The sequence below is a fragment of the Staurois parvus genome, unplaced genomic scaffold, assembly GCF_062004578.1.
Source record: "Staurois parvus isolate SC_StPar_1 unplaced genomic scaffold, SC_StPar_1.0 ptg000827l, whole genome shotgun sequence".
In the NCBI taxonomy this organism is placed as follows: Eukaryota; Metazoa; Chordata; class Amphibia; order Anura; family Ranidae; genus Staurois; species Staurois parvus.
In genome coordinates, this window is record NW_028318623.1 from 7274497 (window position 1) to 7500228 (window position 225732).

The 225732-nt window shown below is 42.4% G+C and overlaps 2 protein-coding genes and 1 long non-coding RNA gene across 3 annotated transcripts; 2 read left to right on the forward strand and 1 right to left on the reverse strand.

Annotated features, from left to right (window-relative positions):
- Positions 1 to 17203: 17203 nt before the first annotated feature.
- Positions 17204 to 56571, forward strand: LOC149443895 (cell adhesion molecule CEACAM1-like). The gene is made up of 10 exons (XM_089655230.1): positions 17204 to 17276; positions 21889 to 22191; positions 32948 to 33229; positions 35403 to 35678; positions 39183 to 39476; positions 43115 to 43354; positions 48468 to 48584; positions 53593 to 53672; positions 55945 to 55977; positions 56428 to 56571. Exons 1-10 carry the CDS (start codon positions 17204 to 17206, stop codon positions 56569 to 56571), a joined length of 1842 nt encoding a protein of 613 aa, XP_089511356.1.
- A 7187-nt stretch (positions 56572 to 63758) lies between these two features.
- LOC149443896 (cell adhesion molecule CEACAM5-like) lies at positions 63759 to 156059 on the forward strand. The gene is made up of 12 exons (XM_089655231.1): positions 63759 to 63928; positions 103594 to 103949; positions 109098 to 109376; positions 116596 to 116877; positions 119744 to 120040; positions 122775 to 123014; positions 130090 to 130374; positions 138522 to 138647; positions 142995 to 143074; positions 146548 to 146580; positions 150268 to 150328; positions 152833 to 156059. Exons 1-11 carry the CDS (start codon positions 63759 to 63761, stop codon positions 150325 to 150327), a joined length of 2208 nt encoding a protein of 735 aa, XP_089511357.1. The 3' UTR covers position 150328; positions 152833 to 156059.
- A 51864-nt stretch (positions 156060 to 207923) lies between these two features.
- LOC149443897 (uncharacterized) lies at positions 207924 to 223646 on the reverse strand. The gene is made up of 6 exons (XR_016306609.1): positions 223622 to 223646; positions 219834 to 219859; positions 216560 to 216633; positions 213471 to 213500; positions 213148 to 213212; positions 207924 to 211558 (listed from the first exon to the last, which is right to left on the reverse strand). It is a non-coding gene; the product is annotated as an uncharacterized LOC149443897 (long non-coding RNA).
- Between the last annotated feature and the right edge of the window lie 2086 nt (positions 223647 to 225732).

Below are 225732 nucleotides of genomic sequence, written 5' to 3' on the forward strand. Positions count from 1 at the left end.
TTAATCTCAGGGGTTTTGGTAGTTTTCCAATAAAGCATTTTAACTGATGATATTTCCACTCGTCTATTCCAATAAAACTTTCTCCCTTCTTCTCTTTTAATTCTTTAAATGGTCTCAATTCCCCCTCTACCAATACATCTCTCAGTTGGATATCTTCCCTTTTAAACCATCTACCAGATATCTCATCCTTTCCTGGGGGGAAATAATCAGAATTTACAAGAGGCATTAATATAGAATTGAATTCCCATTTCCTACTTTTGTGTAAATTATCCCATGCCCTTAAAACATTTAAAGTGTAAATACTTGTGCTTTCTTTAACTCTTCTAAGATGTGCTGGGACCCATATCATCTTACTCAGACTAATCCCACTCAATTCGTTTTCAATTTTTACCCAACTCTTCCCCTTGTGGTTGAATGTCCAATCATAAATTCTTGCTAAATATACTGCTTTATAGTATCTCTTGACATCAGGTAGTCCCATTCCCCCTTTCTCTTTAGTTTTACTCAATATTTCATATGATATTCTTGATTTTTTGTTCCTCCAGATATATCTTATTAACATTTTTTTCATTATCTTAAAAAAAACCTCTGGGAGTTTAATTGGGACCATTTGGAATCTATACAGTATTTTAGGTATGATTACCATTTTAACTAGGTTTATACGTCCTATCCATGATGGGTTTCCACCTTCTAATATTTTTAATTCTTCCTTGATCTCATTTATCAAAGAAATATAGTTTAATCTATACAGTTGTTTATATGAGATAGCAAGTTTTATTCCAAGGTATTTTAAATATTTTTCTCTCCATGTAAAGGGGAACTCTTTTTGTAGCTTTTCCTTTTCACTCTTTGGTACGTTGATGTTCAAGATCTCTGTTTTTGTTGGATTAATTTTTAAATTTGATAGATCGCCATATTCCTTCAAGATCTTCATTATATTTGGTAATGTTATTCGAGGGTTGTCTACATAAAACAATAAGTCGTCCGCAAAGGCCGCTACTTTATGCTCTGTATTTTCTATCTGGATTCCCTTTACCGCTCCACTATTCCTTATCGTAGACAACAGGGGTTCCAATGACAGAACAAACAGCAAGGGGGACAGTGGGCAGCCCTGTCTTGTTCCATTGGACATTCCAATGGATTCCGACCTCTTCCCATTTACCGTGATAATTGCGGTGGGCTCTCTATATAATTTACCTATCCACTCACGCATTTTCTCTCCAATCCCCAACACTTCTAAGTTGTCCATCATGAAGCCCCAGTCCACTCTATCGAACGCCTTTTCGGCATCAATCGACAATAGTACCGTCGGGGCCTTCCCTTTTCTACTTTTCTGAATGAGCGGCAGTGTTCTCAACCCGTTGTCTCTACCCTCTCTCCCTGGGACAAAGCCCACCTGATCCCCGTAAATCCATTCAGGCATTAGATCTTTCAGCCTATTTGCTAGAACCTTTGCGTACAACTTAGTATCGGTGTTCAATAATGAAATTGGTCTATAGCTAGAACACTGGCAAGGGTCTTTTCCCTCCTTTTGAATGAGTACAACATGAGCTTGAAGAGATTCTCTTCTCCCCTCCATCCCTCCTCCCAGGTCGTTCATATACTTCTTCAGCTTAGCTAACAATATTTCACTATATTTTTTATAGTACTTAACTGTATACCCATCCGGTCCTGGACTTTTTCCACCCCCTGTACTTCTTAATGCTACTTTTATTTCATCCTGGGAAATTTCCGCGTCCAAGGCGTTCAATTGTATTTCACTTAACTTTGGTAATCCTGCATTTTTTAAATATATCATCCTTTTTTCGTTAATATCCTTTACATTTTCCTTTGAAGAGCCATGGGGGCTAATATTATACAGTTTTCTATAGTATTCCGTGAACACTTTAATAATCTCTTTGGTTGAATACACCAACTCTCCTTTAGGGTTTTTTATCCTTTCTATATAATTTCTATTTTTTTTTTTATTCAAAGCTCTCATTAAGTATTTTCCTGGTCTGTCACCCCATCTATATCTTTCATTTAGTACTTTATTATATACTCTTCTCCTCTCTTCGTCCATCAATCTCTCTAATTCATCTTTTTTATCCATTAACTTCTGTCCTATTTCTCTTGTTATTTTCTTCTTTTGTATCTGCTCTAATTCCAGGATTTCTTTTAGGAGCCCACTAACCCTCTCTCTTCTTTCTCTTTTCTTCCTTGCTCCCATCGCAATCAGGATACCTCTTATATATGCCTTGTGGCTTTCCCATACTGTGGCTGTCGATACTTCCTCTGTATCATTCTCCTTAAAGTATAACTTGATCTCTTCCCCAATCTTCTGCGCTATGTCCTCATCCAAAAGAAGGGCCTCATTTAACCTCCATCCTAAACCTCCCGTCCACCGTCTTCCCCATCCCATTTTCACTGTGACAGGGGCATGGTCCGAGAATGTACTCATCTCTATTTCTATTTTAACCAATAACTCTATGAGTTGATGATCTATTAAAATATAATCCAACCTCGAATATATCTCATGTGCCTTAGAGAAGAAGGTGTAGTCTCTGTCTCTCATATGCATTATTCTCCAAGTGTCCACCAGTTGGTACTCGTGAATCGCTTTCTTCAAAGCTCTCAGAGACCCACCCCCCTCTCTCCGCACAGGGGAGGTTGCATCCTTTTGGGGATCCATACAGAGATTTAAGTCTCCTGCTACTATCAAACGCCCTTTTTTAAAGTCCATCAGTTTTTTCAACAGACCCTTCAAATAATTCTCCGGCTTTTTGTTGGGGCAATATATATTGGCTAATGTACACTCGATTCCCTGTAATTTACCTTTCAAAAACAGGAATCTCCCCTCCGGATCAGTTCTTCTATCCTCCAGCTCAAATCTCATGTTCTTTGCCAACCCTATTGCCACTCCTTTTGCTCTTTTAATTGGGGAGTCAGCGTAGTACCATGTTGGATAATATTTAGATTTTAATTTCACATTTGACTTTATCTCAAAATGAGTTTCCTGTAAAAATACCACTAACGTTGCCCTATGATGTAACTCTTTAAACAACTTAAATCTTTTCCCAGGACAGTTCAACCCATTCACATTATATGTTATAACCTGTATTTCTTCCATCCTTCTTAAATCTGTCTATCTCTCTTCTAATATACCTCTTCCTATTAGGCCGTTCTATCGTGCAATATTTTAACCCCACCTCCCCTCCCCCCTCATCCTCCCACCCAACACCCATCTCCCACTCACACCCCCCATCCCTCCCCCCTCTCTTTTTTTTCCCCTACCCGTTTTTAGGCTTATAAACTGCCTACAAATCATTTGTGGATCTGTTTCCACCTTTGATTTAAAAGTTAGGGCGTAAGCTCCGCCCATGGATGGCTCGCCTCTCCTCCGACCCCCCCAACTCTCCTCTCTCTATCCTCCAGGCTCAAGAAGAATCTTTACTTCCCTCCCTTCACCAGAGCGTTCTAAAGGACCTCAACATCCGGAGGGGAGAGACCAGGGGCGAGAGATGGAAGTGGGAGAAAAAAAAAAAAAAACACAATTTCTACTTAATTCTCCCTCCTTTCCCTCCCCAACCCCAAAGTCTCCCTCCCCCTCCCCCCGACCCGCTGCCAGTCCTCTTTTCTTGAAACATCTATATCTCCTTTATCTTCTTCTTCTTCTTCCCACCCCGCTATCTCCATTCTTTGCAAATCCAGTCTCTCGCAAAAGTCTCTTAGTTCCTCCGGAAATCTCAAATAGGCTGTGACCCCATTTTTCCAGCCAATTAGAGATGCTGAGATACCCCATCTATACTGCACATTCTGTTTCCTCATTTGCTCCAACAGGGGTCTCAGGGATCTCCTTCTCCATAGGGTCTCTACTGTTAAGTCCGCATAAATTTGAATAGTCAAATCTCCATACTTAATAAATGATCTTCCCTTGGTCTTCTTCCAAATCTCATCTTTGACCCCAAATTTTTGGAACTGGACAATTATGTCTCTCGGTCTTTCCTTCTCAGTAGCCTGTTTAAGCTTTCCTATTCTAAACACTCCATCTAATTTGATCCCGTCTGTTTCTGGTCTATCTCTTATGGAGTTCAAGATTTTTTACACTAGTTCATATAGTGTTTCGCCTTTTGCAGACTCTGGAATTCCTCATACCCTAAGGTTACTCCTTCTTTCTTTATTTTCTTGGGCTTCCATCCTATAGGTCAATTTTTTCTGGGTGTTTTCCAATTGATTTATTTTTTTCCTTAAATTGTCAATGTTTTGGGCCTGGATTTTAACTTTCTCCTCTGTTTCTTCTATTCTTAATAGCAGGTGCCCTAGGTCATTTCGAATAGCTGTCATTTCATGTTTTATCATTTTTTCCAAATTCTGAAACATTTCTATCATCTCCTTCTTGTTTGGTGCTTGTAGTTCCCCATCTGATTCACTTTTTCCCGGACCATCCTCTATTTGTTGGCTGCAGCTGCTATTCGTGCCCAATGATAATCTCGGACTATTACCTGAACTAGTGTCCATTACCCCTTTTGTGCTTGCGCCCTGGGCCCTTTCTGGCGTAATATTTCCATATGATGTGAATTTCTTTATTGTTCCTGTTTGAGACCCTTTGGGCCCTGCTGCCTTGGGACCTTTATTCTTCATATCCTCTGTAAATTTCTTTTATTAATTTTTTCTTTCTGTATCCTCTAGATGGGATTATACGTCTCCTTTATAATTGCTGGACTAGACACACTTGCGATTTTTTATGTTTTATTTTCCTAGGACACCTGGGCCTCCTCTCTTCTTCTCTTCCAACCCCTGGGAATCCTCCCCTCCCCTCTTTCACCGCCTGGTCTCCTATGTCACTCAGGGGTCCACAACACAATAAGCCCACAGTAGCTCTCACTCACCCTTCCCTTCTCAGGACGGTGGCTCCATGCTTGTACGGAGGGCCATCACTGCTGCTCAGTCCTGGGGGGGGGATTCCTCAGGGTTTCCGATGCTGTATTATTTTTCTTTCCCTTTTCCTTTTTCTTTCTTTCTCTCTTTTCTCGCCTTTCCTCTCTCCCTCCTTTCCTCCTTAGGATCCGTCCCAGGGAGGCAGGATGGATTTCCTGGGATTCCTGGGTCCACCAGGTCCAGGCATGGACAGCCAGCCAGGGGGGGGTATAGGCAGCAGTGAGCGTCTCCCAGTCACATCGGGGAGGCAGCCGGCTTCCACTTTCACCCAACTCTCCTTCCTCCTGTCAGCCTTCGGCCGGCGTCCCTGCTTTCCAGGGATGCACCGCGGCTGGTCACATGTCCCGGCCGCGCCTCCTCGTCTCCCGGCAACCAGGCTCAGCGTCCCAGTCTCTCTCCACTGCTCTCCGGCTCCTCCAACCGCGCACCGTTGCCCATCAAGGGAAGCCCACCCGGCCGAGGTATGTCTCCGCCATCTAGGGCTTCACACCGCTGGGGGGAATTAAGGCCGAAAATAGGGGGGGTCGGTCAGAGAAGGCTCGTTGCAAGAGCTCCTAGCACGAGCTCTCCACCGCCGCCATCGTCAGGCTCCGCCCCCGTCAACTCAGAAGACACCAGACATAATCTACAGGTGAAACTCGGAAAATTAGAATGTCGTGCAAATGTATCATGCATTGTAGATATAGTCATTTTTAGCAGAGGCTCTCTGAGACCGGAAAGTTATTTTAAGGGTTCCTCTGTGCTGAAAAGGCTGAGAAAGGCCGGTCTCGAAGGTCTTACAGGCCAGAGCTGAAGTTTGGACTCCATCCAACCTAAGTGGAAAAATAAATCAGTAGTCCGAATTGGAGAATTTTGCAACCTTAGGAATTTGGGCAGCACAGTGGCTAAATGGTTAGCACTTCCACCTGGCAGTACTAGGGTCATTGGTTCAAATCTCAACCATGGTACCACCTGCCTGCAGTTTGCATATTCTCCCTGTGCCTGTGTGGGTTTCCTCCAGGTACTCCAGTTTCCTCCCACACTCCAGAGACATGCTGGTAGGTTAATTGGCTCCTATCTAAATTGTCCCTAATATGTGTATGTATGAATGTGAGTTAGGGAGCTTAGATTGTACACCCCTTGAGGGTTAGGGACTGATGTGAATGTACAATATATATGTAAAGCGCTGCATAATCCCTTGGCCAATCAGTGATCACATGAATAGGTGTAAGCAAGATGTCACTTCTGGCATCATTGCTTACTACTAGTGAAATCTGTAAATAATCACAGAGGTCACATGGTACAAGGCTATTCACAACAGCCTTGTACCATGTGACAAGCTGTGACCAATCACAGCTCTCACAGTATTTCTCAATGGCTGCAAGAATGCAGCCAGAGAGAAGGAGAAATGATTGCTTTTACAGCCTTTATGGGTGTAAAAGCAATCAGTGTAAAAAAAAAAATTTTTTCTTCACCCCCCCTCAAGTCGTACAGTGTCACGATGGTGACACTGTACTGCTAGGGTGACACAGTATGTTAAAAAAAAACATTAATAATATAAAACAAATAAAATAAAAATGTAAACAAAATTTTTTTTTAAATTATAATTTTTGGTTATAAACTAATTTGGGTTATTTTCTTTTACTAAAAAGATAACTGAATACATTTTGGCCAAGATTTATGAAGAAAGATTATTTATTTGCAAAATTATATAAGAAAAACACTCTTTTTCAAAATTGTTTGGACATTTTCATTCACATAGCAAAAAAAAAAAATAAAACTCCCAGTGGTGAATAAATACCACCAAAATAAAGTGTTATCTGTCTCAAAAAAATGCCAAAAAATTCATATGGCTACAATGTTGCATGACCGCGCAGTTGTCATTCAAAGTGTGATAGCACTGAAAGCTGAAAATTGGCCTGGACAGGAAGGGGGTAAAAGTGTCCGGACTGGAAGTGGTTAAATGGGCTGTAGTGCATTTCTGCAAAACTGAAAATGCATAGCAAGTCCTCCATCCAGCTACAGAGGCATCTGCTCCACCCAGTGGTCAAAAGTGTTATTACTGCAACCTTTTTATTAAAAAAAATAAATATACAGGTGAAACTCAAAAAATTAGAATATTGTGCAAAAGTTCATTTATTTCAGTAATGCGACTTAAAAGGTGAAACTAATATATGAGATAGACTCATTACATGCAAAGCAAGATAGTTCAAACCGTGATTTGTCATCATTGTGATGATTATGGCTTACAGCTCATGAAAACCCCAAATCCACAATCTCAGAAAATTAGAATATTACATGCAATCAATAAAACAAGGATTGTACATAGAACAATATCGGACCTCTTATAAGTAGAAGCATGCATATGTACTCAGTACTTGGTTTGGGCCCCTTTTGCAGCAATTACTGTCTCAATGCGGCGTGGCATGGAAGCTATCAGCCTGTGGCACTGCTGAGGTGTTATGGAAGACCAGGATGCTTCAATAGCGGCCTTCAGCTCTTCTGCATTGTTCGGTCTCATGCCTCTAATCTTTCTCTTGGCAATACCCCATAGATTCTCTATGGGGTTCAGGTCAGGCGAGTATGCTGGCCAATCAAGCACAATAATCCCACGGTCATTCAACCAGGTTTTGGTGCTTTTGGCAGTGTGGGCAGGTGCCAAGTCCTGCTGGAAAATGAAGTCAGCATCCCCATAAAGCTCGTCTGTGGAAGGAAGCATGAAGTGCTCCAAAATCTCCTGGTAGATGGCTGCGTTGACCCTGGACTTAATGAAGCACAGTGGACCAACACCAGCAGATGACATGGCTCCCAAAATCAACACAGACTGTGGAAACTTCACACTGGACTTCAAGCATCTTGCAGTGTGTGCCTCTCCATTCCTCCTCCATACTCGGGGTCCTTGGTTTCCAAATGAGATGCAAAAGTTGCTCTCATCAGAAAAGAGGACTTTGGACCACTGAGCAAAAGACCAGGTCTGTTTTTCTTTAGCCCAGGTAAGACACTTCTGACGCTGTTTGTTGTTCAGGAGTGGCTTGACAAGAGGAATACGACATTTGAAGCCCATGTCCAGGATCCGTCTGTGTGTGGTGGCTCTTGATGCACTGACTCCAGCCTCAGTCCACTCCTTGTGAAAGTCTCCAACACTTTTGAATGGCCTTTTCCTGACAATCCTCTCCAGGCTGCGGCCATCCCTGCTGCTTGTGCACCTTTTTCTTCCACACTTTTCCCTTCCACATAACTTTCTATTAATGTGCTTTGATACAGCACTTTGGGAACATCCAACTTCTTTTGCAATTACCTTTTGAGGCTTTCCTTCCTTATGGAGGGTGTCAATGATGGTTTTCTGCACAACTGTCAGGTCAGCAATCTTTCCCATGATTGTGATTCCTACTGAACCAGACTGAGAGACCATGTAAAGGCTCAGGAACCCTTTGCAGGTGTTATGGCTTAATTAGCTCGTTAGAGTGGAACACTTTGAGCTGAGAATATTGCACCTTTTCACAATATTCTCATTTTCTGAGATTGTGGATTTGGGGTTTTCATGAGCTGTAAGCCATAATCATCACAATTATGACAAATCACGGCTTGAACTATCTTGCTTTGCATGTAATGAGCCTATCTCATATATTAGTTTCACCTTTTAAGTTGCATTACTGAAATAAATTAACTTTTGCACGATATTCTAATTTTTTGAGTTTCACCTGTAGATGCAACCTAGATGTATTTTAGTGATGTAGGTACTTTTCAAAACAGGCAATGTGACCATTTGGCTGGATGCATGTCTTAAGTGAAGAAACTGTGGAAAACCATTACTCAGACAGATGTTCCCTATGATAACCCAGCCTAGGTCCAGGTGTTGGGCATCTGGTACATCATGTTGGTTTGTTGGATTGCCATGGATACCCTAGCAACGTCCTACTGAGGGGCATGAGAGTATCAGCATTTCTGTTAAGAGCTGGTATGTGGTCAGGAATGCCTCTCAATTGAGAGTGGTGACAGGCTACTGCAGGAGTAGGAATATCTTTTCTGCTGGTTGGAATCTGGTGAGAATGAGCAATGGTAATTCTACACTGCCATTCTGGGGACCAGTGGCTCTCCTGCCTTAACTTCCATGATGCCAACTCAAGTGCTGAGAGTGTATGGTAAGGCATCAGATGCTCAGAGTGTATGGCAAGGCATCAGATGCTCAGGGTGTATGGTACAGCATCAGATGCTCAGGGTGTATGGTACAGCATCAGATGCTCAGGGTGTATGGTAAGGCATCAGGTGCTCAGGGTGTATGGTAAGGCATCAGATGCTCATTGTGTAAGGTAAGGCGTCAGATGCTCAGGGTGTAAGGTAAGGTATCAGATGCTCAGGGTGTAAGGTAAGGTATCAGATGCTCAGGGTGTATGGTACATCATCAGATGCTCAGGGTGTATGGTAAGGCATCAGGTGCTCAGGGTGTATGGTACAGCATCAGATGCTCAGGGTGTATGGTAAGGCATCAGGTGCTCGTGGTGTATGGTAAGGCATCAGGTGCTCAGGATGTATGGTAAGGCATCAGGTGCTCATGGTGTATGGTAAGGCATCAGGTACTCAGGGTGTATGGTAAGGCATCAGGTGCTCAGGGTGTATGGTAAGGCATCAGGTGCTCAGGGTGTATGGTAAGGCATCAGAAGGCATCAAAAGGGGAGGAACAGAGAAGAAAAGATCAAACAGCCTTTTTACACAATGTGGAGGATTAACCCCTTCGGTTCCAGACTGAATATAACAGGCATGCTTTACTACATACAGTTGCAAGAAAAAGTATGTGAACCCCTTGGGATTACGTGGAGTTTTGCATGAATTGGGCATAAAATGTTCTCTGAACGTCATCTAAGTCACAAAAATAGAAGAACACAGTCTGCTTAAGATAATACTACACAAACATTAGATGTTGCCATGGTTTAATTGCACATAACATGTAAACATTCACAGTGCAGGGAGGAAAAAGTATGTGAGGCCCTAGCTTAATGACTTCTCCCAGAACTAATTGGAGCCAGGAGTGAGCCAACCTTGACTCCAATCAGTGTGATGATATTGGATGTGTTGCTGACAGCTGTCCAGCCCTTAAAAAACACACACCTGTTTTGGGTTTACCGGTTTCAAGAAGCACTGTCTGATGTGAACCATGCCTCGCAGAAAAGAGCTCTCAGAAGACCTACGACCAAGAATTGTTGACTTGCATGAAGCTGGAAAGGGTTACAAAAGTATCTCCAAAAGCCTTGATGTTCATGTGTCCACGGTAAGACAGACTGTCTACAAATGGAGAAAGTTTAGTACTGTTGCTACTCTCCCTAGACGTGGTCGTCCTGTAGAAATGACTGCAAGAGCACAGCGCAGAATGCTGCATGAGGTAAAGAAGAATCCCAGAGTGTCAGCTAAAGACCTACAGAAATCTCTGGCACATGCTAACATTTTTGTTGACACATCTACAATAAGGGAAACATTAAACAAGAATGGAGTACATGGGAGGACACCACGGAGGAAGCCATTGCTGTCCAAAAAGAATATTGCAGCACGTTTGAAGTTTGCAAAAGAGCACCTGGATGTTCCACAGCACTACTGGCAAAATATACTGTGGACAGATGAAACCAAGATTGAGTTGTTTGGGAAGAACACACAACACTATGTGTGGAGAAAAAAAGGCACAGCACACCAACATCAAAACCTCATCCCCACTGTAAAACATGGCGGAGGGAGCATCATGGTTTGGGGCTGCTTTGCTGCCTCAGGGCCTGGACGGATTGTTGTCATTGATGGGAAAATGAATTCCAGAGTTTATCAAGACATTTTGTTGGAAAACGTACGACCATCTGTCCGCCAACTGAAGCTCCGCAGAGGATGGGTGATGCAACAGGACAATGACCCAAAGCATACAAGTAATTCAACAAAACAATGGCTGCAACAGCACAGAATACGCCTTCTGGAGTGGCCCAGTCAGAGTCCTGACCTCAACCCGATTGAAATGCTGTGGCATGACCTTAAGAGAGCGATTCACACCAGACATCCCAAGAATATTGCTACACTGAAACAGTTTTGTGAAGAGGAGTGGTCCAAAATTACTCCAGATCGTTGTGCAGGTCTGATCTGCAACTACAGGAAACGTTTGGTTGAGGTTATTGCTGCCAAAGGAGGGTCAACCAGTTATTAAGTCCAAAGGTTCACATACTTTTTCCTCCCTGCACTGTGAATGTTTACATGTTATGTGCAATTAAACCATGGCAACATCTAATGTTTGTGTAGTATTATGTTCAGCAGACTGTGTTCTTCTATTGTTGTTACTTAGATGACGTTCAGAGCACATTTTATGCCCAATTCATGCAAAACTCCACGTAATCCCAAGGGGTTCACATACTTTTTCAGTGTATACAGGCTGATTTTAATTTGTGGGTTTAGTAACACTTTAAGTATGTCATCATTTCCTTTGCAAAGTAAGTCATGCCCCTAGCAACCAGTTTTTATACTCACCACGGACTACCCGCTGGTGATTTAGACATATGGGCCCAATTAGGTTGCATTTTTGGAAGCAATCTGCTGCCATACTTGTTTTTTCCCTTTTGAACGTGTTTATACAGTCTAAGCTAGATTATAAATTTCTAGATGGTTCAGCACCATGCAGATAAATGCATCTATGTCTACCCAACCTGTGCCAGACATTAATTTATAGGTCCTGATGTATTTTCCCCACTCTCCACACTACACAGCAAATGGACTACTGGTCACAAGAAGAGACAAAATTCACAAGGCTGCCTTCTTGGCTTACAATGCATTACAGCATGTTGCCAGTTTTGTATTTAGGTTTTGTGCTGCCCTAGGCAACACAAAAATTGGCGATCCCCCCCGCAGAAAGAGCCTGACATTGACCAAGGACACCCCTGCCCTCCACCTGAGCCTTCCATTACAACTGCCCCCATACACCAGCCACCATCCCCCATGGTGAGAGAGAGAAAGACACTCACCTTCACAGCTCCAGACATCCCCAGGAACGAGAGTCGGGCTGTGCATACACCGTCATGAAACCCACAGCATCTCTCGGAACCCACCAGGTCCCAATGCTCCGTGTATCTCTTCTTCCGCCCCTTCTTTTGAGGGGCAGTGCTGCCCCCCCTGAAAAATGTCACCCTAGGCAAATGCCTTGTTTGCCTTGTGATAAATACACCCCTGCATGTTGCAAAGAATCAACATGCACTAAAATATGGAAAAATGCAATTGGCGTTGTTACAAGTGCGTTAATACAGATACATTGCTGGATTCCTATCTCATATACTTTGCAGTTCCTATTTCTATCTAAAGAGGGCATACGGTGCTCTTAAACAATGAATGTTGTCATTACGTTCTTCCTTATAAGTTAATGAATTATACAAATGCAGAACAACACAGTACAGAATCCCAGACTGCTCAGTGAAGACTCAGATATGGAACTTACTCTGGTTATGGTTTGCTTTACATTTTTTCTCCTTAATTCAGGTAAATTCATTTAAAATCTATTCATTACTGATTATTATTTTCCAGTTCTTAAATGACTGAATTTCTAGGCTGAAGGAACACCTCTTTCTGATAGTTCTTGAGCAGTGTGCAGCAATAGCTATTTGCAAGCTTCTTATTGAGAGCAAATTACTATACCGGATATTGCAGGAATTAGGGGATATGTATGAACTGGAGAGTTTGAAAATGTTTCATTATCTTGTTATAATCTACATAATTATATTTTTTTGTCTATGTATGGCAGTTACCTATGAGTATAGATACATAGGTTGAAAAAAGACAAATGTCCATTAGGTTGGAAAAAAAAAAAGAAAAGAAACTGCTTTGTATCCTCAGAACAGAAACCCATAATGGATTCAGAGGGTAAAAAAATAAAGAATTGTCCATCTTGCTCTAACAGAAAAAGAAAATATTTCTTCCTAATAACCCAAAGGCAACCAGATGTCCACTAGATCAGCAATCTACAATGGTATTTCTATATTAATAGCCGCTGATGTTTCTCATTTTTACAGCTCTTATTGTAAATAGATTTTTCTGTATGTAGTAGTAAAATCTGATTTACAATGTGTGAGCAGTATTGCCAACTGTCCGTAACTTTACAGACACAAAAAAACTATTTGCTTCCATCCGATAATGTATGCGGTCGGGAGAAACTGATCTCAACGGGCAGTTTTGGGATTGTTGAATTACTGTGCTCCTTGTGGCCCTTGCTGATTTTTCCTGCTGGTCTCCAAGTCACTGCTATCTCCTGTAATGAATGGAGTTAAGTAAAAGGAAATGTTGGTATCGCAGCAGTGAGAAAAACAAAACAGATCGCACTAGAGAGTGCTGACATAAACACCTTTAATGGATAAAAATGAGAACATTGAATTTGCAATAAAGATACATGATCAGGAGATATAGCTGGGAAAAAAAAACATTTTCTGAGGAGATATATATATATATATATATATATATATATATATATATATATACCACTCCATAAGACACACCTGACCATAAGACGCACCTACGTTTTAGAGGAGGAAAACAAGAAAAAAAATATCCTGAACCAATGAACTGCAGACATAGTACAAGGAAATGAGCAGAGACTGCAGACATACTACAGGAGATGACCAGAGACTGCGGACATGGTACAGGAGATGACCAGAGACTGCGGACATGGTACAGGAGATGACCAGAGACTGCGGACACGGTACAGGGGATGACCAGAGACTGTGGACACGGTACAGAGGATGACCAGAGACTGTGGACATACTACAGGAGATGACCAGAGACTGCACACATAGTACAGGGGATGACCAGAGACTGCGGACATGGTACAGGAGATGACCAGAGACTGCAGACATGGTACAGGAGATGACCAGAGACTGCGGACATGGTACAGGAGATGACCAGAGACTGCGGAGATGGTACAGGAGATGACCAGAGACTGCGGACATGGTACAGGGGATGACCAGAGACTGTGGACACGGTACAGAGGATGACCAGAGACTGTGGACATACTACAGGAGATGACCAGAGACTGCGGACATGGTACAGGAGATTACCAGAGACTGCGGACATGGTACAGGAGATGACCAGAGACTGCGGACACGGTACAGGGGATGACCAGAGACTGTGGACACGGTACAGAGGATGACCAGAGACTGTGGACATACTACAGGAGATGACCAGAGACTGCACACATAGTACAGGGGATGACCAGAGACTGCGGACATGGTACAGGAGATGACCAGAGACTGCAGACATGGTACAGGAGATGACCAGAGACTGCGGACATGGTACAGGAGATGACCAGAGACTGCGGACATGGTACAGGAGATGACCAGAGACTGCGGACATGGTACAGGAGATGACCAGAGACTGCAGACATGGTACAGGTGATGACCAGAGACTGCAGACATGGTACAGGAGATGACCAGAGACTGCAGACACGGTACAGGGGATGACCAGAGACTGCGGACACGGTACAGGGGATGACCAGAGACTGTGGACACGGTACAGGGGATGACCAGAGACTGTGGACACGGTACAGAGGATGACCAGAGACTGTGGACATACTACAGGAGATGACCAGAGACTGCACACATGCTACAGGGGATGACCAGAGACTGCGGACATGGTACAGGAGATGACCAGAGACTGCAGACATAGTACAGGAGATGACCAGAGACTTCGGACACAGTACAGGAGATGACCAGAGACTGCGGACACAGTACAGGAGATGACCAGAGACTGCGGACACAGTACAGGAGATGACCAGAGACTGGAGACCTTTGGGAAGTGGGAGGGCGGTGGGTACCCAAATTTGACAGGTACCCACTCCCATTGCGATTGCCTAGGCGATCTGAAGCGGAAGTTGTCCTCCTCCCCTCCCTCCCCGTAGTCTTCTGGGACACATGACAGGACCCAGAAGACTACTGGGCCATTCACAAAGTGTAGCGCTTCTCGTGCATGTGCAGTGGGCACCCTGCTGTGAAGCCGCTATCACAGCCGGGGAAAGATGACGGCCTGTGAAACCAGCGGTGGTGAGGACACCGCTGTACTGAAGGACAGGGAAGTGGCTGTATTTTAAGTCAGGAGCTACAGTTTTTGTAGCTGCTGACACTTTTTTTTTTCTCGGATTCCTCGGACTCCTCCTCTCTTCTGCCACAGAAGAGCTGAGTGGCTGGTCCGGTATTCTAACACGGCGACGGCCGCTCTATATTCGCTCCATAAGACGTACATTTTTTTGGGGGGAAAAGTGCGTCTTATGGAGCGAAAAATACGGTATATATACACACTATATACAGTGGGGATCGAAAGTTTGGGCACCCCAGCTAAACATTTGTATTAATGTGCATAAAGAAGCCAAGGAAAGATGGAAAAATCTCCAAAAGCCATCAAATTACAGATTAGACATTCTTATAATATGTCAACAAAAGTTAGATTTTATTTCCATCATTTACACCTTCAAAATAACAGAAAACAAAAAAATGGCCTCTGAAAAAGTATGGGCACCCTGCAGAGTTAATATCTTGTACTGCCCCCTTTGGCAAGTATCACAGCTTGTAAACGCTTTTTGTAGCCAGCCAAGAGTCTTTCAATTCTTGTTTGAGGTATCTTTGCCCATTCTTCCTTACAAAAGTCTTCCAGTTCTTTGAGATTTCTGGGCTGTCTGTCACGCACTGCTCTTTTAAGGTCTATCCATAGATTTTCAATTATATTGAGGTCAGGAGATTGTGAAGGCCATGGCAAAACCTTCAGTTTACACCTCTTGATGTAATCCCCCGTGGATTTCGAGGTGTGTTTAGGATCATTATCCATTTGTAAAAGCCTAAAACGTGTATACAAGTCAGCGGGTGGACAAACCTGCCTTTTAGTTACACAAAGCCACAGATTTTCATTGTGTACCATTACAACCTTCTAGCTGCTGGCATCTTGACAACCAATGACATCACGGGTTAAGGAGGATGTCAGCTGCCTGCACAGATTACTAGTTTGACCCTCCCCTGCCGCTCTCCATCAGTGCTGGGGTCACATTAGCTCAGTGATGGAGAAAAACTGAAGGAGAAGAGAAACACTGGGATACTAGTCAGTACCAGTGTGCAAAAGTGTATTTGCTTTAGAAGAATAAATCACCTCTAGTGTTGGGTGTCCTATATGTTTGGATGTTTCTGAGTTATATAAAACTATTACAATAGTTTTTCACATTTTAGAATGGGGTGCCCTTTTAAAATTATGGACAGTCTTGAGGCACCCTATTTTAGAATGGGGTGCCTCAAGACTGTCCATAATTTTAAAGGGTGCCTTGGGACTGTCCATAATTTTAAAGGGTGCCTTGACTGAAAAAAGGTTGAGAAACACTGGTTGAGGATATGCCACATGAAGAGGGAAAGAGGCCACACTGAGGAGAATCTAGTGAAATCTTGATCCTCTGCAGAAATATCCAGCAGAATATTGTCTGTTAACTCACTTTAATTTCTATTTGATAACATGTGCCTCATCTCTCCCTCTTAAACTATGGCATAAACAAACTGTTTATATACTTTCCAGCCCTGTTAAAACATTTGTGGCTGTTGTCTCTGAGATACAATCTGATTTGTCTTTCAAGATCATACCTGCTCATCTCTCCCTCTTTATCTGCAACCTAATCAAGCGGCTTATATACTGGCCACCCACTATACAAAAATCCATGTATATTCACTTTCATGAAATAATGCATTATATTTTGTAAACATTTACTTCTGTTTCAGTACTTTTATTGATTTTAAAGGGGAGAAAATGGTACAAAACACGTGCAAAACTCCCACACGGGGGCTATCATATGAACAGTAAAATACATAACAAATGAGGTACACAATATAATTCAAATTCTCATAGTTGCGACCATGGGTATTATACTGTATGTGAGGACTTACAGTATATGACTGTGTCACCTATATACCAGTGAATGCATTCAGGGAGGAGAAGACATGGCACACCAAGCATCAGTGTGATTTGACATCGCCCTGAGTCTACGCACTGTCCATATCAACCAGAAGGTATGAGAGGAGGTAGATGGAGTCTGTTGATGTTTATAGAGGTCAGGGATTGGCTGTTGAAGGGCTAGGCAAGCATCTCTAGGGAGGAAAAGAGCAAGTAGAGTATGGAAAACTGCCCAATTTCTGTCACTCCATAATCCAATGACATAACTGCAAATAGCAAAATCATTTTGAATTAGGGGTTTGGTGGTGTTTCTGAAGGGAGGACCAGGTAGGGAAAGACTATGAAGACAAAAAATGATAGACGTGAGTGAAACCATGAGAGGGCCACCATGCAAAAGAGCAGATTCCTCTTGGGGGAGGAGAGCTGGGGAGGAGAGCTGGGGAGGAGAATGGGCAATAAAGGTAAGTACAGAGGCATACATCTATTTGAGTAGTGAACCAAGTCCCAGAGTTTCAGACTGTGAGTCATTATAGGGTTTAGGGATTGTTGACGTAAGTTGTGAGGAAGCCATAACAGTGCTGATAGAGGTAGGGAACCACAGTTGGGAATCTCTAGATGTACTCATAAAGGGACTTCCATCATTCCATCATGGCACGGAGGAGAGACAGTTTTGCACTGCCTTGTCATATCTTTTAACCCCTTGACACCGAGCGCACGCAAATATGTGGCCTCTTGGTGTCTGGGCCTTGATACAGAGCGGCCGCATATTTGCGTGCCATTAGAAAATATACAGTAAATGTGCTGAGAGCATGCACCCTGCGAGCTCCCAGCACATACGTCCGTGACTCATGGAAAGGTCCCGATCTCCCCTTGCGATCGGGACCTTTTCCGATCATGTGACCGCCGTGATGGCGAATTATGGTGGTAACATGACCCTAAAACCCCGTATACTTCCTGGCTTCTGAAAATCTTAAAGGGCCGGTAGGTGCCGGCGTGAAGTGGTTAAGTTTGGAAACCCCCAGTCCACCCTCATTTCTATGGGCGTCAAGTGTGTTTTAAAGGGATGAGGTGGCAACTCTAAAACCGCACCACGCTTTTTCAGGTGGCATTCATTTTCAATGGCACCTAAAATGCAGTGCGATTCTGCCGCAACTGTTGAGCATAAATCATGATGCAATTGTTTAAACCAAATTGCGCAAAGCTTGTCACCCCTAAAGAAACTCCTTTCAGGGCGACAAGATTCACGCAATGTGGTTTGTTGCAATTTAACACGTGACAATCGCTGCAGAATCGCACCCACGTTTAGGTGCCATTGAAAATTAATGGCACTTGAACAAGCGTGGTTTGATTTGTCAGAGCGTTTTAAGAATGTGGAGAGGCAATACATAACACCTACTATGACAAACACAAAATATACAACAAACCATTAAATACTGGAGGGGGTACCCTTAATGATCAGCTTTTAATTGTTTATGTAAAACCTTCATTCCAAAAGCAAAAAAAAACCTGTTTGCTGTAACTGCAGCTCTAGGCTTTTTGTGGCTATAGTGCACTTCTGGATGTTCATGTGGGCTTGAATTCTTCTGCATCTACTTGATCTCCTCTACAAAGATCTCTTATACTACATAGCACTATATTAAAACATTTAATCACATTGGTATGAGGAAGGTTTGAATGGAACCACTATATGAGCTACATAGTTAGACATGACATCTGGGACTATCTTTGATGAAATCAAGTGGTATCGATATTGATCCTCCTCTGGACCCTCGTGCCCTAAATTGTTCTGTCATCATACCTGGCTCTCCCAGTGATTTGCTGATATCACAGCCTTTGTATTAATGGAGACAAATAAACAGCCATATTTACAGAGTTACAGGTATATGAAGTTCTTTATCTGTTTGCTTTTATTTTGACATCTTTTTTATATGTAATGGATATGTAACGGATTACATGAAGAGTACTTTTCTACTTGAATCCCATTTCTATGTGGCAACCTGGTTTAACGTCTTCATATAAGGATATGTATTAATATATACAAGGGGTGTTCAAGTCAAACCGGGACTTTTCATTTTACAGGTATAAAAAGGGATGCTAAAGTGGCGGTACTACACGCAGTAGTAAGTGGCAAGTGTGTCCTATAGGCGGTGCACATGTCCCAGGCCAGTCCAGAGCCCATTAATCAAGATGGCAGATAACAATGTTAGTGCGTGCATGGGACAGTGTGCGGGGATGAGATGTCTTGTGAACTAAGGCGTGAAACCAGCGGATATCTACAGAAGATGTGGAGCACAGTACGGTGATGAGACGCTCAGCCGCAGTAAGACAGTTGAATGCTGTGAACATTTCAAAGATGGTCGTACGTCTGTCATCCCATAGCAGTCATTCCTGTGAACATTCAGCGCATATGGAACTCCTGATCCTGGATAATCGAAGCATAATGTCGTGAAATTGCACAAGAGAGAAATCTTTCTGTGGAAATGGTGAGCATGACAAAATGAAGCAAGCTGTCCTAGGATGGTTCAGGCATACTGACAAATCTTTCTATGCCGAAGCTTTCCAGGCTTTAGTTGACTTGAGCTCCCCCCATACATAACCTGCCCCAAATCATTAGAAATTGGGAGAGGGGGCCAGGTTACAGTTATATGTATGTTTGCTTGCTTTTCTCATTGTGTTTTTGGCCAAAGATGATACATTTTATGGGTTATTTTGTGTATTTTTCAGTAAAGTGTATTTTATTTGTATTACTTAAGTGGAACTGCTGGGCTTTCTTGGGGTCTCCAAACTTTGGCCCTCCAGCTGTTGAGGAACTACAAGTCCCATCCTGTTTCTGTCTCTAGAAGTAATGCCTGTGTTTGTCAGAGTTTTGCAAGGCCTCATGGGACTTGCAGTTCCTCAACCTCTAGAGGGCCAAAGTTTGGAGACCCCTAGACAGCCGAGAATTTCCACTTAAGTAATGCAAGTAAAATACACTGAAATTTTTGCTCAGTAATTGAATATCGACCAGGGTTTTTATGGCAGTTTTGCATTTTGATGATTACTAGTGACTCCTACTGATATTTATATGAGCTTATAAAGGTGGGGCTTTGAGCATTTTTGTCTTTAGTGTTTCAAACAACTTGCCCAGTGTCACCACCATTTCCATCTCGTGCTAGTCAGAATGCTCACTCTAAAGTGTTACTAAACCCAGGACCCTGCATTCACTATATCTGGTCTCCCACAGTACACACAACATAGAAATGCAATTATTTTAGTAAATATAAACTGCTAAATACCTTATCTCATCAGCAGTTAGAGCAGTCTTGTGACTTCAGCAGAGCACTGGTTAAAGTTTGTAGGAGGAGTTTTCATTCTCCTCTGACTTTGCTATGAGGCTGCATGACTAGTGACCCTCTGTCCAGACAGAGATGACTGACCCTGTGCCAATCACATGCACCCTTGCACCCCCTCCCGCTGCTTTACTTTAACTGACATTTGCGCGGTCAAGCAACCCTGCACCCAAATTAAATTTGTATCCTTTTTCCCCCACAAATTGAGAATTCTTTAGGTGATATTTGATCACCTGTGCAATTTGTATTTTTTGTGCTATTAAAAAAAGACCGCCAATTTTGACAAAAAAACAATATTTTCGACATTTTGCTATTAAACATGTCTGGTAAAAAATTTGTAAAAATCAAATTTCGTCATAAATTTAGGTTAAAATGTATTCTGCGACATGTCTTTGCTATACGTGTAAATTAATTGGTTTACAAATGGCGGTATAGATACTAGGAGCGATCAGTTTTCTGTTCTTTGCCTGTGACACACACAGCACACAGGACAAAGAACGGAAAGCTGGAGCTGCATGCTCTGATCTCTCTGCACATCCCTGTCGCCTGCCCTGCATGGATGGAGGAGGAGGGTTCTTAATCCTGTTCAGGCTCTGCTCATATAGGGTCATTACTGCACAGGCAGAGGGAGCAAGGTGATCTGTCTGCTGATAGCTTGCATCCCATATGATAAGGGCATACCTGGTGGGAATCTGTGGCAGTTGCCCTGATCATCAGTGCCCAGCAGTGCTGTCCACCAGTGCCACCCAGCAGTGCCCAGCAGTGCCATCCACCTGTGCTCAGCAGTGCCTAGCAGTACCACCCACTTGTGTCCAGCAGTGCCACCCATCAGTGCCTCCCAGCACTGCCACCTATCAGTGCCCATCATTGCTGTATATCAGTGCAGCATCATCAGTGCTGCCTATCAGTGCAGCATCATCAGTGCCACCTATCAGTGCCCATCATTGCTGCATATCAGTGCAGCATCATCAGTGCCGCCTATCAGTACAGCATTGTCAGTGCTGCCTATCAGTGCCCATCATTGCTGCATATCATTGCTGCATATCAGTGCAGCATTATCAGTGCTGTTCAGCAGTGCCGCCTATCAGTTCCCATCATTACTGCATATCAGTGCAGCATCATCAGTGCCGCCTATCAGTGTCCATCATTGCTGCATATTAGTGCAGCATCATCAGTGCCACATATCAGTGCTGCTCAGCAGTGCCGCCTATCAGTGCCCATCATTGCTGTATATCAGTGCAGCATCATCAGTGCCGCCTATCAGTGCCCATCAGTTCTTCCTATCAGTGCCCATCAATGCTGTCTATCAGTCTCATCAATGCACATCACTGAAGGAGAAAAATTACCTGTTTGCAAAATTTTTAATAGAAATAAAGAAAACTTTTTTTTCCAATTTTTTGCTCTTTTTTTGTTTATATTGCAAAAAAAAAAACACCCAGCGGTGAGTAAATACCACCAAAAGAAAGCTCTATTTGTGTGAAAAAAATGCTAAAAATGGCATATGGGTACAGTGTTGCATGACTGCGCAATTGTCATTCAAAGTATAACAGCGCTGAAAGCTGAAAATTGGCCTGGGCACTAAGGGGGTATAAGTGTCCGGTAGGCAAAGGGTTAACAACATCAGTTTCCCAAGATGCACTTCTCAGACCATGGCGTGGTTTTTAAACTAAAATGGATTGGGACCTTTATACACAACCTTTGTTTGTATTACTCATACTTATGTAATTATATATTTTTTCCGCAGGTGATGTATTTGCTGCTGAGGTGGTGAATGGAACACTTGGCAGATATATTTACTTGAATGAATCCATCTCAGATCAGACACTTGCATTATTCTGGAATTTTAAAGGCAACACGATTGCTTCCCGTATTCCTGGTTTCTCTCCTGGATGTACTGCCCAGTATGCAGGAAGATGTCAGATGTATGACAATGGAACTCTGAGACTGGATAATCTGACCTCTACAGACGAGGGGACTTACACTTTTAATGCACAGATGCCGCCCTCTACAGTTATAAAGTCGAGCATCTATGATCTTAGAATCTACCGTAAGTTGTAACTTACTACTTATTTGCACTATAGGTTATTATTGTTATCATTTTTACTTTGCCTTTATTTACCCGTTATGCTGCATATTTCACACATATGCTAAAGTTCGCAGTTTTTACATTAACACACTTAAAACCCCAAACTATTATATATTTTCTGAGAGCAGAGGACCTATACAATGAATAAATGGTAGCTACAAATTTTTATGTTAGAGAATATTAGTGCTGCTGTTTATTACATTTATATTTTCAGTAAACATCAAATTCAAATGAATTCTAGTGCAAATGAAAACAAAATCAAACAAACAAAAAAAAAGAGATATTTGTAGCCTGACCACGGCACCGCGCCACACAGCTGCTGCTTCTTTTCCTTATAGCAAGTGGGCTGTGTGAGGAAAGGGAGAAACACAGACACTGTCACAGACTGCATACCTGAAGCCACCTCTATGGAGATCCCCACCCACCAATTCACCAACAAAGAGGGTCCTGTGACTGGCTACAGCTGCAGCCTGGGAAAAACCTGCCCATTGAGTCAGGAGGACTATGTGCAGCTGGGATCTGCTTGGAACTGTGGGGAGTGTAGACCACTGGAGGCAGTCCCTGTTTAGAACTTTGTGGGACTACAAGTCCCAGGAGGATAAGGACTTGAAAGCCTGGGCTCTAGGGCAATTTTCCACATGGGTACAAGGAGACGTGTGTTGTGTGGGGCCTGTTCCTGGATTTGCTAAGGGTTGGTGTGACATCGTGTTGCAGGACCTCTCCAGAGGTTACTGTTGCCAGACAGACTGTCGAGTGTGCACAGGGATTTTGTTCTGGAGTAGAGGGACCTAGTGAGCTGCGGGAGAGGACTTCTGCTCCCAGAACATCTGTTACTTAGCCCAGAATTGCTACTACCATCACCCTCGGAGAACGCAAGAGGCAACCTAATCATGTTGTGTCCAGTGTTGAAGACACGCGCAAGAGAGGAAAGACTCCATGACAATCTTCTAAGTGTTTAGAGCAGGGGTGTTAAACTGGCGGCCCTCCAGCTGTTGCAACACTACAAGTCCCATCATGCCTCTGCCTTTGGGAGTCATGCCTGCAACTGTCAATCTTGCAATGCCTCATGGGACTTGTAGTTTGGCAACAGCTGGAGAGCCGCTATTTTGACACCCGTGGTTTAGAGCAGTGTTTCTCAACCTTTTTTTAGCCAAGGCACCCTTTAAAATTATGGACAATCTTGAGGCACCCTTTATAATTAGGGACAGTCCCGAGGCACCCTTTAAAATTGTGGACAGTCTTGTGGCACCCCATTCTAAAATGTGAAAAATGATTCTAATAGTTTTATATATAACGCAGCAACATCCACACATGTAGGACACCCAACATTAGAGGTGATTTATTCTTCCAAAGCAAATACACTTTTGCACACTGGTACCGACTAGTATTCCAATGTTTCTCTTCTCCTTCAGATTTTCTCCATCACTGAGCTAACGTGACCCCGGCACTGATAGAGAGGGGCAGGGGAGGGTCAAACCAGGATGCTGTGCAGGCAGCTGACATCCTCCTTAACTGATGATGTATAGCATACAAAAGTTCACCTCGTGTGAGATGAACTAAGGCAGCCTTTCTCAACCGGGGTGCCTTGGGGTTTCTTCAGGGGTGCCTTGGCAAAATGTCTAAAAATTGGCCAAAACATATATACAAGCCAGCAGATGGCACAAGCCTTCCTTTTAGTTACACAAAGCCACAGGTTTTCATTGTGCACCATTACGACCTTCTAGTCACCAGCATCCTGACAACCAATGACATCATCAGTTGATAAGAAGGATGTCGGCTGCCTTCACAGCATCCTAGTTTGACCCTCCCCTGCCCCTCTCCATCAGTGCTGGGGTCACATTAGCTCAGTGATGGATAAAAACTGAAGGAGAAGAGAAACACTGGGATACTAGTCAGTACCAGTGTGCAAACGTGTATTTGCTTTGGAAGAATAAGTCACCTCTAATGTTGGGTGTCCTACATGTTTGGATGTTGCTGCGTTATATAAAACTATTAGAATAGTTTTTGATATTTTAGAATGGGGTGCCCTATTAAAATTATGGACTGTCTAGAGGAACCCCATTTGACATTGGGGTGCCTCAAGACTGTCCATCATTTTAAAGTGTGCCTTGACTGAAAAAAGGTTGAGAAACACTGGACTAAGGTAATACAAAATATCTATCTATCTCTTAAGTTTTAGACTATTACATTTATAGACATAAGATCCAGACTTGATCATACAAGGTCCAGGCGTGTTCATATAGTTTTACTCCAATCAAATCCTCATATGCTTAACAGCAAGCTCAGAGTTAAGTGAGTGTTAACATCACATGGTCAGTCCAAAATAGCATCCATCAGGACAGTTGCTGGGGTTCAAACTGGTTTGACCATAAGATGCTTTTCTAAAACTTGAAGGAGGAAGTTAGTCTTCTCTAGCCAGCTAGATGCTTACATCACAGGCACAAACTTCGAACCACATTTCCTGAGTAGAAGAAAAGGGAAATGCAGGAAAAACTCTTAAAAATTACAGTATATATATATATATATATATATATATATATAAAAGAACATTCATTATTAGACCCCCTATATTTCTACTCAGAGTTGAAGCCAAATTAATATCACACAAATACATATTTATTTTCGGTATCATCTACATAAGGGGTGCTCAACCTGTGGCCCATATCTGAGGTTTGCAACCACTTTAGGTGGCCCTCGTTCTTCAAAAGGTTCAGCACCCCTGATCTACATATATTAAGGAGGCTGTCTATGATCCTAGAGCCAACCATAAGTAGCAACTTTGTACTTTACATTATGACCAGTACAATGTATAGTACCTGTTTTAGGGTTCATGTACATGGGACGTTTGGAAAACTCTTCTGAACAATGGAAACTGACTGTTGGAAAATGTAAGTTAAAAAAACATCTGTTTAGCCACGTTTGCATACTGCGTTTATGCGCGTTTGCGTTTAGAAGCATTTTTTAAAGATAATTTCAGGAGACCATCCAAAATGTCCAGAATGCACTGAAAAACAGTAAAAAAATAACTATTTCAGACATTTTGAGAGAAATAGAGAGCAGAAGCAGAGAGAGCAGTATGTGGTGAGATGACCTGTCTTTTCTGGTTGTATTCACTATGGATCCCATCATGAGCATAATGCGGCACGTTCTACCATTGTTTCCTTCATGCGAAACCTGGAACTGACTGCGCTGGTGTACCGGGTCCATTTGAATACATGGAAAATGCTTTGCATGCATTTCTGATGATTAAAAAAGGTTCTGGACAGCATCTGGATATGGAACAGTTAAAAAAACGCTTCTAAATGCAAACTCTTATAAACGCAGTCAACCACGTTTACAAGCGTTTCGCGTTTGAAACGCTGATAAAATCTATTCCTAAACACAAGTTTGGTGCGTTAAAAAAAACGACTGTAAACTCAACTGCCTGTAAATGACTGTAAAGGAGGATGTGTACATGGACACATAGGGAGAGTTCAGGGGCTGCTGAAAAAAACGCAGAAAAGCTCCTAAATGTCAGTTTATCAGCTGCAGTGTATATGAACCCTTAGAGATAAAAGTGTGAAATTTTATGCCGGAGGAATCTGTTTCGGGATTTAGTATTGACTGTCATATTGAAAAAAAAAAAAGATTTAGCAACAATACACTGGTATGCGATATGTAATCTACATTTTCAGCCCTTTCACACTGCTCCAGTGTGGTCTGACCGCTTCACAGGAGCAGCGCAGCTTACCCGCAGGTTTGGTGCAGAATAGCTGCACTTTTGCATAGAGTTCCATTCTGCCCCGCAATTTTATCATTATACAGGACTTATATAGCACCAACAGTTTGCTCAGCGCTTTACAATATAACGGGAGACAATACAGCAACAATACAGTTCAATACAGGAGGGTTAGGAGGGCCCTGATCCAGGGAGCTTACAATCTAAGAGTCTTGGTGCGCTTTCTGAGAGCACACCCAAACTCCTGCATGTAAACCGCGGGACATAATGCGATTCTATGGGCGAGCACAGCTCCAAGCCCACGGGGTAAGCTGTGCTGCTCCCACGGTGTGGTCAAACTGCTCCGGAGCAGTGTGAAAGGTCTATTTAATGTAATCCTCACTCCACTGGTTAACTACATGCCGCCCAGCCACTGTACATATACGGCGGCAGGGCGGCACTCGCAGGCAAAACCACGTTTTAAAACTTGTGTTTTGTAAACAAATAGGGGGCGCGCGCGAGGCCCTATCTGTCCCGCGGATCACCGACGCAGATGTCAGTCGCCGGGTCACAGCCGCTCCTTAGCGGCTATGTCCCAGCGATCAGCGGCAAACAGTGACAGAGAGCAAAGCTGCAGTAGCTGTGCTGTCTGTCACTTCCCTGACAGCTCGAGGATGAGCTGATCGAGAAAGAACAGTTTCTCTTTCTCGATCAGCTTTGTCCCGTCCAGCACACACCCCCGTCCCCTAGTAAAACACTCCCCTCACCCCTATAACCCTTCCCTGCAAAATAAAGTTAACCCCTTCCTCCCCAGTGCCATTAGTACAGTGTCAGGTTGTTTTTTTTTTGCACTGATCACTGTATTAGTGTTTTTGGGGATGTCAGTGACCCCAAGTCAGTACCCCCCAATGTCAGAATGTCCGCCGCAGTCCCGCAGTCCCTCCATAAGTCGCTGGTTGCTGCCATAAGTCCCTGATCGCCACCATAATTCGCTGATCGCCGCCATTATTAGTATAAAATAAACCCTAAAAATCCCAGTATCTTTCCCGCCATTTGTAAACGCTATAACTTTCACGTAAACCAATTATTTTACATGTATTGGTTTGGTTTTTTTAGCAAAGACATGTCGCAGAATGCATTTGGCAGAAATTTATGACTAAATTTGATTTTTGCATTTTTTTTTTACTGGACATGTTTTATAGCAAAAAGTCCAAAATATTGTTTTTTTTCCCTCAAAATTGTCAGCCTTTTTTTTTATAGCGCAAAAAATAAAAACCGCACAGGCGATCAAATACCGCCGAAAGAAAGCTCAATTTGTGGGGGGAAAAAAGGATGTAAATTTCATTTATGTACCATATTGCATGACCGCGCAATTGTCCGTTAAACTAGCGCAGCGCTGTATAGCAGAAAAATGGCGTAAATTGCAGTATTTATACCATAGTTTGTAGACGCTATAACTTCCACACAAAGCAATCAATATACACTCATTGGGATTTTTTTACCAAAAACATGTAGCAGAATACATTTTGGCCTAAATTTATAACCAACTTTGAGTTTACTATATATTTTTTATAGCTGAAAATAAAAAATATTGTTTTTCTTCAAAATTTTTGGCCTTTTTTTGTTTATAGGGTGAAAAATAAAAAGCACACAGGTGATCAAATTACACCGAAAGAAAGCTCTATTTGTGTGAAAAAAAGGATGTAAATTTAGTTTGGGTGCAGCATTGCATGACCGCGCAATTATCAGTTGAATTAGTGCAGTGCCGAGTAGCAAAAAGAGGCCTGGTCATTAAGGGGGGTAAATCCTCTGGAGCTCAAGTGGTTAATGACACACTAACCTGGAAATGTATATTTTTTGTGGGTCAGCAGTTTACCAAGTAATAAATCAAGGTGAGATTGACAGCCCTGCATCTTGCACCTTTAAACACAGGTCAGCAATGGTAACTCCCATATTGTTCTTCATAGGCTCCTATTAACCTGTTCCTCTTAGCTGCATGCATATATGTGGTGCTGGGTAGGTGAGCTTTAACACCGAGCCGCTGCATGTACACTCAATGGCCACTTTATTGGGTACACCTTAAGGACTGCCGTAATTCTTCGTGGCATAGCCAAGGTGTTGGAAACATTTTGGATTTTGGTCCATATTGACATGATAGCATCACACAGTTGCTGCAGATTTGTTGGCTGCACATCCATGAATCACTGATACAAGGCAGGATGGATCCATGCTTTTATGTTGTTTATGCCAGATTCTGACCCTACCATCTGAATGTCGCAGCTGAAATCAAGACTCCTCAGACCAGGCAACGTTTCTCCAGTCTTCTGTTGTCCAATTTTGGTGAGCCGGTGCGAATTGTAGCCTCCGTTTCCTGTTCTTAGCTGACAGGAGTGGTCTTCTGCTGCTGTAGCCCATCTTCTTCAAGGTTCAATGTGTTGCGCATTCAGAGATGGTATTCTGCATACCTTGGTTGTAACGAGTGGTTATTTGAGTTGCTGTTGCCTTTCTTTCATCTGGAACCAGTCTGCCCATTCTCCTCTGACCTCAACAAGGCATTTTCGTCCACACAAGAGCTGCTCGCTGGATATTTTCTCTTTTTTGGACCATCTCTGTAAACCCTCGAGATGGTTGTGTGTGAAAATCCCAGTAGATCAGCAGTTTTTTAAATACCCAGACCAACCCGTCTGGCACCAACAACCATGCCATGTTTAAAGTCACTTAAATCCCCTTTCTTCTGCATTCTGATGCTCGGTTTGAAATTCAGCAAATCGTCTTCACCACGTCTAGATGCCTAAATGCATTGAGTTGCTGCCATGTGATTGGCTGAGTAGCAGATTGTGTTACCAAGCATTTGAATAGGTGTATCTAATAAAGTGGCCAAAGAGTGTAAATGTCCAAGGAAAATGGCTTTCTGTGCAGGGAGTGTGCTCATTGCGTGCTCTCGGCACAGTAACTAAGCCGTCATGGACAGTTCCCGATGCATATTTGCGATTGGGAGCATACGATCATGTGACAGCCAATCAGAGTGGTCACATGATTGGAAAGGCTGCCTCCACTTCCCAGCATGTAGTTCCTCCTTAAGGGCCAGGGGATGGTGGCGGCAAGGGGTTAAGGCCCAATAACACTGCATTGCTTTCCCCATTTTGGGATATCTTTCGCACTGGTTGGCACGCAGATCCACTTTATCACTTGCACATTTGGAAAAGTCATTGGATCATTTGGCGTTTATGCACCTTTGAACTTTTTACATAAGTGTTTCCTATTTATTTAGTGATTTATTATATAATTTTTTCTGACATGTTTTTTCATCTTTTTTTTTTTCAAACCTTGCATTTTTTGGTACATTTTTGTAGTTTGGATTTAATATTTTTTATTTTTATGTTCTTTTTTTTTATATATATATTTTATAATTTATTTTTTGGGGGGGATTATCATTATCCAAAATCATGGGATAATGATGTTTTCTATGGAGTGCTGGGTATGAGTGGTACCAGGGGCGGACTGACAACTCATGGGGCCCCCGGGCAATAGGGGATCATGGGGCCCCTGTGTCCTTACCCAAACTCAAAAAAGCCTATGAAAAAGGTACCAGGGGCATCTCATGGGGCCCCCTACTGATCCCGGGCCCCTGGGGCTGTGCCCGAGTTTCCAAATGGTTAGTCCACCCCTGAGTGGTACGTAGGGATTTGTGACACTTCTATATTCATTGTTTCACCTTCATTCAGTCCTATCTTTGGCTGTTTTTCACCTTTATCCAGTCCCATTTGGACTGTATATATTTATAGTATTCTTTACTTTTTTGGTCTTTTTCACCTTTTGGATATCACATTGGATCCCTGAGTGGATCAGTTCACGTTACACACTTTATTTCAGTCCTTCTTTGGACCTGGTTGATTATAACAAAAATGATTGCCAAGCCCACAAATAGAAACAGGTTCTTAGCAACTATTAAAGTGGCAGTAAAATCCCCCTTGTTTACTTGTACCTACAGGTAAGTCTATAATAAGACCTACCTGTCGGTACAGTAAATACCTCCTAAATCCTAAATGTGCATTGTTTAGGAGATATTTACGTTAGTGGCAGCCGGTGACATCACCGGTGTATTTGCTAGTATGCAATGCCAATGATAAGACATTATCCTGCATGGGGCCCAATTTTTTCTTTTTTTGTTTTTTTTCCATTTACTTCTGCTTAACCACTTCAAGTTCGGACACTTCCTCCCCCTTCCTGTCCAGGCCAAGTTTCAGCTTTCAGTGCTATCACATTTTGAATGACAATTGTGCGGTCATGCAACACTGAACCTATATGAATTGTTTTAGCATTTTTTTGAGACAGATAAAACTTTATTTTGGTGGTATTTATTCACCGCTGGGATTTTTTTTTTTTGCTATATAAATGAAAAAGTCCAAACATTTTGAAAATGTGTTTTTCTTATAAAATTTTGCAAATAAATAATCTTTCTTCATAAATCTTGGCCAAAATGTATTCAGTTATCTTTTTAGTAAAAAAAAAAATAACCCAAATTAGTTTATAACCAAAAAGTATAATTTTTCAAACTTTTTTTTACATTTTTATATTAATATTTATGTTTTTTTTTAACCTACTGTCACGCTAGCAGTATAGTGACACTGTACTACTTGTGGGGGGGTGATGAAGATTTTTGTTGTTTTTTTTTTTTTACTCTGATTGCTGCGGGATTGTCGGCTTGCTTTACAACTTACCCTTTCGTGGAGCAGGTCCGGTGTCCCCCCATGCGGTAGGTGTCACCCGGTGCGGCACGCATCCCCCACACCTGCCTAGGGACGCCACTGTAGGGAGGAGAACATTTAAAGTAGAACTGCACTGCATCTGAGCACCACAAACCAAAAATACTATTTAATGCAATGGTAATATTTAGAAGCAAATCCCCCCATCCATCCATGCGCCATGCTCTATTTTGCTGAGAATTCACTTTGAAAAACACCCCCTGGTATTTCTGGCAGTGGCCATCTGTGACTGTGCTCACTTCTTATCGATTTGTCCCAGGGGCGGACTGACAACTCATGGGGCCCCCGGGCAATAGGGGATCATGGGGCCCCTGTGTCCTTGCCCAAACTCAAAAAAGCCTATGAAAAAGGTACCAGGAGCATCTCATGGGGCCCCCTACTGACTCCGGGCCCTCGGGCAGTGCCCGAGTTTCCAAATGGTCAGTCCGCCCCTGATTTGTCCTGACATTTATGTCATCCACTTTGTATTTTCCCACCATTAGACATTACCTTTTGGACTCTCCTGTCATTTGTTCCATTGCCCACTATTATATTGCATTCATTTGACCCTTTTATCACTTGTTTTTTCTTTTTAGGTTCCTAGCACTGTTTAGGAGATTTCACAACTTTAAACCTGAAATAAACAACCTTGCAAATGAGAGCTCCAAATCATATATTTATTAGTGAGAATACAGCTGTATGAGAGCACCCATGCCCTGCCCATCAGATGCTCTGATTAAGCTGATTACAGCTCACATTTTTATAGGGTTTCTTTAGCACATGCTACACCCTTCATTACTTATCAGCTTACAACACTCATGATGTATAGTGGACCAATACACATTATGTAAGTGTACCAATACACATCACTCAAATGTAGCTGGATACACAAAAACACCTGAATACAATATATATTATATATATATATATTAGAATAAAATTGAATATATCTATATGCACCTAATAATAATAGCCATTTCTAATGCAATGGACCTTACTCTAAGATTCTCATGTACTTATAACATAATTGAACACTTTTATTACTGTTATTTCGTTATTATGTATTCTTATGATGTAGGATAGTATTTCTCAACCTGTGGGTCGTGACCCCTTTGGGGTCGCCTAAGACCATCGGAAAACACATATTTTCGATGGTCTTAGGAACCGAGACACCGCTCCTCTATCTGTCTCCAGGCGGGTCTGTCCACATGCAGATACGCCCACATAAGAGTACCCAGCGTGATGACATCATCGCGCCAACCCCATCACATACACCCTGTACAAATACAGTTGTATGTGACAGGATTGGCGCCATAATGTACTTATGTGGACCAGTCATACATGTGTAAAGAGCAGCTACTGTGTAGAAAGCAGCTACTGTGTAGAAAGCAGCTACTGTGTTAAAATCAGCAGTATTGGAGGTAAACGACACTTCACGAATTATAATTACTGGGTAAATGTAAAATCATGAAAATACATCCTACATATCAGATATTTACATTACGATTCATAATAGTAGCAAAATTACAATTATGAAGTAGCAACGAAAATAATTTTATGGTTGGGGGTCACCACAACATGAGGAACTGTATTAAAGGGTCGTAGCATTAGGATGGTTGAGAACCACTATATGTAGGATATAGTAAGGATCACTTTTATCCCTATACAGCACATATTTGGAGTCCATTATGGGATTATTTGCATCCATTTCACATCTGTCATATGCACTAGTTGCATTGTGGTGTTTATAAAGTAATATACATGCATTATGTTTTTTGTGGTCATCCACCATCTTTAGTTCATTTTGATTCCCCTGTGTTTGTTAGCGCAGCACCATTCCCCCTTCATCTTGAGTAAGGGCAGATGATTCATGTAGATTTACTTCCTGGAATCCATCTGCCCTTAACTCAGGCATTGGCTGAGCTGAGATCCCTCCCCCCCTCCTGAGGACTGGGTTGTATGAAATCATTTGCCTACACATGGAAACCAGAAAGTAACTGAAAAAATGAAAAAAAAAGTTTAAAACATGTAAATATGATATACATTACAATCTATTTATCAATATTAGCAGCATCAGGATTAAAAATAGTCCATGTTGATTGAAAGAGTGAGGTTCCGCTTTTTCAAACATTTTTGCTTTGCAATACCTTAGGCAAAGAATGGGCTCATTTGATGATTTTAAGATCTCTTTCCTATGCTACTCATTCTACATATACAAATATCATAAATATCTTGTCAGTGCGGTCACATATAAGTTCCTTTTTTTATATTCCAGCTGTTCTCAATGCTCCTGTCCTGAGTAGAAATGACACTTCTGATATTCTCATTGGTGGCACCTATGTGTCTCTCCATTGTAATGCCAGTGGCCAGACTGTCACTACTTACACCTTCTACCATGATGGGAAGAACATCTGCTCTGAGCCCCATGTGACGTGCCAGGATTCCTACCTCTACCTCCAGCCAATCACAGGGAATGACAGAGGAATATACATCTGCACCATCCAGAACCCTGTCAGCTCCAACACCAGCAGAAACTCTATACAGTTGAATGTAATTGGTAAGTGGCCCATACATATACAATATTTCTCTAACAGCAGCCAATCCTGGATACAGATATGCGCTCCCTGGTGCCAAGAGAGTGAAGTTTTGGCAGTCCAGTAAAATTCGTCTCGACCCACCCCCTGCTCCTCAATGCATTTTGGGAACAATAGTGAAAAGAGTTCACTGGTCCCATTGCATTGCTGCTGTCTTGAACTACGGCTCCCATAATTCATAGCACTGTGCATAGAAGTCTATGGGCTGGTTTGGCTCTGCTCTTCCTGCTGATTGGAGGGAACAATGCAGCATAATAACATCATTACAGTAGATATACAAAATTTCTCTGGATATAAGCAGCATAAGGTGTGTGATTAAAAAAACACAAAATTAGGGCTTGAATGCACTCAGTGCAGTTCTTTGAGATGCCTGAAAACTCGAAGATATATTTGAAGGAAAGGAAATGTGTTGTTGGCAGTTTTCATTTCTGTAGCCAACATACATTGAGGCAAGTATGATAGATGTCAAAAAGCTAGTCTGAGTCTCATGCGAAACAAACCAGTAGTGATGGGCCGAACACCCCCCTGTTCGGTCTGCGGTCGAACATCCGAACCTACAGAATCTTTGACCACGAACTTCGAACGTGAACCAAACTACTGAGCAGTATCTTACCGCATCTGAGTATGTGTTAGGATACCGCTCAGTTACTAAAATACCACATGAGTTATATTATTAGGTCATGCGGTATTTTAGTAGTGAAACATTCATTCATGTTTCAGCTGTCAATGGGGTTCCCCGCTGACAGCTGAATGTAAAAAGAATTGTCGGAAAATTCTTTTTAAAACAGTGCGGGGTCCCCCTCCCACCCATAGCAAGCCCTTCAGATCTGGTATGGACTTTGAGGGGAAGCCCCACGCCAATATTTTTTAAAAAATGGCGTGGGGGTCCCCCCAAAATCTATACCAGACCCTTATCCAAGCATGCAGCCCGGCAGGTCAGGAAAGGGAGGGCGACGAGTGAGTGCCCCCCTCCAGAACCATACCAGGAGACATACCCTCAACCTCCAAAGCACCTTGTCGCCATGTTGATGGGGACAAGGGCCTCTTCCCCACAGCCATGACCTGTGGTTGCGGGGGTCTGCGAGCGGGGCGCATATTGGAATTTGGAAGCCCCTTTTGACAAGACGGCCCCCAAGAGCCTGCCCCCCCAATTTGAAAAAGTATGTGGTACATGGTACAGCTACCCATTCCCAAAAGAAAAAAAATCTAGTGTAAAAAAAGACAGGAAACAGTCTTTGACAAGTCCTTTATTAAAAATAAAAATTAAAAAAATGTCCCCCGAAGTAGATCCAACATCAATCACGATGCCTGCCACTACCCGAAAAAAGAAAAAAAATAACCTGTTCTGCTCGTGATGCCGGCTTACATAGATAAAATTCATCCAAGCATGTAAACTTAACCAGGAACACTGGTTTGTGTTCCACCTGTGCTCCACCAACAGGAATTGGCCTATCACGCAAGCTCTGACCAATGCGTTTCGTCAGAAAATGAATAAGGGGGGTGACATATTGGTTGCTAAGTACGTAGCAGGTGCTGGCATCTTTTCATTTCTTAACAACCATGACAGCAGAAGTAGGAAGCTATGATATATTGTAGAGCAGGGGTGTCAAACTGGTGGCCCTCCAGTGCAGGAGCTGACAGGAGAGAGATCTGTATTGTTTACATACAGGTCTCTCCCCCACTGGAAATCCTCAGAGATCACTGGGTGCCAGCAGGGAATCACCGGCCGGGACCCGGTGATTGACAGCCAAGGCCGTGAATGGCGGTGCGGGTAGGGTGTGCGCACGCAATATGACATATATACACGTGATTTTGTGCACCTGAGCCACCCTGTAGCAGTATTTCTGCTATAGGACAGCATGGAAGCCGTTAAAAGCTTTAAAATTTTTAACAAAGCTCTGGAAATGCGTTGTCAATGCTTGGTGTTCACACCGCTCTTATATAAGCTGAAGCCCGTGTGAAACAGGCCTTACACATTAAAAGCTTCACACATTTGTGAAGTGGAGTTTTACATATACTGTATACTACTTTCTATCATAAATCATTATATCTTATATTAATAATAATGATTAATAATAAAAGTAAAAACAAATAGATATCTGTATGATGTAATGTGATTGTTTTATTGTTTAACAGATCCGGTCTCCGATGTAAAATTAACCAGTAATGTATCAGGATTGGTCTGGCCGGGATTAGATTTGGTGTCTCTCACCTGTTCAGCTCGAGGTACAGATGTCACTTACTCCTGGAGCCTACAGGGGGCACCACTACCCCAGGACCCCCGATATCACCTCACTGAGAATAACACAGTCCTCATAATCAATCCTGTATCCGACAATGGAACCTTTACCTGTACAGCTGCAAACTCGATAAACAACCAGACCAGCAATGGAGTGAGCTTCAAGTTTGCCTGTGAGTAAAAATAAAATATTTACATTGCTGGGACATTTTTTTGCTTTTATTATTTTATGGTATAATGAGAACACTCCCTCCAGTTTTGGGATTCAAGGTAAGCAGACAATATACTTGCATAGGGTCCATCTGACATGCGTTGTTTTAGTATACCAGCAGCCTAACCTACATATGTGCCAGCTGTTTGATAGACAGGATCAGGGGCGGACTGACAACTCATGGGGCCCCCGGGCAATAGGGGATCATGGGGCCCCTGTGTCCTTGCCCACACTCAAACCACACCCAAAAAAGCCTATGAAAAAGGTACCAGGGGCATCTCATGGGGCCCCCTACTGACCCAGGGCCCTCGGGCAGTGCCTAAGTTCCCAAATGGTCAGTCCGCCCCTGGACAGGATCATGCATGCCCTAATGAAAGATGAGTAAAGCAGGTGGTAGCATTTGACTAACTAGTAGGTTAATACTCACCATACCTTTATAGGAGCTCAGCACTGGCTCAACCTACAATTTTACTTGAGATCTCACAGGAGTGCACACAGTGTGCTGAGTGTGCCTAGGAACACCTTAATCACCCCATGTGGTACAGATTCCCTCAGCTGCCTCCCAATTCTGCATCACTTCTATCCTCTACTCTCCCACCGGATGGAAAGGAGTGGTAAATATGTCATTTACTAGCCCCTTCCTTTTCTAAATGAACACAGTGAGTGATTGGTACCATGTAAATTCACAACTGAAGCATTGCAAATTGTGTTTACTATACTTTGGTTTGTGAATGAACAGGTAGCAACTCAGCACAGAGCACTTCCCATTCATTCACTGTCCTGTGCAGCTGAGGCTGCAATGAAAGGGATTGGGGAATTTATGTACCTTTCTCAGACTCAAAAGTGAGACCCCTAATATTTAGCCAACGCCCCCCCCCCCCCCCCAACAGAGCTCCTAAAAAAGTGTAACAATTATGAAAAATAATATTGTAAAAAATAACATTGCAACAAAATAAATAAGTAATAAAAAAAAAAAACTACTGACAACACCCACTAAAACCTATTTCTGTCCTACTGTGAGGTCTAAGCCCTGGTTAACATTGACTGTGAAATCGTGTGACTTCACTTGAAGTCGTGCGTCAATGCGAATTCAGGTGCGACTCGGAAGACATCTGTGAGAATTGCACAGATGTCCATGCAGGTCACACCTGAAATCTCAAAAAGTAGTGCAGGAACTACTTTCAAAATAGGTGCTACTCTAACTACATTAGAGTCACACCGATTGGAACGGTTCCATAGTGGACATTAGGGTGTGACTTGTCATGAGATTTGAAATGGTCAAATTGCATGACAAGTAGCACCAGTGTGACCAAGGGCTATTATCATAACTTTGGGTAAAAAAGGGAGATGTCCTGGGTGGGGCTTTTTTAGAGTTTGGGCCAGGAATGCAGATTGAGATTATACTGGAAACCCAAAAATAATCAAAAAGTTACTTTATTTAGCCCGTCTATCAAAAGTAAAAGAAATCCAATAGAAGCGAATGATCCCCATACAGTGGCTTTAGTCGGTGGTCAGAGTTGAGAAATCATACCTAGAGATCTCATACCGGCAGGCATTCGAACAGGGGCGGACTGACAACTCATAGGGCCCCCGGGCAATAGGGGATTGTGGGGCCCCTGTGTCCTTGCCCACACTCAAAAAAGCCTATAAAAAAGGTACCAGGGGCATCTCATGGGGCCCCCTACTGACCCCGGGCCCTTGGGCAGCGCCCGAGTGCTCGAATGGTCAGTCCGCCCCTGATTCGAATCACCCATGAGAGTACCTGCAAAAGTTGGAGATCGACAAAGTTCCAGAGTTTATAGACATGGTCCATCAGAAAGATAAGCATGGATGCTGTTCTTTTACAGGGTGTGCTTAGTTTATAAGTGACCCTGTCGTGGCAGAACCACTTTAGGTGAGTTGTGTAGGATTATCAGTAAAATAACACAGGATTGAATTAACTGCAATCACAAGATGATCCCCACTGAGCCGAGTTTGTTTCATCATCTCAGTGTAGAAGTCAGAGGGAATCTGTCCACTTCTGTCTTATATACAGAACTTTATTGTAGAAGAGCATCCTTTTTTTACAGATTTTAGCAAGTTGCTCTATGAAAATCTCTCATATGGCCCTCACTCGTGTCCATGATCATTCGTAGTAACCAGCACAGATTTATGAAAGATCGCTCATGCCAGACCAATCTATTAACTTTCTATGGAAATGTGAGCTGTAATCTGGATAAAGAAAGCCCTGTGGATGTAGTGTATCTAGACTTTACCCAAAGCATTTGACATGGTGCCTTATAAACACTTAACCTCTTCACGCCAGTGCCTCCTGGCCCTTTAAGGGATTTCAGATGCCAGGAGGCAGGCAGGGTTTTAGGGTCATGTGACTGTTGTAATTCGCTGTCACAGCGGTCACATGATTGAAAAAGTTCCCGATCTCAAGGGGAGACACCGACATATGTGCTCTGAGCGCACAGGGATGCGCTCTCAGCACATATGTGATTTCAAATGCTACGCAAATATGCGGCCGCTTGGCGTCAAGGCCCAGGCGCCGAGAGGCTGAATATTTGCGTACGGTCGGCGTCCAGTGGTTGATTTACAAATCGAGGTCTGTTGGCATGGACGATGGTATATGTAACTGGATAGAAAACTGGTTGCAGGGGCACAACCAGACGGTGGTGATAAATGGTGCACCTTCAAAATGGTCTGTAGTCGTGAGTGGGGTTCTGAAGGGGTTTGTTCTGGAACCAATTCTGTTTACCTTGTTTATAAATGATATAGAGGTTGGGAAAAACAGTTCAATCTCAGTGTAGTTCAATCTCAGTGTTTGCTGATACACAGCTAAGTAGGGTAATAAACACACTACAGAATATTGAAACCTTACAAGAAGACTTTAATAAAAAAAAAACTGCAGAGGGGTGAGCAAATACATGGCAAATGAGGTTTAATGTAGGAAAATGTAAAGTAATGCACTCTGGGGCTAAAAATATAAATACAATCTACACGCTAGGGGGAGATTTGGGAGCATGAAATTGTCCAAATGTCTTGGTATGCTGACGCCTTAAGAGTTCCCTTCACTGGAACTAAGGGGCCAAGGCCAACCCCTGAAAAACAACTCCACACCATAGTCCCCCCTCCACCAAACTTTAGACTTGGCTCAATGCAGTCAGGCAAGTACTGTTCTCCTGGCAACCACCAAGCCCAGGCACGTCCATTGGATTGCCAGACAGAGAAGTGATTGGAACACCTGAATCCAATGATTTGTGTATCCCAATACTTTTGGCAATATAGTGTATGTAAGTGAAGTTTCTTATGAGAGAAGTTAGAGAAGTAATCTGTTGGGCATTGACATCATTTATGGATTTAGATAATAGGGCAGTTCTCTAATGTGTGTTTACAGAGATTAACTCTTGATTCTTTGGACTGACTGTGTTTAGTTATTGAAATAACAAAGGGATACAATTATTTCTTGCTCTAATCACAGCTGTAGTGACTGCAGTGACGGTGACCAGTAATGCCTCGGGATTGGTCTTGGCTGGACAGGAATCTGTATCTCTACATTGCTCAGCTCAGGGTTCGGCTGTCGATTTCCTCTGGAGCTTGAATGGAGAATCATTACCCCAGGACTCCCGGTATCACATCACACAGAATGATTCTCCTCCACAGTCCAATCTCATCATCAGCCCCGTCTCTAGAAGTGACGCTGGACCTTTCACCTGTACTGCCTCTAATAAGCTTAACAGTGAGACAAGCCGTGGTCTGACCTTCAGTTTGGCCTGTAAGTAAAATAATAATAATCAAGATAATTGTAACATATAGATAGATAGATAGATAGATAGATAGGATGATAGGTAGATCTATAGACAGACAGACAGATAGATCTATATATATATAGATAGATAGATAGATAGATAGATAGATAGATAGATAGATCAATTGATATAGATAGATAGATAGATAGATAGATAGATAGATAGATAGATAGATAGATAGATAGATAGATGGATAGATGGATAGATAGATAGGATGATAGGTAGATCTATAGACAGACAGACAGACAGATAGATAGATAGATAGATAGATAGATAGATAGATAGATAGATAGATAGATAGATAGATAGATAGATAGATAGATAGGATGATAGGTAGATCTATAGACAGACAGACAGATAGATCTATATATATATAGATAGATAGATAGATAGATAGATAGATAGATAGATAGATAGATAGATAGATCAATTGATATAGATAGATAGATAGATAGATAGATAGATAGATAGATAGATAGATAGATAGATGGATAGATGGATAGATAGATAGGATGATAGGTAGATCTATAGACAGACAGACAGACAGACAGATAGATAGATAGATAGATAGATAGATAGATAGATAGATAGATAGATAGATAGATAGATAGGATGATAGGTAGATCTATAGACAGACAGACAGATAGATATATATATATATATATATATATATATAGATAGATAGATCGATCAATTGATATAGATAGATAGATAGATAGATAGATAGATAGATAGGATGATAGGTAGATCTATAGACAGACAGACAGATAGATATATATATATATATATATATATATATATATATATAGATAGATAGATCGATCAATTGATATAGATAGATAGATAGATAGATAGATAGATAGATAGATAGATAGATAGATATGGATGGATAGATAGATCTATATATATATATATATATATATATATATATATATAGATAGATCGATCAATTGATATAGATAGATAGCTCGATCTGCGCAAGATGTCTCCTTGGGAATAAGCACAGTTGATATTTGCCAGCACACCACAGATCACCAATCTCATCCGAACGACTGTTTTTATTGAAGAATGATCACATCACAAATAGAAAGGTGCAATGTTTCTGAGCCATGCAGGAGCCCTTCGTCAGGCATGTGATGTCTGCTTGGGAATAACATCTGAAACTATTACTGTTAAAAGTAAATTGTGAAGAAGAAAAAGTGGAGACTGACATTGTTGACCTTTCCTTCTGAAAATGTTAGTTGCCTGGTTGGCATTCTTATCCACTGGCTTTACAGGGTAACTCCACTTTAGTGGGAAAATAAATAGCAAATAAAAAAAATGATATAGCATATACAATTGCGACTCAAGTCATATTGTCATTGAATGTTATTAAAAATTCCCTTTCCTTTTCAATCTGCAACATTGTAATTTTATTTAAAATGCAATGCAATGTGGCTACCTGGAGGCTTTCTGTACACAGATGGTATACAGAACGACCCCCAAAAATGTCATTTCTTGCTTGTGTTGTTGGCTTACTGATTTTCCCAGAAGTCTGCACTAAGATACAACTCAGATTTTTGGCATCCCCTGCAACAAAATGTCAGTTTTGGTGAGATACTCTCAAGGGAATATCATGTCTAAGGGCAGGTTCACACTATAGAAACACAGTCCAGATGCGTTTTTGCATGCGCGTTTTGACGCATTCGATTGTGGTTTTTTTATGCATTCCAGTTCATTTTTTTCCCCTCTCTTTTTATTCAATTTAAATAGGGACATATGTGTGTTCGAGTGCGGTTTTGGTACGTTTTTTATGCGCTTTACCGTGTTCCAGTACAGTTCTGTGCAGAAAAAATGCAGCCTGTTCTACTTTTTTTTCTGCAACTGGAACGCACTGGAACTGCAAGCACTGATGTAAACTATGACATTGACAACCATATAACCTACTTTTTGTGCCTTTTGGTTGCAAAAAAAAAGCAACTGAAACGCATGCAGTGTGAACTGGCCCTGAAGGGATGCAGAACCTGCAATTTTCCTTGTTAGAGCCCTGCAGGTACAGCAGCTGATTGATAATTATGAAACCACTCCCATTAGATTAACTTTGCACTTGAACACTGTGATGGACCGCCTGGCACCCCGCCTGGGTGCTTCCGTCAGAGAGCTTCTTCCTCGCCTCTGGAACACAGGAACAAGGTATTATAGCTGGGCTTTGCACCCAGTATATTAGTATATTACCCATTAAGTCAATAGCATGTGTATAAAAGTGGATGCAGAGCTGGATAAAAGTGGAAAGTTTGCCCCACAGAAATATGAACATAAAATACTCCAACTTTAATCAAATGAAATAAAAGAACTAGGTTTCAGAGCAGCTCCTGAAGAGCAATGAGGGTTGCCCTGAAATGTGTAGAATGCAAATCCCTCAGTTTCAGAGGAACTGTTTTACAAGCCCATTTACCATAATTACTTGTGTGTACAGTATACTGTATATGCTTATGCTGTCCTACAAATGGTTAGCTGACAGCTAGCTAACAAAAACTGACAAAAGCAGTGTTGTGTTTCATTCCAAAACTGAATTTACTTCTGGGAATAGTTCTGTAAAACTGCAATACAATTAAATAGATTGAAGTTACAATATGCTTGTGTATATATCTCTTACAAATGCATACAATGAACACATGTCTTGCAACCAGCTACCTGCAAATCACATTAAACACATTTAAATGCAATCTAGATATATACGTGACTTAAAAAACAGAATGAATGAACTTACAGGCATATGTGTATTAAAGGGAGAAAGGCGGCCTTCACTGGAGTGTTCTTCTGGAAGCTAAAGTGGAAGTGCAGTGGTGGATGGGCAATCTTTATTAACAAGACACTCCCTATTCTTGTTGAAAGGAATAATAAAAACAGGTGCGATTGCAGTGAATTTCAAATAGATGGCTCTCTACACAATATAAGGATGTGAATACAGAACAACACTGTATGAAACATCTTATATTAAAGTGACTCTAAAGACTATTTTTTTCTTGCAATAAAAAAGATGTTATACTTTTTTATATATATAGTACAAACGGTCACTCACCTCTTCTCTGGTGGTCCTACGTTGGTGCTGTCCTCTCCTTCCTATGAGTGCCCGCTCAGCTAGCTGGCTGGTGTGGGAAAGCCCATGCACACACGCTACCAAGTCAGGCTGTGTGCCTGTAGGAATCCATTAAGGCACGAGTGTCAAACTGGTGGCCCTCCAGCTGTTGCCAAACTCCCATGAGGCAATGCAAGATTGACAGTTACAAGCATAACTCCCAAAGGCAGAGGCATGATGGGACTTGTAGTTTTGCGACAGCTGGAGGGCCGCCAGTTTGACACCCCTGCATTAAGGTAAACAGGGATTGGCTCAGTTGAGTAAAGATTTTTCAACAAGTTTGAAAATCTCCTACTGACAATGAATAGTTCTGACATTAAAATTACTCGTTAATGCCCCTTCGGTCTGCTGCCTTATGTATGAGCCTCCTGGTGAGTTGGATACATATACTGAAGCATGAGTGGGAGGTTTACATAGTAAGTACAATCAGGTTAAAATGGTTTATGGTACTTATTAATTGCTTATTTTATATTTCCTTTCTTACAGGGCCTCCAGAAGGACACATGGCTTGTTTAGTAGGTCCCAGCAGTCAGTATACCCAATTCACTTGTTCCTGGCTAGGAGGACAACCAGCTGCTACTGTCACAATGGTATTCAATGGTCTATTGGAAACAGGATCTAATCAAGTGATAAGGAATGTGCCTGCAAATACAAGTTTTGCAGGATTAACCATGATGTGCTATGGAGATTATTTGGGAAGCCCATCAAACTGTGAACAGACATTTGGTGGGTTCAATACTGCACATATGATACTTGACTGCTGTGCTACATGACCAAAAATGCCAAACTGATAACTAAGCACTTGATCTTTGGCTGTCATTATTCTAACCTACTCTCTTGGTGTCCAAGATCTGTGATAATTACTAATAATTTTATTATTGCAATTGTGTTGAAGTTAAGACTAATGGCAGTTAGGCAGTATAACCAGGTAGGCAGATGCAGTCTGTATTCCCTTCTGTTGGTGGCGCTAGGCTTTAGCAGTAATGCAGAAGGGGAAGGAAGAGGTAAGGAACTTAAAGAGGAGCTCCAGGCCCCCTCTTCCTCCCCCCAAAAAAATAAAAATCAGCAGCTACAAATACTGTACCTGATGACTTTTAATATAAGGACACTTATGTGACACCCCTGTGGCCAATGCGACCCAGGGAAGGGACACGCAAAAAGAAAGCTATGTATGGGATGTCAATATGACTGTATGGTAAAATTGTCCAAAAACTGCTTAGACCTGAAGAAGGGGACATTCCCCAAAAGCTTGTCCTCAAAATTGTATGTTAATGCAAATAAAAAAAAGTATCACGGACAGTACTCAATTGTTCCTGATCCCCCGAGAGGCAACCGGATATTCCCTAGATCAACTTTACCTATAAATGTTAGTATCCAGTTATATTCTGTGTATCCAAGAAAGAATCCAGGACTTTTTTAAAACAATCCACTGAGCTGGCCAGAACCAACTCTTGAGGGAGTCTATTCCACATTTTCACAGTTCTTACTGTGAAGAAACCTTTCCGTGTTTGGAGATTACATTTATTTTTCTCCAGATGTAAAGAGGTTACTAAAGTTACGAAAATTCTCGTATGACAGAATACAACTTCTAACGTGATGTAATGTATTGTATTGTATTGTAATGTATTCTTTTGTTCCTGATCATGCCCGGCTTATCAATTTTGGGTACACCAACCCCTTAATGTCATATATATGTAAAAGTGGTTCTTTTATGTAAACCTTTTTGTTTCTTAATGCATACTAAAGTCATTGAATGTGCTTATTTCTTCTTTTTTTATATACAGTGAAGGAAATAAGTATTTGATCCCCTGCTGATTTTGAATGTTTGCCCACAAAGAAATGATCAGTCTAAAAATCAAATGTTCGGTGTATTGTAACTCTGACAGACAGAGTAGCAACAAAAAAATCAAAAGAAATGCATGTCTAACAAATGATGCACTGATTTGCATGTTCATGAGGGAAATAAGTATTTGATCCCCTATCATTTAGCAGGATTTCTGGCTACCAGGTGTCTTTCATACAGGTAACAAGCTGAGATTAGAAGCAATCTCTGAAAGGGAGTGCTGCTAATCTCATTTTGTTACCTGTAGAAAAGACACTTGTCCACAGGAGCAATCAAACAATCAAATTCCAAACTCTCCACCATGGCAAAGACCAAAGAGCTGTCCAAGCATGTCAGGGACAAGATTGTAGACCTACACAAGGCTGGAATGGGCTACCAAACTATCACCAAGCAGCTTGATGAGAAGGTGACAACAGTTGGTGCAATCATTCGCAAATGGAAGAAACACAAAAGAACTGTCAGTCTCCCTAGGTCTGGTGCACCATGCAAGACCTCACCTCATGGAGTGTCAATGATCATGGGAACAGTGAGGAATCATCCCAGAACTACACATGAAGATCTTGTCAATGATCTCCAGGCAGCTGGGACCACAGTCACCAAGAAAACAATTGATAACACACTACGCCGACAAGGATTGAAATCCTGCAGTGCCCACAAGGTCCCTCTGCTCAAGAAAGCACATGTCCAGGGAACATTCTGCTTTGAGGGTGTTTTTACTGCTAAGGGTACAGGACAACTGCACCTCATCAAAGGGATGATGGACGGGACAATGTACCGTCAAATCTTGGGTGAGAACCTTCTTCCCTCAGCCAGGGCATTGAAAATGGGTCGTGGATGGGTGTTCCAGCATGACAATGACCCAAAACACACGGCCAAGGCAACAAAGGAGTGGCTCAAGAAGAAGCACATTAAGGTCCTGGAGTGGCCTAGACAGTCTCCAGACCTTAATCCAGTTGAAACTCTGTAGAGGGAACTGAAAGTTCGTGTTGCCAAACGTCAGCCACCAAACCATAATGACTTGGAGAGGATCTGCCAATAGGAGTGGGCCAAAATCCCTCTTGAGGTGTGTGCAAACCTGGTGGCAAGCTACAGGAAATGTCTGACCTCTGTGATTGCCAACAAGGGATTTACCACCAAGTACTAAATCATGTTTCGTGAAGGTGATCAACTACTTATTTCCCTCATGAACATGCAAATCAGTGCATAATTTGTTAGACATGCATTTCTTTTGAATTTTTTGTTGCTATTCTGTCTCTCAGTGTTACAATACACCTACCATTCGATTTTTAGACTGATCATTTCTTTGTGAGTGGGCAAACATTAAAAATCAGCCGGGGATCAAATACTTATTTTCTTCACTGTAACAGACCTTCCAGAGTCTTCAGGACACAATAACGGTACAATATCTTCAGTAATAGATGGACAAGTTGTAGTGATGACAGTGGACTTGGTCTCTGGTTTGCACAATGAGTTGACTTGGTATCGTTCACTCCTATCCAGAATACAAGGAAATTCACAGTAATTTTCAGCAGTGATACGTCCAGTCTTCTGATTACTGAGGAAGATGCCGGGAAATAGGAAAGAATAAGCTTTGTATTGTTGGTGTCAGTGAGATAAAATATGCTTCATATTGTTGGTGTCATTGAGATAGAATAAGCTTCGTATTGTTGGTGTCAGTGGGATAAAAAAAAAGTCTCTATTATTGTTATCAGTGGGAGAAAAATTAGCTCCATATTGACATTGTCAGTGGAATAAATTAAGCCTCATCTTTGGTGTCAGGTGGATAAAATAAAATTCATAGTTGTTTTCAGTGGGATAAATTAAATGCTGTTGTGAAGACAGCGGGAGTATAAAAGGCCTCAAACTGTTGGTGTAAATGACAGCAAAAATAAGCATTGGTATTCACCTACCTAATCACACGCTCCTATCGTGCTGCTCTCCTTCTCTGCTGATGCCGGTTCCTGTAGGACAGCATAAAAAAATCAGCAGTTTTTGCAATTATAATGAAATCATGTGCCCAAGTGTGGGTCCCAACTAATGTGAGAGATATATGCCCATTGGTTATATGCTTTGGCGTCACAACGTTGGTGTCATACCCACGGGTGACAAGTCAGCTGGCTTCTAAAGCAAGGATATGACTTACAGGAGGAGAGCTATGTGGAATTCCATAGGAGCAGCAAGTATTGAACATAGTGAGAGAGCAATGGAGACAGTGATGGCACACTGGAGATGGCAGGATCATCACTGAATTTCCATTGGGAATGAAGCATGGGCAGCAGAAGTTTATTAGCGCCAGGCGCAGCCATACTCACTTGGTAGGCATGTCCACTGGCCTACATGGATAGTGAGCTTCTGCGACCTGCATAGAGACATGTCCGGCATGGATGCATGGGACTTCTCATGTGAGTAATGCATACTTGATCGATTGATCAGCTTTCATTGCAGTTACACTCATACAATACAGCTTCTACTTACTCGATCTGTGCTGTCCTAAAACCATCAGAGACTGTTGCGTGCACTGATTGCCTACTGTATATTAACACTTCTCTCATTGACGGCTCTCACACCAACAACTTGCCTTGCTTCTTGCTGCTAACTGGACTTCATCCATTTTTGGCTTTTTTTTGCAATTTACAGTTAATTACTTTCCGCAACTTAAAACCTACCTTAACTCGTATGGAATGAACTATTGTTGATTTAACATCAGTCTGGTTTGGTTTCGCCACATAAGAGCCCTTATATGCATATAGACACTCAGGGGTTTATTTACTAAAGCTGGAGAGTCCAAAATCAGACTCCCTTCTGCATAGAAACCAATCAGCTTCTAACCTCAGCTTGTTCAATGAAGCTTTGGCAATGAAACCTGGAAGCTGATTGGTTTCTATGCAGAAAGGAGTCTGATTTTGGACTCTCCAGCTTTAGTAAATAAACCCCTCACTGGCCATTTTATTAGATACACCTTTCTAGTACCAGGTTGGACCCGCTTTTGCCTTCAGAACTGCCTTCATTCTTCATGGCATAGATTCATCAAGGTGTTGGAAACATTCCTCAGAGATTTTGGTATCTATTGAGCTACTGCTGCCTTTCTATAATCTCTAACCAGTCTTCTCATTCACCACAAAGCATTTTCCTCCACACAACTGCTGCTCACTGGATATTTTCACTTTTTTGGACCATTCTGTGTAAACACTAGAGATGGTTGTGTGTGAAAATCTCAGTAGATCAGCAGTGTTTGAAATACTCAGACCAGCCTGTCTGGCACCAACAACCATGCCACATTCAAAGTCACTGAAATCCCCTTTCTTCCCCAATCTGATGCTCGGTTTGAACTTCAGCAAGTTGTCTTCACCACGTTTAGATGCCTAAATGCATTGAGTTGCTGCCATGTGATTGGCTGATTAGCAATTTGTGTTACCAAACAATTGAACAGGTGTACCTAATAAAGTGGCCAATGAGTGTATATTTATATAAATACGGGAAAATTATAGCAGTGACTGGTCTATAACGGATTCTTTACTGTTTTTTTCTTCCCATTGAGGCTTATTTATATTTATAGTTGTAGTTGCCATAGCTCAACAGGAATGGCTCACTCATACGCTATTTAGTCCCTTTGCGAGGTATTATATTTTGGGAGATATCCAGATTGGTGGATGCTTCACAATCTGGTAATATCACCCCCTATTGTGGCCACAGGTGACGATTTGGATTTTATATGGGGGAAGACAACATTGTCTGGGGCATGATTATGGGTGTGTATTAGATTTCTCATTATATTTTATATTGCTGGTAACTAATTTTGATATTTAATAAAGTTTATATTTTTACTCAATTTTCTGGCATATCACATAAATCCCTTGGGGTAACCACTTTTTTAGTGTGGACTTTCTTGTTCATACACATTTGGTTATATGTGATCATACCACACCCTGTCAAAAAAAGCAGCTACAATAACAAAATCACTTATATTTACTATTACATTTCATTTTTATTCTACAGTTCAACCTTTATGCCTTGGACTTGGTGGTGGAGAGGTAGCCGGAATTGTGCTCGGAGTTGTTGCTGTGATCGCCATTATTGAAGTTGTTGTCTTCTTTGTCCTAAAGAAAAAAAAAAGTATGTTATCTGTAATTCATTTTTTAAAAACTATTTTATTTTTCCAAAAAATGAGCCAAAGGTCACAAGAAAAAATGACTATACATATTCCAAGATATTCCTCAATCCTTTACAAACATCAGCTAATTTTGCAAAATTCTGAAAGACACATGTAGGCATAAAATGAAAACATTAACACATCTGATAAAACTCCAAAATATAAAGGATATGTTCACCTTTGGAAACATGCCGCCACCCGATCCCCTCCCTACCTGTGGCAGAAGTACAGAGAGAAGTTCCGCGTTCCCACCAACATGTCCGCATCATTCATTCACAGGGCTCTGCGAATGAATGAACTACCAAGTCCCAAAAGGCTTAGCGGCTGTCGGCTTGTTCTCAGAGAACTACCACGGCACTGTGGAGTGTCGAAGTTCACCGATTCTTCTTGTCAGTTGATCTTCTTGCCCGTACAGGATGTATATATATATATATATATATATATATATATATATATATATGTATGTATATATATATATATATATATATATATATATACACACACACACACATATACTGACAGGCCTGCAGGAGATCTGCATGGCACCACCATCTGCTGATCACTGGTGCAATTCTTTACAGGCTGCTGCAACCAAGAATATGAAAAAATGCACATTTTATACATTCTAAAAATGTGCATTTATTATCAATTTAATATTTATTGTTAAAAGGTGAACTTATCCTTTAAGCTGTTTTGCAGACCAATTCTTTCCTAACCATGTAGAGGATAGACATGCAGATATTTCCAGTGCTGGACCAACAATATTGTAGCGCTTACCCCCGTAGGAGCCGCTGTAGTTTTGCCCAGGTCTTCCCTATAATCACCTCTGAGCCAGGCACAAGGTATTTCCCACATCCAGGTGAACACACTTTCACTTGATTTCTACAATGACCAGTCTAGGGGATTTTTTTTGTAGTTATTTTATTGGATAGGGATGGGGAATTTAGCAGGAGACTCCAAGAATAGAACAACGAGGACACTATCAGCTTTAGGTGAAGTCCTTGTTGGAGCAAGTAAGACTTCTCCTTTACTAGGGATGCACCAATATCCTTTTTGATCGGTGAGTATGAGTACCAATACTTTCGGTCAATTCCGAGTACCAATACTTTGCGATGTGATTTGTGTCCATAAAAAACAAAAAACACAAAGAACAGCAATTGATTTGAACAGGAATGCAGTTTGATTTATGTCCTAATCGCATGTGGTTTCCCCGCTGCTCCTGTGTGAACTCAGGGAGCGGTGCGGGAAACTTCCCTGCACCAATCCCATGCTGTCATAGAAGGAAAAGCCATTTTACAGGTCTGTGGATTTGAAGTCCCTGCTGTTTTCTCTCCTTTCCATGCAAGGTGGACATTACGGGCTACATGGCTTTTGATTTGGTCAACACCATGACGGTGCAAGGGAAGGAGCCGTCTAGCCTGTACTTTCATTCCTGCACTGAGAGGAGAGAAAGCCGTGGGAATATCAAATCCCCAGACCTGTGAAGCGGCTTTTTTTTCTGTGACAGCATGGGATTGGTGTAGGGAGGTTTCCTGCACCACTCCTATGTTAGCACAGGCTATGACAGGCCTGGGTTCACGCAGGAGCAGCGGGGAAACAGCATGCAGTTTGGACAGGAATCGCACTGCATTCATGTTCAAATCACATGCTATCCTTTACGTTACGGATGCAAATAACACTGCAAAGTATTGGTTTCGGGTATCGGGAGTATTTTCAGAAGTACAAGTACTTGTGGAAATACTTGGTATCCTCACTGATACGGATACTGATATTGGTATAGGTGCATCCCTATCGTTTACAGTACCAGTAACAGTAACTTCAGGTTAGAGCAAAGTCCCTTGCAGCAAAGAGTAACTGGACAGAGATCTTTAGGACACCAGCCAGTATTCCCTTTTTCTAGATCCACGCTGACTATAAAGCACCAGAGGGGTAGCCAAGCACACAGAGTCCCAAAGCTCCACAGGGTCTGTACTCACAAGGCCCAAAGACAGAATGGTAACCTCCTTCCAAACTTCCAAGCGATGTCCTCCGGAGATACCAAACAGATCTTTGGCAGACAACTCCCCTCAGTCTTACTGAGCTTACTGAAGAACCAGGGTCACTCTTTCTCTTACTTCAGGCCCTCAGGTAGCCCACCCGAGGCCGCATGGCAGTAGGTTCAAGGGGAGGCAGCATGCACTCCCCTGGCCTGGTACAACCCTCTTCAGGAAAGACAAGGAACTTAGTATGCCCAAAGAATAAATATGTTCTCCCATCATTCCTCAAGGCAGTATTCCCTGTGATTGGCTGGATTGGCATTAATATTCATACTGTGTTCTGCATAAGTTCCACCTATATATCCAGAACCTTTCTAGGTTTCTTGAATACAGAAGAAGTCAGTGGCAGAACTAGCAGCACTTGAACATACTGAGCAGCAACTACTAAACAGCTCTCTGTTAAGCAGAAAGACTAATTACATTTTCCTAAAAGTTCTACTATTAAGCAGGGGAACCAAATATAATCCACTTATCCTAGAACCTATCCAGAGGGTGCTACAATCGCTATCATACAAACCTGCTTGATCACTATTCCTATAGGGGAGCTCTAGCTGGTAGTGTCTGTAGGTAATTCACAAACATCACTTTATTACTCAGTCTAGACAAAGATCTTTGGATTGGGAGTCATCTAATTGCTTTGTGCGCTTAACATATGTGTTTAAAATGAGTAGTTAAGATGACCCTGTGATTTGTCCAAGCATGGAAAAACAAGTTTGGTTAACTTTGCACTCCCGAGCAATATATACATTTTCTTTGGTGCCACATGGGAGTGGGAAGAAAGTCCTCAGCTCTGTGTAGGTTCCAACAAGTCATCTTGACCCTCACATAGGGTTTTCTTTCCTTGTTCAAAATGGTACTGCTAGGGGGTGCAAAGGAAAGGTAAGTATGTGCCAATGAGGATGAGGGGAAGTGAAGTTGTGGCTTCAATCTAATCAAGCTGTTTTTAGTTTTAAAAGAATAGTTTATAACCATAATAGGCAATTTCCTATAGATTAGATAGGTCCCCTTCCTATAGATTGTAAGCTCCATTAGCAGGGCTCTCCTATTCCTTCTGTACTTAAATGTATTGTAATTGTACTGTCTCCCTTATATTGTAAAGCGCTGCGCTAACTGTTGGCGCTATATAAATCCTGTATAATAATAATTTGTATATGCACATTTAATTGTTCCCCAGTCCAAGGTGGTTTGTTGGATAGATATTTACAACCATTCTATAATGGGTCCGCCTCCCCGCAGCAAGGGTTAAGTACTCATTTTGCGTGAAGAATAAAGTGATATACTTCCCGCATTCTTTGCTCCCCTGGCAGCTAGAGATCTCCTCTGCTGTCCAATTTTCCAGCATGTGGGTGAACCCTCAGCATCCTTCCTTACAATGCAGGACTGCTGGGATGTCATCAGAGAACTGGGACCAGTCAGGCATCAAAAGGCAGAGACTTCAGGGCACTAGTTACATGAAGAGGTAGAAGAGAGTGGGAACAAGCAAAAAAAAGGTAAGTATATCAGCTTATTCGCCCTTCTCTTGGTAAAACATACCATTAACCCTTGCAGTGGGGAGATCAATTTCAAGTCCTGGTGTTTGCTGACAGCACATAGCATTTTTGTGGACTGAGTATTGTTAACCCTCCCATTTGTCTTTTGCTAAACGACTCCACCATGCCCACTCTCCCATCTCTACAACATAAGGGCTAATCATTCTGAAGTCAAAGTTTAAGTGATACTAAACACACACTGTTTAATTTGCATTATGCCTTCTCTTTCTGTATGTGGATGATGGCACTGTATTGTATTTTAATAAAATAAAATCCAAAAGTACCTTCTTCTTTCCTAATTGATCTACATCTGTCACATGACCCAGCTGTTTCCCAGCCTGTCTGTAGGAAAACAGTGGCAGGAGGAGCTTCTAGTCCTCTGCTGTTGGTCACATGTTCCAAAAAAAAAAAGCCTTTGGGATACAGAGTAAAAATAAATAATACCAATAAACTATTTTAAATCATCATACAAATGTACATTTGAAATCAAATCTTTATTATTTTTGGCAAATATATGGTTTAGGTAGATTTCTGCCATCACAGGCTGTATCATGCCCCTCCAGCCTGTGTATTAGAACAGGGAGGTGAAGCCTCCATCAATCAAGATGTAACATCCCACTCTCCCCAATGTGTTTAGCTGGGTAGTGGGCATGGAGGAGGAGGAGGAGGAGGAGGAGGAGGGAGGGAGTGGGCTGTAGGTTACAATTATGTATATGCCCACATGGGTGACTATAGCCACATGGCCTGCTCAGATGTGATAGGGAAGAAATGTTCAGTATAGAAACTCACTGAAAACTGAGCATGTGCAGTAGCTGCCAACACTGCTCTGCAAAATCCCCAACTGCATTGGGGATATGGACAGAAGGGGGAGACAGAACAGAAGGATCAACCAGTTTTTTTGCAGAGTACAGAAAATGAATCCTATAGTGAATGAGTAAGTATGAACAGCATGTAATACAGCATTTATTGATGTTTTTTTATGAAGTGGGTTTAGTGAAACTTTAAGAACAAGGAGGGCTCTTTGAGATGACACAAGAAGTGTGCAGAGGACACAGGACAGCTCTCAGGTTCTGGCAAGATCAACGGGTATTTTTTTTGTCACCTGTCAAACAGATACAACAAGATGCCCTCAATGGTATATTAAAGGAAGGAATAAGGGAAGCTCATTGTTAGGGCCTAAATATACTTTATAGAAATACGTCATCTATATTTTCTCACCATCTTTTGAAAATGCTAGTAGCTTGGCTGTTGCGCTTAGATTCTGACTTGTATTTTGTAAGTCAGTAACCTGGCACAAAATGTGGAACAATTAAAATGAGACCAAATGACCGGCTCCCTTTAGATTTTATATCATTATAGCCAATGAAGCCATACATAAATAATTTTTCTTTTTATTTTGACTTCAGAACCCCCGCTTGGTACAGTATACGAAAATTCAAATGTTTCCCAGTCACACATCTATTCAACTACTATTCCAGGAATTGAGGTAAGATCTCTTTGAATATTCTATTCTATAATATACTGTATATTCAATCTTTGGCTCGTTCAAGCAGTGGTTGCACTCACCTGCGTATCTAGTACTACCTCCTAAGGAGCCACTGGATTTTGGGTCCATCTTTGACCGCACAGCCAGATAACATGCATTTTTCCAGCTTGCATTCACAGTCAATAACCAGTCCTTTGGTTGTTTTTATTGAGGGAAAATAAACTTGAGGATGATGATTAGGGATGCCTAAACTGAGTTCAACAACTTGTTTCTGAAAACCTCCAGAGCCAGGGGGAGGTGACAGAGGCCTTACTTGTAGAGTCCTCCAGCCTGCCCTAAGCTTGAATCCCAGACATGCTCAGGTTAGCTACTTGTGAGCCAAACTAAATGTATCTAACTATGTACACTAGAGGGTGCTACACTTAGAATAGCTAAGAAAATACACCATGCATGCACAGTCTGTGAACGAGCCAGAGAGACCACTAGGGGCACACTTCTAACATCCAGTGGGAGGACCAGTTACTAAGCAGTTTTTTCAGACAGACTGTGCATGAACTACATGTACGAAGAGGGATAAGGCCAACTATTCAAACAGTGGAGGAGTGGTTTGTAATGAACTGGGGATACTGGAATGCATTGGTTTTGGGGGAAAATGGCCAATAAAGGGGAACTAACCATTTAAATTGAGAACAACAATGAGTGGTTACTAGTGTGGGGATATTTTGTTATCACACAGAGATATTCTGGCATAAAATGGATCCTTACTTTATCTTTTATATCATGTCCACTGCATTATGATCCAAAAATCACCCAGCATGGCCAACTGTTACATCATATGCCTGACGAAGGGGTCCTGCGCAGCTCAGAAACTGTGCACTCTTCTGTTTGTGATGTGATCATTCTTCAACAGAAAACCATACAGACTTGACCTGAAGATCTGTGGTGTGCTAGTGAATATTTTCACTGTACTGTGAATGTTCCATTCCCCAGCTGGTGGTTGTTGCAGTTATTTTAAAGTCAATTCCAGGAACGTGTACTTTGGGAATATACCGTGTCAGGACAAGGAGTGGGCAGGAGGGGCAGCTGCCCAGGTTGCAGTGAGTCAAGGGGGCAAAGAATGGTGGTACACCTATTCTAAGACACGTATTAACAGGGGGAGGGATCCTTGCCCTGTTAGCTGGTTGACCTTGTCCCTGAACTGTGAATATGGACAATCAACTGTTATACGGTTAGTTCACCTTTGTAGAGAAAATACCCTAGTCTACAGACACCATTTTAGATTTCAGAGCTCTGTGGCTGCAACTGGAGAGAGTGCTGCAGCAGCTCAAATAATCTGCAGTGACAAGGGACAGCGCTGCGCATGTGTGGGGCTCAGAAGATGGACAACGCTCACTCTTGTACCACTAGGGGCTACTTGTCCTAATGGCTGGTCTATCTTTAAGAAGAAGACAGGATGGAGTTGGGACAACTAGTGAATGTTAGAAATGTCTGGAGCAGGCTTTACTCCATGCACAAATGGCCTACAAGTATGGGAGGAGCATAAATGCATATTTATAAAATTGGATTAATTTAGGGATATAACATGGACTGCATAGAGTATTTTTTTTCTTTAAAGGTAAACTAACCCTTTAGGCAAGATAAAAATTTGCCAGTGTATGGCCAAACTGCAATAACCTGAAGAAATATGATTGCCATAGGCCAATTACACGGCAAATATTTATTCTGTTATATTAAAGTGGTCCTAAAGGCAGAAGGTTTTTTCTACCTTAATGCATTCTATGCATTAAGGAAAAAACCTTCCGGTGCAGCTGCCCCCCCCAAGCCCCCCCTTAAACTTACCTGATCCCCATCCCGATCCATCTATGTGCATGACCCTGCTCTCGCAGGTCTCTCTCTCCTTATTGTCTCACACAGCAGTGGGAGCCATTGGCTCCTGCTGCTATCAATCACAGCCAGTGAGACAATGAGGAGAGAGTGGGGGGCAAAGCCATGCTCTGTGTGTGAATGGACAATGTCTATTCACATGAGCGCGCCTGCTCAAGTGCCCCCATAGCAAAAGGCTTGCTATTGGGGGCACACAGCGGGGGGAGGAGCTAGGATCACCAGCAGGGGACCCAAAAAAAGAGCATCATGACTGCTCTGTGCAAAACCATTGCACAGAGCAGGTAAGTGTAACATGTTTGTTAAAAAAAATACAATCTTTACAATCATTTTAAAAGCTACTAATACAATATTTCTTATAGGTTCAATATTTTCTTTCTCTTTCTGACAGCTAAAACCTGGACAGCAAGAATCACATTATGAAGTAAGTATCATAGGTGATCAGTGTGCGGATTTTCCTTATGGGAATGAAATGATGAATTGGTCTATCAAACCCATACATTATTCTACATCTTGTCATGTGACTCCCCCAACCAAGCCAGTGATTTCTGCTCAATCCTGCCCTCAATAGAGTAACAATGTCAATAAAAAAAAAATAGTGAAAAAGGTAAAACTCAACTGCAGACAAATATAAAAGAAGGATGAAATCATTAAAATAGTATTAAAGCAATGTTACTGGCTGGATAACAAGGTGAAAACAAAAAGAGAAAAAGCCTAAAAAAAAGGAGAACTAATTCTGTCACCACATTTAAGAATTGCATATTCCTGGCTCCAGTCCCGGCCAGGAACGCGCATGAAAGGGTCGCTCCATAGTACCAAGCTTAACTGCTGATAAGAAAAATAAAGCCATTGTTTTTCGGTTACGGTCTGGCAGGGGTACCTGGACACAAAACTGGATAACAAGGACTTCGCAGTCAAAACTGGTTACATATTGTATGCTGTACAGGGCTTGGACAAAAGGGCTACAAAAGTGACTGCAGAGCTCAATCCCATGAAGACTGAATCCCATGAAGACTGAGATTGAGCTCTGCAGTCACTTTTGCAGCAATCCTGTGCAATGTCGTTTTGTCTCTTTCGGTCAGCTGACCATCTCAACTACAGCTATGCTTATCAGACGTTTTCCCGATAACTGTATATGCCGTCATAACCTTTGACCTCGCGACACGGCAAATAAATTGTCAACTTGAGTCACAGAGACACCAGTTAAACACAACCAACAATTTGCTCTCTCCGATGCTCAGTAAGCTCTGATATGACTCCGTACTGCTAGCAATGCACGCAGTCAATGACTAAAGTCAGGCTTCCTACCTGTTAGCTAGGTGTCTCATCACACAGCAGAAGCAAAAGAATATTACATCACTTCCATTTTCAACACGAAACATGTCACTCTCACACCTGCTAACCATGTAGTGTTTCCATTTTTTGTCCAACCCCTGTATGTATTTCCGAATAATATATACAGCATAAATATTTTCCACAATAGAAGTTTCATATTGTTCCATTACTCATGGTGTTGCAGGCACCTATGTACTACCCAGGCAATACACTTTACAGCTCACGTGTAACTTTGAACCATGTTTGAGTTCTATGATATCGCTGATAGGTGTGCCGAAAAAGATTTGATCTTTGAACCCTTTGCTTTGTCTTAACTAACAAAATTCTCTATCTTTGCATAAACAGCAAATAACACAGAAGAACAGAGCCATATATAATGACCTGGAGCCCTTTACAGGGAAACGATAATGGTAATAATTTTCATACTATGATTCTTATATACAGTTACATAGTTACATACCCTTCTTAAGCCTCATACACATGATTAGAATATCGTCTGTTTCTTTTCATGCTAGTCTCGTATCAAAAATTAAGAGGTTACATAGTTAGTCTGGCTGAAAAAAGACAAAAGTCCATCCAGTTGAACCATTAAAAATAAAAAGTTATAATCCTACACCCACAGCTGATCCAGAGGAAGGCAAAAAAACCAGCAAAGCATGATCCAATTTGCTCCTGCAGGGGAAAAAATTCCTTCCTGATCACCCGAGAGGCAATCGGATATTCCCTGGATCAACTTGACCTATAAATGTTAGTATCCAGTTATATTCTGTGTATCTAAGAAAGAATCCAGGAGTTTTTTAAAGCAATCTACTGAGCTTGCTAGAACCAACTCTTGAGGGAGTCTATTCCACATTTTCACAGCTCTTACTGTGAAGAAACCTTTCCGTATTTTAAGATTAAATCTAATTTCCTCCAGATGCAAAAGAGTGCCCCCTTGTCCTCTCTGATGAGCTCAGGGTGAATAACTCTTCACTATATGGACCACTGATGTATTCATACATGAAGATCATATCCCCCCCTTATGTATTATACACGGAGATCATATCCCCCTTATGTATTATACATGGAGATCATATCCCCCCCTTATGCATTATACATGGAGATCATATCCCCCCTTATGTATTATACATGGTGATCATATCCCCCCTTATGTATTATACATGGAAATCATATCCCCCCTTATGTATTATACATGGTGATTATATCCCCCCTTATGTATTATACATGGAGATCATATCCCCCCTTATGTATTATACATGGTGATTATATCCCCCCTTATGTATTATACATGGAGATCATATCCCCCCTTATGTATTATACATGGAGATCATATCTCCCCTTATGTATTATACATGGTGATTATATCCCCCCTTATGTATTATACATGGAGATCATATCCCCCCTTATGTATTATACATGGAGATCATATCCTCCCTTATGTATTATACATGGCGATTATATACCCCCTTATGTATTATACATGGAGATCATATCCCCCCTTATGTATTATACATGGAGATCATATCCCCCCTTATGTATTATACATGGAGATCATATCCCCCCTTATGTATTATACATGGTGATTATATCCCCCCTTATGTATTATACATGGAGATCATATCCCCCCTTATGTATTATACATAGTGATCATATCCCCCCGTATGTATTACACAAGGAGATCATACTCCCCCTTATGTATTATACATGGAGATCATATCCCCCCCCTTATGTATTATACATGGAGATCATATCCCCCCTTATGTATTATACATGGAGATCATATCCCCCCTTATGTATTATACATGGAGATCATATCCCCCCTTATGTATTATACATGGAGATCATATCCCCCTTATGTATTATACATGGAGATCATATCCCCCTTATGTATTATACATGGAGATCATATCCCCCTTATGTATTATACATGGTGATCATATCCCCCCTTATGTATTACACATGGAGATCATATCCCCCCTTATGTATTATACATGGAGATCATATCCCCCCTTATGTATTATACATGGAGATCATATCCCCCCTTATGTATTATACATGGTGATCATATCCCCCCTTATGCATTATACAGGTGAAACTCGAAAAATTAGAATATCGTGCAAAAGTTCATTTATTTCAGTAATGCAACTTAAAAGGTGAAACTAATATATGAGATAGACTCATTACATGCAAAGCAAGATAGTTCAAGCCGTGATTTGTCATCATTGTGATGATTATGGCTTACAGCTCATGAAAACCCCAAATCCACAATCTCAGAAAATTAGAATATTACATGCAATCAATAAAACAAGGATTGTACATAGAACAATATCGGACCTCTGAAAAGTATAAGCGTGCATATGTACTCAGTACTTGGTTTGGGCCCCTTTTGCAGCAATTACTTCCTCAAGGCGGCGTGGCATGGAAGCTATCAGCCTGTGGCACTGCTGAGGCGGGGCGGACTGACCATTTGGAAACTTGGGCACTGCCTGAGGGCCCGGGGTCAGTAAGAGGCCCCATGAGATGCCCCTGGTACCTTTTTCATAGGCTTTTTTGAGTTTGGGCAAGGACACAGGGACCCCATGATCCCCTATTGCCCGGGGGCCCCATGAGTTGTCAGTCCGCCCCTGTGCTGAGGTGTTATGGAAGACCAGTATGCTTCAATAGCGGCCTTCAGCTCTTCTGCATTGTTCGGTTTCATGTCTCTCATCTTTCTCTTGGCAATGCCCCATAGATTCTCTATGGGGTTCAGGTCAAGCGAGTTTGCTGGCCAATCAAGCACAGTAATCCCACGGTCATTGAACCAGATTTTGGTGCTTTTTGGCAGTGTGGGCAGGTGCCAAGTCATGCTGGAAAATGAAGTCAGCATCCCCATAAAGCTCTTCTGTGGAAGGAAGCATGAAGTGCTCCAAAATCTCCTGGTAGACGGCTGCGTTGACCCTGGACTTAATGAAGCACAGTGGACCAACACCAGCAGATGACATGGCTCCCCAATCAACACAGACTGTGGAAACTTCACACTGGACTTCAAGCATCTTGCAGTCTGTGCCTCTCCATTCTTCCTCCATACTCGGGGTCCTTGGTTTCCAAATGAGATGCAAAAGTTGCTCTCATCAGAAAAGAGGACTTTGGACCACTGAGCAACAGACCAGGTCTGTTTTTCTTTAGCCCAGGTAAGATGCTTCTGATGTTGTTTGTTGTTCAGGAGCGGCTTGACAGGAGGAATACGACATTTGAAGCCCATGTCCAGGATCCGTCTGTGTGTGGTGGCTCTTGATGCACTGATTCCAGCCTCAGTCCACTCCTTGTGAAAGTCCCCAACACTCTTGACAATCCTCTCCAGGCTGCGGTCATCCCTGCTGCTTGTGCACCTTTTTCTTCTACACTTTTCCCTTCCACATAACTGTCTATTAATGTGCTCTGATACAGCACTTTGGGAACATCCAACTTCTTTTGCAATTACCTTTTGAGGCTTTCCCTCCTTATGGAGGGTGTCAATGATGGTTTTCTGCACAACTGTCAGGTCAGCAGTCTTTCCCATGATTGTGATTCCTACTGAACCAGACTGAGAGACCATTTAAAGGCTCAGGAACCCTTTGCAGGTGTTATGGCTTAATTAGCTGATTAGAGTGTGACACTTTGAGCCGAGAATATTGCACCTTTCACAATATTCTAATTTTCTGAGATTGTGGATTTGGGGTTTTCATGAGCTGTAAACCATAATCATCACAATGATGACAAATCACGGCTTGAACTATCTTGCTTTGCATGTAATGAGTCTATCTCATATATTAGTTCCACCTTTTAAGTTGCATTACTGAAATAAATGAACTTTTGCACTATATTTTAATTTTTCGAGTTTCACCTGTACATGGTGATCATATCCCCCCCTTATGTATTATACATGGAGATCATATCCCCCCCTTATGTATTATACATGGAGATCATATCCCCCCCTTATGTATTATACATGGTGATCATATCCCCCCCTTATGTATTATACATGGTGATCATATCCCCCCTTATGTATTATACATGGTGATCATATCCCCCCTTATGTATTATACATGGAGATCATATCCCCCCCTATGTATTATACATGGAGATCATATCCCCCTTATGTATTATACATGGTGATTATATCCCCCCTTATGTATTATACATGGTGATCATATCCCCCCTTATGTATTATACATGGAGATCATACCCCCCCCCCCCCTTATGTATTATACATGGAGATCATATCCCCCCTTATGTATTATACATGGTGATCATATCCCCCCTTATGTATTTATACATGGAGATCATATCCCCCCCTATGTATTATACATGGTGATCATATCCCCCCTTATGTATTATACATGGAGATCATATCCCCCTTATGTATTATACATGGAGATCATATCCCCCTTATGTATTATACATGGTGATTATATCCCCCCTTATGTATTATACATGGTGATCATATCCCCCCTTATGTATTATACATGGAGATCATACCCCCCCCCCCCCCCTTATGTATTATACATGGAGATCATATCCCCCCTTATGTATTATATGTGTTGTGATCATATCCCCCTTAATCTCCTCTTCTCAAGAGAGAATAAATTCAGTTCCTCTAGTCTTTCCTCATAGCTGATCTCCTCCATGCCTCTTATCAGTTTGGTTGTCCTTCTTTGTACTTTCTCCAGTCCCCCAATGTTCTGTTTGTGAATCGGTGCCCAAAACGGAACTGCATATTCCAGATGAGGTATTACTAATGATTTGTACCGGGGGAATGATATCTCTCTCTCTGGAGTCTATGCCTCTTAATACAAGAGAGGATTTTGCTCGCTTTAGAACCCGCAGCTTGGCATTGCATGCCATTATTAAGCTTGTGATCTATCAGAACTCCCAGATCCTTCTCCACCATTGACCCCCCCGGTTGTACCCCCTAGTATGTATGATGTATGCATATTCTTAGCCCCCAAGTGCAGAACCTTACATTTATCAACATTAAGCCTCATTTGCCGCATAGTTGCCCAATTACACAGAGCATTGAGGTTGGCTTGTAAGTTGGAGACATCCTGTAAGGACGTTATTCCACGGCACAGCTTGGTGTCATCTGCAAAGACTGAATTGGGATTATTAATCCCAGACCCTATATCATTTATAAATATATTAAAAAGTAAGGGTCCCAACAATGAACCTTGGGGTACACCACTGACACCCCTAGACCATTCAGAGTATGAATCATTAACCACTACTCTGAATACGATCTTTTAGCCAGGTCTTTTACAGATCTCTAATAAACACTCAAATTTGGCAGATGGTAGCAACTACCAACCAATTCGCCAACCAACTACTATTTACCAACAAGAAGAATGAGTTCAGGCGTGTTCGGATCTGATTCCAAATCCATCTGAGTGGTCCCACCAGTCAGCTGTCATTGTATTAGGCCAATCATTAGCAGCCAAGGCTTTGCTGGCCCCATAGCCACACATGCACACACCCTTTGGGGGGAAGAGAATGCTTCAGCTGCTTATGATTGGCCAAGACAATGACAGCTTCCTGGTGGGATTGCTTAGATGGGTTTTTAGACTGGGATCCGAACACACCTGAGTTCTCCAATCAATTTTACATGTAGAAATGGTGACAAAAAGAAATTGCAAATGCCCTAGCTGTGAGCTGATATTTTCAGCGCATGAAAATATAGATGTAATTTATATTTAACTGACTTTTTTCCTAATTTGTTCCTTTAATTGTATGAATGCTGTACCATGTACTTATATGAAAAAGTATCTTGTTCTCTTTGTATTGCTTCTTTTGTGTGAAATCCCTGGTGTTCCTGCCAGACACTCTGCTCTCCTATTAAAAACTGACCACACTAGACATGAGAGCACAGCATGGTCAGTTCTCTAGCTGAGCTGGGAACTCAGCCTGCTCTCCTCCAATGATCAGGCATGTTCTGGCACACCCCCTCTGCACAGCTTTTCACTTGGAAGTTCAGTGTCCTTCTGTTTCTCCTCCCCTACCTCTCTGTTTTCAGCTGCATAACTATCATAGAGGGTACGTGATCACTTATAAAACAGGGGAAAAAGATATTTATAATATTTTTTTATATTAAAGGTGTTATCAAAAAGGTTCAAGACTAGTTTTGGAACAGATAACAACACAACCCACGTGGAAGAAAAATATATTTTAAATATATTTTAAAAAATATTCTTCCCAAATATATTGATATATATTTGAAATACTACAATTTTGGCCATATTCAATATATTTAAAAAAAAAAGAATAAATAATAATTAAAAAAAAATAATTATATATATATATATATATATATATATATATATATATACACACACACACACTGTATGTTGAAATGTGTTTTTATATATTACAAAATATATGAAAAATATTTTTAAAAATACATTTTTCAAATGTATGTCTTTGAAAATACATTTGATCTACATTTTGGGAATGCATTTACAAATATATGTAAAAATATATGTTAAAATTACTTTTTTATATGTTAAAAAAAATCTGAAGAATATAGTTTAAAAATATATATTTTTAAATATATGCCTTTAGAAAATATATTTCAATTTACATTTTTTAGAATACATGTTAAAATATAATAATGTAGGCCAATATATTGTAAATATATGTAACATATATAATGTTTTTTCTAAATGTATTGGAAATATATTTCTCTTCCATGTGGGAAGGCTGCACACACAGTCACAGGCAGTTCTGACCTTCATAAGTCGGTGTGGCAAAAGGCATCATCCTGTGTACAACAGGAGCTGTGCAACTGGTGCTATTCTGACCACGTTGCATTACCACGTCTGCTATTTCATCAACGATAGCAAGTTAGAACAAAGAGCAAACATGAAATTCTGCGTGAAACCCGTACACCCAAGTTTCGTCACCAGTAATGATCCTCGATATGAAGGATGGGTGATCCACGACACACTGATGAAGTTCTTGGCATACTTTGACGTTATGTTTCTTCTGCTCCTGGGTCAACAGCCTGGGAACGAACTTGGCAGAAACACAGCGCACGTTCAAATCACACGCGAGGATTGCCTGGACTGTTCTGTATGACACACCGACAATGGCAGCAATGTTGTGGATTGTTCTCCCATGATCATCATGCACAAGTTGCCTAATGGTTTTGACATTTGCGAGGGTTCCTGATCTCTTGCCATCTTCCAGTGAGGTTCTTCCACACTTGAAGCGCGCGTGCCACTCAAAACACCTCAAACAACTCATTGCAGCATTGCCGTAAACCTGCCGAATCATGTCAAACGTCTATGTGGCAGATTTGCCCAATTTCACATTTACTCTTTGTTCTAACTTGCTGTCTATGATGAAATAGCAGACATGGTAATGCACATGATCAGGGTAGCACCGGTTGTACAGCTCCCGAGGTACAAAGGACAATGTTTTTTGGCACACTGATCCATGAAGGACAGTGCTCCCTGTGACTGTGCGTGCAGCCTTGTGCTGCCATTTGTTGGAGTGTTACAAAACTACTCTTGAAACATTTTTATCTCATATCTATATGCAAATCTTTTGCATTTAATTTCTATTTTAAACTTAATGAGTTGTTTTACAAGGTGAGGGTTTAAATATACAGTACTTTCATTTAAAGGCAGGATGCTCCTTTTTTTTTTTTTCTGTAGAAACGCCAGAGTGTGCAGAGTGTTAGTTATAGATGAAGGTCACAGTGAAATTTTACTATTTTTATTCCAATCCAGGGTCTGACTTTGTGTCTCTGGTTAAATTTGTTATATTTGTCATGGATGAAAACCTGCATGTTCTGTATGATTAGAACTCTGGAGATGCCAACTACCTATTCTATTCAAACACTTTCATATACATATATTCCTATCTTTTAATCAGGTTTTGTTCTGGACAGTGTTTGATGTGATCTGTTGGAGTCTGATCTGTCCTAACTTGTTCCCATATCACAAGACATCTGCTGCTCAACTCTACCTTTAAGGAACTCCATACTTACTCCAAAGAAAAATGCCCAAAATATTGACTACACCAGTCCAAATGATGATCACAAATTATGCAAAAAAAAAAGTTATTAGGAAAAACAAAATCAAGAAATAGAAGGAAATCAAGGAAATTGAAATGGAATTCCCCAAGAAAACTACCAACAAATCAACGCTCATAAACTGACAACTTGAGACTGTAATTATTCCTACCCTCCCCTTTGGGAGAAGAGAACTACAGTAGTGCTGGAGAGGGATCTATCATTAACCACTTCCAGTCCGGACATTTTCACCCCCTTCCTGTCCAGGCCAATTTTTAGCTTTCAGAGCTATCAAACTTCGAATGACAATTGCGCGGTCATGCAACACTGTACCCATATGACATTTCTTAGCATTTTTTTGAGACAGATAAAACTTTGTTTTGGTGGTATTTATTCACCACTGGGATTTTAATTTTTTTTGCTATAGAAATGAAAAAGTCCAAAAATTTTGAAAAAAGTGTTTTTTCTTATAACATTTTGCAAATAAATAATATTTCTTCATAAATATTAGCCAAAATGTATTCAGTTATCTTTTTAGTATAAAAAAAATAACCTAACTTAGTTTATAACCAAAAATTATAATTTTGTAAAAACATTTTTTAAATTTTGTTTTATTTTTTTATATTATTTATGCCTTTTTTTTTTTACATACTGTCACCCTAGCAGTACAGTGTCACCATAGTGATACTGTACTACCTGTGGGGGGTGATGAAGATTTTTTTTTTTTTTACACTGATTGCTTTTACACCCATAAAGGCTGTAAAAGCAATCATTTCTCCTCTCTGACTGCATTCTTGCAGCCATTGAGAAATACTGTGAGAGCTGTGATTGGTAACAGCTTGTCACATGGTACAAGACTGTTGTGAATAGCCTTGTACCATGTGACCTCTGTGATCATTCACAGATTTCACAAGTAGTAAGCAATGATGTCAGAAGTGACATCTTGCTTACTACTGTTCATGTGATCACTGATTGGCCAATCAGTGATCACATGATCGGGACCTCACACAGAGGTCCCGTACAACAATTGGTGTTCAGACACAGCGGGCACTGGATCGCGGTGCTGCGTGATTCCAGGGAGAGCGCACAAGCAGGGAGTGGGGAGGACATTTATAAATGGTAATGCAAACATCTTGTAACAGGCAGCATCTAAATAGCCCTGTATATATAAAAAAAAGGAACAACTTAATGTGGTTCAGTAGCACAAAATATCATATAGTGAATAAAACAATAAAACTAAATATCAAAATATAAATTTTGATGTGAGAAAGTCCTAAATGAAAGTCCCACAAAAATCTTCAAGTTCTCCAAAAGAATTCACCACGTGTACAAAATAAAATGTCCCCCCTTTCGGGTGTACACTCACCAAATATGCTCCCCACTCTCATGGTTGGCCAAATCGCTTAAAAAAAACAATCGCCATCTCCCATACACCAAGATGTCACTCTCTTCAGGATGCACAGGTATCATTCAATGGATTGGTTGGTAATAGATATACAGGCATTGAAAATGGTCACAATCACAACCACCCTTCTTCCTCTTCTGTGGTCACCTCCCAAATGGTCTGGGTCAAATAGGCCCTGTATATACACTGCTCGAAAAAATTAAAGGAACACTTTGAAAACATGTCAGATCTCAATGGGGAAAAATCTCCTGTTGGATATCTATACTGATACATTGGGGAATGTGTTAGGAATGTAAGGATGCCCCCTCGTCTGATGGAAATTAAAATGATCAACCTACAGAGGACTGAATTCAAAGACACTCCGAAAATCAAAGTGAAAAAAAATTATGCAGCTGGCTAGTCCATTTTGCTGAAATTTCATTGCAGCAACTCAAAATGGTCCTCAGTAGTTCGTATGGCCTCCACGTGCTTGTATACATGCCTGACAACATTGGGGCATGCTCCTAACGAGAAGACGGATAGTGTCCTGGGGGATTTCCTCCCAGATCTGGACCAGGACATCACTGAGCTCCTGGATAGTCTGAGGTTCAACCTGGCAACGTTGCATGGGCGGAACATGATATCCCAGAGGTGTTCTATTGGATTTAGGTCAGGCGAGCGTGGGGGCCATTCAATGGTATCAATTCCTTCATCCTCCAGGAACTGCCTGCATACTTTCTCCACATGAGGCTGGGTATTGTCGTGCACCAGGAGGAGCCCAGGACCCACTGCACCAGTGCAGTGTCTGACAATGGGTCCAAGGATTTCATCCCGATATCTAATGGCAGTCAGGGTGCTATTGTCTAGCCTGTAGAGGTCTGTGTGTCCCTCCATGGCTATGATTCCTCAGACCATCACTGACCCACTACCAAAACAGTCATGCTGAACCATGTTACAGGCAGCATAACATTCTCCATGGCTTCCCCAGACCCTTTCACATCTGTCACATGTGCTCAAGGGGAACCTGCTCTCATCTGTGAAAAGCACAGGGCGCCAGTGGTGGACCTGACAATTCTGGTGTTCAATGGCAAATGCCAATCCAGCTCTATGGTGCCGGGCAGTGAGCACAGGACCCACTAGAGGACGTCGGGCCCTCAAGCCACCCTCATGAAGTCTGTTTCTGATTATTTGGTCAGAGACATTCACACCAGTGGCCTGCTGGAGGTCATTTTGTAGGGTTCTGGCAGTGCTCATCCTGTCCCTTCTTACACAAAGGAGCAGATACCGGTCCTGCTGATAGGTTAAGGACCTTCTTGGGCCCCGTCCAGCTCTCCTAGAGTAACTGCCTGTCTCCTGGAATCTCCTCCATGCTCTTGAGACTGTGCTGGGAGACACAGCAAGCCTTCTGGCAATGGCATGTATTGATGTGTCATCCTGGAAGAGTTGGGCTGCCTGTGCAGACCCTCTGTTGGGTCTCATGCTACCAGTAGTGATACTGACAGTAGCCAAAATGCAAAACCAGTGAAAAACAGTCAGAAAGGATGAGTAGGGAAAACAATGTCTGTGGCCTTCACTTGTAAAACCATTCCAGTTTTGGGGGTTGTCCCATTGTTGCCCATCTAGTGCACCTGTTGTTAATTTCATTAACACCAAAGCAGCTGAAACTGATTACCAACTCCCTCTGCTACTTAACTGACCAGATCAATATCCTGGGAATTTCATTGACTTGATGCTATACGCTGATTACAAAGTGTTCCTTTAATTGTTTTGAGCAGTGTATAAAAAATGTATAGCAGCTAGTGAATATGTGCGCTATGTATGGAAGCAGCTGTCTCCCTGCAAAGGTCTCTCATGCCCCTTGTTGAGTCAGAGTGAGAGCTTTCCATTGAGCAGGGAGCAAGAACTTTCCTGAATACTTTTCACACAAATATGCAATATTTTTTTATAAATGATACCTAGAACCAACTTTTTTTTATAGTTGATTTGCTTTTATTGTACTGTTTTGCAGTTTGACAGTCAAAACATTACTTTCCATAGTTTTGGAAATAAGAACATATTAATTTCTTACAACATATTTTACAAAATGAAGGAAAATGGAAGTTGGCCTAGTATGACATTGATCATAGCAGCAATATAAATAGAAAAAAACAGTGTGTATTAACCGCTTGCCGCCCTGCCACTGTATATATACGTGTGCAGGGCGGCACTGGGGCGCAAAACCACGTTTTAAAATGAGTTCCGCGCTCCCAGCGTTTTCGCCGGCAGGGGGAGCTTGCGCGCGCTCCCACCGGCCCGCGGGTGACACCAATCGATCCCGGAGGGATCAATCATTAGATTTCAGCCAGTAATGTCTGGCTGAAATCAGATGATCGGTCCCTGTCCTATCCTGTCCTGTGTTGACATTTACGCAGGACAGGATATGATGTCATTCTTCTCTGCCTGGACACATTCCGTTCCAGACAGAGAAGAAGACACAGTAAACGTGAGTAAAACACTACACATTTACAGTTAGAACACACCTAGGTCACATTTAATCCCCTGATCGCCCCCCCCCCCCCCCAGTTAACCCCTTCACTGCCCTGTCACCAGTGTCACTGATCAGTGAATCGATTTTTACTGATCACTGTATCAGTGTCACTGGCGACTTCCGATAGTGTTAGTGCCCCTCCCAGATAGCGCCAGATTGCCCACCAGTACACCAGTAATCCCGTTTAACCCCTTAATTTCTCCCCCCCCCAGTTAACCCCTTCACTGCCCTGTCACCAGTGTCATTGATCAGTGAACAGATTTTTACTGATCACTGTATCAGTGTCGCTGGCAACTTCCAATAGTGTTAGCGCCCCTCCCAGATAGCGCCAGTTTGCCCGCCAGTTCACCAGTAATCCCATTTAACCCCTTGATAGCCCCCCCCCAGTTAACCCCTTCACTGCCCTGTCACCAGTGTCATTGATTAAAGTGAACAGATTTTTACTGATCACTGTATTAGTGTCACTGGTGACTTCCGATAGTGTTAGCGCCCCTCCCATATAGTGCCAGTTTGCCCGCTAATGCACGGGATTTTTTTTACCAAAAACATGGAGCAGAATACATTTTGGCTTAAATTTATGACTAACTTTGAGTTTACGATATATTTTTTATAGCTGAAAGTAGAAAATATTGTTTTTTTTCAAAATGTTTGTGTTTTTTTGTTTATAGCGCAAAAAAACAAAAAAAACGCACAGGTGATAAAATACCACCAAAAGAAAGCTCTATTTGTGTGAAAAAAAGGACGTAAATTTCGTTTGGGTACAGCATTGCATGACCGCGCAATTATCATTTGAATTAGTGCAGTGCTGTATAGCAAAAAAAGGCATAAATTACAGTATCTATACCATAGTTTGTAGACGCTATAACTTTCACACAAAGCAATCAATATACACTTATTGGGATTTTTTTTTTACCAAAAACATGGAGCAGAATACATTTTGGCTTAAATTTATGACTAACTTTGAGTTTACGATATATTTTTTTACAGCTGAAAGTAGAAAATATAGTTTCTTTTCAAAATGTTTGTGTTTTTTTTGTTTATAGCGCAAAAAATAAAAAGCGCACAGGTGATAAAATACCATCAAAAGAAAGCTCTATTTGTGTGAAAAAAAGGACGTAAATTTCGTTTGGGTGCAGCATTGCATGACCGCGCAATTATCATTTGAATTAGTGCAGCGCCAAACAGCAAAAAAAGACCTGGTTATTAAGGGGGGTAAATCCTCAGGAGCTCAAGTGGTTAATGACATATGAGTAGAGGGAAGGAAGGGTTTTGCAATAGCAAAATGTGTATACTATATGGACCAAAAAATGTAGGTTATGGATGGGGGAAGTGTAAATGGGCAGGTTTTGGTCATACCCTGTTTTAAAGGCCGAATAAGTGAGCTTCCATTCCAGTAGGGAGGCCATGTATGAACCAGGGGTACCAAATAGCCGTGCAAGTCTCCATCTTTTCAGATATCCCAACCATATCTTCTCATTTAGCATGGTCTGTGTGACACCAACCTTTTTTTTAATTAAATCAAATGTCATCCACATCTGTTTTAATTTGCAAAATTTGCACTGCGTACAGCCATTATTTATACAATATACTGTGTATCACAATTATTATTTTCAGAGTTGTGAATATCTTGTCTTTAATCCAAAAGACTTTCTGTATTTAAACAAAACAAAGCAGTCATCATGGGAATTTCCCCGATTATTCAGCTTCCTTGTTAAACTTTGCTCTTTGTGTTGCATACAATGATATGATCTGTAAATTATTAATATCATTTAAAATGTCAAACGTTGCTTCCGTGATTTTTTTGGGTAACGCATGTATTTTGCAATTTTTAACATTTTAAAGTAAAACACTAGCCATTACTTTTTTTGTATAAGAGACTATAACCTGAAAAACACTGACAGTGCGTACCTAGCTTAACGCTATAATATACTGTAAATATGGTATTTTATATTATAATTTGTTTTTAAAAAATGAAATATATGTTTCTGTATTTGTTTAAAGTCCCATTTTTCTACTTTTTGATTTTCTAAGGTAATTTATATCTCGTCAAAAGTGCAAATTTTATCCTGCAATTTGTTCCTTTTATAAAGGTACTAGAATTATGTTACTGGAAATAAACATGGACATTTATAATATCAACGTTTCTATATTGTGTAATACAATGCTACTTAACCTCCCTGGCGGTATTCCCGAGTGTAGCTCGGGGTAACATTTCAGCCCCACAAGCGGTAACTCCGAGCTACACTCGGGAATACACTGCAGTGTTGCTCCGGGATCTGTTCTGCACTTACCTTGTCCTGCACTCCCGCGATGTCCCTCCTGTAGTGTCCCTGGCAATGTCCTCCGACCAATGTCGGCATCTGTCTTCTGGGTTCCGTTCCCTGCGACGTACAGGGACAGAACAGGCAGGAAATTTTAAAAGTGACATTTACTAAATTCACTAAAATCACATAGTAAAACATTCCTGTATCAAACCATTTCACATACATTTTGTCCCGAGTGCTTTGTCCTGTGCCCTGCCTGCATTTTTACTGTTCTTTCTGCCTGGAAACTGAGAAACGTCCATGGCGTCCAAAAAGCGTCCCTTTAGGTCAAAATCGGTTTTAGACCGGCTAGAGATAGTGAATTAGAACCACTTGCAGAATTGAGTGATAATAATTAGTGGGGGAAATTCGTCATCAGACACTGAAAACGATTTTGCGACTTTGCTCAGTGATGTGCGAACTTGGCGCTATATTTCACATTTCAGTGTTTTTGGTTTGATTATATTATTGAATTAAATTTATTATTATATTATTATTTTTTATGATTTTTTATTAAATTATAATTTAGGATTTCGTGTTTCAAATTTTAACATACCCGGTATGCTTACTAGACTCTTGTTCGGACAGATTTCAGTGAGTTATTCCTACAAATTACAGGCCTACAATAAAAAAAAATACATATTTCCATGCAAAAAAATGTACCGCTTTGAGCACAGAAATATGGACATAGTCAGACCACTAGGGAGGTTAAACAAAAACAGAAGATGTTACATACAAACAGAAACAAAAGATAAAATAATAAACAATATGTTTTTTAAGTAAAGTATGTAACTCTTTGGAGCCTTCATTCATGCAGGGGCAGGTCTTAGTATTATAACTGATGATAGTAGTTTCATTTGCACCCTCTGCATGCCAATTGATATGGATGAACTCCTGTGCATTTCTGTGCAGCCGCTGTGTCCTAATTGGCATCAATGGGACTGTTTGCATGGGGATGCATGGAACACTTGTACATCCCTGCACAACTAAACACAGCCCTGCAGTAGTATGCCCCGCACGAACAAGGCCTTAGGCTTTTTTAGACTTGCGCTTGGGGGAGGTGGCAAATATACACTGCTGAGCTGTGTTTCTGTCTAATCTATCTAAAAAAAATTATATAAAATTAATTTGAGTACAGTGCTGCATGACTGAGTAATTGTTAGTCAAAGTATGACAACACTGAAAAATGTCCTGGACAGTAGGGGGGTTAACATGCCAATCTTCAAGTGGTTAATGACATCAAATTACATTTACAGAAGATCTTTTACATCATTTACAAACATTGCAAAGTGTATAGTCAGTATAACTTAACCGTTTTCGCGCCACCCTATAGCAGAAATACTGCTACAGGGCGGCACGGGTGTGCAAAATCATGTGTGTGTATATATACAGTATGTATATACGATTTTGCAATTCTGGGTAGGGCACGCAGCGTCGCCATTTGCGGCATCGGCTGTCAATCACCGGGTCCCGGCTGGTGACTTCTCGCCGACACCCAGTGATGGCCTAGTATCTCCGATGGGGAGAGACCTGTATATAAACAAAACAGATCTCTCCCCTGTCAGCTCCTGCACACTGCTTTGTATGGCTCTGCATAGCAGTGCCATACAAAGCAGTGTGTTTACATTGAAACACAGCCTCAAGCACACAATTAACCCTTTGATCGCCTCACATGTTAACCCCTTCCTGCCCAGTGCCATTAGTACTGTGTCAGTGCTGTTTATTAGCACTGATCACTGTATTGGTATCACTGGGGATGTCAGTGACACCAAGTCAGTTCCCCCCAGTGTCAGAATGCCTGTCACAGTCCAGCTATAAGTCACTGATTGCCGCCAGTACTAGTAAAAAAAATGTAAAAAAAATTCCAGTGCATATACCGCCATTTGTAGATGCTATAACTAGAGATGAGCGAATCGAACCAGGCGAACCGGAATTCGAGTCGAATTTCAGGAAATATTCGATACGCGTCGAATCCGAAATTTTGCCTACTTCGGGTGCGCGAATCGAACATTTCCCGATCAGCCGGCAAAAGTGTCCCTGCAGTGAGCTCCGCTATTTCTGACAGTTCTCTGACAGAAGGAACACATGTTTAGCGGTTGAAACATTGTATCTATTAGTTTCCATTTAGGATACAGATGTTTCAACCGCTGTACATGTGAAGAAGCTGTCAGAGAACTGTCAGAAATAGAGGAACTCTGCACATACACTTTTTGCCGGCTTGGAATTATTCTTCTTTTCATCCTACTTCTTCTTCTTCTTCTTCTTCTTCATCCTCATCCTCATCCTCTTCTTCTGAGGATGAGGATGAAGAAGAAGAAGAAGAAGAAGAAGAGGAAGTAGGATGAAAAGAAGAATAATTCCAAGCCGGCAAAAAGTGTATGTGCAGAGTTCCTCTATTCTGCAGATACACTTAGAGGAGCTCTGCAGATACACTTAGAGGAGCTCTGCACATACACTTTTTGCCGGCTTTGAATTAATCTTATTTTCATCCTACTTCTTCTTCTTCTTCTTCATCCTCATCCTCATCCTCAGAAGAAGAAGAGGATGAGGATGAAGAAGAAGAAGAAGTAGGATGAAAATAAGAATAATTCCAAGCCGGCAAAAAGTGTATGTGCAGAGCTCCTCTAAGTATATCTGCAGAGCTCCTCTAAGTGTATCTGCAGAATAGAGGAACTCTGCACATACACTTTTTGCCGGAAACCGCTGTATGGAGGGAATGTCCCATAACTGTCAGAAATAGACTATTTCTGACAGTTCTGGGACATTCACTCCATATAGCGGTTTCAACCGCTGTATGGAGGGAATGTCATAGAACTGTCAGAAATAGACTATTTATGACAGTTCTGGGACATTCACTCCATACAGCGGTTGAAACATTGTATCTATTTTTTTCCATAAATGACATTCTGCAAATACACTTAGAGGAGCGCTGCAGATACACTTTTTGCCGGCTTGGAATTAATCTTATTTTCATCCTACTTCTTCTTCATCCTCATCCTCATAAGAAGAAGAAGAAGTAGGATGAAAATAAGAATAATTCCAAGCCGGCAAAAAGTGTATCTGCAGCGCTCCTCTAAGTGTATCTGCAGAATGTCATTTATGGAAAAGAATAGATACAATGTTTCAACCGCTGTATGGAGTGAATGTCCAAGAACTGTCAGAAATAGACTATTTATAACAGTTCTGGGACATTCACTCCATACAGCGGTTTCAACCGCTGTATGGAGGGAATGTCATAGAACTGTCAGAAATAGACTATTAATGACAGTTCTGGGACTGTCCTTCCATACAGCGGAAGAAACATTGTATCTATTTGTTTCCATAAATGACATTCTGCAGATACACTTAGAGGAGCGCTGCAGATACACTTTTTGCCTACTTCTTCTTCTTCTTCTTCATCCTCATCCTCTTCTTCTTCTTATAAGGATGAGGATGAAGAAGAAGAAGAAGAAGTAGGATGAAAATAAGATTAATTCCAAGCAGAATGTCAATGCAGAATTGCAGAATGTCATTTATGGAAAAAAATAGATACAATGTTTCAACCGCTGTATGGAAGGAATGTCATAGAACTGTCAGAAATAGACTATTTCTAACAGTTCTGGGACATTCCTTCCATACAGCGGTTGAAACATTGTATCTATTTGTTTCCATAAATGGATCCATTTATGGAAACAAATAGATACAATGTTTCAACCGCTGTATGGAAGGAATGTCCCAGAACTTTCATAAATAGTGTATTTCTGACAGTTATGGGACATTCACTCCATACAGCGGTTGAAACATTGTATCTATTTTTTTCCATAAATGACATTCTGCAGATACACTTAGAGGAGCGCTGCAGATACACTTTTTGCCGGCTTGGAATTAATCTTATTTTCATCCTACTTCTTCTTCTTCATCCTCATCCTCATAAGAAGAAGAAGTAGGATGAAAATAAGAATAATTCCAAGCCGGCAAAAAGTGTATCTGCAGCGCTCCTCTAAGTGTATATGCAGAATGTCATTTATGGAAAAAAATAGATACAATGTTTCAACCGCTGTATGGAGTGAATGTCCCATAACTGTCATAAATAGACTATTTTTGACAGTTCTGGGACATTCACTCCATACAGCGGTTGAAACCGCTGTATGGAGGGAATGTCATAGAACTGTCAGAAATAGACTATTTCTAACAGTTCTGTGACATTCCTTCCATACAGCGGTTGAAACATTGTATCTATTTGTTTCCATAAATGGATCCATTTATGGAAACAAATAGATACAATGTTTCAACCGCTGTATGGAAGGAATGTCCCATAACTGTCAGAAATAGACTATTTCTGACAGTTCTGGGACATTCACTCCATACAGCGGTTTCAACCGCTGTATGGAGGGAATGTCATAGAACTGTCAGAAATAGACTATTTATGACAGTTCTGGGACATTCACTCCATACAGCGGTTGAAACATTGTATCTATTTTTTTCCATAAATGACATTCTGCAAATACACTTAGAGGAGCGCTGCAGATACACTTTTTGCCGGCTTGGAATTAATCTTATTTTCATCCTACTTCTTCTTCTTCATCCTCATCCTCATAAGAAGAAGAAGTAGGATGAAAATAAGAATAATTCCAAGCCGGCAAAAAGTGTATCTGCAGCGCTCCTCTAAGTGTATATGCAGAATGTCATTTATGGAAAAAAATAGATACAATGTTTCAACCGCTGTATGGAGTGAATGTCCCATAACTGTCAGAAATAGACTATTTCTGACAGTTCTGGGACATTCACTCCATACAGCGGTTTCAACCGCTGTATGGAGGGAATGTCATAGAACTGTCAGAAATAGACTATTAATGACAGTTCTGGGACTGTCCTTCCATACAGCGGTTGAAACATTGTATCTGTTTGTTTCCATAAATGGATCCATTTATGGAAACAAATAGATACAATGTTTCAACCGCTGTATGGAAGGAATGTCCCAGAACTGTTAGAAATAGTCTATTTCTGACAGTTCTATGACATTCCCTCCATACAGCGGTTGAAACCGCTGTATGGAGTGAATGTCCCAGAACTGTCAGAAATAGTCTATTTCTGACAGTTATGGGACATTCACTCCATACAGCGGTTGAAACATTGTATCTATTTTTTTCCATAAATGACATTCTGCAGATACACTTAGAGGAGCGCTGCAGATACACTTTTTGCCTACTTCTTCTTCTTCATCCTCATCCTCTTCTTCTTCTTATAAGGGTGAGGATGAAGAAGAAGAAGAAGAAGTAGGATGAAAATAAGATTAATTCCAAGCCGGCAAAATGTCTGCAGCGCTCCTCTAAGTGTATTTGCAGAATGTCATTTATGGAAAAAAATAGATACAATGTTTCAACCGCTGTATGGAGTGAATGTCCCATACAGCGGTTGAAACATTGTATCTATTTGTTTCCATAAATGGATCCATTCATGGAAACAAATAGATACAATGTTTCAACCGCTGTATGGAAGGAATGTCCCAGAACTGTCAGAAATAGACTATTTCTGACAGTTCTGGGACATTCACTCCATTCAGCGGTTTCAACCGCTGTATGGAGTGAATGTCCCAGAACTGTCAGAAATAGACAGAAACTGTCACAGAACTGTCCTTCTTCTCATCCTTCTCCTTCTTCTCAACCTTCTCCTTCTTCTCATCCTTCTCCTTCTTCTCATCCTTCTCCTTCTTCTCATCCCTCTTCTCATCCCTCTTCTCATCCTTCTCCTTCTTCTCATCCTTCTCCTTCTCCTTCTTCTCATCCTTCTCCTTCTCCTTCTTCTCATCCTTCTCCTTCTCCTTCTTCTCATCCTTCTCCTTCTCCATCTTCTCATCCTTCTCCTTTTCCTTCTTCTCATCCTTCTCCTTCTGCTTCTCCTTCTCCTTATTCTCATCTTTCTCCTTCTTCTCATCCTTCTCCTTCTTCTCATCCTTCTCCTTCTTCTCATCCTTCTCCTTCTTCTCATCCTTCTCTTTCTTCTCATCCTTCTCCTTCTTCTCATCCTTCTCCTTCTTCTCATCCTTCTCCTTCTTCTCATCCTTCTCCTTCTTCTCATCCTTCTCCTTCTTCTCATCCTTCTCCTTCTTCTCATCCTTCTCTTTCTTCTCATCCTTCTCCTTCTTCTCATCCTTCTCCTTCTTCTCATCCTTCTCCTTCTTCTTCTCATCCTTCTCCTTCTTCTCATCCTTCTCCTTCTCCTCATTTTTCTCCTTCTTCTCATCCTTCTCCTTCTTCTCATCCTTCTCCTTCTCCTTCTTCTCATCCTTCTCCTTCTCCATCTTCTCAACCTTCTCCTTCTCCTTCTTCTCATCCTTCTCCTTCTGCTTCTCCTTCTCCTTCTTCTCATCCTTCTCCTTCTTCTCATCCTTCTCCTTCTTCTCATCCTTCTCCTTCTTCTCATCCTTCTCCTTCTCATCCTTCTCCTTCTTCTCATCCTTCTCCTTCTCCTTCTTCTCATCCTTCTCCTTCTTCTCATCCTTCTCCTTCTCCTCATCCTTCTCCTTCTCCTTCTTCTCATCCTTCTCCTTCTTCTCATCCTTCTCCTTCTCCATCTTCTCATCCTTCTCCTTCTTCTCATCCTTCTCCTTCTTCTCATCCTTCTCCTTCTTCTCATCCTTCTCCTTCTCCTCATCCTTCTCCTTCTTCTCATCCTTCTCCTTCTCCTCATCCTTCTCCTTCTCCTTCTTCTCATCCTTCTCCTTCTCCATCTTCTCATCCTTCTCCTTCTTCTCATCCTTCTCCTTCTTCTCATCCTTCTCCTTCTCCTCATCCTTCTCCTTCTCCTTCTTCTCATCCTTCTCCTTCTCCTTCTTCTCATCCTTCTCCTTCTCCTTCTTCTCATCCTTCTCCTTCTCCTTCTTCTCATCCTTCTCCTTCTCCATCTTCTCATCCTTCTCCTTCTTCTCATCCTTCTCCTTCTCCTTCTCCTTCTTCTCATCCTTCTCCTTCTCCTTCTTCTCATCCTTCTCCTTCTCCTTCCTGATCTCCAAGGGCATTTAAATTAAAGGTACAGTGTTCTGCACTAATTTAAAGGCTCTCTGAAGCCTAGAAACCCTTTTTATAAGCCATCTTCGTAGCGAAGAAATTCGCATCGAATCGAATTTCATACTGGAATTCGCCGAATCAGCCGAATCGAATTTTTCAATACTTCGCTCATCTCTAGCTATAACTTTTACATAAAGCAATTAATTTACACATATTGGGATTTTTTTCAGCAAAGACATGTAGCAGAATACATTTTGGACTAAATTTATGATGAAATTAAATTTTTTTAATTTTTTTTACCGGACACGTTTAATAGCAAAAAGTCAAAAATGTTTTTTTCTCAAAATTGTCTTTTTTTGGTTATAGCTTAAAAAATTAAAAAATGCATAGGCGATCAAATACCACCGAAAGAAAGCACTATTTGTGGGAAAAAAAGGACGTAAATTTCATTTGGGTGCAGCGTTGCATGACCGCGCAATTGTCAGTTAAAGTAAAGCAGCGCCATGTCGAACAAAATGGCCTGGTCAGGAAGGGGGGTAAATCCTCTGGAGGGCAAGGGGTTAAATAGGTTTACAGTTAGGAATATCTATTTAGGATTGGAAAGAATTTCTGTATTTCAACAGAACAAAAAAGAAAATATGAGAAGGTCAATTTCGTATTTATTGTTTCCTTGTTACACCCAGCTTTCCACAATATCTGTAACTTATCAGGAGGCAAAAGGTCATACTGTGCTCCAAGAACATACGTTAATGCATGCGATAATGTAGCGAACCAGAGCTGCAACGTTTTAAATGGGACTTAAAAAAACTAACCACTGCCAGGGGTATTAATCCTTGGACTTCTCTACATCTAAAATGTAAAAAGAAACATTTTGACTCTTTGCGCACTTTAACAGAATAAAATGTTGGTAAGGACAATGCAAAATTTTTAGTAAGGAATAGGGATAAGTAGAATGATTTTGCTGAAATGATTTGTGCAGTGAAACGACGGATTTTGCCTATGGTGAAACAGAAATTCGCTACAAATTTCATCAGAAGGACTGGTAAGATAGATCTGCCTTAAAAAAAAAAAAAAATTTTCATTAACATATCAGACACGGAGATCAATGGCTGTGCCAATAAGCTTTGTTGATCAACAAAGCCATGCAATCACAATGTCAGCATTGGCATGCAGAATTCATATTTTTGTAAACAATTAAACAGTATGTGGCATTGGGGTTAGTATTAGAGTGAGGGTTAGGGTTAGCATTGGTGTAAGATTTACCTTTCTAAATCTTAAGCGTGTACTAGAGGTAGTGTGCTACTAGAATAGTGTAGTAAATTATATGCAAAATCAATGTGTGTGACTCATGGTAGTTGTGTGAGTCATGTGATTGGTTGGGTTATTGCAGGTCAGCTGGATGACTAAACAGGTTGTGGTTCTATCGCCTCCTCCTGACTCTGGAGGATCATAGAACCTTCCAGAAGTCAGTAAGCAGGAAGGGGTGGAGACCTAATTGGCATAATCATGGGAGGTACGGCCAATCCCAGGTTTGGAGGCCCTGGTAGAGTGGTGGACTGGTCTATAAATATGGGAGAGTCAAGCTGACAGAGGAGTCGGGTAGAGGAGACTGTTGGTGCCTAGGAGGTGTCCCATGGGTCTGAGGGGGGGGGGGGTTGCACTCGGGCTGGCTTAGGAAGAAACATTCAGCAGAGAGAGGGAAATGAGATCAAGGCCTAGAGCAACAGAGAGCAAATATAACAGAGCGAGTACAGCAGCACAGTCTGGGATCTACAAGGGAAAAGGCTGCCACACGTAGCAAGCATTCTAAGGATAGCACTGGGCTCATTCCTTAATCCTTGTCCCGGGAGATCCTCTGAGAAGCCAGGAGGGCTGGTAGTGCTTGCAGGTTGTGGAGCTGGGAGCAGCTCTATAAGGGCAGAGAAGACATCCCTGCATGTGGCTACGAGGAGCAAAGTGATTTTTTTTGAGGGCCGGCTAGTTCCTCACCCATAAAGGGCTACTGATCCGCAAAGACTGACAACTTTCAGGAAAAGAACAGTCCAGGATCTGCCTTTGTACATAGGAGAGAAGCATCCCCCTTCCATTGTTTAAGCCAAACTGGGTATCCCATAATCCCGATTTCCCCATCCAAGTTGATTTCCCAAATAAAATAACAAAACCAAGCTCATGGACTGGTCATTGTCTCTGGATGCAAGTTGGTGTGAGAAATACCTGCTGCCTGGTGAGGGTCACTGCTGGCAGGGCAGAGGACAGGGGTCACTTCTGGCAGGGTAGAGGACAGGGGTCACTGCTGGCAGGGTAGAGGACAGGGGTCACTGCTGGCAGGGCGGAGGATAGGGGTCACTGCTGGCAGGGCGGAGGACAGGGGTCACTGCTGGCAGGGCGGAGGACAGAGGTCACTGCTGGCAGGGCGGAGGACAGGGGTCACTGCTGGCAGGGCAGAGAACAGGGGTCACTGCTGGCAGGGCAGAAGACAGCGGCACAGCTCCTACTCCCATCCCTACACTTCACACAGCCTGGGCACAGGCATCAGAGCTTCTCCGCCCCACACAATACATAACCGAGTTCAGTATAGTGTCAGTCAAGGACATTATAGCATCAAACTAGGGGGGGAAAGTATCAGATTAGGGTGGTATGGTGTCCGCTTAGGGCAGCATAGTGGCAGATTAGGGCAGTATAGTGGCAGGTTGGGGTTGGTTTTGGGGGGCACAACTCAAGTATGTGGGGGATAGCCCACCCCAGCACCCCTCTAGATCAGATAAATTTCAAATTAATGAATGTGATATAAATCGAACAAAAACCAGTCCCATTATTCAAATAGTCCAAAAGAATTTGTGATGACGTGATCCAAGCACACCAATGGTGACTTTTCGTGAATCCTTATATCATTAAAGATGTGCGCTCACCTCCTTGCAAGCCTAACAAATAGGCTTAATACACTTTTTGTTCACATAAATGGAACCTGCTAGAATTTGCTGCAGCATGGAATGGATGTTGGATACCTCCTATGTACTCCACAATGCTTCTCTCCTTATACACGCGTTATTCCTGCAGGGATCTCTCCCTCCTTCAGCTGCTCAGGATCCCCTGCTCACTCCTCTTAGATGTTCCTCAGTGTCATGAAGCAAAAAAGAAATGTTGACAAACTTTCCTTTATTTAAATGCCCAATATTGGCACTCACATTGAATAAAGCTAAAAAGCGCTTTTGTATTAAAATCCTTTGCCTGTATGTGCCGCACAGCGTGTATACTCGCCGTTTGCTATCTGGTGCCGAGTGACGTCGTAGCCCCACCCCTACGCGTTACGCCATAGGTCACGTGGCTTCATCAGGGGATTGTAATTTGACAGTCACTGCACTCATACAGCTTGATATATCCCATCTCCGCCATTTTCCCGGAGCGGCCATCTTTTTGGGGCCGAAAAACATTGCTAACAGCACAGGAAATTCATTGTTTGACACATTTGTTTCAATGATACAGATAACTACGTATCACTCGACCAGATAGATACAACAGTGATGTCTTACGGCTCACACAGGCTGAATATCTCTATAAACAACAAATCACATTTAATTACAAAACAATAATTAAAATTAACATAAAAAATATGAAAACAATAAATGATAACATATAGCATTATTTCTAATGCAGTAAGTTTTAAAACTACTGAAGTTGATTTAAAAATCACCCATTTATAGTTTGTTGGAGATTAGAGCGCAACATTTTGGTTATATGTTTTTTTTTTACACAGTTTGAGTATGTGATAAATGTTAGCGATCCAGAGGAATATTTTAGAGGATTGCAAGTTACACACACATATTTATTGTGCCCCCCTAGATCAGGCCATGATAACAGTAATGTCTCTAAATTATCATTTTAAGTCCAAACTGTGGTTTTACACCATTCTGAATTTTTTTTCATAATTTTCTTTTTGTTAAAAAAAAAAGAAAAGACAGAATAACAGATACAATAGCAAAATACAGTAGGATGAAACAACTAGACATGTGCACACCAGAAATTTTTGTTTTGTTTTGGATGCATTCGTTCATTGAAGAATTTTTGTTTCGTTTTTTGAGCCACGTGGATTTGAAGAATTTAGCATTTTTTTTCCCAGAAAATTGCTATACCCTAGCTTTCAGTTTAAATATTTTGGGTGGATTTGTTATTCATATATCAAAACTATTTGATATGTTCGGATGCAACTGAAAAGATAGGATGCAAAATTTGGCAGCTCTGAATTTTTCAAACCTAAGAATTGAATTAGACTGTGGAACTGAACTAAGTAAGTAATATAATTATGTAAAGTATGAACAACTGCGCCAAATGCGTGAAATGTGTGAATCATAAATCAGCGAATAAACAAATTAATAAATAAATCAAATACAAAAGTGCTGCCACTTCCAAAATAAATGTATATAACATATAAATAAACACTCAAAAGTGATTCAGCAGCGCACATATATGTCAGTACCGTATTTTCCGGCGTATAAGACGACCCCCTACTTTTCCTGTTAAAATATAGGGTTTGAGCTATACTCGCTGTATAAGACTACCCCCCTTCCAACGCACACCAAATAAAAATGAAAAAACATCAGATTTGATTTCAATATGGTATGCTATTTCAGTATGGTATTCCAATGATGGGGTGCTATTCCTCCCACTGACACCAATGATGAGGCACTACTCCTCCCACTGACACCAATGATGGGGCACTATTTCATCCACTGACACCAATGATGGGGCACTATTCCTCCCACTGATACCAATGATGGGACACTATTCCTCCCACTGACACCAATGATGGTGCCCCATCATTAGTGTCAGTGTGTGAGGAATAGTGCCCCATCATTAGTCAGTGGGAGGAATAGTGCCCCATCATTAGTCAGTGGGAGAAATAGTGCCCCATCATTGGTGTCAGTGGGAAGAATCGTGCCCTATCACTGGTGTCAGTGGGAGGAATAGTGTCCCATCATTGGTGTCAGTGGGAGGAATAGTGCTCCATCATTGGTGTCAGTGGGAGGAATAGCGGCCCATCATTGGTGTCAGTGGGAGGAATAGCGGCCCATCATTGGTATCAGTGGGAGGAATAGCACCCCATCATTGGTGTCAGTGGGAGGAATAGCACCCCATCATTGGTATCAGTGGGGAGAATAGTGCCCCTTCATTGGTGTCAGTGGGGAGAATAGTGCCCCATCATTGGTGTCAGTGGGGAGGAGGAATAGTGCCCCATCGTTGGTGTCAGTGGGGAGAAGTAGTGCCCCATCATTGGTATCAGTGGGGAGAATAGTGCCCCATCATTGGTGTCAGTGGGGAGAAGAAGTAGTGCCCCATCATTGGTATCAGTGGGAGGAATAGTGCCCCATCATTGGTGTCAGTGGGGGAGGAATAGTGCCCCATCATTGGTGTCAGTGGGAGGAATAGTGCCCCATCATTGGTATCAGTGGGGAGAATAGTGCCCCATCATTGGTATCAGTGGGCAGAATAGTGCCCCATCATTGGTATCAGTGGGGAGAATAGTGTCCCATCATTGGTGTCAGTGGGGAGGAGGAATAGTGCCCCATCGTTGGTATCAGTGGGGAGAACAGTGCCTCAACGTTGGTGTCAGTGGGGGAGGAACAGTGCCTCATCGTTGGTGTCAGTGGGGGAGAGGAGCGGCTGCTCCTTCTTCCAGTTCGGCCGCTCGATTTTCGCGGGGCCGCTCGGCTCCGCCTCCTCGCCGGTGATTGGTCGCCTGTGTGCCTTTCCAATGCTGGCACCCAATCACCGGTGAGGAGGCGGAGCCAAGCGGCCGCGTGACCATCGAGTGGCCGAACTGAAAGAAGGAGCAGCCGCGCTTCCTGGACCGGATCGTCGTGGGACCGGAGCCAGGTAAGGTACAGCAGCCCCTCTGCCCACCCCTGTACTTAGTGTCCGTTGGAGGAGGAGGGGGGGCGGCGCCGCGTGGCCCCTCGAAAAAGTGCCGCCCTGACACCGGCTCGCACCGGCGTATAAGACGACCCCCGACTTTTCAGAAGATTTTCAGGGGTTGAAAAGTCGTCTTATACGCCGGAAAATACGGTAAATAAAAAAGTAAACATAGAATCAATGAATGATGAAAAAATTATGAATGAAGAAATGAATAGGTGTATAGTCCAAAGAAAGCCCAAACATTATTCAAAGAAAGTCCAAAAATAATTCTTATCCACCAAGCAATTCTTCAAAATTTTCAAAAATCAACCACCACGTGAAAAAAGAAAACAGTGTCCCCCCTATCGGGTGTACACTCACCAACTAGTGTTGCCCCCCACTCTCATGGTTGGCTAAAATTTCTCAATATGTATCTCTCGGTGGGATGACGGATCAGTCGGTACCAATATGTTTCCTCACCTTCACTCTCCAAAGTTGCCTTATTCCAAAATGGCCGGCAATCATTTCATAATGGATTCCCAATATAGAGGCACTTAAGGTAGCCCAAGAGAGTGCCTCCCTCCTCTAAATGCTCCGTACTCAGGTATAATGGTCCTCAAGATGAATATTGCAGCAAATTACAGTTGCAGGGGCCTTTGAGGATTATGTGGCATCTGCCTTTGCGTCAGAGACCTGAGGACAAAATCTGAGGTGATTGGGAGATCTTCCAACTGTTGTCCAGCCAGCCTGGAACAGAGCCTCTCACTGGCAGGAACTGATAGGGGGGACACTATTTTCTTTCCTTTTTTTCACGTGATGATTGATTTTGAAGATTGTGAAGAATTGCTTGGTGGATAAGAAATATTTTTGGACTTTCTTTGAATTATTTTTGGACTTTCTTTGGACTATACACCTATGCATTTCTTCATTCATCATTTTTTCATCATTCATTGGGCCATGGGCCCAAACTACTATTGCATCATGTGACATCATCCAAATGAAACATATGCATTCATTAATTTTGTTATAATTTTTTTCAGATTCATTGACATTCATTATTGTGTCCATTCGGAGATTTATATATATACGAATCTCTGAAAATCTATTTTTTGTCTGAAGAACAATTTGTAATGAAAATAAACATATCTGTGTAGAAATATCCAATAAGAGAATGAAGCAGCACATGCACCACATTTGATTATACAAATCACATAGCAGTGATTCAAGAAACATCCAGCGGGGCCATCAGCATTCCAATAAAAGAATTAGGCTTGAAATACTTACTGTACCAGCCTTAAACCAGTATTACTGTACATTCTAGGACCAATGAGAGTAACTGTAGAAAAAAGGAGATATCCAGACAGGGTTCTCTTCCTGTAGAAGGCCAAAATGATGAAATGGTGAAATAGAAGAAATCTGTGGAGTCATAAACAGTACAGCTATCTTCTACTGTGATTAAACAGCGCTGCTCTTTCACATGTATTACATTATATATAAAGGTAACAATAAAATAAAAAAATCAGTCCATGTGCTTAACAGTCCAATAAAGTGGTGCAGTCCATAAATCAAAGTGCAATAATAATTTGTTAGGGCAGGGATCGTGCTGTGCTCCCCTCTTTTGTTCCCCTACTCATCAACTGGTGTTGACCCTTATGTAGGAGATAAATGGGTCGAATTCCGAACAACTTTTCTTTGGAAAATCGGAAATTTTGTGCGTCTTGTAATCCGATGGTGCCACGATTGATTTTGAAATTCAACCAACCAAGCCTTCAATTTCATCTCATATTGCTACAGAAAATAATTTTTGTGGCCAAGAATTTTCTTTTCTTTCCAGGTCACAGCTCATGCTCATTTATTTTTTGTTTATATTTCTTACACGATTCATTGATTCGCAAATTAATTTTTTTTTCAGAAAATTTCCAACATGCCCAATCACTCAAATTCCATAGTCACACGAAAACCGTCCATTTCTGTGACCCATTAATGGTGTGAAATTTGAATGAAAATTCTTAGAAAAGATTTTTGAAAGAAAATTCTTTTGGAATTTGACCCATGTATGGCTGGATTTAGTAATTAAGAGTCAAATTACAATTGTGTAAAAAACTTTATGCATGGGTTTCTCCTCTTCATCGTTACTCCCATCCAGGGCAGGAATCATAGTAGAATATCTGTAATGAAATATGTTCCACAAGGTGCAGGCTGCTGGATTCTGTAGAAATTCTGTTTTCTAAATGGAGGACAGGGCAGGAGCCACTGCCCACTCCCCTATTGAGAAGACAGAATTTCTACAGAATCCAGCCGCCTGCACTTTTGGAACATATTTCATTACAGATATTCTACTATGAGCTCCAAAGACCACGGCCGCCGCTCACCTCCCACCTTGCCTAAAGCAGGGCCAGCGCCAGCAAACTAGGAGGTGCGGAAGAGACAACTACAGTTACTAACATACAGGAAGTGCCTGCAGCAGGGGACACAGACCTCTCGGGCTGGCCACTGAAGATAAAGCGGGCTCTCTCCTAACACCAGATGGCACACATGACAACTGCAAATGGAAGGAAGGTTAGCGTACTGATCCAGTGTGTTAAGCCAAACAATCCCACTCTGTAGCAGTGGTGTAGGGGGAAGGGTGGATTGAAATGTCTCTTTGTTATAAGGGGATGTCTCTTTGCTGGATTGGGATGTCTCCTTGCTAGATTGGGATGTCTCTTTGCTGGATTGAACTGTCTCTGTGTTATATGGGGATGTCTCTTTGCTTAATTGGGCTATCTTTTTGCTGGATAGGGCTGTCTCTTTGCTAGACTGGGCAATGTATTTGCTGGATTGGGCTGTCTCTTTGCTTTATGGGAATGTTTCTCTGCTGGATGGGATGTCTCTTTGTTGGTTTGGGTCATTTCTTTGTTATAGGGGATGTCTCTTTGCTGGATTGGGATATTTCTTTGCTGGATTGGACCATCTCTTTGCTGGATTGGGTCATCTCTTTTCTGGATTGGGTTGTCTCTTTGTGGGATGGGGCTGTCTCTTTGCTATATGGGGCTTTCTCTTTGCTGGATTTGGCTGGCCCTTTGCTATATGAAGATGTCTCTTTGCTCATTTTTGATGTCTCTTTGCTGGATGGGGCTCTTTGCTATATGGAGATGTCTCTTTGCTGGATTTGGACAACTCTTTGCTGGATTTTGATGTCTCTTTGCTATACGGTGATGTCTCTTTACTGGATTGGAATGTCTCTTTACTGGATAGGGATGCCTCTTTGCTGGATTGGGCTGTCTCTTTGCTATATGGGGCTGTGTCCTTGTTGGAAGGGGATGTCTCTCTGTTGGATTGGGCTGTCTCTTTGTTATATGAGGATGTCTCATTGTTGCATAGGGATGTCTCTTTGCTGGATTTGGATGTCTCTTTGCTGGATTGAAAAGTCTCTTTGTTATACGGGATGTCTCTTTGCTATATGGGGATGTCTCTTTGCTGGATTGGGCTGTCTTTTTGCTATATGGGGATGTCTCTTTGCTGGATAGCATTGTCTGTGTGCTGGATTGGGCCATGTCTTTGCCAGATTGGGCTGTCTCTTTGCTGGATCGGGCTATCTCTTTGCTATGTGGGGCTGTCTCTTTTCTGGATTGGACTGTCCCTTTGCTATATGAAGATGTCTCCTTACTGGATTGGGCTCTCTCTTTGCTATATAGGGCTGTCTCTTTACTATATGAGGATGTCTCTTTGCTGGATTGGGATGTATCTTTTGTTATATGAGGATGTCTCTTTGCTATATGAAGATGTTTCTTTGTTGGATTAGGATGTCTTTGCTGGATTTGGATGTCTTTTTGCTGGATTGGGATGTCTCTTTACTAGATAGGGTTGTCTCTTTGTTATATGGGGATGTCGCTTTACTGGATTGGGATGTCTCTCTGCTGAATATATGTGGATACCTCTTTGCTGCTGTTTGGCCAAAATATACTTTAAATCCTTACTGTTAAATCGTGAAAGCACTGATGACTTGGGATACACATTTCACTTTCATGTATTAAGTTGTAAGAGTATTAATATAAAAGTGGATGCACTGAAGGACTCCATGAGATGGCCAATGACAGGTTCCTGGGGAGTGTCTGTGGTCAGACCCAGGGGGGCCCAAGCTGTGTAAGGGGCCCCAATATTGCTGATGGTTGCCTGTGTGTCTCCTCTCCTGGCTTTCCCTCCTGCCCCATGATGTCATCCTATCAGCAAAGCAAGGGGCAGGAGTAGCTGGAGATCTGCACTGAGAGTGGGAGTCTTTTCATATCAACACGTGGATAATCACCCGCTTGTTACTGTGATCCAGATCTGCAGCTCCTCCCGCCCCCTGCATGTGATAGAATGACATTGTCATTGGGAGGGAGACCCTGGAAAAGGACACACGGGCTAAATCCTGCCTCTGGCCTACTAAAGGTAGGACTGTGCAGGGGAGGCAGAGAGCAAAAGGGGGCACTCTGATTAGAGAGAAAAAAGGGGGGGGCATGACTGAAAGGGGCACTGTGATGGGGTTCTGAGATTGCTAGGGGCACTGTAATGTAAAGGGGAACTGTGATATAAAGGAGACTGCACTGTAAAGGGGCATTGTAATGAATACAGTGCCCCTTTACAGTGCAGTCCCCTTTATATCACAGTATCCCCTTTACATTACAGTGCAGAGAACCGAATCCATGAATATCCCATCACCAACAGCCCCTGCCCCCACCCCACCCCCAGTACCTGGAAAAACTGGCTTCTCAGCCTAATTAGCTGCTCAGCCTAAAATGCCCAAACATTTTTGCCCCAGTTTAGGCCTGCTGGAGCATGACTTTAAATATAACCGACAAAACTGTGTCAGGAAAATGGATAATGAGTATATACCTTTCAAACTACTCTCCTGGATATACCACCCTCTAGGTTTGGCTAGATAGGCTTTGTTGTTTTCTTTTTTTAGTCAGAGGCTGGGTAGCAGCCAGGGATGAGTCAGTCTGAAAGTGAGGTAATGATGTCACCTCAGGACAGGCTGGGGGCCTCTAACAGGTCAGGGCTTCTGGAGCCCTCCCACCTTTCCAAAAACTTTGAGAACTTTCTAGAACAGGGGTGGAGGAGGGGAGGAGGCCCCCGATCTGCATGTTTGAGGGACTTTGGCCAATCCCCTGGCAGCAGACTGGGCATGGTGACTATGGTAACCATTAAATATGACAGAGCCTGGGGAGCAGTGGGCAGTGTTGGGTGGAAGATGAATTGAGAGGAAGGCTGGAGCTTAAAGCCTGGGACGGGGCCTAAAAGGAGGGTAGCCTACCTACAGGCAAGATGCTGGAAAGAAGGATCTCCACTGTCCAACTGTCTCCTAAGGAGGACAACCTGTATACCGGGAAGAAGCCAGCCCGGCAAAAGGCCTGAAAGTAGGTTTAACCCACCAAGCTAACAGGACAGTGTGAGTACTTCTACACCCCCTGGACCAAATAAGGGGAGAGGGCGTAGAGATGCAATACCCAACTAGTTCTCATCTGGGACTGCTTAATTGCCAGCTTTTGGAACCTCTTGCCCAGGGATACCCTCAATGCAGCTGGGTGAAGAGGAGAATGCATCCAGGGTCTGAGGAGGTCCGCCAAGGGGACTTTAGTGCTCCTTAACAGAGACTGGCGCTATTCCACATTTTTGTACAGCATTTCATTGCTAAGAAGTTCGTCCTCAAGTTGTACAGTTCCTTGGGCATCCCATATACCCCATTAAAATCGTTTATACCTTTATAAAACTACTAAAAAACAGCTCAAAGACTGGTTTACTGACTCTGTACAAGTGGAAATGTGAAGGAAAATGCGTGTTGCCTGGCTGTGCATAGCTTAGGGGGACCCAAAAATCAGTGACTCCTAGGTGGGTAGTGCTTTATGAACATATTGCACCCTGTGACACCCTTCTTACTCCTCTCTAGTACATACAGCCCATTGTTATCCAACATAGCCAAACCAATAACATTTTTAAAGATGGGCACCAATGGCAGCCTACATATTCTTCCCAGTACAGATTCCCTTTATAAGGGAAATAAGCATTACCATGTAACTTTCTGGCACCCAGACGGTAGATAACCAGAACAAACAATTACCTACTTAAAAGTACAGAGAATTACACAGCACGCTACACAGACTATCAGACGACGGGATGGCTTGCCCTTGGCTTTCACTCCCCTGCGTCCTCTTGCTGCATATTGTTGGTGAGCTATATCAAATATGTTACTATATTGTATGTTATAGATTTTATGGGGACAAGACAAGGTGTTAGAGACTAGAGGAGTAGTGTACAGAGACTGCTGAAACTCAGAATAAAATTGTAAAGTCAAAAGAGTAACATTATGTGTGCATTTTCTTTTAAAGTGGTAATAAACCCCAAACCAAAAATGTAAAATATTGCAGCTTAGCAATCACTAAATGAGATGGCTGCATTTGTTTTTTTTTAGGCTTTTTTCCCCTCTGTTTTCTCCTGGTGATCTGGCCAGTAACACACCTCTTGTATTTGAGGGTCCTCACTCTGGATAAAGGAACATAGAGGGCACTCTAGGACAGCAGCATTGTCAGTCCGGGGTGGGGGGGGGGGGGAGGATGTCTTAGATATACTGCTTTAAGATTTATAAAGGACTTTCCATTTACATATTTACAAAACATATATGATATAATTGTGAAAGATCTTCTAATATCAGTTACACTGATGTTCTCACACTTGAACATATGAAATATATTCGTTAGGGAACTTTGGAATATAATGAAAAAAACTTTGGATTGCAGCCTACTGTTTTAGGTCAGTTTAAACGTAAGTGACTGTAATTTTCCTCCATCAGAGTAGATACATTTGGTAAATATGGCTCCACACTATAGCTTATCAATTTAAAGGCATTTAGTTTTAATGTGATTCTGAAAAATTGGATTCATTTTCTTAAAATTTTGAAAATTAAAAGTTATTAAAAGCTTTAAATTAATTATCTTGCAATTCCTTTTATTGATGGCTGATAAAAGTGGACCTTTTCTTGAAGATCATGTAATTTTTGCAATAATGAACTACACTATTTAGGTTAATTACATATCCCTGACAATCATTTAAATGGTCAATCACTCAGATGTTATACACTGCTCAAAAATAAAAAAAAGAACACTTTTTAATCAGAGTCTAGCATCAAGTCAATGAAACTCCTGGGATATTGATCTGGTCAGGTAAGTATCAGAGGGGGTTGTTAATCAGTTTCAGCTGCTTTGGTGTTAATGAAAGTAACAACAGGTGCACTAGATGGGCAACAATGAGACGACCCCCAAAACAGGAATGGTTTTACAGGTGGAGGCCACTGACATTTTTTCCCTACTCATGTGTTCTGACGGTTTTTCACTAGTTTTGCATTTGGCTACCGTCAGTGTCAGTACTGGTAGCATGTGGCAATACCTGGACTCTACAGAGGTTGCACAGGCAGTCCAACTCCTCCAGGATGGCACATCAATACATTCCATTGCCAGAAGGTTTGCTGTGTCTCCCAGCACAGTCTCAAGAGCATGGAGGAGATTCCAGGAGACAGGAAGTTACTCTAGGAGAGCTGGACAGGGGTGTAGAAGGTCCTTAACCCATCAGCCGGACCGGTATCTGCTCTTTTGTACAAGGAGGAACAGGATGAGCACTGCCAGAGCCCTACAAAATGACCTCCAGCAGGACACTGGTGTGAATGTCTCTGACCAAACAATAAGAAACAGACTCCATGAGGGTGGCCTGAGGTCCTCTTGTGGACCCTGTTCTCACTGCCCGGCACCATAGAGCTCGATTGGCATTTGACATTAAACACCACTGGCACCCTCTGCTTTACATAGATGAAAGCAGGTTCACCCTGAGCACATGTGACAGATGTGAAAGGGTCTGTAGAAGCCGTGGAGAATGTTCTGATGCCTGTAACATTGTTCAGCATGACCGTTTTGGTGGTAGGTCAGTGATGGTCTGCGGAGGCATATCAATGGAGGGATGCACAGACCTCTACAGGCTAGACAATGGCACCCTGACTGCCATTAGGTATCGGGATGAAATCCTTGGACCCATTGTCAAGCCACACTCTGATGCAGTGGGTCCTGAGTTCCTCCTGGTGCATGTCAATGCCAGGCCTCATGTGGGGAGAGTATGCAGGCAGTTCCTGGAGGATGAAGGAATTGATACCATTGAATGGCCCCCACACTTGCCTGACCTAAATCCAATAGAACACCTCTGGGATATCACGTTTCGGTCCATCCGATGCTGCCAGGTTGCACCTCAGACTGTCCAGGACTTCAGTGATGCCCTGCTCCAGATCTTGGAGGAAATACCCCAGGACACCATCCATCATCTCATTAGGAGCTTGCCCCGACATTGTCAGGCATGCATACAAGCACGTGGGGGCCATACAAACTACTGAGGACCATTTTGAGTTGTTGCAATGAAATTTCAGCAAAATGGACTAGCCTGCTGCATCATTTTTTCACTTTGATTTTTGGGGTGTCTTTGAATTCAGTCCTCTGTAGGTTGATCAATTTCATTTTCATCAAACGATGGGGCATCCTTACGTTACTAACACTTTACCCCGTCCATATCAGTATAGATATACAGCAGGAGATTTTTCCCCATTGAGATCTGATGTGTTTTCAAAGTATTCCTTTAATTTTTTTGAGCAGTGTATTTTAAATGTGGTTTGAACTTGGTAGTCTGAGCCAGCTCCTGCTTTCTCATGTTATTAGACGTGTATTTTGTAACAAATCGATTTTTGGATGAAAATTTGATTTTCGGAGATTTGCATTTATGATTCTCCTAATGGACAATAATGAATGTCAACAAATCCAAAAAATGTTATAGCAAAATTTACAAATGCATTTGTTTCATTTGTTTAATTTGGATGATATCACATGATGTGATAGTAGTTTGAGCTCATGGGAAAATGAATTCAATTTTCAAATTTGTATGATAATTCTAATTTAAGTAAATGTGTGATTTGAATTGAATTTGTAATTGTCACAGTCAGTTCAGTTCCACAGTCTAATGCAATTCTTAGGATTGAAAAATTTGGGGCTGCCGAATTTTGCAATATTTGATTTATTGCATCCAAAAATATTGAATGCTTCCGAACAGCTTAGCTACAGTATATGAATATTTAATCCTCCTGAAATAATGAAACCAAAAATGAATATATAGCAATCTTTTGAAAAAACTGCAAAACCTTTTTAATCCACCAGACCAACAAATATACAAAACGAATGCTGAATATAAAAAACAAATTCTGAAAGCGAATCAATTCAGCATAACGAATATGACATAATGAAATTCTTCAATGACCAAATGCATCCTAAACAAAACAAAACGAAGAGTTCTGGTGTGCACATGTCTACTGTATATGTCATGGATAATACCAACAGGGAAATCTCCAATAGTTCTGTCCATCTGGGCATTTTAAGTAGTACCTTCCCTTGTGTATTCCAGCTCTTACATTCTCTGTAGGAGACCTGCATTTTTCTGCACTAGAAAACAATTGTGCCCTGTTCACACAAGAATGTAGGTGTTGTGCAGAAATCTGCTGCATGTCACTGCACTGGAACCCTGACTGTTTGTGAGTTTCTATGCACTATAAGCTGGGTTAATAAAAGGGGGGGGGGGGGTCAGAAAATGACAGAACGTGTTAAAGCCAAATTAAACTACAAAACATTTTTTTAATTATTTTATTTATCAAATAAGCCTCATTACAGTGATGTACATATTCCAGCAACAAGCATAAATATATTGCAATCTTAATGTGTAAAGCAGACCATAGATGATGCGATTTTCTTTCCTGCAACCTCGGGTTAGCGTTAGATGTACTAGCAGATTTAGTTGGACTTCACTAACAAATTAAAATAAAAATCCAGCTAACACTTTTTAAGCTGTTCAAGTTTCTTTTGAGATAAAGGTTTTACAGACTTACTAGCTGGATCACCAGGTGAGTATCAAGGGGGGGGGGATGAAATGCAGCCATATTTTGTAAGCTGAAATATAATACACGTTTTGTTATTGGGTCTAATACCACTTTGAGACAACTTACTGTCAGTAAATCTATCTGATAATGAACAATCCACCACAAGGTACATATGGAATATGTCAATGGATAAAGCTTTGACAGACTCCTAAATATACACTATATTACCAAAAGTATTGAGCCAGCCCTCCAAATCATTGGTTTCAGGTGTTCCAAGCACCTCCATGGCCACAGGTGTATAAAATCATCACCTAGGCATGCAGACTGCTTCTACAAACATTTGTGAAAGAATGGGTCGCTCTCAGGAGCTCAGTGAATTCAAGCGTGGTACCGTGATAGCTTGTCACCTGTGCATATTGTACTGTCCATCCGTGACATTTCCTTGTTACTAAATAGTCAACTGTTAGTGGTATTATAACAAAGTGGAAGCAACTGGGAACAACAGCAACTTAGCCACCAAGTGGTAGGCCATGTAAAATGGCCACATAAAATAGTAGCTGGGTTAGCACATGATAAGTGCACAGTGCGCAGAAGTCTCCTACTGTCTGCAGAGTCAATAGCTAAAGACCTCCAAACTTCATGTGGCCTTCAGATTAGCACAACAACAGTGCGTAGAGAGCTTCATGGAATGGGTTTCCATGGCCGAGCAGCTGCATCCAAGGCCTATATCACCAAGTGCAATGCAAAGCGTCGGATGCCGTGGTGTAAAGTCACAGGACTCTAGAGCAGTGGAGACGTGTTGACAAGAGTGACAAATGACGCTTGACTGTCTGGCAATCCGATGGACATGTCTGGGTTTGACAGTTGCCAGGAGAACGGTACTTGCCTGACTGCAATGTGCCAAGTGTAAAGTTTGGTGGAGGGGGGGTTATGGTGTGGGGTTGTTTTTCAGGGGTTGGGCTTGGACCCTTAGTTCCAGTGAAGGCATCAGCATACCAAGACATTTTGGACAATTTCATGCTCCCAACTTTGTGGGAAGAGTTTGGGGATGGTCCCTTCCTGTTCCAACATGACTGCGCACCAGTGCACAAAGCAAGGTCCATAAAGACATGGGTGAGCCAGTTTGGGGTGGAGGAACTTGATTGGCCTGCACAGAGTCCTGACCTCAACCAGATAGAACACCTTTGGGATGAATTGACTGTGAGCCAGGCATTCTCCTCCACCGCCAGTGCCTGACCTCACAAATGTGCTTCTGAAAGAATGGTCAAACCTTCCCATTGACACCCTCCTAAACCTTGTGGACGGCCTTCCCAGAAGAGTTGAAGCTGTTATAGCTGCAAAATGCGAGCCAACTCAATATTGAACCCTATGGACTAAGACTAGGATGCCAATAAAGTCCCAACGCATATCCTCTTACCCCTGCCCCCCATAATATCTCCTCTAAGTGTACACTATTGTTACCTCCCCCCCTCCACCCTCCTTACTATGTCCCCCTCCCCTGTAAGGCTGGGTTCACACTAGCCCGCCCTGTGCGTTCTGGTTGTGGGTTCGGGAATCACATCAGCTCCTGCACCCACAACCACCCAATCGCTCTGCTCTTACAAGGCGCACGGGGCTGCCATTCATTCCGAATGGCACCCCCGCGCATCTCAGCCCACAACACAATCGCAGGTGCGGAAACCACAGGGAAACCACAAGATCAAAAAGACCGTGCAGCTTCCCTGCAGATGCGTTTTTGCATGCACCTTTTTCTTGCGTGAAACGCTGGCATAGCAACCCATTTAAATAAATGGGCCGCCGTGTCCGCGGAGACGCGGGCCGCACTAGTGTGAACCAAGCCTAAGTCGCCATCTATATTAACCACTTGCCCACCGAAAGATTTTACCCCCTTCAAGACCAGGCCATTTTGTGCTGTTTGCCAATGCCTTACTTTAACTGGCAATTTCGCGGTCATGCTACACTGTACCCAGGGCTGTGGATAAGGGGGTACCACCAGTCCTCCTGTATGGGGCCCAGGCCAGCAGGGGGGCCCAGGCAGCTGGGTGAATAGGATGTGGGCAGGGAGGGTGATCGGCAAAGCGCACATATATGAAAATCGATCAGTCTTGATATACTGACAGCCCGTCTCATTTCTTGAGGCCCAAAAATGCCAAGAGAGTATAAATATCCCCCAAATGACCGCTTTTTGGAAAGCAGACACTCCAAGGTATTTAGTAAGAGACAATTTTTTTTTAATTAAGAAGTTAAAAAACAAATATTCACAATTTTTGGGTTTTTTTTCTCTTTTTTTATCATTTTGTTTACCACACTGTGACCAGAGCAATATGTTACCATAGTAACATTATACTACTCTAGAGAAGTCAGGATTTTTTTTTTTTGCACATTATGATTGCTTACAGCTCAACCACTTCCCATCCGGCCCATGTATATAAACGTCTGGAAGGGAGCAGTGCGGGAGCGGGTGGTCGTTTATAAATGTCCTCCCCGCTCCCTGCTTGTGCGCGCTCCCTGAATGTTTGGGGGTTCTGAGTCATTTTCTAGCAAATAAATGATGATTTTTACATGTAGGAGAGAAATGCCAGAATTGTCCTGGGTGGGAAATAATTAAGTACTAAAATCGTTTGGACTGTATCCATGGAGGAGCAGCGTTGTCAGCTTAGGATGGGCATGAGCGGGATGTTCTGTAGTCCACAGAGAGAGACTCAGAGGCAGAAAGTACATGACTGAGGGACATGCAGAATATCGAAGCTAATACTTACCACCTAACCAATAAAACAACCACCCCCTCAACCTTCTCCCACCTGAAATAACCACGCGACTCTCCTTTTGGTGTAAAAACGGCCATAGCAGCCCATTCACTGTGTAGAATTGTGTTGTGAACTGTGATTGGTCACAGTTATCACATGGTACACACATGATCAATCAGAGCTAATCACAACCAAACTCAATTTCATTCAGTAAAATAGTTGCTTAACCACTTCCATACCGGGCACTTTTACCCCCTTCCTGCCCAGCCCAATTTTCATGTTTCACTGCTCTCACACTTTGAATGACATTGCGCGGTCATACAACACTGTACCCAAACTAAAATTTTATCATTTTCTTCACACAACTAGAGCTTTTGTTTGGTGGTATTTAATCACCGCTGGGGTTTTTATTTTTTGCTAAATTAACAAAAAAAGACTGAAAACACGTTTTTCTTTGTTTCTGTTTATAAAAGTTTGCAAATAAATATTTGTTCTTCATAAATTTAGGCCGAGCTGTATTCTACTACATTTCTTTGCTGAAAATAACCCAAATTAGTATTTATTATTTAGTCTGTAGGAAAGTTATAGAGTTCACAAACTATGGGATATATCTGAAAATTGGTCGATCCTGAAGTACTGATGGCCAATCTAATTTCTTGAGGTCCAAGAATGTCAGGACATTACAGAGATCCCCAAATGACCCCTTTTTGCAAAGTAGACAGTCCGAGGTATTTCATAACAGGCATGGCGAGTTTTATGAAGTTGTAATTTTTTTGGTCATAATTTTTCGGAAAATGAAGAAATTAAAAAAATGATTTTCACTATTTTTTTTTTCTTACATACTGTCACCAGTGCAGTACAGCGTCATCATATAACTGGCATGGCGGTGATCAGGGGCATTGACTGGTGACAGTATGAAAAAAAAAATTGATCATTTTTTTATTATTATTTTTTATTAAATTTTTTTCTCTTTTAAGATTTTTTTTCATATTTCACTATGACCAAAGTAGTATAATGTTACCATAGTAACATTGTACTGCTTTGGGGAAGTGATCAGTATTTTATATTTTTTTACACAATTTGCTTATAGCAAAGAATTACTTTGCTATAAGCAAGCATTTACCTGAATGAAATCGATTCATTCAGGTTTTTTTGTGATTTGGCCACGGCTAATCACATGACACGTGATTGGCCCAGCTTGTGCATGTGATCTCTGTGACCATTCACTGCTAGACACACTTGTATACAATGGATGGCATGAAAGGAAGCCATCCATTGTGTACAAGTGTCATGTGACCTGCTGTGATTGGTCAGAGCCGGTCACATGGTACTGGCAAGGTGGCCGGTACACAGATCTGTCATCAGTCGTGTCTAAGGTACACGGCCAGTGACAGATCGCACCGCAGCACGGCCCTGTGGGCATGTGCAATGCGCGCTCTGGAAAGGACGCCATATGGCGTCCACCCGGAGGGATGAGCTGTTCGCCCGGCCGCCATCTGGCTATAGGCTGGGCAGCAACGGGTTAACATAACTCTTACATAACACTTCATACAGTACAATCAAATAATAACTGACAGTAATGATCCCAACCGGGTCCAAGGTCTTCAAAGGCACTGTTACTCACATTAATAACTCACCTGTATTTTACACCCAATGAAAAGGCCCCCAGCCGCTACTACACTGCCTCGGGGACAATACTACAACTACGTAGTCCCAGATACAGCCAATGAACTCCCACCTTACCAACATGACCTTATAATTGGGAAGGAACACCCATATCTACGATGGGCCCAACCCATAATCCACCAAATGGTCACTCCAACACCGCCTTCAAAGACCCAGCGACCCCTGCCGGCTGCCATGACAAAACAAAAAACGCCAAACACCCCAGGACACAAAATGCCGATCAAGGAAAGAAGATAAAATCAAGGAACCCACACAAAACCAAACAACACGACAAACACAAAGGACAAGAGGAATAATAAAAACAAAACAGCAAAACAGGTCCAGGGAGGGAGGGCGGGAGAAACCTCACCCGTGCTGGCACAAGCTCTGACTGACACCCAGCAAGTCCCAACCCCTCTCCTCATCCTGGAAAGACCACCCTCAAACTCCAATACTCCAATCAGGTGAGTAACCACCCCTACCTACTGAATATCCTCCCACCCAAATCCAATCTCCGCCTCGTCTGCAAGCCGCAGTCATGCTGGCCCTCCCCTTAGCTCCGTTCAGTCCAGGCCATGACTTATGAGCTGATAAGATTTCTGGCAGGATCAATGGGGTTTTTTTTTGCTTTTATTAACCACTAGCCTATTGGGCATTTATACCCCCTTCCTGCCCAGGCCAATTTCCAGCGCTGTCACACTTTGAATGACAATTGCGCGGTCATGCAACACTGTACACAATTTTTATCATTTTTTTGTGACAGATAGAGCTTTGTTTTGGTGGTATTTAATCACCTTGGGGTTTTTTATTTTTTCTTAAACAAACCAAAAAACACTGAAAATTTGGGGGAAAAAAAGTTTTTTCTTAGTTTTTGTTATAAAATTTTGTAAATAAGTGATTTTTCTCCTTCACTGATGTGCGCTAATGAGGCTGCAGTGATGGACACTGATAGGTGGCACTGATGAGGAGGCACTAGTAGGTGGCACTGATGGGCATTGACAGGCATCACTGATGGGCACTGAAAGGCAGCACTCATATATGGCACTGATAGGCGACACTGATTGGAACTGTTAGGCGGCACTGATGGACACTGATAGATAGCACTGACTGGAGCTGATAGGTGGCACTAATTGGCGGCATGGATAGGTAGCACTGACTGGCACTGATAGGCAACACTGAAAGGCAGCTCTGATGGGCACTGGTATGTGGCAATTATGGGCACTGACAGGTGGCACTGATCACCAGGGCACTGATGATTGCCCTGATGATCAGTGTAGATGTCCCCCTGAGGAATGCCGCTTACCTGCTCTCCTCTCCTCCTCATGAACTATCAGCATGAGGAGTGGACTGCTGATAACCGGCATTTCCTATTTACATGCGATTAGCTGTGATTGGACACAACTGATCACATGATAGAGCCGACGTCATCAGCTCTTTACTGCGATTGGTGTTCTGCCGTGTCCCAGGGACACAGAGCACCACCGATCACCGCGAAACCACCCCGGGGGCGCACGTGCGCAGATTGAATGGGAGGATATCATATGACACCCTCCCAGAATGAGAGAGCCGCCGCCCACATGTTATTTCCTCATATGGCAGGCGGGAGGCGGTTCGAATTGTGTACACCAATGAGATGGCGGCAAACTTCAGGACCCGATATTTTTTCAGAGATGATGCTTTAAAAGCCCCTACAGGTCATCAGTTTAGGGTTACCTATGAATAATGGGCCTAGAACTACTGAACCCCCTCCGAAGTGTGCGCAGATTTGTAACGTGAAGCGCAAACAACTTCTGCATGTAGGCGCCACCCCCGACATGTGCATTTACCCTCCCCCGGTCACATCAAACCCTACTTACAAACCAAAAACCACTGAAAATTTTGGGGAAAAAAAGTTTTAGTTTTTGTTATAAAATTTTGTAAATACGTGATTTTTCTCCTTCACGGATGTGCGCTAATGAGGCTGCAGTGATGGACACTGATAGGTGGCACTGATGGGCACTGATAAGGAGACACTGGTAGGTGACACTGATGGGCATTGACAGGCATCACTGATGGGCACTGAAAGGCAGCACTGATAGGTGGCACTGACTGGCACTGTTAGGCGGCACTGACGGGCACTGATTAGCGGCACAGACTGGCACTGATATGTGGCACTGTTTGGCAGCACTGATAGGTGGAACTGATTGGCATTGACAGGTGGAACTGGCTGGCACTGATAGGTGACACTGAAAGGTAGCTCAGATTAAGAAATTAAAAAAAAAAATCACTTTTTTTTTTTTTATTAAAAGAGTTAATAAGAAAACCCCCTCACTGTGTAAGGGAAGATAAGGCGTGTCGCCATGCTTCCAGAACAATGTACTGGGAACATCAAAGGCTTTCCAAATAGATAAAATGAAAGAAAATGAATGTTCAAAAAAACAAACCCCAAAAAAAACAAAAAATGTAACAACCGTTTATCTCATGTCCAGCCTCGAACCTATGACCATGTACTCCCTGGACGGGCACACTCACCACTGTGCTACGGTTGTTACATATGTATAGATTGGGTCAAACTGACTCGTTTTCAAAAACTGCCAACTGTCACCTGCCCAATGTCAAGTAGTTATAGCTCAGTGCTTAACCGCTTCCATACTGGACACTTTTACCCCCTTCCTGCGCAGGGAAATTTCCAGCTTTCAGAGCTATCACACTTTGAATGACAATTGCGCGCTCATGCAACACTGTACCCATATGAATTTTTTAGCATTTTTTGAGACAGATAAAGCTTTATTTTGGTGGTATTTGTTCACCACTGGGATTTTTATTTTGAAAAATTTTGAAAAAAATATTATTTCATCATAAATCTTGGCCAAAATGTATTCCGTTATATGTTTAGTAAAAAAAAAATAATCCAAATTAGCTTTTATAAAATTATTTTTAAACACTGTTTTTGCATTTTTAATTTTTTTATATTATTTATTTATTACATACTGTCACCCTAGCAGTACAGTGTCACCAGTACAGTGTCACTGTACTACTTGTGGGGGGGTGAAGATTTTTTTCTTTTTACACTGATTACTTTTACACTGTAAGAAATCAAATTTATGATTCAGCACTTATATCGATGGCAAGCTTGCAAAATATTTGGTTTTTATGATTAATCATAATTAATATTAATATGTGTGAATGGTCTTTTGACAAATGGTAGTATTACAATTCTTCAGATATAAGCTGAGACAGTAAATATGAATGAGTTAGCTGAGACCAGCTAAACCAGCTGAAGACTATATTTAGGCATAGCTGGTTAAAGTCCCTGTCAGGAATGGACTTGCCAGTAATGGTGGGACTCACCTGCCTTGTGGGCTGCAGTACCAGGGCTGGCCAGCGGGTGCTCCCAGCAATCAGAGACTCAACCCTGCAGCCAGCCAAACACCTGAAACTGCTTATACTGGTGTATTTAAGGGATGGCCAGACCTGCAGTCTTTGCCTTGGTGTGTGTGTTTTTCCTGGGCCCTGTATCTTGTAGACCTGCGTTCCTGTTCCTGTCTTGTTGCTGACCCTGCTTGATCCTGACCTCTGCTGACTTCTCCTGTTCTGATCCCTGGCTTGTGACCCTGACCATTCTCTCTGCCTGCTCCTCCTGTACCTACCTGCCCGATAGTTATCGACCCGGCCTGCCTGATCACGTTGTGCTCTATATGTGTATGTACCTGTGTATCTGTATCAGTTTAGGTTTGGGTTTGTTTCACCTTGTATGTATTTGTGTTAGCTTGGGGTTTGGTGCACTGCGTTTATGTTTGTATTGTTAGTCTTTAATAAATTATATTGTTTATAACATATCTGAAGTCTGCGTTTCCCTGCGTCAGTCACATACCTCTGGTCATACCCTGGAGCCCTGACAGTCCCTGGTAGCAATATGTCCAGGGTATTAGGAGTACTCATTATAGACTTACTATTACATAATGTATTTTAATAATATCTGTGTGTATTTAGTATACGTTTCTAATATTGATACATATATAGATTAGTGATTATACATTGATATGTTGTAAAGATATGCTCTTAAATTAAATATGAATAGCTGAGGTTACATCATTAGCTTACAGTATTATGTATATCAGCATCTGTACCTGTCCATCAAACATCATATATATAGCATCCCCTTCCTTTTATGAAATGGCTTTGCCAAGCAGTAATAATTTCCATAGAAGGTATTAAGATCACTAACTATGACGTAAATTTGCCTCATAAAAGACCATGAGACAATGGACACGAGAAGACACTCTCACACTAACACGGACACTTTGACACACACGCATACACACGTATGAGAAGCTGGAACAGGTGCTTACTGAAGACAAGATCATCACTTCCGTCTATTTCCGGTTTCTTCCCAAAAGACATGAGAAGGACAAGAAGAACATAGTGAATAGCACATGGCCAGGACAGCCATGACAAATAAAGGTGACTTATCTTTAAACGTCTGCTTGTTATTTCTACAGTAGTTTTACCTCCATGGAACTGTTCATGATACGCTTTACATTGTTATTTTAAGCCACTGTGTGATAGAATAAAATCACACTTCATTTTTTTTTATTTCAACGGCTCTTCATTCATAAACGCCTCAAGACACTAAAAGAAGTATTATATGTGTCCAAAAATCCAACATACACCCAAAAAAGGCTGCAAAAGCCCTGCCCATCGCAGTGGCAGTTAGGCTCCGCCCACCAGCACCTCTGATCAACAGATCTTGCTGCCTACATACACATAGTATATATATATATATATATATATATATATATATATATTTAAAAAAATCTCTCTCTTTCTTTATATTTTTTTAATTTTTAACTCTGTCTACAATAAATAAATATTTATATACTTGAGGGAGGCAGAGACCTGCGATACGCATAGCGTGGCGCTGCGAGAGTGGGCGTGTTAAACCTTTACAGTGGGTGGGCCTTATAAAGGGGCATGGGGCATGGCTAAACAAAGGCCAGGCTTTGGATTATATGCTGGGGGAGCAGAGGGCTTATGCTAGAAGGTGGGGTGAGGAGGGGGTCAGATATGCGCTGGCGGGGGGGGGTGCTTTGAGAGGGGAGAGGACTTGTGCTAGAAGGTGGGGTGGGGGGATTTCAAATTCCAACCCCCCTCATTCTAGCATAAGTCCTCTGCGTGTAAAGGCAGGCGGCCCAATACTTTTGGCAATATATTGTATAGCTATAATTTCTGCTAATATTATTTAGAACATTAATAATTTATTACAACTTTTTTATTAATCAGTTTATACATTATATCTGCTCTTCCTGTAATCCTGCCTGTTTTTCCTGCAGGTGCTGAATTTGCTTACCCTGTTGAGAATGGAACTCTTGGAGGATCTGTTGATTTTTATGTGTCTCTACCAGTTCAAGTCAATCTTTACATACAGTGGAGTTTTAACTATAATGGAGTTGCAGACCGCTTTACTGTTGGGGCTCCTTCATATTTTGGTCAGTATGAGGGAAGATGTACTCTGTATGAAAATGGAACTCTGAGACTGACCAGCCTGACCTTTGCAGATGGGGGGAACTACCTGATGGCTGCACAATATCTAAACAATACAATTCTAAAGTTTTCTACCTTTGGACTCAGAGTCTATCGTAAGTAATAACTGGACATCTTATTCTAAATACTTCTAGTCATTTGGCCTCAGTGTAACCAAATTGCTGCAAAAGCAATAAAAGAGAGGTCGCACCAGCCTAGTGCATTACCATAATAATATCTTTTTTGGCTCTGATGAAGAGGGGATACCCCTTGAAATGTGTAAGCCGAAAGGTTTTGGTGACATCTTCCCAAGGCAAGAAACACTTGGAGGAGAACAAACAACATTGTATTTGATGATTTTGCTGGTTAAAGTTGTTTGTGAGTATATAGGTGAAACTCGAAAAATTAGAATATCGTGCAAAAGTTCATTTATTTCAGTAATGCAACTTAAAAGGTGAAACTAATATATGAGATAGACTCATTACATGCAAAGCAAGATAGTTCAAGTCGTGATTTGTCATCATTGTGATGATTATGGCTTACAGCTCATGAAAACCCCAAATCCACAATCTCAGAAAATGAGAATATTACATGCAATCAATAAAACAAGGATTGTACATAGAACAATATCGGACCTCTGAAAAGTATAAGCATGCATATGTACTCAGTACTTGGTTTGGGCCTCTTTTGCAGCAATTACTGCCTCAATCAGGCGTGGCATGGAAGCTATCAGCCTGTGGCACTGCTGAGGTGTTATGGAAGACCAGGATGCTTCAATAGCGGCCTTCAGCTCTTTTGCATTGTTCGATCTCATGTCTCTCATCTTTCTCTTGGCAATGCCCCATAGATTCTCTATGGGGTTCAGGTCAGGCGAGTTTGCAGGCCAATCAAGCACAGTAATCCCACAGTCATTGAACCAGGTTTTGGTGCTTTTGGCAGTGTGGGCAGGTGCCAAGTCCTGCTGGAAAATGAAGTCAGCATCCCCATAAAGCTCGTCTGCGGAAGGAAGCATGAAGTGCTCCAAAATCTCCTGGTAGACGGCTGCGTTGACCCTGGACTTAATGAAGCACAGTGGACCAACACCAGCAGATGACATGGCTCCCCAAATCAACACAGACTGTGGAAACTTCACACTGGACTTCAAGCATCTTGCAGTGTGTGCCTCTCCATTCTCCCTCCATACTCTGGGTCCTTGGTTTCCAAATGAGATGCAAAAGTTGCACTCATCAGAAAAGAGGACTTTGGACCAATGAGCAACAGACCAGGTCTGTTTTTCTTTAGCCCAGGTAAGATGCTTCTGAAGTTGTTTGTTGTTCAAAAGCGGCTTGACAAGAAGAATATGACATTTGAAGCCCATGTCCAGGATCCGTCTGTGTGTGGTAGCTCTTGATGCACTGACTCCAGCCTCAGTCCACTCCTTGTGAAAGTCCCCAACACTTTTGAATGGCCTTTTCCTGACAATCCTCTCCAGGCTGCGGTCATCCCCGCTGCTTGTGCACCTTTTTCTTGCACACTTTTCCCTTCCACATAAATTTTTATTAATGTGCTTTAATACAGCACTTTGGGAACATCCAACATTTTTTTCAATTACCTTTTGGGGCTTTCCCTCCTTATGGAGGGTGTCAATGATGGTTTTCTGCACAACTGTCAGGTCAGCAGTCTTTCCCATGATTGTGATTCCTACTGAACCAGACTGAGAGACCATTTAAAGGCTCAGGAACCCTTTGCAGGTGTTATGGCTTAATTAGCTGATTAGAGTGGGACACTTTGAGCCGAGAATATTGCACCTTTTCACAATATTCTCATTTTCTGAGATTGTGGATTTGGGGTTTTCATGAGCTGTGAGCCATAATCATCACAATTATGACAAATCACGGCTTGAACTATCTTGCTTTGCATGTAATGAGTCTATCTCATATATTAGTTTCACCTTTTAAGCTGCATTACTGAAATAAATAAACTTTTGCACCATATTCTAATTTTTTGAGTTTCACCTGTACATCCATTATGCTTTTATCAATAAACGGTTTATTATGGTAATGCGCCAGGATAGGGTGCCCTCTCTTTTTGCTTTTATAGTACCATGATACTGGGACTTCCCAAATCCTAAGAGGGCAGTAAAGCATGGTGATTATTTCCATGTTTGGAGAAGCAGATGAGTGAGAAGCATTGGGGTCTGAATGTCACATTTGTACGCTGGAGGTTGTTTTTATTGTTCATAATGAAACAAATCCTCCTACACAAGTTGTACCTGTCTATCTGCAGTCTTCTCTTCTCTAGATCTGTGTAAACTGCTGAATTTATAATGCTTGTCTGAGAGTTCATTAAAAAGGGAGCAAAGAGCAGAAATTACACACTGCAGAGCTCAGTGAGCTCTGAAAACTGATCAAAGGGAAGGGACACCAAGCTCTGCGATCTACACAGCTCTGCCACCCAGCACAGTCCAGCCTGGCAGGGGAGGGGGCCTGTTCTTTCTCTTCTACAGTTTTACTTTCAACAGTCTTTCCTACCACCTCCAAATGATTGGGTAAATCATAAATTTGTCAGTCTTTTCTCCTATCAGGGTGCTCCTTGCACTGAAGCACACCTGCCTGCTTTCTTGTGCTACCAGTCATGGCATTTTAATTTGATATGTTTTAAAACAGAAGTAAGGGAAACAGGTTTTTCAAAAAGTTTGGTCTTTTTCTATATGTTAAAAAATATAAAAAACACATGGTTTGTAAATTCCACCATTAGAATGCTTTATGTTAAAAACAATTATATAAAGCTTATTTAAGTACACTATTGCATGACTAACTAATTGTCAATATCATATAATTGTCAGTATCATAGCACTGAAAACTGAAAAATCATCTGAAGTGTGAAGGGAGTATAACATGCTGGTATTGAGGTGGTTCATGCGGACACATTCACTATTGTGACACTGTACTGCTCTAATGACAGTATGTAAAAAGAAAAAAAAGAAAAGACAATCACCAGTCAGTGTCCCTGATCACACCACATCAGTTGCAATGTCCTTGTTTGCATAATTTATGCTCCCTGAAAGCCTAAAGTTGCTCATTGGATTTTGGGCCCCTCTATGCATCTAGGCTGTAAAAAAGTCTTACATGTGGTATGCCCATACTCTGGAGGTGTAGCAGAATGTGTTATGGGGTGTAATTATAAGTATGCATATGCCGTGTGAGAAATAACTTGGTAAAATGACAGCTTGTAAAAAAAAAATAATAATTTCTTAGTTTTCCAAATTGGGACAAAAAAATTACAACTTTGAAAAACTCACCATGCCTCTTTCTAAATACTTTGGACTGTCTACTTTCCAAAAAGGGGTCCTTTGGGGGGTATTTATACTGTCCTGGCATTTTAGGGCCTCAAGAAATGAGAGTACATTGTCAGTACATCAGTTTAGTATGTAGACTCTATAACTTCCACAAAAACTAAATAATATACACTGATTTGGGTTATTTTACCAAAGAAATGTAGCAGAATACATTTTAGCTTAAATGTATGAAGAAATATTATTTATTTGCTAATTTTTATAACAGAAACTGAGAAAGTTTCTACGACTTATTTGCACAAATATATTTTTTCAAACCAAAGTTTGGTGTCACATTAACCACTCAATACCAGACACTTTAACCCCCTTCTTGGCCGGGCAAATTTTGAGATTTCAGTGCTGTAACACTTGAATGACAATTACTCAGTAATTGTCCCTGGGACACGGCGGATCACCGATCAACGGAAAGAGCCGAAGATGTTGGCTCGTCATGTGATCAGATGTGTCCAATCACAGCTGATCGCATGTAAATAAGGAAATGCCGGTTATTGGCATTCCTCTCCTCACGAGCTGTCACGCTGACAGAGGAGAAGAGAGGAGAAGCCGGTAATCGGCATCCCTCAGAGTGCACATGTACACTGATCATCAGGGCACCGATGATCAGTGTGCCCTGATGATCAGTGTAGCCCCATCAATGTCACCTGTCAGTGCCTATCAATGCCACATATCAGTGCCCATCTGCACTGCCATTCAGTGCCATCTATCAGTGCCAGTCAGTGCCACCTATCAGTGCTGCCAATCAGTGCTGCCTATCAGTGCCAGTCAGTGCTGCCTATCAGTGCCAGTCAGTGTCACCTATCAGTGTTAATCAGTGCTGCCTATCAGTGCTCGTCAGTGCCGCCTAACAGTACTAGTCAGTGTCACCTAACAGTGCCAGTCAGTGCCGCCTATCAGTGCTGCCTATCAGTGATGCCTGTCAATGCCCATCAGTGCCACCTGTCAGTGCCTACCAGTGCACATCAATGCCACATATCAGTGCCCATCTGAACTGCCATTCAGTGCCATCGATCAGTGCCAGTCAGTGCCACCTATCAATGCCAGTCAGTGCCACCTATCAGTGCTTCCAATCAGTGCTGCCTGTCAGTGCCACCTATCAGTATTAATCAGTGCTGTTTATCAGTGCTCATCAGTGCCGCCTATCAGTGTCACCTAACAGTGCCAGTCAGTGCCACCTAACAGTGCCAGCCAGTGCCGCCTATCAGTGTTAATCGGTGCTGCCTATCAGTGCTCGACAGTGCCGCCTAACAGTGCCAGCCAGTGCCGCCTATCAGTGTTAATCGGTGCTGCCTATCAGTGCTCGTCAGTGCCGCCTAACAGTGCCAGTGAGTGTCACCTAACAGTGCCAGTCAGTGCTGCCTATCAGTGCCACCTATCAGTGCTGCCTATCAGTGCTATATATGAATGCTGCCTATCAGTGCCCATCAGTGATGCCTGTCAATGCCCATCAGTGCCACCTACCAGTGCCTCCTCATCAGTGCTCATCAGTGCCCCCTATCAGTGCCCATCAGTGCAGCCTCATTAGCGCACATCAGTGAAGGAGAAAAATTACTCATTTACAAAATTTTTATAACAAACTAAGAAAAAACTTTTTTTTTTCAAAACCACCAAAATAAAGCTCTATCTGTCTAAAAAAACAAGATAAACATTTCATATGAGTACAATGTTGCATGACCGCGCAATTGTCATTCAAAGTGTGACAGCGCTAAAAGCTGAAAATTGACCTGGGCAGGAAGGGGGTATAAGTGCCCTGTAGACAAGGGGTTAAAGTCCCAGTGTCAGGAGGTCTCTCCTTTTTCCAATTGTTGTCTTGGGGATGTTGGCTTATAATCAGGAATTTTTCCCTTCTTTTCTCATCTTCCAATAAAAGACTCTTTCCTATGTTTCCGATCTGAGGCTCTGCTACATATGACTTCCTTTTTTCTGTTTCCAGCTGTTCTTGATCCTCCTGTCCTTAGTAGTAACAACACATCTAATAGTGTGATCAGCGGTACCTATGAGTCTCTCCATTGTGATGCCGGTAGTCTGAATGTCACTACTTACACCTTCTACCATGATGGGAAGAATGTCTGCTCTGAGCCCCACGTGACCTGTCAGGATTCCTACCTCTACTTCCAGCCAATCACAGAGAGTGACAATGGAAACTACACCTGCACCATCCAGAACCCTGTCAGCTCCAACACCAGCAACAGTCTACAGCTAAATGTATCAGGTAAGAGACTCATTTAAATAATTATCGCAACACAAGCAGCTGATGCTGATAGATTACCCACTTGCCGCACTGCCACTGCATATATACGCGTGCAGGGCGGCACTGGGGCGCAAAAGCACGTTTTAAAATGGGCTCCGCGCTCCAGATGTTTTCGCGGGCAGGGGGCGTGCGCGCACTCCCGCCCACCCACCCGCGGGTGACACCATTTGATCCCGGAGAGATCAATCATTCGATTTCAGCCAGTCTAGCTGAAATCAGATGATCGGTCCCTGTCCTATGTTGACAGTTGCACAGGACAGGATATGATGTCATTCTTCTCTGCCTGGACACATTCAGTTCTAGACAGAGAAGAAGAAATACAAATTGTGAGTAAAACAGCACATACCCACAGTTAGAACACTCTAGGACACATTTAACCCCCTGATCGCCCCCCCCAGTTAACCCCTTCACTGCCCTGTCACCAGTGTCACTGATCAGTGAACCGATTTTTACTGATCACTGTATCAGTGTCGCTGGCGACTTCCGATAGTGTTAGCGCCCCTCCCAGATAGCGCCAGTTTGCCTGCCAGTACACCAGTAATCCCATTTAACCCCTTGATCGATCAAGGATGTAAATTTCATTTGGGTACAGAATTGCATGACCGCGCAATTATCATTTGAATTAGTGCAGCGCTGTATAGTACAAAAAGGCATAAATTGCAGTATCTATACCATAGTTTGTAGACGCTATAACTTTCACACAAAGCAATCAATATACACTTATTGGGATTTTTTTTTACCAAAAACATGAAGCAGAATACATTTTGGCTTAAATTTATGACTAACTTTGAGTTTACGATATATTTTTTATAGCTGAAAGTAGAAAATATTGTTTTTTTTCAAAAGTTTTGTGATTTTTTTGTTTATAGTGCAAAAAATAAAAAGCGCACAGGTGATAAAATACCACCAAAAGAAAGCTCTATTTGTGTGAAAAAAAGGACGTAAATTTTGTTTGGGTGCAGCATTGCATGACCGCGCAATTATCATTTGAATTAGTGCAGCGCCAAACAGCAAAAAAAGGCCTGGTCATTAAGAGGGTTAAATCCTCAGGAGCTCAAGTGGTTAATAAAATTAAATACAAATAGGGCTTGCCTGCACTCATAATTAATCACAATCTCCCCCCAAAAAAATTATATTTTGCTACTGTATAATTTAATGTATGTGTTAAAGCAGTGAAGCACTACCCTACACGTGTACAAAATACCAGAACATAGAATATACATATTATGAATTCATGGAATGTACTTCCTCTGCAATTACACCATCAATGTAATTATGGACAAATATAATAAATAAACAAGTAATTCATAAATTATAGTTTCTTAATGTGCAAACGTGCAGTGATTCTTCATCAGGTGCAACAAATCCTTAGTGCTCCCCTCCAGTGGTCCCACTTACTCATCAGCTCTTGAGAACACCCAGTGAGAGGGGTGAAACGTGTCAATGGGAGCCACTGGTGACGTCATTTCCGTTCGGTGGAACGCACTCCGGTGCGCTACTGACGGTCCAGTATTTGAATGCTTTTCTATCTGCTATTACACAAGAGTGGAACACGATTTTAACTCTAATTTTAACTGCTTCCTGTCTGCCCCATGTATATAAATGGCCGGATGGGAGCAGTGCAGGAGCGGATGGCCATTTATAAACGGCCTCCCCGCTTCCCTGGGAGTGCGCAACACCGCTATCCGGTGCCCTCTGTGTCCGGAGGAACACCGAACATTGTACGGAACCGATCATGTGATCACTGATTGGCCATGAACATGAATAGTAGTAAGCAAGATGGCACTTCTGACATCATTGCTTACTACTAGTGAAATCTGTGAATGATCACAGAGATCACACTTTACAAGGCTATTCACAACAGCCTTGTACCATGTGACAAGCTGTGACCAATCACAGCTCACACAGTATTTCTCAGTGGCTGCAAAATTTAGCCAGAGAGAAGGAGAAAGTATTGCTTTTACAGCCTTTACGGGTGTAAAAGCAATCAGTGTAAAGAGAAAATCTTCATCGCCCCCCACAAGTAGTACAGTGTCACTATGGTGACATTGTACTGCTAGGGTGACAGTATGTTAAAAAAAAACATAAAAAATTATATAATAAAATGAAAATGTAAAAAACAAATTTGAAAAATTATAATTTTTGGTTATAAACTAACCAGACCCACAGGAGAACTGCAAATCCCAGATGAACCCATACTGTATATACACAAGCGTGTTAGACTCTTGTTCTTATAAGAGTCCACTAGAGCTGGTAAGTAAGTGGGGCCACCGGAGGGGAGCAGTAAGGATTCATTGCACTTAATGAAGAGTTATTGCATGTTTGCACTGTAAAGAATCACCTCATGTTTGCACATTAACCTCCCTGGCGGTATTCCCGAGTGTAGCTCGGGGTAAAATTTCAGCCCCACAAGCGGTAACCCCGAGCTACACTCGGGCTTACCATGCGGTGTTGCTCAGGGAGTCCCTGCAGAGCTTACCTTGTCCTTCGCTCCCGTGATGTGTCCCCTGCAGCATCCCCGGCCATCTCCTCCGGCCCATGCCGGCATCCGGCTTCTGTGTTCCGGTCCCTGTGACGTCGGGATGTACGGGCGCCGGAACCGGCGGCAAATTTGAAATTTTAAAAAAATGGCATTTTTAAAAAAATTATTATTATATAGTAAAACATTGCTGTCTCAATGCATTTTACATATATTTTGTCCCTGCTGCTTTGTCCTGTGCCCTGCCTGCATTTTGACTGTTCTTTCTGCCTGGAAACTTAGAAAAGTCCATGGCATTCAAAAAGCATCTCTTTATGTCAAAAGCGGTTTTAGACCGGCTAGAGAACAGTGATAGTAAATCATAACCACTTGCAGAATTGAGTGATGATGATTTGTGGGGAAATTCGTCATCAGACACTGAAAACGATTCTGCGACTTTGCTCAGCGATGTGCGAATTTGCCTCTGTATTTCAAATTTCAGTGTTTTTGGTTTGATTATATTATTGAATTAAATTTATTATTATTATATTATTATTTTTTATGATTATTAATTAAATTATATTTTATGATTTCGTGATTCAAGTTTTATCATATCCGGGATGTTTACTAGACTCTTGTTCGGACAGATTTCAGTGAGTTATTCCTAAAAATTACAGCCTACAATAAAAAACTACATATTTCCATGCAAAATAATGGTACCGCTTTCAGCACCAAAAATCGGAAGTAATCATACCGCCAGGGAGGTTAAGAGACTATAATTTATGAATTATTTCCTTACCTATTATATTTGTCCATAAATACGCTGATGGTGTAATTGCAGAGGAAGTACATTCCATGAATTCATAATATGTATATTCTGAGGTATTTTTCACGTATATAGGGCAGCGCTTTACTGCTTTAATACTTTATCTAGAGGTCAGTACCTTTGTAGAATCAGCAGTTCTATTTTTTGGTATTGTTTGGCACATTTTTCTTCACTTGTTGGTTGTATCTGAGCGACGGTTGTAAGTGGTTACAAATAATTTAATGTATGATAACTTTTATAGTGTATTCTTTTTATTGGCCTGGCACTGTTCTTGACTTCTTGGTGCAGGGCTCTAGGGACCTAAAACCTGAACATATAATAAAACAGCAAAGTTTATTGTCTGTAAAACTGTAACTAACCTTAACGTCCCCCCCACACACACCCACACACACGCATAGAAACCCAAAAATTAACCCCCCCCCCATTTTTTTTTAATCTCTATGTAGCCAATTTTTAAATGTATGTTTTCTTTCACAGAAATGTTCTATAGTCCAGTGTTTTTCAATCTTTTTTTATTCAAGGCACCCTTTAGAACTGGGCACAATCTTGAGGCACACCAGTATGAGAGCTCGTTCATAGCAAGGGGTGTGTCTCATTTTTTAACGTTCAGTAAACGTAAGTTGTAACTCTTCTCCCTCCAATTCCCCCTTCAGCAAAAATCGCCCTTCCTAGCATTTCCACCACCCCAATTCCCTCTTCTAGCACAAATCCTCCACCCAATTGACCCTTCTACCACAAACCTCCCCAAATTCCTCCTCTGAGAACAACCCCCCCAATCCCTCTCCTAGCACAACCCCCTCAATTACTCCCTCCAAGCACAAATCCCTCACCAAATCCCCCCTCTTAGCACAACTGCCCCCCATATTCCTCCTCCTGGCACAAATCCCCCCTCCTTGCACAAGTCCACCAACCAAATCCCTTCTCCTAGCACACATTCCTCCCCAAATTCCTTCTTCTAGCACAAATCCCCCACCTAATCCCCCCTCCTAGCACAAATCTCCCCTCCTAGCACAAATCCCCCCTCTTAGCACAACCCTCCGCCATCCCCCCTCCTAGCACAAACCTCCCTGTTCCCATATCCCCACTCCTAGCACAAACCTCGCTTCAACCCCCCCAATCTTCTCAAACCCCCCCCCCTCAAATCAACCCCATGACATTGTAGGGTTGATTTACTAAAAGCAAATAGACTGTGCACTTTGCAAAGTGCAGTTGCTCCAGAGCTTAGTAAATGAGGTAAAGCTTCACTTTGCAAAGAATACCCAATCACATGCAAGGAAAATTGATTGGATGATGAAAGTCAGCAAAGCTTCTGCTCATTTACTAAACTCTGGAGCACCTGCACTTGCAAAGTGCACATTCTATTTGCCTGTAGTAAATCAACCGCATAGTGTCACACTTTTAATATGGTATAAAATATTAGGTCATGCAACACATACAAATTTCCACATAGCCGTTCTTCAAGTTATACGGTTCTGATGACCACTAAAATGATATATATATATATATCTATACTATTTTGCCAAAAGTATTGGGACACCCCTCCAAATAATTGGATTTGGTTGTTCCAATCACCTCCATGGCCACAGGTGTATAAAATCATCACCTAGGCATGCAGACTGCTTCTACAAACATTTGTGAATGAATGGGTCGCTCTCAGGAGCTCAGTGACTCCAAGCGTGGTCCCGTGATAGGTTGTCACCTGTGCAATAAGTCCATCCGTGACATTTCCTGGCTACTAAATATTCCATATCAACTGTTAGTGGTATTATAACAAAGTGGAAGCAACTGGGAACAACAGCAACTCAGCCATGAAGTGATAGGCCACGTAAAATGACAGAGCGGGGTCAGCGCATGCTGAAGCACACAATGCGCAGAAGTCGCCAACTGTCTGCAGAGTCAATAGCTAAAGACCTTCAAATTTCATGTGGCCTTCAGATTAGTACAACAGTGCATAGAGAGCTCCATGGAATGGGTTTCCATGGCTGAGCTGCATTCAAGCCTTACATCACCAAGTGCAATGCAAAGCATCGGATGCAGTGGTGTAAAGCACGCCGCCACTGGACTCTAGAGCAGTGGAGATCTGTTCTCTGGAGTGACGAATCACGCTTCTCTGTCTGGCAATCCGATGGACGTGTCTGGATTGCCAGAAGAATGGTATTTGCCTGACTGCATTGTGCCAAATGTAAAGTTTGGTGGAAGGGGGATTATAATGTGGGGTTGTTTTTGGGGGGTTGGGCTTGGCCCCTTAGTTCCAGTGAAGGGAACTCTTAAGGCGTCAGCATACCAAGACATTTTGGACAATTTCATGCTCCCAACTTTTTGGGAACAGTTTGGGGATGGCCCCTTCCTGTTCCAACATGACTGCACACCAGTGCGCAAAGCAAGGTCCATAAAGACATGGAGGAGCCAGTTTGGGGTGGAGGAACTTGACTGGACTGCACAGAGTCCTGACCTCAACCAGATAGAACACCTTTGGGATGAATTGACTGCAAGCCAGGCATTCTCCACCGACATCAGTGCCTGACCTCACAAATGTGCTTCTGGAAAAATGGTCAAACCTTCCCATAGACCAGTGTTTCTCAACTCCAGTCCTCATGGACCCCCAACAGGTCATGTTTTCAGGATTTCCATTATTTTGCACAGGTGATTTGATCAGTTTCACTGCCTTAGTAATTACCACAGCTGTTTCATCTGAGGGAAATCCTGAAAACATGACCTGTTGGGGGTCCATGAGGACTGGAGTTGAGAAACACTGCTATAGACACACTCCTAAACCTTGTGGACTGCCTTCCCAGAAGAGTTGAAGCACTTATAGCTGCAAAGGGCGGGGCCAACTCACTATTGAACCCTACGGGCTAAGACTGGGATGCCATTAAACCAATATAGTGTATATCATTAATACTGGTATACTTAGAAAAATCGCCACTCAACCCAATCCAGTCTATGTGGTTAGCATGTGAAAAAGGCCTCAGCCTTGCACCTCTCCACAGGTCTGACATGCTTCACCCCACCCATCAGGGCTTAGTCATAGAGGTCCTGTGACCATAAATATCAGTGTTTCTGATATACATATCATTTTAGTGATATCATTTATCATTTCATTATGCTATACATTACTGAATGGTGATATTTTCAGCCAACACCCCATTCCAGAGTACCAGGAGGACTTTCTAAATTCTCCTCCTTTGCTTAGAGTGGCACTACAAGTATTAGCAGGACACCAATATGGGTATTGATGTTTGGAATGTTTTGATGGAGTGATAACTGAAGAACCTGCACTGGTAACCATATCTCTTTTAGTTTGTATGTAAAGTTTATATATGTTCTAAAGCTGTTGAAAGTCTCAATAAAAGTTTATCTGAAAAAAAAAAGTGCGTCATAGGTTGACCATAGCTAACTGTTAGCAGTTTACTTATCTAATCGCTTATTTACATCTCACAAAGCATTCCCGTGCTAATGCAGTAACAGTCCAATGTCACTGGAATGTAATTCAAGCTTCTGGAAGCAGCTTTATTTTCCTTGTGGGAAAAATTGTACATGGACCACCGCTTTGGAGCAAGCTCTTCAAGGCTATTCTTCCACCCACCTGGCCTGGTCAATTGTAATTCACATTTATCTAGTTAGGTAGGTCATGATTGACTGAGATTGCCATGATATGAGGGGGGCATTGTGAAACTGCTTCTTTCTGTCCAAGATTACAAAGACAACAGCAGAGTTCCATGGGATACACATTTTTACATATTACTCAGTTCACACTTTTGTGGTGTGAAGTTTTACATATTCTATTTATCAATACGCGTCATGTTGTATACTAAAAATTATTATTTATTAAAAAAAACAAGGAAAAACAAATGAATATCTGTATGATGTAATGTGACTGGCTCATTGTTTGACAGCTCCAGTCTCTGATGTGAAGTTAGTCAGTGATATAACAGGACTGGTCTGGCCAGGAATAGATGTGGTGTCTCTGATCTGTTCGGCTCATGGTACAGATGTCACTTACTCCTGGAGCCTACAAGGGGAACCACTGCCCCAGGATCCCCGATACTATCTCAGTGGGAACAACAGAATCCTTACAATCATTCCCGTCACTGATAATGACAATGGAACCTTCACCTGTACAGCCTCCAACTGGATAAACAACGAGACCAGCAATGGAGTGATCCTCAATCTGGCCTGTGAGTATTAAATAATGTCTCCCATACAAAGTATTATAACTATGTCTACTTGATATTTTTTTACATGCAAGAAAACTGCTGGGTGAAAGGATTCCATAGCCATTTGTTAAACCAATATAGAAAAAAATTGAATCTACCTTTAGGGTTCATGTACACAGGGCATTTGGAAAACTCTTCTGAACGATGAAAACTGACTGCTGGAAAACGTAGGTTAAAAAATGTCAGTTTAGCCGTGTTTGCATACGGCGTTTATCTGCATTTGCGTTTAGAAGCGTTTTTAAAAGATAACCTCAGGAGACCTTCCCAAATGCCCAGAATGCACTGAAAAATAGTAAAAATTAACTATTTCAGGCATTTTGAGAGGAATAGAGAGCAGAAGCAGAGAGAGCAGTATGTGTTGTACTTATTGCACTATATGAAGTCCATTGTTTGGGCAAATGTAGCGCCTATCTATTTATACTTTATTTGTACCTAAAAGGGGCCTAACACCTAGTGTCACTACCAGGGGCGGACTGACAACTCATGGGGCCCCCGGGCAATAGGGGATCATGGGGCCCCTGTGTCCTTGCCCAAACTCAAAAAAGCCTATGAAAAAGGTACCGGGGCATCTCATGGGGCCCCCTACTGACCCCGGGCCCTCGGGCAGTGCCCGAGTTTCCAAATGGTCAGTCCGCCCTTGGTCACTACCTGCTCTACCAGACACTGATTTGGTACAGAGCCACCTAGGGGCAAAGAGGCTAACTGTACCTGCCTACAGGGTTGTCACCAGAACAAGTGGCTCAAGAAAAAAACTCCTTAATTATGAAATGAAAAAACTAGTTTTGTCTTTAGCTCTACTTTTAATTCTCTGTAAATAAAATATTTAGGGACACCTGTCATGAAAGAAACAATCCTGACCGTGTCACCTCCCGGGATGTCGTGCTGATAATCTGGTTTACTTCTCCCGGAACAAATATGCAAATAAAGAACTACATACTTGGGTCAATGACTCAGAGAATCCAGATAGCATTTTCATACAGAGTGAAGCTTCTGTATTATTCTTATGACCGATGAACTTTGCGGAAGAATCTGACACCCACCACCCAGTGCCGGGACAAAGTCATCCGGTGCCCAGGATGAAGATGGCAAACTGCGCATCCCCCCAGCAGGTGTATTGAAAGAGTCGGTGTCATTTCAAAACAAAAAAAATTGGACACAACTGATGGGCATGTCCCAGCCATGAATCATTGGCCGGGATCTGCTGACAGGTGGGTGGGGGCATGCGCATGTGCCCGAAACCCTGAAACAGGCAGTGATGTACGGGTACGTCGTGGTGACTAGCTGCTGCCCCGTTGCAGTATATGTACTGCAGCAAGTCAGCGAATGGTTATATAACAATGATATTTGTAATATGGAGCTTGAAGAGGGTTAATGTACTGTAATGATGCACTACAGACGTACGGTAAAATCAGTCTGTATATGCAGTAAAGCATGCTTGTTATACTCACTGTGGAGCCTAAGGGGTTAATCCTCTGCATTGTGTAAAAAGGCCGTTTGATCCTGTTTTCTCTGCTCCTCCTGTTGTTCAAATGTCCACCTGATAAGACAGACTGAAGCTGTAGCCACATGCACATGCTCAGTTTGGTGTGTATTGCTAGAAAGGTTTTGTTTTTTGTTTTTTTCTTGGGAGAGTGCATATGATCAGCACAGGGCCAATCAGCACTGTCCAGACAGAGGGTCAGGGGTTTTGCATCCTCCTACAAGCTTTAACCAGTGCTCAGCTGAAGTCAGAAGACTGCTATATACTGCTGATGAGAAAAGGTATTTAGCAGTTTATATTTACTAAAATAATTGCATTTCCATGTTCTGTGTATTGTGGGAGACCAGATATAGTGAATGCAGGGTCCGGGGAGACCAGATATAGTGAATGCAGGGTCCGGGGAGACCAGATATAGTGAATGCAGGGTCCGGGGAGACCAGAAATAGTGAATGCAGGGTCCAGGGAGAGCAGATATAGTGAATGCAGGGTCCGGGGAGACCAGATATAGTGAAAGCAGGGCCAAGGGAGACCGGATATAGTGAATGCAGGGTCCAGGGAGAGCAGATATAGTGAATGCAGGGTCCTGGGAGACCAGATATAGTGAATGCAGGGTCTGGGGAGAGCGGATACAGTGAATGCAAGGTCCAGGGAGACCACATATAGTGAATGCAGGGACCGGGGAGACCAGATATAGTGAATGCAGGGTCTGGGGAGACCAGATATAGTGAATGCAGGGTCCTGAGAGACCGGATATAGTGAATGCAGGGTCCAAGGAGACCGGATATAGTGAATGCAGGGTCTGGGGAGACCAGATATAGTGAATGCAGGGTCCTGAGAGACCGGATATAGTGAATGCAGGGTCCAGGGAGACCGGATATAGTGAATGCAGGGTCCGGGGAGACCGGATATAGTGAATGCAGGGTCCGGGGAGACCGGATATAGTGAATGCAGGGTCCGGGGAGACCAGATATAGTGAATGCAGGGTCCAGGGAGACCGGATATAGTGAATGCAGGGTCCGGGGAGACCGGATATAGTGAATGCAGGGTCCGGGGGGACCGGATATAGTGAATGCAGGGTCCAGGGAGACCGGATATAGTGAATGCAGGGTCCGGGGAGACCGGATATAGTGAATGCAGGGTCCGGGGGGACCGGATATAGTGAATGCAGGGTCCGGGGAGAGTGGATATAGTGAATACAGGGTCAGGGGTTTAGTAACACTTTAATGCAAAGAATCCATTAAGGTAAAAAAATCTTCTGCCTTTAAAACCAGTTTACGTTTACTTGCATAATATAGATTTCTTGCTTAGTAGGTGAAATAACAGCTCACTCACTGTTCTGAATTGCAGCTAGGGTCTCGGCGGTGACACTGACCAGTAACACATCGGGATCATACATCTGGGTTGGAGAGGACTCCGTGTCTTTATATTGCTCAGCTAATGGATCAGATGTCACTTTTTTCTGGAAACTGAATGGAAAGCCGTTGCCCCTGAATTCTCAATATCAGGTATCACAAGGTGATTCTCCTCCACACTCCAATCTCCTCATCAGCCCCGTCTCAAAGACTGATCCTGGACCTTTCACCTGTGAAGCATCTAACCTGCTCAATTATGTGAACAGCAATGCCCTGAGCCTCAACTTGGCCTGTGAGTAATTGTTCTTCATCTATGTTTTCTTAGGTATTTATCTTATTAGCAAAATCAGGGGAAAAGGTGTAGAGACCTAAAATGGATATGATAGTTTTGTTTATTGCAGTGGTTCCCTTAAAGCAGGGGTCTCCAAACTATGGCCCTCCAGGTGTTGAGGAACTGCAAATCCCATGAGGCCTTGCAAGACTTTGACAGCTTCAGGCAAGATTCCCCAAGGCAGAGGCATGATGGGACTTGTAGTACTTCAACAGCTGGAGGGCCATCGTTTGGAGACTCCTGCACAGTTAGGTTTTCGGCAAGCCAAAACCTAACTAAGCTTGAATCTACTCCCACCTCCAATCCAAGACTATTCTATCTACCCTGTTAAAGAAAAGATGTGTATACTTATCTATTCTGAATCCGCTCCGGTCTGGTCATATGATCTCTCCAGCGCCGGAGTAACTGTACTCACTTGCCCTCTGGAAGATTTACCCCCCTTCACAACCAGACCATTTTTTGAGCTATGGCACTGCGTTACTTTAACTGAAAATTGTGAGGTCATGCAACGTGAACTGTAAATTTATGTCATTTTTGCCCCCCACAATAGAGCTTTCTTGTGGTGGTATTTGATCACCACTGCAGTTTTTATTTTTTGAGCTATTAACAACAAAGACAATTTTGAAAAAAAAAAAACACAATATATTTTATTTTCTACTATAAAACAGATCCAACAAAAAGTTTAAAGATCAAAATTTCTTCATAAATATATACCAATATGTCTTCTGCTACATATCTTTAAAAAAAAATCCCAGTAGGCATATATTGATTGGTATGCGCAAAACTTATAGTGTATAGAAACTATGGTATATATACTGGAATTTTTATTTCTTTTTTGTTCTTTTTTTATACTAGTAATAGAAGCGATCACCGACTTATAGCGGGACTGCGATATTGCGGCAGACAATCAGACACTGACACTTTCACACTTTCCCACTTTGTGGGAACCAGTGATACTAATACAGTGATTAGTGCTAAACATATACACTGTCACTGTACTAATGACACAATGGCTGGGAAGGGGTTAAACATCTAGAGCAATCAAAATGTTAACTATATACCTATCTATGTGTTTTGTGTACTGTGTGTGCTGCTTTTACTAAGGGAAGTGATGGATCTTATTCCCTGCTTTGCAGGGACACAAGATCTATCACTTACCCCTGTCAGAATGGAGCTCTGCCTTGTTAACATAGGCAGAGCTCAGTTCTGTGTCTCTGTCCGACAATCGGTGGGTGCCGGCCGACATTCGTAGGCCGACACCCACTGATTGGCTTCTGCTGTGAGTAATCAGAGCAGAAGCAGCCTGCCGGCAGTGCGTGTGCACCTTCTAGGCAGTAGTGCATAAGGAGGGCTGACCTGTAGCAGTTTATCAGCAGTATGACAACAGCTACAGACCCTGGGCAGTGTTGTTACCCATAGGCTTCCTATGGGACAACTGTTGTTGGCTGTCCTTGTGGAGGTGGTGTTTCCTTGTGAAACACTTAAACTGATTTTAGTGCTGCACCTCATTCTCCCAGCCATCATATTGTACTTACACTAGTTTTATTTAAAAAATATCACTGACAACATATTTTTTCTATATATCTCACAGAGTTCAACTTTAAAGTATAACCAAAGGCAAAACTTTCATTTTTCGGTTTGGATAGAGTAACGGAGGGTTATAACCCATGTCAAATTTGTTTTGCCATCCCATTACAGAGGTTTCATTTCACTTTCTATCCCATAGCCAAAACAGGAAGTGAGAAGAAATCCTTCAAAAGTGATGGAATCCCTGTCTGTCACCAGAACTAGTATCCCCATTAGACCATTTCTCTTCTATTACTACTCTGGAGCAAACCATAATTTGGAATTTCCTTACCCTTTGACTCTCGGTGACAATGGTAAACATGACAAATAGAGGGTCCCTAATGGGGGCACAGACAGCAATATAACCTGGCAGCTGTTCTACTACCTCTCCACTCTATCCAGCACGAAGAAATAAAATTTTGCCTTCGGTTATTTAAAGTAGAAATTCAAGCAAAAATTTGTACAAACATTTTTAGAAAAATTTGTACCAAAATTCTCAGAAGATTCAAATGTGCAAAAGTACAAGTAATTCAAGATTTAACATTCAATTTTGGAAAGAATGGATTTATTGAATGAAAACCACATATACTGTTAGAAATTTGTACATTCGATACATTTTTTTGATCCTGCTCCTGCTAATTTTCTCATCACTGTGGTCAAATACCAAAGTTTGTTTTGACCCCCACTAATGATTAGAAAATAAATGAAAGTTCTTGCAAAACAAATGTCACATGGAAGCCATAGGCACCATCCAAGTTATTGTTGGAATCCTAAAATGCGTCACACATGAAAATTGTCTCTAAATATAAGGGTTTTGAATGGCCAAGTGATATAAATGCTACAGTTAAAGTGTATATACTATTGTGAGAAAGGGTTGGAGCTGCTATTGGGTTTTTACTGCTATTCAGTGCTTTGTTAGAGAGATTTACCCTCACTCTATGTCCTGCTGACAACATTTTACCACATAGGAAAATAAGATATCTCTCACACAGCAACATAGACAGAGATAAAAATGTGGGGGTTATATAATAAGGAAAGACACTTTTTATTGTGTTGTCCCTTTTGGAGACTTGCCATCATTTCTTGTCTGGAAAAACTATCTGACTTGATATCATTTCACATTTTACAGGGAATCCAGAAGAACCCATGAGTTGCACTGCCGTACCTGTAGGTCAGAATGTTGAGCTTGGCTGTTCCTGGACAGGAGGACAACCAGAAGCTACAGTGACTCTGATCTTCAATGGACTAACAGATATTGCAGACAACAATGTAACCAGGGTGGTGTCCAAAGGTGGTAATTTCCAAGGATCAAATCTAACCTGCCTTGGAGATCAACTGGGAAGCACTTCTCAATGTTCATTGATATTTGGTGAGATTCAAAGCAACTAAAACATTTATTGGTCTCCTACTGTTTTTGTTTCTGGTTGTATACTGGTCTGATCCTGGACTCTGAACAAAACTGATTTTTTAAAGCCTAAGTTTAGATAAAACTTTAAACAATATACTGTATGTACACAAGGAACTGTACTTATATTTAATCCGAAGTGTCCCTTGTGCTGTGCTGTGCCGGCTGTCGCAGTTGACATAGTTGCCCACATGCCGTATTCTGCAGTTGTGATCTTCTGCCCATTTTCCACTTATAGAGTATATAGGGCATATTTAACCATTTTCCCACAGGGTCATATGAGGTCCTCCAGTTGAAATGGTTGTACCAGGATGATGCTTGCAACTGCAGGCATCATCCCAGTATCAAAATTTTCAGTCTGTAATTCTCTTTTATGTAGAAATGATTTGAGTGGCTATATAGATGCTTGATCAATTCCACGGGCAGCAGAAGAGTATCCCCCCCTTCTGTAGCCCATTCCCAGGCTCTCCCGTCCCATCGGGAAGCCAGGGACTGCGCTGGCCGGCAGCATCCAAGGAACTGCACAGAGGGAGGAACTGCTGTTGTTCCTTTCTATGTGAAATCAAGTTTGGTTTGTTTGTTGACAATAAAATCAAAACCACTCTCTTAATAAATAAATCCAATTCCCCACTAGCACCATCAACACCTTCACCCCAAAAGATGTACAAAAATCAACAAACAGAAAATGCTGTACAATAAGTCCTCAAAATCTTTGTGCAGTCCAAACCCTATAAGTCCAATCTTTAAATCAAATTCTTCTCGTGTTCAAAGAACCTTTCAAAAAATTCCTCCGATAATGTACCTCAAAAGAAAAAATATTCACATAGTGCATTATCTTTTTTTATAGCTAAATAAATAATAGTGACTTCATACAAGTGAATACCCAATCACATTAATAATCCGTGAAAAAAGTGAACAAAGTGAAAAAAACTGTGACGCCAAAACAATAAAAACCCTTGTGAATGTGAATCACTCTTCAGTGCTCTATTCCAACCAGCACTGTGACACTTCTAAGTGCAGTAAGGAATGCATACCCTTACCAATATTCAGAAAAATAGACGCTTTTTTATATCTTTCCAAAAGGAAGGTGGGACACAGTCCTCCTATTGATCTTTACCCAATATAGTCTGCCTTCATATTAGCATCAGGATCCAACAGCCTTGAGACTCCATATATCCACATCAGGCATGTATCATATAAATATGAATATATAGGAAACACAATAGTGTAATACCGCCAGAATCAATCTTATAATCAACTTTAATTAGGATGCTCACATTTTATCAGCTTAAAAAACGCTTAAAAGTACTCAGAAGTAGTTTACTGTTATCCAGGAAGTGCCCAGGGGGAATCAGATGATCGTTTCCCTCATCCAAGATGGCCACCGGTCAACTTCCAATTTCCGTGTGCTCGTTGACGTCAATTCCCACTGATGCGTTTCGTCATCCACTTAATCATATGGGATTCAGACGTCAAGCAGGACAGTCCCATTATAGCCCTCCTCCATAAAGCTCCGCAACATTTGCCACCATACTGGAGAAGGGAATGATGCCCACACTTCCTATAACTACTCGTATATTATCATAACAGAGGATTCTCATATTGCTATCACTTACGGTACTACCATATTCCATAAATAACAAAACATATACATATTCTGTAACCAACTTATACATAAAATCTCATCTATACACACTTTATTCTGATAACAATTTAATAAAAATAACTATCCTATATATTCCATCATAAGAACATCATGTTTAAGAAGGAACTCATTATTATCTCTGGAATTTAATAAATTTTATAATAACACCCACCACTCCTCTCAAAAATACTATCCTATATATATTGTCTATATTTAATAAATACAAAATATTAAAAAAGCTCAAATCATCAATCCAATATTGTGATCTAAAATTATACTCAATTATTAAAAATATATTAAAATTATATAATACCCCTCAATTAAAATATAACAAACCTCAAAATTATCAAATATATTCTAAATTATATAAGTCTTTACTGTCTTGTGGAGTTGCAGGTCAAACTAATCTCGGTTTGATCGGCAGCTTTGGAGGCCAGAGGAGAGATCTGGGGGTCTTATAAAAGAACCTGCCATGGTCCATGCTGTCACAAGGGATGTGGTTCATCCCTTGTGATAGCAATAAAGCTGATAAAAGAAAATAAAGGTGCAGTGTTAGAAAAAAAAAAGGTTTAAATAAAATAAATAATAAAATAATTTTAAAAAAGTATGCACCCCCCATCCCCTTGTACTCATGAACAAGCATATCAGTCCCACATGCATATGTAAACAGCGATTGCACCCCACATGTGAGGTATCACTGTGAACATCAGAGCAAGAACAATTAATCTAGGGCCAGACCTCCTGTGTAGTTCTAATCTGATAACCTGTAAAGGATAATTTAATGTTTCATAGTTTGTGGCCAATCCACTGGCATGCTCAATTTAGAGACATCTACTCAGCATAATATAATATTTTATATTTTATTTAAAAATTGGGTATTATATTGTGTTTGTGTTCACTAGAGTTCATTAAAGTTTATTTTATTACAAAAACTGCTGCACAAAAACTGTGCAACATAAAACTTTGCAGCACCCACAAGTTTATTCTCTAGGGCTTCTGCTTAAAAATATATGATATTTAAGGGTTCTAAGTAATTTTCTAGCAAAAAAAAAAAAATGCAGATTTTTGCATGTAGGAGAGGAATGTCAGAATTGGCTTGCTAGGCAAGTGGTTAAAAAGCAGTAAATCTGATATTCCCCAAACATTCACAGCAGGTGTATCTTGCAGTTGTATGTGTTTTTTAAATGACTGATTGAACAGTTATTAAAAAAATTGTAGCAGGCTCTTGTGCTTTAAATGGGCTATGACAACCAAAGTCAGTACAAAGGGTTCTCAATTGTGCTTTGCTGTGATTGGTTGCATCATGTTAATGCATTGAGAGTCCATCCTACCAGCTTGTTGTTAGTTAACTCTGAGCTGTCCATGACAGCTTGGTCACAATTTTGGAAGTGCCGACAGCGATGCATACTGTATATATGGTGGTTTTATGCATAAAAACTGTCCTAAATGGGTTAAATATAACATAAGAGAGATTTAACCTTGGATGTTGGTCCAATGCTGCAATTTGGCATTCTCATGGCAACCTTAATTTAATTGACAATTCCACTGAAACCATAAATAATGTCCATATCTTTGATCCATATATTATCTAATTTGTTTAAATCAATAGCTGGTATATGGAAGATGGTTCTAGCAGTTCAAATGTTCAGTGGTCAGAGAAATATAATTGAAACCAAATGAAGTACTATCAAAAATCATCATATAACCCTCTTTATAGTGAAAAAAAAGTTTCATGAAAAATGTTCATAATGATGTACGTACATGGGATGTGCAGTAACTGCAATCAATATGCATATAGTCACATATATAGTACATGAAATGGCTTACATTATTGATGTGCACCACATCCCTTGAGTTCAATAGGAAACAAGGTAAATATAGAAATAATTGGGACTTTTCAGGTTCTACTTAGAATCAACAAGTGTTGTCTATAATCAATAAATATATCTTTAATGATATTAATAGAATTCACCATAAAAATCCAAAAGAACAAATGCCTGAAGTACATCTACAATTAGAATAATAGCAACATTCTATAAGCATACCCCAAATATACAGTGTATCTTATAAGGGTATATTCGACTTGTCAAAAATCGAGTGACAATCTTGTACAGTATATTAGATTGTTCACGTTGGAAAAATTGGGGATTCTCTTACTTTGATGCGTTTCATCAGAAAAAAGTGTGAATGTTTGTAATAATACACATACATATAAATTCTATAAATACATTTCACTAAAAAGCGAGGTATGTCCACCTAGTAGTGTGTCTAGACTCAAATATGCACAACCAGAAGCAACAAAGGGTATATGGACCCCCAGGGGGTCCTTGACATGAGCTTGGGGGAGGGGGGACAACTGGCTAGAGGACCTGATGGGATGCAGACACATCTACAAAGTGGAAAAATGACATTAAAAATAGTGTAAATAATCACTTAAAAACAAAACTGATGTGTCCCAATATTAGAAATAGTTTTCTTATTCATTTTACCAAATATTTTATTCTATTTTTGGGTGCATGCTGTTGGTTTGAAAACATCCACTATCTTCATAAATCTCTTGCTAGCAAGATATCACTGACTCATTTGACTCAGTTTCCCCAGGGTGGCAATGCAGAGTGTAGGGGGTCCGACTCCTTTTTACCAGATTTATATAAAAGAGTGTAAGGGGTCGTCAACTGATCTGACCAGTTTCCCCAGGGTGGCAATGCAGAGTGTAGGGGGTCCGACTCCTTTTTACTAGATTTATATAAAGGAGTGTAAGGGGTCGTCAACTGATCTGACCCCTTTTGCCCAGGGTGGGTTTCTTTTTTGGTAAAATTGTCCTCAGAAAAAAAGTACAAATGTTAAGTTTGTGGAGGTTTCTTGGAGAACAACAGTGAAAGGAGTAAGATCAACATGTGGTTGGTTTACTTGGAGAGCAGCAGTGGAAGGAGTATGATCATCATGTGGTTGGTTTAGTTGGAGAGCAGCAGTGGTAGGAGTAAGATCATCATGTGGTGGGTTTAGCTGGAGAGCAGCAGTGAAAGGAGTAAGATCATGTGGTTGGTTTAGTTGGAGAGCATCAGTGGAAGGAGTAGGATCATCATGTGGTTGGTTTAGCTGGAGAGCAGCAGTGAAAGGAGTAAGATCATGTGGTTGGTTTAGTTGGAGAGCATCAGTGGAAGGAGTAGGATCATCATGTGGTTGGTTTAGTTGGAGAACTGCAGTGGTAGGAATAAGATCATCATGTGGTTGGTTTAGCTGGAGAGCAGCAGTGGTAGGAATAAGATCATCATGTGATTGGTTTAGCTGGAGAGCAGCAGTGAAAGGAGTAAGATCATGTGGTTGGTTTAGTTGGAGAGCATCAGTGGAAGGAGTAGGATCATCATGTGGTTGGTTTAGTTGGAGAACTGCAGTGGTAGGAATAAGATCATCATGTGGTTGGTTTAGCTGGAGAGCAGCAGTGGTAGGAATAAGATCATCATGTGATTGGTTTAGCTGGAGAGCAGCAGTGGAAGGAGTAAGATCATCATGGGGTGGATTTAATTGAAGAACTGCGGTGGAAGGAGTAAAATAATCATGTGGTGAGTTTAGCTGGAGAACTGTAATGGCAGGAGTAAGATAATCATGTGGTGGGTTTAGTTGGAGAACTGCGATGGCAGGAGTAAGATCAACATGTGATTGGTTTAGTTGGAGAGCAGCAGTGGAAGGAGTAAGATCATCATGTGGTTGGTTTAGCTGGAGAGCAGCAGTGGAAGGAAAAAGATCATCATGTGGTTGGTTTAGCTGGAGAGCAGCAGTGGAAGGAGTAATATCATGTGGTTGGTTTAGTTGGAGAGAAGCATTGGAAGGAGTAGGATCATCATGTGGTTGGTTTAGTTGGAGAACTGCAATGGCAGGAGTAAGATCATCATGTGGTTGGTTTAGCTGGAGAGCAGCAGTGGAAGGAGTAAGATCATCATGTGGTGGATTTAATTGAAGAACTGCGGTGGAAGGACTAAGATCATCATGTGTTTGGTTTAGCTGGAGAACAGCAGTGGAAGGAGTAAGATCATCATGTGGTGGATTTAATTGAAGAACTGCGGTGGAAGGAGTAAGATCATCATGTGGTGGGTTTAGCTGGAGAACTGTAATGGCAGGAGTAAGATAATCATGTGGTGGGTTTTGTTGGAGAACTGCAATGGCAGGAGTAAGATTATCATGTGGTTGGTTTAGCTGGAGAGCAGCAGTGGCAGGAATAAGGAGTCTGCTCGATTCTTGAGTAAAAACTGTATTATTGCCATTGACATGCATCATTCCTTCAACTGGATCATCATTCTTGGAAGCTACATAGATAGAGGGAGAATGAGTGTGGAACTAAAATTAGTATGGTTTCCCTGAAGAAGAAAGCAGTGCCCTCTTCTCAGTGAACCTTAACAAGCTAATGAGTGTTGGAGGAAGGCAGAGGACGATGCATAGAGGTCTCCTTTATTTTTTTTTTCATATGATTGCATAGGTTGGCGTCTTATTTAGGTGTACACATTTAAAAACTATGTACACTGTCTTTTGTGGGATTTGTAGAACACTGAGCTGGCAAAATGTTTTACGGAAGGGAACATTCACCTCCAACACGTATCAACAGCTCCTGGGTGTGTGAAAACAACACTTATGATTCTATGACTTGGCTATTTAGTATATTTACGAAGAGCAGGGACAGTGTTAAGGATCAGCTAATCTTAGATATCTCTACAGCTAAGGTCCCGTACACACGATGAGAATATCAAACAAATGATCGTCCATTTTTTTTTTTGCATGCTAGTCTCATTTCTTGTACGACAGAATAAAAAAATCAAGAGATGTAATGTATTGTATTGGTATTGTATTTTCAAACTAAAACTGTACTGAGTAAACGAAAATCACTTCAAATAATTTCATACGAAAGCTGTGTACTAACAATCAGAATATCGGAAGAACACTTTAAAGGCGGTATTGGTTGTACGATTTTCTGATTGTGTATACTAGCTGGTCCTTCATTTTAATTAAATTACTGTAACAATTAGGCTTCAGGTTTGAGAAAAGTGTTGATACAGATCCCAAGAAGCAAGTCCTCCTTGTTCAAAAATATCCTTTGCCTTGAACCCTCAATACTCCACATGGGAACCAAGGCAAGAGGCATGACAAAATATTTTGTAGTGACACGTTATAGCAAACCAGTTATTTAGGTGAGGAGATCTCATTTACAAAAATATAAGAAGCAAGTGAAATATTCAGCAAGCTAATGTCCATGAACAATTTAAATTCAATATTGGGTACACCAACTCCTTGGGTCACTGCAAAAGTGGTTATGTGTTATGTAAACCTTTTTATGTTCATTATTGCATACTAAAGACAATCTGGGCAATAGATTGTGCTTATTTCTTCTTTTTTATATACCAGATCTTCCACAGTCTCCAGGACACAATAATAGTGCAATAACCTCAATAAAAGATGGACAAACTGCAATGATGACATTGGCCCTGGTCTCTGATATTCCCACTGTGTTCACTTGGTATCATGTCAACTCTTCTATCCAGAAGACAGGGAAAATCATAATAATTTCCAGAAATTTTACATCCAGTCTTCTGATTACTGCTGTTACCAGAGAAGATGCCGGGAAATATGTGTGCATGGCCAAAAATATTGTTGGAAATCAGAGCTTTCTGTTTACTATCGATGTAATAGGTGAGTGGCAAATATTTAAAGAAGCATAGCATGATATAATTCACAGTTTCTTTTTGATTATTGCCAAGTGTAATAATTCTACCTAAAGCAGGTATTTGGGTTTTGGATAAAGGGTACCCGGAAGGGAGGTTAGCTGTGCAACCACAATCAAACTGTCCCTGGCACTTTGGTGAATTTCCATGTCTTAATGATGCTGCATCCTCAAGAGTGGTCCACCATAGATGAGGGATAGTTGCCTTATCTGTCTTATGGGCTGGCTAAACAGTGATGGCCTCTGCCATCCATCATATTGTTGAACATCTCAGGACTTTCTTTACAGAGAACAACCCTCTATTGGTTTCAGAGAGATAAAACAAGCCCAATTGTTGGTGTGAAAATAAGTCTAACCAATCGGTGTCAAATAAGTCCTATCACTGATATCAGTGTAAATAAAATAAGCCCATTGCTCGCGTTGGTGGGACAAAATAAACCCCAATGTTGGTAATACAGATACTCCTCGCTTAACGACCTACCTGTTTATCGACCGCTCGCACTTACGACCATCTCTTCACCGTTACGACCGCTCACACTTACGACCATCTCACCGACGGTACGTGCTAAAACGTGGTTACGCGCTAAACGTGGTAGCGGATGTGGTAGCAGACGTGGTAGCGGTGGTAGCGGCCCTGCGTCTCAAAGTCATTCATGGCTGAAATTGTACACTATTCTGAGGTCCGGTACTGCTGGTTTCCTGGTCAGTATTCAGTACTGTAAATTACTGTATTTTTTTGCGATGCAAAGAAAAAAACTTTATAAACAGCTATACTGTACTGTACTGTATACAGTCCAGGATCTCTCTCAGGCCCACACAATACAGCACAGTAGTGTGACAATACTGTATACAGTACAGATATAGTACATTACAGTATGTACAGTACAGTGTAACTATTTATAAAGCTTTTTCTTCAAGCATACAAGTTGTGTGTGATCTGGGTGCCTTATTCTGTATTGTACTTTACCCCAGATGTCTCCAAAAAGGAAAAGCAAGGTTGCACCAGAAAATGCCAAGAAACAAAGGAAGGCTATTGATCTTGAGAAGAAAATAAAGATCATAAAGGATTATGAAGGTGGCAAAAAAGTCCATGAGATAGCACATGACTTGCATCTGGCACATTCAACCATTTCAACAATCCTTAAGGATAAAGATAGAGTAAAAGAGGCAGTGAAAGCATCAACAGGCTTTAAAGCCATAATAACTAGACAGCGGAAAGGCCTAATTCATGATATGGAGAAGTTACTGGCTATCTGGTTTGATGACCTGATTCAAAAAAGAATGCCATTGAACCTTTCAATAATTCAAGCCAAGGCACTCAATATCTTTGAGACTTTGCAAGCACGCAGCGGTTCAACCGAAACCTTTACAGCAAGTAACGGATGGTTTCAACGGTTTTCTCGAAGATTCAAGCTGCATAATCGGAGTGTCAGTGGTGAGGCAGCAAGTGCAGATGTAGAAGCAGCAGAAAAATTTGTTGACCAATTTGATAAAATCATAGAGCAAGGTGGCTACTGTCCAGAACAGATCTTCAATGTGGATGAAACTGGACTTTTTTGGAAGAAAATGCCTGAAAGATCCTATATACACAAAGAAGCTAAGACAATGCCTGGCTTTAAGGCATTTAAGGACAGGGTCACATTGTTGTTGGGAGGAAATGTTACCGGGTTTAAGTTGAAGCCTTTGCTTATCTATCGCTCTGAAAACCCACGTGCATTGAGCAGAGTTAGAAAGAACACACTGCCTGTTTACTACCGAGCAAATAACAAGGCATGGATGACTCAAGCTTTATTTGAGGATTGGTTCATCCACTGCTTCATACCCTCAGTGAAGCATTATTGTCAAGAAAAGGGCATTCCTTTTAAAATTATCCTCCTGCTTGATAATGCTCCAGGCCATCCCCAGTATCTTGATGACCTAAACACAGATGTAAAGATAGTATATCTACCTAAAAACACAACTTCAATCCTTCAGCCAATGGACCAGGGGGCCATAGCCACATTTAAAGCATACTATTTACGCACAACTTTTTCCAAAGCTGTAGCAGCAACAGAAAATGATGAAGTAACTCTCCGTGATTTCTGGAGATCTTACAACATTTTAGACTGCATAAACAACATTGAATCCGCTTGGAAGGGAGTGACAGAAAAGTGTATGCAAGGCATATGGAAAAAATGCCTAAAATGTTTTGTGAGCAATGTTACAGTTTTTGAGAAAGATGAACATGTTGATGCCATAAATAAAACAACTATGGAACTTGCTAAAGTGCTTAATTTAGAAGTTGAGGTGGAAGATATTGAGGAATTAGTGCAATACAGGGAGGGAGAGCTAACTACCGAAGATTTAATAGAGTTGGAAGCACAGCAGAACCTGGCGGAGGAGGAAGAAGAAAATGAAAACATGGAAGAAGTGCCAAAGAAGTTTACTGTGAAGGGATTAGCTGGTGTGTTCTCAAAAGTGAATGCAGCTATGTTCCAACTAGAGAGTATGGATCCGAATGTTGAACGATTCACAAAGGTGGAAAGACAAATAAGTCAAGTTTTACAGTGCTATCGTGAAATATATGAAGAAAAAAAGAAAATGACAAAGCAGACCACTCTAAGTGGATACTTTTGGAAAGTTACACCAAGCACTACCAATGCTTCAATTTCTACTCCATCGTCTCCCTTACCTGGGCCTTCAGCAGCTCCTGATAATAGCTCTGATGATGACGATTTTGAAGGATTCGTTGACTAAAATGATAGCCTGAATTTTTTTTTTTTTGTTTGTTTTGTTTTTTTTGTTTACTGTGGAAGTTTTCAGTTTGATATTTCTTGTTATTTTACTTATTCAGAATACTGTATTGTATTGTCAAATACTATGCATATACTGTATTGTACTACTGTACTGTAATACATTCCAGTACTGTGTGTAAATTACACAACCTATGCAAATTAAAACAAGTGGAAGTTTTCAGTTTGATCTTTCTTGTTATTTTACTTATTCAGAATACTGTATTGTCAAATACTATGCATATATTGTACTACTGTATACAGTACATGCAGTTCCTCACTTAACGACCAATTCGCATAACGACCAAGTCGTTGAAACGGAACTCGGTCGTTAAGCGAGGAGTACCTGTAGTGGGATAAAATACATTCCATATGGTGTAAGTGGGATAGAAGATCCATTGTTGGTGTCAGTGGGAGGAGAATAAGTATATATCACTGGTATGAATGGGATAAATTAAAGCCTAAGTTTAACTAAAATAAAAAAATAAAAAAATATATATATATATATATATATATATATATATATATATAGAGATGAGGAGCATTATTTACCTAAGAATTTACCTAAGAATGGAAGATGGGCAGAAGACTGAAAGGCTTGCCCCCTCCAGTCATAGTTCTTATTTCATTCATAGAAGCTGTAGTATGGCTTCTATGAATTCTGCATATAGACGGAAAGGGTGGGCATAGTCAAGCTCTCTTGATGAGAGCTTGTGACAGCACCGTAGCTAAATCCACCCCCACCACACCAGAGGATGGCAAGGGTGGCATCAGAGAGAAGATTTCAACTAAAGGACACACCCTACTGAAGGTATTTGATGTCCCTTGCTGATTATTATTTTTTCTTTTTGGCTACACTTAGGCTTTTAGCCCATTATTGATGTTCGGATAGAATAAGATTTATTGTAATGGCAGTGGGAATAATATAAGCCCATATTGTTCATATAAGTGGCAGTAAGAATGGATTTTGTGATTACTTACCTAATCACTCGCTCTTATGCTGCTGCTCTCCGTCCATCCTGAAGCTAAATCCTGTGGGACAGCATCAGAAATCCCAGGACTATCCCTGGCCTTACTTTCATATGGTCCCATGTTGATGTTCTCCCTCTTTGCTAAAGCCAGATCCTCCGGCGCCTACAGTATTGAAAATCATAGGACTATCCCTGGATTTTTGGCAGCTATTATGATTACAATTAAATTAAGGGTCCAAGTGTGATCAAACCACATCCCTGTAAACAACAAACAGGCAGAATACCAAAATCACTTTTATTCCCCATTACAGTACAGCCAAAGCTCTTTTGGCTGTACTTCTTCTGTGCATCACAGGAGTGCAGTTTGTTCTGCACTCCTGTGACCTGTTTTCAGCTGACATTGTGCTGAAGTTGATGTCACTCAGCTGGTCCAGGCTAGGGGAAGATCCCGATTTTAAAGTCGGGATCCACCCCAGAGTCTGGAGAGGCATCTGGCTCAGCCTCTCAGAGATTTGTTGAGAGACTGAGCCAGCTGCTCCCTCCCCCTCCACAGCCCTGCGCTCCATTGAGAGCGGGGGTGGGGCAGAGCAGACATCGCTGAGTGACAGTGACCACTCTCTGCTCACAGTGGTGATGAGAACTACGCGTTCAGCAGTCATGTGATCGCTGAGTTCTCACACTTAGAGCCGGCAGGGGACAGATGCAGCATCCATCTAGGTCAGAAAAGAAGAAGGTGGCGCCCTCTAAGTGCAGCATTAAACTCTTTCATATACCTAAAAATATAATACAGGCCACACACAAAAGGTATGGTGGAAAAGCGCTTGTAATCTGAAATAATAGGCATCCGCTGAGTGAAGGGACTTGAGTCTCTATACATGCAGGATGGTACGGTTTTGGGCGACAATGCTGGTGCCTCCAAGCTTTTCCTCTGAGTTCCGGGACTCCCTCTGAACGGAGAAGATGTCACTTCTAGTCATGTGACTAGACATGGCCTGAAGAGGGAGCACGCATGCTACGAACGCACACAACCCCCCCACCCCCCGCCATTACGTGACCGGAAGTGACGTCTTCTCCGTTCAGAGGGAGTCCCGGAACTTAGAGGAAATGCTTGTAGCCACCAGCATTATTGTTATTATACAGGATTTATATAGCGCCAACAGTTTGCTCAGCGCTTTACAATATAACGGGAGACAATACAGTCAATACAAGAGGGAAAGGAGGGCCCTGATCCTTGGAGCTTACAATCTAGGAGGGAGGGGCTAATGGTACAAAAGGTAGTAACTGTGGTGGATCGACTAGTTGGAAGAGTAGATGATTCCATTATTAGCTGAGGGCAGGATAGGCTTCCCTGAAGAGATAGGTTTTCAGAGATCGCCTAAAAGTGAGCAGAGTAGGAGATAGTCTGATAAATTGGGGTAGAGAGTTCCAGAGGATGGGGTAAGCTCTGGAAAGGTCCTGGAGATGAGCATGGGAGGAGGAGACAAGGGAGCTAGAGAGCAGGAGGTCTTGTGTGGAGCGGAGAGTACGGTTTGGGTGATATTTGAAGACAAGATCGGTGATGTAATTTGGGGCAGAGTTATAAATGGCTTTATATGTTATTGTTAATGTTTTGAATTTTATCCGTTGGGCAATGGGAAGCCAGTGGAGGGATTGCCAGAGAGGGGTGGAGGCCAGTGGAGGGATTGGCAGAGAGGGGTGGCAGATACAGAACGGTTAGTAAGGTGGATGAGTCTGTCAGCAGCATTCATGAAGACTGAAGAGGGGACAGCCTGCGATGAGGTCGGCCAATGAGGAGGGAGTTACAATAGTCAAGGCGAGATATAACAAGGGAGTGAATAAGTTGCTTAGTGGTTTTCGTGGTTAGGAACGGGCGTATCTTGGAGATGTTGCCGAAGTGAAGTCTACAAGATTTGGACAGTGATTGGATTTGGGGCTGAAAGGACAGATGGGAGTCTAGGATTACACTTAGTACCCTGGCATGAGGGGAGGGACTGATGATTAGGTTATTGATCTTGATGGTGAAGTCAGGGGAGGGGGCACGGGCTGGGGGGAATACTAAGAGCTCAGTTTTGGAAAGATTGAGTTTGAGGAAGTGGAGTGACATCCATGCCGATATGTCACTTAGTAGGTTACTGATGTGAGAGGAGACTGAAGGGGTGAGGTGAGGAGTAGAAAGATAGATTTGTGTGTCATCACCATAGAGATGGTACTTAACCACTTGCCCTCCTGAGGATTTACCCCCCTTAATGACCAGGCCTCTTTTTGCTACTCGGCGCTGCACTAATTCAACTGATAATTGTGCGGTCATGCAATGTTGCTTCCAAACAAAATTTATGTCCTTTTTTCACAGAAATAGAGCTTTCTTTCGGTGGTATTTGATCACCTGTGCGCTTTTTATTTTTCACGCTATAAACAAAAAAATACCAAAAATTTTGAAGAAAAACTATATATTTTTTTCAGCTATAGAAAATATATAGTAAACTCAAAGTTAGTTATAAATGGAGGCCAAAATGTATTCTGCTCGATGTTTTTGGTACAAATATCCCAATAAGTGTATATTGATTGCTTTGTGTGAAAGTTATAGCGTCTACAAACTATGGTATAGATACTGCAATTTACGCCATTTTTTTGCTATACAGCGCTACGCTAGTTTAACAGACAATTGCACGGTCATGCAATACGGTACATAAATGAAATTTACATTCTTTTTTTCCCCACAAATTGAGCTTTCTTTCGGTGGTATTTGATCGCCTGTGCGTTTTTTTATTTTTTGCGCTATAAAAAAAAAGTCTGACAATTTTAGTCATAAATTTCTGCCAAAATGCATTCTGCGACATGTTTTTGCTACAAAAAACCCCAATACGTGTAAATTAATTGGTTTACATGAAAGTTATAGCGTTTACAAATGGCGGGAAAGATACTGTGATTTTTATTTATTTTTTTTATACTAATAATGGCGGTGCTCAGCGACTTATGGCAGCGATCAGCGACACTGGGGGGAACTGACTTGGGGTCACTGACATCCCCAGTGACACCAATACAGTGATCAGTGCAAAAAAAAAAACCACTGACACTGTACTAATGGCACTGGGGAGGAAGGGGTTAACTTTATTATTCAGTGAAAGGGTTAACTGTGTGAGGGGAGTGTTTTACTAGGGGGCAGGGGTGTGTACTGCAGGGAACACCGCTGATCGGGACAGATAAACTCTTCTGTCCTGATCAGCTTGTCAGGAGCTGTCAGGGAACTGACAGAAAGCTCAGCTACTGCAGCTGTGCTCTCTGTCAGTGATTGCCGCTAATCGCTAACGACCGGCTGTGACCCGGCGACTGACATCCGCGGCCGTGATCGACGGGACAGGTAGGGCGGCGGCGCGCCCCCTACCTGTTTTAAAAACACACGTTTTAAAACGTGGTTTTGCCCAGCTGTGCCGCCCTGCCGCCGTATTTCTACAGTGGCTGGGCAGCATGTGGTTAAAGCCATGGGAGTTTATCAAGTGACCAAGGGAGGAGGTGTAGATGGAGAAGAGAAGGGGTCCAAGGACAGAACCTCGCCGCCCAATACCAGACCATCCTGCACGTATAGCGACTCAAGTCCCTTCACACAGCGGATACCTATTATTTCAGAGCACAAGCGCTTTTCCACCATACCTTTGTGAGTGACCAATATTATATTTTTAGTTATATTAAAGAGTTTAATGCTGCACTTAGAGGGCGCCACCTTCTTCTTTTCTGATTTCCCATAGGGCCCTCTCTAGCTCTTCACTGGCTGGCTGCCTTCTAGTTCAGCTGCTTACAAGGACTTCAATAAGGACTACTCATTAGGGCAGCACAGAGGCTAAATGGTTAGCACTTCCGCCTGGCAGCACTAGGGTCGTTGGTTTAAATCCTACCCACGGCACCACCTGCCTGGAGTTTGCATCTTCTCCCTGTGCCTGTATGGGTTTCCTCCCACTCCAAAGACATGCTGGTAGGTTAATTAGATCCTGTCTAAATTGGCCCTAGTATGTGTATGTATGAATGTGAGTTAGGGACCTTAGATTGTACGCCCCTTGAGGGTTAGGGACTGATGTGAATGTACAATATATATGTAAAACACTGAGTAAATTGACGGCGTTATAAAAGTACCTGAAATAAAGAATAAATTATAAGGACTACATATATCACAATCTTCACATGGTATTGTGTTTCACACATATATATTCCCATCATATTATGGTCCTTGTTTTCAGTCTTAGTCCATTCCGCATACACCATTTCTAACCCTTCTTGGAGTGCGCCAATACCCGTCCCACTAGCATCCACCTAGGTAAGTATGATTTCGAAAAAAAATAACATCCCATATGTGTCTTTTAAATAGATTTTTTTTCTCCACAGCTCCATCTCCATGCCTAGTTTCCCATGGACTTAGTGGTGGCGAGGTAGCCGGAATTGTGATTGGAGTTGTTGTCGGAATCACCATTATTGAAGCTGTTGTGTTCTTTATCTTCCTGACAAGGAAACGTATGTTATCTGTTCTTTCTTTTTTTTTGTTAGTTCCTTGTTTTAATTTTCCTAAATATAACCCAACAGTCACTACAAAAAATGAACATACATGTTCCACCATATTCCTCAGCCTCTTGTAAGGCTCCATGCACGCTAGCATTTTATTAAAAGCTGAAAAAAAAACTGGATGAAAAATGCTGATAATAGCGTTTTTGTGCCAGCTTTTAGTAGCATTTAGGTGCATTTAGGAGCATTAGCATTTAATTAATGTTTTTACAGTACATGTAGAAAAAAAAAAAGCTAGAAAAAAATCATTTTAGTAGCGTTTAGGAGCATTCAGTGTTTTTTTTCTGCTGGAAAAATGCTCCCAAAAACTCTACAAAAATATTTTTTTTCTGTTCCTAAACACTGAAGCTTGAAAAATGCTACTAGCCTAAAATAGTGTGCATGGACACACAGGATAACACCATTTAGCTTCTAGGAGCAGAAAAAAAATGCTGATAACAGCTTCTAGGAGATTAAAAAAATGCTAGTGTGCATGCCCACATGGAAGAAAAATATATTTCAAATAAAATATTCTTCCCAAATATATTGCCATATATTTGAAATGATAAAATTTTGGCCATATTTAATATATGTCTATATATATATATATATATACATACACACACACAGTTGAAACTCAAAAAATTAGAATATCGTGCAAAAGTTCATTTATTTCAGTAATGCAACTTAAAAGGTGAAACTAATATATGAGATAGACTCTTTACATGCAAAGCAAGATATCCCCAAATCCACAATCTCAGAAAATCAGAATAATTGTGAAAAGGTGCAATATTCTCAGCTCAAAGTGTCCCACTCTAATCAGCTAATTAAGCCATAACACCTGCAAAGGGTTCCTGAGCCTTTAAATGGTCTCTCAGTCTGGTTCAGTAGGAATCACAATCATGGGAGAGACTGCTGACCTGAGAGTTGTGCAGAAAACCATCATTGACACCCTCCATAAGGAGGGAAAGCCTCAAAAGGTAATTGCAAAAGAAGTTGGATGTTCCCAAAGTGCTGTATCAAAGCACATTAATAGAAAGTTATGTGGAAGGGAAAAGTGTGGACGAGAAAGGTGCACAAGCAGCAGGGATGACCGCAGCCTGGAGAGGATTGTCAGGAAAAGGCCATTCAAAAGTGTTGGGGACTTTCACAAGGAGTGGACTGAGGCTGGAGTCAGTGCATCAAGAGCCACCACACACAGACGGATGCCACAGGCTGATAGCTTCCATGCCACGCCGCACTGAGGCAGTAATTGCTGCAAAAGGGGCCCAAACCAAGTACTGAGTACATATGCATGCTTATACTTTTCAGAGGTCCGATATTGTTCTATGTACAATCCTTGTTTTATTGATTGCATGTAATATTCTCATTTTCTGAGATTCTGGATTTGGGGTTTTCATGAGCTGTAAGCCATAATCATCACAATTATGACAAATCACGGCTTGAACTATCTTGCTTTGCATGTAATGAGTCTCTCTCATATATTAGTTTCACCTTTTTAGTTGCATTACTGAAATAAATGAACTTTTGCACGATATTCAAATTTTTTGAGTTGCACCTGTATACAGTATATACACTGCATGTTGAAATGCATCGTTATTACAAAATATATGAAAAATAGTTTTAAAAATACATTTCAAATATTCTCTATGTCTTTAAAAATACAAATCTACATTTTTGGAATGCATTTACAAATATACGTAAAAATATATGTTAAAGCGGAGCTCCACCCAAAAAGGGAAGTTTCGCTTTAAGGACTGCTCCTTTGGGGAGCGGGGAGGGAGCAGGTACCCGAATTTGACAGTTACCCGCTCCCACTTCTGGTCCGATCACCTACGGAAACGGAAGGTGTCCTCCCTCCCTGTAGTCTTTTGGGACACGTGACAGGTCCCAGAAGACTACAGCAAAATGAAAATGTCAGAAAGATGCTCGCCATAGTGCACAGCGGCGCAGGCGCAGATGTGCGAGGGCCCGTTCTGCTGCTCATAGTCATGTGCATTTGCGTTCACGCATGCGCACACGCACGACAGCCTGTTGCTAATGTTGGCGCCAATCAGATAATTTAAACCCCGCAGGACTATTAGCCTGTGCTGTCTGATCCCATCTCCCAGCAATCCCTGGACAGACTACTGGACCGAACTGGCACTCATACCCCACCGTGCTCTTGTGGTTGTTGTTCCACCTTCAGTGGCCCTTGAACCGGAGCTGTACGAGAGGCCTTCCTCCTGCCATCAGGCTCACAAGTAAGGTACGTGACAGAAAAGTTGTAAACTGTATGTAAGATCCAAAACCAGGACAGACCTCAAAAACTAATCACCAAATACAGATAAAATGAATAAAACCAAAAAACAAATTTAAATAAAACAAATGAAGTTCCCGGTCGCCAAGCTATTACTTGCCCCCTAGGAAGCTACAGTATAATATAAGCAAAAACCCAGCATAATTTAATACCAATTTGGATACCAGGTTCTTGCTTATAAAATGAAAAGTTGCCCATCAAAATGGGGAGGAGATCCTACTGCACCTGAAGATGTTTTTCAACTCTGGAGTTCAGCTTTAAACCCTGTAGAGTGCTGACAACACGCAGCATTTTAGTAACTGAATGTTGTCAGCCCTCAAAAGCTGGCCATACATGGATTCATGACTGAGGGGCATGCAGAATATCGAAGCTAATACTTACCACCTAACCAATAAAACAACCCCCCCTCAACCTTCTCCCACCTGAAATAACCACGCAATTCTCCTTTTGGTGTAAAACCGGCCATAGCAGCCATTTATTTAACATAACTTACATAACACTTCATACAGTACAATCAAATAATAACTGACAGTAATGATCCCAACTGGGTCAAAGGTCTTCGAAGGCACTGTTGCTCACTTCAATAACTCGGTTGTATCTGACACCCAATGAAAAAGCCCCCAGCCGCTACTACACCACCTCGGGGACAATACTACAGCTACGTAGTCCCAGATACAGCCAATGAACTCCAACCTTACCAACGTGACCTTATAATTGGGAAGGAACACCCATACCTACGATGGGCCCAACCAATAATTCACCAAATTGTCACTCCAGCACCACCTTCAAAGACCCAGCGACCCCTTCCAGCTGCCATGACAAAACAAAAACACCAGACAAACACCTCAGGACACAAAATGCTGATCAAGAAATGAAAAGAAAATCAAGAAACCCACACAAAACCAAACAACATGTCAAACACAAAGGACAAAACCAATAACCAAAAACAAAAACAAAACAAACAACAAAACAACGAAAAAGGTCCAGGGAGGGATGGTGGGAGAAACCACAGCCGTGCTGGCACAAGCTCAGACTGACAGCCGACAAGTCCCAATCCCTCTCCTCATCCTGGAAAGACCACCCTCCAGCTCAAATACTCCAATATCAGGTGAGTAACCACCCCTACCTCCTGAATATCCTCCCACCCAAATCCAATCTCAGCCTCGTCTACAAGCCCCAGTCATGCTGGCCCTCCCCTTAGCTTTGCTCAGTCCAAGCCCTGACTTTTTTTTTTTCATCAGATGGTGGGCTAATAGAAAAAACAAATGAACAGCTCCACCCATTCACACAAGTGAGGTGGATAGACGAACCTTCCACACTGTGTTATTGTAGTCTAACAGGGGTACTCCTCTGCTGTCAGAATACACCGATCGGTGCTGCAGATGATCGGCTGGGTGCATCAATCAAAACCAAATTTTCCAACAAGCCCAAGTGGGAGCAGCAATGGATGAATCGAAATTCAGCAGGTCCCTGCTGAACCGACTGAATTTTGATCAGTCAATGGCCAGCTTCAGTCATTTGCTGAACTACTCAACCACTCCTACTCTCAGATTTCAGATAAAGGCTAAATATTCTGTAATACAAATTAAGAACTGAATTTGGCCATACATGGATTGAAATTTGTACACTTCAGCATCCATTGGCAGAATTTCGATCAATGTGTGGCCATGGTGGTTGAACAGAAGTCGATCTACCAATTGCCAATAGGCTACAGCTCTGATCTGTGTATTCTGATGGTGGGGAAATCTGTTAGAATACAAGAGCACAGCTGGGAGGATTCTCCTATCCACATTGAATGTGTGGATGGAGTTATCGGGTTTGTTTTTTTCGTTCAACACACTGGTTGAATAAAAAAAAGGATCCATGTATGGCCAGCCTAAGAGGGCTTTTTGAGATAACACAGGAAGTATGCCAAGGAGAGCTCTGTCATAAACAGATGTAACAAGATCTATTCTATATTCTATAATGAAACCATATATCTAAATATATGTGAATAATTAAACTTTCTATCTTGACTTCAGCACCGAAAACTGATTCAGAATATGAAAATTCAAATGTTCCTCCACCAAGCATCTATGCAACTACTATTCTAGGAACTGAGGTATGATCTGCTTAACTACTCTTTCCTACAATATACTGTATATACCTATATTATGTTGTATAATATGAGCCAAAGTATATAATACCCTGCATTAGTCTAAGAGTTTCTGAAACCATCACTGCTTTTCATTAAGGTAGAAAAAACTGATGTTTTCTGGTTATAGTTGGGATTTTCTGAAAGGAGTATTTAATAAGCAGAGAGAGGTTATTTTTTTTGACCCGAGGATTCTTGTTAATAAGTAAAAACTGACAGAGGTAATTTATTTACAATATCTGTGGAAAAGGTGTATGTCTTATTGCTACAAAGTAATATATAATAGGTATGTCAAAAACATCTTCTCCAACCACATCCATAAGACAAATTTGTCTTTAAAATGGTTCTAAGTTGAAATATCAATGGAACTACTCCCGTATGAGCCACAGGAATACTGTCCAGGTCTTCCCCAGTTACTTTGCCCTGCAGCCAAGTACATAGGCTCATTCACACTTTTTTCCAATAACCAGTCTAGAGGTGTTGTTTTTATTTTTTGTAGCTCTTAGATAGAGCTGAGGGAGAGGAGTGGGATACTCTGGAAATAGGAACTATGTACACTTTGTCTAATCTTCAGGGCGAACTATGTCAGAGTCCTTGCTTGAAACAAACTGTGGACTTCAACTTTAGGGCAATAGTAAAAAGTAATAGCAGTAGTAATAGCAGTAATGTCTTTAGAGCCCCAGAGCAGTGTCCCTTTAAAAAGTAGACCAGGTGGACAAAGCTCTTCGGAACAACAACCTCAGCTGACTTCGTAGCACCAGAGGGGGTTAAACAGTACTCGGTCTCTAAGATCCTTTCGGGATGTCTGTACTCACAAGGCCCAAGAGCAGCTGGAAGCCTTCCTTCGTAATACCAGATCAGATTTTCAGGAGACAGTCCCTCAGTCAGCATAGCAGAACCGGGGTCTCAACATTCAGGCCCTCAGGTCACCCACCTGAGGCCGCATGACCATAGCTGTCTGGAAGGGCAACGTGACCTCTCCCAGGATGGATCAGTCCTTGACAGGAAATAACCCCGACCCCATGTGCTTACTCAATATATACAGTTACCCAGCATGCCTTCAGAGCCTCTCTCTCTGGGGTAGGCCAGGGCTGTATCAATATTCATGCTGCCATCTGCGGAACTCCACACCTATCATCCAGAAACTTGTAAAGTTTCCTGGGTACAGAGGAAGCTAGGCAGACTAGCAGCATCTGAGCACACAGAACAGACTTCACTATGTGATCACGGCTCACTAAGTACAGTGAGCTAACTATGCTTTTTCCTAACAAATATTTACAGTCACTCTAACTACAGAGTGACAACTAAATTTACTTATCAAAAATACAACTAATTATTTCTAACCCTAGAACCTAGCTTGATACATGAAATAAGTAAAAAAAGTACCACTACTTGTTGTGCACCCCCCCCCCAAACACTTACCTAACTCCTCCAAGGACCCAGAGCTGTCCATCTGCAGCACCATTGCTTCCTCTTTCTGGTCTTACAAGGGACTCTGTGAGTGGTGGAAGCCATAGGGTGTAGGAGAGAAGGCATGGCCGAGCCACTCTGTGTGTGTCTATGGACACACACAGCCACACTCGGGTGCACACCTGCATGAGTGCCTCTTCACTCAACCTAGTCCCCCTTCCTTCTGCCATGGCTGTTTTCAAAATAGCTAGGAAGGACATCTCAGCTTCCTGCACTTTCTACAGGCAAGCAATGGCTAAAGGAATGTACAGCATGCCCCCCATCCCTTCTGCGTTCTTCTACTGTTGCTGGTCTGTTTTAAGTGCTTGGAGTTGAGAGACTTTCTGCCGTAGTAAAATTGGTGTCCGTCTCCTTCCTAGCTGTTGTCGCTGCAGGAGGGGAGGGGGGCAGGTTGGATCTCATAACTATTTAAAAAATGGCCACTGACCCAGTTTATAACTGACTTTTGCAGCAAGGACAAATGAAGTCAACTTGCTAGTCAGCTTGCCAACAAACTAATTAACCTGTCTAACAGTATGCGTTAAAAACAGGGGTTTAGTTAGCACACATTTGCAAATACGTACATAAGCCACAGAGCCACGTCACAGCACCCCGATATTCTGCGGTCCTAACTCTACAAATTTTGAGAGCCCCCATTGTAGAGGCACATGTATTTAATGGATAGATCAAGGGCAGGTGAACCTGAGGGAGCCCACCCCTCTTTAAAGGCACAGGAGCGCACTGGACACCCAGCATGTAGCACAATGGCAGCCAGGGTGTCCATATAATTAGACGTGGGCTGCACTTAGAAACATGGGACTAAGTACTACATGTATTGTCCAATAGGAGAGAAAACAGTAAGGAAAAGTAAATGGTAGATCTACTTTAAAGTAGTTGTAAAGGCAGAAGGTTTCTTACCTTCAGAATTTAAAAACCCCTTCTGCATGCATCTTTCTCCACAGCGCAATCTAAATAAATACCTGAGTCTGATCTTGATCCAGTGATGTGGACGAGAGCCAAGGCTCTCTCACTCCTCATTGGCTCCTGTTGCAGTCAATGAGAGCCAGTGATGAGGAGCGGGGGGTTGAACGGAGCCCCATTTTGGGTGTCCTATGAGCACACAGAGCAGGGCTTAGGAGCGAGCACGCATGAGTGTCCCCATAGCAAGTGGCTTGCTATGGGGGCACTCAGGCTGGGCCGGGGGGAGGTGAATTGGACCCCAGAAGAAGCTGGAAAGAATAACATGTTTGTTATTTTAATAATAACAGAAAAAACAACAAGCTTTCCAATCACTTTAAACTGAGAAGAATACAGTTAGGCTACGTTCACACTAGCGCTGTGTGCAGGCGACAGAGAGGCGTTTGGGAAGCGTTTTTACCACACATGGTGCTGTTCTAAGCGTTTGCGCCTTGTCGTGGCAAAACGGACGCCTCTGGACGAGTCAGGAGGCGTTGAAGCCTCCTATTCTAGTCTATGGTGCCGCTCCGCAAACACCCGGCCGGCGTTTGCGGTGCGGTTGCGACGCGGTTGCGGGGCGTTTGCTGAGCGGTCACACCACTCAAACTGCATTATAGGCGTTTGGGGGGCGTTATTAACGCTCGTCAAACACCTAGCATCCGCCACTAAACCGCGCATGCTGCGTTTGCGGAGCTTTGCCAAGCGGCAAAAAACGCTACGCAAACGCCGGACCAACGCTTGCCAAATGCTATAGGGGCATTTGGCAAGCGTTGGCAAAACAGCCAAGTGTGAACGAGCCCTCACAGATAATTTTACAGCATGTACCCTGCACTGCAATCCAAAGATCACAAAATTTCCTATCAGTTTCTGCAGTGGCCAACTGTTATTCAAGATAACACACTGCCACAATCATAAATCTGATAGATTGCTATGGACCAATGCTACTTACACAGCAACAATTCTCTTTATTCTGTCTTATTAACAAAATACTAATACACAATTTTGAATTATGTGCTTTTTTCTTTTACTCCCAGAAGAAACCTGGACTGCAAGAATCACATTATGATGTAAGTGTTATAAGTTATTAGTTTATGGATTTACCTGATGGTAATAAAATAATTAACTGGTCCAGGGGCGGACTGACAACTCATGGGGCCCCCGGACAATAGGGGATCATGGGGCCCCTGTGTCCTTGCCCACACACAAAGCACACCCAGAAAAGCCTATAAAAAAGGTACCAGGGACATTTCATGGGGCCCCCTACTGACCCCAGGCCCTCGGGCAGTGCCCGAGTGCTTGAATGGTCAGTCCGACCCTGAACTGGTCTATCAAACCCATCTGGTATTCTACAGCTTGTCCTTTGAATCTCCCAACCAATCCAGAAATGTTGGCACATTCCTGCCCTCAATAGGTAAAGGCATTAAAAATGACAAAAAATTTTTTTTTGCACTGAAATAAGTAAAACTGAACTGAAGGGAAATAGAAAAGAAACGTAAATTCATGAAAGTAGTATTAAAGTGGCATTTAAAGCGAAGTTCTGGCCCCCCGCCACCCCCCCAAAAAAAATTACAAGTTAGCAGCTACAAATACTGTGGCTGCTGACTTTTAATATTTGGGCACTTACACGTCCAGGCATCCAGGGGTGTCGTCACCCCGATCTGATTCTTCAATCAGCTGTAGGATGCTGGCGCCGCCATCTTGACTAAGGGAAACTGGAAGTGAAGCCATGCGCGAAGCGTGCTGTTCTGCGCTTTGTGAATGGGCTGCAGTCCTCTAGGACCTTGGAAGTTTCCCAGAGGGCTGCGGTGGGTCCAGCTCAGTTCACCGTGGCGAACTGAACCAGAAGTGGGAGCAAGTACCTGTCAAAACCAGGTATCTGCACCCCCCCCCCCAAAAGGTGCCAAATGTGGCAGCAGAGCGGGGAGGAGGCAGAAAAGCGGACCTTTCACTTTTGGGTGGAACTCTGCTTTAACTGAAAAACCAGAATGTAATATATTGCAGCTTATCAGTTCTTAGATGTTCTTGAGGCATTAGTTTTCTTTTTCAGATATTTTCCTTTATTTCCATCCCGATGGTCCGTCCTGTAAATCTATTGTATTTCTATTTCCGTTAACAGGCCAAGCTGTCCAGCAAAAGCGACAGTTAGAGGGTTGAGACAAACCATTTAAAAAGGGTGCTTACAATGATCAGCTCCTAGACATGTGCATTTCATTTCGCAACTAATCGATTTATTGGAGATGTGGATGTATACGTAAATGTAAACGAATCTGAAAAATGTTACAAGAAAACTAACAAATGCATTTGTTTCATTTGGATGACGTCACATGACCCGATAGTAGTTCAGGCCCATGGGGAAATGAATCAAATTTTTTAATTTGTTCAATAATTCGGATTCAAGTACATTTGTGATTTAAATTGAATTTGTAAATGTCACAGCCAGTCAGTTCAGTTCCACAGTCTAATGCAATTCTTAGGTTTGAAGTCCATCCATAATATATAATGTTAGCCTTAATACAAATGCACAATAAAATGCATTATATTTATTGATGGTAGTGCAGGCACCTGTGTAACGCACTGGTTTTACATTTTACAGTTAACAAGTAACTCGGAAACATGTTTGGATCCCATAGCATCATTGACAGGTGTTGTGACGGACTGCCTGGCACCCCGACTGGGTGCCTCAACCAAATAGTGCCTCCTGACCTCCAAACCCTTCCAGCAGACCAATATATAATACCACCGCAATTAATCGTTCTATCATTGTGACAGGTAGACGGGGCAGGTTCTGGCTGCTTATCACGACAGCACACCTAAGAGCTGATGGAGCCTAAATGAGTGGTCATCTATTATAAATGAGTGGTCATCTGTTATAAATGAGTGGTCATCTATTATAAATGAGTGGTCATCTGTTATAAATGAGTGGTCATCTGTTATAAATGAGTGGTCATCTGTTATAAATGAGTGGTCATCTGTTATAAATGAGTGGTTATCTGTTATAAATGAGTGGTCATCTATTATAAATGAGTGGTCATCTATTAACTTCACATTATCTCGACATACACAGAGTGCTAGAGGCTGGCTTATATCGATATATCTTTACATCTTAGTATCTGAGGTTGTATTCCTTGAGTAGTACTGTTGTATTACTTGTTGTATAGATGAGCACAATAGTTTTTTTGATTATAAAAATCACTATCTGACTACGTCTCAGCTCCCAACTCCCCTCAGCTTGTATCACCCCCAGGCCACTTCATACATCGAGCTGATGGACATCACTCGGACCCTTTTTTTCGCAACATCGCTCCCTGGTCACCTCACAGACACTGCCACTAAAAGACATTCCTCCCCATCCCACCACTGTCATATCCTTCACACTCCTCTCCTGTACATACTGCCCACTTTCCTACCCCCCACACTCCTCTCCTCCTGTACATACTGTCCACTGTCATATCCTCCACACTCCTCTTCTGTAAATACTCGAGGGATTACACTGGACTGGATCAGGGCTGTACTGAGGGCACAGAAGGGATAGAAGGACTACACTGGGAGGATACTGCGAGAGAGGACCAACATAGCAGGGTGATGAGACTGGAGGAGGATGACATGGGATGGAGGAGGAGGACATGAAATGGAGGAAGAGGACATGTGATGGGGTAGGCCCAGGACAAGGAGAACATGTGATGAGGGAGATGAAACTGGAAGAGGAGGCTGTGGGATGGGGGGATTGGACAGGAGGATATGGGATGGAGGAGATGGGACTGCAGGAGGAGGACATGGAATGGGGGCCTGGAGGAGGACATGGGATGAAGGAGATGGGACTGAAGAAGGAAAAGGACATGGGATGGAGGAGGACATGGGATGGTGGAGATGAGACTGGAAGAGGAGGACATGGGATGGGGGATATGGAAATAGAGGAAGCCATGGGATGGAGAAGGAGGAGGACATGGGATGGAGGAGATAAGACTAGAGGAAGAGTACATGGAATAGAGGAGATGAGACTAGAGGAAGAGGAGGACATGGGATGGAGAAGGAGGAGGACATAGGGTGAAGGAGATGGGACTGGAGGAGGAGAAAGACACAGGATGGAGGATATATCCAGTTGTGAGAGTGTTAAAATAAAAGTTGGTGCACTGAAGGGCTTGGTGGGATGGTCAGTGGGTGGATCCAGTGGGCGGGCCCTGGGGAATGTTTGTGGTCAAGCCGGGGGGGGGGGGGCAGACCTAAAGCTGTGTAAGGGGCCCCATAATTTCTCTTAGGAGGCAAACAATGGAGAAATTACACGTTATAACAGTAAACACATAACAGCTTAATAAACAGATTACATCTAACATCAGGAGACCCCAGCATCAGGTTGTTTTGAGACAATTATAATCTTCTGCTTTGAGTCTCTGAGTCTAGGAGGCGGTTGAAGCAGTCAATGCTGGTTTGGGCTGTTGATTCTATAACCCAACAAAACAGAGAGGCTCCAAATCTGTATCCGGGTCCTCCAGTTCACAGAAACTGTGTGTTTCCGGGAGACATGGACTTGAATCCAAAGTAAAACTACTCCAAAGGTCCCCCTAGCACACACCTCCCAAAGCATAGAGCCCCTCAAGTGCCAGGGCCCATGGTCAGTAGGCAAGAGGCTAGCCTGCAGTCCCCTCCAAAAGCCCCTGTCCTGGATGGGTCTGTCACAGGTGTTTTGATAAATGTTTGGTATTGGTAACCCTTTTTCATGTCATAACTAACAGAATTCTCTAATTTTGTATTAACAGCAATTACCACAGAACAGAGCCACCTATCGCAACATGATGTCCTTAACAGGGAAACATTAAGGTAAGAATTTTTACACTGATATTCATATATGTAGTTCAGGTCTCCCATAAGCACTCATTTCAAATTTGCCTGATGATAGCAACTGGAGTCACCCATCAGCTTCTCATTATCAGCAGTAAGGTTGCTGCAGTTAAACTGGTATTAAACCCAAAAACAAAAATGTAAGTTATTGCAATTTAAGTAGGTGGCTCCTCCATCTGTGGAGGAATCACCCTTGGACAGCAGCATTGGCTGGAGAGGGAAGTGTTAGCTGGACTGGTAGGTTTTAAGTGATACTAAAAGATTCAGCTTTTTTTTTTTTTAACAAACATGTCATACATACCTGCTCTGTGGAATGGCTCCTCCCCCCTGCTGAGTGCCCCCAGAGCCAGCTGCTTGCTCTGGGGGCACTAGAACATACTCGCTCCCGAGTCACCTCTGTGTGTCCATAAGATATACAGAGCACGGCCCAACCCCCTGCTCCCTCCTCACTGGCTGTGATTGGCAGCAGCTGCTGTGTCTCAGCCATTGAGAAGAGAGAAACTAGGGAGAGATGCTGCTCCCGTGCACATTTCTGGATCCAGATCAGGCTCAGGTAAGTATTGGGGGGACTGAGGGGGAAGCTGCACACTGAAGGGTTTTTTTTTATAATGCATAGAATATATAAAGGTAAACAACCTGCAGCCTTTAGAACCAATTTAAATGGACTTGATAAAAATGACTAACAAGTTAAAGTGGTATTAAACGCAAAAGCAAACATTTATTATATTACAGCTTTCCAATCCTTAGATGTGATGGCTGCATTAGTTTTCTTTTTTTAGGTTTTCTTTCTCTTATTTTCCCCTGTGATCCTGCCATTAAGTCTGTTGTTTTTTTAACAGAACAAGTTCTCCTGGAAATGTATCGGTCAGAGGGTTGAGACAAATCATATATCACTGACAAGGGTGCTTACAATGATCAGTTTTTATTTATTCATGCAAAACCTTTATCCCATAATAAAAAAAAATGTTTCTCTAACTCCTTGCTTACCTGCAGTGTGGGCTGGAATTTAGCTTCAATTTGTTAGTGTACCTAAATCTGCTAGTATGTCTAACACCCCCCCTTCCCAGACTGACAGTGCTACTATCTGCTGTGCCCCCTGTGCTCCTCCTTCAAGATTAGTGTCTCACTAATACAGGAGATGTTACTGGACAGATCACCAGGTGATAACAGAGAGAAAAAAAATAGAGAAAACTAATGCAGCCACCACATCTAATGATTCTTAAGCTACAATATATTAAATTTTAGGTTTGGGATTAAATACTGTTTAAAGCTGAACTCCAGCTAATACAGTTTAAAGAGGTAGTAAACCGTCCCCCAAAAAATCTAAAAAATCTTCTCCCTGAAAGTAAAGAGCACAAAGGCGTCAGCATACCAAGACATTTTGGACAATTTCATGCTCCCAACTTTGTGGGAACAGTTTGGAGATGGCCCCTTCCTGTTCCAACATGACTGCGCACCAGTGCACAAAGCAAGGTCCATAAAGACATGGATCAGTGAGTTTGGGGTGGAGGAACTTGACTGGCCTGCACAGAGTCCTGACCTCAACCCCATAGAACACCTTTGGGATGAATTAGAGCGGAGACTGAGCCAGGCCTCCTCCCCCGACATCAGTGCCTGACCTCACAAATGTGCTTCTGGAAGAATGGTGAAACCTTCCCATAGACACCCTCCTAAACCTTGTGGACGGCCTTCCCAGAAGAGTTGAAGCTGTTATAGCTGCAAAGGGCGGGGCCAACTCAATATTGAACCCTACGGACTAAGACTGGGGGGCCATTAAAGTTCATGTGCATGTAAGGGCAGGCTGACCAATAATTTTGGCAATATAATATACAGTATTTGTGATGACGGAAAACAGGAATGATTTGTTGTATAATTAGAACTCTGAATATAATCAGTAATTATTATTATTATTATTACATCGAGTTTATATAGTGCCAAAGGGTTTGCTCAGCGCTGTACAATAGGGGGCACAGTACAACAATAACACACAACGTACGAGGGGTAAGAGGGCCCTACTCTTTCGAGCTTACAATGTAGGAGGGAGGGGGTAATGGTACAGTAGGAAGTGGCTGAGGGGAATGAGGGGTGGGAGGAAAGAGGGAGAATGGCCGTTAGGTGAGGGTGGGGTAGGCTTCCCTGAAGAGATGGGTTTTGAGGGAGCGCCTGAATGTGAGGAGGGAAGGCGACAGTCTGATGGATTGGGGCAGTGAGTTCCAGAGGATGGGGGAGGACCTGGAGAAGTCTTGCAGTCGTGCATGGGAGAAGGAGACCAGGGAGCAGGATAGGAGGAGGTCCAGTGAGGAGCAAAGGGTACGGGTAGGGCGGTACTTGGGGATCAGGTTGGTGAGGTAGTCAGGGGCAGTGTTGTGAACGGCTTTGTAGGTCAGGGTTAGAAGTTTAAATTTGATGCGTTGGGCAAAGTAATTGGCATTCTTGGCATATACAGACTATTTCATATATGTACATTCCTATCTTTTTATTAGGTTTTGTTCCTGGACAGTGTCTGATGGTTGGTGTCTGATCTGTCTTAACCTGCTCCAGTGCCACAAGACATCTGCTGCTCATCTCTACCTTTAAGGAACGCCATACTTACTCCAAAGAAAAATGCCCAAAATTCTGACTACAAGGGCCTAAGCAATGATCAAAAATGAGGCAAAAGAACCAACAAACTTTATAACAGAAAAACACTAAAGTGGTAGTAAAGCATCAAAAATAAAACAAAATCTTCTCCCTGCAAGTTAGCAGCATAATGTGCCTTAGCCATCGCATACTAGAACATTATGAAAGACTTAGCTGAAAACGAAGCCCTCCAGAGGGGCGCTGTCACAGCTTCACCCGGTCTTCCTTCCAGGTTCGATTGACTGAGCCGCGGTGAGATCACTCCCGTGCGCAACGCCATCCATCAACAGCTCAGCACACATGTGCCTGTGCGCATTTAGGAGATATTTACTGTACCTACAGGTAAGCCTGATAGGCTTTCCTGTAGGTATTAATAAACAAACAAAACTTTACAACCACGTGCCCTCCAGAGGATTTACCCCCCTTCCTCACTAGGCCATTTTTTGCGATACTGCGTTGCTTTACTTTAACTTACAATTGCGTGATCATGCAAAGCTGCACCCAAATAAAATTTACACCTTTTTTTTCCCCACAAATAGAGCTTTTTTTCAGTGGTATTTTATCGCCTCTGCGGTTGTCTTTTTGCACTATAAACAAAAAAAGATCAATAATTTGGAAAAAAAACTTGTTTTTGACTTTTTGCTATTAAACGTAAAAAAAAAAAAACAATTTCACCATAAATTTAGGCCAAAATGTATTCTGCTCCAACCAAAAAAAAATTGGTTTACGTGAAAGTTATAGCATTTACAAATGGCGCTATAGATCCTGGGATTTTTGTTTTTTACTAGAAATGGCGTCAATCAGCGACTTATAGCGGGACTGCAGTGGGCATTCTGACACGGGGGGGGGGAACTGACTTGGTGTCACTGACATCCCCAATGACACCAATACAGTGATCAGTGCTAATAAAAAGCACTGACACTGTACTAATGACATAGGGCAGGAAGGGGTTAACATGTGGCACGATCAAAGGGTTAACTGTTTTACTATGTGGGCTGTGTGTGTGCTTCATTGTAAGCACACTGCTTTGCATGGCTCTGCTGTGCAGAGCCATACAAAGCAGTGTGCAGGAGTGGACAGGGGGAGAGATCTGTATTGTTTAAGTACAGGTCTCTCCCCCATCTCAAATCCTCGGGGAATCACCAGCGGGACCTGGTGATTGACAGCCGAGGCTGCGAATGGCGGAGCCCCCTACCCAGAACTGCAAAATCATGTCTAAATATGTGATTTTGCGCACCCGTGCAGCCCTGTTGCAGTATTTCTGCTATGGGGCGGTGCAGAAGCGGTTAAGATAGAAAATTTAAGCTGCTCCCTTGGGAAACTACCAACAAATCAACACTTATAAAGTCACTTGTCGAGACTGCTGTGGCTGTTATTCCTGCCTTCCTCTTTGGGGGAACAGAACTAGTATTGGAGAAGGATTTGTCATTTAGGCCTCTTTCACACCATACATGCATAAAAACTGATGGAAAATGACACGCAGATTTCACTGCAGAGACATCAGTGTGCATCATTTTTCCTGCGCTCTTCCATGAGTTTTATACACGATGCAGATTCCTGCGCAGAAAAAAAATCTGCTTGTGATACTAGTGTTGTGGTGTGAACAGGGCACATAGAGGACAATTGATTTAGTTGTGCCCTTGCAGAACACATGCAAAAAAACTGACATCTCTGCAATATGGTGTGGCACATAGTAAGGCTACTTTCACACTGATCTGCCGCAAAAACGCATAGGCATTTCTACCCCGCTGAGCGGTTTTTTAGAGGACACGTGAGGTAGAAACTGCACCAAAAACACATTTTTCAGGCGTTTTCCATTGATTTCAATGGGAAGAGGTGTTTTTGGGGGTGTTTTTTTAACTCCCCAAACATGCCCCAAAGATGCTGCAAGCAGGAGTTTTTATACGACACCGCAAGCGCAACTCCTTAGTGTGAAAACATACATAGATATTCATACACATGGAAGCATTTTTCTTGAGCTTTTCAGGTGCTTTTTCAACGCAAAAATGCTTAAAAAACTCCTCAGTGTGAAAGTAGCCTACAGCCACATGCTAACTGGGTGTTTAGCCCCCGTGCATGAACCTCCAGCATATAGGTGCAGGGGGGGTGTAGGGTACAGGTGCACCCTCCAGCCGGTCTGCTTCTCAAACTCTATAAGAGGCTGACAGCTGATGGGGCTGGATGGTACCCTAAGCTGTACTTATTATATGTTTGGTAAAGTATGCATCTAGGGATGAACGCCAGAAATTCAAGCAGTCTTCATGCATTCTTCGGTGCATACTTCACTAGTATAAGAAGTGCTTTGTGTACCGTTCAGTTACAGCAGCTCTCTGCCTCTTCCAAAATTTGACTGGCTGCCAGCAGCGAGGGCTGGACAATTAAGCCAGTACCTTCAACCCATACCTAAAGACTGGTGCCTTATTCACCATGGCTACAGTGAAGGAAATAAGTATTTGATCCCCCGCTGATTTTGAATGTTTGCCCACTCACAAAGAAATGATCAGTCTAAAAATCGAATGGTAGGTGTATTGTAACACCGAGAGACAGAATGGCAACAAAACATTCAAAAGAAATGCATGTCTAACAAATGATGACTGATTTGCATGTTCATGAGGGAAATAAGTAGTTGATCCCCTATTGTTCAGCAGGATTTCTGGCTACCAGGTGTCTTTCATACAGGTAACAAGCTGAGATTAGAAGCAGTCTCTTAAAGGGAGTGCTGCTAATCTCATTTTGTTACCTACAACATCCCTCCATAAATATCTCCCACCCATATTTTTAATTGTATTGAACTACATTTATATCTGTTGTATCTAGAGATGTGCACGATGAAAAAAATTGTTTCGCGTGGGATTCATTGGTTAAGGTAATTTATTTTGTTTCCACATATAGAATGATTAATTTCATAGATTTCGGAAGATTGGCAATATTTGTTTTACGGTGTTAACAGGTTATTTCAGGGGATTACGTATGCACTCTGAGACATCCCTGCTAGTCCAACACACAAAGAAATGGAATGAGCTGTGAGGGGTGTTTTTATAGAATGTTGAAAAATGTTAATGCAAAATAAAACAAAATTGATGCAAAAGAACGAATGGAATGAAATTAATATCGGATGTATTTGTTATGTTATGATTCAGGGATTCTGATGGATCCACCTCCATCCACCCCAAACACAAAAAGTAGGAATCATCTTATCTCGCTTTTGTACCTTACTATATTTATTGCAATGTGTTTTTATTTCATATGGAGCACATATTTTTATAATGGTGAAAAATGTTAATGCAAAATAAATAGAAAATGGATCCCAATCAGTTTGGATCATTCATTACAATGTTGGATTATTTTGGCTGAATAAAACCTTGAAAAAAAAAAAAGACCCAAACAATCGCATCATGTCATTACTATTGTGATTCGGATACATAGGAATCTCAGCATACAGAAAGTTTCATCTGAATTTTGATTTGTAATGAAATGAATTGCACATGTCTAGTATCATTTGCAAAAATTGGACCGTGTGGTGTTAATATAAATTAAATAGTATTACAGCCAAGAACATCTTAGGATCGGAAAGATTTTCTGTTTTTCAGCAGAAGAACACAATAAAATATGAGGACATTTATTTTTAGTTCATGCTTTTACACCTAGCTTTCCACTATATATACCAATACTATTTTGATGTAAAAGGTCACACTCTGGGAACGTACGCTTTAATGTGTCACAACTTATAATAGCACAGTTAACTGTAAATGGGCCCTAGAAGATCTAACCACTGACAGCAGTTCTAACCCTTCCTACTCTTACATCTAAAATGCAAAAAGAGAAGATTTGACTTTACATGCACTTCAACTGAATATATGCAAGAACAGTACTAGATTTGTTTAACCACTTCCCGTCCAGCCCACCTATATAAAACGGCCGGATGGTGGCAGTGCAGGGGCGGGTGGCCGTTCATAAATGGCCTCCCCGCCCCCTGCTTGTGCGCGCTCCCTGGGAGTGCGCAGCACCGCGATCTGTACTTTCTCCAGTTCCCCAATGTTGTTTTTGTGAATTGGTGCCCAAATCTGAACTGCATATTCCAGATGAGGTGTTACCAGGGGCAGACTGACCACTTGGAAACTCAGGCACTGCCCGAGGGCCCGGGGTCTGTAGGGGGCCCCATAAGATGCCCCTGGTACCTTTTTGATAGGCTTTTTTGAGTTTGAGCAAGGACACAGGGGCCCCATGATCCCCTATTGCCCAGGGGCCCCATGAGTTGTCAGTCCGCCCCTGCGTCTTACTAATGATTTGTACCGGGGGAAATGATATCTCTCTCTCTGGAGTCTATACCTCTTTTAATACAAGAGAGGATTTTGCTCGCTTTAGAAACCGCAGTTTGGCATTGCATGCCATTATTAAGCTTGTGATCTACCAGAACCCCCAGATCCTTCTCCACCATTGATTCCCCATTTGACACCGTCCTGCTAGCCAACTGTACTCTGCCCTACTGATTTCTGTACAATGTCCAGCTGACCTCCCATCCTCTACCCCCTCGACCTATTTTACTGCACCCCCACATCAGACTGGCTAGATACGGTTTCATATATGTCACATTGATAACTTTTTTTATGTACACAAGTATTGGCTTATCGTGCCAGATTTAGATATGTTTTAGATATGTTTTCAATAATTTGTAGACCCTAATTGAATGGAAAATTGTTTGGTGTTTTTTTTTTGTTCTTCAACGTTTACAGATTCATTTGAACACTTTTAGGCTCCATGCACACTGGTGTGTGTGTTTTTTGGCTCCTAGAATCTGCTATCACACTACTAGCCCATTTTAGGCTAGTAGTGTGTTTCAACTTCAGTATTGAAAAACAGAAAAAAAAATTTTTTGGTGGAATTTTTGGGAGCAGTAGAAAAAAAAAATCTCTAAATGCTCCAAACAGTGAAAATGCTAAAAAAAAAGCCCTGTAATGCTCCTAAAGTGCTACCAAAAAAAACTAATACCAGCGTTTTTTGTTTTTTTCTAATCCAACGTTTTTTGAGCTTAAAAAAAAAACCTGCTAGTGTGCATGGAGTTTCAGAGTGATTTTTATGCATCTTGTCACTCCACTGCACTTTTTGCTCTATTGATGCCGCTAAAGATGAATGGGGATTTTAGGTGGTTTTTGCAGAACTGAGGCATAAGCCCTTCACGTCTTTCATTAAAAAAATCTCCAGTCTATGTATAACTTCCTGTTAAAATACAATGTTCATGTTTTTTTTTCTGCAACTACATCAGTCAGTGTTCAATAAATATATTCTTTAACCAGTAGATGGCGGTGTTTAGAAGTCTGTAGCTGCATCTATGGTTAAACTCTATGGGGTTGATTTTACTAAAACTGGAGGGTGCAAAATCCGGTGCAGCGCTGCAAAGAAATATATCCGCTTCCAGGTTTTATCGTCAAAGCGTAATTGAAAAAGCCTAAGTTGGACTCTAATGCAGCTGTGCATGACAGCCAATCGGCTTCACCAAGTTTAGTAAATATGCCCCTATGTATTTTCTCTGTGTAAGCCATTGAAATGTTATTACATTAGGCCCCTTTCACACGGGCGTTCTGTTTTTTTCATCAGTTCAGTCACATTTTTTTTTTAAGCAAAAACGGATCAGTTTACGTCCGTTTTTCATCAGTTTATGTCCGTTTTTTTACAGGAAAAAAAATAGAGTTTTCTTCCGTGCAAAAAAACGGATGTTAACGGATATAAACAGATGATCATCCTTTTACATCCGCTAGTCCATAGAAATTCATGGGTGTCCATTTTTTATCTGTAGACGGACAGATGAAAAACGGACATACGCCCGTGTGAAAGAGGCCTAATATTCAATGGTGCCCTTCTAATCATCTCAGCACAGTGCAATTTTGGAAAAGGTTCCTGGTAGACTTCAATGTGATTTCAGCCCCATAGACATTTATGTAATCTCACAGAAGTTGCATCCGCATTGATAAGGAACATTCTTGCAACTTTGATGGATTCAGTGTTATTTTTTTTTATTTAACCCTCACCTCTTCTCCCTGGTCATCCTTCATTCATGGATTTTGATACAGCTGCTATTTTGGAGCCTTTCTTCAAACGATTGATCGACACTTTGATTAATCGATCTTTCCTTTGAATAATTGACCCTTCTTTTGGTCAACCCTTTCATTGATCTATCAAACCTTTCTTTGATTTATCAACCCTTCCTATGAACAATCTATTGACCCTTCCTTCAATCAATTTATTGACCCTACCTTTTATCAATTGACCCTTCCTTTGGTTGGTCAACCCTTTCTTTGATCAACTGTTTCTTGCTTTGATTGACCCTTCAGTTGATCAATCTTTCCTTTGATAGATCCTTTAATCGATCAAAGAAAGAATCAATCGATAGAAGGAAGGATCGATCGAAGGAAGGATTAAATGAAGGATTGATCACAGGAAGGATCGATAATGTCAGGGATCCAGGTATGACCAGAGATGTGTGGACTGACACAGGGAAACAGCAGGCTTCAGAAATGATTAAATAATAATAATAAATATTTATTATGAGCTGCACAAAATAAACAAACACAGTGCAAACAAAACAAACCTTAAACTAATAGGTACCGGTGCAGTCAGGGCTGGAGAGGTGGAGTGGTTAGGCAGGCCGGGTCAGGAACAATCAGGCAGAAAAAGGTACAATGGGAGCAGGCAGAAGAATGCAGGAGAGTCGAGCAGGCAGGAGACAGGATACAGGAAACAGGGCACATGGGAAACAAACACCAAGGCACTGACTGCAGGTCTGGCCATTCCTTAAATACACCTCCTGCAATCAGCCTCAGGTGATGGCTGATTGCAGGAGTAAGCTTCTGGTTGCTGAGAGCACCTGCTGGCCAGCCCTGGTACTGCAGCCCACAAGGCAGGTGAGTCCCACCACCATTGGCGAGTCCATTCCTGACAGATTGAGTGTTCAAAGGAAGGATCGACTGAGTGTTCAAAGGAAGGATCGACTGAGTGTTCAAAGGAAGGATCGACTGAGTGTTCAAAGGAAGGATCGACTGAGTGTTCAAAGGAAGGATCGACTGAGTGATCAAAGGAAGGATCGACTGAGTGATCAAAGGAAGGATCGATTGAGTAATCACAGGAAGGATCGATTGAGTAATCACAGGAAGGATCGATTGAGTGATCAAAGGAAGTATCGATTGAGTGATCACAGGAAGGATCGATTGAGTGATCAAAGGATGGATCGACTGAGTGATCAAAGGAAGGATCGATTGAGTGATCAAAGGAAGGATCGACTGAGTGATCAAAGGAAGGATCGATTGAGTGTTCAAAGGAAGGATCGATTGAGTGATCAAAGGATGGATCGACTGAGTGATCAAAGGAAGGATCGATTGAGTGATCAAAGGAAGGATCGATTGAGTGATCAAAGGAAGGATCGATTGACTGAGTGATCAAAGGAAGGATCGATTGAGTGTTCAAAGGAAGGATCGACTGAGTGATCAAAGGAAGGATCGATTGAGTGATCAAAGGAAGGATCGACTGAGTGATCAAAGGAAGGATCGACTGAGTGATCAAAGGAAGGATCGATTGAGTGATCAAAGGAAGGATCGATTGATTGAGTGATTGAAGGAAGGATCGATTGAGTGATGAAGGAAGGATCCATTGAGTGGTTGAAGGAAGGATCGATTGAGTGATGAAGGAAGGATCCATTGAGTGATTGAAGGAAGGATCAAAATAGCTTCAGTGTGAACCTAGGTTATAAAAAAAATGGATCCATAAAAGGCACATAGGAATGTTTCCTATCTATGCTGATGTGACTTCTGTGAGATAAGATAAAAGTCTATGGGGCTGAAATCGCCCTGAAGTTGGAATATAATGTGAATTTCTTTGTCATACAATTCTGTGATCCCAGGCTTAAGGATTTCTAAAGTCCCATCAATAGTCGCACTGGAAATCGAATTTAAAAAAAAATTGCATTAGAATAGTGGAAATTGTTATTAGGAAAACGCATCAAAATGTATCAAACGCATAGCTTTAAATTTAACACAATGCTGGAAATATGTGTTTTTGATGATAGGCTTAGAAAGTAGCCCAATTGGTAGGAGACAGCTGGGAAAGATATCATTTTAGATGATTAACGGCTGAGAAACTTCAGTCTGGGTTCACACTGATGCGGTGTGGAATTCGCAGTGTTTTCTGTGCCATTTCTGCACCACATCAGAATGGCACCCCGTTCATGCAAACCACTGCGGGTGTGTATGTTAAGTTAACAACACCCTGAAATCAGTCCACAAAATGCGGTGCGATGTGCAGAATCAGATCGCATAGGTGTGAATACCCATGTGATCCGATTCTAGTGCGGACCAAAAAAGGGTCCTGCACGTTTTTGGTGCGGTGCGATCAGAGGCATACAAAATGTACGAATCCGATCGCACCGCACACAAATCGCATGTGATTTGTCAGGAATGCAGTGCGGTTCCTGTGTGAATCACAAGCGATGTACCGCACCGCATGTATGTGAACCCGGGCTCAGTGCTATGCACATTGTGTGTGAACACCTGCAGGCAGATTGGGAGATCTGACCTGGATAAATCCCTAAGGTTACTTTCACACTGATCCGCCGCAAAAGCACAGAAAAACTCAAAAAATGAGTTTTTTACTGCACTTTCTGGGTGTTTTTCAAAGGACACATGACTTAAAAAACTGCACCAAAACCGCTTCTCAGAAGCATTTTTTTAGAAGTTTTTAAGGCGCTTTTCAGGTGTTTCCATTGATTTCAATGGGAAGAGGTGTTTTGTTTTGTTTTTTTAAACTCCCCAAACATGCCCCAGAGATGCTGCAAGCAGTTTTTACACCGCAATGCCTGAACATACATAGATATACATTCATATACACAGGGATACAGTTTTCTTAAGCTTTTTCAGGCACTTTTTTTTAAACGCAAAAATGCTCCAAAAAATCCTCAGTGTGAAAGTAGCCTAATGCAGGCCATAGATGGGTCGAAAATCGGCCGATTTTTCGGCCGAAAATAAAATCGGCCGATTTTCGGATCGTTAGTGGGCGATTTGGTCGGCCGTTTTTCGGTATTTTGGCCGGTTTTTTTTTTCGGTAAAGTTGGAAAAAAATCGGCCGATTTTGCCGATCGGCCGATTTTCGCGGCAATTAGTGGGCGAATCGGCCGATTTTTTACCGATAAAAAAACTGCGCATGAGCAGTGACCTGCAAGAGGAAGACAAAAAGAAGAAAACGAAGAAGAGGAAGAGGATGAAGAAGAGGAAGAGGATGAGGATGAAGAAGAAGAGGATGAGGATGAAGAAGAAGAGGATGAGGATGAAGAAGAAGAAGAAGAAGAGGATGAAGAAGAAGAAGAAGAGGATGAGGATGAAGAAGAAGAAGAAGAAGAAGAGGATGAAGAAGAAGAAGAAGAGGATGAGGATGATGATGATGAAGAAGAGGATGAGGATGAAGAAGAGGATGAGGATGAAGAAGAAGAAGAAGAAGAAGAAGAGGAGGAGGATGAGGATGATGATGAAGAAGAAGAGGATGAGGATGATGAAGAAGAAGAAGAAGAAGAGGATGAGGATGAGGATGAAGAAAATGAGGATGAGGATGAAGAAGAAGAAGAAGAAGAAGAAGAAGAAGAGGATGAGGATGAGGATGAAGAAGAAGAAGAGGAAGAAGAAGAGGATGAAGAAGAAGAGGATGAGGATGAGGAAGAAGAGGATGAGGATGATGAAGAAGAAGAGGATGATGAAGAAGAAGAAGAGGATGATGATGATGAAGAAGAAGAGGATGAGGATGAAGAAGAGGATGAGGATGAAAAAGAAGAAGAAGAAGAGGATGAGGATGAAGAAGAAGAGGATGAGGATGAAGAAGAAGAAGATGAGGATGAAGGAGGATGAGGATGAAGAAGAAGAAGAAGAGGATGAGGATGAAGAAGAAGAAGAAGAAGAAGAAGAGGATGAGGATGAAGAAGAAGAAGAAGAAGAAGAAGTAGGATGAAAATAAGAATAATTCCAGTCCAGCAAAAAGTGTCTCTGCAGAGAGCTCCGCTATTTCTGACAGTTCTCTGACAGTTCCTTGACATTTACAGCGGTTGAAACATTGTATCTATTTGTTTCCGAATAAAAACATCTGTATCCTAAATGGAAATAAATAGATACAATGTTTCAACCGCTGTAAATGTCAAGGAACTGTCAGAGAACTGTCAGAAATAGCAGAGCTCTCTTCAGGGACACTTTTTGCTGGCTGTAGAAGGGATGAAAATCGGCCGATTTTTTTTACCATTGATGGCAACGTCGGCCGCTTGAACGACCGAATTTTCGTTTTTTAAAATAAAAATCTGCCGTTTTTCTCCCCATCTATGGCCTGCATAAGAGAGAGGACAGAGGATTCATTCTGGGGTGTGGAGTAGGGCTGATGTGGCCTCCAGTAATTTATCTCAGGTGAGAGCACACCCAAAAGGCAATTGGTGGAAGAGGTTCCTATGTAGTAGGAGGAGGCAGGGGCAGACTGACCATTTGGAAACTCGAGCACTGCCCAAGGTCAGTAGGGGGCCCCATGAGATGCCCCTGCTACCTTTTTCATAGGCTTTTTTGAGTTTGGTTAAGGACACAGGGGCCCCATGATCCCCTATTGCCCGGGGGCCCCATGAATTGTCAGTCCACCCCTGGGAGGAGGATTGCACTAGAGAGAAGATGAAGACACTAGTCATAAGTAACTTTTAAACCATGGTGTTTGCACTTTATATTAATCATGTACTATTATTGAACGAGGGTGTTTTGATAATATTTATGTGTGGTCATTAGTAATTATAGAATATTTGTCTATTGACAAATTGTTATCAATTTATTAGTTTTGTATGAATTCGTTTATTTAGCGGTAGGGATTGTTTATTTTGGAGCACATTATTTTTCCTGGCTTACCTCATGTCAGCACACAATGGGTTATTTCCTCTTGAACCCACAGGAACACCTCTTCCTACCTCAATAATAGTCAGCACCTCGCCGACTGAACTGTTCTTTTGTGGTCATGCTCCAGGTGATAAGTACTTTGATTGCTTCAAGTATATCTAGTCCACCCACCCAAAAAAACAAACAAACAAACCTGCACTTACTCCTCCAGGTTCAGCCTCTCCTGGTGGTTTAATACCCAGATACTTGCAGGTAAACCTCATTTGGGTGCTGAGATGCGAGAAATGTTGCTTAGGCTGGCCATACACTATACAATTTTCTGACCAGTTTCAGCCCAATTTCCTTTAGATTTACCTTTCACTATGTAGTGCAAGGGCCTGTCTGATTAGATACAATTGAAAGTGTTTAGGTTTGACCTCATATGGTTTTTGGTAAAACTAAAGCAAAAATCTCAAAATTGTATAATGTATGGCCAGCCTTAAACAGCAATATTGTACAGGTGTGGTATTAGTAAGCTCTGCAATGTCACCATTGGCCTCTCTCTTGGGTCTTTCCTGTCTTGTTTAGGCAGGGTGTGTAGGGTTGCCACCTCGTCCCATTAAAACTGAACACATATTGATTTCACAGGTTCTGTGGCCATTAATTTAGACAGAATGGTGATGGAGATTGCGCACCTTCCTGCAAAGGCCCCTTTTGTGTCTTTTTAACAGAAATGGTGATACTACGACCAGCTCCAAAGCTCTACTGGTGGTAACCAGTTCCTAGGAAACAGGGAGAGTTGCTCTGAGTTTTTGCACAAGAGTCACTGAGTACGTAGCAGAAAGACTTCAGTTTCGTACACGTAGTCAAGTTGCTAACCGTGTACTTACAAAGGTCATAAGATGTGAGGAAAGTGGGCCATTTTTTCATTTTGCCATCAGGTCCTGAAGAGTCATCTTCTATTGGATTTCCAAGGTGATTAGATTGTCATGTAGGAAGTGGGTCTTTCTGCTCTGCAACAGATGCATGCTTATTGGACCAGAGGGGTGGCATCCTTTGGGGCAGTTATCCAAGGATTCTAGTGGAACATATTGTGTGGTGATGTGAGGTGGGTCTGGAATACAGAAAATTGTTATCCAATATTTTACCATAATTTTTTCCTTTCCTGGTATAGCCTCCCATCAGCACAGGACTCCCTTCCTAGTGGCCTATCACAGGCTAGGTTATTGAACACTTCAATTTGGGAAGTGCGGTCTCTTATTGAGCTAGGAAGAGGTGGTTCTGTGGGTTCCAGAGGAGGAATTAACGTGTTGTGTGCTGACATGAGGACAGGCCAGGAGTGGAAAATTTACAGTAAGTAATTGATAACAATTTTCCTTAAGTTGGTATTGAGATGTGAACAGGGGTGGACTGGCAACTCATGGGGCCCCCAGGCAATAGGGGATCATGGGGCCCCTGTGTCCTTGTCCAAACTCAAAAAAGCCTATGAAAAAGGTACCAGGGGCATCTCATAGGGCCCCCTACTAACCTTGGGCAGTGCCTGAGTTTCTAAATGGTCAGTCCGCCCCTGGATGTGAATCACTGTTCTTTTTCAGCTGCTCCTGACGTGTCATATACACTCACCTGCCAATTTATTAGGTACACCTGTTCAATTGCTTAATAACACCAATCACATGGCAGCAACTTAATGTATTGGAGCTTCTAGACGTGAAGATGACTTGAAGTTCAAACGAAGCATCAGAATGGGGAAGAAAGGGGATTTAAGTGACTTTGAATGTGGAATGGTTGTTTTTGCCAGACGGCTGGTCTGAGTATTTCAAAAACTTATCTACTGGGATTTTCAATCAAAATAATCTCTAGGGTTTACAGAGAATGGTCTGAAAAAGTGAAAATATCCAGTGAGTGGCAGTTGTGTGGATGAAAATGCCTTGTTGATATCAGAGGAGAATGGGCAGACTGGTTGCTGCGACATTCAGATGGCAGGGTCAGAATTTTGCGTGAACAACATGAAAGCATGGATCCATTCTTCCTTGTATCAATGGTTTAGGCCGGTGGTGATGGTGTGGGGGAGATTTTCTTGGCACTAGCAAGGCGTACCTAATAAAGTGGCCGCTGAGTGTAGTTTAGGATTGATTTTGGTTTGCGGTGTGGGGATTGGTGGTTTCTTTCTAGTTTTGTACAAATCAATGGCCAACGCTGTTCACATGTTACTGCTTGCTCAAGTGATTTGTGCGATTAAGGACTCCGACTGGCCCTGGTGTCAGAAGGAATAAAAAAAAATCACTGATCTCAGTAGGATAACTAATCCCTTTTGTTTGTGTCATTTTGAGTAAAAATAAGCTCCATTATTGGTGTCAATAAGCGGATAATAAACCTTCTAATTTGGTATCAGCAGGAGGAAAATAAGTTCCATATCAGCGGTTATATGTATGGGGGAAAAATGATCACCTAAGTAGGAGGGGAAAGACTCTATATTATTGGTGTCAGCGGGAGGAGAAGCGCCATCATTGGTGTCAGCGAGAGGAGAAAAACCTTTGCACTGGTGTCTACACTAATAAAATAAGACTCATCATTGACTTCAGTGAGAGGAAAATAAGTCCCATATCATTGATGTCCCTAAAAGGAAAAGAAGCCCCATATTGTTGGTGTTCCTGGGAGTCAAAAAAGCCCCATATTATTGTCAGTGGGAGGAAATTGGCACCATATTGGTATGAATGGAGGGGAGAAGAAAAATAAGCCCCATCATTAGTGTTAGTAGAAATAAAATAGTCCCTGTGTTGGTGTCAGGGAATTAAAATGAGCTACATATCACTGAGTGGGAGTAAAATAAGTCCCATTGTTGGTGTCATTTTGTGTGTAAAATAAGCCCCATTGGTGTCAGTGGAAAAAAAAAGCCGTTGGCGTTAAAATTTTAAACTATTTTGTTAGTGTCCAGTGGGGATAAAATAAGCTCCACCACTGGTGACAGTGGAAGCATAAGTCCAATTTTATTAAAGTGTAAAGAGAAAAATAAGCCCCATATTTTTGGTGTCAGTGGGAAGAAATAGACCCCATACTGGTGTCACTAGGAGAAAATAAGCCCCATATCGGTGTCAGTGGGAAGAAGTAAGCTCCATCTTGGTATCAATGGAACAGAATAAGCTACATTGTTGTCAGTGGGAATAAAATAAGCCCCATCATCGTTAGTAGAAATGAAATTGGCCATGTGTTGTGTCAGTGAAATACAATAAGCCACATATTAAGTGGGAGTAGAAGAAATCCCATTGTTGGTGTGAAAGTGAGTATAATAAGTCTCAACATTGGTGTCATTGTATGGGTAAAAATAGGCCCTGTTATTGGTGTCAGCAGGAATAAAAAGAAGCTTCATTGTTGGTGTCAGTGGGGATAACATAAGCTCAACCCTTAATGTCATTGGTGTTAAAAGAAGCCTCATAGTTGTTATTAGGAGGACAATAAACCTTTTTGTTAGTGTCAGGGGTAGCAAAATAAGTATCGCATCACTGATGTCAGAGGAAAATCAGCCCTATACTGTTGGTGTCAGTGGGAGTAAAATGGGCCCCGTGTCATCGGTGTCCCTGGGAGTAAAATGAGCCCCATGTCAGTGGGAGGAAATAAGCCCCATATTGGTATCAGTGAAAGGGAATAAGTCCATTTGTCATTGTCAGTGGAAGTAAGGTAAACTCATTGGTGTTAGTGAAATAAAATAGGCCCCAAGTTTCTGGTGTCAGTGAAATAAAACCACATATCATTGATTGGGAGGAGAATAAGTACAATTGTCACTTTTGAGTAAAATAAGCCCCATTGTTGGTGTTAGGAGTATAATAAACCATTTTGTTGGTGTCAATGGGAGAAAATTAAAACTTCATTGCTGGTGTCGGTAGAAAGGAAATACTGTAAGTCCCATATCATTGGTGCAAAGAGGAAAATGAGCCCCATATCGTTGGTGTCAGTGGGAGGAAATAAGCTGCACATTACTGGCATCAGAAGGAATAAAAATAACCCCCATTGATGTTAGTGGGATGAGCTAATCCCCATCATTGGTGTCATTAGGAGGAGAAATAAGCCTCTTATTATTGGGAATAAAAATAAACTATACCGTTGGTGTTATTGGGGATAGAAAAAGCCCCCTCACTGTTGTCAGGAGGAGGATAGCAAACCTTTTCGTTAGTGTCAGTAGCAGCAAACTAAGGCTGGCCATACATTATACAATTATCTGCAGATTTTCTGCCCAATTTCCTTTAGATTTACCTTCAACTATGTAGTGCAAGGGCCTGCCTAATTGGATACAACTGAAAGTGTTGTTTAGGTTTGTCCTCCTATTATATGGTTTTTGGTAAATCTAAACCAAAAATCTGCAGATAATTGTATAATGTATGGCCAGCCTTAGTCCTGTATTATTGATGAAAGTAAGAGAAGAATAAGCCCCATATTTTTGGTGTCAGTGGGCGTAAAGTGGGCTCCATGTTAGCAATGTCCCTTAGCGTAAAATACGCCCCATATTGATGTCAGCGAGGGGATTTAAGCCCCACATCAGTATGAATAGAAGGGAATAAGCCCCATCATTGTCAGTGAGCGTAAAATAACCCCCCTAATTGGTGTTAGTGAAAATAAAATAGACCCTGCATTGCTGGTATCAGTGAAATAAATGAATCCATACATCACTGAGCAAGAGGAGAATAAGTCCCATTGTTGGTGTCACTGTGAGTAAAATATGCCCCATTTTTGTCGGTAGAAAAACCTCATCACTGGTGTCAGTGGAAGCAAAATAATTCCCATATCATTGTCAGCAAGAGGAAAATAAGCCCCATATTGTTGGTGTCAGTGGGAGTTAAATGGCCCCTGTGTCATCAGTGTTCCTTGGAGTAGAATATGCCCCATATCAATGTCATTGAGAGGAAATAAGCCCCATAACAGTATCAAAGAAAAATAAACCCCATCATTGTCAGTGGTAGTAAAATGAGCCCCACCATTGGGGTTATTGGAAGGAAAATAAATCTCAATGTTGGTGTCAGTGGAAGCAAAAAAAGTCCAATATCCTTGCTGTAAAGTGGAAAATAAGCCCCATATTTTTTATGTCGGGGGGGGGGGGGGAATAAGCACCATATTGCTGGATTGATAAGGAATAAAATAACCTCGTGATGATTTTGGCAGGATAAACTAATGCAAATCATTGGTGTCATTAAGAGATCAAATAAACCCCTTTATTGGTATTAGTGGGAATAAAAATAAGCTCCATCTTTGGTGTCAGTGGGGATATAATAAGCCCCATCACTGGTGACAACAGAAGAATATGAAACCATTTCAATAGCATCAGCGGCAACAAAATAAGTCTCACATCATTGATGTCAGTGGGAAGAAAATAAGCCCCATATTGTTGGTGTCGGTGAGATTAAAATAGGCCCCGTGTCCTCAGTGTCCCTGCAGTAAAATATGGCTCATATCGGTGTCAATGGAAGGGAATACGTTCATCGACAGTGGGAGTAAAATAAGCCCCATCATTGGAGTTGGCAAAAATAAAATAGGTGTCAAAAAACTGGTGTCAGTGAAATAAAATAAGCCACATACTGTATCTAGTAGAAGGAGAATATGTCCCATTGTTTGTGCCGGTGTGAGTAACATAAACCTCATCACTATGTGTTTTGCAGAAATGCACTACAGTCCATTTAATATGATTTCCTATGGGACATCTCTGCGTTTTTCACCCGGTGCATTTTTTGGAAAGGGTCAGAGACTTTTGCAAAAGGTTTTTGGTTCTATAGACTTCAAAGGAAAGGCTGCAGAAAAGCATGTAGTGCGTTTTTGCAGCATTTTTTATGCGTTTTGTGCTTTAAATCTGCCTAGCAACAAGAAAAAAAATAGCAAAATGCATCACATGTGCAAAAACGCAATGCAGAAATGGATCAAATGCAAACTGCAAAGGTGTGAACCTAGCCTTAGTGTTAGTTGGAGGAAGATAAACCTCATTGCTAGTGTTAGAGGAAGAAAATACGTTCCAAATAATTGCTGTAAAGAGGACAATGTCACATATTTTTGGTGTCAGTGAGAGCAAATAAGCCTCATATATTTGTCAATGGCAGGCAATAAGCCCCATCTTTGGAGTTGGTAGGAATAAAATAAACCCCATATTGGTGTCATTAGGAGGGAATAGGAGCCATTGTTAGTGGGAATAATTAAGCCCCATATCGGTGTCAGTAGGAGGGAATAAGCCCCATTGTTGGTAGAATTGAAGTAAGCCCCTTATCGGTGTCAGGAGGGAATAAGCCCCATAGCGGTGTCAGTAGGAGGAAATAAGCACCATTGTTGGTGGGAATAAAATAAGCCCCATATTGGTGTCCATAGGAGGGAATAAGTCTCATAGCGGTGTCAGTAGGAGGGAATAGGCCCCATATCGGTGTCAGTAGGAGGGAATAGGCCCCATATCGGTGTCAGTAGGAGGGAATAAGCGCCATTGTTGGTGGGAATAAAATAAGCCCCATATCGGTGTCAGTAGGAGGAAATAGGCGCCATTGTTGGTGGGAATAATTAAGCCCCATAGTGGTGTCAGTAGGAGGGAATAAGCGCCATTGTTGGTGGGAATAGCAAAAGTCCCATATCGGTGTCAGTAGAAGGAAATAAGCCTCATATCGGTGTCAGTAGAAGGGAATATGCACCATTGTTGGTGGGAATAGTATAAGCCCCATATTGGTGTCAATAGGGGGGAATAATCCCTATATCAGTGTCAGTAGGGGGGAATATGCGCCATTGTTGGTGGGAATAGTATAAGCCCCATATCAGTGTCAGTAGGGGGGAATATGCGCCATTGTTGGTGGGAATAGTATAAGCCCCATATCAGTGTCAATAGAAGGAAATAAGCCCCACTGATGGTGTTGGTGGGAACAAAACTATCTCCATTTTGCTGTCATTGTGGTAAAATAATCCCCAACATTGGTGATATGGGGAGTAAAAATAATCCCTGATATTGGTGTAAACCCTGATCCACTCTGGCGTGGCACATCGCATGTAATTTGCACAGGAACCGCATTGCATTCCAGCGCAAATCGCATGCGATTTCTGTGCGATGCAAGTTTGAACCATATGTTTTTGTATGGCACAAAACGCACCGCATCCGCACCAAAAAAGTCCAGGACCCTTTTTCTTGTCTGCACCAGATTCGGATCGTGTGGGTGTTCATACCCACGCGATCCGATTCTGCACATTACGTTTTGCGACACGATTTTTGGGTGTAGTTGACTTAAAATACACACCTGCAGCGGTTTGCATGAACGAGGTGCGATTTATGACGTGGTGCAGAAATCGCACAGAAACTGTTGTGATTTCTGCACCGCATCAGTGTGAACCAGGGCTAAGTGGTAAGTCGCTGTCAGTGACGTATATAAGCCCCATATCATTGGTGTCAGTGAGAGAAAAATGTAAACATTGGTGTTCAGCGGTTGTTTTCCTAATCGCACGTTCCTCTTTGTTGAAGCTGCAATTATACCTCGACTACAATGGCGGCTGCTTTGTGTTCCAGCACTTGGCACCCCACTGCCACCCTGTATATCATGGGACACCTTGCAGGATGCAGAGCTTGCTGAACAATGTCCGCAATCCCTGGCCTTTCCTTCCTGGTCCGGGACACTTGGTAACCATGTAGTAACCCATAGCAACCAAATCAGGTTACTATAGAGACCTCTGTATGACTTCTTGCACTTTGCATTATTACATTTATCCTATTTGTCTAATTTAGTAACTGAATTTGACCAAAAAAGTCACTAACTATTTTTTTTCTTCTGTAAAAAAACCTTCGTCTAGGTTCACACCTGAGCGGTTTCCGCAGCGTTTTGCGCAGACGCAGTACAGTGCATTTAACATGATTTCCTATGGGACAGGTTCACATCTCTGCGTTTTCACCCAGTGCATTTGTTGGAAAGAGTCAGGGACTTTTTTAAACGCAAAATGTTGCGTTTTTGTTTCTATAGACTTCAATGGAGGCGCTGCAGAAAAGCATGTAGTGCGTTTCTACTGTGCTTTTGATGCATTATGCGTTTTTAATCCGCCTAGCAACAAGAAAAAAAGCACAATGCATCAAACGCATGTGCCAAAAAATGCAAATTGCACCGCAAAATGCACTTCGGAAATGCATCAAATGCAAACTGCACAGGTGTGAACCTCCTATGCAGGTTGCATTTAAGTCATTTCTGTATTGTGTTTTGCATGTTTGCACTTGCTTTTTGCCACGTTTTTGATGTGTGTTGCGTTTTTTTTATTTTTTTTATTTTTCTTGTTGCTAGGCAGGTTTAAAATGCAAAAAGCATAAAAAAAAATGTCAGAAACGCAATACATGATTTTCTGCAGCGTTTCCATTGAAGTCTAGAAAACCAAAACGGCAACTTCTTGCGTTTAAAAAAAGTCCCTGACCCTTTGCAAAAAAAACGCACCGGGTGAAAACGCACAGGTGAGACCATGTCCCATAGGAAATCATGCTAAATGGACTGTAGTGTGTTTCTGCAAAACGCTACAGAAAATACTCAGGTGTGAGCCGAATGTCAGGCAAGCAACACTGGATCTGGGCAATGAGGGGTTACAGTTGAAGAGGAGTGGCTGGAGGTGTCAGCTGACCAGTTCTTAGTTCACCATGCAGGTTTTTTTTTTTTTATTTCTTTTTACTTTATTTTAGTTTTTTCCCCTTCTCTGCAGCTGTCCAGGAAAAGAGAGGCATCTAGGCATTGATTTCAAAAGAAAATAGTGTTTTTTTAACTTTTTTGAGAGTTTGTCCATTTGTCATTGATGCAAATAAAGTTGAGTGAGACAAAAAAGTGTCTGCCCTATAAATACAGGTGCAAGTGGCAGCTATTTTGTCTAGCACATGGTCTGATGCTGCCACATGGTTGGTGAGTGGAGTTTGTATTGGGTTTGTTTGGTACATTTTAGGCTTTTTTGCTGCACTTTTGTTTAAATGTGACAAATATATGTTACTGGGGCTGGTTTACTAATACTGGAGAGTGCAAAATCTGTGCATGGCAGCCAATCAGCTTCTAATCTCAGCTTGTTCAATTAGGATTTGACAATAACATCTGGAAGCTGATTTGGTTTCTGTGCTGAGCTGCACCAGATTTTGCACCCTGCAGTTTTTGTAAATACCCCCCATGCTCCTAATGTATCATGTCAGTTTGGGTTACTATCACCTCTGTTATTGGGGGGGGGGGGGGGCTACCTTTATTCTTTATTCAAACTAGCAACTACTGATGATCAATGGGAAGCTTTTTGTTTTTTTTAATCTATATATTTCTGATGGGAAGCATGTCCCCGCCACTCTTTTCATTGGTGATGGAAGGATGTATGTCACCCCCAGCCCCCCTTCTTCCTTTTTTTTTTTTTTTTTCAATGGTGATGGGAAGCATGTCACTCATCTGTGACAAATGGGGCGCATGCCCTCCCCCATAACATCAGTGATCTATGGGAAGCATGCCCCCCCCCCCCTATTGATCATCAATGGGGAATGTTTTAGTGGATAATTGTTGCATTTTACTGCAGTGATAATTGGGGCTTATTCAATGGAGAGTACAATGTGTAATATTAGGGATGGGGAAGCCTGGCTCCCCCTTATCATTGCTGATGGGGAAGGTTGCCCCCCACCCTCCTTATCATTGCTGATGGGGAAGGCCGCCCCCCACCCTCCTTATCATTGCTGATGAGGAAGGCCGCCCCCCACCCTCCTTATCATTGCTGATGGGGAAGGCCGCCCCCCACCCTCCTTATCATTGCTGATGGGGAAGGCCGCCCCCCACCCTCCTTATCATTGCTGATGGGGAAGGCCGCCCCCCACCCTCCTTATCATTGCTGATGGGGAAGGCCGCCCCCCACCCTCCTTATCATTGCTGATGGGGAAGGCCGCCCCCCACCCTCCTTATCATTGCTGATGGGGAAGGCCGCCCCCCACCCTCCTTATCATTGCTGATGGGGAAGGCCGCCCCCCACCCTCCTTATCATTGCTGATGGGGAAGGCCGCCCCCCACCCTCCTTATCATTGCTGATGGGGAAGGCCGCCCCCCACCCTCCTTATCATTGCTGATGGGGAAGGCCGCCCCCCACCCTCCTTATCATTGCTGATGGGGAAGGCCGCCCCCCACCCTCCTTATCATTGCTGATGGGGAAGGCCGCCCCCCACCCTCCTTATCATTGCTGATGGGGAAGGCCGCCCCCCACCCTCCTTATCATTGCTGATGGGGAAGGCCGCCCCCCACCCTCCTTATCATTGCTGATGGGGAAGGCCGCCCCCCACCCTCCTTATCATTGCTGATGGGGAAGGCCGCCCCCCACCCTCCTTATCATTGCTGATGGGGAAGGCCGCCCCCCACCCTCCTTATCATTGCTGATGGGGAAGGCCGCCCCCCACCCTCCTTATCATTGCTGATGGGGAAGGCCGCCCCCCACCCTCCTTATCATTGCTGATGGGGAAGGCCGCCCCCCACCCTCCTTATCATTGCTGATGGGGAAGGCCGCCCCCCACCCTCCTTATCATTGCTGATGGGGAAGGCCGCCCCCCACCCTCCTTATCATTGCTGATGGGGAAGGCCGCCCCCCACCCTCCTTATCATTGCTGATGGGGAAGGCCGCCCCCCACCCTCCTTATCATTGCTGATGGGGAAGGCCGCCCCCCACCCTCCTTATCATTGCTGATGGGGAAGGCCGCCCCCCACCCTCCTTATCATTGCTGATGGGGAAGGCCGCCCCCCACCCTCCTTATCATTGCTGATGGGGAAGGCCGCCCCCCACCCTCCTTATCATTGCTGATGGGGAAGGCCGCCCCCCACCCTCCTTATCATTGCTGATGGGGAAGGCCGCCCCCCACCCTCCTTATCATTGCTGATGGGGAAGGCCGCCCCCCACCCTCCTTATCATTGCTGATGGGGAAGGCCGCCCCCCACCCTCCTTATCATTGCTGATGGGGAAGGCCGGCCCCCCCCTCATCATTGCTGATGGGCAAGCCCGGCCCCCCTCCTTATCATTGCTGATGGGCAAGCCCGGCCCCCCCCTCCTTATCATTGCTGATGGGCAAGCCCGGCCCCCCCCTCCTTATCATTGCTGATGGGCAAGCCCGGCCCCCCCCCCTCCTTATCATTGCTGATGGGCAAGCCCGGCCCCCCCACTCCTTATCATTGCTGATGGGCAAGCCCGCCCCCCCCCCCTTATCATTGCTGATGGGCAAGCCCGGCCCCCCCCCCTCCTTATCATTGCTGATGGGCAAGCCCGGCCCCCCCCCCCTCCTTATCATTGCTGATGGGCAAGCCCGGCCCCCCCCCCCCTCCTTATCATTGCTGATGGGCAAGCCCGGCCCCCCCCCTCCTTATCATTGCTGATGGGCAAGCCCGGCCCCCCCCCCTCCTTATCATTGCTGATGGGCAAGCCCGGCCCCCCCCCTCCTTATCATTGCTGATGGGCAAGCTCGGCCCCCCCCTCCTTATCATTGCTGATGGGCAAGCCCGGCCCCCCCCTCCTTATCATTGCTGATGGGCAAGCCCGGCCCCCCCCTCCTTATCATTGCTGATGGGCAAGCCCGGCCCCCCCCTCCTTATCATTGCTGATGGGCAAGCCCGGCCCCCCCCCTCCTTATCATTGCTGATGGGCAAGCCCGGCCCCCCCCCTCCTTATCATTGCTGATGGGCAAGCCCGGCCCCCCCCTCCTTATCATTGCTGATGGGCAAGCCCGGCCCCCCCCCTCCTTATCATTGCTGATGGGCAAGCCCGCCCCCCCCTCTCCTTATCATTGCTGATGGGCAAGCCCGGCCCCCCCTCCTTATCATTGCTGATGGGCAAGCCCGGCCTCCCCCTCCTTATCATTGCTGATGGGCAAGCCCGGCCTCCCCCTCCTTATCATTGCTGATGGGCAAGCCCGCCCCCCCCTCTCCTTATCATTGCTGATGGGCAAGCCCGGCCCCCCCTCCTTATCATTGCTGATGGGCAAGCCCGGCCTCCCCCTCCTTATCATTGCTGATGGGCAAGCCCGGCCTCCCCCTCCTTATCATTGCTGATGGGCAAGCCCGGCCCCCCCCTCCTTATCATTGCTGATGGGCAAGCCCGCCCCCCCCTCCTTATCATTGCTGATGGGCAAGCCCGCCCCCCCCTCCTTATCATTGCTGATGGGCAAGGCCCCCCCCCCTCCTTATCATTGCTGTTGGGAAAGGCGGCCTCTCTGCTCTGTGCAGGGGAAGGAGTGGCTGGCTCAGGCTCTCAGCAGCACACTGAGAGGCTGAATCAGCTGCCAATCAGGCACAGTCTGCACTGGCTAAAGCCCGCTGTCAGCTGAATCTGGGTCACAGGAGAGCAGAACTAAGTGCAATTCTGTTGTCCCAGAGGAGAAGTATGGAAAAAGAGCTTTGGCCATACTTCTTCTTTAAACCCAAGTTAGCCAGGCAGCTATCAATTTTCAGTTGTATTTCCTGTGCTGTTCATTCATATGTCATTGCCAGGTGGATGTGCAGGGGACTTTTATATTCCATCTGCTCCCAGTACAGGATTTTAACTTGGGTGCTCCAATAATGTAAGCAAACATGCTGCAACTGTGAACTGTCAGACTGATTTTTATGTACTTTAGTTCCTTGACTCCACTTAATGGCTTAATAAAATAAATGTTTGGTAACTTTCTCATAGCTCTAACTGGGAGAATTTTTCAAAGCTGCATCTGTACATGGTTAACCAATCGGCATATTGGAACACAGTGAACATAGAAGCTGATTGGCTGCCATACACCGTTGCTCCAGTTTTGATAAATTACCCTCATCAAACTCTTTGCACTTTCTGAATGGCACCCAAATACACATTTTATATAATATAATAAAAATATATTTTATATAATATATATATATATATATATATATATATATATATATATATCAAAAACACAAGCCCCTTTATAGCATACCACAGTTTAAGGACTCATGTACACGGGGCGTTTGGAAAACTTCAGAACGATGGAAATTGACTGCTGGAAAATGTAGATTAAAAAAAGCCAGTTTAGCCATATTTGCATGCTGCGTTAAGGTTCATTTTATGGTTGTTTTGCGTTTAAATGCGTTTTTAAAAGATAACCTCAGGAGACCTTCCCAAATGCCCAGAATGCACTGAAAAATTGTAAAAAAAATTAACTATTTCAGACATTTTGAGAGGAATAGAGCGAGCAGAAGCAGAGAGAGCAGTATGTGTTGAGATGACCTGTCTTTTCTGGTTGTATTCACTATGGATCCCATCATGAGTAGAATGTGGCACGTTCTACCATTTTTTTTGTTCACGTGAAACCTGGAACTGACTGCGCTGGTGTACCGGGTCCATTTGAATACATGGAAAACGCTTTGCATACATTTCTGATGATGAAAAAAGGCTCTGGACATGGAACAGTTAAAATGCTTCCAAACGCTTATAAACGTGGTTCAGCGCGTTTACAAGCATTTGGTGTTTGAAACGCCGGTAAAATCTATTCCTGAACGTAAGTTTGGTGCATTAAAAAAAAGACTGTAAACTCAACTGCCCGTAAATGACGATGTGTACATGGACACATAGGAGAACATTAGGGAGAGTTCAGGGGCTGCTGAAAAAAACGCAGAACAGCTCCTGAACGTCAGTTTAGGAGCTGCTGTGTACATGAACCCTAAAGATGTGAAAGGCCTGAGCATTGAATGAACAGTGTAAGGCTCTCTAGGTGCGATGTGTAGACAATATGAATTCACATTAATGGTAGAGGTGATTGTAGCTGTATTAGTGCATTTGCGACAAACAATTCAGTACTGTCCGTGATACTTTTTTTTTTTTTTTTGCACTAACACACATTTTTGAAGACAAGCTTTCGGGGAGTGTCCCCTTCTTCAAGGTCCAAACAGTACTCAAGAGCAGTGGTGGACTGACAACTCATGGGGCCCCCGGGCAATAGGGGATCGTGGGGCCCGTGTCCTTGCCCAAACTCAAAAAAGCCTATGAAAAAGGTACCAGGGGCATCTCATGGGGCCCCCTACTGACCCGGGGCCCTCGGGCAGTGCCCGAGTTTCCAAATGGTCTGTCCGCCCCTGCTCAAGAGAACTGCTTGGACCTTGAAGAAGAGGACACTCCCCGAAAGCTTGTCCTCAAAATTGTATGATACTGCAAATAAAAAAAGTATCACGGACAGTACTCAATTGTTTCTGACATTAATGGTAGAATCTAATATATTGTAAATGCTTGCGTATGCTACCAGCTTCTTGAGCTCCAAGGCCCCGTTCACACTGTGTACCAGAAACTAGTGTTTCTGCAAATGCGTTAAAACGTGCGATGCGTGTCCTTGGAGCGGAGGGAGGACCGTTCAGATGAATGTTGCTGCTCCAAAAGTGTGCTAAAGAGGCAAAACGCCGGGGCGAAGTGTCGGGAATGATTTGGAGTCTCATTAGAAAGAAGCTGCTTTTGTATAAGCGATGAAACCTCTTAAACATGATAGAGCAAATCCATTTTAATGTGACTTGAGGGATCTTTCATGAGGTCTGTTTCCAATCTGCTCAGCAGGGAACTCGTGAAGTGATGCAGAGCAGGCATGAGCTCAGAAGTGTTTGAACCTGTTTGAGCTGTGCTGATAGTAAACTATTGGAGTGGATAAACAATCATGTAGCGGGGGCATTTTCCACTCCACAGCCGTGCATATACATGCCCCTTGCATACGTGTAGCTGCAGGTTGGGGGGGGGTGATCCTGTTTGAGCCATCCTGATGGTAAACTATTGGAGTGGACAGCCAATCATGTGGCAGGGGCATTTTCCACTCCACAGCCATACTTGTATGTATACATGCCCCGTGCATATGTGTAGCTGCAGGTTGGGGGGGGGGGATGCCTCTGCTGCCTATGATTGGCTTTTCACTTTAACAGCTTTCTGGTGGGATAGCTCAGGTGGGTTCGGAGTCTTGATGGCTCATCCCTAATTTGGAGCAGAATGGGACAGGTGACACTTCGTCTCATCTGTGCTTGTCCAATGTATTTTCACTTTTTGACAGCTGACCTTTTCAGATCCAATGTCCAGTCTATGGGCAGCTGGATGAAAATGGACTTGCATCCGTTTAAATCAGGCTTCCCCAGAAACATAAGGTTTTGGTCCTGTAAAATGGAAAAGGATACAGTCTTTTTTTTTTTTTTTTTTTTTTTTTTTTTTTTTTTTGGAGGGGGAACATAAATACTCAGAGGCAAGCAGATGTAAGTCTATAGATTTACACTGAGCTACCGATCAGATCCACCAGAAAAATGGACAGGTGATTGAAAAAAACCTGTAAGAATAGAATCTGCTACCAGGCAATCCTTGTGTGCGTCTGGTTGTGAACACTGGTGAACTGTATCCTAAACGTTCATCCTGAGCTTTGGCTTCACTTTTTGAAGAGGGACTTTTTAGAACTGAATAACTTTCTGTCCTGAAGAAAGGACGTAGAGAAATGTGGCCTGCAATGGTTGGCATCCCATTCAGAAAAAATGCTAGTTACATGGCTCCTGGATTTCTTTTGGCCTTGGTGTGTTTGGTGCTGATGCTGACCCTAGTATTGTAAAACTCGTATAAAGTCAATGATTCTTCACACCAAATGTAACAAGCTTGTGTGAGATGTGAGTATAAACGCAATAAATGTGATTTGTTCAATCCACAATTGTATGCAAAAAAAGTGAAAGTCCACTCAAAATAGGTCAAACTGGATCATAAAGACTGTCACCAGGTCTCCCAAGGGTGAGTGCTCCCCTTACAAATAAGCCCTCATTACAGGGGCCAATAAAGCCTTAACAGTACATGACAAGCCCATGGTCTCTGTCAGCTACAGGTGGGTATGCTCATGGACACACTTTTTTTTTTTTTTCTGAGGCTGAGTTTTGACACTTGTGTATATAGTTTTGATCAACAGAGAAGCGAATGTGTCCACGAGTCCAAGCCAGCGAACTGATAAAACATTGCTGGACATGCTGACTTGGAATGCTTTAAAATAGTGTTTTTTTTTTTTTTTTTTTTTTGTGCAAATAAAGCAATGCATGTCTTTAAATTTAGATTTATTATTTGTTATAGATGTATTCTGATTGTAATAATTATTATTATTGATGTGGCATCCTGACAAAGAAACTTGGACTAGGATTTTCTAGGCACCAAAAACACATCTAACAATTGACATTTTTTTTATTGAAACATACCGCTTCGGCCGATTTTAATTATTTATGTCGAGTAACTGTCCCAATCTTTACTATCAGACAAAACTATCTCACATGTTACAAGAGAACAGTCACATGTTGACATGATTATACATATTAATACCAACATGTTTTATCACCTTCAAAACCTCATTTGGGGAAGAGCAGGTTGATCTGAAATAAGAATGCATATAACCGTTTCCTTTGATATAGCTATAAAATAATCACAAACCATTTTCTTTGAAATGCATTATGTCAGATTAGCCTCCACTTCCTTTGATGATTTTGAAGTTAAAACTTGTCAAACGTATAATTATGTCCAAATTTGACTATTTTGCAACATATGTATATTGGGTAGTTTTGATTTGACAGTAAAGATTGGGCCAATTACGGCCACAAAGAATTATCAGTCAAAACTGTCTCTATGGACTTTTTTAGCCATTTTTCAATAAAATAGTTCTTTCCCTAGTCATCTTCTAGGACCGCTCACTTGAGAGATAGGGCTCCTCCCAGGAAACACCCGCTCCACCTTTTTTTTTCCCTTTTATAGGCGTCCTCTCTCCCATTGGCCCCCAGTTTTAGTGTTTCCTCCGGCCAGGAAGGAGCTACGCCCGTTTTTTTATTTTTAGTCTGGGCTCTCTGGCGGAGTACAGAGGGTCCCTGGCTGAGGCCCCCCCCCTTCCTCCAAGCGAGGCAGGGTCCTTGTGAGGGGGGGACCTTTCAGCCAGATTCATCCTGGAGTGCTCTTTGTAGGGTGGGGGCGTCGGCCCCAGATGGTCCCAGCGGGGCTCTCCAGGGGGGTAGAGCCCGCTCCGCCGACCGAGGCATTGGTGCCTTTCCCTGCGGGGAATTCAGGTAAGTCTTACCTGCTCCTGGATCCCGGCAGCATGGCCAGGAGGCGTGGCTGCGGAAGGTCTGGACGCTGCGATTGCGTCACTTCTGGGCGTCGGGTGACGTCACTTCTGGCGCAGGAGCATGGAACGGCCGCCGCCATCTTGGAAATGGGCGGCGGACCGTGGAAGGAACCCGTGCCACGGCCGCTTCTCCACCGGCGGCCGTGAGAGGGAGGTCGGCGAGGGGGGATCGCAGGGGGGGGCGGAGCCCACCAGCCCCTGAAAAACCACCGCACCGAGGCAGAGTCTGCGGCAGCATGGAGGCAGATCTGTCAGGAGCGGGGGAGGCCTGCAGTAAGGTAAGGGCCTTTGTTTGGCCACTCTTCTTTATTTCCCCCCCCGGGATAATTGGGTACCCCCCTCTCCCCCCCCAGGCCCACGGCTGGAACTTTCACAGTGGCACGGGGGGGAGGCGTTACTTTCACAAACGCATGAACGCGTGTATCTCCTTGTCCCCAGATGGGCCCACAGGAGGAGGATAGAGGGGAGAAAGAAGCTCCTTGTGAGCAGAAAAAGAAGTGTGCCACTTTCAGGAAGAAACTGTCGAGCTCCTGGAGGAAGCAGCTCTGCCAGGGGTGTATAGACAAGCTCATCAAGAAGGAGTCTGGATCTCTTTTTAAAGACTTCCTACAGAATATGACGCAAGAGATGTCCAAGACATTTCAAAGCTTCAGGGAACAGGGGCCGGCCCAGGATGAGCCCCAACCGGGCACTTCAGGCAGCACCCAAAGGGGGAAAAAGAGGAAGCTGGACAAGGTAGCGACTGTAAGGGACTGGGAAGAGGCCGAACAGTCGGACACCTCAGATTCGGAGGAGGGTGAGATTGAGGCTCAGGGCCCAAAGGCAGACAGGTTCCTTTTTCAGGTGGAAGACACGGAGGACCTGTTAAAGGTGATCTACGAGACCCTGGATCTGGAGGAGGAACAGCAGGACCTCTCTCTCCACGACCACCTGTACACAGGGCTACAGGCAAAAAGCAGCCGTACATTCCCAGTGCACCCTTCCCTATGGTCCACGATCAGGAGAGAATGGGAAGAGCCGGAGAAGAAGGCTTTCCTTCCCAAGAACCTCAAGAGACGTTTCCCCTTTAAGGAAAAAGATGCCTCGGTTTGGGAGACTTGCCCGAAGCCAGACGCCCCTCTCTCGAGGATCTCAAAGGAAACGGACCTGTCCTTTGAAGACGGTGGGTCCCTAAAGGACCCGATGGATCGGAAAGCGGATGCGTTCCTGAAGAGGGCATGGGAAGCGTCCGCAGTAAATTTCAAACCTGCAGTGGCGACGACCTGCGTGTCCAGAACCCTGGATGTGTGGTTGGGGCAGCTCCGTTCGCATCTGGAACAAAGCACCCCGAGGGAAGAGATTCTGAAATCGCTGCCGGTGCTGGAGAAAGCGGTAGCCTTCATCGCGGACGCATCAGCAGAGACCATCAGACTCTCTGCTAGATCTACAGCGCTCATAAACACGGCGAGGAGGGCTATCTGGCTGAAATCTTGGCAGGGGGACCTGGCCTCCAAGTCTAAACTCTGTGGCGTGCCGTTTGAAGGAAAACTCCTTTTTGGCCCGGAGCTGAATTCAGTCCTGGAAAGGTCGGCCGACAGGAAAAAGACCTTCCCGGTCCCCAGCAGGCAGGTTGGACGGAAGGGGTTTCGCCCATCCAGGCGATACACATCGAGGGAAGCTAGGTTCCAAACCCAGCGCCCAGGCTGGGGCGCGAGAAGAGGCAGGAACGAGCCGAGAGGCAGGGGAGGGTTCCTCTTCAACCCAAGCCAGAATAGACCCAAAACCCAGCCGAAGTGACTGGAGAGGCCAGGTGGGAGCGAGGCTGGGGCGCTTCCACGCACAATGGCTAAGGATAACCCAGAACACCTACATTCTGGAGGCCATTCACAGGGGGTACAGAATAGAGTTCACAAGGGCCCCCCCTCAGAGATTCTTTGCAACACCCCTGCCAAAGGACAGGGCCATGGCAGATGCATTGGTGGACCTCCTACAGAATATGCTCAGTCAGAATGTAATCTGCCAGTTGAGCGAAGAGGAAAGGGGAAGTGGATTCTTCTCCCATTTCTTTCTAAGGGAAAAAACCATCAGGTACTTACAGGATGATATTGAATCTGCGGAAGGTGAACGAGTTTGTGAGGCCCAGCAAGTTCCGTATGGAATCCATATACACGGTGAAGGAACTCCTATCACCTGGGGTGTTTATGGCCTCGATAGATCTGCAAGACGCATACCTGCATAAGAGAAGAATCCAGGAGATTCCTGAGGTTTGCGCTGGAAGGCGAAAAGGGTCCTGTGCTATTTCAGTTCAACACACTCCCCTTCGGCCTGTCGTCGGCCCCGAGGATATTTACCAAGATTCTAGCGGAGCCTTTAAGAGTCTTGAGACTAGAAGGGATAAACATCATCCCCTATTTGGACGACCTGCTTTTATTTGCGGACACAGAAGGAGGCCTGAGATCCCACATCGAACGTACGATCTCTCTTCTGGAAAGTTTGGGGTGGCTTATCAACAAAGAGAAGTCACAGCTAACCCCCTCCAGGAGGATTACGTACTTGGGGTACGTCCTGGACTCCGCACATGCCCGCTCGTACCTGACATCAGAAAAAGCCCTCAACCTGCGGCAGGACACAAAGGCCCTCCGGAGGATGTCGACCTGCATGGTCAGGACCGCGATGAGGATAATCGGGAGGATGACAGCGGCAATACCAGGGGTGCAATGGGCGCAACTTCACTCCAGGGTTCTGCAAAATCACACCCTTTCCCACTGGGACGGCAGCCGAGCGGGTCTGAGTTCCAGGATCCGCATCACGCACGAAGTGAGGGAATCGCTAAGGTGGTGGGGAAGCATCCTCACCTTGAAACAAGGAAGAAGTTGGAGGCTGGCCAGCCCAGTGCGGATCACCACGGATGCAAGCATGACTGGTTGGGGCGCCCATATGGAAGACGGCCTGGCCCAGGGCACGTGGGGTGCAGTAGACTCCAGCAAGTCGTCAAATTACAGGGAGCTGTTGGCAGTTTTCAAGGCACTTACGACCTTTCAGGAAAAGATAAGGGGGAGAGGTGTCCAGATTCTCTCTGACAATACCACAGCAGTGGCATATTTGAACAGGCAGGGAGGCACAAGGTCCCCAAGGCTGATGGAGTTGGCCGGATCCCTCCTGAGCTGGGCGGAGGAAAACCTAGAGTTCATCACGGCAGTACATCTGAAAGGGGACCTGAACCAGTTGGCGGATCAGCTGAGCCGAAGAGAGGTCACCCAGACAGAATGGTGCCTCAGCCAGTCAGCGTTCGATCAGATATGCGCCAGGTGGGGCTCCCCCTCTATGGATCTCTTTGCCAACGGCCAGAACACAAAGCGGGAGAGGTACTTCTGCCTGCAGAAGGACCCCAAAAGCGCGGGGATAGATGCGCTAGCCCAGCAGTGGGAAGGAGACCTCCTTTATGCCTTCCCTCCATTCAGACTACTGCCGAAGGTGGTACAGAAGATCCAGTTGTCTCAAGCCAAAGTTATTCTGATCACGCCATTCTGGCCCAAGAGATCTTGGTTCTCCCGGTTGAAGGAGCTAAGTTTAGCAGACCCATGGATGATACCACCCACACGCGATTTACTCACCCTAGGGAGAGTGTTGCATCCTCATCCAGAAAGGCTGTCCTTAGCGGCGTGGCTTCTGAGCGGGACAGGCTAGCAGAAAAGGGGCTGTCGGCAAGAGTGGTCGCCCCCCTCTTGGATGGCCGGAAGAGGTCGACGAACGCCTTGTACGACAAGGTCTGGAAGAAGTTTTCCGCCTGGAAGGTCATAAACGAGGCACCGGGCGCCCCCATTTTGCATACAGTTCTTGAATTCCTTCAAGCCGGGGCGGATAAGAATCTGGCCGCCAATACCCTCAAAGTACAGGTAGCGGCTCTGTCGAACTTTCTGGAGCTGAGGTTGGCGGCAGACCCATTAGTAATCAGATTCCTGAAGGCTATCTCCAGGCGCCGTGCCCCGTCCATGCCAAAATACCCCACATGGGACCTGGGCACAGTCCTGAAGAGCTTTCAGCAAGGGCCTTTCGAACCGCTGGATGAGTGTTCGCTCAGATCTTTGACTCTTAAAACCATCCTCCTCAGAGCACTAGTTTCTGCCCGCAGAGTCAGCGAGTTGCATGCCCTTTCAGTGATTGAGCCGTACTGCACCATCTTATTGGATAGAATCATCCTCCGCATGGACGCAGCCTTTCTACCTAAGGTCGCGTCACACTTCCATAGATCTCAGGAAATAGTAATGCCTTCCCTGGAGGCCGATCCGGGCAGCACGGAGGACTATAGCAGGTTAGACGTTAGAAGATGTTTGATTACATACATCGAACGCACAAAGACATGGAGACACTCGCCCCGGCTTTTCGTCCTATTCCAGGGGCCAAGGAAGGGGGACGGTGCCTCCAAGGGCACCATCGCCAGATGGATCAGGGAGGCAGTTTTGGAAGGTTACAAGACGGCAGGCCTGTCACCACGGCCCGGCCTAAAAGCCCACTCCACGAGGGCCACCGCGGCCTCCTGGGCGGAAAAAGGGGGGGCCTCCCCCGGACAGATCTGCAGAGCCTGGGAGGAGCCCTATCTCTCAAGTGAGCTGTCCTAGAAGATTCCTGGAAATACAGTTAACAGGTAAATAACTGCGTTTTTTTATAGTTTTGATTTTTATCTTAAAAAAAAAAAAAATCCTATTTTTTTTTTTTTTTTTAATTCTTTATTAGCTGTAAATCTAAGAAACTATAGAAGTTCCCCTTAAGGTTTTCTCCTTCTAAAAATATCAATTGTCTGGCTGTCTTGCTGATAATCTGTAACACTAAAGCTGACCATAGATGAATAAAGTCTCATCAGGTTAAGTAGGGACCGTGCAAGATTTGATCCATCTTTGGATGGCCTGGTTGTACTGAAGTTGATCCATCAAACTACTTAAGTACAACCAGCCTGTCAGATTTCTCTCATGAGAGCACTGCTGGTAGCTGTAGCCACCCGCAGTGATCATTTTGTGTTCTATCTGCAGGGAAAGCTCCTAACACTCCCTGATGACAGAAGACCATACTGCTGTGGGAGGGATTCTCCCATCAACATTGACTGTGTTGATGTGGGAATCAAGCGATTTTTCTTTCCTTTCATCCATGTTGGAGGAAAAGAAAATTGTATAATCTATGGCTTGTGTAACTAAACCAGGACAAGTATGCATAGACACTTATAACTTAGACCTTAATAAATCTGCCTATTCAGGGGTACGTGCCATGGAACACACTGAAGCCAGAGGTTGTGAATAACAGCCAGGCAGCAGCATTTTATTTTGGCAATGATAACTTCTACATCATGACCTGTTTAGATTGTGTTATTTAACCCAAAATTAAGATTTCATTATACTTTGGATAAGTAGGCATTATGCTATTGTAATTTTTTTTTTTCTGTGTCTAGACGGTAGCCATGGTCTCTCCAAGCAGCATGGTAAGCTTTGATCTCTCGAAGAAACATGGGAAGCCATAAATACGCCAATCAAAATGGAAACCCTTTTCTGCTCCTGCAGCATTAGTTGATGGTAGGTACCTAATCTAAAACACTGAGAATGATAGTCTATTACTTGTAAAAGGTATCGCCAGAGTTATGAGCCTTTATTATAACTCATGGCATGGGTTAGCCACACACTTTTGTGGACCCAAAAATGAATTTACTTGAATGCATTCCTAAGCTGAGTTATGAATGATAGTCTATAGCTTGCTAAATATCAACAGATTGCGTTATGAGCTTTTATCATAATTCATGACTTGGGTTAGCCACAATGTTTTGTGGACCCAAAATTTAAATTTACTAAATGTATTGCCAAATATAGTCTATAGCTTTCTGAATATCACCAGAGTTATGAGCTTTTATCATAACTCATTACTTGAGTGACCAAGCCCCAGTGGGCAGGGCAAAACACATCAGAGGGCGTGGCCAGAAAGAGGCCACTCCTCAACATTGGACTACTGGAGTCGGTGGAGCAGCATCCATCCCTTTTACTTGTATTAACTGACACTGGAATCGCTCGGACTCGTGCTCCCCTCTTCTCACTTGCCGGTGGGACGATCCCTTTCCTTCCATCCATAGCTTGGAGTGGTGCCATAAGGTATGGAAGAACGGCTAAGCAAGGATTTCACTCTGATCCCTCTTGGGAAAGTCTACGGAGAGTGCCCCCACTCTCTGGAAGTAAAGGGTCAACTGTTGTAAGATATTCTTAACTTTCTGTTGTGAGCTATGGTTGAGCATCTGGACCAATTGCAAAGCTGCTATGTAGCAGCGGGCTTGGAGACTGAGTCAATCTCAGACTTTGCTGGATTGGGGAAGGCGTGCCCCCTTCTCTGAGAAGGCCGGGGCTGGATATGATTCAGTCTCCTTTCCCACTGCCTCAGTGCAGCCTCACAGTTGGTCTAAACACTCAATTATGGCTTATGATGGAAATGGGAGGATTGTCCTAGAACTGTTCATCCTTTCTTCCTGGGAATACAGAGAGTTGATTTTGGAATGGTTCTGAGTTTTTCTTGATTAGAGTATGAGGGCACCATACTAGAGTCGACAAACACTTCGGCCAAGCCAAAATCAACAATCTCTATTCCTGGGTCAGACTTTTGGTACAACGTCAGAATCCTTATCCCCTTGGGGAAAAGGTCAGACATGTGCCACTCCCATTTCAAAAAAATAAGTTCACACTTCCCTCAACAATTCCATTACTCCTAAAATCCCAATGTAGCACTGTCTGTCTACAATGCTAGTTATTCAATTTTGCAGCTTATTTTATGTTCCAATCCAGCAGCCAACCCCTCCACAGCCAACCCCTCCACACGCCACCCCACACCCCCCCTTGTTGGTCCCAGGTCTTTTTTGGTCCCAACAGAGAAGCATTCAGATGCAATGCACATAGCCATCCCTTGATGCTCAATTGCTGGAGCAGCATTTAGATAGGACCTCCCAAGCCCACCATAGCATTGTTTGTCTACAATGCCAGTAATTCCCCTTCACTGCTCATTTATGCCCACCTTGGAGTAGTGTAGAATGCATTGCAAATGATTTCCCGTTGGTTGCAGGCTCTTTGTGGTCCCAACAGAGCAGCATTCAGACGCAATGCACATAGCCAACCCTTGCTGCTCAATTGCTGGAGCAGCATTTAGATAGGACCTCCCAAGCCCACTGTAGCATTGTTTGTTTATTAGTATACAATGCTGGTAATTCCCCATTGACTGCTCATTTATGCCCACCTTTGAGCAGTATAGAATGCGATTGCAAATGATTTCCCATTGATTGCAGGCTCTTTGTGGTCCCAACAGAGCAGCGTTCATATGCATCGCACATAGCCATTGTCTCCATGACTGGAGAAATGATCTGAAATGCTGATGATATGTTGTGAATTGAAGTCCACTTTAGCATTGTTTGTATACAATGCCAGTAATTCCCCTCCACTGCTCATTTATTCCCACCCTGGAGCAGTGTAGAATGCATTGCAAATGATTTCCCTTTGCGCATATGCTCTTTGTGTTCCCAACAGAGCATTGTTCATAAGCAATGCTAATAGTGATTCACTCATTGTCTTGAGTGGGGTTTTCCATAAAATACAAATGATGAAATGTTGCGCAATGAAGCCCACCATAGCATTGTTTGTCTACAATGCCAGTAATTCCCCTTCACTGCTCATTTACGCCCACCTTGGAGCAGTGTAGAATGCATTGCAAATGATTTCCCGTTGGTTGCAGGCTCTTTGTGGTCCCAACAGAGCAGCATTCAGACGCAATGCACATAGCCAACCCTTGCTGCTCAATTGCTGGAGCAGCATTTAGATAGGACCTCCCAAGCCCACTGTAGCATTGTTTATTTGTATACAATGCTGGTAATTCCCCATTGGCTGCTCATTTATGCCCACCTTGGAGCAGTATAGAATGCGATTGCAAATGATTTCCCATTGATTGCAGGCTCTTTGTGGTCCCAACAGAGCAGCGTTCATATGCATCGCACATAGCCATTGTCTCCTTGACTGGAGCGATGATCTGAAATGCCAGTAATGTGTTGTGAATTGAAGTCTACTTTAGCATTGTTTGTATACAATGCCAGTAATTCCCCTCCACTGCTCATTTATTCCCACCCTGGAGCAGTGTAGAATGCATTGCAAATGATTTCCCTTTGCGCATATGCTCTTTGTGTTCCCAACAGAGCATTGTTCATAAGTAATGCCCATAGTGATTCACTCATTGACTTGAGTGGGGTTTTCCATAAAATGAAAATGATGAAATGTTGCGCAATGAAGCCCACTGTAGCATTGTTTGTCTACAATGCCAGTAATTCCCCTTCACTGCTCATTTACGCCCACCTTGGAGCAGTGTAGAATGCATTGCAAATGATTTCCCGTTGGTTGCATGCTCTTTGTGGTCCCAACAGAGCAGCATTCAGACGCAATGCACATAGCCATCCCTTGCTGCTCAATTGCTGGAGCAGCATTTAGATAGGACCTCCCAAGCCCACTGTAGCATTTATTAGTATACAATGCTGGTAATTCCCCATTGGCTGCTCATTTATGCCCACCTTGGAGCAGTGTAAAATGCAATTGCAAAGGATTTCCCATTAATTGCAGGCTTCTTGTGGTCCCAACAGAGCAGCATTCACGTGCCATGCTCATAATTTGAATTTAGTTGAGTCTTCTAAAGTAGTTTTGTATAAACTTAAAGTATTTTACAGTTCTAAAATATCAGATTTATCTATTTAAAGTTTAGTTGATATAAATTATTTTAATATTTGATAAATTATAGGGGCTTAATGCCCCTTGTCATCCTCTTGTGTTTTTTTTTTAGTGGAACCTCTATCTTCTTTCAGATAAGTGGATGAGCAGCATGGCTGGGTTCTGGCAAGACACTGAGATTTGTTTTAAAACGTGGGAAATAGGCAAGTATCTAAATGAAACCTTTTTATTATTGAGATTTCCAGGGATAATGGGATATAATTGATTGGTTAATTACCTTTTAATATGTATTTTGTCATTGCTGCCTATAAGCTTAAGAAGATGGGCTCTGTTGGTTTAAAGTGTTTGTAAAGGCTCAAGGGATTTTACTTTCATGCATGCATGAAGGTAAAAAAACCTCTGTGTAGCATCCCCCCCCAATAAACTGGAGTCTATGCTATTCCTTGACTCCCTCTACTCATTGGCTGAGACAGCAGCGGGAGCCATTGGTTCCCACTGCAGTCAATCACAGCCAGTGAGTAAATGAGAAGAAAGAGAGAGAGGGTGGGGCAGAGTCTGTCTCCATGTGTGAATGGACACATGGAACAATGTCTGGGGAGTGCGCATGCTTGGGTGCCCCATAGCAAGCTTCTTTGCCGTGGGGGCACGCGACAGGTGGGAGGGGCTGAGAGCAACAGCAGGAGACCCAAGAAGGGGAGGATCTGGGCTGCTCTGTGCAAAATCACTGCGCACACAGTTAAGTATGACATGTTTTGTTATTTTAAGAAACAATTCTGCCTTTAGGATCACTTTAAAGCATGCAATGCAGTTCCTGTGTTTTTCTTCAATTCAGAATTGTTTTTAAATAAATAAACCTCTTTAAAGCTTTAATTCCTATAATGGACACTCTGGCTTGAGTGTGCATTGTCTAGAACAGTCTGTCAACCAGAATGCCTTGGGCTTTTTGTTTCACAAGCCATAGGTTTTCATTTTGTAGTATTACAGCCTTGGACACCTTGAGGGCCAACTGCTTGCATTCGAACAACTAATGATGTAATTGGCTGAGAAGGAGGACATAGCGCTGCATCCTCGTTTCTCTCTCTCCTTCAGCTCTAGGGTCATGTTTGCTGAGTGATGGAGAGAAACACTGGAATACTAGTTAGTACCAGTGTGCAAAGGTATATTGCTTTTGTAAGAATAAATCGCCTCCACTGTTGGGTGTCCTATGTGTATGGATGTTGCTGCATTATGAAAAACCTATTAGTTTCATTCTTTACATTTTAAATACGTTGCCTCAAGATGTACAGGATTTTAAAGGGTGTCTTGATTCAAGGGTTAAACACTGGTCTAGAAGCATTAAGCCAATATTCCCACCGTACACTTTGCTTTGTTTTCATGTTGCATCAAATAAATTCTGGTCTGCCTAATGTCAGGAATACACGGTAAGAAAAACAACCGATCGGTCATCTGACAACCAATTGGCGGTCGTTCATTGGTCTAAATCGTGGCCCACAATCGAAAAAAAAATCCCTCAAGCAATATTTAGTGTTGACGTCTTCTGTACAAGTGGAAGTGATGGAGTGTGCGTGTGACCTTGTAGCCACGCCCTGCCGGCCAGAACGAGCATTATCCTTTGTGACCGGCATTAGAACGTATTAATAGATACTTTGCAGGCTCCAAAGTGGAAGCCTCTTCGTATGCCCGTTGCTTCTTCATGAACGTCCGGGTCATCTTCTGTTTCCACTCATGCTTGATAGCATTTGATAAATTTTTTTTTCAGATGACAGTTCTACCACCGCATAGAACATCGGTCATTCGCATGTGAAACGACAACATTTTTCAGTTGTTCAACCAGATTTTTTCGTTCACAATATCGTTATCGGTTATAATATCCTGCTCGTCAAAGAAAAGCAAATCTGTCAATCATTTGATCAACAATTTTTTTGTCTGATTTTCTTACCTTGCATTCCTGCCATTAGGGCTTTGTACAGCTTCGGAGTGTTTGACTTTTATAGGAAAGTCTGTTCATGGAATTAGCATTCGGTCTGACAGTTGAATGGTTGGTTGCTTCCATCAGTCTTTCAATGTTTCTATTGCTTCCCTGACATTCTCTACATGAAATACATTTTTTTTTTTTTCTTTGGAACTTGGAAATGTGATACTCTCCAGGTTTCACCTGAGTATCTAAAACAATTTCTACTTTTTTTTTTTTTTTTTTTCCTTTTTTTTTTAAAATAGATATTTCTAAGAAAAAGGTGTCGTGGTTGACTGGGCAGTCTCAAGCCCTGTACACATGGCCCAAATATCAGCTGGTATTGGCCAATTTAATAGAAACCGTCCTACATTTGGCCCGTGTGTACACCCGCCTGTCAGAGTTTGATCCTGTTTGAGCTATCCTGATGGTAAACTATTGGAGTGGACAGCCAATCATGTGGCGGGGGCATTTTCCACTCCACAGCCATACTTGTACGTATACATGCCCCTTGCATACGTGTAGCTGCAGGGTGGGGGGGATGCCTCTGCTGCCTATTATTGGCTTTCCACTTTAACAGCTTTCTGGTGGGATAGCTCAGGTGGGTTCGGCCTCTTGATAGCTCATCCCTAATTCGGAGCAGAATGGGACAGGTGACACTTTGTCTCATCTGTCCTTGTCCAATGTATTTTCACTTTTTGACAGCTGACCTTTTCAGACCCCATGTTTGGTCTATGGGTAGCTGGATGAAAATGGACTTGAATCAATGTAAATCAGGCTTCCCCAGAAGCATAAGGTTTTGGTCCTGAAAAATGGAAAAGGTTGTAGTGTGTGGTGTGTTTTTTTTTTTTTTTTTTTTTTTTTTTTTGTGCATAAATACTCAGAGGCAAGCAGATGTAAGTCTATAGATTTACACTGAGCTACCAATCAGGTCCACGAGAAAAATGGACAGGTGATTGAAAAAACCTGTAAGAAAATCTTCTACCAGGCAATCCTTGTGTGCATCTGGTTGTGAACACTGGTGAACTGTATCATAAACGTTCATCCTGAGCTTTGGCCTCTTTTTTTTGAAGCGGGACTTCTCAGGACTGAATAACTTTGTCTTGAAGAAAGCACATAGAGAAATGTGGCCTGCAATGGTTGGCACCCCATTCAGAAAAATGCTAGTTACATGGCTCCTGGATTTCTTTTGGCCTTGGTGTGTTTGGTGCTGATGCTGACCCTAGTATTTTAAAACTCATATAAAGTCAATGATTCTTCACATCACATGTAACAAGCTTGTGTGAGATGTGAATATAAACGCAATAAATGTTATTTGTTAAATCCACAATTGTATGCAAAAAAAGGTGAAAGTCCACTCAAAATAGGTCAAACTGGATCATAAATACTGTCACCAGGTCTCCCAAGGGTGTGCGCTCCTCTTACAAATAAGCCCTCATTACAGGAGCCAATAAAGCCTTAACAGTACATGACAAGCCCATGGTCTCTGTCAGCTACAGGTGGGTATGCTCATGGACACACTTTTTTCTGAAGCTTAGTTTTGACACTGTGTATACCGTTTTGATCAACAACAAAGAATGCAAATGTGTCCACGAGTGTGTGTATATGTATGTTTATGTGTAATATGTGTATATATATTGTAATAATAATTATTACAAAGAATTAAACTTGGACTCGATTTTTTTTAGGCATCAAAAACAATTGACAATTTTTTATTGAAACATACCGCTTTGGCCGATTAATTCTTTATGTCCAGTAACTGGCCCAATCTTTACTGTCAGACAAAACCACCTCACATGTTACAAGAAAACAGTTGACATGATTATACATATGAATACCAACATGTTTTTTCACCTTCAAAATCTCTTTCGGGGAAGAGCAGGTTGATCTGAAATAAGAATACATACTGTATAACCGTATCCTTTGATATATCTATAAAATAATCACAAACAATTTTCTTTGAAATGAATTATGTCAGATTAACCTCCACTTCCTTTGAAGTCAAAACTTGACAAACGTATAATTATGTCCAAATTTGACTTTTTTGCAACATATGTATGTCAGGTAGTTTTTTGATTTGACAGTAAAGATTGGGCCAAGTACGCCCACAAAGAATTATCAGTCAAAAAAACAACTGGAATTTTTTTTTTTAATTCTTTATTGGCGGTAAATATAAAACTATAGAAGCTTACCTTAAGTTTTCTCCTTCTAAAAATATCAATTGTCTGGCTGTCTTGCTGATAATCTGTAACACTAAAGCTGACCATAGATGAATCAAGTCTCATCCGGTTCATTAGGGACCAGGGCGGACTGACCATTTTGGAAACTCGGGCACTGCCCGAGGGGCAGGGGTCAGTAGGGGGCCCCATGAGATGCTCCTGGTACCTTTTTCATAGGCTTTTTTGAGTTTGGGCAAGGACACAGGGCCCCCATGATCCCCTATTGTCCGGGGGCCTCATGAGTTGTCATTCTGCCCTTGTTAGGAACCGTGTGAGATTCGATCCATCTTTGGATGGTCTAGTTGTACTGAAGTCGATCCATCAAACTACTTTAGTACCTGCAATGATCATTTGTGTTCTATCGGCAGGGAAAGCTCCCAACACTCCCCGATGGCAGAAGACCACACTGCTGTGGGAGGGATTTTCCCATCAACATTGACTGAGTTGATGTGGGAATCAAGTGATTTTCTTTCCTTTCATCCGTGGTGGAGGAAAAGAAAATTGTATAATCTGTGGCTTGTTTAAGAGTAACTAAACCAGTTCAAGTACTGTATGCATAGAGACTTATAACTTAGACCTCTACATCATGACATGTTTACATTGTGTGCGATTTAACCAAAAATGAAGATTTCATTATACTTGGGATAAGTAGGCATTATGCTATTGTAAATTCTTTTCTGTGTCTAGACAGAAGCCATGATCTCTCCAAACAACATGGTAAGCTATGATCTCTCCAAGCAACATGGGAAGCCATGAATACGCCAATCAAGAAGGAAACCCTTTTCTGCTCCTGCAGCATTAGTTGATGCTAGGTACCTAATTATAAAACTCTCCAGAATGATAGTCTTATTACTTGCAAAAAGGTACCGCCAGAGTTATGAGCTTTTATTATAACTCATGGCATGGGTTAGCCACACACTTTTGTGGACCCAAAAATGAATTTACTTGAATGCGTTCCTAAGCTAAGTTATGAATGATAGTCTATAGCTTGCTAAATATCAACAGATTGAGTTAGAGCTTTTATCATAACTCATGACTTGGGTTAGCCACAATGTTTTGTGGACCCAAAACTTAAATTTACTAAATGTATTGCCAAATATAGTCTATAGCTTTCTGAATATCACCAGAGTTATGAAATGTTATCATAACTCTTTAACTCCTGGGATTGGAGAGTCTTTCTGGTTCCGTCTGACGTCTCTAGCTGAGAAGGAGCTCCTGGGTTGTAGGTTGAGTCTTTTGTGAACTTTGGTGGATCAGGGCAATGCAATACTGCTTCATCAGGTGCTCAGTTCATCTCTTCAGCCCACAACTTGTGCTTACCCTGCAGGTTACCGGTTTCAAGGAGTTCTTTTTCAGCAGAATACAGGGATGAAAGGCAAAGCAAGGATTTCACTCTGATCCCTGTTGGGAAAGTCTACAGAGAGTGCCCCCACTCTCTGGAAGTAAAGGGTCTACTGTTGTAAGACATTCTTAACTTTCCGTTGTGAGCTATGGTTGGGCATCTGGACCAATTGCAAAGCTGCTATGTAGCAGCGGGCTTGGAGACTGAGTCAATCTCAGACCTTGCTGGATTGGGGAAGGAGTGCCCCCTTCTCTGAGAAGGCCGGGGCTGGATATGATTCAGTCTCCTTTCCCACTGCCTCAGTGCAGCCTCACAGTTGGTCTAAACACTCAATTATGGCTTATGATGGAAATGGGAGGATTGTCCTAGAACTGTTCATCCTTTCTTCCTGGGAATACAGAGAGTTGATTTTGGAATGGTTCTGAGTTTTTCTTGATTAGAGTATGAGGGCACCATACTAGAGTCAACAAATGCTTTGGCCAAGCCAAAATCAGCAATCTCTATTCCTGGGTCAGACATTCGGTATTACATCAGAATCCTTATCCCCTTGGGGAAAAGGTCAGACATGTGCCACTCCCACTTCAAAAAAATAAATTCACACTTCCCTCAACAATTTCATTACTCCTAAAATCCCAATGTAGCACTGTCTGTCTCCAATGCTAGTTATTCAATTTTGCTGCTTATTTTATGTTCAAATCCAGCAGCCACCCCCCCCCCCCCCCAACAGAGCAGCAGCATTCAGATGCAATGCACACAGCCATCCCTTGCTGCTCATTTGCTGGAGCAGAATTTAGATAAGACCCCCCAAGCCCACTTTAGCATTTTTTGTATGCAATGCTGGTAATTCCCCATTGGCTGCTCATTTATGACTACCTTGGAGCAGTGTAGAATGCATTGCAAATGATTTCCCATTGGTTGCAGGCTCTTTGTGGTTCCAACAGAGCATCATTCAGACACAATGCACATAGCCATCCCTTGCTGCTCATTTGTTGGAGCAGCATTTAGATAGGACCTCCCAAGCCCACTGTAGCATTTTTTGTTTATTGGTATACAATGCTGGTAATTCCCCATTGGCTGCTCATTTATGCCCACCTTGGAGCAGTGTAAAATGCAATTGCAAATGATTTCCCATTAATTGCAGGCTCTTTGTGGTCCCAACAGAGCAGCATTCACGTGCCATGCTCATAATTTGAATGGTTGAGTCTTCTAAAGTAGTGTTGTATAAGCTTGGAAAGTATTTTACGGTTATAAAATATCAGATTTGTCTATTAAAGTTTAGTTGATCTAATTTGTTTTAAAATTTGATAAATTATAGGGGCTTAATGCCCCTTGTCATCCTCTTGTGTTTTTTTTTTTTTAGAGGAACCTCTATCTTCTTTCAGATAAGTGGATGAGCAGCATGGATGGGTTCTGGCAAGACACTGCAATTTGATTTAAAACTTGGGAAATAGGCAAGTATCTAAATGAAACCTTTTTATTATTGAGATTTCCAGGGATAATGGGATATAATTAATTACCTTTTTAATATGTATTTTGGCATTTCTGCCTATAAGCCTAAGAAGATGGGCTCTTTTGGTTTTTAAAGTGTAAAGGTTCAAGAGTTTTTTTATCTTCATGCATCAAGGTAAAAAGGTTTTCTGTGCAGGATTCCCCCCAATCCACTGATGCTAACTGGAGTCTATGCTATCCTGGGACTCCCTCTCCTCATTGGCTGAGACAGCAACGGGAGCTTCGGCTTCTACTGCAGTCAGTCACAGCCAGTGTGCAAATGAGAAGAGAGAGAGTGTGGGGCAGAGTCCATCTCCATGTGTTAATGGACACATGGAGCAATGGCTGGGGAGTGCACATGCTCGGGTGCCTCCATAGAAAGCTCCTTTGCCGTGGGGGCACGCGACAGGAGGGAGGGACTTAGCGCCGGCAGGGGACCCAAGAAGAGAAGGATCTTGGCTGCTCTGTGCAAAATCAGTACCTGTGGTGTTTTTTTTTTTTCCCCTTCAAATCAGAATTGTTTTTAAATAAATAAACCTCTTTAAAGCTTTCTTAAGTCCAATAATGGACACTCTGGCTGGAGTGTGCATTGTCTAGAACAGTCTTTTTTAACCAGAATGCCTTGGCCTTTTTGTTTCACAAGCCATAGGTTTTTATTTTGTAGCATTACAGCCTTGGACACCTTGAGGGCCAGCTGCTTGCATTCGAACAACCAATGATGTAATTGGCTGAGAAGGCAGTCCCCCTGTCAGAACACAATAGCTCAGCAGAAGAGCAGCTCTCTAGTACAGATAAACAAGAGTTCCAATAAATATCAGTAATCCAGCTAAAGGTGAATCTTGTTATCCCAGTAGTAAACAAATATTCTGGTGATGTGCGGGGCATAGTAAAAATGCACACTCACCAGATGCGCATTTAAAGTGCGCAGTATGTTCATATGTAGTAATCAGCCAGAGGTCCCCGCTACGGTAGGATAGAATACAGCCTGGGATGGTTAACCCTCCTCTGGAGCCTGAGGTGGTAAGAGGTCAGCCAGAGGTCCCCTTTAAGGTAAGCTGGAATATGGCCTGATGTGGATCTCCCTCCTCTGGATACTGGGATGGTCACCTGGGTTCCTAAGAGATCATCTGCCTGCGCCTCCTCCTCCTCCTGCTGCTGTCCGAACCTTGCAGAAGTGGAGATCACAGAAACCTGGGGACCTCTGGCAGACTTCTTACCACCCCAGGCTCCAGAGGAGGGTAATCCATCCCAGGCTGTGTTCCATCCTACCGTAGAGGGGACCTCTGGCTGATTACTACATATTAATATACTGCGCACTTAAAATGCGCATCTGGTGAGTGTGCATTTTTATTATACCCCGCACGTCACCGGCATATTTGTTTACTACTGGGATAAGAAGATTCACCTTTATCCGGATTATTGATATTTATTGGAACTCTCATTTATCTTTATTACATTTGTTTGGACGTTCTTAATTATTTATTTGATTATCCACCATGACATCATATTTCTCCGGATAATTAGCACTTTATTTGGGCATCATTTAGCATCAGTACTGTATATCTAGCACTTTATATATCCTTGAGATTATACAGTCATTTATGCATATCCATTTTAGCGCTGCACATATATATATTTATGTCATTTAGAAGGTATACGGTTTCCTTTTTAGTGCACTAGCTGCTATTAAGTGCTCGCTGAGTCCCACTTTTACTGAGCTCATTAGTACAGCAAGCTTCTCTTCAGTGTTTGGTTTTTTTTTTTTTTTGTTCAGCAGCTGGGTTGAATGACAGACTGGTGTGTGCCTAGCATCACATGCAGTAACTCCAAAGTCCTCCTCTAAACATCACAAAAGCAGGGAGAACATGTAAACATTTAAGTATAAAGCACATAAAAAGGTTTTTCAATTTTTAAAAATGTATTTTAAGTTATGCTATGTTGATGGGAACATGTAACGAATAAGAAGTAGGTGTTGTCTCAAGTTGGCTGCAAAAGTTGAAATTCAGTTTATGTACTATGCTTGCAAATGTGTCATCTCTAATCCTATACCTCTCCTCTTTTTTTAGCTGCTCGACTGAACTAGCAGTGTTGAAATGTGAGCAAGGTCAAGGTGAACTGCAATCATCCCAAAGACATTATCTTCATCAATTTGCCCGATTTCCTTCACAATTTTGTTGTGTGATGAGCATCAAGCCAAACCACTTTGTGATCACTTCATGACTGTCCTCTACCATTGTCTCGAATATGAAATACAAATTATTGTACAATAAAATGTTGACATTTTTTTTAACCTAAGTAATGTCTTGCCATCTTTTTTTAATGTTTTTAAACTAGAGGTAGTGGTCAGTTTGCTTGCATTTGGATTAAATGGTCTCTGAATTCAAGTAGAATAATATAAATGGAGCCTATAGATGACTTAGGCTTGTCTGTATGGACTGATGGGCCTACTATTTGACTTGGATTCAGAGGGCCTTCCATGCTACTTATTACACTTATGCCTAAGGGGTATCCATCCTGGTTAGCAAATCCCTGCCCTGTGTGCTTGAGACCATTCATACTGACCCACAAGGGAAATATGTTTTGATGGTTTTAACGCTATGGGGTCAAAAATATGTGGTTGCTTCGATATATATATATATATATAAATATATATATATATCCCTCCGCCCTTCTCCACAATACTATGTACACTTCTGGAGAGGATTACCCTGCACTGTCCTGCTAAATTGCTGCTAATGGAGGACTTTAATGCCATCTTGGCTCCCGACCTGGACAAACCTACCCCCCAAAATATTTTTCCGCTGATCTGGTTAATTGGGCACGGGCGGCAGGGTTGGAAGAAGTTTGGAGATGGAAACATCCTACCACTTTATCTTATTTCTGTTTTCTCCATGTCCTATAAAACTTCCTCTCGTATTGACCTGGATTTTGCTAACCCCGCATTGTTGGCGGATGTTCTAACTGCTTCCTACCTACCTAGCAGATTGTCCGATAATTGTCTGTTGGCCCTGACGCTCTGCTCTTCCTCTTCTTGTAACGCCTTTCTCTGGCTATTGGGACCCTATTGGATCTCCCACCCAACTGTTGCAAATGCTATTCCACCATTGCAAAGTGAGTTTTGGGACAATAATGCTGGGTAATCCTCTCCAGATGTTACATGGGATGCCTTTAAGTCATATACAAGAGGACAATACATTTCCCCTATTGCTGCGGTCAACAAAGCACACACCACTACCACCCACACCTTATAGTAGTCAGTGCAGGAATGTACTACCAAATATGCAGCAGATCCCTCTGAACCTAACTTTGACCTCCTCTCCATGGCCAAAAGAGAATTGCACCTTCACTTAGTTGAAATTACCAGATTGGATCTTCTCAATAGCAAACAACAATTTTTCAAAAGAGGTGACCATAATGGGTGGCTACTAGCAATGCTGGCTCAACACGATCAGCAACTCACCTTAATTTCCCAGCTTCAGACCTCCTCTGGGGAAATGGTTTCCTCACGGTCAGATATAAAAAACTTCTGGCAATTTTACAATACCCTGTACACCTCCAAATTACCCCCCAGATTTCTGGCTCATGACCTGTCAGCTTTACTGGATCAGTTAGCACTGGGATTGCTCTCAGATGCAGAGGGTGAGGCCCATTACTCCAGAGGGCCTGCCGCTATTCACTCATTTCCTTATGGGGAAGCTCCTGGCCCTGATGGCCTCCCCATCGAATTCTACAAGACTCATAGTGATATACTCACCCTGTTTTTAGCCTCCCTATACACACTAAGTTTATCTTTGGGTAAGCTGCCTTCCTCTATGAATCATGACCATTTGGTGCTAATTTATAAACCCCCTAAAGATCCCCCCTCCTATAATCCTATCGCTTTGGTCAACACCGATTTTTAAAATCATAACCAAGCTTCTTACTCTGAGGCTGCATCTGATACTACCTACCATTATTGACATGGACCAAACGGGCTCATGGCACATAGAGCCACAGACATAAATATACGCAGACTGTACACAAATATTCATGCTACGCATGCCAATGTGGGTTCTAAGGGTGGTGACCTCCCTAGATCTTGAGAAGGCCTTTGATACCATGGAATGGCCATTTCTCTGGGTGGTATTTTGTAGAATGGGCTTTCCTCTAGTTTTCATTGCATGGCTCAAAACACTATGCCAATCCTACCGCTGCGGTCCAATTGGGTGGTGGCCTGTCTGTCCTGTTCTCTGTCCAGAGGCACTCGGCAGGGTTGCCCTCTCTCTCCGGCTCTTTTTGCCATACCTGTGGAGCCCATAGCTGAGGCTCTACATACCTCCCCTAGCATCAGGGGCCTATGCATCAGCTGGCTGAAGGAGAGGGTGGCCCTGTACGCTGATGACCATTTGTTTCTAAATGATGCTGGACCGTTCCTTGCTGAGGCCCCTCCAAATCCTGCACTCATTTGCTCCTGTTACGGGTCTCAGGGTCAACTGGACGAAATCCCTACTGTTCCCCATTGACCCCCAGACTCCTAGCACGGCCCTCCCTTTTGCTCCGCTACAGTAGGTGGAGATTTTTAGGTATCGGAGTCGTGATCTCTCTCTGGGCCTCTGATTTTCTTCTCTTAAATCTTACTCCATGGTGCAAGATCTTAGGCTTAAACTGAAGGTATGGGGAGTCCCTACCTTTTATCTGTTCTTGGGTGCATCAACCTTATTAAAATGAAAGTTCTCCCGAAACTCACCTACCTATTCCGACACTCTCCGCAATGGATCCCTAAATCCTTTTTCACTCAACTTGACTAACTATTCTCCTCCATTTGGGGCCCCAACACCCCCAGGCTTAGCTTTTTCCTGATTGTTACAAATACTTCTTGGCCACTCATTTGGTTACAGCCGCCTGGTGGCTAAGTCCTGATCCCAACAACTCCTCTACTGATCTGGAAGCTTCGGTGTTGCGCTCCATGGAGGCTCTGAGGCTCCTTTTGTATAGCAGATCCCGGGCCCACTACCTATTGATGCCCTCCATGGTCACCACCCCGTGGGCCTGGTGTGCAGGTTTAATATGCAAACGCTATCTGAAGCTAGCCGGCTCTCTGATTGCCCCATTATGGCTTAATCCCACCCTGCCCCATATTTTCATGATACCCTCAGGCCTGGACAAAATGTAATCTTTCAAATTGTCACTGATTCTACATTGTCCCCTTTTGGCTGCCCTTTCTTCTATGTACAATGTTCCTGCATCCCATCTATTTCAATACTTACAGCTCTTCCATGCTCAATTCCCTCAGTCTTCACTACGGCTCATCCAACCAGCTCTGGAAGTGTTGAGGTCTGATTGCACTGTGAAGCCTACCTCCCATCTATATTCCCATTTATTGAGAATTTCTCTACCTGCTCTGGTGGGCTTGCGCGTGCGATGGTTGCGAGGTGTACCGCAATTAGTGATAACTGGGATGATATTTGGGACCTTCCCTTCCATTCCCTGGTTTCTCTAAGGAACCATCTAGTTCCATTTAAAATGGCACATAGGGCCTATTATTATACTCCTTATAGACTACATAAAATGAACCCAACACACTCTCCCGAGTGCTGGCGCTGTGGGTGCACTTCAAGGGATTTTACCCATGTGTTTTGGCATTACCCAGCTTTATCGGATTTCTGGAGAGAAGTGATATCCCTATGTAATAAACTGACCTCCGTTCCCCTACAACCTACCATAGCCGTATGTTTATTAGGATTGGTTAGTAATCTCCTACCTACTGTGGCTGAGCGCACCATGGTTAGCCTACTTTTGTTCTATGCTAAAAAAGCTATTGCATTGGAAATAATCTGCTCCTCCATCTCTTATAAACTGGCAAATTATCATTAATTATCCGCTTCCAGAATGTAAGGACACATCCACAGAGTATGGTCCAAATGGTTAGCTGAACCTTCCACTGCCTCTGACATTCCGACAACCTGAGTAGCTTATTGTACCTCTAAGACGTCCCCGTATACTTTCCGGTCCCAAGAATGACATACATTACACAACTTATATTACAACTGGACGTTCCTTCAGGTAATAGCGGTGACCATCCAGGCATCTGATAGTTTTTCAGATAGATTTTCTATGTTACCTTTTCATTTGTATATTTTGCTGGATGTGAAGTTCTACATTACTCCGCCCCTGCGAGGATATAATGCATGTCAACCACTGTGGTTTTTTTTTTTTTGTTCCTTTTTTATTTTCATTCATTGTGTGTAAGTCATGTAATATGTTAAACGTTTTCAATAAGAAGATTGGGCTGAATGATGATGGTGTCACTTGTAGTCTGTGCTTGAATGACTGGACCCCTCTCTTGTGTCTACAGGTTCCCACAAGGGCTTGCTCACACTGAGCAGCATTTTTGTTCTGCAAAATCTGGTCCAACGCTGCATAGAAACCAATCGGCTTCCAGGTTTTATTGCCAAAGCTTAATTAAACAGGCTGAAGTTAGAAGCAGATTGACTACCATGCACAGCTGCACCAGATTTGGAGTGTTCCAGTTACAGTATAATAAATGTTATTGGTTCTAGTAATGGAGGCAGATTGATTTTCATTGTGTGCTTGCTGTGATTCCATTCCCTGGGGTTGATACATATTGGTGTCAATTCACATAATTTTTAATGTAGAGCCTCAGCTATGGGCTCCAGCGCTATGGCAAAAACCTCAAAATGCTTACAAGAACACCAACATCACTGAAAATGTCCGATACAATGTTCTTGGGCACCCGGCTGTGCTGCTGTTAATGCAAATCAATGAAAATGGTTTAGAAGATAGACTGGAGATGCAACAGGGTGGATTTACTAATGGCAAATACTGTTACTTTGTAAATATTACCCAATCAGGTGCAGAGAAAATTAAAAAAATAAATAAAATTTTGCTTGCACATGATTGGATAATAGAAATCCGCAGAGCTTTACCACATTTACTAAATTCTGGGGAAAACGAGTGCAACTGCACTTGAGTGCTGAGTCTATTTGCCTTTTAGTAAATCCACCCCAACATGCTATATGAAATTTCTAGAGATCATCTCCATTAGAGCCCCTTTATAAATCAGTGCTTCCATATTTGTGCTCCTTACAGTCATTTAAAAAAAATCTTGTGCAAGCTTTCTATTTCTCAGTATAATAAGATATAATCTAATGCAGAGGTAGGAGATCTACCTGAACAAAACATGAAAGATCAAAGGTAACCGGGGTTCAGTGCCTTTTTTTCTTTCTTTTTTTTTTTTAAAGAAATTAACTAGCAGGGCCTAATTAAATAGTAAGGAAACTGTAGAAAAAAATACCAAAACAAATGTCACTGTAAAAATACAAACTTAGCCTACCTTAAAAGTGGCGGTGTCAGTTGTTTTTTACTTTTTACAAATTTGTTTAGGAGCCTTGTTTGAAAGGGGTGCACACAGGGGGGCTGGGCAGCAGAAAAAAAGGATAGGAGGGTTATTGGGGGCGGCATGTCCTAGAACAGACCTCCTAGATCTTCCTCCTGCAGTAGCTGTACGTTGGTGTCGAGGAGGAGATGCTGGCTTTCAGCTGATGCAGGAGGAAAATAAGACGGGATCGTTGGAAGACAGGTATTTTAACCACTTCCTTACTGGGCACTTTTACCCCCTTACTGCCCAGGCCAATTTTCAGCATTCAGCGCTGTTGCACTTTGAGTAACAATTGTGCGGTCATGTAACACTGTACTCAAACAAAATTTTCACCATTTTTTTTTTTTAGACCTATAGGTGCGGTTTACTTACCACTTGTTTTTTTTTATTTTTTGCTAAACAAATGAAAATAGACTGTAAAAGGGGAAAAAAAAAAAGTTTCTTGTTTTCTGTTATAAAATTTTGTAAATAAGTAGTTTTTTTTTTTTTTTTTTTTTTTTCCTCCTTTACTGATGTGCACTGAAGAGGCTGTATTGATGGTCAGTACCCTGATTATCGATGTAGTTGTTCCCTCTCCGAGGATTGCTGCGCTGTCAGTGTAAGGAGAGAACTGCGGATAATCAGCATTTCCTGTTTACACGTGATCAGCTGTGATTGGACACTGCTGATCACATGGTAAAGAGCCTACATCATCTGCTGTTTACCATGATCGGTGATCCGCTGTCTCAGAGGCATACAGAGCACCACCAATCGCCAGGGGTGCATGTATGGCAAGAATAGGAGGATGTCCTAAAACGTCCTCCCAGAACAATAGCGGGCCTGGCCGTCATAGTACTATAGGCTATGCACAAAGCAGTTAAAAATCTGAATTTCCAGCAAGTGGTTGGGGATTTGGATTTTACCAACCCCCCCTCACATTGCTTCCCCCCCTTCCCTCCCATAGCAGTGTCCCAAGCAGTATCCTATCTATGTACAGTGGAAGGCAGCATAGTTCCGGATGGAGGGCGGGAGCTGCCAGAGTGACTTTTCATATTAAGCTGGTGATTGGTTGCTAGGACTGCTTTGGCAAACCAATCACCTATGGGTTAACTTGAAAAGTTCTTTTTGTCAGCTTCCCCTCCATCCTGAGCTTGGCTGCCTCCTGCTCTTCTCTGTGCACTGAGGATGACAGCGGTGGAGGAAGCTGGGGGAAGGAGGATCAGCATCTAAAAGGCATGGGTCAGCGACACAGGGACCTGTTTGGGGTCTACCTGTCACCTGCCCACAGTCGACAGGAAAACTGATCGATGAGTTACCGACACCGATCTAATGCATACAGTCATCGTATATCAGATTATCTCAAAAGCATTCATTCTTGCTGAATAACATACACATTCAGAACAATGGTGCCATATATTAACAAGGAACTGCTAAAGATTTTTTTTTTTTTCAAATGTGTAAATATATCCCAACCACGGCACCACCTGCCTGGAGTTTGCATGTTCTCCCTGTGCCTGCGTGGGTTTCCTCCGGGTACTCCGGTTCCCTCCCACACTCCAAAGACACGCTGGTAGGTTAATTGGCTCCTGTCTAAACTGTCCCTAGTATGTGTATGTATGAATGTAAGTTAGGGACCTTAGATTGTACACCCCTTGAGGGTTAGGGACTGATGTGAATGTACAATATATATGTAAAGCGCTGTGTAAATTGATGGCGCTATATCAGTACCTGAAATAAATAAATATATAACTGTTTATAGGGCAATGAACATCTCCCATTTTCTCCATGACATTAATGCCCCTGCCTCTTCACCTTGTCTAATCAGAGAGTTCTTTTTATCATATTTATATTAAAACTTAATGCACTAGACCTGTGTGTCCTCCGTCCTCCTTTTTTTTTTTCCCTCCTCTGGTGGCCATGAACATCCCCAGTCCTGGAGGGCAGCACGGTTTCAAAAGAATATCCACGTGTAGTGGAACGGTACTTATACCCTATTGGGCTATCATTATTATGTGCAGGAGATAATTGTTGTCTTTGGCTAATCAGAGATCACTCGGCATTCATTGAATAGTGCCCATACCAAGCAGCTGACTGTGTTCAGAATGCAGCAGCACAGCCGCTCGGCCTGGGATTCAGAAGCTAGTGGAGATTGCTGAAGTAGCATATTTGGGGGGGGGGGGAATTAAATAACTTCCCATACTTTTTGCAGAAAAAAAGTATGCATTTGTTATGTTCTCCATGGAGCCTGCAACGCATTGCCATGCCACCATCACCAGCGGCTAGTGGGTGCAATGTTGGGCTCCTGTAGACAAGTTCTACAGCTTTCTTGTCCATACCACAACAAACAAGTCACATATTCTGATTGATATATATATATATATATATATATATATATATATATATATATATATATCAAAAAAAATTAAAGGAACACTTTTTAATCAGAGTATAGCATCAAGTCAATGAAACTCCTGGGATATTGATCTGGTCAGTTAAGTAGCAGAGGGGGTTGTTAATTTCATGAACACCAAAGCAGCTGAAATTGATTAACAGGCGCACCACTAGATGGGCAACAATGAGAAGACCCCCAAAACAGGAATGGTTTTACAGGTGGAGGCCACTACATTTTTTTTCCCCAACTCATCTTTTCTGACTGGTTTTCACTAGTTTTGCATTTGGCTTGGGTCAGTGTCACTAACTGGTTGCATGAGGTGATACCTCGACACTACAGAGGTTGCACAGGCAGTCCAACTCCTCCAGGATGGCACATCAATACGTGCCATTGCCAGAAGGTTTGCTGTGTCAGCACAGTCTCAAAAGCATTGGGGGAAATTCCAGGAGACAGGCAGTTACTCTAGGAGAGCTGGACAGGGGTGCAGAAGGTCCTTAACCCATCAGCAGGAACGGTATCTGTTCCTTTGCGCAAGGAGGAACAGGATGAGCACTGCCAGAGCCCTACAAAATGACCTCCAGCAGGCCACTGGTGTGAATGTCTCTGACCAAACAATCAGAAACAGACTTCTTGAGGGCCCAATGTCCTCTAGTGGGCCCTGTGCTCACTGCCCAGCACCATAGAGCTTGATTGGTATTTGCCATTAAACACTAGAATTGGCAGGTCCACCACTGGCACCCTGTGCTTTTCGCAGATGAGAGCAGGTTCACCCTGAGCACGTGACAGACGTGAAAGGGTCTGGAGAAGCCGTGGAGAACGTTCTGCTGCCTGTAACATCATTAAGCATGACCGTTTGGTGGTGGGTCAGTGCTGGTCTGGGGAGGCATATCCATGGAGGGACGCACAAACCACTACAGGCTAGACAATGACACCCTGACTGCCATTAGGTATTGGGATGAAATCCTTGGACCCATTGTCAAGACCCTACACTGGTACAGTGGGTCCTGGGTTGCTCCTGGTGCACGACAATGCCCAGCCTCATGTGGCGAAAGTATGCAGGCAGTTCCTGGAGGATGAAGGAATTGATACCATTAAATGGCCCCCATCCAATAGAACACCTCTGGGATATCATGTTTTGGTTCATCTAACACCAACAGGTTGTACCTCAGACTATCCAGGAGCTCAGTGATGCCCTGGTCCAGATCTGGGAGGAAATACCCCAGGACACCATCCGTTGTCTCATTAGGAACATGCCCTGATGTCAGGCATACATACAAACACATGAGGGCCATACAAACTACTGAGGACCATTCTGAGTTGCTGCAATGAAATTTCAGCAAAATGGATTAGCCTGCTGCATGATTTTTTCACTTTGATTTTCCGGGTGTCTTTGAGTTAAATGAAAATTATCAACCTACAGAGAACTGAATTCAAATGATGGGGCATCCTTATGTTCCTAACACATTACCCAGTCCATATCAGTATAGATATCCAGCATGAGATTTTTTCCCCAGTGAGATCTGACTTTTTTTGGTGGTGGGTCCTGGTAATGACACGAAATATACAGTTAATTATTAAAAATATATATTTTACTTTTTTTTTCCCTGTTATCCTTTGATCATAAAAAACAGGAGATATTCATTAACATTTCCAATTTAAAATGAATAAATACAAAGGTATAGTTCAACTGCATAAAATTACACTAAGTTGTTGCACTGAAATGGCAAAGTTGCAAAACTGTTCAAGCATTAAGGTTTGTTTTTACCTTTCATCATGAAGGCGTTAAAGCAGCTTTTCTCAACTGGTTTTCAGTTGTGGCATCCTTTAAAAGGATGCAAAATCTTGAGGTACCACCCCAGTCTAAATGTAAAAGTTAGTTATCAATTCACATTCAGATATGTACTTACACACAGCCCAGATTTGCCAGGACAATCCCACTTTTACCTTTGTTATCCTGCACTAAGTGAGTCCCAAGAAGACAACATGAGGTGTAAAGCCACATAGATGGTTTGAATCTCGGCTGGTTCAGCAGGGACCAGCCGAGATTTGAACCATATATGGGCTGAATGTGCCCAAGATGATCGATCAACTTTGGTATAATCAGCCTGCCCGATTTTATATTCAATTACTGCTGATGGCTATTATAGCATATAGCAATAATCACTGGGTTCTCTTAGCAGGGACAGCTCCCTGTGTTGATGGGGGAACCCGTGGTTGCAGGAAAGAAAATCACTCCATCTATGTCTGGCTTAAGGTATCCCTAGTGTGTGGTACTCAAGGCACTTGACCCTGATCTCTGCCCCCAGGTCATGACACTGGGGGGGGGGGGGGGGGAGTGTTCCCCAGGTCCACACTTTCAGTTTTGCACTGTTAGCTCTACTGTCCCAGTTGCTCTTCAGAACTCAGATTTGGTGGCCTTAGCACTCAAAAATGGCAGACGCCTCTCAGGACAGACAGCTGCGGGACCTCCATGCTCTTCGCAGACACTGCTGTGTCTCTCATGCTGTCTAGTGCATGGCTTCATAGAGCCTTAGGCTCCATGCACACGGGGCGTTTTAATAATGCTGGCAATGTTAGCTGTGTAAAGTCATGTTAAAAACGTGAGTTTTTCAGCATTTTTGCATTAGTGTTTAGCTGCGTTTTTACGTGTTTGCGGTTTTTAACATTTTTTTTTATTATTATACAGGATTTATATAGCGCCAACAGTTTGCTCAGCGCTTTACAATATAACAGGAGACAATACAGTTCAATACAAGAGGGTTAGGAGCAGGGGCGGACTGACAACTCATGGGGCCCCCGGGCAATAGGGGATCATGGGGCCCCTGTGTCCTTGCCCAAACTCAAAAAAGCCTATGAAAAAGGTACCAGGGGCATCTCATGGGGCCCCCTGCTGACCCCGGCCCCTCGGGCAGTGCCCGAGTTTCCAAATGGTCAGTCCGCCCCTGGTTAGGAGGGCCCTGCTCCTTGGAGCTTACAATCTTAAATTTAAAAAAAGTCCAAAAACATTGGTTTGCTGCTATTTACTGCGTTTTTCAGTGTTAGAGCATTTTTACAGCAAAAAACTCCTCTAGAAATCCACTAGTTCTGGGTTTTTTTTTACCAGCCAAAATATGCTGATTACAGTCTATGTCTGCATGTACATGGACATAGGATAACATGCTGGGGGGTTTACCAGCTGTAGAAAAAAACATCAAAAGCCAAAAACAGCCGCTGTAATAACGTCCCGTGTGCATGAGGACTTACCCAGCAACAAACAGGAAGACCCCAACCGCAACATCAGAGAAGCTCCCCAGCAGCTTAAAGCACAGGACTGCATGAGCAAGGTATTCAGTCTCCCTTTGAGCACCACTGCCCCTCTGTCCTTCCACAGTTGCCAACGTTTTAAACATTTTCCAGTTTCACTTTTTTGCTGTGCATCCAGCTAGTCATTGTGGGCAGAGAATTACTTAAATTAGGGGCGGGGTGTTCTATGACCTGGGTGTGGTTCTACAAAACAAATATCAGAAACCTGGGAAAACAAATTTTGTTATCTGTGGTCAAGGAAGGAAACATTTCCCCAGTGTTAGTGATTAGTGCTGCTGTTGGCAGTTATAGAAAATAAAAAATGTCTGGTTATCAGGGAATAAAAACAATTGGTGTTCATTGGTGGGGGGACGTGGACTGTGACCCATTGGTGCTTATATAGGGAAAAAGGAGAAAAACTGGTGTTCGGGTGGGAGCAGTGAAAATCAGTGTGGCTCAGTGGGAGGGGGGGGTAGGGGAGTAGGTGGAAAGTGGTGCTTAGGGTAGGGGGCAGGGTAACAGTGGGGTGGAGAGAGGGGCAGGGTAACAGTGGGGTGGAGAGAGGGGCAGTGGTACTCAGTGGGGGAACAGAAGAGTTTGTGGGGGGCATTGATTTGGACAGGGGTCTAGTGGTGCTTAGTGGAGAAATTTGCGTGATGGGGGTAGTGTGTAGAGGACTTGAAGAAGTGGCAAGGGCAGGGCAGCAATATGGTGAAGTGTGGAGGACAGGGGGATGTGGGGTCAAGTGTGGAGGATAGGGAGGCAGTGGATTGAAGGGGGGGGCCTGAGTTTAGTATGGAAGATGGGGGGGCAGTGGTGCTTAGTGGAGGAATTGGTTCTACTGGGCAGTGGGGTGGATAGAGTCGCAGGGGTGCTCGGTGGGGGAGTAGGATGAAGTGTGGGGGACAGGGGGGCAGTGCAAGGACAGGTGGAGGCAATGGGCAGAAGTTAATAATAGAGGGAAGGAAAGGTGGAAGGGCAGGAATAAATAAGAGGCTGGAAAGAAGGAAGGAAGGGCTGTAGGCAAGGAAGGAAAAGCAGGGGTAAAATATAGAGGGAAGGAAGGGTAGGAGGGAAGAAAGGGCTGGGGGCAAGGTAGGAAGTGCATTTCACACTTGTGACCCTTACACTCTGTGCGTTACACATTACTGAACCCTACACACTGCACATTTCACACTCCTGACCCCTGCACATTAAAGGAAAAGTACAGTCAAAGCTATGTGATCGCTGAGTTCTCATACTTAGCGGGGAACAGATGCAGCATCAGACTGATGCTGCATCCACCTAGGTAAATATGATTGGGAGAAAAAAAAAAGCCATACTTCTCTTTTATATTCCACTAACCCCTGTTGTCTGTGTGTTACATACTCCTGACCCCTCTGATGAAGTCTCCTGACTTCATCAGAAGAATATCTCATCATATTCTACAAAGCTTTACAGAGTTTACACTGCAATTCAAATAAGTTCTAAAGGACCATACAACTTAATGCCCCCTACAGCAGTCATCAACCCATTTCAGGGCCATTTCCTAGATGCAGAAGCCCAACAAACCAGCAGCAATTTTTTTCAATATGTTAATCTAGTACTCAGCACTGCAGGGCAACAGCTAAACAAAAATTCTGCCTGCTCCATGGGGGAAATAAAATGATACTTATTTGGCCAGTGACTTTCAGTGGCATTCAAATTACATCAATCATTACATCGAACTTGCTTGCAGTCTCATTCATTGACAGGTATACTATATCGGTACTATATCTACAGAACAGTGAATGGTGTATGGCCAGGTCTGGTATGCACTGAACATATAGATATTTTGCTGGCTGAAGAAAGTCTGATGACGCAGGGAGAATTCACGAAGGAAAGGATGTCCTCATGCTGACTGGGGATCACATGCATTATGCGATTACACTATATCTGAAAGACGCTAAAGGGAAAATTAAAGACAAATAACGAGATGTAAAAATTAAAAAAAAAATAGTATATACATTAATGAATAGTGTTACACAATAATACAGAACACACTAACAGGGCTTGTAACCCTTCCCTGCTCTAGCAACAACAAAAAATATTTCAGTATGGTTTAACCCTTTTGTTGCTACCACAGTAACCATTTGCTGATCTCCCCTGGGTAGTATGAACCTGAAAACGCTCAGCTCTCAGAACCTTTGGGTTCAGAGCTGTCAAACCCTGGCCACTCTGGATCAGGAAGTAGCTAAGTATGCTCAGTTTGTGCTTGATCAGCTTCAACAGCATGCAGGAGTGACATCATGGGTCTAATAGAACCCTTATGTCTTATTAAGGAGAACCTGTTACCTTAACACTTGTTAATCCCCTTGTGATAATACAATTTTGTTAATAAAAAATAACATACAAAAAATGAATGAAGAAAAACTCACATTTTTTTAAAAGTCCCCTGTCCCATCAAATACACACATTTGAATACAAACTCATGTGTCGGGTACATATTCATACGAAATTGACAATTATACTACACATATTAGGTATTGTCGCACACACCAGTGTATACGTTATACTTCTTGTTCAAACTTTTTATTGGGTTTTAAAGCTACATGGCATACAACAATATACAAAGTACATTCACAGTAGAAAAAAGTTAAGGCATGAGGCCTAGCGGCCAACTGTACAATCCCAACTGTTGTAAACATAGGGGAAACCACAAGTTAAAAGGAGCAGGGTATTGCTAGATGGAAACAAATGAGTGGTACTCCTAGGACACATGAATGGGTTCCTTGGATGGTGAAGAAAAAACAATTGGGATAGTGTGAATGGACAGAATTGAAGAAAAAGTGCAAGAAAAGGGGAAAAAGAGAGAGAAAAGATAAAAAAAAAAGGGGGAAGAAGAAAAATAAAATAAAAAAGGAGGGGGCAGACAGAGCGTGTGACTACCAAAATAGAGAGGGGGGCTTGGTACCGGACCAAGGCTCAGGACAACCATCAAAAGGGAGAGATTATTAAGGGAGGAGCAATGATTTGTCAAAGCTCGGGGGGAGGAAGTGTTCCACCCAGGGATGTATACGTTATACTTGTAGGGTCGTCATTTATAATCTAAACTGATGAACTATAAAGGTTTTTAAAGCATGGACAATTTTGGGTACCATAGGTTTTTTAATATATTACGGGAGCATGTAGTAATAAAGATTGACCTGTCTGATATCTATTTTCTCGATACAACCTCATCTTTTCAAACAATTGGGGATTATATTGTGTGCGCACTAAAATTAATTTGAGTGTATTTTGTTACAAAATATAGATGTGATTAACGGTAGTGTGAAATACAAGAAATTGCATTCACCACCATTTTATTCTACGGGCTCTGCTTTCAGGAAATAGATCATATTTTGAGGCTTTAGGTGCGTTTTCCTGTAAAAAATATGCATTTCGGTATTTGTGCGCAAAAAGAAAAAAATGGCTCCGACAGTAAAAGCGTTAGAGATCTAAAGTGGGGGAATGATTAACTGACAGAATAAAAGGTATACATGAACGTGTTGTTACCTTCAATATTTTCCAGCAGTAGGCACAACGGTGTTGTATATGGATTTGTCTTTGTGTGTTAGTTCCTATTTGTGGAAAGAAAATAAGTCAGATTGGCTGAAATATAATTATAGAACTGGTACTTCTTGTATAAGTAAAATAAAAAAATATTCTTCTTCATATGGAAGTTGTTACCGTTAGATTTCCCAGTACAGCACCCTGTTAACCATTCGATATAGCCAGGACACCTACAATTATTTTCGATGCACTGCGATAGAAGCCATAAACCTATTTCAGTGCAAATTCGCAGCAATAGCAATAAAAATGTGTATAATGTTATTTACCTCATAGTGAGATTCCTGATTTGCTTTCCCCTGCATATAAAAAAAAAAAAACACATATATTACATCATATTGAAAAAAAAACAAAACATGTTACCCATAATAAAATTGTAATTAATATTAGAGATTACTACTTTAGATTGTAATATATATATATATATATATATATATATATATATTTATGTAAAGCACTGTGTAAATTGATGGCGATATACAAGTACCTGAAATAAATAAATAAATTAGTGATCCAACAAGCTATGTTGGAGATCAGACACAGTTTTTTTATGGCAATCCTCTGATACATTATGAGTTGTTTTTTTGTTTTTTTAGAACAGATAGGGCTTTATTTTTAAAATATTTGTAGAAATGTCAGAAGCATTCGTGCATACTGAATGAAATGTCATCATAATATTTGTAGGAGATTAACGCCAATCTCTTTAGCCCCATCTAGTGTCCAGTGCTGGGTAGTTTTCTACAACACCTGAATGAGAAAACTATACCACTGTTGGACACTAGATGGTGCTGACGATATGGGCATTATTCACTTACAAAAATTATGGGACATGTCATTCAATCAGCACAAATGTTTCTGACAGTTGTGCAACCAATGTTTTATAAATAGACCCCCAAGTGGCTGGTAGCAAACATACAGGCCCCCTGCTTTGGTGATATCATTTTGCCATTTATCACTAGCCATGGCGTTTTAGAATGGGTCCAAAAATGTCCCCTTTTCAAACGTAAGCCTGATGCTAATGAATGTTGGTTTCTTCTGCACCCCTACTTAGTGCATTTATGTAGCTACTATCTGCCGTGATAGATAGCTAAAGGAGTCCTTTGTGCTGTATATGGTCTGTAGGGATTAGCTTTGGATTAGAAAAGAACTAGAATTCGGTCTAAATTTTGTAGATTCAGCAAATGGTCAAGCTAGATTTGGTGTTCGCCTGCCTGCCGAGGTGAACCTCCAGACGCAGCAGGAAGTAATACGTTTGGTAGAGGTTTTACCAGCACTACCAAATTACTAAACACTAGTGATGGGCTGAACACCCCCCTGTTCTGTTCGCGGTCAAACATTCGAACCTACAGAAGGTTCGACCACAAACTTCGTACAGGGACAATTTACTGAGCGGTATCTTAACGCATCTTCGTATGTGGTAAGATACCGCTGAGTTACTAAAATCCAGCATGAGTTATATTATTAGGTCATGCGGTATTCTAGTAGTGAAACATTCATTCATGTTTCAGCTGTCAGTGGGGTTCCCTGCTGACAGCTCAATGTCAAAAGAATTGTTGGGGGGTCTGCAGGTGGGGGATTTATCTGGATCTGGAAGCCCCCAAATCCTGCCCCCCCCAGGTGAATGAGTATGCAGTACATGGTACCGCTACCCATTCACAAAAAGAAAAAAAAAAACCCCACTGTGGGGGGTCCCCCCCCCAAATCCATACCAGACCCTCATCCAAGCATGCACCCTGGCAAGGGAGCGCTCCCCTCCTCCTGAACCATACCAAGCCACATGCCCTCAACATGGAGAGGGTGCTTTGGGGCAGTGGGGCTCCCCTCCCCAAAGCACCTTGTCCCCATGTTGATGGGAAAAGGGCCTCTTCCTCACAAATCTGGCCGGTGGTTGTGGGGGGTTTGCGGGCGGGGGACTTATCTGGATCTGGAAGCCCCCAAACCCTGCCCTCTCTATGTAAATGAGTATGCAGTACATAGTACCGCTACCCATTCACAAAAAAAAAAAGTGTGGAGACCCCCCCCCCAAATCCATACCAGACCCTTATCCGAGCATGCAACCTGGCAGGGGAGCGCCCCCCTCCTGAACCATACCAAGCCACATGCCCTCAACATGGAGAGGGTGCTTTGGGGCAGGAGGGCTCCCCCCTCCCAAAGCACCTTGTCCCCATGTTGATGGGGAACATGGCCTCTTCCCCACAAATATGGCCGGTGGTTGTAGGGGGTCTGTGGGCAGGGGATTTATCTGGATCTGGAAGCCCCCAAATCCTGCCCCCCCCATGTGAATGAGTATGCAGTACATGGTGCCGCTACCCATTCTTAAAAAAGACGTGTAGTAAAAAATTACAGAAGACAGGATCACCCCACCCCCTTGTGATGTAATAAGGCTCGGTTCACACTGACCCCATTGTCCTGCAAGTTCCAGTGTGACTTTCTTGTGACTTTCACACAAGTTGAAGAGTGTAGGACACTCAATTTGCATGAAAGTTGCATCAAAGTAGCACAGAAAACTTGTTAAAAAGTCACATTGATCGAAACAGCCAAAATTGAAATAAATGAGTTTTCAATTGTCATGCAGCTCTATGTATGACAAGTCGCCTACAAAGTCCCAGCAGGGGAACTGAGGCCAATATTGCTCTGTGACTGGATGAAAAACAAAAATATTGAGCAAGCTTCCCTTTTTTCTACGCTGAGTCACCTTTTATTGAAAAACTTCCCCAGTGTGAAATGCTATGAAAAGCTTCTGTGAATCTTCTACATACAGAGTGAATGAATCTCTTTGAGTCTTCTGGTGGATTTATTATTGGAACCGGAACATGAGATTCTAGGGATTTCCATTGATCAATCCTCTTGTTTGTTTTTGCAAAACTGACATGTTGGGAGATTTTGTAAAACTAAAGTTGAACTCCAGACAAGCAGCTAAATACAGAGATGAAAAACATATAAAGGAGCTGCAGTAGTCCTTTCACATGGGGCATTTTAATCCATGCCCGGTGTAGGACCCTGTGCCCAATTGGGACTACTGGCACAGGGATACATGCAACACCTGTGCATCCCCATGTCGGTAAAATACGGCTCCGGAACATTTTTTGGGCGCCCTGAATTTTCAGGTGCTATTGAAATGAATGGCACCTGAACACACGATCGCGCATTTTCACACTTTTGCTGCACGTTTTCAAATCGCAGGCAGAATCGCAGCGATTCCACCCACGATTTTAAAAACCCTAGTGTGAATGGAGCCTAAGGGTTATATTTTTTGTAATGACAAATCAAAAAGTGAATAGAAAATAAACAAAGTGGCAGTTTGGTGGAATTTGATTACACAAATAAATAATAACAGTAATAATAATAATTCTGTTACCTGAGTTCCTGGCAAAGTCCTTTCATAGATGTGTTGTTCAGGAACATTCATATATACTGGATTTTTGGTAGTTTCTAAAAAGAAGATACAATGTAAGGTGGTGTAAAAAAATTATAAATAAAATGAATATATTATATAATAAAAATGAATAAAAAAATCAATCATAATTTTCTGGGTTTGTATGTCCATGGCTGATCTTCATTGAATTAAAGTCATAACAATAAAAAAGGCAAATTATTAATTTTATTATTATTATACAGGATTTATATAGCGCCAACAGTTTGCTCAGCGCAAATGTTGTTTATCCAACAAATACTAAAATCCTTCACTGGAATACCTGACCAATTATTTTGTCCGCATTCAAGAGTTTTATATATAATTATTTTGTCAGTGATCTACATAATGTAATCTATTTGTTCCATACAGATAATGCAATTGTTTTTTTGTTTAAAAGATTGCCGTTATCTATTTTAACATGTCAGATAAAGCTGAGAACACATTTTAAGAGACATTCAGGCAAAACTTAAAGAATATATTACCCCAACATTTCCTATTACTGCCATGTGCCTGCTGTTCAGTGTACTTGTATGAAAAAGGTCTCCTGTTCTCTTTGTATTGCTTCCTTTGTGTGACATACCCTAGGGTAGGGTACTCCATACACTAACTTATTATTTTTGCTAGATTCCCTCTTTGTGCTTCCTGAAGGCCCAAAGAAGGATCACTCAGCTTATAAATCTTCAATTTTTCATGAATCTGACAATGTTTTCCTCAGGATTATGCTTTAAGGGTAAGATTCCACCTTTCTGGTAAAAGCCAAGTCTGCTAGGAGTGTTCCTGGGATATTCATCATCAGCCTTCAGTAGATCAAGTTTGTAAAACTTCTGTCTGGGCTTCAGTTCTTATCATTACTAAGTTTTATCAAGTGGATGTTTCCACCTTTGAGGGCACTTCTTTCGGTCAGTATATTTTGCAGGTGGCTGTGGGAGATTCTTACATTTTTGGGGTTGGTGTTTGGTAGTTAGTTCCTGTGTACTCTCCCATAACTCCCTATTGTTATGAATTTGAAGGTGCTCTGTGTCTTGGGATGTATTAAAAAGAAAATTGCATTTTTGGGTACCTGTAAAATCGTTTTCTATGAATACATCATGGGACACAGAGATCCTTCAACCCTTACAGGTGTTTCATAGCTTGCTACAAAAACTCAAGCCGGTCCTAACGAGGAGTGGTTATCTAGGAGGGGACTTCCTGTCTTTACTTCTTTACTTCCAGTGTCCAATGACCTGAAAATGCCAGCATAACCCCTATCGTTAAGAATTTTAATATACTCTGTGTCCCATGATGTACTCAAAGAAAAGGATTTTACAGGTAACCAACAATACAACTTTCACCACATTCACTAAATTAAGTGAAAATTCGATTGCAAAGTGAATATTCACATTGCTAATTGAATAAGATAAGCTCTTTAATGAGTAAACCCCATATTTTATTGGCTAAGCTTAATTTGAGGCATTATTTGTGGCATAGGTACTAGGGTGTCCTGCAAACAGAAAATAATTTGCACTATGAGCAATAGAAGAAACAAATTTAAGCCTTACAATTTTTGAAATTATTATTTGTTCTAAGGCATGGCAATAGGGCATGGCAAAAGACATTTGTACAATTTGCAACATCCTGTGAAACACTGTTTTTGCATGAAAATGCTATCTTTTCAGTTTGCCAAACTTTGAGGAATATTCACTTTAAAATGCAACCTTGCCCAGAAGCCTTCAGTCTTCCAACACAAGCATACCACCAGCTTGTAGCACTACATAGATTTTACCCAGACTATGAGCTGTAATCACACATTTAATCTTCAGAGGACTTATGTCTCACTCTTTGCGAATGGACATATTGGTCAACCAAAGAGGCCTGCTTGTTATGTTACACATATCATGTTATACTATTTTATAATTGTAGCACGCTCTAGTGTGCTACAAGAACAGTGTAGGCAAATTTTTGGTGTATGACTCATGGTAACAGTGTGAGTCCATAATTAGGTTACTGTAGGCAGGCTGGATGGCTTAATAGGTTGGTACTCTATTGCCTCCACCTGGCTCTGGAGGACCACAGAATCTTCCAGAAGCCAGTGGGCAGAAGGGGTAGAGACCTAATCTGCATGTTTATGGGAGTATAACCAATCCCAGGATTGGAAGCCCTGGTAGAGTGGTTAGACCAACCAATAAATATGGGATAGTCAGGCTGGCACGGGAGTCGGGTGGAAGATGGAGTGTTGAGGAGATTCTCGGTGGCCTGGGAAGGGTTCTCTAGGTCAATGGGGGCTGGGCTCGGGCTGGCTCAGGAGGGTCCATTCAGAAGTATGGCATTAACAGGATCAAGGTTAGGGAGCAAGGAGGACAAAGTGAGTACATCAGCACGCCCTGGGATTTAAAAGGGGAGAAACTGCCACATGGAGCAAGCTTTCAATGGACAGCATTGTGCTTAATCCTTTATCCTGGTCCTGGGAAAAAATCAGAACAGCCAGGAGGGCTGGTAGTTTCTGCAGGCTGTGGAGCAAGGAGCAGTACAGGGGAGAGGAGACACCTCTGTATGTAGTTTGCAACAACTTAAGCTAACTTTCAGAGGGCTGAGAGTCCCTCGCCTGTAAGGGGCAGTTGCTACTGATCCGTAAAGACTGATGGCTTTCAAGGAAAAAAAACAGTCCAGGATCTGTTTCTATAAATGGGAAGGACATTGTCTCCATGCATTGATTCAATCAAGTTGGGCATCTCATAATCCCTATTACCTTATCCAAGTTATATCCCCTAATAAAATAACATAAACAAGCTCATGGACTGTTCACTGACTGTGGATGCAAGTGTGAAAAATGTGTGTTGCTTGGCTGTGCGGAGCTTAGGGGGACCTAGAAACACAGTGGCCCTCATGAGGGTAGTATATACGTTTTGTGCTTTTCTACATTTGAGCCTTGTCTGACACCAAAGCTAGGCATAGTGAGCATTTTGCAAGGTCTCCCAACCAGCAGATCAGAATCTCACAAGACATCTTGGCGCTGGTGATGGGATGCGTCAAAGATTTTGGCATCCAGAGAATTAAATGATAGTGACTGCTAGGCGTGTGGAGCATTTCTTAGAATAGGATGTAATGCTTTTGAAATGCTTTACATCTCCATAGGAATTTAGAGAAGTTTATAGAGGTCCACAAAGTTCATGTGAGGACTATGAATAAACTATATATATTACAAACATACTGTTTATGTAAAGAAAATTATCTACTTTACCTGGCTGGTTTTCAGGTTCACTTACTCTGTAGAAGAAAGGATTTATATTTAGTTTAGACATACTGCTAGTTCCCAACTCTGGTTCATAAATGATTAAAGGTTATTTATTTGGAAAGCTATCATTTGCAAAAACATTTGTTTGCAAGTGATGTGTTCACCCCTACACAGATTATAGGATTTTATGAGATTTTAAATGAAAACTAAAATGGTTTTGGAATATACGGTAGTTATTTTAGGATTTAAAGATTTTTTTTTTTAAATTTAAACATTTTAAACAGTTTTTTTTTTAAACCTCTATTTTACAAATAACCATTTAATACAGGATGCATTCCCAATACTGCTATTACAGAGCACCCTGGATTTTCTACAGAACGAGCAGAGCAAATGCTGTTTTATTCAAATCCCTCTCTATCTAATTAAAAATTCTAATTTTACTGTGCTTGAAAAGAGCAGGAAAGGAGATTAGGAAGAATATAGGATCAATGCTCTGACTCATTCAGTTGGCATTGGGTCTGTTGAGCTCTGTTATAAACAACTGTATTTTTCAACAGAGCAGCTAAGAACAGCAGAGAAAAGTATTAAAAAGAGCCTACAGTTTCATCTGTTGACCAGGAATTTATATATGCAATACTGCATCTTAATCTGACTAAAAAAATAAATAAAAAGGTCTACTTTTTAACCCTGAACATAAAAAATAAAGAGTAAAATACAAAACTGTTTATATCTGCAAAATAAATAGATGCGTAAAGTCAGTAGAGCCATTATTATGAAATAATGGGGGGAACTTTACTAAAATTGATGCGTGCAATATATGGTGCAGCTCTGCAAAGAAACCAATCAGCTCCTAGGTTTTTTAAGTCAACCTTTAGCTCCAATATGGAGAAGTACTGGAAATGCTGGCTGGTACTCTAAAGAAGCCACTGGCTGGTTTCGGTAGGCTTTCAACAATTTTGAAGTAGCACTATTCTGTGTAAATCAGCATTGCTCAAAGTGACTAAAGAGGAAACGTCCTTGAATACACCTAAAGGTCAGACCAGCTTTAGAAACAGGGACGAACTGACAACTCATGGGGCCCCCGGGCAATAGGGGATCATGGGGCCCCTGTGTCCTTGCCCAAACTAAAAAAAGCTTATGAAAAAGGTACCAGGGGCATCTCATGGGGCCCCCTACTGACCCCAGGCCCTCGGGCAGTGGCCAAGTTTCCAAATGGTCAGTCCGCCCCTGTTTAGAAACCAAGGTTTAGTTCTGATCATTAAATGACTTTCATAGGTGGAATTTAGTCAAGTTTTAAAATTAATGGAACATTGGACAATTTCAACTTTACCTACTTCCTTTTTTGATTAAACAAAGGAGAGAGAATTCATTGAAAACCAGTGTCATACACTTTACTGTGCTGGTTTTAAAAATGCAATCAAAGCAAGTTATTTAAAATGCATTTTCGTAGAAACTTACCCCCAACAAAACATTAGTGCAGCAAGAGGCATAATTTAGAAGAGGAAGCCCATTCAAAACTTTTTTGCTTTAGAGGTAGGCAATGGTTAGGACCTCTGCTGTTTTAGTTATTGATTGTGTCTCATTTAGGCTTGCTTATAGATTTGTAATCAGTTTCTGACCCAGTGTCAACCGAACAGCAAATGAGGGGAATGGGTGTCATTGGGGCAGAAACTCTCAGACAACAAATTAAAAAATAAATAAATCTGATGATAACCTCAGAAAACATAAATCTAACAGAGGTTCTAACCTCTCAACATTCTGCCCAACACATCTCAAAACATAAGCAGATTATTAGTCCATCTTAAATCAGTTTAATCAAGTAGATAATCAGATGTTAATTTTTACAGTTTTACTTTTTGCTGTTTTATACACTTTGATAAGATGATCACAAATTCCAGAATTTTAGTTATTTAAAAAAAAGAAGATCTCACATTTTTTGATAAGCATATTTACTTAGAACCATAATAATAAGAATAATTACTATATAAAATTGTAAATGATTATAAACATTGAGTGACAGACTTCAATACCTATGTAACAAATAGGCCTTCTGTTTCTTAATAAAAGGGTAGTCCATATGCTTTTTTTACTTTACAAAATTCTTTGTTCTTAATAAAAAAAAAAAATCACTAAATATAAAGCAAGCTATTAATATAACTTACAGGTAATAGAAAATGTTTCTATGCACAGAAGGTAAATGCAATATGTTCCATTTACTTATTGTTAGCTTTGCATCCATGTACAGCTAGGTCAACCAAAATGAATGAACAATAGTGGGCTGAATTCTTATATCCACCATGGTCTCCCCACTATAGATCACAGCTTGTCCTAACATAGGAGTTTCTCCTTATAGTGATTTTTATGACCTAAGATATATGAAAAACTGAGCAGGAAGGGTAAGTTCCCCTATCAATACATCTCCAGACCAGGGGTGGACTGACAACTCATGGGGCCCCCGGGCAATAGGGGATCATGGGGCCCCTGTGTCCTTGCCCAAACTCAAAAAAGCCTATAAAAAAGGTACCAGGAGCATTTCATGGGGCCCCCTACTGACCCCAGGCCCTCGGGCAGTGCCCGAGTATCCAAATGGTCAGTCCGACCCTGCTCCAGACATATACAAACATTTTTTAATCTGTACATTACTTATACTGGAGCTTTCTATATTCTAGTATACATTTCAGCTCTTTGAGACAGCAGTCCAAAATGCATAGGACTATGTCCACATCTCCACTCTCCACATGACAACTCTCTGTATGGGGAAGGGGGGGGGGGGATGTCAAGTGTTTATTTAGCCCAGACTGGGTTATTACCAGGACTAAATCCCCACATCATGGTGGTAGGCAAAGACGCAAAGTAAAGAGACTCTATTAACCTCCCTGGCGGTATGATTATTTCAGATTTTTGGTGCTGAAAGCGGTACCATTTTTTTGCATGGAAATATGTATTTTTTTTATTGTAGGCTGTAATTTTTAGGAAAAACTCACTGAAATCTGTCCGAACAAGAGTCTAGTAAACATCCCGGGTATGATAAAATTTGAAACACAAAATCATAAATTATAATTTAATAAATAATCATAAAAATAATATAAAAATAATAAAAAATTTAATTCAATAATATAATCAAACCAAAAACACTGAAATGTGAAATAGAGCGCCAAGTTCGCACATTGCTGAGCTCAGTCGCAAAATCGTTTTCAGTTTCTGATGACGAATTTCCCCCACGAATCATTATCACTCAATTCTGTAAGTGGTTCTGATTTACTATCGCTGTTCTCTAGCTGATCTAAACCCGCTTTTGACCTAAAGGGACACTTTTTGGACGCCATGGACATTTCTCAGTTTCCAGGCAGAAAGAATAGACAAAATGCAGGCAGGGCGCAGGACAAAGCACTAGGGACAATATGTATGTGAAATAGGTTGAAACAGCAATGTTTTACTGTGTAAAATGTAAAAAAAAAAAAATGACATTTTTTAAAATTTTTAAATTTCCCGCCGGCGGCGGCGCCCGTACGTCCCGACGTCACAGGGACAGGACACAGAAGCCGGATGCCGGCATCGGCCGGAGGAGATGGCCGGGGACGCTGCAGGGGACACATCGTGGGAGCGCAGGGTAAGGTAAGTGAAGACAACTTGCCGGAGCAGTGCCGCAGGGTAAGCCCGAGTGTAGCTCGGGGTTACCGCTTTTGGTACTGAAATGTTACCCCGAGCTACACTCGGGAATACCGTCAGGGAGGTTAAAGCAGTGTGACCCCACCCTAAAGAGAAACAAGCCTATTTGTACATACCTGACTTACCTTTTGTTATTTCCACCTTGTTTTTCTGCAGGATATAGAAAGGTTTTAGTTGTAGAATGGATAAGGACATAAAGAATGTTAAGAATTACAGAAGAAATCCAGCACAAATGCCAAGATAAATATTTTCATGAGTTTTATTTCTGCCTGTTCACAATTTAGAAAAGTATGCCTCTCACCTAAAACTAGGAGCAGACTTGTAGTTCTGGATGTATGAAAAGCATGATGAACAGTAGTCACCCTTGTTTTGTATTTAAACTAGAATAGGTGGAAGCTGATTGGTTGTGATGTATACAGATCTTCTCTAAATCGTTAAAGGATAAGTTCACCTTTTTGACAAAAATAATAAATGCACATTTTTTTGCAGGTAAAAAAATGTGCATTTATTATTTTTGTCTGCAAGAGCCTGCAAAGCATTGCACCATCCATCAGTAGATCGCTAATGCCATGCAGGTCTCCTGCAGACCTGTCAGAATATCTGCGTGCTTTACGGGATGTATGGAATGTACGGGATGTACAGGATGTACGGGATGTACGAGCAAGCAGATATTCTGGCAAGAAGCCTCAATGAACTACCACTGCACTCCACAGCACTGTGGTAGTTAATTAAAAACTACAATCCGACAGCCGCCAAGGCTGCTGGGACTGGTAGGCATTCATTCACAGAACTCAGCTGCACTGTTTTCAAATCTGACAGATAGTATGGGGAAACGTCTCCCCATACTATCTGTCAGAGGGAGGGGCGCGACTGCAGCTATGGGAACATGTTACATGTTCCACCCTAAAAACATTGTAGACCTGCACAAAGGCTGGAATGGGCTACACGACCATCAGCAAGAAGCTTGGTGAGAAGGATTATTCACAAATGGAAGAGATACAAAATAACCATCAATCACCATCGGTCTGGAGCTCCATACAAGAATTTGCCTCATGGGGTAAGGGTGATCATTAGAAAAGTGAGGGATCAGCCCAGAACAACAAAGGAGGAGTTTGTGAATGATCTCAATTCAGTTAGATCCACAGTCACCAAACAGGCACATGTACAGGTCCATCTGAAGTTTGCCAATGAACATCTAAATGATTCAGAGAAGGATTGGGAGAAATGCTGTGGTCAGATGAAACCAAAATTGAGCTCTTTGGCAATAACTCGACTCGCCATGTTTGGAGGAAGAAAAATGCTGACTATGACCCTCAGAACACCATCCCTACAGTCAAACACGGAGGTGGAAACATTATGCTTTGGTTGCTGTTTCTCTGCTAAAGGTACAGGCCAGCTTTGCTGCATTGAGGGGCCAATGGACGGGGCCATGTATTGTAAAATCTTGGATGAGAACCTTCTTCTCTCAGCTAGAACACTGAAGATGGGCCATGGATGGGTCTTCCAGCATGACGATGACCCAAAACAAACCAGCAAGGCAGCAAAGGAGTGGCTCAAGAAGGAACACATTCAGGTCCTGGAGTGGCCTAGCCAGTCTCCAGACCTTAATGCTATAGAAAATTTATGGAGGGAGCTGAAGCTTCGAGTTGCCAAGCGACAACCAAGAAACCTTAAGGATTTAGAGATTTGTAAAAAAGAGTTGACCAAAATCCCACCTGAGATGCGTGCAAACCTGGTAACCAACTACAAGATCATCTTTCCTCTGTGCTTGCCAACAAGGGTTTCTCCACCAAGTAATAAGTCATGTTTTTCTTGGGGATCAAATACTTATTTTACTCACTGAACTGCAACTCAGTTCATAACATTTGTATCATATGTTTTTTCTGGATTTTTGGTTGACATTATGGGGTTTATTTACTAAAGCTGGAGAGTCCAAAATCAGACTCACTTCTGCATAGAAACCAATCAGCTTCCAGGTTTCATTGCCAAAGCTTCATTGAACAAGCTGAGGTTAGAAGCTGATTGGTTTCCATGCAGAAGGGAGTCTGATTTTGGACTCTCCAGCTTTAGTAAATAAACCCCTATGTCTCTATCATTTAAAATACACCTTACTCACTGAACTGCAACTCAGTTTATAACATTTGTATCATATGTTTTTTCTGGATTTTTGGTTGATATTGTGTCTCTATCATTTAAAATACACCTATGATAAAAATTATAGACCCTTTATTTCCTT

Coding starts and splice junctions, on each gene's coding strand:
- LOC149443895 (XM_089655230.1), top strand. CDS start 17,204: ATGCAAAAGAGCAGATTCCTCTTGGGGGAGGAGAGCTGGGGAGGAGAG. Junction 22,192..32,947: donor CTATGATCTTAGAATCTACC/GTAAGTTGTAAC, acceptor TTTATATTCCAG/CTGTTCTCAATGCTCCTGTC. Junction 55,978..56,427: donor AGCAAGAATCACATTATGAA/GTAAGTATCATA, acceptor ACGGTCTGGCAG/GGGTACCTGGACACAAAACT.
- LOC149443896 (XM_089655231.1), top strand. CDS start 63,759: ATGAAATTCTGCGTGAAACCCGTACACCCAAGTTTCGTCACCAGTAAT. Junction 109,377..116,595: donor TCTACAGCTAAATGTATCAG/GTAAGAGACTCA, acceptor ATTGTTTGACAG/CTCCAGTCTCTGATGTGAAG. Junction 120,041..122,774: donor CCTGAGCCTCAACTTGGCCT/GTGAGTAATTGT, acceptor CACATTTTACAG/GGAATCCAGAAGAACCCATG.